Below are 260,503 nucleotides of genomic sequence, written 5' to 3' on the forward strand. Positions count from 1 at the left end.
CTGAGTCTCAGGCCCACCAAAGCCTCATCCCAAACTGGGCGTGTCTGACAGAACTCAGAGTCCTGATGGGAAAGGGACAAGTGAGAACAATGGATCTGGGATCACTTTAACAAGCACTGGGTGGTAGGGCCAGGCAGGGCTGCTCTTTCCCTCCCATACCCACACCACACTCATAGTTCCAGGGCTGCCTCTCCCATCAGCTGTCCCCTAGCACCTTTGTAGAGGAGGGCAGCATTGTGACCCCCAAGGGACATGGTAGGCCTTAGAGACCAAGGAACAAAGGATGCATTATCTAGAGCCTGACGCAGGTTGTTAACCCAGTGCTATGGCCACCAGACTTCACTGTTGCTTTGTGTCTGACACACATGGGACTTCCCAGAATTAAACAGGGGTCTTGGCTGCTTGCACAACTCAAGTGATCCATCCTGGAGCTGCTGGCACACTGTGTTATGAGGGATGAGGGCTGTTTGCTACAGCTTGGCAGGCTGAGGATGCTCAGCAAGAAGAATTTCTGTGCAGCCCGGGGCAGGGATCTCCAGACCTGGGGATTTGAAGTACAAAGCCATAGCAAATATGATGTTGTGTTGGTTACACCGTGCTCTGAGGTGGAGGTCAGACTGGGGATGTCCCTGCCTGTCCCTGTCACCCTATGACCAGGGCTGGAACAACACCTTGGGACTGCGTATGCCTGTTCAGCACCAGGGAAATAATCCCTGCTCTCTTTTCACTGTTGGAAATGTAGAGCTCCAAGTGCTGCCACTTTACCCCTCGGGGTCACCCATTGTCCTGGACAGTTCGTCTTCACTTAATGGCCCTCTGCCCTAACCTGCAGCTGTGGAGTTGTGGGAGGGGCTGTGGATTTAAGGTGGCATAAGGGACGTGCCCTGAAGAGGATGCCGGTGATCTGGGCGGGCTCTGGCAAGAGAAGTGCCTGGCCGCACCATTGGGTGTGTGAATGGTCCCCTCCCTCGCTCCTTTTCACGCCTAAGCCTCTTCCCCTACTGCTTCCTTGCAGAAATGTTTCCTTTCTTTCACGCCTGCCTTGAAAATAAAATATATAAAAAAATAAAACCTGAAGGAACTGATAAACTCCGTTTACCCACCCAGATAACACCGGCTCCAAAGAGCCGGCCGGTGTGGGCCGTGCCCAGTCTGGTGCATGCCAGGGCTGCCCGAGCTGGGCACTGACGTCTCAGCCTTTCTGCTGCCCCCCGACTGCCCCGTCAGCCTTCGCCGGTGCCAAGCGTGCACACCAGGGCTGATAGCACAAGGCAAAGGTCTCCTTGGCGTCACCTTGGTGAGGTGGCAAAGCCTGGGGCCGCCCAGCAATGCCTCTCAGCACGGCAGACTGCACCAGCAGCCGAGGCTGCTCGTGCATTGCCTGTGCCTACGTTTAGGAATTTTGGCATTTCTCCCTGGCCATGCTCAGCATTTGGGGCAGAGCCTTTCTGCTGAATTCCGTGACTCGGAGCACTCGCAGGAATCCTGTGCCCCACACAGTGCCAGCACCCTGGGGTGCTGCACCCTCTCTTCCAGCTCCCAGGCATTTTTCAGAGGACTTGACTGCTGGCTGACGGGGCCATGATCTGCACAAACACGGGAATTTTGAACTCTGAGGTGTGGGGGAAGATGACTTCATGGAGGGACAGCAAAATCCCTTGCCGGCTCAGCAGGGAGCTGCTGAATTCTATGGGCTTCATCAGGAAACTGGTATATTCCAGGATATACATTGAGAGTATATCCCCATTTAGGTCACTGAAAATGTGGGGTGATGGAAAATCTTTGGTTTCCATACGGAAAGGTCCCATTGCCAGGTTTGGTCAGTGGATGCTGCCTGCTGGCACAAGGTGGCAGCCCAGCCCAGCTTATTTCCAGCAGCACCTTTCAGGGGAGCCTGGGCCCCGGAATGACCTGCTCCTGTCCCGCAAATGTGGGGTGTGTGTCCCCCACGGGGCGCTGCCCTCACCCTGCCAGGGGTCAGAATTACAGGAGGGACAAGTCCTGCTGCAGGGGACAGCCCTGCCTGTGCGCACACAGAGGTGGCATTTTGGCTGTCCTGGCTCTGCTGTACCTTCTGTCTATGAGGGGATGTGGGGACAAGGGACACGCTGGTGGGTAACAGTCCTTCAGCTCCTGGGCTAGAGAGGGCTTGGGGTGACGCCACACCAGGTACACAGCTGCTACCAGAATCTTCTTTCTGAGGGGTTTTCTGAGCAAGGAGCAATGTAAACATGGAGGAAATTAGCCAGCACAGGAAAAGGGAATGATGGGTTCTTCTCTGCCCTCGTGGGAGGGCAGGGACACCTTGGAGTTTGTGATAACCAGTCCAAGGTGAGGGTGTTACAATGCAATTAGACTGTTCATGGGCTTCTCACCCTCATGTGTCCATGCACCTCCAGTAAAGGGATGGAGAGACTTCTTACAAAGCCTGGATGCTGTGGGGACTCCATTGTTTTGCCACCAGTTCTTACCTCTTGGTGTCCACTATATTTCCATATCCTGTTGCTTCCCTCTGAATATGGCAGGCTGGAGTCTGGATTGTGCCTGAAATTCCCTGTGAATATGTTCAATGATACAGCTGTGAGGAGGCATGGCACGTTTCCATTTCTTCCCTCCATCTGTGCTTGCCCTGCAGGTGCATTTTTGTTAAGAACAAGAAGATCTGTGAAGTTCCTGACATGAGATCATTCAGGGGGTCTCCCTGATAGTGCCTGGCTCAGTTTTGGGGTTTAGCCAAAGCTGCTGTTTGTGCATGCATTGCTGGACCGACTCTGTTTTGATGTGCATCCTTTCACGTTTTGTTTGCTCATCTGTAACAGGGACACCTGAGAATGCCATTGGTGTGATAGACCTTCTTAGAGACCCATTTACATTTCCTTTGGGTTTACAGTCAAATCTCATGCCAGACATATTCATGCCTTGTTTTCATCATCTGAGCCTTGACTTCCTAAGGCCAAGAGCTGAGCACCCCCAACCCTTCCTGTCTTTGGAGGGCCCCACTTTCTAGATGCTGCACTTTAATCTTAAAAACCTTTTTTGTGATAGGAGCTGTCCCTAGCTTCTGTAGAAAACTATGGCAGAAATACATGCCTCTCTGAGCAGTTGATCTTCTGCACATCTTAAGCTCGTCTGCATCTACATTTATAGAGGAAACGAGGTCAGAAGGAGCCCATAGAGCCACAGGCCACATCTGAGTAACCTGGTCTAGTGGAAGGTGTTCCTGACGATGGTAGGGGGATTGGAACGAGATGATCTTTCAGGTCCCTTCTGACCTGATCCCTTCTGTGATTTTTTTGTCTGAAGGACAGCCTGCCAGCATTATCAGGGTAGGCTGGGCAGCACCAGGAAGCTGCTGGACTTCCAGAGTGCCTGTGAGCATCCGGAAAAATCCTGTCTGAGCATCCATGTGCAGACAACTGCTCAGTGTGCTCAGATGTGCAAACACACCTAGCACCACAGCGTGGGCATTGCTGCACTCGGGGGGCAGCACATAGCAGAGACAACAAACATCCTGCCCCAAATCACAGATGCTCATGGCCTGTCACCTCTGCTGCACAGGGATGGGACCCTTCCCAAGGTTTCAGTGTGCTGCATGTAGGCACAATGGGAGCTGCTGGCTCCAGCTGGTTTGCTGGACAGAGAAATGCCCACACCGGTTGTTATTTCTGCCTTAGCTTTTCTCACCCAAAGGGACATTTGGGAACAAACTGCTCTCAAACTGGGTCTTTACAGCTCCCAGTGCCTGGCTCTGCCCCTCAGTCCTGTCCTTCATTTCAGGGAATACACTCAATCCCTCACCAGGCTCTTGGGAGGATTGAGAATTAAACGATGCAAAAATCCCTGCCAGCTGCCCGCATGGGGCTCTCGGATGAGTCTCACTGGCTCAGCACAGGCGGGTGCACACGAAACGAGGTCACAGCCACGGGGGAGGCAGAAGCCACGGCCCCCAGCTCCAAGCACCACGGTTGCCCTGTCCCAGGAGCACCTGCCAGGGTGCAGATCCCTGGCAGTGGGCTGGAGAGGCACAAGGGGGCCTGGGGGCTGTCTAAAGCCCTCGCACCCATGTAATGCACCCTGTGCATTACACCGCTGGAGGATGCTGCAGCCATGCTGGCAGTGACTGCAGTGTTTGGGAAGTGGTTTTGGGCTCTCTGAAGAAATTTCCAGCCTGGATGACCTGCCTCCATATCTTTCACACTTAGATCTGGAAAAGTAAAAAAGCCCAAGGAAAAAGCTCCCCCTAGTACAGCTGGTTTGATTTTAGTTCAGAGAGATAAAAATCATTACATCCCATATGTGACGTAGCACTGATAAAACACAGATTCACAGAATAAGCTAAGTTGGAACCTACAAGGACCCACAAGGGTCATCAAGACCAGCTCTTGTTCTTGCATAGGATATCCCTAAGAGTCACACCACATGCCTGGGAGCATTGTCCTAATGCTTCTTGAACTCAGACAGGCTTGGTGCTGTGGCCCCTTCCTCTGTTCCAGTGCTCAGCCACCCTGTGAAAAGAACCTTTTCCTAATATCCAACATAAAACTCTCCTAAAACAACTTAAGGCTATTCTTTTGGGTCCTGTCACTGGTCACCACAGGATGATGATCACTCAAGTGACAGGTTATGTCACCTTATGCCACTAAGTGAGTCCTTTGTGCACCATCTTTAGGCTGTGGAGGCTGAAAGGCACACGCACAACGCAGTTCTCATCAGCAAAGCTTTACAGTGTGAATGCCCGAGGGCCAGGGGAGGAAGAGATCAGCTCTCTTGCTCCAGGTACAGGTGGCTGCACTGCAGTGGGAGGCACTTGGCTACTTTTGGGGGAGCCATTTCCAGGCTGTGCTCTCTAAACATGCTCCACAGGGACAAACTGTTTCCAGGAGCTGGCTTCTTGCCCCAACAGGGCTGGCCCTTTTTCATCTCTGCTCACTGCAGCTGGAATAAACACACAGGGAAGCAGAGGGGTGCATGTAGTTCTCATAAAAATGTTGCACAGTGGCCTTGCATCTACTTTAATGCTGAACGGGTGAGGGAAGAAAAGAGGATAATGTTCATGTATTAAAGTTACAGCCCTTTCCTCCTCTGCTACTAATCCCCATTCAGATTTAATCAGACAAAGAGTCCTCTGGTCTGAGCGATTGCAGCAACAGCCCGCTCCAGAGAGGCTGTGCCTCAGCAGCTGTTGTGCCAGCTCACAATGAAGGCACAAACGTGGCTTTGAGAGGTTGGAATCTGAAACACAGCAGCAGGTAGCGACAATGCCAAGGGGCATTGGGAAAAATGTCAGCCAATGCCACACGGATCTGTGCCGGATAGCTGAGCTAACCAGTCAGGTTACATTTTGGGAGTGTTGCAAGAGGAGTGTGGAGGGATGCTAAAAACCCCAAAGATGACAGGCAGATAGTGGAGAACTGGGAGAGCTGGATGAAAAATGTAGGAGGTTCATGTGGTTTCTCTTTAGGACTGCATCAGCCAGATGGGTCCAACATTTGGCAGGAAAAAGATCCTTTGCCACAGAGTTCAGAATAGCTCAGATTGGAGTTTTGAACAGACTCATTTGTGTGAGGGAAGGGGGAAAGAGTAGTGGTATTCTGAAGGAAGGCACTGCAAGACCTTGGCCAGGAGGACATGGTTTGAAGTTGACATATTGGTTATGGTCTGAAAAATTGGCAGGATAATAATTCTGTACTCCACCATGGAAGGACTTTGTGAATATGAAGAGCTCTGCTCTAGCTGGGTTGAATTTGAGGCCACAGGATATATCTGTGAGGAGAAAATTGTAGGATATCAACGTTTGTTTTGTACAAAGAAGTCTTGGTCTGGGACAAAAAGAAATCTGTGACCATGATGCTTTATGAGGTGGTGCTATATTCAGAGGAAAAGCATTAGATTCATCTCTTCTGACATTTGCCTTCCTCTGAGCTAAGGTTCCCAGGCTTCCCTAATGGTCAGTAAAAGGAGGTATTTTCAGGGCATCTAACCTAGTTTGAATATTCTTTTCAGGGTGAGGAGGACTGTTATGAAAAAGTGTTTGCATGGATTATAAAGAGGGACACAATGGGGGAGCTCAGAGACACCCAGACTGCAGACGCCTGCTTTTGCTAAATCCTGACCCAGAGAGAATCTTACAGAAGCCTAGGGGCATTCCTGATCCAAAGAACAATGAGGGAATGAGCAATAAGAATACAAAACACTGAATCTGATGGCAAACAGGGTCTCCAGGAGAAAAGTGTGGTCAATGACCCAGAGGTGACAAATGAGAGAGGACAAAGCATCTGCTCACCCTGCAATACTGCAGCAGGACTGCAGCAGGACAAAGACAGGGCTAGAAAATGTTCTCAGAACCTTTGCCAAGGAACAGAGCAGTTCACAAAATCACAGAATCAGAGAATATGCTGAGTTAGAAGGGACCCACAAGGATCATTGAGTCCAACACTTAGCCCTGCACAGGACACCCCAAGAGTCATACCATACGATGCCTGAGAGCATCGTCCAAAACTGTATGTTTGCACAAAATCAGTGTCAGGTTAAAGCCAGATCTCCTGCTTTTGCTCCATGGCCAAGGCCCTGCCATACCCCATACCTGTCAAACAGCAAAAGCTGCCTGAGTGGTGGTATAAGCACTCAAAAACATGGAAATTATGAGGCTGAGAGCATCCAAAGCTGATGGTTTTGGAATAAGGTGCAAGGACAAGTTTTGAGAAGCCCCTGTGTGCAGAGGTGAAGTCCTTTGTCTTCCTTTGATGCTGTGAGAGAGCCGCCAGCTCCCAGCTGCGCTGCTTGCTTGGCTTTTGGCCAAGACTCCGAAGTGTATCACAGCCCCCCTTTCCTTGCTGTTGGGAGGGCCTCCTGGTTTGGCTGACAGCCTAACACACACCTAAAGCACTAGAAAAGCTCTGCCCTTCCTTACAGAAAGATAAGATATGGTAACAGTTGCCAGCTCCCCCATCCCCACCTCCAGACGTAATTAGTACTAAAACTTAGTGCCTGTGGGGTTGGCTTCAGAGCACCCTGCAGTTATATGTTTTGGTCTGTGAACACTCACTCTGCCAGCATGGAATTGGTGAGGCCACATGGCAGAACTCCCACTAAATGACACCAGAACGGGGTAGTTTCCTGGTAAATCCTCAAATTATAAGCAACACCCAAGAAACAAATTAGGTTCAACCTACAGGGCTCCTAGATACCTCCAGCCACTGAAACCTCCAGATCCTGCAGGGAAACATACCCTTTATTGCTGCTTGGTGTTGTCTCAACAGATCTTTGCACAAAAAAGCAGAACTTGGGCTTCTCAATAATAGGGAGACCTCTAGAGCAACTTGTCTACCTTATGGGAAGGTGTATTTAGATAGGAATGCTTTTCTTCTACATCTGTGTTGTCTCTGTAGGGTACCCTAATGCCAGAATATCAGTGGCTTTTTTGCAGTCAGGCTTGTAATGGGTGATGGATGCTGCCTGCTGCCATCAGCCTGAGGAACTGGGTTTTCCCCTGTGGATGTGTCAGCCAAGGCTTGGCTTTAAGGAGATTCTGGATGAGGAATACAGCACCAGTGTCACCATATGGGAACAGGAGGTGATAGCTGGCTGGATGAGAGCTGTAGACTGGAAGGGAACTGCTGGGTATGGGAAGAGGCAGACAAAGGATAAAAGTCCTATGATAGAAGCAAAAATTGCTTTATCTGGCATCTTTGTGAGACATCAGCATTTTTGTATGACACAAATATTCCACGGTACATAAATGACTGGCAATTAAGGATAAAAAGGCAGGGGAAAATTATGGTATCTGACTAAAATTTCCTGCATTTTGGATGCTGACTTTTCTTAGATTTGTGTAGTTGCAAGTGACCATTTTTCCAAGCAGAATTTTCTGTGTTAATGCATGTAGCTCTGAACATGAAAGCAAACAACATCTGGAAGCAAACTACTTATGACGAGTGCCATTAAGAATTTCAATCTGGAAACCACAAAATGATCCCTAGCACATGTAAATGACTCTGCCAATCTGTTTCTTTCCTACCCACTAAGCATGACAATGACACTGTGTTTATTTTCCTGGCTGGGGGTCTTGCTGCTTACCTCGGCTTTATGAGCAGGCTTCAATCAGCACCTCCCTAGCGGAGAGATGGCAGGAGGACTCCCACTACCACAGGCAGTACCCCAGCCACACAGGCAATACCATCCTAAAGGAAAGCGTGTGAAGCGAAGCCATTCACAGCACCACAGAATCCAGACAATCCCACTGCTATGGGCAGGAACACCTTCTGCCAGACCAAGTTGCTCAGAGCTCCATCCAACCTGGCCTTGAACACTTCCAGGGACATCCATAAATTCTGTAGGCAACTGTGCCAGTGCCTCACTACCCTCACAGTAAAGAATTTCTTTTTAATAAATAAACCTACCCTCTTTCGGTTTGAAGGCATTCCCCTTTGTCCTGTCACTGCATGACCTTGTGAAAAATACCTCTCCATTGTTCTTGTTGGCTCCCTTAAGGTACTTGAAGGCCTCAATAAGGTCACTCCTAAGTCTGTTGTTTTCCAGGCTGAACAATTCCAGCTCTCTCAGCCTTTCCTCATAACAGAGCTGTTCCATCCCTCTGATCACCTTGGTAGCTCCTCTGTGCTGGCTGCAGCAGGTCCCTGTGGTTCCTGTGCTGGGAGCCCAGGGCTGGATGCAGTGCTCCAGGTGGGTCTCAGCAGAGCAGAGCAGAGCAGAGGGGCAGAATCCCCTCCCTGCCCTGCTGCCCACGGGGCTCTGGGTGCAGCCCAGGACACGTTTGGCTCTCTGGGCTGGGAGTGCCATGGCTGGGCCATGTGCAGCCTCTCACCCACAGCACCCCCAAGCCCTTCTGGGCATGGCTGCTCTCTCTTCATTCCATAGCCTGTGCTGATTCCCTAATCTCTGGAAGCATTTAGTCTCCCACTGGCAATGGAAACAGCCTTGAAAATGACTAGAAATTCTAAAACCATCAAATAATTTAGAGTCAGGCTCCCTAGGGAAGTGTAAGGGCATATGCAAACGGTTACCTAATCACAGTCTAATTACCCAACTGGAATTTGGCCAGGATGCTGAGACTGCGAGTAGTACCCTAAGGAAAGGGTTTTAGGGTCTCTGATGAGTGCATACACTTGGGATCCTGGCTCTGTACACTTAGCAGGAATTGTAGAGGAGCAGAAAGCATGCCTAGTACTGCCAAAAAGCCACTCTGGGCTAAGCAAATGATATTGCAGGTTGGTTACTTCTTCACAGCCTCATACTTCTAGAAATTAGACAGCCACCTCTGCCTTCCAGCAGCTTTTAGACTCCCCAGGGATTAACTGGCAGGGACAGCTTTTGGTTCAGATGGTGGACCAAGGCTTAACCTTCTGCTGGGTGTCCCTGTCATGATCTTATCAAATTATATTGATGGATGTCACTACAGACTGCATGGCTTCAGTGCCCAGATTTGAGAAACTTCAGCGACGAGGAAAGGGAATGGCATCTCAGCAGACTGGGCAAGTTTGTTTCCCATAGGTGATGGGAGGCTAGACCTGAGCAGCTCTCCAATCCCTCCTACACCACTCTGCTTTCCACTGAGGCATCTGGCCCTATCTCAATGGCATTACTGCGCTGTTGACTTTTCCTCCAGGATTGTTTTACTTTTGTGTGTGTCCCTTTCCTCAGTGAGAATCTTGCACAAGGCAAGACCTGGCAAACTCAAGTCAGTTAAAGGCATTTCTTGCATCCCTGCTCTGACTGTAGGCTCTGAGAGAAGCTGCAGCTGAGCCCTTCTTAGGCAGATGGGAAGAGAAGAGGGAGAAGCAGGGAGGGAAATGACAGCCCTGGAATCAAGCAGGTGCTCTTTAGCATGGAGATGGGGGTTGAGGGTGTTGGTGGTCCCTGCTCCCTCCCTTTGAGTGGGATCAGACAAGTCTCCCAGGTTTGCTGAGGGATGGCTGTGGAGTCATGGTGCAGTGAGGCTCAGGGCTGCCCCATCACCCCACAGTTATAATCCAGTGATCAGGGACTGCTTACCCTTCAGCTTTCACAGCTTCCTGCCAAGGCAAACCATGATCCTTGCAGACCCCTTATCACAGTGCCAATGTTTAAATACCCTATCTGTCCCAGGCTGTTTCCCTCCAACCTTTGCTGATTTTCCTAAGCAACTTTATGTAACCAGCTGGGCTGGATTTCCATGAGCATACAGCAAAGGCTTATTGACTTTTTTTGTTGTTTTATGACAGAAAAGAAAGTTGGAAGAGCAGTTTTCTTTTTTTTTAAATTACATTTTATTTCTTTTTATCCTTGGCTCTCAGAAGAGGCTCAAAGAATTAATGGATGATGTCCATTCTTATTGCAACATAAAAATATAATATCCAGCCCAAGAAATACAAGAAATTTGGGACTGTTAGCTACAGTTTTGAATTTTGTTTTTGTATTTGCATTTTATCAACTTATTTCATTCAAAGATGCAAACTAGTCCCCAGATGATACCCATCCTATTAATGGTGCTTCTACATGGAAGATTTCAAGAGGATCCTCTATTTCAGTTATTTCAAGACTCACCCTCTCAGACCTGCCTTCAGAGATAGAAGGTGAAGTTCAGGAACAGGGTAATAAAGAGTTATGGTTCATAAAACAACTTTCAGGCTGTATTGTTGCATGTTTTGTGACTTATCTCCACCTGCAGTTCGCTCTGTTATTAAGCTGCCCCACAGCTGCCAGGCATACTGTATTGTGGAAACAGGTATGTAAAATCTGAAGAGTCCTTAATTTTTATTTTTTGTTTCAAAAAAGTTTTGAGGGAGTAATGGGAAAAAATTACAATGTGGACAGTGAGATATTTCTTAATTACTTGTTAATGCTTGTCTTACACTGCAGCAATCAGCAGCAGAGTGCTAGACATTGCATGGGCATTTAGTGAAATGGATAAGCTTCTCTTATCTTTGCATTTAAAATTCTTTTAAAAAGGATTTTTCTAAATACTTTGGAAATGGGCAAAAAGGGGACTGAGAATGTGAACTAGAGAGACTCCTGGTGAACGGGGGAGAACAGAACTGCAAAATGCTTGCTTTTTGCACATCCCTTTGAGGAGGCTGGTGGCAAAAATGTCACAACAGGGCTTTTACTCCACTATTGCAGCTCCAGAAGCTTGGAGAAGGGAGGGCCAGCTTGTCTGCTTTCCCCTTTTTCTTCAGGTAGCAGGAAGGCAGGGTACACGTGTACACTGCTTGAACTCCAGCACTATGGAAAAATTTAGCTGGAAGGTTAAACAGCCTGTTTGCATAGGAAGTGTCAGTCACTTGGCCTCATCTAGAGGGCTGATGGCTCTACTGAGCTGTGTGAGGTTGGCCCTTCCCTGCTATGTACTTTATTCCTCCAGAAAGTAATTTTACAAGAGCACTATTTTGCTCTTGTAAAATTCTCTGACAAAAAACATGTTATACATAAATACAGTTAAATACCCTCCCATTTTTTTCAAGGGTCTTGCCAAAGCATTTTTTTCTCTTTTAATATAGAAACCTCTCTTCTGCCCCTGCTGCTCTCAGGTACACTATGATGAAAAATCACTCCAGAGAGAAGAAACTCTCAGCTGCCCCACAGCAAAGTGAAAGACATCCAATTTTCTGCCTGTGATACTCTTTCCTACAGGTTGACTGACTTGGTGGTGTTGACTATGGTGTTGGGATGGTGATGCCAGTCAAGCAGGCAGAAGAACCCTTTGTGGTCTCACAGTGCTTCTTCCTCAGAACCAATTGCTTCTGCTGTGTTTGCCAACAATTTCAACTTTGACAAATAGCTCCTCTTTTATGTCTGACAAATGTTCATCTTCAAAGAATAAAAACCACAAAAGCAAGAGAAAAGCTACTCCCCTAGGCTCCTCTGTTGAAGAATAACCTTCTGCACTGCTCAAAGATCTGCTAATGTGAACAGAACAGTAACTGAAGACACAGCTGTAAGCCAGGAAACAAGCCTAGGCGGGCTAAGGGGATTTTGCACCTTGCCAAGTTCCTAGTGGTTCTTCTTGGAAAGGGAAAATACCTGATTTGCTTGAAATAAAATATTTATTGACTCCCTTTTAAGAGGAAAGCCACGACTCAATTTAGACATGAATCCAGTCAAAGAGCAGTATGGAACAACAGAAGGGGTGTCACCTGCTCCTGTAGAACCAGAAGGTGACCATCTCACAGGACTCCACAGATCCGTGTAGCTGATCTGTGGCACCACAACCAGGCAACACTGCTTTTATCCTGATGTGACCAGCTGTGCACAAGACATGCCACTTGTACTTGAGAAGTGCTAACTCAAACTGAAAAGGTGAAAACACAATACAGTCAGAAACAGGAATCTCTAGACTTTTTTTGAAAAAATACTTTTTTTTTTTTTAATCTGAGAAAGCAAAATTAGAAGATGGAGTTGCTGGCTCATGTCTAAATATTAGAAAGACAGAAACACTACTTTAACTGAAGGGTGAAGCTGGCAGAATGATGAATATGAGTATGTTGGGATGTTGGAGCAGTTCCTGTAAAGTGCCATGGCAAATACCCAAACTGTTCGTAAAGGAGAAAGAGCTAGGGAAAATGGGCAGTGTGACTGTAGGAACAGGGGTTCTGATCCCAGGGGTCTCTTCAGTCCTGTGTCCCATATCACTATCAGACTGCCAGACAGTATGTATGTGTTGAGGAGGGGATAATTAAGCTAAATGCAGCCAAGAATAAATATTGCTCAAAGTACAGTATTTTTGCTGATCAAAATGATCCTTTCAGCCTAAGGCAGAGGCTTTCAGGGCACCTGAGCACACTTTAGCTTGTGGATATGCTACAACAGAAATCGTGTGTCCACCAGGATCAGGGAAGTGATTGTGCCTCTGTATTTGGCACTGGTGAGACCACACCTTCTGTCCTGTGTCCAGTTCTGGCCCCTCAGTTCAGGAGGAACATTGAGGTGCTGGAGTGGGTCCAGCTGGAGCTGGGAAGGGGTCTGGAGTCTGAGGAGGAGTAAATGAAGGAGCTGGAGGTGTTTAGCCGAGAGAAAAGGAGGCACACAGGGAGCTTATCTCTGATAAGAGTGGTATTGCTCTGACAGTGACCTGAAAGGAGGGTGTAGCCAGGTGGGGGGCAGTCCCTTCTCCCTACAGCCAGGGACAGGTCGAGAGGACATATTCCCAAACTCTTTAAGGAGAGGTTTAGGTTGGACATTTGGAGAAATTCCTTCACAAAAGAGGAGATTAAACACTGGAATGGGCTCTCCAGGGAGGTGGTGGAGTCACTGTCCTTGGAGGTGTTTAAGGAAAGACTGGACATAGCCCTTTGTGCCATGGTCTGCTTGACACAGTGGTGTTAGGCCACAGGATGGACTTGATGATCTCAGAGGTCTTTTACAACCTGATTGATTTAACGATTCTGTGATACCTGCTTTTGGAAAAGCAGCAATAGTGGCACATTGCATGCTGGCTAGGTGAGGGATCAATCCTAGCATGTTTGGTTAGATCCCAGGGAATTATCCCTGGTGGGGTCTCTACTTTGCTTTGCAGCTCACTGCTTGGACAGACAAAGTTGAAATTGTTGGCTACCCATGTGTGGAGCTCTGGGTGTAGTCTGCAGTAAAATCCTAGTGTATTGCTCAAGGAAAACTGCCTCAACATGAACAAGAAATGCCATGTCTGGGATGCTTGGGATAATTGGATGAGAAATGGGTTCAGTTCTATCAACTCTGCCATGAGCAGTTGAAAGACTTTTCTGCAGAGCAGCTGTAATTGAAAGATCAGTTCCCATGGAAGCTACTCTCATGTAGAGGGGTTTTGCCCTGAGATGAAAGGACCCCTCTTGCTTCTCCAGCCTTTTGAATATGCATTTGTAATCTAAAAGCTGGCAGGGCTCTTTGTGATGTTTTAAATGGTTATGCAGTGACAATGTTCATGCATCTCATCATCCCTAATGTATTTATAATCAGGACACCCTTTGATACCTGCTTCCTTAAAAATAATCCTCACCTCCATTTTGTGGGTGGAAAATTAAGGCACAAAACCTGAAGCCTACCCAAGTGGTCATGCTGTGCACGGAGGAAAGCTAAATGGCTGCAGAGTTCCTGAGCATGCCAAAAGGAAGGGCTCAGTACAGGGACTTGAGGGTTGGACAGGACAGCTGGGGGGGCTCTGCTTCAAGAGGCAATTAAAATTAAGCCACTGATTAATGCCTCAAATTTCCAGACCACTGTCACTTCTAGATGTCATCAATCTTTAGGAAAGGACAAGACTGGGACACTAAAAAGAGGATGTTCCAAGTTGCAGCCCAGAGTTTGGCTGCTTGTTTGGTAGGGGCTGATGCCCTGTCACCTTGCTACAGGTGCAGAATGTTACCCATTCCCTAACCTTTAAATTGTTTTGAACATTTTTGAGTGTTAAAAGCAACATTATAGTTCATGTATAGTTGAGAGGGTGGCAGGCTGCTTCCCTGTACATTTCAGTGCATGCATAGTGTTTTTAAGCTAGTGCACTGACTAAAGGCTGCAATCCATCCCAGAGAATGGTACATTTCAAGATGTTACTCAAATGTGTATTGCACACAGGTAAACCACCACATCATGTTGTCCCCTAGTGGTTGTGCAAATATTACATTTTATTAATAAATAAATAGATCAGAAATACCAGTGAAAGCCATTTCAGTAGCCAGTTATTTTACAGTCAAATAAATCTGAGGGCTGCCTCCCAATATCAGAATATCAATCAACTGCTTAGTCTATATTCAGCACTGAATTCCTGCCAAATGTCATAGGGTAAATTAAAAGCTTTTTTTTCCTTATCTTTAGAGCTTAGCCCCAAAAACCAGGTCTGAGATGATTTTTTTTTGTCAGTTGCGTAACAGTAAAAATGGTTTAGCAGATCTAAACCCTTTCATTTAAAATAAAGCCCATGTGGGTTCGCTATACACTGACTTTCAGCCTGACCCATTCTCTAGCAATAAATGCAAAACTCAAAAAAATGCAGAACAAGAAGAGAAGAAGCAAACACAGTTTATGCAGACTGCAAATATAACTACAGTATTGCTCTCTGAACAGGGAAAGTAGAGCAAATAGGCAGGTATAAAACAGCTGGTAAGCTGCAGTGACTGGAGTATCACCCATTTATTACTTTCCTATTCAACAGCAGGTGAACTCAGACCAATGGCTGGGGTCTGAGTAACAGAGAAGATTAACTCTTGCTCTTCAGGGAGTAAAAAAATCAGGTGTCACTTTGGAGTTGACAGTAATGCCTTTGTTTTGTGTTTGCAGAGTACCTTTTGTTGTTCAGGAAGGCAGATATTCTCTGTGTGTATAGAAGTTACTGTAGTGTGCTCACTGCACTGTGTTTTTTCTCCTTAATTTAGCAGAAGCCACCAATTAAAAAAAAAGTACACTGCTGATGGAGTGTGCTGCCTGTGCTACCAGAACACACTATCAGCTGCACAATTTAGATCTGGTCTGCTGCAACAGTTTTTAGGGGTTTGCTTCTAGTTAAGCATTTGTGAACCTGACACTCCCTTTTGTGGATTTTTAGAAACAAACTTGGAAAGATCAGCCATATTTAACAGCTTGAGAACAGCACAGAACTTGGGGTTTTTTAAGCCCTCTTTCTACTGCAGCTTTTCTATCTCTAAGCTATTTTTTGTATTTATGATAACAATGCCCAGAGGAAGAACTAAAAACAATAACAGAGCAAAATCCATTGGGGAGTGTCACTTCAGCTGGGAAAACATAAGGAAGTTGATTTCAACGAGCAAGCATAATGTAGAAAAAGGTAACTCTACCATGCAGAAGTTTTGCAGCAATGACTTTCTCTTCCAGCCTATCTGAGATGGAAAGGAGAGGAGACAGACACACAAGTAGAAACAGATTTCTTTTGATTAGACAAAGTCTGGTAAAACATTTACGTCTAATTAGACCTCAGAACTGCAGGGAAATCATAACATCTGTGATAACCCCAGCATTCACCGTTACTGCTGGTGGTTAGAGATCTCATCCTAGCTACAAGACACTTAATTGCCGCACTTGCTAATAACCTATTACTATGATTTTAAAATGCATATGACATCATCTGCCCTTGATGAGATAATTTTCCTATTCTGGTAGCATTTACAAGCTGTGGGCAAGATAGGGACTTGCTGTACCAGGTGCTGTGTGACGCATTCTGTGACAATTATGGTCTCGAATGTTTTAATTTTTAAATTAGGACAGGCAGAGCAATGGGGCCCAGTAAAGGGAGGAGAGCAGTCATGATGAGATTGTGTGGTTGTGGCAGAAATTAGTTTATGTACAGTTCAAAGGATTTTGTTTGCAACAAGGCTGCAAAGAAGACAGGAAAGGAAAGGCATCAGGGCAGCTCATGGACGCCTGAGCACACCTTTTGCTAATGAAAACCTCTGAGGCTCTGAAGAAATGCAAAGGAGCAGAAGAGATGTGAAAAGGCCAGGGCACTACACCCTGAGACACATGGGAGGTAAATAATGATGGACTTTGCAGAGTGAAACACTAACTTCTCTTCAAGTTAACTAGGAAGTCAGAGGCCCCAGCTCACAGGTGGGGCAGCCTGGGATGAGGTACTGCCACAATGCAGAGTCTGCTGCTGCATGTGATAAACTCACAGAGAGGCAAAGCAGAGCTTTTGAGGAGTCTAGCAGCATTTCAGCAGCACTAAAGCCACTTCAGGGGCAAGAAGAGGAGATTTCTTCCTTGGCTGCCTCAGTGCTGGCACTTGCAGCTCCCTGCACTGACAGTTCCCATTCACACTGCTAAGTGGAAGTGTTCCCAGTCCCTCGAGTCTGCCTTTGGTAACACCCTTAGCACACAGTCTGGTTGATTGTTTGCAGGAATATCATAGTTTATCCTTACAAGTGGTTCCTCTTGGTATCTCAGAGATATGTATGTTTTTGACACATTCCCTTCACTGATGCACTTCTGGGCAGCAAACATAAAAGCAGAAATATCTGCTGTGCAGAAATTACATCTCCCTTATCTAGGTGTGAACCTTGGGAAGGATGGCTGGTTTTTGAAATACCCAACTAGGAGTCTTGTCCTTCACACTCTCTGCAGACTTTGGAGTTGTTCTAAACATTAACTGAATAGCAATCCCATTATACGACATTTTGCTGTTGAGTTTAAATTTTTGAAATTATTTGCTAGATCTTCTGTTTGGAACTAGAAGCACATTCTGCAGTGTTGTGGCTATTTATAGTTTGGGATGAAGCAGCACTAAAAGCATTAGAGGCAATCAGAGAAAACTGCTAGAACTGGACTCAAGGGAAACCACCTCAGGAGGTTCTTTCTGCAACAGGCAGCTGACCTGTGAACTGCTCAATCAGAAGATGAGGACGCAAACTTCTGGAGGGGTCTGAGATAGACTAGATAGGCAGAGAGCTGGGCTGGGCATTACCAGCCACACAAACAGGAGGGTTCTGGAAACCCTCAGAGCTGGCTGGCCATTGTAGCTGGAAGGGTACGGAGACAGCTTTAGGACACAGTAATCACATCTGCTTGTCCCGCTTTTCCCTAAATGTCGGTTTATGGCTTTTTCCATGTGTGGGGGAGATACAGACAGCTGCTGCTGTGCATCAGTTGAGATTCTTCATCACCAGCTGAGCTCCTTCATCAGCAGTGGAGATGGGGAAGGGCCTTGAGGGGAAGCCCTCCATGTGAGGAGTGGCTGCGGTCACTTGGCCCGTTTATTATGGAGGAGACTGAGGGGTGAGCTCATAGCAGCTTACCTCTTCCTCAGGAGGGGAAACAGGCCAGGCACTGATCTGTTCTCTTCAGTGACCAGTGACAGGACCTGAGGGAATGGCCTAAAGTTGTGTCAGGGGAGGTTTTGGTTGGGTTTTGGGAAAAAGTTCTTCACCCAGACAGTGGTTGGGCACTGGAACAGGCTCCTCAGATAAGTGGTCACAGCACCAAATCTGACAGAGTTCAAAACGCGTTTGAACAATGCTCTCAGGCACATGGTGGGATTTTTGGGTTGAGCTGTGCGGGGCCAAGAGCTGGACTCGATGATCCCTAAGGGTCCCTCTCAATACAATCCAAAATTCTTACGCTAGCACCTCGCAACCTGTCCGAGCACTCCAGCGAAGACACATCCAGGGCGTTCCTCCTCCACTGAGTTCCCTCACCTTTCGGGAGCGAAACAAAAGCCTGAAAAGAAGAGAGACAAGCAGCACAGCCCCGCGCCCGAGCGCAGCCCGCCCGGCCGGCCGCGGGCTCCCCCTGACGCGTCCGTCGTCACTCGGCCCTGCCCCGGCGGGACGGCCCCGCCCCGGCTGAGGCGCCGCCGCCGCCCGGTGTCCGCGGGGCGGCATGAGGAGAGCCGGGGGCGGCTGCCGGGGCCGCCATGTCGCTGCTCTGCGTGCGAGGTGAGCGGGGCGGCGGCGGCGGCGGAGCGGGGGGACACGCCTGGGCAGGGTTTGGCTTTGTCCTGGGTGAAGTGGGTTTCAGCCTCCCTGGAGCGGGGACGGGCGTGCCGGTGCCTCCCCGCCCTGAGCCGCGGGCGGCCGCGGCCCGGGCCGCCACCTGCACCCCTGGGCCGGAGGTGCCGCATGGCGAGGGAGCAGGTGCGGGTCCAGGAGCGGCGGTCCCGGCCGGGAAGGTCCGGGGCCCCGGGAGGAGCCGTGGCTGACTTTGGGAGTTGGCTCGGACACGAGTTGAATTGCCCAGTGAACGGCGCGGGCAGGAAGCAGGCTGCTGTCACTCCGTACACTCGCCCTAGAGTGTGCTTTGTTATTTCGCATACATTCCTAATTACCTCCTCATGCTGCTATCGAGCCTCGTCCCCTTGCTGAACAGGTTGCAGGAAGCCGGCACTTTCTCTGCTCAGCGGATTATAGTGCTGTCTCCGGTTTCCCATTTCTTGCTGCCTAGCGCTAAAAAATAATGATAAAGAAATCCGTGGGGGAAACCATCTGCCAGGGCTCACGCCGCTGGGACGTGTCTCCCTGCACTGAACGCCGCGGTCACCGGGCGTCCCCGAGCGCAGCCGTGCCCTGCGGCTTAAAAGTGTAGTTTTAATGTTCTCAGCTCCTTTGCCAGGAATGATAAAAAAACTGGCACTGCTGGCAGTTCAGCTCTTCTTTTACACACACGGGTTTATTGATAACAGCGCCCTATCCGGCTGTTCTTCACTCTTTTGAGTCAAAAGCCCTGTGTTGGTGATGGTATAAGTTGCCCAACAGAGCATCTTGAGATGTGTTCTTCTGGGGAGAGCGCTGCTTTTGGGGAGTGTTTCTGAATTAAGTTTCAGCTCTTTTATTAAACACATGTTTTGTTTAAGGGAGAGGTGCGCAAGTGCAAAGTTTATCTTAAATATGGTTTTTTTACACTTCTGTGTAAACTGTGAAGTGCAGACTTGTCTAGCCCATTTGGAAGGTTTTGTCAAAATTTCTTCATTGAAGAAATTCTTATTAGCCGGAGGATGCTTATGTGTGTTACAGGGTTTTTAAAATTCTTTTTGGTGGTTTATCCTCAAAATGTTTCCAGAGTGTCCTTGAAAGTAATATGGGTTTGATACCACTTGAAGCTGATTGTCTTAAGAATGTATTTTCATGCTGTTCACGAGAAATAGTGAAAGAACATGAACTGAATGATTGAGCTGCTGAAAGTGTCTTCTGTTTTCAAGGTGTTTATTCTTGATCTGTAGAGTTTTTAGGACAAAAGCATTTCAGGAGCCTGGAATGGTGTGCTTTTGTGTTTCTTTTATTCTTTGTTTGTGTGAAGAGCTAAAGAAGAAATTTGAGGTGGCTGGTGAGTTTGTGTGAAGAGTTACTGTGAAAATTTTATCTTCCATTTCCATCTGCTGTGTGAAGACAGTAGAAGACACGAGAATTCATTTAAATAGATGATACTGAACAACTTTGTTATAAGATTGCAGAATGTAGTCAATTTACTAAACATCAAGAAACATGTTTTCTGAAATAGGCATGACTGAAAGGATGAGCTGATGAGATCTCACAAGAAGCAACTATCTAACATGATATGGAAGTATGTTGAGGTGGAGCAGTGTGAAAAACAAAACAGATACCAGGAGCTGAGATAAAACAACAGAGGGAAGGAGGAAGCGGCTTTATTAATTGTTACTTTTTTTAAAAAGCCCAACAAAATGGCACTTCTCTTGATTCTTTTACCTTTCCACCGAAATGAACTAATCTTGTTGAGACAGCAGGGAGCTGTTAGTAAGAAAGTTGGAAAAGCTGGTTTTTTTTCTATTCAAAATGGTACACATATAAGACTACATAGTAGTGTGGGGTTGGATGATGTAGAGCTGAGACTAACAAAGACAGACAACAAAAACCCCCATGGAATAAATGTAGGTGATTGGGACACTGTTCATAGTATCTGGATTGCAGTTTTCCATATAAAGGAAAATGTGGAAAAAGCTGTAAGTGTCAGCATCACAAGAAGCCTGCCAGTGAGAAGGATAGTGTTTTAATTTATTGATTTATTTTGCAGCCCCCTTGAATTGTGTGCATTAATAGTATTTTAATGAATCGCTAATCTAAAACAGTGCTCAGTGTTTGTGACCAAACGTGTCTGGGTGCTGCCTTTGTTCCTGAAAGACCAGCTAACATATATGTCTTCTTGATGTCAAGTGCTACATTTCTCTTAATTTCTTGGAGAACAAATAATTTTTTGTGTATGTGTTCTTTTTTCTTTTCCCCCTTTGTTTGTTTTGGTTTGTTGTTTGTTTTATTTGTTGTTGTTTTGTTATGTGGCATTTTTTGTTTGTTTCTTTGGTGTATTTTGTTTGCTTTGTTCTGTTTTTTCCAGAATCATTGAGCTGTATCTGCCATAGAAATAGGAAACACCTGACAGAAAATCTAAGCTCAGAGGAATTGTGAGTCTGGGCTTGTCTGCAGCAGTTCAGGGGATGTGTGAAATAAGCCAGTGGTAATGGGCTGTTGTAGGAGCAAATTAAGGGATTCTTTTGAAGCAGGAAAATATGCAGCGTGTGTAAGTGAAGTGAAGGAGAAAAGAAATCCTGAATATTACATGATTGAGGCTTTTAGGAGACTTCTTTGTATTTTGATTCCACTGCTTAAGTGCAAGAGAGGTTGCATACACTCCTGTTCAGAGCAGCTGTGTCTGGATTATGTCTGATAATCTTCTCTTGGCATAGTTTGCTTTATTAGTTTGCATTTAGTGTTGTATTTGTGAAAATAGTACATATTAAATAAAACTAATCCCAGGGAAGCAGTCTAGTTTTTCACATCACTCTTGCATTTTTAACTTTCTTGGCTCTCTCTTGTAACTGTTGATTTTACCCCACATCTAAATTAGATAAAATTTATTTTCCTGATCTTTCCTGTCTCCTGAATTGGTGATGGGAATAACTGCTGTCTCAGCACAGCTTGCAGGGGTCATAGTAAAGTGGGCCCTGCTGAGGCTGGATCACTTGGTCACTGGCTCTGTTTATCACTGTCCTGACACATAGTTCATGCCCTTTCACCTGCTCACTTTTATTGCATCCTTCTTTGTCCCCAGCCCTTGCTACCTCAAGACTGATGGTTCTCTTCTAGTTTTTCTCCTCTCTGCTTCATAGCAGCTTATGCTGTATCTTCACTGTCACTGTATTCCAAAGTGTTTGACCTGCCTGGTCCACCTGATAATTATAATGCCAAGGATGTTGGCAGTGGGTTCTTCCCTCATCCCTGTGCACAGTACCTGACTTGGTCCCATAAGGTCATGGTGCTTTCGTGTAATGTGCCTTTATCTTGGGGTCTGATATCTGTGTGAGGTTTGGCTGCCAAAGTTACATGGAAGAATGATTTGGGTGAGCTCTTGCACTCTAGAATTTCAAGTTGACTGCTCTTTCAAATGACATTGTCTGGAGGTTAGGAATGATATTTTTTTGTTTGCCTAATGTTTATCTTGTGGCTGCGCTGAAGAATTAGAAGAGCTTGTGACATTTTTGTCAAAACAGCTGGAGTGTTGGAATACCACTCCGAGAATTAACTGTCCATCCCTGTGTGGCCAGAAAAATTTGCATTCCAGTACTGAATTGAACTGTGTTGACTTCCAAGTGAAGGAGACAAAGAAGGAGAATGGAAGTGGATGTTAATAATAAAAGAAATGAAAACATGTTCAGTCTTCTGGTATACTGAGAAATACCTATACCTACAAGTGGCCAAGTGTTAGGAACTTCTCTTTAAAGGATTTTTCGCCTACCTTAGTGTAATGGCCTCAACTCACCTCAGTGTTTTCTGAAAGACTGAATGCTGTTAGGACTGTTCTGAAGTGGTTGTAGAATTGAAAAAAAAAAAACATATCCACCTTTTTGTAGGTCAAAATTATGAAGAATTGAACATTAAAAGTCGTAGCAGAAGTGCAAGGTTATAACACGAGGATATTAAAATAACCTAATAATTCATTTAGAATTTGCTGTGTGACTATTATGAACTGCATTTCACTAGTTGTCCTTAGTCAGGAAGTTACCAGTGTCAGTAGTGCTGGAGCACAATAAAGTGCATTAGGAATCTGGGTAATAAGGCTAAGAACAAAGTGTTCTCTACTGAAAGAACATTTTGTGTTGAGAGTTAATTTTAGGTTTACAAAGGTGTAATTGGAGAGAACTTTTTAAGATTTCTAGCTTTTTCTGTTGCTCAGTAAAACCTGCAAACCATGTCTGGCTTTTGAGCCACAGGTGATCATCTGATTTCCTATTTGAAATCCTCATCCTTTCAGCTTTGGGCACTGTTAGTGCAAACAGTGTGGAATCTACTTTTTAGGTATTTAGGGGACTATGAACTACTTGAAATCTCCCTATATTTCTCAGTGGGATGAAGGGATGGTACAGAGGTTCTTCCTGAATTTGAAGAGTGTCTGCTTCCTTTTTGCCCTTATGGTGTACTCTGAGCTGACTCCTTCAATGTGAGATCTGCCAGGCCTAGCTTGTTAAAGTTGTTATTAGCATACTCTTTTAATATGCAATAAAGTACTGCATTTAATCTAAATGCTGAAAGAACCTAATTTTAAACTCTTAACCATCCAAGATCTAGTTGCAGCTTACACAGCAGCAATGAAAGTCCAAGCAAATTAAACTGCTTTTTTAATCCAGGACCTTATTTCAAATACTTGAATGCATGTGAAATGCGTATGTCCGATGGCAAATCATCTTTCTATATATTTCCTTTGAATTTTTTTCCTGGATATTTTTTGTGCCTTGTGGTCAATTTTACTGGGTGTTTTGAAAAGTACTTTAATTATTCCAAAAAAGCTCTTCTTGCTGCTCCTCCAAGAGATCCTGAACTTGAGGGATGTGTCTAACAACTCCTTCTCTGTTGCCTTTTTGTTCTGATAATTCCCTGTGTGGTCTTGCAAACGGATTTTGAGCTGCTCTGAAAGTCTGTAGGGTCTTCACTAATTCTGCCTCTTTCTTACGTTACAGCTTACTGGTTAATACCTGCCATTTTCTTGGTATGGAAGTGTATGTAAGCAGCTTGGTGTTCTTGCCTCTTGATTGCTAGCATGACTTCTGGAGTCATGAGTTTAAATGGTTTCTCTTTAGCACTTGGATTTGCTTTTCTTTGCTGTCTTTGCTTTCTGACAATACTTCAAAAGTTTGTTTAGTAGTGAAATTGCATTTAATATTGTTGTGTTGATCTAATCATTGTCAGAGAAATGAAATCTTCTTTACTTGTGTTGTTGGTGTGTGCTTTTCTGTGCCTGCTTTAGCCATGTTTACCAAGAGCTTTGTTGAAGTGTTGTTTTGCTTGTAAACTGTCACCAGTAAAATTTGGCAGATGCTTTCTGTAACATGGATTCCTTTTCCACAGGTATATCCTGAGGGGGTTATATCAGCTCTGTTTGCATTTAGAAAGATTTCAGGTGGATTGTCTTTTCTCTTAGGCCCTCCTTATACCTGGCTAGGCTGCTGTGCATAATTCTTTTATGCTTTTATTATTTGCCTTTTGACTGGCCTCTGTGTCCTGCTTGGTTTTGTGTAAGTGACAAAAGCCCAGTTGAGAAAGAGTGAAATATGGCAGGCTTTGGGATGGGAAACACCACTGATCATGGCCAGCCTCTCAAGGGACTCTCTGTTACTGTTTCACTGGATACTCACCCATACTATGTTATTTTTCACTTTATTGAGACACTGTTCTACCCTAAGTGAGTTGGGTGTCTCAGAAAATTCCATGTGTGTACAGGTTGATTCAGTCTTTCCAAGTTGGTGCTGAATAGTAGGCATCTTTTTTTTTTTTACCAGAACTTTAACTCCTTAGACATTTCAGACATTTGTCTGGAGTGCTCGGTGATCTGTAGGTACCTGACCACCTACAGGTGTGCTCTGAGTGTCACCTTGGGTGTCATACTCTGCTCTTCTTGGGGCCTCTTTTCTGATCTCTCTGGATGCATTTAAAACAAAGGTCACTGGGCTACAGACTACTTCAATTACATGCAAGTTGCAGTTTTTTAGACCTTCTGATTTTTATTACTTGTGCATCGAATATTTAACATTGTCTTCACTTGCCATGGGCTGGAAAGTACCTGATCTCACAAGTGCTTGCTTCTTCCTGGGCATGTGGCAGATGTTTATGGGATGCTTAATGCTGTTTCACCATCAGCAGTTAAATCAGCTGATGAGTTGGGAGGGCAGTACCCTTGTTGGTGTTTTGTCTCTATTCAGATTTTTTGTTAAGGCTCTTGCTTTTCTGTGCATTTAACTTCCTAAATCTTGGGCCACACAACCTGTGTCAATAGTTTCTTTCTTATATTTTACCATGGCCTGATAGCTCTTTGAAGTGGAGTGGAATTCAGCTGTCCTTCTTGCTTGAGGAGTAGTGGCTTTTTGGTCCCCTGGAAAACACCTAATAAACGATTCCTGAATCTGATTATGATGGTTTTGGTTCATATTTTTTCTTCTTAGTCAATTGGTAGTAATTAGTCTCAACATTATGAAATTAACTATCTCTGAAATGTCCCTCATGTATTGCAGGGATTGTTTTTGGACATCCCATGTTCTATTTGATTTGATCACAGCCACTGCAGGTAACTATTAAATAATTGCTTTGTGGAAGAAAAGGGGAGTGATGATCCAAAACAGTTGTTCTGCCTGTTTAACAGTTGTTGAGTTGGAATGCTATTTGCAAGTTTTGATAGAACTGAAGTAGTACTGGCAGGCATATGAGATCTAGAGCATTTCTCTGTTTAACTGTCTTTATATGAGTACTGCTGTCTTCTGTGATGAGCAGATTTCAGCTAAATATATTATGAAATACATTATGTGCATCTATATGTCTGTTTCAGCTGAGAAGAAAGCTTCAAGTCTAATGCAGATTAAAAAAAAAAACTCTGAGAAATCTCTGGTTGATAGTTTCATTAAAAGATACAAATGTGATTTACTTGGTGCATCATAAACATCTAACACATCTCTAACACATTAGTGACATTTAACTCCTTCACCAGGCTTTCAAAACAGATTTCTTACTGTCCTTTTAAGTTATTTTCCCCAGTATAAACTTTGAATAATTGAATAATTACACTTAAAAAACCCAAAATGTTGAGTAGCTACAGATCTTAGCAGCCTTTCCCTCCTTGGGTAGCGTGGGGTGCAAGAGACCAGCTGTGGCTAGAGGATCAAGTTAGATGATAAATCCTCAGCTGAGGAATTTTTTTGACTGGTGCTGGTTGAACTTACTAAGCACCATATTATGGCTTGGGTTCATGTCCTGCTGTTGTGGAAAGTAGCAAGGAATCGGAGCACAGCACTGGCAGGAATGCTGCCTCTCTGATAACTGCATGTGGGCATCCTAAAAATTAAAGGGAATGCTGCCAGCTAATGGTTGTGACTTTGTTGATGTTTCCTCTGCCATATTGCTCCTGAGTGCATGTTCATCCTTTTGTCAGATGAGCTGGGGTGGGCTTTGGACAGACCTGTGTGGGAGGTGGGTCCGTGTGCTCAGCATGGAATCATTTGCTGAGAGAGGTTCAGCTCATGGAAACCCGGTGTTGAGAGAAAATTGAGGCAGTGTCAGGTATGGGTAAATGTTGCCTGCTTAGTGTACAGGATTTAATTTTTCTGGCCACACTTAAATTTGTAAAAAATCTTAAAATTCCTGGGCAGGATGCATGTAGGGGTAGGAACTATGTTAAAGGAATTAAAAATCCTGGTTTTGTTCCCTTTTGGATTGCCTGCGTCTGGGGAGTTGGAGCATTAAAAAACAGAAAATTTGTCGTTTCAACAGCTTTGTGCTGACCTCAGTTTCTTGATGCTCTTCCTTGCAGTTGAACATACTGTATAAATGGAAAGTGAATTGGACTGGGATGTCTTCTCTGATGAAGGATAAGAGGAGGTGTCTTGTTCAGGATAATCTCTAGCCTAAATCTGTTGGCGAGTTTGAAAAGAAATTTGGCTTCAAGCCTTGACCGTGTCCCTTTAAGGAATACTGGTTTTAACCTTATTACTTAAAGCCCTTGTGACTTAACTTGCTTAAATCTTTACAACCTAAATGCTCTGCTAAACAGACTACAATATTTCCACCATAGACACCTAATTATTAGGTATAAAATAACTGCAGAATTATGCTTCTAAGTATTGGCACACTTCTATTTTCTCTGCTCAGGCCAATGTAGTAATACTTAGCCTAAAAAACATCATTAAAAAATCCCCAACATGCTTTGTCTGTTCACTTTTGGGTTGCTGCTCTGTTCAGGCAAAATCTGCACCATATAACCAACCTGCTGTTGTCTTTGTTGGCATCTGCTGAAAGGATTTTGGATCTGGAGCTAAATGTGGTGGCCCATGAAAGCCTTCACTTTTCTGAGCTGTTGTGGCAGCACAATGCTGCAGTCCATGTGCCAAGGATTCAGGCATGCTTGGATAAGGCAAAGGGAGCTGTGAAGGAACTGCATCACCTGGAACATATAGGATATTGTAGGGCTTTTGTCCGGTGTCATTACCAAACTCCATTTTCCCCAATCCTTAAGTACTGGAACGGCAAGGAGTACAACTTCAGTAATAGTGTCTCCAGTCTAAGGAAAGGCACACCAGCTTCTGTTGTTCTAATGCTAAAGTTGGTAAACCACTTCAGCATAAAAACCAGAAATTCGTCACATATGATAGTCATCATAAAGCTGATGAATATGTAAATACTGAATTTCTAGATAGAAACCTATTAGAGACATTTTCCTTCCTAAAAGACTTGTATAAACTTCAGAACAGGTTTTCAGAAAATGTCCAGGGACTTCAGATTTTCAGTACCTGTGGTTATTTGCTTGTAGTTATCACATACTCTTCTGTTCCAACAACCTCAGTCCTTTGCAAACAAAGTCCTTGTGGAGTGTTATAGCTGCAATTACACATTGGAGAGCTACGAATCCTTGTTGTGCAAATCTTCAGTAATTATTTCTTCCTATAGGGCCAGGAGTACCAGACACACGGTGCCAGGGCAGTTTGTCAGCTTTGTGTGAAGAAGGAATTCGGCTGCTCAGTAAACTATTACACACTTTGTAGAAAATTGTTGTTCCCCATTTGTTCCCCTTCCAAATTTCATGTGTTACTCTTCATTGCAAGATTTCTTTAAAGGCAATCAGGTGGTATTCTTCAGGAGATTGTTTGGCCTCTTTGTGCATGGGGCTTGGCTTTGAGAGTCAGAGAGGTCATAAATTACTAGAAAGCTGAGCTAGCCTTTGTTTTTGGATTTGGGATTTCTGACCTTTCCAAAATCATAATGCCATTTCATAGATTAATGAAGTCATGGTTTTAAATGAAACTCTCAGTGTTTTATGGTTCAGACATCCCCCAATCTTGAGCTCCTGATCTGAACCTTATCTAAACTTGTAGTGTGTGACTTGAATTTGGCATGCAACGTGGATATGGATTGGTAGGAAGGGAAAAATGGACATGAAACAGTAGTTTTATTTCAGCCTTTCCAGCCTGGTGTAACTTGCTGCATGTGCAGAATTTTATTAGATTTTGACCTGTCAAATTGTGTAAGTGGAGTCTGTGTATGCTCCATTTTAGTAGGAGATTTTTTGAGGAGATTAACTGCTTAGAAACTCCATAGTTATAAGGCCAGAATGGCTTGTTGTAATCATCTAGTATGACCCTCTGTAATACATAGTAGTTTTTAAATGTAACTTAGAGTCTTAACAGAAAAAGATCAGATTCTGAACTAAAATTGATGAAGGATTTTCTATGGTTATTGGTAGCTTTATGTTGATATGTGATGAATTTCTGCTTTCTATGCTGTAGTGGTTTACTAGCTTCAGCATCAGAAGAACAGAATCTGGTGTGCCTTTCCTTAGGTTGGAGAAGCTATTGTGAAAGTTGTATTCCTTGCCCTTCCAGTAGTTAAGGATTGTAAAAAATGGATTTTGGTAACGTCTATCACTTGACTAGAGGCAAGTAGATGTTATGTTATGAGTAATCTGACAATAATGACGGGTGTTTACATATTTTTCCATGGTTAAAAAAAGATCAAGACATGCCATGCCCTAATAGATCTCCGTGTTAAATCAGTGTATTGTTACACTTTTGCTTGGTGGGAGGGGTGTGGTGTACCAGAGCTCTAGCAACAGACCTTTTACTTCTGTTGTAAACTTGAGTTTGAAGTTACTGTTCTGTATGAACCTGACACTTTAGTCAGAGATGTAGAAATGTGCTCAGGCTGTATTGGAGGAGAGTAGCATGTGACAGAAGTTTGAATATATATGAGTTAACCCTATGCACTCCTCCTGGGGGCCTGGATTGTATATTTCTTTTTCCTCATAGAGTGTTGTGGAAGAGCTAGTGCTGCAGATGAAATTGGGGTTACTGGATCCCTGATAAGTGCTACAGTTTTATGAAGTAAATAATATAAGTAAAACATTTGAATTAGTAGTGTTGAGTTAGTTTTCCTAGAGGGTGCAAGGACATTTGTGTTATAAAGCAGGATGGGAAGTTTGTGGCTAAAGTGGTGGGAAGGGGGCTGTTAGTTTAGGACTCAGAACCAGCCCCCAAAAGGTTAGAAGGAGTCACGAGCAGTGGGGGTTGTGAGAGGAACAGAGGTGTTGGAAGGGCTTTCCTACTCTAGAAAGAGAGGAATAGAGGTGACGGGGAAAATTCCACTGTGGTTTGGTGATGCAAAATTGTAAAGCAGCATTAGTGTGGATAAAAGAGAACCAGCTGGGCTGAAATTGCTTTGGGAAGAGCTGATAAGAGATTTTGCTGGGATAGCACAAGAGATCTAATGCACGTAGTCCAGGATTTAAATGTGGGTAAAAATTTCGTAACGTGGTTAAAGCAAAGTATTTCTGGGTGTTCTCGCTGTGAAAACCTGACTCCCCACACCAGAGAATATCTCCTGTTGGTCCTTCCTGGGGTACAGGGAGCTGTGTTATCTGACAGTTTTACCATCATACAGTGACTACAGCCATAAAACTGGTGGAGTGGACTGTAGATGTGCCTTTGAGAGGCTTGAAGATGCTTCAGGGAAATTGGACATGGAAGTGAACTTGGTTTGAATGATCACAACTGAAGCTAAGTTAAGGTAAACAGATGAATATGTAGGTTAGCAATTGTCAGGCCTTCAGGGAAGCTGAAGAAGCTTTTTGGTGAAGTGAGGAGGTTGGATACAGAGGAGGGCAGGAAATTCAGGGAAGCTACTGGGGTAAATATTAGCATCTCAAATAACAGAAAAGGCTCCACCTAGGAAATTACCCCAGAGCTGATGATTCACCTGTTCATTACGTCAGGATATGCTAAGCAAACAGAGAACCTCTGAGAGGTGTGGGCAAAAAAACAGTTCATAGAGGAAGGTGTATGTTGAGGATCAGAAAGTCCAAGGCTAAGGCAGGGGCTTCCACCTCAGCAGACAAGGTGGCATCTTGCAAGTGGTAATAAAAGAGGTAGCAGAAGGTGCTTTGGTCACATGAAAAGGGAAACAGCCAGCCTCCACTGGGGAAGGAATCAGACCTCTGTGCATGGGGCCAGGGAAGTGTAAAAGATGGGTTGTGTATGGTCCCTGGACTGTAGGAATTGTTTCTTATGAAACTGAAAGTGATGGACAAGCGTGGGAGAAAAAATTTTAATATCCTGCATTTGAGTCTGTATCCCAGAGTGCTGAAACATGCAACACTTTGAATCTGAATTCTGCCAGCAGAAGTTTAACTGTGGCTGCAAACAAGCAGTGACATCGCCCAACTGGAGAGAAATAGATGTGGTTTCTGTGGATAGGCGGGAAGATAAAGGAGATGAGTGATAAATGTGCGTAAATATGCATCTTGACTTCAAAAGCAGACGAGTCTGTAACAACATGGAAAGTTGAAAGTAAGCTGTTAGGAGAGAATAATAAATTTTTTTTAGACAGGTGGAAATGATGTGGAAGGGTATCATATGAAATGTGACCCAGGTTTGCAAGAGGAAGATTGTTCTGGGCTAGCTTCTTGTTTCTACATGAAAACATGCAGCTATTTGTATTTCTGTAATATCTCACAAATCCCATAGCAGACTTATTTTTAAAGAAATTCGGAATTTGCAAAAGATGTGTAAATAGTATAAGGAGCTGACTGTAGCAGAAGCTAGCAATGTTACTAAGACTAGTGGGAGAAGCAGATAGATGTCTTCCACTTGTGTCATGGCAAGAAAGAATACAAATGTGTATGTCAAAGCTGTTCTTAAGAGAAGTCCTAATTATATAGTAAATTTTGGAGCAAATAAATATAATGCAGGAAGGACTCAGTGACCCCTGAGAAGAGTGAGAATGAAAATAGTTGATGTTCTGTACAAAAACTATATTAGAGGCAAATGACAAGCATTGCTGAGAAATGTGAAACTTACTGAAAGGAGAGATGTTGGGCAGTCTTTGTGTCACTGCACCATGGTTGTAAACAGAAGCTGATGGGATCTGTGACTTGTGTTCATTAAAAACATCAGGAAATTAAACATGGAGTGAGGAAAAACATGGAGAGGGCGAATAGTGTTGACATAAGATACAGAAGGTATACACATGCCATTAATTAAAGTGTTGGGTGGAAAGTAGGAATGATTTTGAATGGTGTAAGTGGTCCAGGTGTTGGGAGAAGCAGCATTAGAGTTGGACCTTTCCAGTCTTGTGATCCTCGCTGCCCTAACTTGTGCAGTGAGTTACTGTTCTGACAACTAACTGCTGTATATGCCGACAAACTGTATATTAAGGTAAAATTTTGATGTAGCATCTTCATTATTTATAAATGTTAATAATAAGGAAAAGATCCTACATGTGAAGGAACCTGCTTATACTCAATTGTCACCTAAGGCTGTTTATTTTGGTTAAGGGTTTTGATTCTTATTTAACCTGGTATATTTTCACCTTATTGTTTATGGAGGTACAAATGCAAGCAAGTAGCATGACTTTCAGGAGAACAGTCTTGAGCACACTCCTTGTCAATAGTAAGACCTTCTTATGATTCAGTTCTTTGTATACATGCTGTTTTGAAACAGTATTTTGAAAAGTATGGGCAGGTGAATGCTAATGTGTTTGTGAGGTGCACTTATTTTAGATGGCAATCTATCTGACTGTCCTGTTTCTGCAATTTGCGGGTGTCCTCCAGGAATCAGTATTGTCTGAGCAGTTTGTGAATGTGAAGATTAAAATCAGACTGCCAGAGGTATAGTTTGCCAACAGTGTTTGTTTTTTTTATTAGGTTTCCTGTTCTTGCCTGGAATCTCATTCAGTTACACCATAACTCATACTCTAACAAGTTCTTCTACTCTTTCTTAATTGTTACAGTCAAAGTTATTTGTCTCCTAGATACTAATATTTTCTCTGGCTTGTGAAGCCAAACAGGTAAATATTAAGTAATATAATAATAAGATTTTGTTAATATTTTACTTAAAAATATTTTTCATGCTAGACCAATCTTCCTTCATTATTCACTGTGGAAAACACAGGTGCTGTTTTTCCTGGAAGCTTATAATTAACTCTTGCGTGCTGGGATGTTTTTACTTTAAAAATATATATATTAGAATTTACTGAATCCACCACTAAAGTGCTGTTGCTTTATTTTTGAGTTTCTCTTTTGGTGAATATGCTGTTCCAGTGAAGTTGATATTTGTTAGCACCATTTTTTAATCTCGGTGCCTTTCAGGACAAGCTTGTGCCCAGTCCTGCTTCACAAGTAGCTGTGTTCCAGTTGGCTGAGTGCTTGCAATCCTGTAACTTAAATCGAAACTACCAGAAAATAGACCAAGGCTGTGATTAGATGGCAATCACTACTGGTTGTAGTTAGTCAGCAACTCTTTTTCCAGGGTGCATCTTGTTTACACTAAGTCTGAACAGGGAGTGCAGAAGCCTGAGTCACCGGGGAGACTGTTGAGGTGACTTTTGTTGACAGGTGAAAAGCACACGCCAAAGGACAAGCGCACAAGTGGGTTTGTTCTGTCATTTCTGCTCTTTCCTCTCTGGTACCCCAATACTTGTGTCTTCTAGCAGCTGGTACCTTGGCTGTGGCCAGGTTGTGTGATTTGACCTAATAACTCTGGCAAGATTCTAGTAATTTAAGTGGCCTTTACCTCTGTGTACAATGTCTGAGCAGAAGCTGCATGTGCTCTCTGTCTTGGAAGAAGTGATTCTGCAGAGAGGTGCATATTTTTTCAAAATAAATACATCTACCCACCCCCCTCAAACCTGAAGAAACCAATTTCTCCATTCATCTGATTTCTGAATTACTATTAAGGGTTTTTCGTTATGTTTGGAGTTTTAAAAATTTTTTTTGGTTGCTCTTTGATTTTTTCCCCCCACTGACACTTTTATTGTAAACTAGTTGAGCTGTTGCTTTGTCATCAAAGGCAGTTTACCAGCTCAGACTGGCTCCTAGCAGGCTTGATACATTATCAGTCTATCTCTTTTCCTGCCTTCTGCTCCAAGGATATGGTTTTCATTATGCATATTTCCTTAGTGTTTGGCAGCTGGAGGCATATGTGAGTTGCAGTCTGTTTTGTGTAAAATTTAGTAGTGTGGGTTTTGTTCCCTTAATCAATTAAGGCATTTCCAGTAACTTAAAATAATATATTTCTGCCACTAACTTAAAATAATGTACTTCTGAACCTTGCAGAATTTGAAAGAAGGGGATATTATGCCACTGAAAATTGGAAGCTTCCTTTACTACTCTGTCCAATAGTGCATATCTTATACATTTAAAAATTCTGTAAGATTTGGTTGTTGTTTATTTTTTTTCCATGATAAAGCACAGATTCAGGGGTAGGAGGCTGTCTTTTTTCATCATAAACCAGCTAAATTTCAGGAGAAATCAGTAACCTGTAGGGAACCCCTTAAGGCAAAGTACCAAAGCACAATCTAACAGAATGCATCTTCTGTGAGAGTCAGACACAAAATAACTCGCTCTAGTACACTGCACCCAAGCTGTTTTTTTGACTAATAATATTAAGGCTGCAGGAGAATATTGGAGAGGCGTGGCAGCTTGGATTACTGCTTAGTTCACCTCTTGGTTGGGGAACCAGGTCGCCTGACAGAGCTGTCTGTGTTGCCAGCGTCAGGAGGATTAACCTTTTATAATCTCTGTGATTTGAATAAGAGATTTTGTTCCTGTCCTCACTGCTCAGTTCAAAGCAGCTGCTGAGCAGAAACTTCAGTGGATCTTCAGAAGTGTGTCTGTGTTGGTCAACTCAAAAAGGAAGAAATTTATGTTGCAGGGATTTCTCCTAGCTGTGCTTTTTAACAACTGATTTAAATGTTCGTAGGGTAAATGTATATGGGTGGATTTAGCTCTGGAATCAGGGAAGTTGGCTAAGTCCTCAGTTTCCTTTTTGTTTGCAAGGTGTTCTGTTACACAAATAGTATCAAATCTATTTCTCCATCACCATGCTCTGCTTCCCCAGCCCCTTGGGGAGCAAACTTTGGACAAAAGCAGAGTCTTGTAAGCACATAATAACAAAACTTCAGTTTGTGTTTGTCTTCCTACTTCTCAAGGAAAGTATAACTGATCCAGACCAATCAGTTGGAGGTGATGCTCACCTGCCTGTGCTAGGTCACGCCAAAACCAGGAGGGATTACTCAGTCAGCTGAGGTGTATGTGTTTGCCCTTGAGGACTGGTGGTGGTAGTAATAAGGTACTTAGCTCTCTGCTTAGAGCCCCACAAAATTGGAAAGATTTTATTTTGTGTATTGTGGCTGGGGAAGAAGCTCTTCAGTTTTAAAAAAGTCAGACTCTGTTTGCTGTGTCAAACAGGTAGCAAAGCATCTTGCATCTTTGATAGTCCCTTTCTTCTTGACACAGAGCAATATGGGTTTGCTTGTGTTGTCAGCTTTAAAACACTCGATTCTGCGGTCAAGTGACAACAAATATGTATAGCAAAAAAGCTAAACTATGAAATAAGGTGTCTGAAACATGTATTCCCTCTTGCTTTTGAAGAAATACCGAAGTGGAATTCACTTGTAATTGCTGACACCCTTAATTGTTGATTATGTAGGTGATAGAGGAGGTTTGGTGGTAGAACAGACTCTATGAAACTACTTTCAAAAATGTCACCTGGGTCCTAAGCCTAGGGGCATATTAATTTGTGGGGTAGGTATTGCTGTATCATCATGTTATGCTCTTTTCTGGGAATTGTCTAGGTGTTTGTATGGATGAGATACAGGCTAAGGGTGTTGTTTTGCAGCCCTCACTCTCTCGATGTGGTTTCTCTTAACACAAACTCCTGCTGAAGCTGTAGAAGGAGCCCCTTGGTGTGCAGGGCAGAAGACATCTGGTTTGGGACCCAAGTGCAAGATATCATTGATGTCAATGTGGTTTTTGGAAGCTCTAGCATCTAATTTGAGCAATGAGACTGTCAGACTTATTGAAGCAACCAATGTTTTGGGGGCAATGAATTACAAATCTGACTGGTATTGTCATGGGGCTGGTAGGGGGAGACGCGGTGACCAGAAGGCAAACATCTGTGAGACAGGACAAAGGGTCTTTGTGGCACCTTGCCTGTGAATATTCTTGTGTTACCTGCTTGTGGTACTTTGTGGAGAACTAGGACTGACACTTCAGAGTCTTTTCTCAGTGAAGAAAACCATCTGAAGGTAGTTTGAATGGTCCACTGTGTTTCTGAGTTTGGGTCTTTGGCTCAGGCAAGTGGCTGTTGAGGTGACAGCTAGGAGCAAAGTGGAATTTCAGGTACATTTTAACGTCTCTGTGAGAAGGTTATGAAGGAGCAAAGCACAATTCTGAATAAGCATCTGAGGGTGCTGACTCTTGCCTTGCTAGAATTGACTTGTCAGTTTGCACTGAGATCGTGATTGATGCTAGATAAGTCGAAAAGGTGAGTAATGAGGTAGAGCAGTGTGCAGGCTGGAGGCACCTTGTACTCCAGCACTGTGGGGCTCTTGAGAGCTGGAGCAAGCATTTTGTGCACAGCCTTTAAGGACAATAGATGCTTTGTGTAGAGGAAAGATTTTTGTCTGGGCACTGGGAGGCTGTCATTTCAGCAGGTCCCAAAGCAGACAGAATATGGCTTATGATTCTTGATCATTGTTGTAATTACCTGAAAGATGACGAACTCAGGGGGTTTGTCTGTTTCATGCTAGCCAGAGAGGTGTCCTGAGACTACACGCCTGCCAGCTGAACTGAGGGTCCATGCAAGCAGGAGAAAGGGGGTTAGATACACTCAGAGCTTGGAAGAGCATCTGCAATAATGGGAATTTTGGAAGAGTATTCTGGTGTTGGGAATTCCACTCCTCAACTGCCACCTCGTCTCTCTCTCCTGCTCAGCGTTTCACCACACAAGCTGCCTGGACATAAAAGCTTCTGCACTTTTTCTGGTTCCAAGTGTATTTAATGTAAAAACTGGAAAATATTTAATGGGCTGTTGACACTCTGCATTCACTGGCAGTGCAGATCTGTTTCAGGAGGTTTAAAAGTTCAAGACCTTCATGTTCCTAGTTTTTTTATTGCTTCCAGCGTCTTATTCTAGCTTTCTTGGCTGTACGGTTCATGAATGCACTTTTTTTTCCCCCTCCTGGACAGAAAAAACAATAATGTCCTGCTTATTTCAGCTGCTCTTTATCTGAAATCAATTGAATGCTTCCTACTGCCTTTCAGGAAGCTTTTCTGGGATCAGCTGTAAGTAAACTTCTTGCAGCTTCTACTGCAAAGCAGAAGTTCCACTAAGTGCTAATGTTTAATGTGATAAAGATTTGAGCTGTGGTTTACCAAATAGCTTATCAATGTTTTAAGCATTTTATTGTTATGATCTCCTGAGGCTTTTTTGGATAAAATGATCTGCATGTTTTAAAATGCTGGATTTCTTCTGCAGTCCTGAATTGTCATGATGTATTGTAATCTTTTGGCAGTGTAGATCGTGTTCTGTGCTAGCTTTTTAGCAAAATCAACATATTTACGTAAAAGTTCAGAGATTATGGTACTTCTGGGTTTTGGGACCTGTTATTTTGTGAATCTCCTCCCTCCCTTCTTCTCTGTGAACCCTGTCCTAGTTGCTGTACTTCAAATATTGTTTTCAAACCAACAAACAACAGCCTGACCTTGCATACTGATACTACTTTCCTGAGAAATGCTGGTGTAAGAATTTGGGAGAGCAGTCTGATGTCTGTCAAGGAAGGAATCAGTTGCAGACCTCTTTAGTTTTCCTTTTGCATTTAGTCCTCTGTCACAGTTGCCTTCTACAAGTTGCATACATAGTTAGAGTTCCACTTTTCCTGTTCTGGAGTTCCCTAGTAAAATTGTTGGTTTGAGATATGTTTCATTTTTCTGTTCAAAACTGTTCACAACTGCAATCCCCATATCTCCTGCAGCATTATTGTATTTTTTTTTTTATTTCAGTAGTATTTTCTTCACCTGTGAATTTGCGTTGGTGAAATTGTTCAAGGAATATTTCAGGCAGGTGAGTTCTTGAGGTATGCAACAAACAAGAATATGTATGAAACCCTTCAGTTCAGGAAGTTGGAAACCTGTGCGATGTTAAGTCAGTATGTCAAATCAGATCTGGTAACAGATTAACCTGTAAACAAGACCCAGATGTGTCTCTTAACTGTCTAAATCTATTTTGTCATTGAAAGTGTTTAGAAGTCTACTTGCATTAACTGCCTAGTACATTAAACCAGAATAGAAAGTAAATTGTTACCCCTTCTGTTGCATGAAATACCTTTTAGAGAAGTTGAACCTTTTAAAAGAAGGCTTCTTTTGCTGATGAGGACTGACTTCTTTTATAAAATAACCCTCACAACTGAGCAGCTCTTGCCAGAAGATTTGCAGAGTTTATCTACTCCTCCAGGTATACTGTGAGAATGTGGGGAATACGTGCAAGTGACAGAAAGGATTTCCTATACAATTTTAAAATTTGTTCTGATCACATTGTATAGTAATTTTGGTAGGGATGGAAGAAGTGGAATGCTATGAGGCTATGATGCCAGCTGAGCTGTGCTGTACTCATTGACAAAGTTTTATGCAGAAGCTGAGCTGAAAAGTGACAATATTTGCCGGAGGTATGAAATTACATGCTTCATTGAAGGGATCAGGTGGTTGAGCAAAATATTTGTATGTATCTTTCATTTTGTAACTGGATCAGCACAGTGTATTAACTGTGGGCTTGCTCAGGTTTGTGTAGGTTTGCCATCATATTGTCCTGCAAGCTCTCCCAAGTTCATGTGCATGAAATACTGGGGAAGAGTCCTGATGTCCAGTTACTGTGCTGTGTTACTCTGATGTTCATGGGCTGTGGCACTAACTGAGATTTAGACAAGACTATAATATATAGCTTTTGCATAAAAATGCTAAACATTTTCTGCTTAGGTTTTAATACTTTGCTGATGAAAGTTCATCCTATACCTGTGAAAATTCTAGCAAGACACAAATGTTTGAGTCAAATTTAGTAATGAGAAACATGCAACAATATCCCCTTGGGACGTAGCTGTGAGCCCCAAGTTTGGAGTGGAGCAAGGGGTGCTCTCTTCCTGCAGGTTGTGACTCCTGTGTGTGTGCAAGGCCTGGATCTTAACTGACCAAAGAGAATTTACAGAGGCACAGGGAGGCATTTAGTGAGGTTTGGCAGTATGGGATGTATGTACATTATGTAGTGCTTTCCTGGAAATGCTCAATGAAATGGTGCTGAACCTTGAATGGGAATAATGAGTATGTGTCCCCTTAGCACAGAGATTTGGAAAACCCTGCAAGCAGTCACGTTCCAGCTGCTATCAGTCACTGTCCAGTGGGCAGGAAGGGTGGAGTGGCTGGTGGAAAGCTGTTTGTTGGAAATTGTATCATAAATCAAATAAACCTAGTAGCTTTGTGTGCCTCTGGACAGGGTAATGAATTTGCAGATCATCTGAGCAGGAAGATGCTAATTCATGTGAATTAGGAAGGATTCTAATTCATTTTCAAGGCATCTGGCAATACAGAAATCTCTTGGGTAGATCAATTTGCTATCACAGACTACAGATTAAAAACTCTCTTTTGCCCACCCCCTTCCTAAGAAGAATCCTTGAGTAATGTGAATAATGGCTGGTTGCTGAAGGAAATATATCCTTCCCTTTGTTTGACATGGTTCCCAAGGCCTTGGGAAGGGCAAGTCAATCTGTCCTATGGGCATTCAGAGTGGTGAAATTGAAGAAAGCTCTTTGCTGCATGATTGGAAAATGCAATATGTGAGTGCTTTGTGGTATGTTGGGCTTCTTTTTTTTTAAATTTCTACGAACTATTAAAAATTAATGAACTCATATCTCATCTTTTCCATTTATTCTGGACTACTTATTAAAGCAGATTGATCCCTCGGTTCAGTTGAGGTAAACTTGACTATCTGGGTTCCCCCACAGTTGTCTCAATCAAAGAGGTAATGGATTTTTGAAGGACTGTTTCAAGTACTAAGTCAGAAAAATTCTGTCCTTAGAAGCAACCTCAGTTCTTTGGGCACTGTTGAAAATCTGCGCTGTTTTCCTGCTCTCTGCCAGTTACCAAGCAGAGTGGCATTTCACAGTGGCTCTTCCTTCTGGCAGCAGAGCAGGTCTCAGATCAGCCCAGCCTGCCTTTCACATTAAGCAATAACAGAATGTTATCCCCAGTGTACTGTGAATTCAGTCTCAGCTTTTAGGACTGCTGGTCCATGAAGGTACCCACTGTGTTTCCATCACGTCATTCTCAAAGAGAATACTGGGGCATAAAGTACTCTCTTCCCTGCTTGAGTGGAACAATGTTTATATGTAAACCAGTGGTTTGTTTTGCCTGGCAGAAAAACAAAGAATGAAGTAATGAATGTGACTTAGGTGCTGTGTCTCTCAGTGGCCCCTGAGGCTGCAGGAGCCTTTCTGCAGTAACCAGTCCAGCTCTGCTGGCAGAAGTTGGAGACTGCTGTGGGCTCTGCAGTTACAGTAGAGGTTGTTGAGGTGCTGCTGGGTGCTGGTGGCTCCCTGGGGCCTCCTGTGCAATTATCCTTCCTTTGAGCTAGTTCAGGGAAATCTCTTCCTTCTCTACATAATTTAACTCTAAATGTTTGAGAATGCAGTGGAGCCTTACACCTGTCTCAGGCTGGGAATATCAAGGTGGCTTTGTCACATTGAATCTTTGAATCCAAGCAGACTTGGAAACCCACCAAACTGTTGTTTTATTCTGTTTTTCCTTTCTTAGGAATTAGCAAGGGAGGAGAAGAGTTTCATGGCACAGTCAGTACTGCTGTTCTGCTATGGCACTTGCAGTTGCAGTTAATGGCATAAATGATGCTGCTGGGCTTTAATAGGGATAGTGTGAAGCAAAACAGTGGCTGAGTTAAAATCACAGGTGAGGTCACTTCACGGCCTGTGCTTCCTCCAGGCTCGAACACCTTTTGGGTTCGAGTAGTGGAAAAGAAAAGGTTTCCTCACCCTCAGGTGGAAGATGAGAGAGTGCAAAGGCTGTGCGTGTTTTGATCTCCAGGACAGGAAAAGAGCTTGTGGAGTCTCCCTCCTTGGAGCTGTTCAGGAACCCTCTGGACACAATCCTGTGCTGTGGGCTCTGGGATGACCCTGGCTGAGCAGGGAGGTTGGACCAGATGACCCACTGTGTTCCCTTCCCACCTGACCCATTCTGTGAAAGGGGCTTGTCTGTCAGGGTGGGATCTCCAGGGGCAGAGCAGTCCTTGTTGAAGGTGCCAGTCTTGATCCAGTTGTCAGCCTGTCGTGGATTTAATCGGTAACTTCCAAGAAATGAGTAGGAGGTGTTGATTTTCTGGCTCTGTTAGGGGGTATAGCTGTTGGCGCAGAGTTTAGGCAGCAAAATTATTTCCAAAGGCTGAGTTATAGAAAGTTAAGGGCTGAGTTACAGGAAATTAAGGGCTGGAGCTGCCTGACCATTCCGTCCCTCACAGAAGGGTTCCCCTCCCTTCTGCGTGCCTGCTGGAGGGCGCATGGGTGTGAATTTGGTGTGTTGACTTAGTCTTGGGTAGTATTGCTGTGGTCTCTTATTTATGTTGTTTAAGCAACCTTTGCACCTCGTGCTGCATGTCACTGTACACTGAAGTCTGAGCACCCGGAAGAGGTGAGAGGAGCAGAGTGAAATGGAAATATGTATCGATTCTGCTGTTCAGCTGGGAAAAGTTGCTGTGGAAGTTAGAGTGCTCTCAAGAACACATTAATGCTGCATTTGTGTTTTACAGAGAGGAGGAAGCTATTTATCAAGTAGCTGAACAGGAAAATGCATTTTGAATGCTCTGCTTTCAGCATTGCATTGCTTTTTAAAAGTGGTAATTAAAACTGCGCCCTTCCATTCTTCTAATTTCTCCCACAGCCCCTCCATGGCACTTTATTGTCCCCTGTGAAGGGATGTAGGTTTTGTTCTAGTGTGGGGAGTGACCGGGTGGTAAGTCATGTGCTGGATTTAGTTAGAATGTAATCTTTTGGCCATCTGCTCAGGCACTCCCTGTGTTGCATTCCTCTCCTTTGCGAGCAAGTGTTAAAGGTGATCTGCGATGTGCGGGTGTTCAGAACACTCGGGTTCCCTTTAACTGAATATGACCATGTGCCTGCTTAGGAGGTTTGAGTAGAGTGTTTTCTGAGCCTTGCAGTAATTTGGCATGACTAATTTTAATTATCACACTGGTGTATGTAGCACTTGCTCAGAAAAAAAATCCTCTTTCAGACAGTTTGAAAAATATGTGGATAACAAGGCTTTCTCCTTTGAACTGAGTGTAAGAATACTCTGCTGTATGCTCTGCTCTGTTTTTTTGTCCTCCCACAGTGATAATGGACATTTTTATTTTTTTTTTTAATTTCTGGCTTGTATTTTCCTTTTCTAGTCTTTAGGAGTTTGTCTGAACCTCCAGTCCTTTGAAAGTGATGGCTGTAGAGCATCTGGAATCTTTCTATGGCTTCTTTAAAATTTTATTTTATTATATATATATATATATATTTATTTTTTTTAATGGTAGGGGGTTTTTTTTGTAAGCTGCTGGCACGGCTTCAAGTTAATTTCTATTTTATGTCTATTAGAGTAGCACCAAAATGGCGAGAGATGCTTAGAGGGACGTAGAAATTCTCTGGATGAATTTAATGTTTACATCAAGTTTTGTCTGCTTTCTAGTAACTCCATGGAATAGATGTATCTCTGATATGCTAAAGTCTTTTTTGGAGATTAAATGAATTTTGGTGTGCAGAAAGAGCAGGTGTATCTCTGTGCATCTGTTTCATGAAGTGCTTGCACATGGCAGTGCAAAGCACTAGTTCTTGCCTTTCCATAATTTTTGTTCCCTCCCTGGTGTCCTGCTCATCCTGTGCAGTGGCATAGGATCGGCACAGTTTGATGTTTGCGTCTGAATGTGATGCACTTCGTGTGCCCTCAATTTGCTGAGAGAAGCCATTTGAAACTGAACAGAATTTGACATATCCAGCTGGTTTAGAAATGCTCCTTCCCCAGAGAGCAGGAGTACTGTGGGATTACTGGGAGTGAGTCGGGAAATACCTGATCTAGACCTTTAACTTAGGTTATGTTTAGGTTTTTGCTTTGTGGCAATGGAGGAGCATCTGTACCTGTAAACCTGGTGTTGCTGGATTCCCTAGAGAATAATTTCATTTTATGGTACAAGTTTTATATTATAAAAATGATATTTTGTGTTATAAAAATGTACTGTTACACATGGCTTGATTTCAGAGTACTTTAATGCTGCGTCATGTAGCAATGACTTTTCAGCCTTTGCTGTAACGCTGAGTAACTAATGCATCAGTAATTAATGTAGAGCTTCAGGACTCAACTTTGAGTCCTTCCTGAGAGCTTGGCACAGAGGAGCTCTGACGAGAGAGAAGGAGCAGGTTTGGGTACAAAAGTTTTCTTAGGAGAGTTCCTTTGGAAAGCTGACATTGTTCATGGCATGGTGTTCAGTGCAATGCGTCTGACCTGCAAGTTCCCTGGGCTGACAAACAGGCTGGGCCATAGCAGTGCCTGGGAGCCCATTCTGGCTCCAAACTACCAGAAATTCAAACTCTTATGTGGGGAATCCTGCAGTCTCCCACTCAGTCCTGGGCAATGTTCTGGGAGCTGCAATTTTGCAAAGCTTTCTGAACACCCCTATGAAGTGCTTTCCTGTAGGGCTAACAAAATAAAAATGCACCCAGGTAATTTTTCATGGCAACTTTTTGGACATGCTGTGCAGGCTTGCTGATAGGGCAGAAGAATTACTGATGAGATGAGACTCCCAGATTTGTCATTCAGGTCTTAGTTATAAGTTCTATTTTTGCAGCTAAAAGTGTAATTTATTACATGCCCTTTGTCTAGAGGGATGGTGCTCATTCCTGGGAGTTGCTAAGGATTCAGTTTTTGACATGTGGGTCTGTAGCAGGCTTGTGATTTTGTTTAGTCTGGCTGCTTCCCTGGGATATTTGTGGGACAGCTCTTGCTGAAGCCCTAAACAGGCAACACTTCTCAGCTGCTGAGGCAGTGCAGGGTTTGCTGCCTTTCATCAAAGAAGCCTCTGAATATTTAGGGGCTGTGACCACAATGTACAAATGGCATATGTCTCTTAGTTTGCATATTGCTGCTGCAGAGGCTGTGTCTCTTCTCTCTGTTTAGGAGCTGTGACCCTCTCCAGCTGCTTTTTTAGTAAATAATACCAAATTTCTATACTGAGGTTGCCTTTGCTTCCCTGTAACAGTAGTGCAGCTTGTCACAAACAGGGAGAGGCCAGCAGAACCTTCCTGTGTGTCCACTGCCTGCTTTTGCCGTTTTTCCCCAGGCACCTGCACTCGTTTCTTTGTGTCCTGCCTCTTCCAAAGGAGGGGAGCGGGGAGGTTCAGAGATTAGCTGGTGCCTGCCCACTCCAGGGCAGTATTTCATTAAATGTCTGCTTTTGTGTGGTATGCAAAGGGACCTAGAAAGTGGGTAGATTGCCCTGCATATTTCTCAGTGTTTAAACAGACTGATTTGGAGATTTAAAGGCATTTGTATCTTCAGTCAAGAACACTGACCCACACTATTGTGTTTTGCTTGCACCATTACATTCAGCATCAGGAGTGCTTCAGGTTCTGAATCTGGACGAAAATGAGCCCATTTATTTTGGACCTAAGGGCTTGTGGCCTTGTCAGTCTAGGTGAAAGCCCCAGCTCTTTTAACAGTAGCAGTTCCTAAAGTACCGATGCAGCATTTTACCTCATGCAGGCAGCTACCTGAACTGTAAATGCTTGCAAAGGAGAATTTCTCAAATAGCAATCTCGATAGACTGCTATCCCACTCTGCTGCAGCTCTGAGTGTGGTGGTGTCAGGGCAGTAAAAAAAAAATAAATTAATGTTTCTTTCTAGAACTTTATTATTGAAAATTGGATACTGTGAGTCTCTACTAAGTATTGGTAGCTCTGTTTTCTGGAGGAAATTTTACTGCACCAGCTTTTAAATATTTTTGTTCTGTGGTATATTTTGGTTCCTAGCTTGTTAAGCGTGTTTTCTTTTTAGGCTTAGTTTTCCTCTGGGACAGCTAGCTGGAGCCTAGAGATGTCTTTTCTTAGTGCTTACACTTATAGCTCTAGTGAGGATATGAGCTTGCAAAAGGGAAATGTAAACAAAATCGCCCCTAGGTAGACATGGACCTTCTCCATCTGGTGAGATAAGAGCCAATACTGTTTTATGTTTTAACAATTCTATTTTTATATATAAATACTGTCTTGGAATTAAATTAACAGGGTAGAGCTTGTAAAAGTGACATTTGAGTTTACACTGCTGTTTGGCTTATTTAATTTAATTGACAATGTCATAGTATAGAGCTACTTAGAGAGCTGCTATTCAGGCTTGATTATTTTCAATTTGTGCTCTGCTATACAGTGTTTGGAGAATTTCTTTGTTTATAAAGAATTGTTTATTTCTTCTAGAATGTTTGTAAGTAACTTTGTAAGCGAGGCAGTATGAAATGACATCTTGCTAAGCAGCAGTAACTTCTGGTTGCAAAGGGGTGATGTTGAGATTGCTTTGCATTAGACATATCACATTGCTTTCCAAACATTAAGCCTGTGATTGTTTTTTTAAATGCCTCACTTTAGAGAGCTGCCTTGGGGTACAACGGAGTGTTTGTCCCCAGATCTGTTTAACTGAGTGTGAATTTCCAGCTACCAGCACTCTGTGCAGGGGATGTTGTCTAGTTAATATAATGCACTGTGAGGCTTAAACTCAAAGGAAGCTATAGCAGGACAAAATCACTGACAATCTCTTATTTTGTTCTTTCTCTTTTTTCTCTTTACAGTAAAAAAAGCTAAACTCCATGGACCACCAGGTAAGTCATGCTCTTCTGCTTGTTTGCAGCAATGGGGACCCTGGCTCTCCCTGCTGTTTGTGCTGCTCCCTCCAGTTTTTCTCCATCTCATCTCAACTCCTTCATGTTCTCCTTAGGAGTGACCTAATCTACCTTGAAAATCCAGGCAGTTTGAGTTAGTAGAAAACTTGAGGCTGTGACCTGGTGTCACAATGGTAAGAAACCTCTGTCTGCTCAACCTGGCCTGAACAGGTGATGGATGAGGAAATGTGCTCCTTAACTGTCACCCTTCCCCATCCACCTGACCCTTTCATCTCATCCTGCCTCTTTCCCTCTTCAAAACAGGGTCTGAAAATGTCCACTAAGCAGAACTGGCGTGTGTGTGTGTCTGTGGATTTAGTGCCTTCTCAATCCTGACTGGGTTTGCTGGATGGAACTGCAGAAGTGAATCTGAATGTCAGTCAGCAGTCAGTAATAGCTGGAAGTGCTTGGAATTAAAATCCCATCCGCTGGTTTTGTGTCTGCAACAGCTAGTCACACCCAGAATTTACAGTCTGGGCAATTTCTTTTCACTGTGGTTCAGAAGCCAGCAAAGAATCCCTTAGCAAGCAAATCGATTTATCAATTGAAATTTGATGTATAGTTTACAAAAGAATAAGCACTTTTATAAAATTCCTATTAATGAAAACTTCTGGCATAACACCTATTCAAGTGTTTAGATCTGAAACAGTTGCCCACCTGTATTTTAACTTAATTATTTGGCTTAATTCTTTGGATATAGCCGTCCTCAGATTATGGCAGAAAACTTTCCAGGACTCATGCATATTCCGTGGCAGATCAAGGTCTGTCTGTGCACCAACCTTTAATTTCCAGGGATGGAAAACTGAGTGCCCAGACTGGAAGGGAGACAGTGTGTACTTTATCTTTTCCCTAATCAAGAGACCTGCTCATAAATGCAAAAGATTTGTCCTCTAGACTAGGTTTAACTCAGCCAAGTGTGTGGTTTCACTGACAATCTCAGAGTACCAGGAGGATGCAGGAGTAAAATGACAGGGAGGGGTAATGTAGTAGTGAATAACTGGATATGTAGGAGTCGCAATTCCATGACTCTGACTCCTTCCTGAGCTTCTGCATCATATAATTTCTGTTTCTTCCTTCACTGGAAGCTAGATGCTGAGATGTAGTATAGTAACCCACAGCAATGATGCTTAAAAATTACACAACTATACAGTCATAGAATGTTAAGGATTTGGAAGGGATCTAAAGAATCATCTATTTCTATGCCATGAGCAGGGACACCTTCCACTAGACCAGTGCCTTATCCTGCCTGGCCTCAAACACTATCAGGACTGGGCATCCACAGCTCCTTGGGCAACCTGAGCCAGTGTCTCAACACCGTGACAGTAAAGAATTTCTTGCTAATACCCAACTAAATTTCCTCTCTTTCAGTTTGTACCTTTTATTCCCTGCCCTATCACTCTGGTCCCTGATGAAGAGTCACTTTCTGGATTCCCTGTAGGCCCCTTCAGCTATTGGAAGATTGCTGTGAGATCTCTACACAGTCTTCTCTGCCAGCCTGAACAGCCCTGATTTCCTGAGCCTGTCATCATAGGGAAAGTGCTCCGCTCTTCTTACCAGCTTTGTTTCCTCCTCTGCACTTGCTCCAGCACTTTTGTGTCCTTCTTATAATGGGGATGCCAGAACTTTGTGCAGTAATCCAGGGGAGATGTCACAAGACTAGAGGGTATGAATTGTCTTCCTTGACCTGCTGCTCACACTCCTTTGGTTGGCATCCCAGGATACTTTTGGCTTTCTGGGCTGTGAGCACACACTGCTGGCTTATGCTGAGTTAGTTACTCATCAGCCAGCTTCATGAGGTTTGCACAGTCCCACCTCTCCAGCTGTCCAGGTCCCTCTGAATGGCATCCCTTCCCTCCAGAGCATGACTGCCCCACACAGCTTGGTGTCATCAAAGACCACAAGTCTTTGGGTGTGGCCAGCCAGCCCGTTCTTTATCCACCAAGTGCTCCATCCATCAAATCCATGGCTCTCTGATTTAGGTACAAGAATGTTGTGCTGTGCACAAATCCAGGCAGACAATGTCAGTTACTCTGCCCCATGCAACAGTGCCATAGCCCTGGAAGGTCATCAGATTTGTCAGCTGTGATTTCCCCTTTGTAAAGCCACTTTGGCTGTTACATCTTTTTTTTTTTATATGAAATTTTGACAGTATTGACAAAATTGACTTGAGATCAAACACAGTGAATAGATGTAGCAGAACACTGAAGTATTAAAATATGTAGACTGCTTTCTGTGTATTTAGCATGTCTTGTTGCAGGCTGTTTGAAACTGATAGGCCTGAGGTGATAACTCCCCTTACAAGGGAGTTTGTTCCTTCTTGCATGCTGATATTCAAACTTGGAATGTGTCTGTGCTTTGCTGCTTTTGGTTTTATTAGCAAAGAGATAGCAGAAATTAGGAAAAAAGTTCTTCCAGGATTTTTCTTCAGATTTAAAATTAAGAGCAAAACATCTAAATAGAGACTGTCTTGTCTAGATGTGAGTGTGATGTGGTTTTCCTAGGTCAGATCCATTTCAGCCCACTTACTAATAAATCTATATTTTTGTTCTGCCCCTGACTGGTCTGTAAGGTTCTTTGTAGACTCATGGATGGACAACTTGATTGGGACGAGGAAAGCAGTTGGGTCAGGAGGGAAGAGATTATATGACCATCCCAATCTCTTGCTTGTATGTTTTGCAAGTTTGTTTTTCACAGTTTGGAATTTGTGATGGGTCCTGTGTCTTTGGAATGTCTCTTCTTCCTTTTGTCTGCATTTCAGGAGCAGCATCATACTAAGTGTCTGTGATCTTTAGGATCTTACTCTCTTTGTCCCTGTCTTACTGCAAGTGAAGTTTTTGTTCATTTGTGCTTGAATTTCTAAAAAGGCTGTGACTGAAAATTTGATGCATGTGGAAAACATCTTGAACATTTGGCTTCTCAAACCTAGTGATATCTTTCTATATGGGTTTTTCATCTGAGGCCTCCCTGGATGCACTGTATGAACTGAAAACATTGCAGTGTTGCAGGTGATGTGATGAGGGAGTATGACAATAGAAGTAACATTTTGTGTCTCATTCTCCAGATAAATTCAATACGTATGTGACCTTGAAAGTGCAAAATGTGAAGAGCACGACGGTGGCCGTGCGCGGTGACCAGCCCTGCTGGGAGCAGGATTTTATGTTGTAAGTATAGTGGGTGCACAGCATGGTGCTATGGAGGTGCTCGTGGTTGAGTCCTTCTGTGGCCCTGGTGTTCATACAGGGCTGCTGGTGTGTGTAGGAACCGTAATGTTTGCGTAGGTAAAATGCACAAGCCTGGTGACAACCTAAATAATTTTCTTTCCTGTTGTACGCATTGGGCTGTGGTGGAGGATGTGTGTTGGGAGATTGTCTCAGCTGGAGCCATGGAATTGCCAAGTCAGGTCTGTAGTGAGAGGCTGAGTCTGAGGTTGAGCTGGGAAATTACTGTGTGGGTTGGGTCTGGATTGATGCTGTCCTTGGCCAGTATGTGCACAGCTGGGTCTGTAAGCCGAGACACACACACACACCTGCAACATAGCTTAGCCAAGGACCAAAGGGCCCATAGCTGAGCTTAAATGGAGCTCCTGGGTGTGGGAAGGGGGCTGGAGAGGCTAGTCAGGGCAATTAAAGGCTGTTGTTAGTGCACTCAAGGCCTCTACGAGGTGATCCTGGTTACCTCAGTTAGGAACTGCTCCGTGAGCAGCAGAGCCAGTTAATTCCAGCTTTTCCTGGGGCTTCTGGTGCAGTTGGCACTTCTGATTTGCCTTGGTTCTCACAGATGTGACAAATAGCCAAGGATTTCCCACTGTCTTTTAGAATGGTGGCGTTTTTTTTTCTGGTGAATGAATGTTTTATTGATTATACTGCATCTGCTTCTGTTTCTATAGCTTTGTAAGGCAAATTGAACTAAATTTACTAAATGAGGGGGGAGGGAAATGATGTTGTATTCATCTTGTGGGGTCAAAGCTAGTGCTACTGTTTTTCAATGTGTTTGAGTTATTTACATAGTATCTGCAGTAGGAGACATCCCCCTGTGGAATTTTGTGAATATGTTTCCTAATCCAGCAGCAGTTTGTTTCTCCTCAGCTGAAAGTGGGAGGTTGTTGCCTCAGGTTAAGGAGGCCACCTGGGTCAGTGCAGTATTTTCATCATAGCTGTGCTCCCACCTCCCTTGTTTGGCAGTACTCTGCTTTTGGAGCAGCTCAAGGGGTGTGTGTTCCTGCACGGAGAGTCTGGAGCCTGTCCTTTGGCATCTGGTGAAACGCACATGCTCCTGAGCACCAACATCTGCTCAGTTCTGCAGCTCCTGGTCAGACAGAGGCCTTGGCCGTCACTGACGTAAAACATTTCAGGACTGAGTAAGGCTGGGACAAGGAGTTGAACCTACCATTCAAGTCACATGCCCATACTCAAACTACTAACTCTTTCTTCCTGTGATTTGTGCTCATCCTGTGGGCAGGAGCTAGTTTTAAACCCAGCCAGCTACGAAGGAGGCTTCTCAGTGGAGATTTAAGAAAGCACTTGAATGTGTTGGATGAAGGCTCCTGTGGTTGCTTCTCCTCCTTCCCCTCAAGCAGCTCCTGGAGCTGCACTCTGGTATCAGCTGAGAGCTGAGGTAGCATGCTGTAAAGTCACTGAGACGCTCCATAATTAGTTGCTAGGGAATATGGAAGCAGAATATTAGCTGAACTACCTTGCCATTATTGTCCCTGCTTTAGCCAGGCAACTATACAGTAGTTCTGGTGTCTCCTTATAACAGAAGTATTACATGTGGGAACGAATGTGTTTTGCATGATCCTGTGTACATTAAGTTGTCCTAGGGGAAACAGTGCTGGTATTCCAATACTACTGTTCTCTAGTTTCCTCTTTTTCTTTCTGGAGTTGGAAAAGGATTTTGAGCACAGCTGTTTTTCCCCAAGGGAAGGCTGCTTTTACTGTCTGTGCTGTGTTTACTTTTTTCATGAGGCATAGTAGAAGAATAGACCATAAGCAAAAAAAAATGCTTCCTGTCTGTGTTTGTTTGTTTAGCTGCCAAACTCCTTGTGAGACAAAGCACTGCAGAATTTGGGTCTCTGGGGTTGTTTGAGATTTGGCTATGTACCAGACCAGTTAAGCACTTAAGTGTATTCCCTGGGGTCATCTTCAAATTTTGAAGGAGCTTTAAAACAACTGTGTATTTGCTGCATATTTGCAGGAAGCACCTTGAGTGAAAGTGCCCACTGATGTTTAGAACACATTGATTAAATTGGTGTTGAAGTTGTGAGAAATGCCTTTATATAAATCCTGTGTGTGTGTGGAAAGGAACCGACACCAAATTTCAGTCTCAGCTCTTTTGTTCTTAGAAGCTGTTCTGCATCTAACCAGAAGGTGGAGAAAGGGAGACACAAAGGCAATCAAAGCCACTGTACAGAAACTCTTTATTTATTTTTCTTACCTGGTGACCTGTCCTTTGGAGATCTGTAGAGGAGGCCTTTGGGTGTATCATGACCAGTGTCCTGCTCTACAGAGTGTATATTGAAGCAAAGTACATGGGTTTACACTGTGACTGAAAATAGAGTATTACTTCCTTCCCTTCCCTTTCTGGACTCACACTGTGCCAGCCAGCAGTCAGCCAGTCATCATCAGCCTGCAATCTGATGAATGTCAGGCAGGGTGAGGGTAGAGCAATGCTGATACAGCTGTTTGCCATACTGAGTAACCCTATCAGAGCAGAGGATGCTGGAGACTCGATTACAAGATGCTAGCAGTAAACTCTTAGAAAGCTGTGTAACAGCTTGATTTTCAACTGTTGCAGACGGAGCCACTCAAGCACTGGACACTCCTAACCTTAATTCCTGTGTCTTAAACAAGAACAGAAGCACTTGGATTTAAAATAGACATTTATATGCTTTACTGTAACTGCAGGGTTTGTCTTGAACCTTGTAGATATGATGTTCTTTTTCAGCTGTGAGAAGGAGACAAAGTTCAAGTGGATGCTTGGATTTGCAGCAGCTCTTTCTTATTTTGGCCATGACGGCAGTCTATAGAAATAAGACAGTAACATGCTTTTAAATTTCCTTGATAGCTGTAACATAAATGTGTTTGGGCAGAGGGCAGCAGCACTGAATGTCCAAGATCCTACTTATGGGGATTACCAGTTGCAATAGATGGAAGCCCTGAGCTCTAAAAATTATGGGTTATAGCCTTTCTTCATGATAAGTGTGAGACAGCTGTGATGTCAACAGACAGCTCAGGATTATTCTCTACTTTGTTGTTTTTACCAGTGTCTGCCATGTATGTGTTAGGCTGTTCTGAAGTAGGCATGTTACAAACCAGTATGCAGAAGCGAGGCATAAAAGCTATAAAACATTGAGAAGAAGCAAATTTGAGATCCTTTTGTTAATGAGAGGAAAGATGTTTGATCTGAAAGCTTTCACAGTATTTCCAAGAACCAGCCACTCAGTGGCCGTGTGGAAGCAGCTGGTGCTGGAGCAGAAGTGGTGACACACAGCCCTGAGAAATAGATAGTGCTGCTGATGCAGCTGTGCTGGATGTGGGACTGTTAATTTTGGCTGGGAGTACCTCCACTCACAGGCAAGTATTGGCTTGATTGCACCTGCCAGAGTACACCTGTGTTGCTGTGCTGCCAAGGGAGACACTCACTGTGTTAGAGATGGGGTGTCTCATGACAAAGAACAGCTCACCTCTAGGTTTTGGTCCAAGGTACACTTCCTTCTCCTGTGTACGTTGCTGCAGTGATGAGTTCCCTACTGGCATTTCTTGCATGACATAGTTCAGAGTTTTAGTTTGCACTCTTTGTGTAATTAGTATTAAAGTTTGAGTTACTAGAAACTGGTGTTCCCTGTGAGTATAAGCTGCCTCAGCCACACACTTCCAGGAGCTCTCTGTAACTTGACACGGCTTTGTGGAAATCATTCACTGGTATAATCATGGTGGTAATGCAGAACATGAAACAAAATTAGATTGTATTCTACTTTTTTCTCATCTGTGCTGCTTTTACTTTTCTTGCAGTGAGATCAGTCGACTGGACCTGGGCCTAATTGTGGAAGTATGGAACAAAGGACTGATATGGGACACCCTGGTTGGGACCGTGTGGATTGCTTTGAAGGCCATTCACCAATCTGATGAGGTTAACCTGACAGAGAACCTGTATTTGTGTTTCTAATGTTGTTAATTAATGCATTACAGATCTAGCCTGGTGCAGCCCAGACTGAGCTCCTCAGCAGAACTTCCACTTGCAAAGTCAGGAAGGCTGAGTGAGCAGAGAGGGTTGTCTCATCACATTAGTTTTGATTTTGTAGTGAGATCACAACTGAGAGCCCTCATATAGGGCTCTTTGGTTTCATTTCACTTGTGTGGTGGACTCAAGAACTAGGGCCTGATCTGTTAAGGAACACAGACCTAAGTGTCTGAAGTCTTAAGAACTGACTGCTTAGTCTGATGGTCAAATTCCTATGACTTGGTGCTAAAGACCTCTGTCTTGTCCAGCTGACAAGGTAGGCCCAGAGCACATATGCAGTATCTTCTTAGGGCTTCTAGTGGTAGTGTTAGGTGAACGTTATGCTAATGTATGTGGACAAAAGTGGGAAGTTGGATGTCTCAATGTCTATAACTGCCCTAACTACTGAGTTTGGCAGTTGTTGCAGCTAAGCATTTTTAACTCAAATTTTAGAGTATTTGCTTAGAAGATTATTGTATTTGAGCAGGGAGAGATAAATTATATTTTCCATAAAAGGAAAAGAGTGGGAATGCTCTGAAGTGTGGGCATGAGGTCTGGCTGGTTCTCAATTCCTCTCACTGTCCAGATGCTCCTCAGTCCTGCCTTTGAGGGTCTGCCTTTGCAGTTCCACTGAGAAGGCAGCACTTCTCTTTGCTGCTTGCTCTGGTAGGTGCCTCTGAGATTTGGAAGAAATCCAATTTGGAAGAAAAAGGCAGTGCATGCTAAATGGTTGTAAGTTGATGTAAAAATAGGGTTGATAATTGTGTTAAGCTCTTTTTGGACTGTATTAGCAAATGTGTGAGAGTTGGTGCATAAAGTTCTTCAGACTTGAATGTTTCTTCACTTAAGGCCTTTGATTCACAGGAAGGTCCTGGGGAATGGTCTACGCTGGAGGCAGAAGTTGTAATGAAACATGATGAAATCTGTGGAACCAAAAACCCAACTCCTCATAAAATTTTGCTGGACACAAGATTTGAATTACCTTTTGGTAAGTGCATTGCCATAACTTACCCAGGGTGCTGACAGTGGAGAGAAAGTGAGAATAACTGAAGTTTTATTATTAAGTTGTCTTTTGTGTTCATTCTCAGTTCAGTCAGAGTTGTTCAGTAGAGGTCATGTGGCTAGTATTAATTTTTTGTTTTGCTTCTTTCTAACAAGATCTGAATAAGTATGAAATATTTGAAAGTCCCTGGTTGCTGGAATATTTGGACTAGCAGCAGTTTTTTCTTCTAATAGTGTTTCAGGATTGTGTAGTCACACATTTTCTTCCTGAGCAAGATCATTTGCTTCTTTGAATCTAGACAGATTTAGCTCTAGAGGAGGTCAAGTGTGTTGTTAGAGCTGTGCTGTGGTGAGTGCACGTAGCCCTCTTAGACATGTGCAGTTCAGTTAGTGAAACATTAATGCTTAGTGCTCCTGAACATCATCATTAGCAGAGTATATAAATAACTTAATGTTGTAAGAACTGCCTTTCTGGCAATTATTTATGGTTGAAAAATGCAAAATACAGAAAAGCAGCTAATTGGAGCAAACTGATCTCAAGTAAAGATCTGTGTAATTTTAAAATTTCATTTTACTCAAGCAAACAAAAGCAGCCCCCAAACCAAATAAACCCCAAAAGTAAGACCATGCTAGAATGCATCCTAGGCTTGCATAACTTCTCTTTCCAGCTCTTGGCTGATGCTTGAGATGATGTTTTTGGGATTTGTGCTATTTTTTTTTTTTCATGCACTGAGCATTGAAGTGTTTCAAAGTGTTCTGTCCTTGCAAGGCTTATCCCTCCCCCTCTGCCTGTTGCATCCTTTTTGCTGCAATGCCCTAGTCAGTGTGAGCAATTTGTATCCAGCTCTAAGCAGGGGTATACAGCGTTGGTGCAGGCACTGGCGTTTGGTCAGCACCTGTCAGGATTGTCCATCTGTTGTGGGAGGACCTTAGGACACCTGTGGGTCTCATACTCTACCTCCAGGGGAGTATGGTGCCAGGGGACGGTGCAGGCTGGGCCCTGCAGGTGAGGAGTCAGTCCAAATTGAGTTTTGTGCTGTGAGTGCACTGTTGTGAGTGTGCACAGTGCCCTGGATGGTTGCACTTCTGGGAGAGCACAGTGTTCTGAAGGAGCAGTGGCACTGCTCTTTAAATACAGTCCAGTGTGCAAAGGGGAAGAGGTACCTGACACCTCAGCTGTCCTGACAGCTGTGTGATGCTGGTCAGCAGCCATCCCTCTTCCCCAGAGAAATATCCTGGTTCCACTGCTGCTGTTCATGGGAGGTTTATTGCTGAAATTACTTTTTATGCAAGAGGAGGAACAAACCTGTTTTACCTCACCACAAATCTTGGTTATTTGGTACAAGTGTTGAGGCTTGTGGGAGGGACAGAACAAGCACACAGAGCTGAAGGCAAGGCTTGTAGCCACTGCCTTCTCATCTGAATTAATTCTGCCACACTTGCTTGTAAACTGTCGCTGCTTTAAAAGGAAATGAAGTTGTGGTGTCTTCCTTTGTATTGAGAGTGACCAAAAGAGAATTTGCTTTCTTTTGCCATTCATATTATGGACTGCATTGCGTTTTGAAGTATTTTTTCAAGCATAAGAAAACAGACTCCATGTAGATATGTAAGAACATATGAATTTTAAAAATCAAAGTATTTCAGGTAATAATGTGCTTTTGCAATTCTTATGTCTTTCCTTACCATGCCAAATACTGAAATAGCAGGGATTCTGCACTGTTGTGTTGAACGGTTTTTGTTCTAGAGTGTGAAAAGTTATCTGCCTGTCCAGGGTTTCATAATGTCCAGGAAAAAATAGACGTATGAGTTAGCTCTTCAAAGGCTGCCCTTCCCTAGAAGAGTGCTGTAGTTTTTGCTTTGAACTCCGTTTTCAGTCTGATGTGCCATGGCAAGGTCAGAAGCAGGTTGAAAAGCAGGAGGCACTAAGGGTGTGTCATACTCCTCTAGAAAGTGGCATCAACCCTTCTCCAGTGGTGCTTCCCCTCACACCATGACTAAGTATCTCCTGCCATCACCTTTGGGACAGAGGAGGACGCTGCACCATGGGTTAGGCTCTGTCTCCTTTCCCTTGGAGGGGTGCATGGAGCTCACAGCACTGCCTCTGCATCTCTCCCAGTGGATTTGCAGGTCAGTTTCCCTTTAGCTGGATGGCAGCAACATGGATTCTTAGTGCCCTGCATGCTGAGATTCTTTATTATATGAGTTGGGAGCTGCTGCTTTATCCCTACACAAGGAAGTAAATGGATCACTGATGTGCTGTGGAACTTCTTAAGTCAGCAGCTGGGCCACAGAGGCAAGATTTTACCAACAGCAGGTTTGGAGTGACACTTAAGAACATTGTGTGTCATGTTTTGTTTCCCAGGTGAAGATCTCTGGGCTAGATGCATGAGAACCAGAGTGATGTGTGAGCTCATGTACAGCTTGTGCTGCTTTTCAAGTTGGGGAAAATATTGCTGTCTGGGATACCAGCTTTAAAAAACCTGTGTGTTCTCCTGTTTGGCTGTGCTGCTGTGCTTTTTCTGTAATTTCTGGCTGCTCTCTCATTTAGATGCACACAGATGCAGTGCCCCAGGTTATTCAATGTATTTAAAATATTTCATTGTATTTAGGTGGAGCTTGAGAGGTTTTTAAGAGTTTGTAAAAAAGAATAAAGTATTTGAAAACCAGAAAAGCTGAAGTCCTTGATGTAAAACATTATGGTGTATGCAAAGAGGTTTAGAAACTGGTTTGTAGTTTGCAGCAAAATATTGTTTGCATTTATCTTGGATTAGCTTGCTGGTTCTGCTTCCACCTTGAATCTTGATACATTCAAGATTCTTCCTTCCTGGTATCTCTTCTGCTGGTACTCTGGAGACAGGAGCTGCTAAAGCAAAAATAAGTGCAAAACATGCTGATGCTGATAATGGTAGTACATGATGGAGACAGCTTCGACATTTTTAATTTTTTTTCTTTCACATAATGTTATTTTCAAGTATTTACCAGGCATGGAGTTGGGAAGCAGTTGTCTCCTAGCAAAGGCTGGTGGAAGTTTAGTCTCTGCTTTGGGTGATAGAAAATGAGCTTTTTTGAGGTCATGCAGGAGTTATGGCCAGATTTGTAGTGGGACAGAGAACACTGATGGTGGCCCTCATGTGCCCCTGTGTGTGCCGTGGCATGTTCCAGATGTGTGTGTGCCGTGGCATGTTCCAGATGTGTGTGTGCCGTGGCATGTTCCAGATGCAGCTGTTGCCCTGTGGTCAGCTAGTGTGACACCAGCACGTGCTGTGCAGGGGAGGGCAGCTCTGTGGGCCCTGCTGTGTTTCACATCTCTGTGTGACGGACTGCAGTCCTGGGCACCAGGCTGGCCTACGATGCTCTCTCTGCCAGCCCCATGTTCTTGAATGTGCAGTCTCACAGAAACAAGAACGGCTGCAAATCCTCTGCTACAAAAGTGTAACGAATAGTGAGGATGGGAAATGTGAGCATTATATTAACATGTAGAGTGAGAAGGTTTGTGCTTGGTAGTCTATTAAAAATGGCAATAAACTGCCTTCTTCATGGAAAGAAGTGGCTGATAGCTGAGACAGGCTGGAGCCACTTTCTCCTCTGATAATATCTGTTTCCTCTTTGGAACAAGAGAGACAGTGGAGGGATACTGCTATCCTTGGTTGATTTAGAAAATTTTCTGGTAGGCAGAAGATCATCTTGCTATTATTGTTTTGATGTGGTGAGTGTGCATTGGCGCAGATTTTTCAGGATGCTGCTTTCCAAGTGTAAAATTGTTCTGCTTGATAGCAATTTACTTTGTCCCCCCTTTTTAGAAGTGCAGTGACTGTGCAAATCCCTCACAGGATGCAGTACTCAAAAATGCTTTTGGCTCCCAAACTATAACAGTTTGGTTCTGTGCCAGGCAGTTTCTAGTTCATAATTGGAGTGAAGATGCTTTTAGTGTTCTCAACACTCCCAGGGTAGGAGCATGTTGATCTGCATCTAACCATGAGGTAGGGTAGATGTGCTTTGTTATTTTAGTGTCTTGGGAACTGAACAGGAAAAAAAAACTCAGCTCAGCCAAGTCATTTCAGTGAGAACTTAGAAAGATTCCCATACATTGGAAAAGGGAGGAAATTTGGGCTGGGAAGAGGGGAAGCCTGGTGAACACTTGCAGGAAAATAGGGAGAGAGAGGATATAATTTCTGCTTTCAGCACTTTTTCTCACTCCTGCCAAGCTAGGTTTTGCCCCAGCCACCTTGGGAAAGCTCAGAAGGATCAAGGTGATGTGCAAGGTTCAGAGCAAGGACCAGAAAATCTCAGGAGAAGAAAAGCTTTAGGACTGAAGTGCCTGGTTGTTGCCAAGCTAGAGATTTCTAAGCAGGAATGCTGTCATATTTAGCTTCCTCAGGGGTTTAACTTAGTGAAGTGGTCTGTATGGATGCACCACATTCTTCTGTTTTTTCCTTTCTCACTCTGACAAGTCACTGTACTGCTGTGTGCCCATTCCAGGTGTTAGGGCATGCACTTTCCCTGAGCAGCCCCACCTGGGACCTCCACCCACACCCCTGCTCCTGTGCTCAGGAATCCCACATCAGCTCAGCTTGGAGCCTTCAGTCCTGAGAGATGCCGTGGGAGTTGCTCATCCCCCACCCCAGCCATTGCCATGTCTGTGCCTGCTTATGGACCCTGCAGATTCAGGCCCTGCAGATTCAGGAGATCAGACAAGATGGGGTTCAGCTTCCAGCTGAGGATGGCAGTAAGAGCAAGGACAGTAAAGCTTGCAGTGTTTCTCTGTGGGTTTCAAATTAATAAGCACCAAAAGATAGTGACTCTACCTGTCTGTCTCCTCTCGGTTGTTTTTCAGCAATTTTGTTTCACTGACATAAAGCCCTACTCCTTGTGTTCACCAAGCATGATGTCACTGGAGTCCTGAGATGGCTGAGGCCTCAGGTGCCCTCTCTCTGGACTAGTTCATCTTTTTATCTTTTACGCAGAAGTTAAGGTAGTGCAGTAATTTCCACTGTAGTCAAAAGCTGAGCAGTGATACAGGAGCTGGCCAGGGAGTGGGGCCTTGCAAGCAGTCTGTGATCTCTGTGCTAGGGATTTCCACTCTGTGCATTCCAGAGAAGCAGCTTCAACAAAACTGTTGATTGAGGCAAAACACAACAGAAGCTTCCTCAAAAAAAAAAAAATCTCATTGGGATTTCTTCTGGGCAGGTAATGACTCAAGATCATAAGCCAATTGCTTAATGTTTAAAATGTGCTGTACAATAATTTTACTGATACTAGTATTGATGACAAGAGTTTCTCTGAGATCAGGAAGATGTCCTTACAGCAGCTGTTATCTGGACAGTAGCTGATTTTTATCTCCGACCTGCGTAAGAAGGTGTTTCAATAGAAGCAGCAGTCCAGCAGTAAAAATCTGCCAGCCCTGTTTATGAAATGGGCATCTGGGCTGTAAGATAAGAGCAGTAAATCCAAGAGACAAGTGTTGCTCCTTGATGTCTGGGCGTGCCACTACATCATGGTTTTTAGGAAGGCATTGAGGCCTCTACCCTGAGACATCCTCAGTTGCTGCACTGTTGATGGTAGTCATTGCTTCACCCTTCCTCAGTCTCTTTAGTCCTTATTTCAGGCTCCAGATTTGTATTTTTTGAGCTCTGACTTTTAGTCCTCATTTCATGAGTTTTTCTTTACCTCTTAGAGAAGTGATGTCTTTCCAAGACAATTCCATGGGCTTTGCTGTAATTTTTTGATTTCTTCATCTCATTGCTGGAGTTTGTTCTCCTAAATCTCATCAGGTTGCATGTTGATAGCCATTCACTTTACTGATGCCTTCTTTCTAGATCAGTTCTGTCCAGATTTTTTTTGAATGCCAGCCTTAATTTGCACAGACTATCTAATAAATCTGTGAAGCTGTGATCCACAGCCCTGAAGATCAAAATCATGTATGTGTTTCTACAACTCTTGTAGCTGTGGAACAGTCTCTCATGTTTCTCTTACCTTGTTTTCTGATGGGTTTTAACAACAAAGTAATGTACTGTACATCAGAAAGAGCAGCTGGCTTTGTATATTTTGGTTAAAATAACTTACTTTGGTCCCCCTCCAAGCAAGGAGAAATGGGTTGTCTTTTTTTCTACATATTGCAGGTTTTTTGGAGTTGGATCCTAAGCTTCCATAAAACTTTCTCAACTGCAGAGTATTTTAACACCTTGTGTGGGTGAGGCTAGTTCCATAAAAATTCAGTGGCGTTTCTGTTACAAAGATGTGGACCTGGGTTCATAGTCCAAGGAAGTATCTACTGCTGAAACTTGAAATTCCACTAAATCTGGCATGTACCTGTTAACAGTGGTTTGTGTTCTGTTACGTGCAGTGTTTTTGGCCTTGTTGCTTTCCTAGGATGATGGTTTGTGTGGCTGAGAGAGGCCACATATAGAACAAACATTCTCTGTTACAAGAAGAAAGCAGTTCTTAGTCCTTTCTGAAAGCATTGTGGCTTCCAGTGGAATGCTCACCTGCCAATAAAACTTGGTTTGTTTTTTTTTTTTTCTGTGAGGAGTGAAAGTGGATGTAACTTTTAGAATGACCTTTTCATCAGGAGGCCACCCTGTCCTGCTTCTCCCGTTCTTGCCAATGCATAACTTAGCATATCATTGTGGTGGTGTCCATGGAGTACAGTTCATTGCAGGGAAGCAAACGTTTTGAGGCCACCTGAAAGTGTGAAGAGTTACAGGAGATGGGAAAACCAGCTGAACTGGTATAGCACTATCTTTGTGTCAGCTTGCAGGGCTGGTGGTGTTTTTAGCTGGAGCACTCCCTCCATTTCCTCCCTCTGTGAGCCTTGACGTTTCTGCAATGGTGCAGTTCCAGGCCATAAATAGGCAGATTTCAGAAGTTGTTACATTCAGGGATGTTGAGTGGCTAGAAAAGAATGCAAACAAAACAAATCTACATCCTTTTTTTTTCCTTTTCCAATGTTTTCACACCACTCCATCCCTAAATAATTTTGTGTTAAGCTTTTCACAGCAGGTTATCTGCATCTCTGAGTTTGTGCCTTTGAAAGGCGAAATTTTGAGTGGCAGAAGTCAGTGTTCCATTAGGACAGTATATTACTTCAGGGTGTGAAATAGAAAATAGTTACCACAATAAAAGTGATAATGCTTGCTACTTGCTGTCAGCTTGGTAACTCTTCTCGAAGGTGAAAATGTTGTGACTCCTTTCACAGTGAAGCTGCAGTGTGGCGTAAAAGGAAGAATGTGCTTTCATGTGAATATGACTGCCTATAACACTGTTTATACCCTCAAAATATTTGGCTTATTGCTGGCAAAGAAATAAGAGATCATTTATTTTTTGGTAACTAATTTGTGCTACATCAGGAGGTGTGCTATTGGTGTGCATAAGCTATGCTATTCAAAGGCAGCCCTTGTTCTGCCTTCTAAAAATTACAAAAAGCCTCCAGAAGATGCTCTTGTTATGTGTTACCAAACATATGCAAGTGTATTAAAATATGCTTGCTGTTGTGAAATGGCTCTCCATCAAACTAATACTTGAAATGAATGTGAACTAGTTTGTCTTTTTCTTTCCTACCTTTGTGGAAGTGTGCATTTGGTTAATCAGCTTTAAACGAGAAAGCAGGTAAGCCCTTGAAGTGTGCTGCTATTTACAATGTTTGTTTTCCATCTGAGTGGTAACATAAGACAGTAATTTTTCTTAAAAATCACATGTGGGCTTTTTTGTGTGATCTTTAATAATAATGGTGATGAATGCAAAGTTACCTGGTTAATAAGGTGGTGTGACTTACTCTTTTGACTTAGATATCCCTGAAGAAGAGGCCAGATACTGGACCAGAAAATTAGAACAAATAAATTCACTGGGAGATGATGAGGTAAATATCTAAATTGAAAGAATATTGTAGCCCTGAATGTCTTATAACTAGCTTTTATTCTTTGTATTGGATCCCTGTGATTAGTGTAAATACTGAATGTTGATAATTTACAAGTTTTCCATACTGCTTACAGAACTCTTTTCTCAAGCATGCTGTTTATTGTTAAGGAGGAGAATATTATTCTGCAAGCTGGAATTGCTTGAATAATGTTCTGTTTATGCAGATATGTTCAAAGGAAAGGCAACACCGTGCTTTACCTGAGCAGACAGTGAAACCATTTTTGACAGGCTGTGATAGGTTCTTTTTGTGAAATCGAGTCAAAAAGGACTTTTTTTGCAGTTCAATATTTCTTTGAAGATGACAAAGCAAGATAATGATTCTTCATTTGAACTGAGGACTGTTGGATGTGTTGGCTTTTGTCCTAATGCAGTTGTTGAAGGCTCAGTTTATGTGTATCTTGTGTTAGAATAAGTTGTAGCTATGGCTTTGGTTCCCTAGCTCTGGTGTGTACTTGGCTAAGCAGCTATAAAATAGAAGTTACTTTTTTTATTTTTAAGAGACTGTTGAATGACTAGAATTTTGTTTGCAGTTCATACTGTTTGCAGAATAAGATTTAGCATGTTAATGCCTGTACCAGAAATGAAAGATATAGAAAACCCCAATACTCATGTGTTGATGTGAACGTCATTGAGTAAGAGTATGGTGCTGGTGAAGCCTTTTTGCAAGGTCTCTTTCCATAGCGAGTGTTTCCATAACAAGATAACTTGCAAAATACTTTGCCAATGCAATGATTTCAGCAGATTTTTGTTCTGGGATCCTTCATCTATTCTTTTCTGTTCATTATGTGAGTGATTTGGTTTACTGTGCAGATGAAGGAAATACGGTGGATTATATTTTTGAGAACAGACCAATATTGGGGTAGAAAAAAAATTAAAGAATTTAGGGCAGCCTCTCTTGCCCTCCTAGAAGTTTGAAAGCCTCTAGGAATCGATGAAAAGCCCAGTCTGTCAGTTGTGCTGTCAGTGATGCTGCTGTGGTGCCTCCCCGCTCCCGCGGGCTGGAGCAGCAGTTCAGGTACTTCAGCGAGGCACAGGTGCCCTCTAGTGCTTCACTGAGCTGGTGTGTGCTGAAAGATCCCCTGAGCTTTCTGGGTCTCCCCTTTCCCTGCAGTGCCACACATCTGCTTGCTAACTGCGAGCTCTTATCAAATACCAGTAATGAAGTAATATCTCCGTATTTGTGACCTAGTGATTTCAGATTTATTATGCATGTTCCTTTCAACCAGGGCGAAAAAACCCAACCAGGGCCTCAGGTGGTTCTTCTATAGTTCTCCACATTAGCCAGCCATCTAGAATGGGGATGATTTATTGCATATTCCCCTAAGTGGCAGTGACTTGTAGCTCAGGAACTTCCAGAGCCAGAGGCGGTATCCTTGTGTTGAACAGCACTCAATGGATTTCTCTTTTGTGGATGCCAGTTGCCCTTTAAATGCACCCAGGTCAGTTATGTTTCTGCAAAGGAATTCACCATCTTAATTGTGCATTGCCTGAAGAAATATCTTAATTGCTGTGAGCAAACAAAACCAGTGTTTGAGAAACCAGCTCGAGGCAAGTTTGTTTGAAGAAATTTAATGACTGATCCTCCTGCATTCAGTCCCTGCCACTCAGCTTTACAGACCTCACCTTTTGGGCTGCAGAATCCTGATCTGCCCAGTGTTTTTTAGCACAAGACAACTTTGTGCCTTTGTCTTCTTTCTTTTAAGTGAACCTATCTCTGTTTGAGATAATAAATGTAAAGACAAAAGCTGCAGGGGAGTATTGAAGGAGCAGGTTCATTTGGAGTTAGATGGTGTCATAGGAAGACTTTCCAGCCTTCCTTCCTACAAACACCTAATATTCCATTTTCATTTTGGGACTCTTCATAGCTGTTGAGCTGATGCCTTAAAAAGAGCAAGCTGCTGCCATTCTGGGATCTCTGAGGATAATAATTCAGAACCCACTGCTGTCCTGTGCTACTGAAATTGCTCATCAGCAGACTTCCTTTCACCACTCTGTCAACCAGTCAGTGCTGTGAGATCCGGCAGTTCTTGTTTTCACAGTCCTGATTAACTCAGTGGGTTGGCAGTTTGCTGATGATAAGACTAACCACCTTTCAGGATCCCTTGTGCATTTTAAATAGCACAGATTGAAAGATAACTGCAGCGGAAGTCTGCTGCTGTCACCTTCCATGCACAGAACTGGTCAATTTATCCCTACCAAATCCAAGGAGAGACTGTCTGCTGGCTGTGTTTTGCACAGGCTGCAGCACCAGCTTGCTAAGTTTGCCACTTCCTTTGTTGTCAGATCTTTTTTTTACTAGCAAATACCGTTCTCATTATTTTGGTCAATTGTCCTAATTTTCTCATGTCTTTATGTAATACAAGATAGAAGAGAATAACAAAATAAAACCACTGGCATTCCCCTAGGGAACGCTTTGATGCTGTAACAAACAGCTTTGCAAAAAGTCAAAGCTGGCTAATTGAAATATCCCTGTGTTCTCTAATTTAGTATTAAATGAGATGAAAAATTCTTCATTTTGGATGTGAAGTGGATCACAGGAGAGTTTGCAAGTGTTGGCTGGGCAAACATTGTGTTCTTGCCTTGCCAGGCACATTAATTACCTCACTGCTGCCATCTCCTACTCTGGATTTGGTGTGAGCCACATGAGATTTTAACTGCTGAGGCTGTGCTGGAGTGCCTAAATGTAAACAGGCTTATTCCCAGTTTGGAGCTCCCTATCACAGTGGCATTGTGGTGTGGAAAGTCAGGTCTTTTCAATATCTAATTGAAGGTCTCAGAATTGGTAATAGGGCCTGTGCTTGTTCTAAAGCAGACTTCACCTTAAACAGAAGTGCACTTTGGAACGTGATTTTGGCATGAAAAAAGAGGACAGTTCTGGGGGTGTGTTCAAATACAGATATAATGGAGATTATATTACAGATATTATGCTAATAGATATTGTGCTTTGATAGTACCAGGGATATTTTCTCTTATGTGTGGCATGCTGTCATAAAGTTACCACGTGCTTTCTTATCTCTCTATATTCCTTCCTATTTTTTCTTTCCTTCCTTTAGTATCCCTTTCAGGAGGAAGTCCAGAAGAAACCATTGCCCAGTGCTGCCTCCCAGTGTTGTAAGTTAGATTTATTTCTTCTTAATATCTTTTCCTCTTTCAATGTACTTGATTTCCTTTTGTGGTTAGATGTCAAGTGATGGTACATCTGACCAACATTTTCTTATTAGAAGTACTTAAATTTCTGTGCAGTTATGAAAAGCTGTGCTCCTCAAAATATTGCTCTGCAGCTTCTGATGCCAGGAAGTGAAATCAGGCATTGAGTCTTGCACTTGCTCTTGTCCTTGTGTGCAGTAGGCACAGAAAATGTGTTCAAAGTCACTAAGATTGTCATACCCTTGTAATATTTATACCAGTAAGAAAGCTGTGTTTTTTCATGTGACTATATTAGGCTATGTTCTGCTAAAACTTCCTGTGTTAAATATAATTTTTAATACTGCTTAATGAAATTCTAAGAGGCAGAAAATAGGTGGAGACAAGTACTACTGGTAGCCTTTTAAAATGCACCAGAGATTTGTGTACTTGATGTCTAATTTCTTCACTATTACTTTTCAATGCTGCGTTGATGGATGGAAAAATATTTTTACTAATTTCTTCTTGTCTTGTCTTGCATTTTTTATGCTTCTGAAAACATGGATGGAAAAATAATATAGCACTTACTGTATCTGATGATCTGCAAAATTAGATTTCTGAAACACTGCTTTTAACATACAATAGATGAAAGCTCAGTGATGTCTCTTGTGAATGTCTTATCTACTTTTGGCAGCAACATTAATAAAATTCAAGCCTCATAATTTAAACAAATCTTTTATCCTCTACTTCAGATCCTTTAAGATGTGCATATTACACATTGCAGGCTGTTTATCCATTAGGCTGATTATAGGATCTCCTCAAAACTGATAATATTAGGAAATGCTAATTACTGTTTACCTTTTTTGAGTAGAATTAATTTCTCTGTATACTATTGTTGTGTTATCTTTAAAGTATCTTCAACAACTCTAGACATTAACCAATTGCCTAGGAAACCTGATTGTGCTGTGTAGCTGGAACATGTAGAACTCTATCAGTAATACTTTCATTCTAGGCAACACTTTCTGTGTCCCCCCATTTTGGAAAAAAAAAAAAGTATGTTAAGAATAAAGCAGAGGTTTTTTGTTTGGTGGGGTGGTTTTTTTGTTTGTTTGGGATTTTTGTTTTGTTTGCTTGTTGTTGTTTTTTGTTTTGGGGTTTTTGTTGTTATTGTTGTTATGCTGTTCTTGTTCTGCTTTGGGGTTTTTTTTTGGTGTGTTTTGTTTTGTTTTTTAAATGATCAAAAGGGTACAGTTGATTTGCTAAGCCTGTAAATAAGAAACATACTGGGAGAAACTAATATTTAACTAAATCATACCAACATAGTTTGCAGAACCCATAATGTCAAAAAGTCAAAGAAAAACTGTCTGCTGTATGAAGTGTCCAAGAAACGAATGTGTTATTTGCTGAAATTATTTTCCTGGCTCTGTGCCCTGGGCTTTCCTTTTGTTTGAGGGAGGCTGATTTGATTGAATCTCCCAAGTATTGAGATGTATGTGTGAATTAGAGGTAATGCTTCTGTGTGGAGAAAATAGCTGCACCTGTTCCCACATCAGGGTGCTTTTACAGCCCTCTGTAGCTGGTTTCTTCCCTGGAGAGACAGCTGGGCTCTTGTAGACAGACACAATGAGAAGCAGCACGATGGCCACCCTTGTTGTGCTGCCTGTTAACAGCCTGCATCTTGCTGGAAAGTGACCTTTTGCAATATTCAGTTGAAGGCCCTGTGGTTTGAACAATTAATGTCACATAGGAATTAATATAATCGTTCATGGGATTAAAACACTCATTAGAATGGATGTTAAACATTTCATAGCAGTCTGTTGTTAATGTATTTAAGAATTTTCAATAAAGCTGATGGCACTGCATGTACTTTGGCTTGTTTACTGCTTGCAAGTATGTGATGCCTATGAATATCTATTTCCATGGAAAAAATACAAATAGACATTTAATATAGAGGTACTTTTGAAAAATGAACTCTGCCTGCATCAACTTGTGCATAAGAGTTATCAGCTTGCCTCAATACAGCACAGTCCTTTGAGACTCAGGAGTTCAACACAGAACATGCACAGATTGCATCTCTATTGAAAGCTGACCTGACCTTTGCATGTGACACAGGAGCTCAACCCTTTTTACACAGGAGCAGGGTGGGTGTCCTTTACCACTCTAAAATGTGTTCAATATGGAATGTTCTTACTTACCATGTGGGTAAGTAATTGGTAGGTATATTTTTAGATAAAATAAAAACATCCTTAAGAACACTTAAGGCTCATCTAATTTTCCACTGCATCATTTTTCATTTTCATCGTCTCGATGTGCCAGATGAGGTATGGTGGTTACTGTTTGGAACAGGACAGCAAACTAAGCATTTATTTAGAAGAAAGAAAAAAACATGCTCAGTGTGAGTAGGTTTTACTCCACAAGAATGTTTTCCCAGGCCTTCAAAAACCACAAAATTATCTTAAAACCTGAGACACTATAGAACAAGAGTTCTGCAAAACATTTCACATAGCTTGCACTTAAAAAAATAATTGTACATAACTGCACGTGCCACTGGTGTCCTGCTTAGCCGCTCTGGCCACTCTCAGAAGACCATTTTGATGTCCTTGTTCCAGCTAGAGAAAATACTACTCCAGCAGGCAGGTTCAGGTTCACTAATTAGGAAGATACATGTCCTTGCTTGTTAAAATTAGATTACGCTTCTGCTCTCTTCTGCATCTGTACTTTGCACACATCTTTTCCCTTTTCCAAACCAGATTTTCTTGTGGTGGTTTCCCACTTCCTGCAGGGATGCAACTTGTTCTGTTACCTCCCCTGAGCAGAGGGGGGAGAAGGATGGAACAGGATGTGAGAGAAGTGGCCCCATCTGAAAGGCAGCCTGTGATCTGAGGGTGGGTTTTTGTCCCTGGATATGTATGGGCTGCTGCCTTGGCTTGGTGCCATGGGAAATCTCAGCCCACACTGGGAGCTCTAATGTTTCCAGAGACTGTTGAGCTTTCAGGCTCCTTTTCACAGTCTCAAATGCTGTTTTGTTCTTAGAAGACTCTGACCCATAATTTCTGAGGTATTGTGGGATTTGGGCTTCCTACCTATTCTTAAATGAGGCAGGTGATTCTGTTGCATATACAGTCTTTTCTAGGCCCTGCTGATTTTGGCACTTTTGCCTCTTTCCTTCATTATAGTTAACCATTTCATTTTTAACTCCCAACTGCTGTGTGTCCCTGTGTATTCCTCCTGCCCCAGAACGATCACATGCTTCCAATTGATTTAACTTTCAGTGATCCCAAGCAATAAGCAAAGCACTGGAGTGTCCATGCATCCAGTTTTGTTTGCCTTTCTATTAAATGTAGTCATAATTATTAAAGTTTTGGTATGTCAGTGTTAGAAAACTGCAGCATCTCCATGTTGGCTTTTACCCACAGCCTGAAATTAAATGTAAATTGAAAAGAAAGCAAGGTTTTGTTGTCTGGAAATTCTCTTTAAATTATGCAGATTGAAAACATTTTATTTGATTACTTTTGGCTTTGAGTCAATAAGCTCTAAGTTATTTTTTGTGAGGAGTTAAGAGAAATTTTTTCCTTGCATGCTCAAGATAATTTCTGGACACGTAGAAGTCCATTATAATCCATAAGTGAGTCACCCTGTGAGTATTTTAAATGCAGCTCTGACTTGGATCAGTTTCAGTGCAAACTGGGATGAGAAAGATACTCTGCATCTTTGCAGAATCAATTTGGCAGACTTGGTTAATATCAGCTGCTGTAAATACTGCCCTCCACCATTTGTCAGGGAGTTTACAAATCTGGAAGAGACAAAATTTGTTCAGTATGATTCTCAGGAAAGATAACCTAAGTGTCACTTATTTTCCCTTTTCTGCTTCAGTGTTTTTGTTCCATTTCCTTTAATCCTTTGCTCTGTGAAATCCCTGGTTACCAGAGTTGTGGTGGGTCTTGATGTTTTGTTGTGGTTTATATTTTTGGGTTTTGTTTTGGTGGGGTTGGTTTGTTTTTTTTTGTTTTGTTTTTTTTTTTTTTTTTTAATTTTTGGTTGGTTTTTGTTAGTTGATTGGTTGGTTTGGGTTTTTTTTTTTCTTTATACATCTGTTTGTTTTGTTTTGGATTTTCTTTATTTTGGGGGTTTTGTGTTTTTGTGTGTGTGCATGGTGGTTTCTTTATTTTCTTTTTGTGTGTATGTGTGTGTGTGTTTTATTGTAAGTTTTGTTGTGCTTCTTTTTTATCAGAAGAAGGTGACAATTTTGCTTGGCTCTGGATAGATACCCGCAGTAGGTTGGTACTGGCAACAAAAGAAGCAATAGCTTCTCATATACTCTTTTACCGGTAGAAAGAATCAAAGCCAGCTTGTGCTTGGTCTGCCATAAGATGAAAGAGAAAAAATACAAGGTTACATCTCTTAATGCTCTTTGGAATACATGTATGTGTGCACATGCATGCAGGAAAAAAAACTGCTGCGGTTGTTTTAGATACATAAGCAGCTTTTTATCTACTTAAAATCTGGCAAAATGTTTTATACACATTTTAGGAATGGGTGCTGTTTGATGCCAGATCAGTTTGTTGTGGTGACCCTTCTTTGCACTGATATTTGAAATAAACTGGGTTTGCAAAATTCTTCTAATTCCTCTGCATGCACTGCTATTTGAAAGGTACCACAAAGGCTGACTCTGAGATGTTTCATTCCTGATGCTCACTGGTTTTCTTTTTGGGAGCTCAAATTCCACTGGTACACTGGGGAGGCTTATTCATTCCCCTGAAGAGACTGTTCTAATGCTGAGATGATGATGCTTCCCATGGCACTGTTGAGGAGTTTTGTCTGCCTAACAGCCAGATGATTGCCTTCCCTGCCCCTTCCTCCCCAGCAAGCCCCAAACACTGATTTTATATTTGTTCTCTGCTGTGGATGCAGCATTTTCTGCTGCCATTATTGTGTTACTGGGCTGGGGATGTCCAGCCCTGCTGTGGGATGAATGACCCTGTTGCAGCAGATGGCAGAGAATTTGCTTCTTTTCTTCTTTGGTAATGGTATATTTATAAAAAAGTGATCTGCTCTACCAGTTTCTCAAGGCCAGACAGCGTCAAAACACTTAAACAAGCCAGAACATGCCACTCCTAATTGTTCACAGAGGTGCATGATCCGTGACAGTGGAGGGTCAGGCAGCATTGAGAATGCTGGGAGGTGACACTGCCCTCTTTGTTGTAAAGGTGTGTGCTGTACATCAAGATTCTTGTTGTTTTTTTGTGGTTACCAGCCTGGTTCTGCACTTAAACAACAGAGGTCAGCAGCCGCCTACAGCATCTCTAGTCCACACCACTTTGGGAAGGGTAAAGTAATCATAATAATGGTTATTTTACCCTTCTCAAGGGTTAGTGACCCTGAAGATCGTGTTGCAATCATTGTATAGCTGTGCTCTAGTGGGAGTAGAACTTCTGGCTGCAGTGTAGTTGCAACTCAAAAAACTGTTCAGTGTAAGTGTAATTCAAAACAGCACCCATGAATGGCTTTATTTATTTGTTTATTGATTTAAGCTAGGCCAGGGAAAAACTGTTTTAGCCCATACAAGGGGAACCATTGTATGAGCTTTTTGTGACAATTTACTGCTGAGCTGGGAAAGTTATATCCTTGGCCTCTCTGCTTCTGGGTGACTGGCAGCTCCCGTTTGTCTTTGTTTAGGATAAATCCCCTCTGGGATACTTGTTTTCCTGCGGCTTTGTGGCGCTCACTCTCTGGGCTGACTGAAGGCATGATAGGTCTGCTGAAAGGAACACAGATTCAAGGTTTTATTCTAAAATATCTGCCTGCAATTTCAGGATGAAGCTGCTACTGCAGGACTGGATATGCCTAAGGAAGAGTACTCAGCATATTAGGAGATGATACAGTAACAAAGTTTGGTGTACTCTACTGCTGCACTCTAGAGAACTCTAGGGCTTTGATTTTGCTGCCGATCATGTAAATATTGGTTTTTAATTGTTGTTTTCCTGGAGTAGGGGCTGCATTTTGAAAGGTGGTGACAAGGAAATAGTTTTTACTTTTAAATAAAACCTGAATGTAAAGTTCTTATTGAAATGTTGAACACTGCCAATACTGCTAAGTTTCTCTATAAGCAGTGATCAGACAAAGGAAATATTCATTTAAACACTCTAGCTTTTATAATTTGTCTAGTGATCTTCATGAAAGCTTATTTTTTTTCTAATGCAGTTTTTAAAGGACTTTAAACTTTATTAGTAATGATTTAATATCATAGCAATAGGAGCAAATCAGTTTGAATTTTGTTATTACAGGGAAATATAAACTGTTTGAAAGTTAAAGATTTTCAACTGGTAGAAAAATGATTCCTGAACTTTATGCACAGGTCATAAATATGTGTCCTCCTGCAGTGCGGCTTGTACTTAAAGTCTGAGATTAAAAGTCATAAGAAGAAAAGGCACCAAATCTTTTATCTCTGCTGCTGTAGATTAAATTCCTCTTTGCTATTATGCATGTATGTCATGTTAAGAGATCAACTATAGTCCAAAATTGTATCTCAGGAAGGGGTATATAAATCTTGTCAGTAACAGTGTTTAAATCTCTTAGCCAGATAGTGTGTGACTTGGTAGCCTGGACATTTGTAAGACAAAGCAGCTGCGTTAGGCATCAGTGCAGTGGTAGAAATGTTACAACTTATCATTGAAGATAAAATTAGTGCCTTTTTACTATGGTTACTGATGAGATGCACAAGTTTGTAATAACTTAGTGGTACACTGGATGATTTTATGTAGATCCAAGCTCTGCTTAAATTCTCAGATCTCAATGTGATTTTGTTTAGCCAACATAAAAGTGGCTAGAAGGGCCATTTTGTTTAGTGAAATAAAATAATCAAAAATTTCAGCATAAGCTGAATGTGGTGAACTGGGAAGCAAGGAGAGCATTCCAGTGTCACACTCCAGTACCTGTCCTTGTTTCTGTCAGATCCTTCTAGCTCACCTGCCTCTTGTGTTTTCTTATCTCCTTTTATGCAGAGGCCTTAGCCCTCATCTGGAGTGTTCCAAAATGGAGCTGGAAATGGTGGTATTTGTTATAAAACTTTCTTTGGCATTGTGCATACTGAAAACTTGACTTCCTTCTAAAAAGCTATTCAATGTATGTTTTCTATTTTAGAAGCTTTTTCCACTAAAATACCACCTGTTTACTTTTGGGAAGTACATTGAACACTGGAAGAATGTAGATTTTTATAGAATCTGAGATCTGTTCACACTATGTTGAGGGTATTAGCCATGGGAATAGGAGATTTTTTTAAGCACAGTTAAAGAACTGACCAGAACATTCTGCAAATGATACTTTATCAGAAGCAAATGTACTATCGGGAGTTTAGTTTGCTTTTATAAACTTACTTAGATGATTTCTGTTTGTGCCAAACATGGGATACAACAGGGGGATTGAATAATTTACCAGCATGACTATAAGCAGTGGTCAGCAGCAAATGATAATGTTCTGACAGAGATAGCAGGTTCCAACCAATCTCAGAGGCTTGTGAATAGAAATGAAGCAAAGTGGCACACAGGCAGTCAAATTAGATGGCATTAAAAAACTTGGAATATTCTGCTTTTTCACAGTGTCCCTGCTGATCCATGCTTGACAGTGTGAAGTGGGGAGGAGGAGTTCCTCCTTGAATGGTTGCATAACTGAGACATAGAACAAGCATATGTTATATTCAGCTAACAGTGGGAACTTAGATGTGCTTTATAAAATGTGTTAATGACAAAAATGTTTTAGCTTCCAAGACACCAGGCTGCTTGCATTGCTTAGTCCTTAATTGGAGGTTTATATGAAACCTCATTTTTTGAATACTGAAACTTACAGATACAAAATAATGTGATAACTGAGACACACACTGTTGGTATTTATTAACACATGGAGTGACTAGTCTGACTTGTCTGAATCATGTATTCCATTGTTGCTGTATGTTGTTGTATGGTTTTGGAATTACAGCTTCCTGTTTTCTATCTGTCTGGACTTCTTGGTGTTTTTAGTTTGAGTTTGCACAGGTTTAAATTTGTTCCAAGGGTGATCTGGAAGGGATGTTTTCTTAACAAATCATGGTTATGCATATTTCTTTTATGAAGCAGAAAAACAACTTGAAAAGGCTAAAAAGAAATTCTGTTTTCATTAACCTTCAAAATATCAAGACTGTCAACCCAGGTCTTCTGCGATTATGCTGAAGGACTGAGATGTATACTGTTAGCTCCTGAATCTTAAATGAAGCAGCATATGTGTTGAATCTTTAATAAATTCATTTTTTTTTCCAAAATGTTAGACACTAAAGTGAAGTGGGTGTTAGTAAAAACAAACAAAAGCGGAGTTTTGAGCTTCTGACTGAAAATCCCTTACTCTGTTTTTGCATCTCTTTCTCTTTGCTCCTGCAGCATTGCTTTCCCCAGCCTATAGTTGTAGCATTGCCTGGTAAGCCAAACCCAGCTTCTCAGTGTGAGAAAATGTGCTGGGTAAAGAGCTGCTGTCTAGAGGCAGCTGCTCCTCTCCTTGCCTTGCCCTGCTTGGCATTGGCTGCTATTTGCCTTGGGCATGGAAAGTCTGTGGGATTTCCATGCTGTTCAAATGGAACTTGGTAGCACTGAGGTGGACAGGTAAGTAGCTGGCTCAAGGTCATCACTGTCAGCTTGAGGACTTTTCTGCCTGTGGGCAGTGGTAATGCTTCTCCTCCAAGGACAGACAGACCTTGTATCCATGAGGGTTGTCTTAGCACTTGGTGGCTTTCTCCTTGTTGCAGTTTCAAACGATGAGTAGTGTTGTGCCAACCATCAGGCCTTTTTCTGTCCTAGTGGTTAGGAACATTCTCAGCTGGTTTCAGAGATCACTCATTTCTTCATGCAGATTGAGTACGGTGGTTTGTGCAGAGGCTGGCAGTCTGGGATTTTTATCTTTGTGAAACCTGGAGGACAGATAAGCTCCATTTCCTCTGTGGTTTTTCTGATCTGCATACCAGCTTTGGAAATTTATAGTTATCGTCTGGTGTTTCTTCCCCAGTTGCTCTGGGGTTTTACTTGTGCATTCATTTGTGAATAATGACATGCATTTCACTACAATGTAGCCTGACTGCAATAATGCTGTGTCACTACAGAATTTTTTTGGATCTTTGATAGTAATACAAGCTGCTAATACTTGAATTTTCCTTCGTTTGCCTCTTACTGTTCACCTGAGATGCAGACATTTTGATGGAAGGGTGTGCTGGGGTTCTTGTTACATGTGTTAGTGTCTTGAGATTTTCAGGAATGGGATACATGTAAGCTGTTGTTCAACTTCTGCAGTAATAGGAAATTATTTTTAATGGGAACTCTTGGTTACAGCAAATCAAAGCTCAGTGCAGGGCTCTGCCAACATCTCCTTATTTCCTCAGTCCCTTTTCATATGTCCCTCTCTACTGTCTATGCTGTCCCTGCCTTTGGTTTCCATACCCTTTGTCCTGGTTGTCTCCCCTTTTCATTTTTTCGCCATTTCTTTTACTTCTGTTTTTTTTTTTGCCAGCTTGGTTTTGCATTCCTCTTTTTCTTCTCCTTCCCCCCTGAAATAACAGTCAGACCTCTGTCAAACCTGGTATTTAGGTTTTTGTTGTGAAAAACAAGCCTGAGGTGATGGCTCTGTGGTCAGGATCATGCAAACAATGTTAGGTGGATCCTGGCAGGCTTCTGATGCATTTGGATACATCTTCATCTCACCAGCACGCCCAGCTCAGCTGCATTGTCACTCTTGCTGCTGAGTGGCATTTGTCTTATCTCAGGCTGTAGATTGTTGCTGCTTGACTTGATGGACTTCAGTTCTCTTCTGTTGTTAAATCCAGTAAACAAGAATTTCTGTACACAGCAGAGAAATAGACCTTCTGTACCCTATGGTAACTGCATGTGTTCAGCATTTTATCAGTGGCTCTTTCTAAATCAGCACCATAAAAATTGTCATTCAATTTGTTCCACTTAGTTGGGGCTGCTTCCTTTAATGACCAAAGCAAACATACATTTATTGCTTTTTTTTTTGCTTTTTTTTTGCTTTTTTTTTTCTAACTACTACTATAGGAGCCAGAAGGTAATGACCTACCTTTGAAATTCTACCAGATATAAAAGTGCCACTTGAACCTGAGCAATGCCTGTGCCTGTGCAAAGCACCACACGTGTGTTTGTCAGAGCCTAATCCAGAGACATGGAAGTACTGATGTGCATCTGTGTTGCTTTGTAGACCTTCTGTTTCTGAAAAGAAAGGAGTAATCTGATTGTAGCTCTGATGCATCTCTGTGCCTGACTGGTAGCTAGAGATGGTAGCCAGGACAGAAAGCTCTTGCTCGTTTTCTGTCTGCATGTGAAGAATTTGTTTATTGTCAGCTGCACTTTTTCCATCAACACTCCTGTAAATGTAACTTTTTAAAGTGGTTTTTACACTGACTTCTAGAAGTGCTGGTTCTGAAACATTTCTTGAGTTGCAAGTTGTGTGTATGGTTCTGAAGTGATTTGAGGGCTGTATGTACTGGTTTGTTGAATCCATGGTACTGAGTATGACCTTGGGGTGACAGCATGGGTATTGATAAGTAAAAACTTCAATGTCTTACGAACTTGCTGTGCAGCTTTAGCAGGAATTTGTTTTCATCTTCGATTTTAACATGGAAAGGTTTGCTTACTCTTGCAGGATTAACTTATGGGTGTTTGCCTTAGAATGTCATGAGAGCCCTTAACCTTTTACCAGTGTGTCTATCTGCTTATCTGCCTACTCTTCACTTCACATTGTTTACATGCTCACAGTTTTTCATGTTATTGTTGAAGTGGTACTCATCACTGGGTTAACTTTGGTCTGGAAAGGGGGCAGAAATGGAAATGTGAAGTGACTTTTGCCATTTGATTTCCAGAGTTTAGCCTGGAATCGGATGCTGCTCTAAACTGGGCTCTGGTTTCTGAGACATTTGAGTATGCTAGAGAATAACAATGTTTAACTGCTCTTGCTAGGTTGACTGATACGTATTTTGTCTACTTGTGTTAATAAATGCATATTGCTTATCAGTTCCAAGAGTTTATAATGATCTCAGTTTTCAGAATGTCTTACAAACAAACTGGACATGAGGTGCAAGCCCCAACATAAACTTAATGTTGTATTTATAAAGAAAAATATCCCTTAAATTTTCAAGTTCACAATCTGTAAGGCGTTTTAAATACATGAAAAGTATGCTTGTGGTTTGTTTTTTCTAAGCTTTCTTTTTCCATTCCTATTCTTTTCTGCCATTTGTGTTACATGCAGGCAACTGGAGTTATTTCGGATGGGGAGAGCAGCTGAGTACGTAACAGTTTGATTTCTTGCAAGCTTTCTGATCGTATAGTGATGCAGCATGCTCCAGTACAAGGAAAAGTGGAAATATTCATGCATATAGAAAGTCTGTTCTGTTGTATTTTATTTTACTTTCACTTAGACCTCATATTTGTGTGGATGGATGGCCATTCATTTTTTCACATTTTAGCTTTGTTTTGGTCATGTTTTATATGAGTTGCTTGTGCCTTCTGCTGGAATTTGAGGACATGATGGCGTAATTGACTGTTATTCTTGTCCTATAAAGGTGATTCTAGTTTTTTACTTGTGTATGTCTTTTATGTTGGTCTTCATATCTATGTGAGCCCAAATCAGTGTTTGAAGTAATAGAAAAACACAAGGACATCTGTAGTCATTGTCTTACTAAGATGGAAAACTATTCCATACTACAAATAGGAGTAAATCTGAAAGAAGAAAGGACTGTTGCACACTGGTGAGGTTGTAGGTATTGTGTTGTGTTCAGCCTCAGTGGGACAAGTATATCATGGCAGAAGTTGCAGGGCTTTGCTTTCACTAGTGCTGAGGAAAAACTCAGATACTTCAGCTGTCTGTGATCTGTAGAGCTGATGCCACACCTGGAGATTGCTGCGTTAAATTCTCATTATGCTGTGAAATTTTTCTTCTTTGTTCTAGAAAATGTACCTTCACTTTCTGAAGGTGCTGCAGATGCTTACAGGCTAGGTTGAGCAAAAGCTCAAGATACAGTGCGTGGCTTCCATAGTCTTGAGAAAATGCAAGGGTTGATTTATCAGTCTTAAAGTAAAGGTGCTTGTTCCCTGTGGGTGAATGTGAATGCTGTTTAGGGAAGCATGCAAAGAAAGATCACTGTGGCTGCCTCTAGCAGGGCAGAGATTTTGCTTCATGCTCTTCCATTTTTGACATAATGGAATTTGTAGAGGATGCTCTTACTGCTTCTGAGCCTAATGTCCAGCTGATGTTACAGTGCATTTCATAGGAGGACTGTTCTGCATTCTAGAAGTCTTCCACTAGTAACTTTCCCATTTCTTCTCCCACATTTTTTGTCCTCCTTGTTCTCCTGTCTTTGATCAAATGTAAGTTCTTTGTGCATTGTCAGTGTTGACCAACTCGCTTGTGCTGTCAGTGCTGTATGTCTCAATTGTTTATTCTTGAAGTTGTGGTAGGATAACTGAGAGGTAACTAACTTAGTTTTGACACTAACATAAGAAGGACTAGTGTCCTAAATAGCTTTCTTTTCCATTTTTGGGTATTTGAAAGGGAAATGGGATGTTTAGGCATTAGTCAATGAGAAGTGTAGGAAGGCTGTGTACATGCATTTCTCCTGTTTATCTGGAGAGTCAGTGTGTGGCTGTTTTGCTTGAAAAGGTACTTGTATTCATGAGGGTCCCTCCATTCCTCCCTCCCCTTCTTCCTTGCGGTGCTGTCCTCTTTGAAGTCATTTTAGCATCCTTACAGTCAGCCTTGGGGCAGTGTTATTGGTGTTTCCAAGTGAGCTCTGTTAGCTTGATATATAGAAAAACAATACAAATGAAAAACACGCTTCTAATTGTAATGTTTAAAAAGCAGCTGAGAAGGAAGCAGCAGAAACAGCGTATTGGTAGCTGGAAGACCTTTTCCTGGTGAGAGCTTTATGCAAGAGGACTGCTGTAGCACAGACTCTTGTTCGTTGGGCAGAGGATGCTTCAGGAAAGAGGCATCTTGTACTGCTGACCTAGTTTCATTTTAGGAAAGGGAAAGGCTTGAAGAAGTAGGGTAGATGTTCAATGGAGTCTTTGCACTTCAGCCTGTCAGTTCTGTTCTTGATGAATGTTTCAGCAGCAGAGTATTTTCAAGTGAGAAAAACAGGATTATGAAAGCTCTTAAACTGGAGACGTAGTATTGCAAACATACTGTCTTAAAAATATGCAAATTTCAAATGTATTTTTAAGCTGTGAGGACAATACAATGAACTCATGACCTACAAAGTTCCATTTAAATAATTTCTCAAAATCAGCCTTGTGTGCTTTTGAATTTTTTTTCCTTCCTTCTTACTTCGGTAGTCCTCTTTCAGCTAGTATGCATTTTGGTTATAAGATTTTTGAAAGTGTATTTGTCAGAAGTGACCAGTGGTTCAGTAGATGATGGTGCAGTGGGATCTGAGACTTAAGGAAAGAAGCTATTGGCAGCTATGATGAGAAGAAGTTTAAATGGATGACAGGAGGGGAAGGTGAATTAATTGCAAGGCCCATGGTGTAGAGTGGGCAGAGACTTTAGCTGACATGGAAGTTATTCCTTCAGTTAGTACAATTTATTTTCTTCTACCATTATTAACATAGACAAAAGCTGTGAAAAGCTCAGTGCTTGTTTTGGAGAACTTATGAGGGTTTTGCTTTTGTCCAAGATTTTGCTCAAATTTCTAGAGATTAACTAAGCTTGGGGGACTGGATGTCAGCTCCCAGGGGCTGATGATGCAGTGTGCTAGGAAAAGCAGGAGGCTATTTCAACTGAATACGTTTTGAGAGGAGCTCCTGCTGTGCCTTGGGACCTTAAACCAGGCAAAACCACTTCTTCAAGTGCATTCATCCAGCCATCTCTAATAATTTTGCTGCTAGTTTTCCTTGCTGTCCTTAAGTTTGATGTAAAGAAAGTTGCCAGAGGCTAAAGCAGCCTAGTTGAGCTGGCGTAGCAGGACTGTCAAAGTGTTTTTGAGGTCAAGATATTAAAATCTGTATGTGTTCTACCCTGCAGCAGTCATGTTATAACTTCTGGGGGTGGGAGTTAGGGGGAGGAATAACAGTCACAGAAGGTATCTCCTTCCTTGATTTTCGCCATTCTGTGAAATCCTACTGTGTGATGTGACTGCCCCAATGGGTTTTCTTCTTATGCTCCCCATATGCATGAATATTCAGTGATGAAACATGAACAGCATGCTTCTGTCCTGCCCTGCAGCCTTACCCACAGCTCTTTACTCAGTAGGTCCAGTGACAAAGAAACAGTTTTCATCCCTTGACAGGTCTTTGGTATATGTGAAATTTCTCAATCTGGGGTAAAAAAATTACTGGGTTTTTACATTTATTGTTATGTGTTTTGTTACCAGTTTTACTGATCTTCTGAGACTGAGGCTAAGCTCCAGCTTTGCTTATAGAAGACTTGTTTTAATCACCTGTTTGAAGAAAACTACTTGAATTTATTACACCGTGTGTGTTATGAGGCATGTTTTGCGGAAGCATGGGCTGTAATGCCTCCATTTGAAGGGGCGCTGCATCCCAAAGCCACTTCTGCAAGTTCTTGTCAGTCTCTTAATTAAAATTTAAGCGTCAAGTATGTTAATGAATGGGATCATCATTATATGCTGGCATTTCAGAAAACACTTTCTTGCCAAGGTAATGTGTGCTGTAAGCCACATATGGGCCAGGTTTTAATGCTTTTTATCCAGCTGAGCAATGTCTTTGTTTGAGAACACTTCTGTTAAATAAAGTGAGAGTGCTCATAGGGATGTTGCAGTTCTGTATGACTAAGAGTTTTTTGAGTTCACTCTTATTCATGAGTTGAGGATTTCTGTCTGATATTAACATCTGTGGATGCTGTTAGGTTCATGGGGCATACATCAGAGATAAAACGTGTTCCTGCCTCATCCTTTAAACATGCCTCAGGGAGGCATTTTGTGTCATGACCTCAAAGAGGCTTCCTGCTGCTATAAACCAGTAAGAAGTCTGAGAAGTTCTGGTGTTAGCTTTTATAAACGTATATGCACTAAATGTTTGATTAACATTTATGCTGATCAGCTATTTTGGGATGTTGCTTAGAGATACTGGGGTTTATGTCAAAAATCTTCCTTTGATAGTGCAGAGGTGAGATGTGACGACTGGTGAACAAATCATTTGGAATTCTCTGAGCCTGTCAGCGGGTCAGAGTTGCTAACCCATAGAAGCAGTGTTCTGCTTCCTAATAAACATAACTGTGTAAATCTTTGCACTCCCAGTATTAGTGAGTCACTGGATTCAGCTTTTTTTCACCCATAATTTTACTACTGGTTTGTATTTTTTGTTACACATTTGAGGCTAGCTAAATTGTTTATTCCTAAAGCTGTTGGGCTGGTGACTTTTACCAGATCTTAAACCTGTATCTCACTGAGGCTGCCTTCAGCCTCTACAAGTGCTGTCATGATTATAGAGCCACAGCTGAAGAACTTTCCATCATACCAGATTTACTTAGGCTTTACCTTAAATGACAGTTACGTCTGATGGGACGAAGAAGTTAGTTGAGCAGTAAAGTGAGGCATTAAGAGAATCTTTGGAGCAGCGTGTTTTCTGTCCGGTAGAAGTAATTATTATTCATTAGATGGCAATGGCTCAAGTGTTGAGCAGTAGCAATGGCATTGCTCAGCTGAGTAATGGCTTGTTATTCTTGTGAGGTCAATATAAGCCTTGTGATTGACAAATAGATCAGCCTTTGCTCCACAGGCTGGAAGTTTGGTGCTCCTCAGTGGAGTTTGGCATATGAAAGCATTTCTATGTAGTAAATATTGAATATTTTTCCTAAGCACTGAGCTGGGATAAAATTGATGGACACTGTGCTTTTCATAAAGCTGAATACAGCAGCATATGATTGATACTCCTTTCTATTCAATTGACTAGAGACTGACAAGAGCCCTGCAGCATTTAAACTACTAAAAGGCAGGAGGCTTAAATCCATTTTCGGTGTGGACAATCAAATTGAATTGGTTCCACTTCAGAGTGTAGAGCAGGGCCTTTTCAAGTGGCCCATATTTTGCAGATGTTTACTGCTGCTATTCTTTTCTCCTCTTCCATCCACTGTAGAGTGCTAATCTTACTATGTTGTGAAAGAACTGAAAAGATCACCAAGAACAAATTTTACCTCAGATTAAAACAAAATGGAAATTGAGTTAAGGGTATGGGAAGCACCCATGGAAGAAAAGGGAGTTCCCTGACGCTTGAAATTCCATCTGCTTGGAATTTCAGCACTTCAATGCAGGGTTCTTTAAGGATCTGGCATGTAAGGAGCACTCTCACTTCATTGTTCAGCCTCATGATGAATGACTGTGTAGGACACACACTACTGGATAACCTACCACAGAGGGCTTTAATTTGATTGTCCCTTTTAGACAGACTTGGTAGCAGAGAGAATGAGTAATGGCTGATTATTTTCTTTTGTTTCAAGCATGTTAATGGCGCACTCCACTGCCTTATGGTGTGTGTATTTCACTTTAAGCTTGCAAAGATAACCTTGCATCCTGCACAGCCACACACAGCCATATATTTTTCATACCTTACCTCACTATAACTTGGCATTCTCCTTTCCTGAAGGATTACCAAGCAGAAATGTTTCTGCAGGGAGAGGGACTCGCTGGAAAGGAGCTTTTTCATTTGTGAAGGTTATAGTTAGTGTTAAGTACTGTGCTTAAGCAAATTTACCTTTATGTGTTAAATGTAGCAATTTTCCTCTATAACAAGTAGTGTAATTATGTATAGGCAGAACTGCTCTCCCAGTTCTTCTGATTTTCATACTGAGTACATTCCATTAATTTCTCTTAACTTATACTTCCAAAAAAAAGAAAAAGAAAAAGCATTAAAAAAGTCCAGAAGCACAAAGTTCTGTTAGGAATGTTGAGAAGAAAGGACAGTATTACAGTTTAAAGGTTGAAAAGTTTTCAGAAAGAGCTCCTTTCCAGAAAGTGTTTTTGAGTTTGTGGTTTTTTTCTCTTTTTGAATATCTAAAGGTTCATTTTGGCAGCTGCAAAATACCTGAAATTTTGGGTGCTGGGGTTTGTTTGATTATTTTTTTGTTGAGGGCGGGGGGGAAGGTGTTTTGTTTTAAATACAGATGTCTTAATCTGCCTATTAGTAATGATTAAAGAAAAATAAACTGTAATGGGCAAGGGGAAGGGAGGGTGAGGATCTAATCACTGCAGTTCCTTGGTGCACACTTGAGAGAACTGGAGGTTATAGCCAGCTCCCAGATGGGGATACAGCCACAGCAGAAATGGTGGTTTTTTTGGTCATTCTTCCAAAACTAAGCGGGCTCCAGTGTCCCAGCAAGGCAGCTTGAGAGAGCTGTGCCCTAAAACTGCTTTTGTCTCTTAGCCTTTGAAGATGCTGACAGTGCCGTGGATGACCGGGACAGCGACTACCGCAGCGAGACGAGCAGCAGCCTCCCCCCTCGGTACCACAGCACGGTGCAGCCCAACGCCTCCGTGCACCAGTTCACGGGCCCGGCCCGCCTGCAGCAGCAGGGCGTCCTGCGGGATTCCTGTGCCGACTCCCTCCACAGTTACGATCTGGACTATCGGGACCATGTGGCCGCCAGGTGAGTGCTCTCCTATGGGTAGCTCTCCTTGCCTTGTTGTTTTCCCACTGCAGACCGTGAAGGTACCGAGCTGGCAGAGGAAGGCAGATCAAGGGCTCTGGAAGTCTTCTGGTAGGAAGGTGTTACGTGTGTTGTTGACCCTGGGATTCTGCTGGGAACCAGGAAAAACCCGTGAGAGTATGTGTTACACCAGATCTGGCAGTTTAGGGAGTCACTTTAACAGATATGCTCAACTTCGGGTCATTTGTTCTTGGCTGTACTTTCCCCTTACTCTCTGAAGGCTAGAATAGTGGATAGTTGCTTGTTCTGGTGCCGTGGCGTGGGTGTTCCTCTCAAGCCAGTGAAACACATTCTAGCAGAATTATCCTATTGGGAGCTTCTTCCTTGGTGCAGATTTATTTTCTCTTCTGGATTAGCTCCAGTTCTATTACATCTGCCAAAACAATGTATTCAAGAAGGAATCCTGTCGGTAACAGATTAGTTGTTGGGTTTTTTTTTTCCTTCTGTTCCTGTTACCATTTAACACTGTTGAATGGTGTGTTTTCTCTTTCATACTTTCAGCTCTATGAAAGATAGTTTGTTTGCTGTGATTTTTTTTGCCATAAATTAGTAGTGTTTTTTCACAAGTGTTTTTAGCTTGTTGAAATACTGAGCATTGCTGCACTAACTTACCAGGATCATTGGCTGTGAGCTAGAACTAGTTGTGCCAGGTGAAAGCAGAAGATTTTGGTCAGCTTGCTGAGTGTTTCTGTAGAACGGGCTAAGCTGCTACTTCTGCCTTTGATGAGGAAGGAAGAGGCACTATCACAGTTAGAAGTGCAGAGTTCTATTTGTATTATAACTGATTTTTTTCTGCCTTATCTCTCTTGGTGCGAATGTTCTTGTTTTCTAAAGTCTGAACCTAAATTCAGTTATTGTCTTGGGTGACTGAGGTTAAGTTTTGCCCTTCTTGATGTATGATCTTTAATAGTAAAGGGTGAAGTTTAATGGTAACATCTAATGTTGTTACTGTTACTGAGGTTTCAAGTATAGAAGCAAATGTGCCAACAAAATGCATTTACTGCAGTGTGATGTGTCATTCCTAGTGCTCTATTCCTAGTTCATTAAATGTCTTATATATAAGCAAGTTATTCCCTTTCCCATGTGAATCTGTGCTGCTGGCTTGCAGTGGTAAAATTGCTGAAGATCTAATTGAGAAGATGAGCTGAGGCTTTTTCTTTTTGGAAGAGCTGAGTTGAACAGTGATGTTGGACCCCCAGTCAGGGGAAGCCAATGCTGGTGACATATTTTTGGAGTTGTGTTGACAATACAGTTGTGTTGACATATTTCTTGGAGTGGTGTTGACAATACAGGTAGTTTTTCATCGCTCACTTTGCTAGGAGTCAGTGTATATGTGAATTTCTATCTGTATCTAAAAGATAGAGGTGTTTTTAAGACCTTCTAAAGAACCGCTACTGGTTTGGATTTTTAGAGAATACCAAGCTGGAATATATTTCTTTTTCCCCCCCAGTTTCCTTAAGATATTGATGTGAAAGGATCTGACTGATAAAATTTACTTGAAAACCGTGAGCTTTGTAGTTTGCTATGGTCTAAAATTACTTTCAGTCCAGAAATGCAGATCCTCAATGGTGATCTGAGAGTTCCTGTTTCCATGTGCATTTTCCACATGCCCAACAAGATTCTTTGCTACATATTTGATCTTATAAAATATGCAGATTAGCTTTCCAAAGAGGCTATGTGGGATTCTTTCACTTACCAGAAAGGTATTTCTAACAAGCTAGCTGAAAAAAAGCATGTGGGTAGATCTGAAATATTTTCAAAACAAAGTTGTAGTTGAGTATTGCAGGAACAAATTGTATTTGACTTTTGTTCCTAGCAGCTCTCAGTGCTGCGTGCCAGGCAGTCACCTGATGAAATCAGTGTTCCTGGCAGACTGCAACTGATGGTTGCTGTGAAAATGAGGGCTTGTAGGAGGGTCTTCTGGGCAGACCCAGAAGAACCAGACAAGAGCCTGCTGAAACCTGTCTTGAACTGTGCAGAAGGTTGTCAGTGCCGAAATGCCTCAGTTGAAAGTGTCTGTTCTAGCACCTGGGTTTTTTTTCTTACAATATTTGGATGAACAAGTTCTACTTCTCTTTATTAGCTGTTACACGTGATCATATTCCTGTGATTGAAGTAATGTATTTTCTTCCAACCTCTCCTAAGGATGACAGGCAATATTGTTATGTGTCCTTGGAGTGTGTTTTGCTGCCAGCAACCAGTTTGGCTTCAGAAGAGCAGACGTCTTTCCCTCAGTTTTGGTTTGTGGGGTTTTTTTTTCTGTTTGTTCACATTTTGGTTTGGTTTGGTTTGGTTTTTGGTGTGTTGGTTTGGTTTTTTGTTGGTTGTTTTTTTTTTTTTTTGGTTTAAGTACTAACTTTTCTTTGCAATGCTCATTTTCTTTAACTGTTTGTCCTCCATACCTCACTAGTCTTACTCAGTATGATAGCATAGATTCCACTATGAGAGTCCACATCTGAGTCTTAAGATGTGAGATGAGTGGGTTGCCCTCTCTGCCTGTTTCCCCAGTGTTGCTGCTTTGAAGTGTTCTTGTGGTACATTTCAGCTGATATTCCCTGTTTGCCTCAGCTGTTTTTTAGGTCTGCAGTAGTTAAATGCCGGGCTGATGCCTTTTTCTCCTCTCATGTGTTGGGTTTCTCATCATTATTTCTAATAAAAGGGATGCTTTGTAAAAGAGCAGAGAAAACACATACAGGAAAAGAAAGAAAGAAAAAAAATTTAGAAAGATTAGAAAGAAAAGTAATTTTCTTTATGCCTAAATTAGTACATTTTTCGGTTCAGCATTTACAGATAATGGCTCTTCAGACATTCATGTAGCATCCATTGTCTTCAGCTGAGCTCTGGAAGGGCTTGATCCAGTAACTCTGGTGGGCCTGGGAATCTTTTGAAAGAAAATTATTTCATTTACTGGCTTAAAATAGTGAGCAAGAAGTGTAATAAGTGTTCTAAACTGTGTATAACAGGATTCATTTAAAGTAATGGGCATCTTTCCAATTAGTATAAGTTAGCTAATACTGTTGGAAATGCAGCACTAAAGCAGCAGTAGAAAATGCAGTGACCCATCTCTCTCTAAGGGCTGTCCCATCTGTATCCTATGCTGGCATGCTCCATGCAGCTCTCATGGTGAAGACTCTTGGATTAGCAGTATCCATAAAATTCCTGCTATCTTTGCCCTTCTCTGGCACTAGGGGGTCAGGGGCACACATGCCCTCATGCGCCTCAGTTCTCAGCAGTGGATGATGTGAGGCAAAGCTGCATCTTTCAGATGATCATGTTGATGTTTTTACATCCACTTTCTACCTGTTTGTTTGTATCTAGATTGTCAGAAGCTGTCCTTGTGAGGTTTAGGTGAAGAAGTTTCCTTGCTACTACCCTTGGGGCTGTTGAACGATTGAGATTATACTGCTGACTAAGCAATAAGAATTAATCCCAAAATCCCAAGGGTCATTTACTTGGGTTTCTAGAAAGCATCAGATTGTTTCAGCTTAATTGCTGCAGCTTAATCTATTCTCCCACAATGGACAATTATAAATTGCTGGATCTGTTCAAACGTGTTATAAATGGGAAATACAGATCCTGAAAATCATCTAGCCCATCATGATGGGCTAATATCCAGCACCAGTGTTTTGATTTACCTTCTGGTCCAGTAACAGCTCTGAGAATCTTAATTTTGTCTTGTTAAGGGGCACCTTGAGGCCTTTAGCTGCAGCAAGAGCTCTCCCAGCAAAGAAGAATGGTAACATAGCTGAAACTCCTCTTGTTGCTCGTGCCCACAGTTTACGTTTTGTCCTCTGTCCTCACTTGCCTGGGGTCCAGTGGCTCCTAAGTCTCCAGATGAAATCTCTGCTCTGTTGCCACCTCTGGGAGGTACAAGGTCCCTGAAGGCTTTATGAGTACTGCTAAAACAAAGTCTGCAGCCCAGGGTGACCGAAATGCAGGCACAGCATAGTGGAATGGTGCGCGTGGGCACTGCATCTCAAAGTAGTCCTGTAGCTGCAATAAGTGACTTCTTTTCAGCATGCCTAAAAAAGCAACTGCAGAGTACTGGTACTGCCAAAGCTGTGTGCCCTCACTTGATCACAAAAAGCTGTTCTCCCTCAAAAAGGCATTTCTAAATTTTGTGCAGACATAACCGATGGAATCTCACAACCCATGCTGCTTTTTTTGACTATTTGATTGAAGTGTAATGGTGGCAGATTGGAAGGTTTTCAATTTTGTTATTCCTGAATGTTTCTGATTTTAATTTACGTTTATTTAATGCATGTTTTTCCATTACTATTTTTTCTATCCTTCCTATAGCTTTTTTTAAAACTGTTGTTTTTCCCTTCCTATTTTTTTGCTGCCTCTCTTCCTTTCCCTCCCACTCCCTTTATTTCTCATCTTAGACAAGGATCTCTAGCTAGAAATGAAAGAGTCAGGATCATTCCATTTGACACTGAAGATGGAGAAGAAGAACAGGACAATAACTATGAAGAGCTAGGAAAACTGTTAATAGAGGATTTCCTAGAAAAAAATCATAAAACTAGAAGTTGGTATGAGAAAAATGGGAAAAAGATACAAACTCTCTCAAAAAGAGAAAATTTAAATCACTATGAAAGATCAAGGTACTGCCAAAATGTGTGTCTGGAGTCAGGGTCTGTAGATGTCCCTAGATATCCTCAGGAATATGATACAATTGATAGAAGAAGGAAAAAGAAACTGCGATACAGTTTTGAAGAGAGGGAGCGAATAAGCCTGCAGAGAAATGGAAGTCTGCAGTTTCCCGGGAAAAAAACAGTTTATTTCAATGGTGTGGAAGCTGATTCTGAACTCATTGATGATTTCCCAGTATATGATAGAGTTAGAAAATATACCAGGAACTGTGAAGGTAAGGGGTTGCCTGCTTACCCAGTCTTGCGTCCATACAAAAATGGGTTAATGGTTAAAAGTGGCAAGTTGCCCAACAAGCAGGGGATGAACCGTGAGGACTCACTTCACCTGAGTAACAGTGAGGACATGAAACACATGAGGATGCTAGAGAACACTTTTGTGCCTGTTGATGTCCTTGAAGAATTTGATAGCAGTGCTTCTGATGAGTTCCAGTACTCGCCTGTTTCAGATGAGGAAATGGGGGAACTTTCAAGAAGATGGTATGATTCTGACATCAGCCATTTGAGAAACATAACTGCTAATTTCCCTGCAAATATGGGCTCCCAGTCAAAAGATGGCACTGATAAAAACCATAAAACTAAAGAGAGCAAGCGTGATCATCCTGTGCAAGACTTAGCACTGTCACCTGTTGAGGAACCCAGTGAGGAGTACATAGATACAATGGATGAACTTCAGTGTCTGGTAGAGTCAGTCTCTGAATATTTGGCTGAAAAGGAGGAAGAAATCAGCAAATTTGGTACATTGCCAGAAACAAAAAAAAATGTTGAGAATGTGCCACTGAAGCAGGATAATGCTGATAATACAGCAGAAGCTAAAAAATCTGAGCAGACCAAACATGTTGCTGCAGAGGAGAGTACCAAAGGCAAATCTGAATCTCTTCCGGACTTGTCAGGTGTGAAAAATACAGTGAATTCCCTCTTTAGCTCTTTCACAGAGAAGGTAGGGTCAAGCACAAAGCAACTCACAGCATCTGTTGAAAAACTTGTGTCTTCCACTCCAGAGAGTACAGAAAACAAAAACTCATCAGAAGGTGGAATCTTGAATGTATTTACCAGTAAGGCTAAAAGTGAGAGTTCTGCTTCTGGAGGGGCAGCAGATAGTAAATCTGACGCCAAGTTCTCTATTCAGTCTTTGCTACCATCCCAGGTGAGTGGTGATAAAAGAGCCCAGAACACAAACTCCAGCAAGCCAGAAACCACTGGGACAGACAGTAAGGCTTCTGCACCACATCCTCCCCAGCAAACACAAGGAAATTCTGGCGACAGCCAGCAGAACCAGCATTCAGTTGTGAATTCAGTTCTAGGCATGTTTAATCCTTTAAAGATCTTCTCTGAGAAGGAAGTGCCAAAACAAGAAGTCACAAAAGAGGAGCACACCAAGGACAGCCATGCTGTGAAAGCTGAGGAGGCAAAAAGGAGCGAAGCACCATCTGGACAGATGTCAGCCAGGACCAGCAGCACTGTTCCAGAGGCACAGAAAAGCGAGACCAAAAGTGAGGCAGAGGTAAATGCAAGTAGCACTTCTGTGTCTTCCATCTTTGGCAGGCTCACAAACTCAGTCAGTTCCTTCAGTCTGAAAGCCAATCTTGATGGTCTCTTGGCTCCGAAGCAGCCAGATGTGCCACAGAAGCAACCAGATATGCATCCTATCACAAGTCAGCCTGGTGCCACTTTGGTAGGGGGTGCGCCCATGGCTAGGGACCAGCCTCCTGCAAATCACTCAGAGGATCAGCATCCTGCAGGCCATGGACTGGCAAACAAGCAAAACAGAGGTAATGTGGAACCTAAGTCACAGCCTCAAGATCAGGGTACAGCATCTGAAAGCTTTTTTAGCCCGCTCAAAAAGTCTTTCAGTCAATTGTTACTTCCTTCTGGTGAACAACAGAAGAGAGAAGGTACGTCTGAACATTTTAAAGACCATAAGTCTGAGGAGGATCTAAAACAAAGTAGTTCATCAAAGGAAGAGCACTCATTTCCTTTCACTGGAAAACTTCCTTTTATCAGTGGGCTGGGTTCATCAGCAAAGCAAGAGCAGAAGAATGAAAAGGGAGGCTTTATGTCATCGTTATTTAAATTTTCTTCTGCAGAAAATCTAGCACCTACACAGCATCAAAAAAGTCATCAGGGTACTAGTAGCAGTTCCCTGCATGAAAGCAGAAACAGTAATTCAGGAAATGCTGTTTCAGTAAAATCTAGCTCAGTTCCAAATTTATCAGACAATAAGGAGGAACTGTTACAAAGGAGAAACATGGCTAAAGAAAACCTATCTACTGTCCAGGTAAACAGAGAAAAACACCAGGATAGTGCCTCTGCTACCTTTAAGGCCAATGAAGAGCAGCAGAAATCTAATAGTACTCAAGAAGAACCTAGAAATGTAAAAGGAGGACAGATGAAAGAGGGAGTAAATGTAGCAGACTTAAGCAAAGGCTCAGTTGAATCCACCTCTTCAGCCAAAGGGCCAGAAGCTCCAAGTGCAGATGATACTCAGAAGAAGCACACAACAGGTTTTCTTTCTGGTTTTCTTCACATTTCTTCAAATGAAAATACAGCCAATAATCAAGATTCAACTGTTAAAAGTGAGGGTGATAGCCAGAAAACCACTTCTCCTGGATTATTTTCTGGCTTATTTAGGTTAGCCTCAAGTGAAAACTTGTCTGAATGTAAGCAAGAGAAGACAAAACCAAATTCTCTGGGCTTCATGAAGCTTTTTGATAGAGGTGAGGATTCTAGCTTGGAGACGAAACCCAGTAATTCGGGAACAGCTTCTGACAGTCAAAGCAGCACTGGAGAAAAGCAGGAAGCTTCCAGCTTCTTAAAAAATCTGCTGCCAAAACCAAAGGAGAAGCAGGATAATGTGAAAACAGTGGAATCTTCCACTACTGGCCACCTATCCAGTGCAAGAGTAAATGAAACAACTGAGCCTCATGTTCCTCACAGTGCACATCCTGTGCTTTCTGAGGCCCTAAATCTGCAAGCCAATGTACAGGACTTGTCTGGAAAGCCTGTAAATAGCAGGCATATTCCTCACCAGGATGCAGAATCTAAAATTCTTCCAACTCCTTTAAACAAAGGATCAAATGAATCACTCAATTTGACTAATAAAAGCTATAACTCTGCAGAGCAGTACTCAGCTTATCAGGAAACCAGGAGCCATTCTAGCTTTGAATGGGAATATGAAACGGGGGGACTGGCTGACACTCATGGAATAGCAGTACCAGTTTACTACGTATTAAACCAGAACCCTGTTCTGCCCCCTCAGTTCTTGGACTGGCCTGAAAATGATGTGGTAATGAATCTTTGTAAAAAGGATGGGAATGCAAATGTGATGGATTGGCAGACTAATGCTAATTTTGATGGACAGAGTCTAGATTTAAGTGCAATATCGTATGAATCATTTGACCAGTTAATGTTCCAAGACATTTGTTTGGAAGAAAATGATGCATGGACTGCTAATTCTCTCAGTGAAAGTTACAGTAACTTTCAGCCCTTTGAAAGAGAGGGCAGTTACTCATTTGAAGAGTTGCCCATGGATTTGAGCTACTCCTCTGGCTGTGATGGAACAATGTGGACACTAATTGACCAAGACACTTTAAGTATGGATGAAGGCTTAATGTACTCATCCTATAGCAGGGAGTATCAGGAGTGGATAATGATGCTTGAGCAGGGCGTGTGGTGGCCATCAGAAGATGGTGATTGTGGATACTACATGTACAGTGACAACCAGTATGTGTATTCCCTGCTCACTGATCCCACTGGACAGTATGTCTATGTGTGTGCTCCTGAAACTTACTCCTACATGGACTGCTGGGATTATAATTTCCAGATGGATTCCATTCCAAGAGCTGTGCTGGAAGACAGCACAATTGCTGTTTGTGGTTTCAAAGTGCCTCTTGGCAGTGAAGATGAACTGTTTTGGTTTGCTGAAGAAGAGTGTCTAGATGATTACACAACAAATAAACCCCTGGATTTGTCAGTAGCTTTGCAGAGGAGCGACCAGCTAATGAACATGAATTTGGAAACTTTTTCACAAATGTTTGAGGAGTCAATTTATTATCAGAGAGAGCAGCCATTAGATTTTTCAGGTTATAAACTTCAAAAACTAAAGGTGGATTTCAGACCTGAGAAGGAAACCCCGAGTCATTCAGAGGAGCCTCCATTAACCCTTGATCTCAGAACACATTCCAGGGCAGGTTTCAATAAATCTCTGAGTAAGGAATCCCACACCAAGGAAGTTAGTAAGGCTGTCCCAGTGACAACTTCTGGGAGTGGGTCATCAGGATTCTTTGGATTCCAGCTGTTTCAGTCTACTCCTAAAGCTGAAGAAACTGCAGCATCTACTGAAAGAGTAACAGAAGCAAAAAAGACTGAGGAAGACAAGAAAACACCAGTGAACAAAGTTAGTTCCTTATTTTCTGCTTTGGGTGGACTAATTGGAAAGTCTACAAGCCCTGGCTCTGAGACATCAGAAGATTCTACCTCAAAGAGAACAGACACACGGTCAATACCATCTGAAAATAAGGCTGATGTTTTACCACTTACACCAAATAAAAAGTTAGATGAAGAACAAAGTGGGCAGAAGTTTCCTGTTACATCAGAACCAAGAAGAAATACTTCGTCAGAACTTAATTTGGAGGCTGCTAGAAATGAAAAGCCAGAATTACACCGGACTGAAAACATCCATGTTAAAAAGCCAGGATTAACAAGATCTCCTTCTATACTGAGCCAAACTGCTGCAGATGGCAGGCTCATACGGGAAGAGAGACCTGTTAAAGCAGCTCCAGCTTCAAGGCGTCTTGAAAGGCATGCAGCCATTAATGAACCAAGTCAGCCACAGCCAACTCCGAGCCAACCAGCCCCTGAGCCTGAGGAGACATTATTTAAAAGTGCTCTGAAATTGTTCAGTCTTGGAGAAGATTCTCCTGCAACCTCAACTGCCAACAAACCCCAATCTTCTGGATTTTTTGATTTCTTTAAAACACAAGTAAGCAAAGTGCCACAGCCATCACCAGAACCGGAGAAGAGGCAAAGTAATAAACCAGAAGAGGTGAAACAGCCAGAACAGAAGGAAACCTCTGGCATCTCATCTTTATTTGGATCCCTTGGAGATCTCTTCAAAGTGGAGCCTGTGTCTCCTCAACCAACCTCAAGTCCTACTACTCTGCCAAAACCCAACAGCAGGACTGTGACTGAGCCAAGGCAGAAACCTGAGAAGACTGGGGGTCTTCAGAGTGCCAGTATGCCGTGTCTGTCCTCCACCTCCAAGGAAGAGGTGAAAACAGAAGGCATGGACAAGCAGGTCTCTCTTAGCCCCAGGGGGCAAGAGGAACAACAAAGTAAAAAATCTGAGGAGTCTCCTGGAGGTAAAAAAGTGCCTCCTGGAAATGTTTCACAGAAGCCAGTGAGTGTAGGTCCCAGAGGAAGCCAGCTGGACCAGCCAGCTGGGCAGCAAAGCAGCACACCCACAGCCACACCAAAGCAACAGGGAGGTCGTGTGGGAGACACAGCTAATAGGGCAAAACCAAAGCCAGACCAGACACCCAAAGAGTCGGGTTTCAGTTTGCCATTCAGCTTCTCTGATATCACTGCTCCGAAATCCCAGCCTGCCAGTAAGAGCATATTCTCCTTCTTCACTGGATCGGATGAACCAAAGCCTTCAGCGCCTGCTGCTGCTCCTGCTGCTGGAAAGCAACAAGAAACAGAGGGGCTGTTTCATCTGCCCTCCTTCTTCTCCAGTGGTCAAGCTCCTGAAAAGAGTGTACCTCAAAGAAGTACTAGTTTTAGCTTCTTCAATTTGACATCCTTTTTGGATGAAAAGCCACAAACTACTCCAGGGCAAGAAAAAACAACTAAACCAGTGAATTCTAAGCCACCAACTGCTCCCAGACAGGAGAGTAATACAAAACCAACTAAAACAGTGAACGCTAAACCACATACGAAGGAAAGAGTTCCCACTGACTCTGGTGTCAAAACCAGCAGTTCTACCATGCAGCAAGATGCAGACAATAAAAAAGAAGTTGATGATATTATTGCAGCAGTGACTGGCAAACAAACATCTAATGACCTCATAATCCCAGAAAATAAATCAGAAAAGCTGGCAGTGGGCAATGTAGAAAGTATTGCTGCAGTAGCTGAAGAGAGTGGCTTAGAAAAGCTTCCACAGACCGGTGGAGAGAGTGACTTAGGAAGACTTCCACAGGCCAATGAAGAGAGTGGCTTAGAGAAGATTGCACAGGCCATTGAAGAAAGTGGCTCAGAAAAGCTTCCACAGGCCAATGAAGAAAGTGGCTCAGAAAAGCTTCCACAGGCCAAGGACACTGCAGTAACCAGCCTGTCTGCTCCTGGCCCTTGCCTTCAGACTCCCACTGTGCAGGAGGGTTCTCGGGACCAGCAGAGTATTTCCCCAAGGGCAGAAGAAAATGCTTTGGGTAATGTGGAGAAAATGGACAGCATTGCATTTCCTACTGATGAAGGGCCTTATTCTTCCAAAGAGCAAACTTCTGAAAAGGTTGATCATAGTGTGGCCTCAGGTGATAAGATGGATTCCCAGGGTCTAAATGACTTAAATAGTATGAGTGACTTGAAAAATGAAGTGGTGTCTGAAGAAATACGTGTACAGAATGAGTTGCCAGAACAAAAAATACCTGAACAAGCTGACAGATTACAAAGGGCACAACAGCCACATGTTCCTCCTAAAATGCCAGAGACACCTAATTTGCAAAGCAAACCAAAGGAACCTGAGAGTGATAAATCAGTTCTGGATTCTTCAGTTGAAATGTTTTCCAGTTTCATGACAAAAATGAAACCACCTAAAACATTTTCTGGTTTCTTTTCTCAACCTCAAGCTACTGCACCTCCACCTGCACAGAAGAGGAGCTCCTCTTTCTTTGGTTTCTCATCCCTCCCAAGTGGCCCAGCACCAGCTTTCACGAACGATATATTTGGCATCTTCAAAGGTCCAAAAGAATCTCCAAAAGAGATGCCTCCAAAATCTACCCCTAAACCTCAAAGCACTGGTGTGAAAGATGTCACTGGGTCTGTTTCTGCAAAAGACTCTAGGGAGCCAGAAAATACGGCTGCAGCCAGAGAGTCTAAAAGAGATGTCTCTACCTCTGTGAAGAAGGACGTAATATCTGCTTCAACAGAAGAGAACTCCACAGAAGAGTCTCCTATGAAAACAGAAATTGAGGAGAAAAAGAGCTTGGAAACCTCTAAAGAGGAACCTTTGAGTGCCACTCCAGAAACAGGAGTCTCTAGTGAGAATGAAGCCCTTGAGGTGCTGCAGCAGGACAGTGAAGCACAGCCCTCTGAGGTGGTAGATGCTGTGCCATGCCAGTCTGATCTCAGTGGTGCAGCTGATGCAGTGCAGACTGAGGCCACTGGCCAGGCTGATGTAGGTGCTTTCCAACCAGCTGTGGGGCCTTCAGGTGTAGCAGAGGAAGAAGCTGCTCCTGCAGACAAGACAGCCTCTGACATCCTTCACACTGGCTCTACTGATGAGCTCGCACTGGAAATGGAAGCCCAGACTAACAGGGCAGACACAAACCTTTCCCAGTTAGATGAGAGTGCTACACTTGAATCAGAGCCTGCTGTTGCAGGGGATCAGGCCAATGCTGGTATTGATCAGCAGGACTTGACCAGTAGTAATGATAGCAAACCCACAGCTCCAGCTGATGAGCCCAGTGTTCATCTGCCTGAGCTGAAGGAAGAGAAGACAAGTGAGGTAGAAAAGCAAACTGCTGAACAGGAAAAACATTTAACAGTTGAGGGGATGCCTGTAGAAGTGATTGCTTCCAAATCTGACTTGAAGAAACAGGGTAAAGCTAATAATGTTGCTCCAGATGCAAGCAGTAGTAAACCTGTCTTTGAAATACCGAGCATACCCAGTTTGCCAAAATTCGGCTTTATGTCATCTTCTGATAGTGGAAAACCTTTTGGGTCATTCTTCTCTCAGCAACCACCTTCTGCTAATAAAGCAGGAACAGATGAGGGCCTTGTGTCCAGTTTTAAGAAACTCTCTATGTCTCTGTTTGAAGGAGGTGGTGAAGAAAAGGTGAGTAAGCCAGAGAGTGCCCAAGGAGCAGTATTTGGGAAAAAGCTAGATTTCTCCTTTCCCTGGCAAAAAGACATCAAGGAGACCTCTGCCAAAAAGGAACCACATGTACCACCACAGGCTTTGTCAAAACCAGATGACAAGGTGTTAGGAACAGTCAGTTCAGAAGAAAACTCAAAATCTGCAGTCTCGGATCAAGTGACTGACGCAAATATAGAAGTGAAGTTGTCTTCAAAGCAGCCTGATGCTGCAGACAATGAACGTTCTGAAGAGCCATCTGGTGCAAACACTGTTGATGATACATCCAACAAAGAGCTGGGAGAGAAGCTTGACAAAGAGTCGGAAGATCAACAGAATGTGATTTCAGGTGAACTGCAGAAGGAAGATCAGGCAGAGGAGCATGTGCCAGAGAAGCCTGAGGAGAAAGAAACTGGGCTTGATTCTGCTCCTGATGGAGCAGCTCTGCATCCTGACACACTGGCTGCAGATCTGCATGGCGTGGAACAGCTGAATGAGAAAAGGCTAGTTACAAATGAGGCATAATAAATGGGATTTGACCATTTATAATGCAATGCTGCAGCAGTAGAGTGTCTGATGTTCGTAGCTCAGTCCCAGTCCCTTCCCAGTGTTTGTGGTATCACTGGTGGCTGTCACAGACAATATGGCAAACTGCAGTCACTAGTTCCATACAAGCTTTTAGACCATTTCTCCCCTTTTCCCACTCCTTTTCTGTAAGTGTAATTGAATTTCTCACGTTCTTATAGTGTGTCCCACTGAACAAGATGTTCTTAGAAGGCTAATTTCATTAGCCTTTCAGAAGTTATAGTCTTTGTGTGTTGATTCTGCTGCATACAATTAACTTTGCTTTCTTGTTTAGGAATAATATTATTGTATTTGCTAAAAAAAAAGTAACAGATAGAATGTATTGGTAGGGAGGAACATTTTGTTCTCAAAATGTAAGGTAAATGTTTTAAATTTTAGAAATTTGACTTACTGATGATAAATTATAGAACTACTTAGGTTTACTTCATGTTAATGAATATATTAAAACACTTTCAGAAATATCAGTGAAGATATTCTAATGCTTGGTCTTCCTAAAATTGGTGCAAAATTTATTTCATGCAGTTATGAAAGTCCCTAGAGGAAGATACCCATATTTCATGAGTGCAGTGAGTCCTGTGCATGTGCCAAGTTATAGTTGCCCTTAAAAATCAAAACAGAGCCCTGCTAAACTTAAATTTAAGTATATATATAATTCTATGTAATGTAAGTGAAACTTGTTCCTCTGATCATACAGTTGCAGCTCTGCACTCACAGAACTTCCTGGCTCCAAACTCCAAGAGAAAAATATGAGTGTTGCTTAATTCTTGGCCATAGTTTTCCTGACTGCATGAGAAATCTCCATCTGCTGTATTTTGTTTGAGGATTCTAGGAATTCAGTCCTGAAAGTGGTGTCTTGAATCACAGAGGTCACACCCCTGTGTTTGACTTTTCTTTGAAAAATTTTTCTGTTTTTGTACAAGGTTGTAAGTTAAAGCTCTTGACAGTCTTAATCTTGACTGTAACATATTTTATCATAAACTTTTAATGCATAAAAGTGAAGTTAACTTTATTTTTTAACAACAGTCACCTTAAATAGATGTGATAAAGACCCCAATTGCAGCAAAACTGCAGAAGACAGGAGCACTTTCACTCTGAATTGCTGTGTTTCCATTCTTATTCCTCTCTGGTTATTAGAATATCTTCACTGCAGTTTGTAGCTGGTGTAAGGTGAAGCAGTAGTTGGTGCAACAAAGACCAATGTATAGAGCATATGCGAATGTGTGTATATATATATTTGTATATACACAAGAAGTAAATATGGTCTATATACTGGTAGATTGTGTATGAAGTATTTCTACTGCCTACCAATCTTTTGAGGTTCACAAATCTATAGTTACATAATAATCATAAGAATATAAGAGTTAAGTATGACTTCATAGCATGCCTTTTCAGTAATATTTAGTGTACTGCTTAGTTTTTTACATGTGCAGGTTGTTTTGTGTTTTTCCAAGCCACTGTTTTTTCTGATGGACTTTCTTACTCTCTCACAGTCCTGCTGGCAGTAGTAGATACGGCTCCTCTTGCAATGTCAGCCAGGAAAGCTCTCACCTCAGTGAGCTGGAACATTCCCATGAAAGTGCCCACGGCTCCGAGCAGGAGGATGATCACCAGGAAAGGCAGTCAAATCACTCTTACCACAGTTCGAGCAGCTACCAGAAGGATGGTCAGGCGTGGCTCAAGGAGCAAGAGGAGCCTCATGGCAAAGGAGAGGAGGAGAAGGTCTGCAAAACTGAGGAAAAGCCTGCAGACCATTCTGCAGCTAAGTTACCTCTGGAACTTGAAAAGCCCAAGGATGTTGATGCAGGACTCCAAATGAGGTAGGTGAAGCTATTACCAATTTATTTTCAGCTAGTTCAAAGAGGATTCTTCTATTTGCTGGACATTGTTCTTGCAGCCTTTTCTGACAACTGAGTTGATGTTGTTGGTCTGTGAAACATCTGTTGTAGAGGACCAGTTACTTATGGGATATTGGCTAAGCTGAAGCTATGTTTGCCTTGTGTGCAAAGAGGCACACTTGCTAAAACTGTGGTTTTTTGTGTGTGTGTAAAGAGGAACACCACTTTGGAGCTCATTTGGTGGATTTTCCTGTCTCTGGTTTGATGAACATGCTCCAGCCCCAAAATAGTTGCTTCCATTGCTCATGTGGGATCAAGTTTATGCTTGAACAACCAGGAATTACATTTTCATGCTTAGAGCTTCACTGGTTCCATTCTTGTGGACTACCACCATTGGAGTGAGTGTTTATGTAGTTGTAAGTTGTAGAGAATTACAGCATGAATAGACATGTTGGTCTGACTCACTGTGGGAGCTTTTCTTGTCCTTGTACTTTGGCTTTCCAAGCTGTCAACAGTACTGAAAACAGGCTTCAAAAGTATTTCATATAAATTTGGGCGAGTAGAGTATTGGGTTTTGCACAGGTTTTACAGAAATTTCAAATTTCACTACTTAAATTTGAGAGTGACATTTTTCCTTGAGGTAATCAAGTCATTGCAGCCCCTGGATGTGGTTTTACTTTCATAAGTATGAGGTATTTTTTTTTAATCTGGTTCAGTTAGATCCATGGGAAGATGTCTGCCTGTCTGTACCCTTTGGAGGGTACATCTGGTGTCACTGTGCTTGGATGATAGAATTAACTGCAGGAGTTCATGTGTAGGCAAGCCTTACACTAAAGATGAAAAGAGGAAAACAAGACGAGAGAAGTGTTAAACTGTTTTTAAACTCTGATTCACTTTCCTCTTTTCCTAACAGAGCAGCAGGAGTCTTGTCCCAGAATGGCTGGCCTATATTTGTTCACAGGAAAGGTTATTCACATAGTCTATTTCAGGCTAATTTAGGCATCTAACTTGGATGCTCCTGCCTCACTGGCTCCCTTTCTCCCCACCCTCTGGCAGTGCTCTCCCGTCTCCATGGAATAGTCATGGAACAGAGCTCTCAGTGTTGATCCCTAGAGCTGCACCTGAGCTAGACCTGTAGCCTGGATGTGTTTTGGTCTCATCCATGGGATTGTTTTATACACTCAGCAGTGTGGGGCAGGTCCTTTGCAGGCAGGAGGTGTTAGTTTTTGTGATTTACACCTCAGCAACATACAAAAGCAGGAATGCAACCAAAGGCCCAAGGTATCACAAGCTTAGGGACTGCAAGATGTGCTGTGGGCACTGAGGCGGAGCATTGGTGACAGATCTGCCTGTCCTCTTGAAAAGCTGTAGGAAAGAGTGGAGAGACAAAGGTTCAATGCACAGAGGAAACTAAGGGCTGAGCCCTGTTGCCAGTGTTTCCAATTAAGAGGGGCTGTACATTTGCAGCAGGAGGAGTAGGAATGGGCAGTGGCTAGAAGAAAACTGCAACAGGCATGGAGGTATAAAATCTTCCATCCACCTCTTTATATTTGTAATTACGATACCATTGCGTTGCATTGGCTTGGTCTGGTGTCATTGACTGCTTTCCTCATATTAGCACAAACATCATCTTCCTCCTGGGTTCGGATTGTGTACAGATCATGTCTTCCAGCTCATCAGTTCCCAAGGTGGCTCCTGAGTTTAAGGAAACCTCTCCTTTAGTTGCTCACTTCCCAGAGCACATGCACAGCTATGCTGACTGGAGCCTGTTGGTTCCTTCAGAGCTGAAGCTGTAACCAACCAACCAGAATCTTTAATGCTACAGGTAAGTATCTTTCATGTAGTGATTTCCTGTTTCTTGCTTTCAAGCTACCAGGGTGACATCGAGCCACCGCCGTTTCCCCCAGCAAGAGCCCGTTGGATTAGAGCCATTAGCAAAGTCCGACTGCAGCTTCAACAGGTAGGATGGAGTATTGCTTCTCTCCTTTGCTGAGCTGCTGTGGCCCAAGATTTCACTTCTTCTTCACTGTAAGGCACCTCTTACAGTTTTGATGTTTTGCAGACAAAAATTGTATCGAATGTATTGTGTAGGACTGCAGCATGTTGTGATGGTTTTAGGGCTCTCTGGTTCTACCAGACATTTTTAACATTATTGTGTGGAACTAGAGCTGAATATCAGAAAATATGCGGAAGCTGAGAAATTAGCTCTGAATTTGTAAATAATAATAATAGTGTCTAGGACTTAAGTGGTTTATTCTAAATTGTTTGAAATTGAGACTTTTTCTCAAGGCAACTTGAGGATAGCTTGTTAGTTTAGTAGGAGTTATCTGTATTATTTGTCGTGTGAAAATGTTCTTTGGGAAACTTTGCATCAAATATTTTTATATATACTTATTGAAAGTGGGTGTATAGTAAGTCTTGGTATTTCCATCTCATGAAAGTAAGATTTAAAAATAAATAGTCTTGATTTGGGAAGTCAAAAGGAAAAGGTTGTGACATTTTCTATAACAGTATAAACACTCTTGTTTTAGAAAACACTGTTTGAGAACCAAAAAAGTTGGATTAAAAAAAAATTTCTTATGGTTTTATCCATCTATATGCCCACAGAAAGATAACATATGGTGTTCATGTTCTCTAGATTTTGCCTGCTAGCCCAAGTGCAGAGTTAATATATTTCACTTAGAAATACTACTTTCTTCTAGAGATGACTTGTTTTGTTTTTATAAAAGATTTTACAGTATCTGTCACAATCAGGACTTTCTCTTGCGTATTTTTGCAAATTTTCAAGAACTGATTGTTGTTGTTGCTTTGCATCTTGGGAGGCAGAATAGATTTTCTCTTGTTTTATCTGGATTGTAAATGCTTTTTCATCTAACAATGGCTTCACTTCTGAGTAGAGAGGATTTGGATCAAAAACTCTCAGTATGACATGGAAAGTGAAGAACACCACTAGTATTTAAGAAGAAATGAGCTTCTGCTATGATTTTGTAGAGTATGCAAACAAAACAGTTTAATTCTCTGCCATATGGAAAATAAGTGCCACAAACAAGGGACAAGAGATTCCACACCACCTATCCATGGATCTCTCTCATTTTCTGAGAGAGTAGAAGGGCCATAAGGTGGTTCACCATTGGTTTGTGATTCTGCTGAATTGGGAGGATAACATGCTTTGGGATGATACTGAAACAGTAGTTTAGTTTGGATTGCAAAATGTCATTATTTGCTTTGCCTTGACCATTGCTGACGACTATGGATCTAATTTTCCCTTAAACCAAAAAACGTAGGAATTGGAGCTTTCTGGGAGGCTGCTCTGGGGCTTAGCTGCCTTTTCTGTCCCAAGACTTTTCCTTACTTCTGCTCTCGGTCTCTCTTGTTCCATATAAATCCATGTCTCATGATTAGGACAAGGAATACTGGAATAATAAACGGCTACTACAAATACAGTACAAAGCCCTACTTGCTCTTCTTGTGTTAACTAGATGACCCTTTTTCTTTTAGTCTTTTCTTGACAGGATTTTTAGGCACTTTCCATCAGCCTGGCTTTTTTTTTATTCTCTCGCCCACTTGTTTCTTTATTTTCACTGAAGTGCAGTGTCCAAAGCTGAATGTAGAAATCCAGCTGCAAACCTGCTCATGTGCACTATAGGGCAACCAAGACTTTGTTCTCCTGCCTGTGGTCCTGATATTCCAGGATATACTGGCTGTCCTGCTGTGATGGTGCTTTTTTTATCACAGGCTATTACTGATGTATAGTTAGCCTTTTACACTTTGCAGAACTGAGGTTCCTTCTGAAAAAGAGTTTTGTCTGTTTTTGCATAGCCTATCTTTGTGTTGGATTACAGGTGAATTATGGCTTTGCCTTGTCCTGACAGAAGATGTTTTTTGTTGGTTTTTTTTTTCCATTTTGTAAGCACTTTGTTGTCTGTGTCTTCTTCACCATTTACACGAATAAATAATTCAGGTTGTCTGTGACAAAACCAAAGCTGATGGCCTGTGAGCTACCAGAGTTGCCTGAGGGATCTTTCTTGATATGTTCTTTGAATTTGGCTACCATGATTATCAATTTTCTACCAGTATGTTTGCATCTATTTTAACAGCTTCATCCAAATCACAGAGTATAACGGTTCTATTATTCTCTCTCTACCCCTTAGAATAATTTAGCTTGCCATAGAAGGAAGTTAATGCATTTGACACAGTTCGACTCTTGATGAAACCATGCTCACAGTTATTTCTCTCCTTCTCATGTTCTAGATGATTTGCAAATAATTTGATTATTTGTTCCACTCTTCAATCCCCAGGGACCTGGAGTGTGTGAAGTTAGTTGTTTTATAATTATACAGGGCTTTCTCTTATTATTTTTTAAGCATAAATAGTTGCTTTGTCTTTTTCAAATCTTCAAGCGTGTTGCCTGTTTCTCAAGTTCTTAGTGCTTAGTGATTATCAGTGTTGCAACATGGAACCTGAGGATAAATGTTTATCAGAGCCCTCTGACTAAACAGAGATAAGGTGATTATTTTTTTTTCTTTAATGCAGCCTCTTTTTAATAACTTTCTAAACCTTTTTCCTTTAAAAACTCCCCCACAACAATCCACTATTAATTCTGTCACCTGCCTGACTGCGCTTGTCCCTTTCACTGAAGACCAGAAGCAGTTAAGGCATCAAATTTCCAGCATTCTTAATGCCACCTGATGATACCTTTTCCTATGAATGGCATCCATCCTTTATTTGTCATATTTTGTATTCGTTGCTCGATGTTTAATTTTCAGCCTTTTGATTTCTTTCCTGTGCAATCATTTTTGTCCTTAAAAACTTCCTCAGGAAGAGAGTTCAAGCCCTCCTAGAAGGCAGGAGGTTTCTTCACTGGGGCAAGTTCTGACTTTTGTCCAGTGATGCTGTTTCATCAGCTTCCTGAACTCCCTGGTCCTTTAAGCCTCTTTTTCTTGAGCTCCAGACACTCAGTTTTTATTAGTTTGTGTTCTTGAATCACCTAGTGTTTTCTAGCTTGTTTAATTCCTTTCCTTCTAAGGTATCAGGGTGACTCTCACAGTTTCCTCAGATTTATTTGCATCCTCATTTCTCTCTGCACTTATGCTCAAATCTAGAGAAGCATCTCTGCTATTTGCTTTCTGCACAAGTTGAGTCATCAGTTTCCCCACAGATTTTGTTTGAAAGTCAGTGATGCAAAGGCAGACTTTCAGATGAGGATCAGGATTTTAAAGGTCCCTGTGGTGATAGTCTAAGCAGGTAATTCTCTTGGTAGCTAGAAAAGATCCTGTCTCATTTCTCTGGTCACTGTATTAACATCTTTCCGTCTTCTGTCAGTGCCTAAGACTTTTCAAGAGGACTATCCTTGTTTGTTCCAGCACTTCAGAGCACGTGGTTATGTCCTTAGTGTTGGAAGGGATGTCTCCAGCACATTTCTGTGTTCCTCTTTCTCCATGTGCTGTAACATCTCATGAACACGCATAGACCTCCACCTCATAGATCTCAGGGGCTGCGCTCCTATCACATAGACAAATGGAATGATTCTTGCAACCCTTAATTGTTAATGATCTGACTGAAATTTGAAACAATAAAGTCGAAAAAAGAAAAAGACACCCAAGAAGTTTCCATACGTGATGTGATCATAAATCCCCTGAGCAATTCAGCCTCCTACCTGGGAAAAGATTAATATTCATGTGAATAATGTACATGCATCCTACATTCTGACCATGAGTCAGAGAAATGTAGTATTTTAATTAAGACTTGACAGTTACAAAATGGCCCAGGAATTTGTTACTGTGCATGTTTAAAAAGCTTTGTTGTAGCATGCACGCACGTTTTGTTCTTCACTTCTGCTGTTTTTCTTGTTCTCTTTCTCTGTGAAGAGGAAACTTAATTATGCTAGAATCAACTAGGGTTTTCAGCCCTGCAAGGAATGACTCAGTAATCCTCACCTTCACACTTAGAACTTCGACTACAAAGAGAGATTAATTGATAGTTCATCTGCTGCAGTCCCTCAGTGGGAGCTTCTTTTCCAGAAGAAGAACAAACACGTAGCTATTGCATCTTCAACTTGCAGCCCTCAGTAACTGAAATAGCCTCCAGCTAGGGACACAGCTATGTGACTTCTAAAATTATACAAATTTGAATCTGACTTTTGTATAACAAAAGAATTGGCAGACCAAAGAAGAGCAAAAATTCAGTTAAATCATCAAATTACTTCTCTTACCAACTGTTTTAAGTATATTTAAATATTAGACGAGGGTATGGGATCTGGGATTTTCTCCACGTACATTGAATTTGTTGAGGGGGAAAAAGTCTTATGCATAATTTTCCTCTCTTTGTCAGCATCTTAAATACATTAATTGACTTGTTTTTGTTTCAAAACCAAAGTAACAGAAGCAGTGTTTCCTCCTTTTTTAAGTAATGCCATTGTATACCAATTATTTTGATTTAACCTTTGTCTTTTCCCTATTCCCTTAAATATCAATACTCTTTTTCTCTTGACTGATACATAATCAGGTCACAAACTGAGGTGGCAGAGGCAGTTCATGACAGTAGTTTTCTGGAATATGAAGATCACTTGCAGTCGCAGGGACCAAACAGGGTTTTCCTGTAGTGTTGGAGGTACCCGGTCATATCCTTCGCCTGATTTTCTCATGCTCTATGGCTTCGCCTCTGATCAAGCACCTGCAAATATTTAAGAACCATGAGGGTCTCGGTTTTAAAACCCTGGTCCTGGGAGGGTGATGTGTTGGTGATTTTGTAGTGTGAACTCTCTTTTGGTTTTGAGAAAGCAAGCTGTTGATGCAAAACATCACTATTTCCTTGATAAGCAATGGTGGGATGTCCTAAGGAGTCCTTGCTGGACTTAGTCATGGTGAAGAGACCAGCAGGGTCTGGTGCTAGTTTTGGTTGCAACTTTGATTGCATGTTATCTGCCTGTTCCTGTGTGAAATCAGCCTCCACATCTGAACCCAGGCACTCTGATCTGTAAAACCAAGGACTGTGCACCTGTGGAAAACAAACTGTTTTGAGCTACTCAGCAAAAGACTGGAAGCTGTCCCTTTCTACCTCTCATGAATCTTGCAGTCCATGCAATAATTTACTTTTGGCATTTTATTTTCCTTAAGCTTTGTTGCCTAGGTGTCTCTTTTTCAGTCCCGTGAAGATGAGTAAGCTCTGCATTTTCAAAGCCTCCCACGCAGTGGCAAAGAAGCAAACTGAAGCACTGTGACTCTTAACAGAGAGTTACTAGAAACTTCTCTTCATGCAGAAAAAGTACATCTCCAGTTAAATATCTTCCTTCTTTTCTATCTAACGATCTGTGGAGGTTATCTTAACCTCCACCAAAATACCAACATTCCTGATCAACCGTTTAGGGATCAGTGTTGGTGGGGATCTGTAGAACTTTTTTTGTGGTCATGAATCTGCTGCTCCTACCCTCAGGTGGAAATCCTGTTGGTCAGGCATGATCCGAGGGTTGCTGCCAGCAGTACTGCAGACTGTCTGCTGTTAGGTGGCTATAGCAGTCAAATCCTTTCTGAAAATGAAAGCTTTTAGATCTATTAGGGATTGCACAACAATAGTTATTTAGAAAGCATTCAAATACAGAAGTACTGGGGACTGTCTCCTCATGCCATAATCTTGGTTCTCTCTGTTGCATCTGAGTTTGCAGGCTGGCAAGGCTTGAGACACTCCAAAGCCCTTTGTGCCTTTCCTGAAGCAGCATTTAGTGTGGGGTGATTCCCTGGGGTTTGACCAATTTATGTCTGTTGTTGCATCTCTGTCAGGAACATTTCAGCTGACAGGCTGTGCTCATATGGGGGAAAGCTTCTTTCTTCTCCAAATGTCTTAAATAAAATACATATTCACATCTGTTTGGAATAAAAGCCATTTTTATTTATCCTTTCTGAGATTCCCTAGGAATCTATAGGAAATAATATAATTTTTTACAATGAACATTAGAGCAAAGCAATAATTATTTGGATGTACACACCAGAAAATAGTGTTGTGCCTTCATTAGCTACTGTTGTGATTTTTGAGCTGGTGTTTGATAACCTTACCTCCAGGGGAAAAGATCAGCAACCTTTCCCTTTTTAGAGTAGTTTAGAGAAATAGTCTCTTATGAAGCATTGTGGAATGTTTTCCATGGTGACCACAGCGGCTTGGAGCCTGTTCAGTTGCTCTTTCTGCAAGCTTCTTCAAACATATCAATATATTGACATCTCTGCTAAAGCCCAGTTTTGGTGTTGATGATCTATATACCCTGGCACACTGGGCATTGGTCCCCTTCAATTTTCTCAATATTTTCTTGTTGGTATTTAGAAAAATCCCAAATAAATCCAGGGGGCTTTGCTTCTCTAGACCTGTGCTGTAAACTGCACATAATCTGTAAGTAAAAATTGATTTGAAGCCTTTAAATAGGAATCCAATATCAGTTTGCTTTTCTTCTGAAGTTTATTCAATTTATTTCCTTAAAAAAAAGAGTAAGTGTTTGTGCAACATCTGGGATACAGTTTGCAAACATAGTGTGTTCCACAATCAGGTGCATCTCTTTCTTTATGGCAGTACTGCACATTATGTTCAGGTAATCCACTTTGCTGAACTCTGTGCTTCTCTAAGGTCATAATGACAGCACTGGTTGCAAATGGACTGTCATGATACCTATTAATTTTTTTAAGGTAGGTATGTCTAGAATAAGGGAGGAATAGAACTCTCGTTCCTGATCTAAATACTGAGTGACACTGAGATTTTTAGCTAGGTTTGCCCTGGTTTAGAAAAATACATTGACTGCTAAGATGTAACACTCCTTCAGGCAACGACTCTTCTCTGCACTCCCTCAACTGTTTGAACATCTTAGACCAAAGAAATATTCTCATTCACATTCGTTATGGTCCTGTAAAGCAAGTTTTGATTGTGACAAGTTGGTGTTTTCTGAAGGAAAAGGTATCTTAGTCACTTCTATTCCTCTCGATGCAAGTGTATCTCTGTTGATCAGAGAGCAAGATGTGGGTGGCAGCAGTGTGCTGGTGAGGTGGATAGATGAGACCTTTGTCTTGTACAACTCCTAGATTCTTGCTAAGACTGTGTATCCATGATTTCTGCCTTTTTTTCTCTGGCAACATTTCTCATAGGCTGTCAGGTCGCAGCAGTTTCTGTGGTGGTTGTGTAAGAAATGGCCTAGTGTGGCAGGCTGAAGGAACTGTCTGTGTGCACATAGCTCATCCCTCTGAACTGAGGTAAACTATAGTAAGCTCTTTTCTCTTGTCTGAAGCTGCTCAGCTTGCATTCACATTTGTACCAAGACTCTTCCAGAAACCTTCTGATAGTCTTTTCTCAGGACCTGCTGTAGTGGTGAATCTTTCAGTAAAGATGAAACCCAAAACTGTATGAAGAGTGGACTGAGTCCTCTAAAGGCCATAGAACAGCACTAGAAATGGAGCTGAGACAATCATTGCCACCTTATGCAAAACTCCTCCCTTTGCACCTTTTTTTGTGGCTATAATGGTGAACAGAATTACAGCAGTGTGCTCCGATGATAGAGGTTGCATCTGATTTGGAATGGGGCACAGAAACCTGTGGTGTCCTGATCACCTCGACATGACACTCATGCCTGTACTTATCAGGAAAAATTTGGATGAGAGTTTCATCTGACACTGGAGTAAGCCAGTTGCTTCTGCTCAAAATAGGGGTGCAATGGGAGAGGTGGGTGGGGGGACTCCTACCTGCCACATACGCATACCTTAAAAATAGCATTGGCTGTTGGGAGAGCCAGACTTCACACTCTTATTTTTAAGGATCTGTGTGGGAGGAGGGGATATTTCCCAGTTCTGTGTATTACTGAAGCAATCTGTACAAGAAATGCTGCACCAGAGAGATAGCAGTGGGCTTCAGCTTACAAAGCACAAGAGTTTAAAAGATGAGCTAACCAGCACTGACTGAGAGCATCATAGAAAAGGCCAGAAGGCCAAAATAAAAGGGCTAGGACTTGACAATTTTTGTTTTTAATATTGCTTTTCTCTTAGTTGTTTCGTGTTTTCCAAGCTGTGTTGTTACACAACTTGTTTAGATGTAGGGCAGGGTTGCCTTGCATGCTTCTGAGCCCATTTTTGGAGTCCTGTATGGATTGTGTAACTGAAGTCTTCCAGTACTGTGCATCCAGATTGAAGTAAGATGATTGCTTTGTAAAAGTGATATTCAAAGGTCAAAAAGCCATTAAATTGCATAATACAATTTATTATTAGTACTGAAGACATCAGTACTCCAGTTCTGCATGATGCAACACAGCATGTAAAATCAAATCATAGAATCATAAGATGGCTTGCATTGGAAGGGACCTTAAAGATGATCTAATTCCAATGCCTCTGCCATGGCCAGAAACACCTTCCACTAAACCAGGTTGCTCAAGCCCCATCCAACCTAACCTTGAACACCACCAAGGAAGGGGCGCCCACAGCTTCTCTGGACACCCTGTGCCAGTGCCTCACCATCCTCACAGAAAAGAATTTCTTCCTAATATCTAATCTAAACCTACTCTCTTTCACCTTGAAACCATATGTCTTTGTTCTGTCACTTGTCTTTCTCCATCTTCCTTTTGGGCTCCCTTCAAGTACTGGAAAGGCCACAATCAGGTCACCCTGGAACGTTATCTTTTCTGGGCTGCACAATCCCAACTCTCTCAGCCATGATCCATCCCTCTGATCACCTTGGTGGCTCCTCTGTGCTGGCTCCAGCAGGTCCCTGTGGTTCCTGTGCTGGGAGCCCAGGGCTGGATGCAGTGTTCCAGATGGGTCTCAGCAGAGCAGAGCAGAGGGGCAGAATCCCCTCTCTGCCCTGCTGCCCACGGGGCTCTGGGTGCAGCCCAGGACACGTTTGGCTCTCTGGGCTGGGAGTGCCATGGCTGGGCCATGTGCAGCCTCTCACCCACAGCACCCCAAGCCCTTCTGGGCACGGCTGCTCTGGGGCTGCTCCTGCCCAGCCTGTGCTGCTACCAGGGGCTGTCCCAGCCCAAGGGCAGCACCAGCACTTGGCCTTGTTAAACCCCATGGTGTTCCCATGGGCCACTCCTTGAGCTTGTCTGGGTCACTCTGGGTGGCATCCCATTGTTCAGGTATGTCAGAGTAGCATTTTTATTTTCTGCATAGCATTCAAGCAAATTGTGATGCAGGAAACAAATGCTGCCTATTAGGATGTAGTTCTTACTGAGTTAACCCTTACTGAGTTAATAAGAACTTTCTTTGCATCCAGACTCATTTCTTGGCATTCAGATGGGATTTTTAAAGCATCTGATAGACACACACGTACTGTCTGCTGTCTGGTCATATTTAGTCTGGATAGTTTTGTGACATTGTGGAGGACTGATCAGATGAGCTGGATTTGGGTCAAACCGTGTGTTCATTTCTATTGCTTTGATGGTTAATGACTGACACTTTCAAAAGGGATTTTCAGTGGTTCCCTGTTGGTTTAATTTGAAATCTGGAGGTGGTAAAGGTGGGACAAGTTCTTCCTTTCCTTGGTTTTTGAATCTGTAGGAAAAGGCCTGCAGCCTTTCCTGGCAGTCCTTAAGTTGGGTTTATAACACACCTCCTCTGCTGAAAGGCACTTGAGAACATCAGTGTATCAATATCTGTTCTGCAGGAGGAATTTCCTGAGGTTGTTGACGGCTCTATCCTTTGTGTGCTGTAAAACTAAAGATAATTTAGGCATGAAGCTGGGGTGAAATCCCAAATGTAGCTTGAGATTCTCATCTGTTGCCCAAGTGTGCAGGTACCAGAGGCTGTAAGGATTGAGGGAAATCTGAGTGCCAGTTTACTGGGGTGTTCTAGGCACAGTGTCTCTTGCTGACTGGGTGGCTTTTGCTTTCAGATTTGCAGGATGATGTAGTACCAGGTGAGCAGCGTTGCTGCCCTCTGACTATGGGGGTATGTGCTTAAAACAGGAGTATCCTGCTTAAGCTGTGTTTATGCAGTGGATCAATAAGAGAGGGAAGGGCTCTTCTGGGTAAGTGTAACTCATTTAGTCTGCCATCACTAGTAGGGCTGTAGAAATAGTTATGAAAAGAAAACTTTTCCTGGCAAATGGGAAATTACTAAAATTAATTGCTTTGTGCTCCACGCTACATTGTGGCAAGCAAGGTAGGCAATAGGTCTCTTCTGCCTGTATTTCTCTAATATTTCTCATATGACATGTACAAATCAAATAAAATGATTTTGAGAAAATGGGGGCTCTTGCAACCATCAGAGAATACAAGTTAGAAAGGGCAGCTCAGGGTGGGAAGGTGCTGAGGTTGTGTGAGATGAGACCAAACAAGTATGGCTCAGCTTAGTAGAGTGAAATCTCAGAGCAGATGTTGCTGCCATGTACTAATAGAGCATGGGAGTAAATATTGGCAAGTTTGCAGCTATTTAAGTTAAAGGTTCATGTTAGCACAAGAACAGAAGACCATAAGAACAAACCCAGGCTAGAAATCAGAAAGTAATTTTATTAATTGTTAGTGAACAGCTTCCAAATTGGTTTCTTTGCCCTTTCTAATTAATTTAAAAACAGGGTTTTTTTATGAATGCTGTTATATGACAGTTGCCTGTGGGAGCAAAGAAAAGGGACTTTATCATCCAGACAGCCTCTTAGTAGGCTGTCAGAAATGTCCATGGAACCACAGCCTCCGTCACTGTTCCTCATAGCGTGGCCTCCCTGTGTTCACTCTACCCACCTGCCTGCCTTTCCTGCCAAGCTGCCACATTGCAGGACCCTGTGGGTTTCCAAACACAACCAGAGGTGTGTAGGAAAGGTATTTGCTGCTTAGAAGCTCTCACTGAACTGAAATTGTGGAAATAATGTTGCAGCCCTTCTTGAGTGGTGGCTTTTCCATACAGTTTCACAGCAGATATTAAGGATGCTAGACTGCGTGAGGGGTTTCTTGAAGAATGGGTGTTCTTAGTGATTCATGCCTGGTAATGAACCTGTCACAGATACAATTTTGTTTTCTGACAAATATTCAAGTGGTAACAGTTCAGAAAATATGGTACACTTTGTAAACAGGTTTGTTCTTAAATCAGATTTTAGGAATTCCCTATGGGATTTCAATTTCTTTTTCAGGCAGTAAATTGCAATTGAATTCATAGTCATTAAAAGTTTTTTAAAAGCTAGCACTTGAAAATTGTTTTATAGGAGACCTTGAAAAGCAATAGAGACAAAATGAGGGACATGCACTAAAAAGGATATAATAGAGCTGTCCATCTAGGAGCAAATTTAGATAAATCAGTTCAAGACTCAATTCATTTAGCCTCACTTTAGTTAATGCTTTAGGTTGTTGCATACAAGAGTATTTGAAATACAAATAGAAATTGCTTTATGTGAAAGATCAGTTTATTTTAACCATGTCTCCATCTGGGTTTTATTTTTGTTAATGAGTCAATATTCACCTTGTATTTTAAGATAGCAAACACATTTTTGAGAAACTGTTATTGAGAAACTGAGAGTGCTAAATTTTAATGCAATTTATTTATATTTTTCTATTTTTATTCAGTGTATTATGTTAGTGCAACAGATTGAAATCATGCAAGTTTTTTTGTGGTATCTCATAAAACGGGTAGTTGAGGGGGGATCCAGTTTTGTCTACACAAATACCTATGGATTGGCTGGTGTATTCACTGTGAATCTTGTTATGCCTAATTTAAGGAACACAATTTTAAGCAAGTACAACTCTCCTTCATATTTTGTGACATGGATACATGATACATGTTACTCCTCCAAATTATATCGCTCTATTTTTAGCTTGCAGCAGTAATAGCTTGTTAATATACGACTGTTTACAGCGGCCAGAATCATCCCTTTTTAATCTGGCCTTTACACCCATTTCTCTGGGAGGTTGGAATGGTTTCTGTGACCTGGGAGCAGCAGATACAGGAATAACCCCATCATCCCCATCAGTATTTGAGTGTGTGCTTTGGTCCAGCTGTGCTTGCCCCTCCCATCACAGACTTTTGCCACAGGGGCCAATTGGCCTCTCAGTGACTTGACTCAGGTCAGCTGTGTTATCAAAGCCTGGTTTGTAGTGCAGTTTTCATCCTCTTGCAGAGGCTTTCCTAGTCCAGGCATTTTTAATTTTTTGCGTTAAATTTCCTCCTCTGCCCCTCCCAGTTAGCTGAGCTGACTGGATTTCCAGATCCCCTTAATTCAGGTCCAGTGTGAGCTTGTCAAATGCTTTCACTGGCGGTGGGAAAAGTGTGTCTGAGTTTATTAATATGGTTAATATTAATATGCTGGAGTTGACTTTGTCAGACCCCTCGTGTGGCAGTTCTTTTTTTCTTGTTGAATGTCTGTGTTAATGGTGTCCTCAGAGACTGACAGAGGCTTGTATGGGGTTTGCAGCAAGTATTTGTGGGACTTTTGGGTTCGTTAATCAACTGCTGCCTTCTGCAGGGAATATAAATATACAAAATTATTCCCACCAACAGAAAAGCATATTACTTAAGCCAGGAGACATAAAGGTGAAGGTAGGATAGTAAACAATGTTTTCTCCCTATTTTTTGAAAGCTGGGGCATATGTAGCAATGAGAAGGAAAGTGCTGGTAGAGGACACAACCTGTTAGCAGAGGTAGCTGGACATGGATTTGTAGGATTTTTAGTTGTTATTACCCTGCCATGTTATTACATGATGCTGGACAAGCCACTGTGGCTTTTGAAAGTATTTTCCATTTCCTCTCTCTCAGATCCATGAATTGATTTCTGGTTATTTGATTTAAGATTCTGGAAATGAGTTATCAGAGCAGTAAGTGAAGTAGCTGAAAAGCTGGACTTTTAGTGCTTGATATGCTCCCAACTTAATTACTTTGAGAAATCTGGGGTTTGTTGTCCTAAGATGAGTGTTCAGAGAAGAAGCTCTTGACCTGATGCTGCCCTTGTACTTCAGTTGTAGTGGGGACTTTTTAACTTCACAGGTATGCTGTCAAAACACCAATTAAGCTTGAATTACTTTTGTAATGTGATGAGGAGCGCCCCTTAGCTCACTGCATGTAATGGTGGTGTAACTCTAACGGTAGGGTCTGGCTGTGATGATTTAATAAAGCATGCCATCCTGCTTTGAGTAACACCAAGGAAACAATGTTAAATAGTTTCTCGTTCAGTGAGCAGAAGGACACCCTCTTCTAGCTGAGAAAGGAGGTTTACCTTCAACCAGAGAAAGAATTGTGGAAGTTCGTAGAGGATCAAGGCACTTACTTCCTTCAGCCAAATCCCTGTATGTTGGACTGACCTTGCAGAATGCATAAACAGTTTTGTGAGAGGCAATTTCCATGTTCTCACTGTCAAGCTCGGGTGGGAAAAATGGGCTCTGCAGTGTGTGAACTAAGCTGTTCTGTTGTGTTGTGGGAAGCAGGGTTGTCCTGCAGACCACCCATGGGCAGTAATGTACCCTCATGCCTCTTAGCCAGCTGTATGTGTTACCGTGTAGATAGGCTCTGAAGGATAAAGAGCAATAAAGCTGAGATGTGAAGAGATTAACTAGACCATCTATCTTCTTCAAAATCATCCCTTTAAAAATGTGTGCACTTCCACTTGTTAAGACCTTCTGGGAAAGAGATTTTTTAGCTTCCCTTGATAATCTGTCTCACTGTTGATTAAAAGCTTTTCCAGGTGTCTAACCTAGCTTTCCACTGCTGCAAGTTAAGTCTGTTATTTCTTTTTCTGTGTTTACAATAGAAATGCTGAATAGTTTACTTCCCTTGTGCTTGCCTCAAGTTCATGTTGGAAAGCTGTTATGTCTGCTTGAGGTCTACATTTCATATAATCTGCAACCTTTCATTCCCAGGTTTCTTGATCAAAAAAGCAATTACAGCTCCAACTGAGAGTATAATTACAGGTTTTTCTACACACAGCACATGTCTGTGCCCAGATGCCTTTGCATTTTAGGGATGCTGATTATTTAATTAGATGTGCAATTAGCGCATTGATTGTAATTTTCCAATTTCGTAGGATATCAAGTCCTTATATTTTGGATGCTGTTAGAGGGGAGAGACATGTAATTTGAAGGAAGAGGCAGCAGAGGGAGAGTTTTCTCTGCTGTAAATACTTTCATGCTGCCTGTTGACTTAAGGTACTTAAGCTGACTCCTGCCTAAAAACCAGCATAATAGTTTAATAGCTGTTTTTAGAATGGAGATATCCAGCTGATTAAAAGTTTCAAGTTGTCTGAGTTGCAGAAGGCACCATCATTTTTTCAAGAGTCCATCTTCTAATTGTGCTTCATAATTAAAAGTAGAGAATGATCATTCAGCTAGAGGAGAGCTTTTGTATTTTCAGATGGGCAGCCAAAACCCAGGACAAGAGCTCTGGGGTTATCCTGATGTTTTCAGGAGTATGCAAAGAAGATTTTATGTCTGTCTTTGCTGAGGCACAAGGAGACAACATGCTTCCCACAACCTGTCACCTGAGACAGCTCTGCTTTTAAAGTCTCATCACCCTGATTTTGAAGGCTGGTGTGGGCTGTGACGAGTGGGGTTGGCGTTGTGTCGGCGACAGCTTCTGAAGGGAGTGTGGTGTCTGGGAGCCAAGCCTTGTTTGTGCCCCAGAGTGGTTGGATCCTACTGAATGAGGAATAAAATAGCCTTTTCTGTAAGTGCGCAGAGCTGGTAGTGTTTGGGGTTTTTTGTATCCCAAAATCAAAAATGCAAACATCCTCATCAAGAACAAGAAGGGGATGAGCAGGTTTAGCACTTGCCTTTAAAGTGCTAAACCTCACATCTCTGAGGAAAGGCCTTGCCATTGTGAGTAAACAAATTAAATAGAGGATGATAATATGAGGGCTTCTGACTTTATGACCAATACTCTTAAGGATTTTGCACATTAGGACTTCTCGTGTGGGATTATATCTGTTCAGCCTCTGGAGGAGTTTTTTGAGTGGTGCAGTAGCAGCACCTCAGAGGGACAGATGGGAGAATGCATTGCAGGCAACTCAAAGGTCTCTGGTTGCTGCCTGACTGATAAGGATTGCCCTAAACTTAATCTGTGAAGATGTAAAGTTTGTTGCTCTTAAAAAATATTAGTGCAGCGTTAATTCCGTTTTTTTATTAACTTCACAAAAATTCAACTCTTTGAATCTTATTACATTCCTGGCCTTGGAAGTACTCTTCATTCTCAGGTATGTTAAAGTCTTTGGTTCTGTTTGTTCAGATATGTTGATATCTCAGGGTTCAGGAGATGTCCTTACAGTTGGATGATGTTACATATGGAGTGTAAACATCTTTACTGTAGAGATGACTCAGCCAGTGGTTTGGTCTCAGCCATTCACAACAAGTGAACTGAGGTTGCCTGTCTTTGGAACATAAAAAGTCCTAATAACTCTAATCTGTAGCATTTTTTTCAATGAGCTAGTACCATTCTCATTGTCTTTCTATAAAGAAAATAATTTAGCTTGTATGAGAGGAAAAAATATACTTTTCAAAGGGTGAGAATCCTGGAAACTTTGGGGAAGATTATCTCCTTAATTTTCTTCTAAGTCCTTCAATGTAATTTCAGGCCATTATCAGTTTCCATGGTGCTCAAGGTGCTGTGTGAAGTACCTGTGCCTTTCTTCCCTTCCAAGTTTGTATGTTGCCCTTGCCCTAGCCTTTCCTAGAGGAAAAGAAAGCCATTAGTGCTTTGAATGGCACTTTATTAAATTTGTTCTTTCATCTGACAGCAACATCTTAAGTATATGTTTCATGAATGTATTCTGGAGCTGCTGTAATGACAGCAGCATCATTGACAGGACAGTTTAAAATGCCTGAGAATATACAGTCTCATCTCTTCCAGGCTCTGTCTCAGCAGCGCTGCTGGGGTTGTGTGATGCACAGTTCCTCAGAGCTGGTATTCATTGAGGACAGCTGCCAAACAGCAGGAGGTCACTGCTGTTTCATTAACACTTCGTCTTTAGACTCATGATTGATTTAATCTTCTTGTGCCTTTGAAGAAGATAATAAATAGCATGTTTTCACTGCTGAATAAATTGATAAACTTTACTCTGTGTATTTGAGCTTGGGAGGTCTAGTGCAGCACTAAACTTAGGCTGCCTTACTGAGAGCTCTGTCTTTAGGGAGATGCAGCAGGCAGTGTCATCTGGGACAGATGGTTCTTATATTTTCTCAGTGAAGTAAAAAATTTGTTTTAGAGAGCTTTTGGCTCAGAGATGTCCAGGGCCATTTGTGAGATGAATTAAACCTGAGAGTGAGTTGGGCATTTTTCTCTGCAGTTCTAGACAAGCTTTTCTCCATTGACTTTTCTGTCTTGACTTCCCCCACCTTGTTTCTTTGTTTCATCTCTCTGTGTAATGTTTTTATCCTCTAATTTCCATAGCCACTTATTTTTCTACTTGCTCCAGACCAAGTAGAAATGTTCTTGCTTGTCTTGCTGCAGGGAGAAGGGGCCTAAGCGTGTGAGAGGGTGAAGCAGTACCTTGAAGAGTGCTTGAAGAGTGCTCATTTTCTTTTGGTTAATCCACTCGTGCTCATGAAGGAATTGCTTACTTTTTACAATTTTATCAGTAATTCAGTACTTTACAGGAAGTTGGAATGAAATAGATAATGAGGATTAAAAAAGAAGAAAGGGTAACGTATACCTCGCAGACATCAAAGCATTTGGCCTATATAGCTGAGCCAGGCTTTATCAGTTTTAATAATTCCCTGCTGGCTCAACCTAAAATTAAAATCTGTTGGTGAATTAAAAAATTGCAGTAAGAAGTATTTAAATTTTTAAGTGGAAGTTTATTTCTCTAGTAGAAAGCAAATAACTCAGTGCTCTGAGCCTTAAGGTAAAGCATACACTTTCTCATAGACTTTTTTATGTGCAAGTCATGCCTATTTTACTAATGAAATTATCTTAATTATTTCAGAAAAAAATCTCTGACAAACAGAGTCTGTCTCAATATCCTGCGCATTAGGGAAGGGGTTCTAAATATTTGAAAGGTGTCATCTTCCTTTTTTCTGAGGGCACCTGTTTTTTTATCTTTTTTAGCCACATTGTGAGCTATGATAAGGGCAGTGACATTTCCCAGCACTTCATTGCTCATGACCTCCTTTAGTAATGTCTCTGTATTCTGTCTATTGAGCCTTGTTCACTTTTCCATGTGTTTTTCTCTCCTGTTCCTGTAAGACAGCCATGGGAATATTGGTATTTTATGTGGCGGTGTTTGGAAAGTTGCATGGGCTCTTTGTGTCTCAGTAACTGTGGCTGGAGCACTGTGTTTGACTCCAGTATATTTTTGACTTTGATGTATTACTGTCTGGTACTGATGGCTGCAGAGATGGGCATAGACCAAGGAAGGAAAAGATGGGAAGGACCAAGGCAGTGATGGCAAGATGATTTGGCTCCACTTCTTGTAGGATCCTTGGAAAGAGTAAGGCATTTAAAAGCCTGTGAGGCTGTCTAGTGGATGCTTCAGGTGCTGTAAAGTGTTAATGTAAATTAAAAAGTGTCTGATGGATACCTACTATTTTATTTTTAAACTATTGCTATGTAAGAGACCTCTCTCAAGATCTTTCTCATCTTACTCATAGGCAGAGCTTTGAAGATTTCAAGTGCTGTTCAAACCCTGGATTGCATTTTATTTTCTCAGATGGGCAGTCTTCATCCTTATGTGGATGAATTTGATGCAGAGCTTCGACTCTGAGCTCAAGGGCTATAATTGCTGTGTTTAGTAGAATCATTCCTATTGCAGTCAGTCAGTGCTTCAGTTGGGCAAGAATCCTGCTTTCCTGGCAGAATGCAAACATATAACCCTGAGATGCTCAGGGTCAGACTCTTAAAATCCTTTAAAGCTAAATCACTTTTCAAAATCTGACCTATACTCCCTGCCCTGCAGCAAGGGAAAGAGCAAAAATGAGAGGGTGGTCTGGGAAATGGAGGATGCAAGTGACCATGAGGAACATCAGCCTCTCAGAAGATCTGAAAGGAGATTGGTGGCATGATTTCTGTGCCTGGCTGAAAGGGGCAGTGCTGTGGCTGCACACGGAAAGAACTGGGGTACAGTTCACCAGTGGTGCTGCTGAGACAAAGTATTGTGAACTGTGACATTAGTCCATATGTGAAACTTGGACAAAACAAACAAATGAGCTGGGACACTAGTCTGGCTGCTACCAGCTGGCACTACAGCAAGGTACTGGGATGGAGCTGTGGGAGCAGAGGGTTGAAAGTGCCAGGAGAATATACACTGCATTGGATATTCTCCTGCATTGAATATTGCACTGCCCCTGGTGAGGGCAGGACAGGGAGCACAGTGATGCTTGTGGAAGAAATGGTGAATAAAACTTGATATTGGTGTAGGTACGATATTGAAGGGGAAGTATCGTTCACAGCAAGGCTGGCTCATGAGGAGGTAGGAGGTAATTGAACAGATGGGAGGATAGTGGCATTTCCACAGCTAAGTCATATAGGCCTCTTCAAAATCCCACCCCACACTGTGAAAAGACACTGTTCTGAAAGATGCAGTGAGTTGTTCTTGAGCAACACCAGCACTCACACAGTGCCTTTGATGCTAGAGGCAGTGAAACAGTATTTGGGAAGGAGGTGGGTGTTTGTGTTGGGTGCACAAAGAGGGAGGAGAGCATAAAGGGAGCATTTATGGAAAGGGAGATGTGAACTTGGATCAACTGGCCAGCGAGGTTTTCTCAGTGGCAGTTTGTTGAATGCCTCTGGAGCAGGTTGTGGGGCAGATAAATGGTGCCTTTAATTCAGGCACTTCTTGCAGGATGAGTGCCTGCTGCTGCTCACTCCCAGGAGAGAAGTGTCAGTACAACGTGAGTGGATCTGATTCTGTGCACAACACTTCTGCAGTCATTCTTTTATGTAACAATGTGACTTTTATTTTTGGGAAATGAGAGATCAACGGGTGTTCAATCCCCCACACTTGTAGCAGAGCTGGTACTAGTCTTCCTTGGAAACTGGATTCATTTCAGCAAGGGCATAGCTGAATCTTGTGGGTTAGTCAGGGGGTGAACAGGAGAGATAAAAATAAACCTCCATCTCAGAGCTGGGCAAAAAAATCTTCTTGGAGCTGGTTAATTATGTTGAGTCCTGGGCTTTTTCCCCCAGCCCCCCTTCTCCACAGTCCCGCTGGATGCCAGAGCGCTTTTCCAGCAGAGATCCGCTCGCTGCGCTGCGCTGCCTGCTCTCGTAATGCCAAAGGAGTGCGTTTTGTCTTCAGTCAGATTGGCTCCATCAGTTCGTATTTCCTTCTGAATGGATAATAAAGTGGAGAATCATTTTGAGGCGAGGAGTGAAGCGGGGAGGCTGCGTGTGTGAGGAGCTAGGCAGTAGGCAGCTGACGAGGAGGAGTAAAGTAGCTGCACAGCTTTCTCTCTGCCTCTGAAGTACAATATTTTCTGTTGAGTCACATCTGAAGAGAAGGATGAAGTTTTAACTGTACTTGGTACAGCCTGAGAAAGGGAAAAGATGCACTGTGGTGGGGAACTAAAGAATTTCTGTTGAGGGATGCTCCTGGAAACCAAAAGGATTTCTGCATTTTTAGCTTTTGCAATCATTAGCTTCTGCTGGTTTTTGCTTTCTGGATTTTTTAGTATCTGTTTGCATTTTTTTATTCCCTTCAACATGCCTTCAACTTTATGTGATTTCTCATCCTAGTGCTGCTGTGGAACGGGAAACTCTTGGTGCCTTTAACATTGCTTTCCCTGATACCTCAGATGGGACACCAACAATATGTTGATAATCTCCATAGTGAAAGTTCATTATCCGGTGAACCTTTAACAACAATAGGAATCCTTCAGGACTTGTATTTTCTATGAGAGCAAGCTGTTGTATTCTGTAGTTTTCTATTAATTCTATACATTACCTTTACATTTTAATCTTTTATTTTGAAGCAGCAAGGTAAGTGAGAGATTGGAACAAATGAAGTGCCTGGGTATAAACTGCAAGTAGGCAGCAACCAAGGAGAATTGCTCTTTATTTTTAGAGTGAGCTCTCTCTGTGCATGTGTGTGTGTTTACTTTAGCAATACAATAGCTCCATTGGAAGCTGACTGAATTTAAAAATGTGCTTTGTAAAACAATTTACACTTAGTTTGTTCATTTGCATGCTCTGTTTCTTAGTTTTTGTTTTCACCCATTAGACACTAATTGTAGATTTCTTATGACTGGTAGAATTGAGGTTGTGTCTGTTTACTTCTCATACTTCTCTGTAAGGAGGGTTTGTATCTCAGCTGGAATTTGACATCGAAATCACTATGGGAAGAAGAGTAAAAGACAAAGGAGCTGGGGGATAATTTAAATTTGATCATTTGAGAAGCAAATAACTTGAAGTAATAAATTACTGGTTTGATTCTTACTTAAATGTCACTTAAGAAAGGGATTTTTTTTAAACACAGAGTATTTGTCATTGGCCTGATTTCTTGTGCTGAGAAGCTTGTGAGTTGATGAGATGGAATGACTGGCATGCAGGAGCAATAAGGATGCTGTACGAGCTCATGAATCAGAGCAGATGGTGTGACTGTTTTCAGATATCTTTTCAGTTTTCTTTCCATTTATATGGGCAGGTTTCTTTTGCTAATGGAGCAAGCCTTTCGGGGATAAACCTAAAGACTTAATACAGAATGCTAAGGTCTTCAGTCCCTGAGATGAAAAGAAGAGAGCTTATAGAAGTAAAGCTGCAGTTTTAGTCCAGGAGGATTTTAGTTGCCACGTGCCACGTTTTAATATCATGAGCTGTAAAACCCTAATTATTCCATTTGCTGCATATGGTACCTTCATCCAGCCTGGCTGAACACTGCCAAGTGTCTGTCCTAAGGGAGTGCAGAACAGGTCAGAATCAGTGAGTAAGATTGTGTAGAACCAGTCTGTACCAGGGCTGTGCTTTCTCTGCCCTGACAACAGAAGTAGGGTATCCTTATTCATCACCCTGTACTGGTGAGTGCTGCCTGTCCCTTCCCTGCCTGAATGTCCCTGTAAGCTGAGGCACTGCCGCCTGAAAAACCAGCTCCAAACATCATCAGTGAGTCATCAGAGTTCTGAGAAAATCCTCACTGATGAGTGGTTCATGGTGGTTCTTGTCAGAAATGCAGGACTTGGAGAATTCACACTGTTGGTCCAGCAGTAGTTCAGCATTGGGCTGTAAGTTGGATTGCAAGCAGAGGAGAGGCACAGCACATTTTGTTTCTGTTAGTCTAGGCAGAGCTTTTAGCATCATTCAGCATTTTCATAACAGTGCATGCAAACCTCATTTAAGCCAGAGGTACTCTGTTTGTACTGTCAGTGTTGTCTGTTTTCCTTCTGGTTAGAGGTAGCTGAATAATCAGAGACCTCTCCCCAAAGTCTGGAAGACATTTCTAGAGTTTTCATCCCATGGCCAGTCAACTTGTCAGCATGCCCTGATGATTTTGTTTCAGTTCTTGGGGCTTTTTCCTTTAAATAAGAAGTTGCTCCTTGATCCTGTCCCGTAAGTTCAATATAATGCTTTGTTCTTAGGATCCTGATTTGGGATAAATCTGTTTTAAGGAACAATTAATGCTTTAGGTTGTTAAGGACAAGCCATCTACTGATTAATTCAGCTGTGTACAAAACCCCCATGCTCTGGAACTACTCAGTTCAGGGTACTGCTGAACTTAACTATTTCCTCATTTGCTCTTAAACTGCTGATAGCTGCTGCTCAGGTTTCATATTTGCTGGAAAGAAGTGAAGTAACTTTTACATAAGATAGACAGAAGCAGCTGTGATGTCTGTTTTCAGTAGTCAGTTATCCCTTTTGCCTTTTCCTCAGCACAGGCTTGTCTCAGAGCTTGGTGGGTGCCTCAGAGTTAGCTTTCTGCTCACCAGGCAGAGCCTTTGCACTGCCATGGTCGGCAGCTTGCAGCCTGTGCCTCCCTCTGTGCTTGGGGACAACCCCTATTTCTGTCTCCGGATGCTGCCTTTTCCTGGCTGCCAGGTGGTGACAGACCTCATTTGTTACTGCAGGCAATGCATCCTGTGCCAGGCACTGCTGCCTCCAGCCTGCAGGAAGAGCTGGGATAGAAGGATGCAGAGGGAATGAGCACATTGAGGCACTGAGGAATGGAAGGGCTGCCTGGTGCTGAGGTGCCGCCCAGGGGTTCCCAAGGCAGCTGGAAAGTGTGGGTGTCTCACTCCCACTCCATCTGTGCTCACAGAAGGGATGCTGTCTGGATGACAGACATTAGTCCCCCGAAAGCTGAGACACACTTGACTTCTGGGGTATCCCCTAAATTTGTAAGAGGGTATTAAGGAGTTAAGGCAGAAAGTGCTATCTCTTCAATCTACTACACAGTGATACTCTTCTATTATATTGGTTTAATTTTATGCTGTTTTGCAACAGAACTTTTTGTATTGGTGAATGCCATGAACCCAAAATACTTCTGTGGGTGTTTTACCCTCATAGTTTGTGACTTTTTACTGTTCCTTTACTTAGTAGCTACCTTGATAACTTGCTGGTGTGGCAAAGTATTATTCAGATGTGGTTTTTTTCCCCTTAGTCAGCGGGCCTTGTGTAAAAGGTGAGAAATAACTGTGCTGTGGGAGATAGCAGAACTGTGTTATATGCAGTGTTCCCTGGATCAGTTTTCCACCCTGAGGATGACTGATTGACCTCCCCTGACCTTTTGTCATTTCTATCAAACTGCTCCAGAAAGGTTTTAAGTGTTTTTCTTTTTCTGAAACATGTCAGGTGTGAAGGCTGGCTGTCATTGCATTGAAATCTTGTAGGTTAAATTCGTCATAGTTTTTGCTTAGCTGTACTGAAATAAATGCTGTAGGTACCAATACAACCTATAAAATATATTTGAAAGTGTTTAAAAACTTAAGAAAGTTTTACAGATTTGTCTGGGATGTGGTCTTGCTGCTAGACCTTAACAGGAAGCGTTGAGGCTTGGCAGCAGAGGGACTGTGAAAGGGTTATCAAGTAGGTTACCCTAGTAGGTGGGTAATAGTTCTTCTCCTCACATTGTTTTATGTAAAATTATTGTTGTCCTTTTGTAACTGCTGTCTTTTCAATGGCATGAATGTATTTTCTCTTCAATCCACTGTGGAGTTCCATGTGTCTCTTCTGCACATTTCAGCCTAAATGTCCTGAGGTGAAGGTGTTTCTCAGCAAGTGTGCTTTGTTCTCCAGCTCTGCTGCTTCTTGCCCAGGATTGCTCAGCTCAGTACCTTGTTGATCTGATCATCCATGCTAGGTCTCAAAAGTTAGAATTTTTGTTAATTATCAAAAGAAGGTTTGAAGAAAGACACATTCTCAGCAGCAAAGCAATAATGCCATGTTCAGGTATGATCCAACCCAAAATTAAATCTAATGATACTAATTAGAAAATTGCAGGCTCATCTCCAGAAGTCAAACAGCAAAACTGATGATAACTCTTCATATCTCTGTCAAGCCTTGTTAGGATTCTTTCAGCAATTATTGTGTTTTAAAATGCTGTAATATTCTCAGGAAGAGTCAATGTTTCAGCATGCTGAGTGCTGGGGCGATGTTGCTATGGCAGCCTTAGCCATGATTTCTTTCTCTTTTAAATGCCAAAATCTTTTTCCCCACAACGTCCTGCATTTTAGTTATTGGTTTTCTTCATGTTGAAATGGCACTTTTTAAAGTAGCAAAACCGTTTATCAGCCATTTTATTTATTGTTGCTATTCCAAGTGTAATTGCTAGTACAGGTAATGCAATACCACATTGTGTGGATGATACTGAAAATATAATCTAATCAAAAAGATTTCACTCAGTAGCATGAGTCAATAGCCAGAAAGGCTGCTGTGAAATGTTTTTCTGATCATCGTTAATTGTTTTTATATCTCTTTGCTGGGTTCATGTACCCTGAGGTACCAGCAGCTTCTAACATGACACTGTGGGCTAAAGGTATCTCAGTATTAACCTTAGTGTGATGAAAGCCAGATAGCAATTAACAAGGGATATCAGACATTGGGTTGAGCTGCCCATGGGAGTGGTGTAGTCACTATCCCTGGACATATTTCAAAGACATGTAGATGTGCACTCAGATACATGGTTTAGTGGTGGCCCTGGCAATGCTGAGTAAATTGTTGGATTTTATGACCTTAAAGATCTTTTCCAAGCTAAACAAATCTGTGATTCTGTAAGATAAGCATACCTCACTTTAGCAGAGTTTTTGTGCTCTCACCCCCTTTTCTTCCACCAGACTGCAGCCAGCCCGCTGCAGGGTGGGGCAGTGCTGAGGGCACACAATGCGGCCTTTGTTCTGAGCCATGCTGGTCCAGTGTCTCACAGAGCTGAACATGCTGCTCAGAGGGGGTTGCAGTCACCTCCCTTCTCCCTGGTGAGAGCCTCACTCTCTGTTTTATGCTGTAAGCATAAAACATAGCTGATCCCCAGCTGATCAGTAGAGATAACATAATTGGATTTTATTCCTTCACGGGATTTCTTGTGTTCTTTTTTCTTATTCATGGATGCTGGCATGACATGCTTTTACTCCTGTTGTCATGGCAAATCTGTATGTCAGGAGGAAAAGTATCTGTTGTTTATGTGTTACAAGGCTATTTCAGAGGTGCGTCCAGTGACAAGGTAATGAGATGTGAAGTTTTTGTGGTAGCTCACCTGTTTCCCCTCTCTAAAATCCTAATATGTCAGCTTTGTCTTCATGGGAATAACAAAATAACCCAAACATCCCCAAGTAAAGCAGCAGTGTATTCCTCATGTTGAGCTTGAGGCTTTATTTTGTTTTGGGAAATTGGCTTTGTTTTCCCATGTTTTGGGAAGTTGAGGAACATAGAAGTGGTGGTGCCTGTGCCTACTGCTCTCTAGCACATCCAGAGACAGTTGTACTGAACTGAGCATGGAATACTCCTGGAAGGAAATGCCTGCTAACAAGGCAGTCAGAAGAAACCATGCGTAGTCAGCGAAGGCTTGCAGCATCTGGCAGAACACCAGGATCCAAATATTATTTTCTAAAAGACTTGATTTCTTGTTATGTGTTAATGTGACTCCTGGAGTGATTCTGGAAGAGAAAAAGACTTCAGCAGGGATTTGCATCTAGATTAGGTTTTGGGTTTTTTTCCTGGGTGAACCTGCCTTAACTTTTATTATCGCTTCACATGTCTGTGCTACAAAGAAACATGGCTCTAACACACAAGACAATGCGAGAGAAATAAGGGATCTTTGTATGAGACAAGTTGCAGAGCACCTAGTCTGGAGCGTGGCAGGGGACAGGAGCACGCACACAGCCCTGGCTGGAGAGGAGGAGGAGAGGATGTGGAAGGAAGGTGCAGAGACGCTTTGGGACCAGCCCACAGAATGAGTGAATGCTCTGAGCTTCAGGTCTGAGCGTGGGCTTGGGGTGGGGAATGGAGAGAGGAAGCCTGCAGGAGAGGAACAAAGAGGGTGATTCTATTACTTGATTCTTGGCATTCCACTCAGTGGGTAGTGATTTGATCTTCGGTGATAAACAGTGATTTCCGTTCATTTCCACCCACTGTAGAGAGAGGTAGAAAGGCTTCCCTCTGAGCCAGAGCTGCTGTCCACGTGTTCTGCTCTGGCCTTGTTCCCGGCTTTGGAGGAAGCAGTTTCTGTCCTTCTTGGGGAAAGATGGAAAGGTACTGCTGGTATTTGATTAAATCAAAGATGTGCTTTTGAAAATCTCCAACAAAGTAGATACTCCTCGGTGTACACACACAGACACACACACACATATACACATATATATATACACACCTATACATATGCCACAAATTCTGTATATAAATAAAAATGACAGCATTGTACTGTTTGCTCTGAGCTGCCAGCTTTGGAATGGCTGCAATGTTGCTAGTAAGTGTTCAGCAAGAAAAGGTGATTTCTGTAAAAAGCTGTTGCTCTTGGGTGTTGTAGCAGACAAAGAAAGGGAGAACGAGCTCTGTCTTGAATTGATTTTTTTTAAACTAAAGTTACTATTATGGCTCTCTGGTGCCTTGAAAGCTGCATGCAGAAGGAAACATGATGAAGACTGAGCTTTCAGAGGGAAACCTTGCACAAGCATATGTAGGCTTTTCTCCTAGCACTTGGAGTTCAATATGCTGGATAATATTGGAAATTAGCATTTCTGTGTGCTACCCTCAAGCAACATGTGTAGGGAGCCACAACTGTGGAGCTCTTTTTCTTGGCTCCCATTGAATATGATTGCTTGCTTTCCAAGCAGTTCCTGGAGATTCTTCAAGCAATTCTTCTCTCTTCACTTCTTACGACTAGTACAGAGGTGATTTTTTTATGTTAAAATATCAGTTACCCACTCAAGTCAAAGTGGCTAAACTGTGTAAGTGGTGGAAGAAGAGAGTCAGAGAAAATATTTCTTATGTTAGTCCTGTTTTATGAGGAAATAGTTAGATTTAAAAAACAAAACAAAAAAAAAACCTTAAAAAACTCCACCAAAAAATCCTAACTAATTTTTCTGAAACAATGGCCTGAAAATTCTAGAAAATTAAAACTAACTTTCTTTAAAGAAGCTGGTAATCAATCTCACAGAGAATTTGTTTAGCCTACAAAAGGGCAGGTATTGCCTTTGGTATGGAAGTTCAGCTGAGATGCTTGATGAGGAAACTTAAACCTGAAGCACAGATGCAACCTCTTTTATAGCATATTAATTTAGTTCTAATTATAGAGATTGGTATTTGCAATGCTGCTTCCTCCAGATCAAAAAACACTCTCTCCCTTCCTGCCCACAAAGTGAAACAATGAAAATGAAAGAAAGTTACCGTAAGTCTTAAATAAAACAAGAATATGAGAAAGAATATGTGCTTCAGGCAGCAAGTCCAAACTGAATCATCAAATACAGTTGTGTTCTCCAGTCACCTTGCCTCTGGGAGGATCCTGTGTGGGTCTCTTGTGTGCCCTACTCTTTGGAGGAAAAACTGGTTGCATGTTGCTTAGTAAGTAAGGCAGTAAAAGCACATGGAAGTTTAAAGTATTTAACATTGTGGGGTTTTCTGTTTTTATTTTGCTCATTACAGAGGGTATTTAAATTGGGGAAAATAATAAACTGCAAAATCTCCAGAGCTGGAGTAGAAGTGACATGCAGAAGCTTCATGCTGTCAGCTGTTTGTGCATATGCTGAGTGTAGCGTATTTAACTTCAGGTTAGTTTGGGAGCTTGCAAGCTTTGAGGTTTTTTTTGTTTGGTTCATTTTCTGGATTTTTTTTTTTTTACTGCTTCGTAGCAAAATATTAAGATGAAAATACTAAAATAGCAGAAAGGTTTTACTCCTGAAATCTGTCATCCAGTCTTCTTGCCACTTTGCATCACTTTGTGCAATTCCTGTGGGCTAGCTGGTACTGTGCCAAGTTAAATTTGATTTCTGCTTTGGTTTGAAGAAAGGATGAAGATTGTGAACTTGAAAGGAGAGGAAATGTGCAAGGATAGAATTTATAATGTCGGAACTCCGCATTTGGGGGGTAATTAAATCACACAACGCGCAATTGCCAGGAGCTCAAGCCTGAGATTAATTTGCAAACCTGGTAGAAAAACGGCTACAGAATTGCTTTTTGAATTTGACCTTTTTTTTTTCCACTCTCTTGAATAGAAGAGGGAGTGAGGAACACTTATTCCAACAAGAACCTGATCTGGGGAGGTGGCCAAAACCATGATAATGTCTGTACACTTTAAATAGCACATCCTCTTTCTGTCTGATTTTATGTGTATGCTGGTTATAGGTTTTGGGTTTTTTTTTAATTCTTCTGCTTAAGTTACCTTGGATATTTCTATCTGAACCAAACTGTAATGTTTTTTTCCCCTCTTTTGGTAGCTGCCTCATGACAGAATAAAAACTGGATGCAAGTTGTGCATTGAGAAGTGATTGATGTGTGCTTGTGCAGCTTGTAGCACTATGAGAAACACAGGTGCAGCTGATGATGTTTGCTAGAAGTAGATTGAAAAAGCAAGAAAATGAATTTTCACTTCTGCACAGAAAACCTGTTATAAAACTGCAGGGCAGGAAGCAATTCCGGAAGCAAAAACTCCATTTGTTACTGCGGGACAAAATGAAGAGGCTTCTCCAAGGCCAGGTAGATGATAATTCAAACCATGCACATCGCTGCCAGCTCTCCCCAGTGGAGATTGAGTCAGACATGTTTGTTTGTGGAATGAACAGGAGCTCTCCAAGTACTGAGTTTTCCATGGCTGGAGGGGACTTCCATCAGGATGGAGGACATGATTCCAAGGGAGTGAGTGAAGTGTGTGTTGGTGAGGTGGAACTGAACTGGGGTGGCTACGTAAAAATACCATGTTCAGTTCAGCAGAACAAGAAGGACTTGCAGGGAAGTTCTGGTGGTGTCACGCAGACCTCTTCTGAAATAAAGGGCAGAGTGTCGGAGGGGCAGGACCTTTCTTCCCTGAGCTTTACCATGAGCTGGAGGGATGCAGCTGAAAGGCAAGTGTGCTTTCCCAAGGAAAAGACCATTGCATACAAGAGTCGAAGAAGGCAGTCAAGAGACCGCTCAGCTGATGTGGTTGATTACATTGTTAAAGAGCTACAGGGAATAAGTCGAATCCAGACAGAGATTGCAGAGCTCCGTCAGCACCTCACCTTGATAAAAGGCTCTGTGGATGAAGTCTCCAGCTGTGTGGACACTGTCTTGAGTGAGATAGAAGGCCTGCAAGGTGGTTCCAGTGGAAAAACCCAAGCTACACATGCTCGAGAGCCAAGAGGGGATGTACAAAAGGAAGAACCAGTGTTATATTTTTATGGCATCCCAGAGAAAGATGATGAAAACACAGTAGATCTTATCTGCAGTCTTTTGTCTGAATTTCACTGTTTCAATGGTATTCAGTGCAGTAAGTATATAAAAGATGCTTATAGGTCAGATATTGGTACAGGCAAACCATTAACGCCGAGACCAGCAGTTGTGAAACTTGTGAGTTGTGAACAGAGAGACTTTATTTTACAGAAGTCTATCCTTCTGCAGAGCTCAGGGGTCCGGGTTGCTACTAGTGAGGAGCAAAAGAGGCAGAATGGCCAAAGGGGCCAGAAAACAGATTCAGTCTCTTCGCAGTCTGGCTTGAAGAAAAACAATCATAATTCTGTGAATCCTGATGGAGCTCAGAGAACTGATGCAGTTGGGCACCTTCAGACTGACTCATGCCAGGTTAAGTATAAAAGCACAAGTAGGACAGCGGAGTGTGCAGGGGACAGACTTGATTCTGAGCAGAAGTCAGCCTTGACCAAGAAAGACACCTTGATACTTGAAGCTGGAAAGGAAGCACAAACATTAAGCTGCAGTGAGCAGCCTTCAGATGACAGGGACCTTGCTGAACCTCCACAGGTGACCATTTCACCTAAATCAGGTGATGGGAATCACTGCTGCTCATCTGACTCTTCGGGCCATGCAAGCCAGATGTGTGCTTCAAGTAATGGTAGTGAGCAGAGGCTTGACACTAAAAGCATCACTGAGAATTCTTCTTCTCTTCTAGAAAAAGATGAGGGGATAACCACAGAAGAAATTGAAACAGACTATGATAACTCTTGCAAATTTACCAGTGCAGAGAAAGATGATGTTCAAAGAGAAGATGTTTCTAGTGGGGTGACAACCATTAGCTATGATCATACAACAGATGAAATGGCTGACAGTAGTGACAGCTTGAAAGATATGATCCAAATGGACCTGAATGATCAAGATCCAACTGATCAGGTCTTTAGGGATGTCCTGGAAAATTCCCAGTATTTCCTTGACCACTCCCGGGACAACATTGATCTTGTAGACATGAAGTTTTACACTAATAAGCTTGGGAAAGCTATTCACCACTTCAGGTCTGCTCTGCAAGTGGTGTTCCATAAACTTGAGACAAGTGATTCTGAAATCCTTTTGGAAAATGATAGTGGCTTACAGATGGATGATGACAACACGCTTATGCTGACCAGTTCAGGTATGGGTGGCAGCTCTGACTACTTTGCAGAAACCCCTCCTAGTCAATCCTCTGAGAGCCAGGCAAATGCGAATGTCAACAGTGAAGCATCTGCTCAGATGCAATTTGCTCCTTCCAGTCTTTCCTCTGTTCCGCAAGAGCCTCCCGTTTCCAGTGTGCTGCCATCATCTGTCTGTGAAATCCCTGCTAGGCAGCAGTTACCTCCTGAGGAGCTTGGAGAAAATGGGAACTGTCTACCTGAGCCAGGAAAGGAGTGCAGGCCCATGAGCCTTGACAAGGTGTGCGCAGAGACCATCTACCTGAACAAATGCATCAACAATTTCAAAAATGTGCTGAGGGAAAAGAGACAAATGCGTAGGAGACTCTTAAAAGAATTAGCACAGGAGGGAAACTGGATTTCTGCTGAGGAGACGAATTCAGGTAAAAAGAAAAAATGTTTTTAAGGAGATGTCAAAATCTGGTATTTGTGCAGCCAGTGGCCAACACTTCATTCTGTGGGTGAACTGTGAACATTTTGTGAGTTTATTAAAAGTTGTGAGCAAATAGTTACAAAGGCAAGTGCAACAGTGCTGTACAACAGTACTGACAAAACCCCCTAAAATTTACTGTGTAACATGCTGAAATGCCAGTTTGCAAGCTTCAACTTTTTTTTTTCTTTGAGAGAGGAAGATTTGCACTGCTTCTTCCAAATAGCAGGTGTTGAGGTTTTTCGTCATAATTCGTGACTTGGTTTCTTGTTAAATATAATAGCTAAGACATGTGATAACAAAGTGTGCATTTGAGCTATAAGTAGCCAGATTTGCAGTTTTGAGAGTTGAGTGGATCTAGACTTCAAGTGACTCTGTCACAAAGTGGGAGTTCTCAGTGTTTAATCATTTCTAGATATTATCCAAGTAGAGACTTTCAAAATAATAAATACTACTAACAATAATAGTTTAAAAACTGGGACGTTTAAACTTGTACTTTGGTATTGTTTCCATAACTTGTCTATGAAATGGAAAATTTTTGTTTCTGGGGAACTACATCCCTTATTTCCAGCATAGATTTTGAAATGTGTGACCAAAGCAGATGTGAGCTGATACAGTGGTGGAGCAGTGTTGCTAAACTCATTTCCTGAGTCTGTGGGAGATAGAGCTGACTGGCATCTTTTGATGGGACATGTTTTGACAGCCTTGATTTGGTAAAACAGAACCTAAAGTTGAAGTGTAGGTCCATCTTCCCCCTTCCTCTCCAGGCAGTGAGAAGGCTTTCTCAGTGTCATCCCTATGAGTCACTGCACAGTTAAGGAAAGAGGCTTTGTTTCAAGAGTGGAAGTTATTTTAACTACATCTTGAAATCTTCATGTGAACATGAAATCTTCTTGTGAACTTTCTTGTAGCAAATACTGAGTTCACTCTTCTTGTAATCATGGAAACTGGTCCGAATGATCAGAGGGCTCCTCTCCCTCCTGAAGGAGTCATCTAATGCCAAGTGCTTTTCCAGCTACTCTGCTTTCACTGTGAAGAAACAATCTGTCAACCCATACTTGATTTCTGTACCAGTCATCCTCTCAGTTAGGCAGATCATAAAGCTGGTAATCAGCTCTCTGCTCTATTATTTTATGCAAGGTCTTTAGTATAGAGTTGGCTCAAACAGTAAGTTTTTAATGAGGGAAGCGATGGGATTTGTTAGTGGGCTTGGCACAGATGCATTTTTTTTCTTGGGTAGTGTTTGTGTGGTGCTCAAGTCCTGGACATATGTCCTAATTTTAGAACCTGAGAGAACAGGCAGTGGTTTGGATTAGCATGTGCCACAGTACAGCAGAAGTACTGAAATAGCCTGTTTCTGAATGTGAGAGGAGGCTGCTCATCTCAGCAGAGTTTGAGCAGCGCAGGCATGTTCACAAGGCAAGAAGTAGCCAAAACAATTGAGAAGGAGGAACAGAGCTGCGCTTAGTACCTCAGATCTGGCTCCAGGATGAATTGGGATTTCTTGTCCTCCTCAGTTCAATTCTCTTGAACATCATCCAGTGATGTGACAAAAAATTGGTGGTACTTGTGTGCCGCTCCCATAAGGAAAGATCTATAGTAGATTTGGCAGTTGAAACGATAAAAATAAGTGTGTGATGAAGTCACAATGTAGGAAATGTACTCTGAGAGACAGAAGGAGTCAAAGATAGTGGGAAAAAGTGTATGAAGGATAAGAAAAGAAGGACCTTGGGGAGAAAACCCTGAGATGCCAGGAAGCAGAGCAGCCCAGACCCTGACAGCTAGAAAGGGAAAGAGTTTGAACTAGATGATCTTAAGGGTCTCTTCCAACACAAAACATTCTATGATTCTGTGACTCTCTGAAAGTGTTGTTTTGGCATGCATTTTTCAAGAAAGAGAAACTGCAGTTCTGTGTCCTGTTTCTATGTACTCAAGTTTGAGCCAAGCTTTTATTTTCTTCCTTTCGAAAAAGCATCATACCTGGAATGCAATGAAATTATGTTAATTTGCTTTTTTCCCTGGCTGTAGATGAGTGTTTATGTCTTACTTTAAAAATGTCATTTATTGTTAATAGCCTTTTTAGTTCCCAGATAAGATCCACTGAAAACCCAGTTCTGCAGCTGTTTTTTGGTTCTGAACCTAAACCTCACATTTGCTCAAAAGTTCAGTTCAAGGTATTTTCTTAAATGTGGTTGGCAGCAGCCTCCAGCAAACGAATGGAAGATAAGTTTGAAGGTGTTGGTAAATATGCATGTTTTGGTGAATCAGAGATGATGCACTGACATAAAGGTTTAAAATATTTATAGTTGAACACAGATGCAAATTACTGAAAGAACTTGGAACTTGGCAGATGCATATAAATAATTGTTGTGTTTAATTGGAAGTCAAAAGAAAAAAAAATAAAATATCCCCTGAAAATCTAAGGAAGCTTTGAATTTGAAAAAAAAGAAAAAAAAGTGTAAGTGAAGATGATGATAGTTTGAATTTGTTTAAAGTAAAGCCCTGCAATGCTAGAGATTTTATGATATTTAAGGTAACTGCTCAAAAGTGAAATTGTGAAAGAATTCTGTGATCAGGGTTTAGCCAAGTTAGTCACCATTGATGAAGCTGTGAGTGCACGTGCTGAAGTGAGACACAAGATTTTAAATCTGTCTGCAGTTACTCAGAGCTTTGCCAAATTTTACATTTGGCCTGAAACTGTCCCTAACTGCCTTAAACTGATGGGCCTCAGAAATCGAAGATGAATATGGATTTTAAGCCAAAATGGGTTTTTGGTGTTTTTTGTTTTTAATTACCCAAAAATGAGTCTAATGCAAGATTCATTGCTTTGTATTTGTATAAAAATAAATCTGACATACATTTGAGAAGCTCTAGTGCCCTGAGGTCTTAAAATTTGGCAGTGCTAGCCTGTGTCAAGGAATTTTCTGTGGAAAATCAACCCCAAATGAGTGGAGTGAATACGGTTTTGAAAAATATGTAGTTTGCATATGCTCACTGGTAGCTTGCTACTGTTGAGCTGTTGCTTTGCCAGAGACTCCATCTGTCCTCAGTGTTTTCCAGCCGGGGGCTAAAAGCAGGGTTTCCCTGCTCGACGTGACTGAGAGCCACAGCAGACCTGAGAGGGGACACGGGCCCGGGTCTCCCGCATCTTCTGCGCTTCAAGACTCCGCAGGACAGGCCAGGAAGGAGTAGAGTTCAAATGCAAAGGAATTAAAAACCCAGGAATGAGGGATGCCTGGATCCTCCTGAGACACACTGAAACCACCCCAGGGACCAAGTCAGGAGAGATTTGGCATGGGTTGGAAGGGCTTGGGGTGACTGTGTAAAAAGAAGGACAAAACCAAATGACTTAATGGGGAATTGTGTCTGTCTAGGTGAGAAGGTTTTGCTTAATTAAACAGGACAGGCAGGGTTACTTCAGAGAACAGTCAGAAAGGTCCATGCCAAACAAAACACATTCCCGTCTGAGTCTGGAAGGGACTGCAGGTTTCCTCAGTTTCTCCAGATCAGCTGGTCTGTGCAGAGCAGATTGCCAAAACAAAGCCCTTGTGCCACTCCGGTGGTTGCAGCATCCTGCTGCTTGCAATTTTGCCTCTGTTAGCTCCAAAGGTGAAGCCTGCAGGGTGGCCCAGAGACTTTCTGTTCTAGTGAGCATCCATGCAAGCATGTCTTAAGGTGGGGAACAGGATTTTTTATTTTAACTACAATCCAGCATTTTGTTTTCTAAAGTAATTTGACTTCTCCTTAGCAATTGAGTTAAAATAGCTTCTCTATTTTCCTGTCTTAGTGATTGCATGTCTGTAATTACACCCATATAGACAGTAACTTCAAAAACTATTTTTGCTTTTAAACCAATTTGAGTGTCTCCTGTTGCCATGAAGATATTCCTTCCCCTCCATCTTTCATACACAAATGAGTAATAGGATTCTTCTGTGCAGATAGAGAATTATCTGATTGGAAGACTTAAAAAATATCATGTCTGTACCGGAAGTTTTGAGTATGACTCTCATGTAACTTTACTAGCCTTGAAATTGCCTATCCATAAACATGAGATTTCGTGTAGGAGGCTTCAGGATTTTTTTTTTTTTTGATCAGAGGAAAATTGCCTAGATGTATAAACTCAGAAAATATCTCTCTGCATTATGATATTTGCAAAAGCAAAATGTGTTCCGTGGGAGCTGCCAGTTTCCTCGTACTGGGCAAAATATACAGGGAGTGAGGAAGGGAGCAGGGGGGATGTTTCTGATGCAGGGATGCAGGCAGTGGATGCAGTCTGGGGGAGAGGGGAACAAATTTGTTCCTCCCTGTAATAAATCCAGGGTTTTTTTTCCTGTATGAGAAATGGCAGCTCCAATTCTGTGTTAAGATTACTTAAAATTTTTCAGTTAAGAAAACGGGAACAGTAACTGTAAAAAGAGCTCTCAAAAGCATATATTTTAATGCATATGCAGTTATGGATAAAATTGGATGAGTTTAACTTGAGGTTGTCTGTTAGAGATTAATTGTCTGGTGCCTGTCCCAGGAAGCACATGGGAAAACTGCTGCATGATTGTGTTATCAACTTGAAGCAAACCTTTACCCCTGTTTCTGTAAAAATCACTGTACAGAACTCATGGCAGAAATCTGGTCTACTAACTTTTGTTCCTCTCCTTCTTGTCTTTTTTTTTTTTCTTTCTTTGCAGAAGGAGGTAGAGGAGAGCTCCAGGTTGTACATGTTGTCCCTTGTAACCAGCATCTCTTTCTGAAACCCCTGTGTGTGCGTCTCATCTTCTGTAGCCAATTGGTCCTGCTGAGGCGCTGAAATTCTGTTTAGCATGTCGTGATTGTCTGAGGCATTGTTAACACTGTGTATGAGTAAAGAGTCTGTTCAGTGCCTATGACCTTGTACAAAGAGGAAAACAGGAATGCTTGGAGTGATCTCCTCCCTTTGGTGCTCCGTGGGGTGTGTGTGATGTGCACAGGCACCGCATTAGTAGAGGACAAGTTGTTCATCTTGTCTTTTCCAGTCTTCCTCTGCATGGATCTTGTTTAAACTAAGTATTTCCTCATTTTTCTTCAGTTATATTATTTCATTTCATCTCTGTCTGGCTTATCCACTTTCATCAATTAAAGTCAAAAATACATCTGGACCGTAGTAGTGAGATTAATCAAACTTGGATGCTGAAAGTTGTCTGCTGCAAGTCCTGTGCCTTTTTAGGTAGTCACTTTGCTTTGAGCCAGAGCCCTGTGCCCGATGGGAAAGATAGAACCTTCTCCTTAATACATTCAGTTGTTGTCTTTCTAGTCATGAACTGGTTGCCTCTGCCCATTATCCTGTGAGCAACAGGTAACTCTTTCGTCCTAGGAGGGTCTGCAGAATTATTTTGTTGACTGCTGTGTGCTTTGTCAACAATTGTGTTAGCAACTGTATCTCACATAGAGAAATTACTGGCTTTGGAATCTCAGCTCTTTTATTTTCAGGACTCTGTGCTGTGTGTATTCAGTGCCTGCTGTGCTTCCCCCTCTCCTGTAGCTGTATAAATAAGGCAAAACTGGCTTCCAGGAGAAGCTGAACCTTGCATGGATTTTTGAGCCTCCATGCAGATGTCATCCCTTGAGTCCAATGAATTTGCATTTCTAAGCTTTATTGGCTCATATATCAGCAGTTTTGTTTCCTTCTTACTGGTAAATATCTGTCAATTAATGCTTTTTCAGGAATGCCGAGATACCTGGTGTCAAATATTGGTGTTAAATACAGTCCCCTTTTGACTTCAGGGCAAAGCCACTGTAAACCTCCTTTAAACTGCTCATCTGGCAGCTAGAAAGGTGGTACTGGATGATACATCAGTTGGGAGGAGCTTCCTTTGGGGCTCTTCAGCCCTTAATAAATGGATCCTATTGCAGAATACAGAATGAATTTAAAATAATCTCTTGACTTGTTGAAGCTTTGGATTCCATGTAAAATGCAGTATACTTGAGTGAATGAAGACATTGAACCACAAGACTGACTTAATTGGGAAGATTTAGTTCAGTCCGACTCTGTTAATGCCGCTGAAGAAATGCACTAATTTGGCATGACCAGAAGTTTAATTTAGTCAGTTGCTCCTTGTTTTAGCCTTATTCAGATTAACCTATATCTAACTGAGGGTTTTGAGGTTTTTGAGGGTATTTGAAAACAAGTTAGGATGATTTTCAAAACAAATAAGATGTCATTATTGATTTTTTTTATCTGTTTAAATAAAGCGGCATAAAGCAGCTTTACATGTTTTACATCTGATTTATATTTTAAGAGGATAATGTGCTAGACACAGTACTTAGATGTGATGGAAAATTACATTGTTAGGAAGCCTTTTATGTGGAGAGCTAGATATGTATAAAAGGCTAACAGATCTGTGGATGTTCTTTCTTTCCTTTGTGATGCTCCAGACTTTGTGATTTATTTTATTTCTTTTTTTGCCCCTCTGTCCATTTTATGGACCTTTGCTTCTACAGAAATGCATAATTGTTTGTTTTGTCCATTAAAGTATCTTCTTGTGTATGAGGGAATTTGCAAAATTTTAAAATTGCAGCTTTGTTAAATAACTTTTCAAGTTACTTGTAAGCCCAGCTGCTGCTTTTCCTTAGTAAGCAAAACTCCTGTTGTTTCCTTTATAGGCTTCACCAAACATTGACTTCCCTATGACTAAATACTTTGCCTTAAGTAACCATGTCTGTTGCCTTGTTTAATCCAGGGCTTTCAATTTATGCTAATCTGTCACTGACATAGCTTTTCTTACTGGTTCTTTGTTGATCAGAGACTTTAATTACTTGGAGAAGACCTTTCAGCAGGTGGTTGTGGTATACTATACAGCTTTACTGTGGGTGAATATACTGCAGTACTAGGGAGACAAGCACTTCCTCATTTTAAAATATTTGTTGGATAGTAGCTATAAAAATGTCATCCACCAGCATGAGAAATTTTAAAAAATCGAATAAGGATGTGATGGCCTGTTTTATTTACATGTTTGTTTCTCCATTGTTTCAGTGCTCTTATATGTGCTTACTGGAGGTTAAAAAATATTAAATTTCAGATTCAATCTGATGTGGCTGCTTTCAAGGAAAGATCAAGTGACAGAGCTGTGCAGACACGGCCATGAGCCAGCAAAACACTTTCTGTGACTTGCAGCATGTGGATGGATGACAGGGTGTTAAATGTGTCTGCTTTCCATTTGCCTTCCCACTTGTCATTGGGAAAGACAGTGTTATAAACCTCACAGGTGTTGCAGTGCTCTTCTCACCTGGCTGTTGTTTCTGCTGCTTGCCCTGGCTCTGACCAGCTCAGGCTGCTGCCATGGGCTGAACTTGAGGAGACCCGTGGCTGGTGATACGTCCCAGGGCAGCTGCTGGAGCCTTGCTGTGTCCTGGCGTGAGTGCTGCCTTTGGAGAGCTGGCATTTAGCTGGCATTGATGGAGATGTCTTAAACATGCCAGCATGTGTAGCTAGTACAGCCTCTGGTTCTTTGAGTACTCTTGCACTTCGTCAGTGCAAGAAGAGACTGCAGAGCACTTGTGGTGGCTGCCACTGTGTGATATTATGTGCCATTTTCTTTTAATATTAACCTCCCAATGTCATTCTTTGCTATGGTTTGGTGTCTGCTGCTCCTTTTGAAGGACTTCTACAGAGCTGTTGTCGTGACACACCTTTGAATTTTCATCCTCTGTTTGGCTGTAGTTCTTTTCCTATTCACTTGTCTGTTGAACAAGCACAGGAAAAGGTTCTTTTTACTAGAGTAAACAAGATGTTTTGTTCTTCTCCTTATAGGATTGTGTTTACATACTCCAGCTGCTTTTGCCATTTTCCTTTGTGATTATTTTTTACTTTGATGCAGAATAAAAAGATTTCATATGCTTTTCTGAAGAAATCTTGCCAACGTAATAGAAAGGTACTTATACTTTTACTTCTGTGGAGACATTTCACTGGACTTATTCTATGGATTATGTTTTGTTCCTGCCTGGCTGTATCATAGAGGCTTATGGTCAGTGTGATGACTAGAACTCAAATCCATTGTTTCCTGCTTTTCTCCACTGAGGAACTTTGTATCAGTCAAATTCATGGCAGCCTTTGGGGCTTTGACCTTGCCATTTTTTCCATGTTTGATCCTCCATTGTTGCAGTATTTACTGCTATCAATTCTTTCTACCGGACCTATGAGTTCAGTGTCAATAATTCTCCTGGGTTTGTCATTTCCAGATTTTATCAGCAGATCCTACTTACTCCCACTAGCTTCCTTATTGCGTTGTCCATGACTGGCTCAGTTACAGTTACTTGTTTATCCACCTGAAAGCTCCTTCCTCCTCCTCAGCTTATCCGGTCTTTATTAACGTCATATGGCACTGCATCAAAAGGGTATTTTTTGAAATGAAAATTCAGTTCATCATTCATTTTATAGTTAGAGAAAAACAGTTGCTTTGTGAAACAAAACCTGTTTTTCAATATCCTCCATCTTAATTCCTTCCTTCATGTTTGCTCAGAACCCTTTCAAGCTTTGGAAGCCATTAATGGTCCTACACTAATCTGGATCACATTTCCCTCCTCCACACATACACACTTTAACTGTAAATACTGCATTGGCTCTTCTACAGTCTCAAGGCATCAGCCCTTGTATGATGGATGTCAGGTGCTGGTTCTCTTGGCATTTTCTCAGGGAGAAGGCTGCCTGGAAAAAATTAGCTCTTTACTTTGCTTTCAGCAGGTGATAACTCCTGCTTTCACACAACCATCACCTGCTTTGGCCCTGCATCAATATTGCCACTTACTGAAAGCTCTTTCTTTTGTTTTGTGCTATTATGCCCAGATGATTTTCAATCTTGACACTAGAGAAGCTCTGCCTTTTGTTTTTATTCGCGTGTCTGAAAGACTTGGTAAAAATAAATTATATTTTTGCTCATTTTTTTAAAAAAACTGGAATTCCTGGCAGGTATTACTTGCACATCACAAATCTGGGACATTATGTAGGTTTGTTTCCTGATACTTTCCTGATACACGTCCACATTCCTGGCTGTTCTCTGTTGACTTGTGGTTGCCTGTAGGAAATTGCTTAACTAGGTAACAACTTTCCCTCAATCTTTCCTTCCCCCTTATTCCCAGAATCTTGATGCTCTTGTGGTCTCCAGTCTGCAGTGAACACACCGTTTTATGGTCTGTTAATGTCTCAAATATCAGTCACATTTCATTCTCACGTAAAATGATTGAAAACCTTGTTTTTACTGACTTCTGCCATCGATGTTGCCACATTTGTGTTTGTCATTCTCTGTCATTCAGCACAGCTGAGGCATTGGTGTCAAGCTCAGTCCAGTATGAAAGCTTTGTCCATTTTAGTGTTGCTTTCTAACCACAGCTCTTCCAAGTGTTCAGATGTGAAGGCAGAGATGTCCTCCCCTGTGTGCTCAGAAGAACCTGGTTGCATTTACTTAATGAAATCTCTCTTGACCAGCAGTTGGTTCGGATCCCTCTGGAGAAAATGCAGACTTCAGGCTGAGGGGTTTTGGTAGCAAAGCTTGGTGGAGCCTGGTGTGCTTTTGCAGCTTTGGGGAAACAGGCATTCCATTATTTATAACATTGTAATGTTCAATCTCTTTAAATACATAAGAATAAACATTACTAATAGGTAGTCTTTAAATCTGCAGATTTCCTAATTTGTAGGACTCAAAAATACAAAGTTTGGACATTTGTTTCTGTTCAAGTTGTTACCTCAAAGAGAGCTTCTTTCCTTGGTTATTTCAGCTCTTCTTGGGAGTCTTTATCTGTCACCTGCGAACAGTGTGGGATTGCACAACTCACACAGTGCACAGGTTAAAATAAAAAGGAAAAGCAAAAAGAACTTTCTTCTGGGGCTGTGCTCCTTTATCTTGCATAGAGTTGGGTCTTATTTCCTGACTCAAGCTCCTTTACTCTGTTGACTCTCAGGTTGTGAGTTCCATGGCTGGAAATACTTTCTTTTTCACTGTGTGCAAGTTGCAGCCTCCTTTTTCTCGTGGCACATGTCATTATCTGAGGTTGGAGTTTTAGCTATTAGCATAATGACCTGCTTAGTCCTTTGTCAAAGCAGCATTTCTTTGAGGGAGTGCAGGAGAACATATGACCTGTGAGCTGAAACACAGAAGTTTCTAGTTGTGGATAGCTATTTTCCCCTTATCCAGAACCTGTTGTTTCTTCCAGGTACATTGCAAGTGTTCAAATACTTATCACTTCTAATTAAGTCCACTCAAGATCTGCAGAGAAACACTCTATGAATGTAGTCTTAATGTGAACATAAAAACATGGTTTGAATTCATAAATATGAATCCCCATATTTGCAGTCTGTGATGTTTTCCATCACACTGTAGAATTCCAGTTGACCTGCAGGTGGTGGCCCTTGTTTCATGTCTGTTAGAAGTGAAATACTTTTAAATAAATGAGTGAAGCTGTAATGGGACCTCTCTGCTTAGGAGACTAAAGAGTCTTTGCATTTGGGCACGAGCAAAGCTCACAAGTGTTCATACAGAGGTTCATGATAATCTGTCATTTGTGCATTTCATAGAAGCGCTTTTAATTTATAACATCTTCATTGTGACCACATTTATGTTAAGTGGTGACCTGTAGTAACAGGAGCTCTCCAGTAACTTGTTGGAGTTGGAAAAAAAAGAAAACGTTTGTCTTCAAGACTGCCTTTTGAATGTGGAGTTGCACTGAACAGGCTCTTCAGATTCTAGTCCTGGCTGTTCAATGAAATTGCATAGTCTGTCTGTGTCTGTATGACTTATCCTGATATCTTGGTCATTGGAGGTGCTTGAACGAGTTTCTGTATGCATTTGCCTGCATGCAGTGTGGTCTGTTACCCTTTCTGCAGAATACAATACAAACACTTTTACTGGTGTTTCTGGAAACTAGTTTCATGTTATTTTTTTCCCCCTCTCCCACTTCAGGGCCAAGATGAGGCTGATCCATCAAAACCACCGTGGCTCAAAGGAGGGTAAGTATCCCTGTATTTATAATCAGAGTGTACTTTAGAAGTCTGCAGTTCAGTCTAAGTAAAAACAGCATTTATGATGTTTTTAATAAAATAATCAAGTGGCCAAGCCTCACTGAAGCCCAAGCTGCTGCTGTATGTCAGTCTCTTCTAAAGCAGTGGAGGTGGGATATGCAGCTCTTCCAGAGAGACCTGTGATTAAGAGTAAGGCTATAGCTGGAATATATAATCTATAATGTGTTGGTGGCAAGTGCTTATGGCAGCAGTATTAAATAATTGCTGCTGAGCACCTCAGAGTGGTCCCCATGAAATCCTTTCTCCTGTATCATTCATTGGTGGCAGCAGAAGGGAAAGAGTAGCTCTGAAGGAGTGCTGTGTCTTCTGCTCTTAAAAGAAGATGATAGGTTTGGGGGAGTCTTCTGTATTTGCATCGATTCCTTGTAGTAGTTAAAACTGCACTAACTCTAGAAATTATTGCAGTCTGTATTTTTAAAGCATCGCTCATCATGCCTGTTTTGCACAGATGAGAGTGATCAGGTTGTGCATCCTCTCCACAACACACTGCTTGCAGCAAATGAAGCAGACAAATTCTGTTTGTAATTGCAGCGTGACACTCTGTGGTAATAGGTGCCAGCATGGTAGCTTCCCTGGGATCCTCTGGCAGGAAAAGGACAGTGACACATTTTACAGGTTATGTGCCTGGTACATGGTCAAGGTGATTTGGTTTGATGGTGGGGCACCCATTAGGAGCTGTCAGTCAGCAGCAGCAAGATTCACCCTGAAATCTCAGCCAGATGTTGGCTTGCTTAAGTTAATTCTCATACTACTGAAGGAAGCTTCCCTAATAAAACATAAAGTTGAATTGGAGGCTTCATTATATGGCTTTCTCCTTTTGGAGTCATTGTTCTGTGGTGTTGGTATTCCCACAAATCGTCACCTGCGGATGCCTGGAGCTGCCTAGCAACCCTCTGCTTTTCCCAAGGAACCTGGGACTTAGTGAGTGGGCTGCTGGAGAATTGGCAATTTGCAGGAGCAGGAGGCAGTGATTTATTGTAACTATAAACAGCACCTTCTCCTGCTTTAACAAGGAGACAGTGTACTCAGTTTATTGGTTCATGCACATCAAATTATTTCCTAGCCTGAAAGGTAGATACACCTACAAGTCCTGAATTATTTAAACGTGTGTTGTCAATTCGAGGCATTGTTTGCTCTAGTCTGTAATTTTTTTCTTTTCCATGCAAGATACAGCTGGACAGTCTGGCTAATGCAGTTTTGACAAAAGTTTGTCATACTCACTCATCCCATGCAAGGGATTCCCAGAGAAGGTGGTTGTGGGATGTAAACCTTTAATTCAACCCTTGGCCACATTTTGGCTTATTAGCCTCAAAGAATATTAAATTATTTATGCTTGGAGTTGTTCTTTCAATGGGAAGGTTACAGTTGTGGTGTCCTTTGAAAGAAGTAGCCCTCCTCTGTTATTGCAAGCCGCCTTAGCTTGCTTAGATTGTCTAGATTTAATGGACACCTCTGTGTGATACAACATGTATTAAAAGATGAATACGTTCTTCAAGCAATTTTCATTTATAGGATAATGCAACAGGAGCTCCCTGTCTGTAATCACTGGCTTTGGAGATACCACTTCAAAAGAAAATGTACAATTGGTATTATGGATCAGTCTCTGAGTGTAGTATCTCGTATCTGTATCTTTTATTTATTAGTGCAAATTATCTTCTCATACAGAAATGCTATTCACTCTTCAGTACAGCTCTCTATAATGCTATAAATATTACATCCACTGCAGAGGAGAGTTACCCTATTACATATAAAACTGCACTGTGCACATTTGAGGCACTGTCAATTCTTCTGTTATTAAGTGAGGTAGCAGTTGTGCTTGAATAAAGGGACTGAGGTAGCTAAAAGCACAACACTTTTGAAAACTAGGAATTGTTGTTGAATTTTTTTATTAATATTAACAAGCTAAAAGCAGGTCATCCGGGTGTGTAACTATGTGTGTACTAGTACACCTCTCTTCAGTGACAAATACAAGCACCTTTCAAATACTTTTATCATCCTGGCTTACCACTGTTTCTGTCATAAACCTCAATCTATCAAAAGTATTTTGCAACAAACCAAGTTGCAACTAGACATGCACAATAATTTATATAGGCTCATCTTGAATTTATAAAGCATGCAATTTTAATGTTTCTCTTCTTTCTTGGGAAATGTCAGAGTATCACAGTTTCCTTTCAATTAAATTAGAAAAAAAATTTGAAATCAGGTAGGAAAAAGCTGTTAGCCAGGAGCATTAACTCTGGAGTTTTACTTGTGATCATTTTGTTGAATCTTTTCAGGTTATACACTCTCCCTTTCAATTTTATATATGCTTTCATAATTCGAGGGATTTACACAAATCCTTGACTCAAAGCTTATCAATAAGCTGTGTTGTGGTTCAGGTAATCCTGGGATTCTTCGCATCATCTGAGTAGTCTGCCATGACATCTATTTTACCTCAAAACAGTATCACCAGCATCAGAAAGATTTTGTGGCATGAGGGCAGCAGACAAATGTGGCAATATAAACATATTTCTTACTTCTTTATGTGGGTGAGATTTTTCTATATTAAGTCAGAACGGATTTTTGCAGTATGACTTGGTCAAAAAGTTTTTCTGGAATTCTCTATCAGAAGTGATGATAGCCTCTAGTAAAAAAACACAGCGTGGCCTTGCTGTGAGGATTTCCAGTATTGGAAAACTGCACTGTTGGAAAACTGGGAAGCTGACATGGCTCTTGCAATTACACATGACTGCTCACCTTCCCACCAGGCTTGTTCAGCCAGCAGCAGCTGTCAGCTCAGCCATGGCTTGGACACGTCACCCTCCTACGCCCCATCAAAAAAGTCAATTATACTATTAAATTCTGTCACATGTTTCTGTAATAATGGACTACTTTCCTCTTTGTCACAGCCTCATGCTAGGCCGTGTTGTGGCATCCTTGTCCATTCTCAAGCTGTAGCTTGGGTTTGGTCTGGGTGTTTTGTTGTTTGGTGTTTTTTTGCTTTTGGCTGTATTTAAGTGGGCTTGAGTAGGCCCTGCTCTCTAATGGCTGCAGGTTGCCTCTTGTCATTTATCAACCTCATAATTTTCACGGCATGTGCGAATTTGTAGTGGCAGTTTGATTTCCTAGATTGTTTGGAAAGGTAGTTTTTATGGCTGTATGAACAGTTTGTTCCACATTCCTTTTTCCTATAATTTTCCTGCAGAGCCTTTTGACTGGGTGTGCTGTACTAAATCAACAAAATAACGTGGCTGAAATTGCCAGCCAGTTTATCACACAAATACCAAAACATGTAAGCCAGAGTGGCAGAGTGTGGAGAAAATGGCTGAAGATGGAGAGGCAGAGGGTTCCCTTGCAGTGTCTGTAATCGAGAAGACCTCAGAAGCCATATTCTTATTGTTAGCAAGGCCTGAGACCAGAGCGGAGGTGGGGAGGGTCAGAGAGACACTGAGAAGTGCTGTGGATTTTGCCTGCTGGGCTGGGTGTTCATTGTGGGGAGGAAGCTACAGCAGAAAGGTGTGTGCTCAGTTTCCACCTTTAGGAAAAAGCATTATCTTTTGGATAGTCCTTAGAGATGGATGCATTTTCTGAAGACCTTTAAGCTGGATTAATAGACCATCTTCAAGCACAGGGGTACATCCATGTGGTGTTACCAGTAAGTGGTAGGATCCAGGTATAATTATTCAGGCTGGTCTCATTGGGAAGGGGAAGTAGGTCAGAGTGTTTTATTTCATCAGACTCTGACTGTTGCTGGGGTAATCACCAGTCTGCTTCATTGTCACTTCTGCCAGCAAATGCTATCTCTTGTGTGTACAGGTCTGCATGGCTTGAAATGCTGAGCACCACAAATAGTCTCTTTTATAGAAATAAAAATAATATATTTTCTCCTCTGATGTCAGTTTTTTCCTAACAATTTTACGGTCCTCAAGGGCCAGTATTAAGTGTGTTCTAGACTAGAATAAGAAGATGGCAGCATCCTGCCCTGGGGCTGATCCTCTTTGTTGTGCTGCTCCCCAACCACCAACACCAGGCAGGAATGTCTGGATTGTTGCATGTGAAGAAGATAAACACTTAATCGTTTTTAGCATTAACTTTACACTTTCTTAAGTATAATCTTCTGGCTGTTTTTCTTGCTGCAGTAAAGCATCACCCTCTTCACCCCTCCCAACCCTAAATTAATTAGTTGTTTTGTTGGTTTTTTTTCCTCCTGGATTTCCAGGCCTGCAGGTGGTCTCTATGGCATCGATAGCATGCCTGATCTGCGCAAAAAAAAGCCAATTCCACTTGTCAGTGATCTGGTAAGAGATTTGTTTGTTTCTCTTCTGCCACACAGCATTTACACAACTGGCTTTACATTCTTGATGTATGGGCACATTCATTGTCACTTCAAGAATCTCAGCGTTTTATCAAATTAATTCTTATACTAAAGAGTTAGGAGTACTGCTTAAAAAATGTCAGTGAGAATTAGCTATGGTTTTGTAGACAATTTCATTCATTTCACAGAACTAGTGTATTTTTCATGTTTTTATCCTTTTTATTTTACACAAAATATTTTATTATTTTTAGGCCTGCAGAATTTTAAAAGGTTTTCCTAAAAATCACATACCTTAGGGAAAGTTATAACATCCGTGTGAGGTTTGGCAGCTTACCAGAAGGCTGGAATTTTAGAGGATAGATAAATGAGCATATGTGGTTGGATTTTAAAAGCTATTTGCAAAATTGCCAGTAGACTTCTGCACTGAGGAAGCATGTGAACCAAGTGAGTAATGAGGACAAGTTTCATATGCTTCTTTGATAAGGCTTCTGCAGGACAAATGGTTTTCTGTTGGTTTATTCAGTACACGTAGCGATTTCATACTTGAGAGAAATGCTGTAACAGCTGAAAGACCAAAGTTTCTATATCCTGTAATTCATGTGAAAAGATGCATACAATTTTGTCTGCCAGCTTATACATGGGCAGCTTGGCATGTGTCTAGCTAACTGCTTGTATCTTAAATCGTTGCAATAATGGCATTAACTTGTGTTACTTCCCTTGAATGCATTCATTCTCTCTGTTCACAGGCCATGGTAAGTGGAGGTGAAGACTATCCATCAAGTCTTTACCAGAAAAAAAACCCCTTACTTTATGTTATTTCCCCCTCTACTTCTTTGCTTTTTGTTTGAACCTTATTGCAGTGAATGCGTATCCAATACTCTGTCCTGCTCCATCACTGTTGGAATGAACTTTTTCAGTTTCTCTTGAAACAGCATAAAGCAGAACATAAGTGGTACAAAACTGATAGAGTTGGATGATTTCAAAGCAAATGCTGCTATCTTTAAGTATCTTTCTCTGCCTTCATGTTACTGGAGTGACTTGTAGAAATCCCACAGTGTGCCACTGTGAGGTGCTGCAAAGACAGTGCCCTGTGCTGTCCACAGCTGCAAAGCAGTGCTGGCCTGATGTGAAAGGCAGTATTCTGAGGGGAAAATGCAGTTCATTGTGTTCAGTGATGGCTGATGAATGTGATACACAGTCACATTCAAACCTCTGCTCCCAACTCACTCCCCTTTCTTTTATCCTTGTTACTTGCAACCTCTTTGCTGTCACATTTTGGGGTGTTGTATGTTTTGTAAAGCGGGTGAAATAATCTCCCTTTGGATATGAATGAAGTTAGATACGCAAAAGTGAGTCTGTTGTAGTGACCTCAGACTGCAGAAGGGCTACTGTTGCTACTAGAAAGTGAAAGTGGAGATGGGAACCCAGGTTTCATTGGCAATTCTTTCAGAGAAACAAATAGAAATTTACTAGAGTGAGGCTGATTATAGACAGATGGAAACAAGTTGGAGACCTTTCAGAGTATACATTTGACTCCTCTGAGATGTGAACAGTCATTTAAGAAACCAACTTAAATGCAGTAGATTGCTGGTTTGGTGTCCGGCATGACAGAGTCCCCTTGCTCGCATCTCTGGACATGTAATGTCCACTTGTAAATGTTGGTGGTGAATAACAAACTTTCTTCTTCCCTAGTCACTGGTTCAGTCCCGAAAAGCCGGAATTACCTCAGCAATGGCTACTAGAACATCTCTCAAAGATGAAGAGCTGGTAAGTGGGAGGGTTACTTGACTTCTCTTAATGCTGACTAAGCAAATTAAAGGGATTTGGCTCTCTGAGATTCAGAGCCAGCTTCACAGATGTCTGGAAATATAGATGCAAAGCTTCCTATATAATTTGGTCAAAGAAACTAAACACATAAAAGTAATATTTAATGTATCAATATAATCCTGAAAAATGTAGAAACACAGAATCACAGAATATGCTGAGTTGGAAAGGTACCCATCAGGATCATTGAGTTCAACTCCTGGTCCTGCATAGGGCACCACAAGAGGCATCATCTTCCTTGATGGTGCTGTCAAACACTTTTTTGATCTCAGTAATCTTACCATTTCCTTCTGTGCTATGTGCCATAAGGGACAGTGTGTGAAACTTGCTTTATTCAAGGTATTTCCCATCTGCAAACATTAATTGTTGTCTTCCAGTATTTTTAACGCCTGGGGAGACACTTTTGCAAGGCGAGGGGTGTCCTCTGACACTGCATGTAAAATTTGATGCATTTGTCCACCTCAAATGTGTAGCATTATAGCACTGGTCATGCCTCTTCCTGTAAAACCCTTGCATAAACCAGCAAAAATATGCTCAGTCACCTCCCTGGATGTTGGTTTACATGTGCTCTTGCCTTTCAGAAATCTCATGTCTATAAGAAGACCTTGCAAGCCTTAATTTACCCCATCTCTTGTACAACCCCACACAACTTTGAAGTGTGGACGGCCACAACTCCTACGTACTGCTACGAGTGTGAGGGGCTGCTGTGGGGCATCGCGCGGCAGGGAATGCGCTGCGGGGAGTGCGGGGTCAAGTGCCACGAGAAGTGCCAAGACCTGCTCAATGCTGACTGCCTGCAGAGTGAGTAGAGTTCAGTGGAGTGTGGCTGCTCCAGAAATTGTTGCCAGAGCCTTCCTAAGTGTACTGCTGATATCTCAGGGATCAGTGAAGCTGCAGTGATTGAAGTGACTGTGTTTTCTGAAAAGGTGCCATTGGGCTAAACCTACCTCCTTGGGGCACAGACAGCTCCACTGATGCAGAAAAGCTTCGCAGCATTGTGCTTGATGTCCTTTTAAAGAAGGTTTAATTCTTTACTCTTCCACATCTGTTTGTTGGTTTTGGTTGATGTTTTGATGGCCGATTTGGTTTTTTGCTTTGTTTGCTCTGTCTGTGTCAGCTCAGGTTGTGTATTTGCTAGCATGTCCTGCGTGTAAGTAAGGGTTGGATGAAGAGGGTATGAGGCTGAATGTTCTGACATTTGTTCTCTCCCCCCTGCCCTGGTATTGCAGTCAGGTTGCTTGTTTCAACCATCTGTCTGTGCCCCTGTTTTAAGCTTTTTAGAGCAGCACTGGGCTCGTGCTTAGGGTATAGAGTTCCTGGATTTAGCTTGGATTATCTATACCAACAGCAACCTGGGAAGACATTTTGTCTTTTCAACAGTAGGCCTGCTTGGCTGAACCACTTTAGAGACTTAGGGCTGAGTTAACAGAGATGGTGAGTCAGACACAAAGGTGTTGTTCAAGTATATGGGCAGTATTTAATCTTCCTACTAGCATTTCTGATTATTTCACTGGTGTAAAAAACTAAGTAAAAAACAAGTCTCTCTTCAAGGAATTCTGTAACTTTGCAGAAAAAATGACACACAAACAATGGAGAAGTTTAAAAGGAATTTGATTAAAGGGGGAAAAAAAGAGAAAAAAGTATTCATTTAGGCATCTACCTTGGTCCAATTTTTCTTATTTGCTTGAAATACCACTTCTTAATTCAGTCTCAAATTTATATATATTCCTGCTTGAGAGCAAAATACCTCAGTCTAAATAGAATAGAAATTCCTTCCATGTGTGTTAAATGTTGAGTAGGAAGGTGTGACTCTTTTTGTTCACTCTTCTTGTCATTGTAACTTGATGGACTAAGTCTAAGGAATCAGAAAAGTTTGTGAAGTATGAAGAGACTTATTGCAAATCCCTTTCAGCAATTCTACGAATTTGAAAAGTCAGATCTTGTGATCTGAATGGGGCTGCAGTTGTTTAGGAAAGCTAGACTGAGTGATTCAGCAAGGGATACCAGTGAATCATAGGTCATTTGTTTTTTCTTACGACTCTTCTTAACACCCAAATGGATGTTGTTTACACTTGTATTTTTGATGAGTGCAAAGTCTTGAAGTTGTCAATTAGGTCTAGGGCTATTTACAATGGCTGATTTATAAGACACATCTGATCCCGGCCAAACACCTCTGTCTCCCAGTTGCTCAGCAGTTCTAGATTTGTCTTTGAGGGCTGGGAGGTGAGTTTATAGCATCATTGGCACCTTGGCTTTGTTGAGCCCTTTCTGTGACTAAGCAAAGAGCATTTGGTGCAGGAGAATGTAGTTTGGTCATAGCTCCGTTTTCTGTCACAGTCTGATGTACAGGGTCAGTTCCTGAGAATAACCTTTCTATTTCTGGACTTCACCAGAACTCTCTACTGACTGCTGATTTTCAGTATTTGGATGAAAATCTCAAGGCATCCAGGCTGGATTCAGATGCATACTCATGATGCTGTAATGCAAGGGAGTTGTGGTATCTCAGTAAGGAAGAAATCTGTGGAGAACAGAGGAGGATTAGATTTGCACCAGCAGCGGAGAGGAAACAGGCACAAAGCTGTTGTACAGAGCAGTGGTCCTGAAGTTGAAAACAACAGGGAAAAACCTCTGTATTAAAGAAATAGCTAGTGACTAAGAGGAAGTATGTTTCTGCAGAGGAGGGTTGTGGCTATCCTTGTTCAAGAAGGGAGACTGCAGGTGGGAATGGGTACTGGAGAGAGTTCAGTACTAATGGGAGATATATGATAATGTCTTGGATGATGCAAGATTATAATCTTTCAAAGTAGATGCTTGGCAGTCTGGGACGGGAGGGAAGGAATCATGCTGTTTAAAAAAAAAAAAAATAGCTCTACTAGGTCTTCCCTAATAGAATGTTTCTAAAGGGATGTTTTGGAGCCCAGGGCAGAGATGCAGGAGATCTGCATGTAGTGCACCTGCTATGACTCTGGCTTACTCTTACAGTTTACAGATATCCATGTCTTAAAGCCTTTCTGGGCAGCAGATACTGTTTCACAGCTGGCAGCAGTGGCTCTGTGAATTGGTTTAGTCCTTGTTTGAACCTGTTTTTGCTTTCACCATGTTGGGGAAGAGGGAGATAAGCTACAGGGAGTAAGATGATCTTTCTAAGCTCATTATTTACAAAAGAGTAAAAGGGCTAAGTTGGATGTGAGAAAATTAAAGGTAGAAGTAGAAGACAACTTCAGTGATTCAGACTCCTTGAGAACAGGGAGTCTCTGGAGCTGAGACACTGAAGAATAACCATGGGGGAAGATTTTCTTATCTCTAGCTGTAATTACATAATCTTATGCAATGGGCTGTGGGATGTGATGCTGTGTTTTTTTCATAGAATAGAAGAAACAACTGGAAATTACTTTTCATATATGACTAAGCATTAAGTAAGAACTTGTTATTTTATTCAGGGGGTTGCAGATGTTTTCACGTTTTCTTTCAAAATGTAAACTCAGGATACTTCATCATGCAGAGTTACAGAAACAGAGAGGAAACAACTGAGAGTACACCAGGTTTAAAAAGTGTGAAGCATGTAGAAAGGTAAAACCCAACCAAACAAAAATTTTCCTTACTGAGTTCTAGTGAGGTGTCCAGAATCAAGGAAGAGAAATTGTGAGTGGAGTCTGCAGGGTTACCCACTGTGAATGTGAAAGATATCATTAGCTGGGGTAGAGATGTAGAGGAAGCTGGAGATGGTAAATGTGCAATGAAAAGATAGAGAAGACAGAGGATGGTGGTGGGAGTTGGAGAACGGGGTGAATGTGCCTCTGGAACGGGAAAACAATTGTTATCAATACTAGAAACATATTAAAAGGCAATTTCAGGCAACTGTGTTCTTTACTTTGGTGTGTTCATGCTAAAGTTCTTCTAACTGGAACCCAAAAAAACAGAGGAAAACGGAGAAGTTTAGTTTCTTTTTATACATATATTTGAAGAACGTAGTCTGTGCTTGAGGAATGAGAAACAGGGTATCTGGGGGACAAACAATAGTTTAGAGATCCCATAAATTCAAGACTGAACTTTCTTGTATCCTGAACTCAGAAGGGATTTTTTCCTAACAGAAGCTTTATTGTTGCTGTCGGCAAAAAAACCCAAAACATTCTCAGGACATATCTTCACTTATGTCTATTTAGGGCTTCCAGAAAATGTTACAGTGGAGTAAAATGAATTTTCAGACTGGTAACAAATACAATTCTATTGATTGTACCTTGATGCCTCAGGATATATATTCACTTCAATCTGTGTAAGTCTTCCAGAAAATGTTGCATTGGAGTAAAATGAATGTTCAGGCTGGTCACAAATACTTTTCCATTGTTTATGCCTTAAAATTTTGGGTAGACACCTGGGGTTTTATTCCTTAGATTCAGAATGTGCTGTTTATCCATTTTCCATCCTTCATACCTTTCTGGGGAAAGTAATTCTCCCAAGTCTTTTAGAATTAAGTTTGATTCTCTCTTCTGAGGGTATTTTTCTTTGTCTCTATGTTTTTAAGAAACTTATTACCTGATACACTAAAAAAATTTATCATCAGTGTGGGACTGCACTGGTGAAAAATTCAGCAATGCTTTGTTGTAATTTGAATCAAAGCCCATTTGCAGACTGCTTCAGCAGGGCTATTCCATGAATTGGTGGTGTCTGAAATGCAATAGCCTGGAATCAGTTGTAGTATGTGTACTGCAGCCTCCTGGTTCATAGTGTTGTAGATGCTTAGTAGTTATTATTCTGATGATAGGGCACTTACCTTTTTTATCATAAGCTCATAAATACCTACTCCAGGGACAGTGCTCTCTTTTTAGCCATCTGCTATTCTTGGAAGAGTAGAAGTCTATTCTGAATGGCTACTTATCTTTTCTTACTTGAGTGAGAGTGGATAGAGGGATGTTCTTTAACATCCCCAGGGCATGCAGAGCTTTTGGAAACTGAGCTTTTGTCTCTTGCCTTGAGCATTGGTGTGGCACTAACTGAATTACAATGGGTTGGGCAATTCTGGTATCAAAGAAAGAGTAAATCTGGAGCTGGATGAGTAGGAGACAGAGGAACAAGTGCAGAGGAGTAATTACTAAGAGGGTGGAAAGAAGGAACATTATGTGAGCAAGAGCCTGTAAGAGGCCTGTACAGTTCTGGGCTAGCTTTTTTAATTGATACATTTTGACTCAAGACTGTGAGGCAGGTGTAATTGTTGCTTTTTGGATGAGAAACTTGTGTTGTACTTTGGGTTCAGAGTCTGCAGTTCTGAGACCGAGTCAGTGAGTGGGGGGTTTAGTCAGACCAATTAAGTCATGTGCTAATCATCTTGGCTTCTGAGTTGAATGATGGTTAGACACCATGGTGATGAACAGTTGTTTGCTCCCAGAGTCCTATGTAGGAAAATATTTGCACAGAAGGAAGAAGGATACCTTTATTTGAAACTTGAATATCTATTTTAAGTTTCAAGAATATATAATTTCTAAGCATTATCCGCCTACTGAACAGCTGCCTTCTATCCTGACAGTGTTGCTTTCTTGAATTCTTCTTAAAGCACAGAATAACAGCACTGGTGGTATACTAATAGCTGTATCAATACAATTCCCAATATAGATCTATTTGCTTTCTGTTTCCAGTCATAAATTGACTGATAATTCTGTCATAGAGAGGAAGAAGGAAAGCCCAAAAGCTGTACGTGTTACTTGTGTATTCCAATGCCTTTCTGTTGCCATTCACAGGATTTGAAAAGCTGATCCATTGACCAAAAACGTCTTTGCAGCTTGAAGAAACAATCCCAGTCCAAGAGCAGGAAAAGTACCCTCTGCCACTCAGTATAGTGACATATTTTGCATTTAAAACACATACATGATAGTTAATTAGTCTCCCAGTGGTTGGTTTAGAAGCCCTCTTGGTTTTGTACCAAGAAGCAGGTGTCAAAATTAAGACAGAGCGTGTTGTTGAGACAGCAGAACAGATATTGTCTGTTCTTTGTCTGTATTGATAATAAGGTGTCTGTCTGATTCAGGCTTTTGCCCTGCAATTCAGGCACAGTCTCTGCAGGCAGAGAGGGACCTTTTCCAAGGAAGGAATAATTGTCGTGGTTTGACCAGGAAGGAGTGGGAATTCTGGGAAGCTGTGGTCAAACCAATGAAGGTTTTGGGTTTCATACTGACACCTGGTGTAGCCAGTGGGGTTTGGACACACCTCCGAGAATACACAGGGGTTAAAAGCAAGGCACTGCCCTGGCACTTTCTCTTTGGGACATCGTCGGGCGAAGAGGTCAGATCTCTTCCCCGCCCAGCAGCAGCGGGCTGGGCGGGGGAGGGGCGGCCATGCGGTAGGCCAGGGGCCTGGACAGAGGTGGGGGTTGAGGGGCTTTCAAGGATGGAAGGGTGGGGGAGCCCCAAGAGACATCGAGACATCGGGCGGCCAGCCCCCCCCCCCCCCCCCCCCCCCCCGGAGAGAGAGAGAGAGAGAGAGAGCCGGCGGCACCGAATGTGATGGCAGCCAGCCAGGAGGAGAAGGGGGGAGGGAGAGTGCCCGGCCGGCCGCAGCAGCAGCACGTGTGGGAGTATCATCTCGTCCCAGGACAGACAGAGACTGAAAACTTTTAACCCTTTCTTGCATGATTGGGGCCTTGCAAAAATGCTAATCCTCCTCGAAGCTGAATAAGAAGGGAGATAAGAGATGAGATAAGATAAAGACCTGGCCCGAAGAATGTGGAGATGATTGGATGGGGAGAGATGATTTGGAGTGGCCTTTTGGCTGGACTTTTCTCGTGGCTATGGACTCAGTTGTTCCTGTGACACAGACTGCATTTAGGGGGAGGCAGTGCCTCAAAACCAGGAAGGTTCTTCGTGAGGACCCCCCGGCCCCAGGGGGTTGGAAAAATATGGGGGGACAGATGTCCCAAAAGCAGAGACTGTGCCTTTTTGGAGTGAGACAAGGCATCCTTGAAAGACAACCCTAAAAGCAGCTCTGGCCATGTCTCGGTGGTGAGAGCACTGAGCATGGAAGGAAGATGTCACAAGCGGCAAATGGACTTTCCGGGCGGTGCCGCAGTGACAGGGAAGCACACGAGGTTTTCAGTGTGTTTCCACGAGAAGCCTATGGAACGAGAAAGACTCCTTTCCTCTTCATGAACTGAAGTTTGAGTATACTAAAGCGTCGTGCCAGGGCTGGGCAGTTGGTGTTTTTTGGGAGAATGTATCGGATTGGGAAAGTCAGGGAGTGGGGAGGAGGAAAGTTTTTTTGTAAGGTTTTCAATTTCTTTTTTTCTTTCCCTATTTTCCTGTAGTTTAGGTAATAAAGTGTTCTTTATGTTTAAGTTAGAGCCTGTTTTGCTTATTCCTGGTCACATCTCACAGCAGACACCAGGGTGAGGCATTTTCATGGGGGGCACTGGCTCTGTGCCAGGCTCAAACCATGACAATAATGAAGCTGCCTGGACAAATTATCTGGGCATAGTGGGGAAGCAGTGTGGGTGGAGGTGAGGGGTTTCCTCTGGAGTCACAAGGCAGAGCCAAGTGTTGGAGGTGGCTGGAGGGTTGTTGGGGTCTGTGTGTCATGGCTTGAACATCCTGCAACCCAGGGTGCCCTGGACTGCTGCTAGGCTTGCAGAGGGATAAATCCACTGTGCAGGGTCTCTGGAGGTTGTGGGGATGTCAAACATGTTTTTATTAGAATTCCTCCATTTATCTCAACTTGCATTATAAGGCCTCATTTGTTGCTCCTGCAGTGCTTGCATTAAGGCGAGTTTTAATTGGTTCTTAATTTCCCTGAAGTCAGAAGGGTCAGGGCAGAGTTGATTTATTTGGATCATGACAGATCTCAGAATTCCAGCTAGGAAAGGCAAATTGTTCAGTTTGGCCTTTCCCAAATTCCCAGTAGTTTTCTGTAGTTCTGCATATAAAGCATAGAGTCCGTCTCCATCCTCAGGAGACCTAGTTCTGTTAAAGCTGAATAGCACTTCTTATCTGAAGTTCAAAGCATAGCCCCTGGTATCATTTCAGTTTCATATTCCTTTAATAAATGTTAGGTGCATCACTGGTGAGTAGAGACAGCAGGGACTGTGTAATTAATTTCAATATTTTTTATTTCATTTCATCTTAAGCCAACAACAGGAAACTCTGGGGCATGTACTTTTTATTGTACTTAGTGAAATACCGAACATCAGGCCTCTAGCAAGGAAAATGAAAAAGTACTCAGGTAATGTAAAATTATGGCTTGTTTCACACCCAGGTCCTTAATAACACGCTTTGGTATGCAGTGTCCTTAATGAACTTCTGACACTTCAGTAGTTACAGTCTATTGCAAGCTGAAACTCTTTTTATTCTCTTTGATTATGTACTGCTGGGCTTCTCTCTCTCTCTCTGTGTGTGTATATGTTCATAGGACTTTTTTCATATTTAGTCACTGCTTGCTGAAACAGTACCATATGCAAAACTGTAGTTCCTTATAGCAAGGGTACTTCAGATATCATATTTGCTCACTTCTGGAAGAAAACAGTGTCATGGATCTTTGTGGATTGATGACTCCCTTTGCACACACCTTGCACCTGCTATAATACATATTTTTAAGGTAATTTAATATTTGGTGAATACTTGAATTGAGAACATTTTTCCTGGGACTACGCTTACTTTAATTAAACTATCCTAGAGAAGAAAAACAAACAAAAGTATATTACATTAAACAGAAAGATTATGATTGAATGTGTTCATAGGACTTTTCTACTGGTTTAACTTAATCTGACTTAAGATCATAATATAAAATTGCTGCAGACAGTGTATTGAGAGACTGTGTGCAATCCTGAGTTCCTGCTTTTCATTTCACACCTGAGTTACCTGCCCTGTTAGCTCACATTGGTGCTTTTATTGATGCATGTTTCACATCTGACACAGTAGTCAATTTCTAAATTCTGACAGTAAAAATGATTGTCAGAATTGAGTAGGAAGTATTTGGTGGTGGGAGTAGTCTTATCTCATAATTGTATGAACTTTGAAATTTTTTGAGGTATGCAGGCGACCAGAGGCTTCTCTTTTGTCAGATGGAGTTGACTCCCTGTGCAGTTAAAGACTCTGTGCCTGGCTCTTGTGTTTCCAGCTGCTGGACACTACATTCTTATAATGGCTCAGGTTTTGAACTGTTGAGTTTGCTATCCTACAGGTATTTGTTGTAGTTGATATACCCATGCAGTTCTAGGAATTGATTGAGTTGTCTCTGTGTGAACTGATAAAATAGAATGGCATCCAGAGAAGCAGGAGACATAGATTTGCTTTGACTCTGAGCTCAGCAGGGAGCTTTGTGACACACATGGGTTGAAAATGCTGACACTGGAGACCCATCTGAGCTTCTCTTCTGTGGTGCTGAAGTGCAGCACTGAGACAAGCTCATAGGTACTATGTGTAATGGGGGTCCTGTGTCCTCTTGTTAGCACTTGCCTAAGCAAGGATTTATTTGTTCATAGCAAGGTGATGAGAGCAGAGGCCATGCTGTTAAGAGTGTCAGTCCTGGGTGTTTTTCAGCTGTAAGGATATTAAATTAACCTGTTGTTAGAAGGGCATTCTGATCCCAGATTACAGAGGAACTACTCCCTCTGCCTCCAAATGGTATAAGGTCTCTGTGCACATTGGAACGGAGGGAAACAGAGTGTGAATGTCAGTATCAGGAGCCATCATGTGAAGGGTAACTTGTAGCTTTGATCCCCCTGTCCAGATTCAGTGAGACATGATTCTGTGTGTGTTTGTTCCTGATGAGCATTGTGTATTTTCTGGTGCACAGGAGCAGCAGAGAAGAGCTCAAAGCATGGAGCTGAAGACCGGACCCAGAATTTCATCATGGCCATGAAGGATCGCATGAAAATCCGGGAGCGGAACAAGCCTGAGATCTTCGACTTGATCAGAGATGTGTTTTGTGAGAGCAAAATGACACATGCTCAGCAGATGAAGACAGTGAAACAGAGTGTGCTGGATGGTACCTCAAAATGGTCAGCAAAGATCACGATCACTGGTGAGTGGGATGGGATAGTCATGGGGTCTCTTGGTCTCACTTGGGAGCCTCAAGTAAGAGAGTTAGTGTGGAATTACAACGTAGAGGAAGGACTTCTCTGACCTCTGTGTCTTTCTGCTGAGTGCACATACAGGTAGCAGGTGCAGATGCCCCCATTGCAGGTGCTGTAGTGCACCATGAGCTGCAGCTCATCAGAAATGCTCTCGTGAGGGATATTCCTGTTTCTCTGGGCATTATGAGCTGATACTTCAGGTGGTGGTCGGATACATTGTCTTGTTGCAGGATGGTGGTAACCCTTCTGTTTTCCTTTCAGTGGTGTGTGCTCAGGGTCTGCAGGCCAAAGACAAGACGGGGTCCAGTGATCCATATGTAACTGTTCAAGTGGGTAAAACGAAGAAGAGGACAAAAACGATCTTTGGGAATCTGAACCCTGTATGGGAAGAGAAGTTTTACTTGTAAGTGCTCTGACAAGGACTCTTAGCTCCATGTCACCTGTTTTATGATTTGAGCTTTGACAACTGTGTCTTCTCTCTCCGTATGCATTCCTACATCATCTGTAATTTGGGATGGTTCTATTTTTGCTCAGCATTGTGTGTGTGTGTGAAGGGTTGACATCTCTAACAATGTGTGTAGTGTACACCTGTTTATCCTACCTGTCTTCCTTGTGTATATACAAATTGTCTGCTTTATGAACACTTCTATGCTGATGTTCCGAGAGAATGCTAAAGGGAAAGGAAAATATTTAAATCAGCAGCTATTGTTCCTGGCTAAAAAAATTCCTTGTAACATGAGAGTAAAATTCGTGTAAAAGACTAAGAAAACTTCTGTGACCTTTTTCTGTGATCTGCTACTGGTGTTTGGCAACCAAATTTAAAGGTAATTAGTTTTCAGTTGTCCGCAACACCAGCAGCCTCTTCTTTCAGTTTTGGAACATCAATGTAACAATAACTCAAAAGAATTATTGTTGTAAGAGAGAGCTTCCAAGATTACCAATGTATTGAGGTCTGAATTTAAAGCAAAGTCTGGAGGCGCAATTCTTTAGATAACATTGTTCCATCCTGCTTTTATTGAATAAGTAATATATACCCTCAATTTGTCATTGAAGATGTTAAAAACCAAAATGGAGACATGAAATCCAACTACTGTTTTCTGGCTGATCTCATTCAACATCAACAATCTTTATTTCCTTTAATGTGTAAGGTCTTCCACTGTACCGTTTCTCTCCTTCCCTTCTTTTCCTCCTTGTTCTTTCCTAAACTGCTTGAGGGGGAGCTCTCTCTGCAAAGTGCAATTTGTTTGTGTTTTAAAATCAGTTTCATATCAGTCCAGCTTTGTCTTCACAATGTACAGTAGAAACAAAATTATTTTTAAGCAGTTTTGAGCTACTCATTAACGTCATAAAAATCCTGCTGCTATTTTGAGTGAGTAAGCCCCTAGCTTAGTTTAATCCGAGGTAACATTTCTGCTCGGTAAGTAGTAAGAATGCTTAGGTGCCATTTGGATAACTCTAGTCACAATAGCAGCAAGTCTGTGTGGGTGCCTTAAGGACCTTGATTTACCATGCCAAGTAGTTACCATGGTATTTGCAGTGTGCTCCCTTCTAATTTTAGGAGCCTCAGCAAGTACTCTGTTTAAAGATAGATAGCCGAGTGTGATAAATGTCACCATTTTAACGGTGACACTGTTTAGACTTAATGGCCATGTCTGTGATTCAGCAGATAGCATGCTCTTGGGCATTGGTGTTGATGCTACTTTCTGTCTTGCCTGTGGTGGTTGCCTTCTTTGCCTTTTCAAAGCAAGAGGAGATGAAGGCAATGAACATAGTTTCCATCCTGATGGCTGGAGAGCATTCAGTACTGCAATCACTGTGTTGTTTCATTAGTAGATGTCAAAGCTCACCTTCTGCTGGATGAGGAGAGAGTAATTTAGAAGTGTGTGCAGCACTGGTTTTCTGCACACCCGTGTTTCTATTTTGCATTTATGGATCTTTTTGCAGCTTGCATCTCTTTAGGTTCTAAAATTTTCTAACCCATAATCAAATGGAAATTTAAATCAACACATTCAGGCCCAAAATACCCATTACATACCAAGCTTTTTTAGAAGAGATTGTCAGGTCAATCAATAGATTGTCAAATTTTAGGGGGTTGGATGGGAAGGTGTCTTTGATTCTTGAAATGAGGTTAATTTCTTGTAGTGAGAGAAAGGTGTGCTGGTAGTTTCTGAAAGCCTTGCAGTAGATATATGAAAGCTTTGATGTTCAAAATGGTTAAACAATTAAAAAGGAGCAAGATGTGTAAGTAGAGAGGTCAGGTCAGTTACTAATATGTGTGTCAACAGTGCTGGCTTGGTGGACTTGTTTGGAACTTGTTGCTGATGTTCATTAGGTGCCTAGTGCCTTCCATGTGGTCACTATTCCCATGTGTTTTCAACAGTTGAATGTAGAGCCAGAAATCTGTGTGCATCAGTCATTAAAATCATAACATTGTTATTATAACCATGGCATGAATGAAGGCACACATTGTGCAAATTAGTGATTCAGTTCTTTCTGCAAGTTCGGTAAAGTTTATTAAAAGCAGCTTAAATAGATTTGAAAATTTTTATGTGTCTGGTATTTGAAATAGGGGGGTTTGTACTTATTTACAGTGATTGACAGAGAAGTATATAAACTTAAATATCTCTCCCTAAAAATGGCTTTGTTCGTTTTCCATGTATTTTCAGAAAAAAAAAATGTGGTAGGTTTGACCCAATTCTAAAGTACAGATTTAGAATCATATTTTAGAAAAGGCAAAGTTCAAAATGCTTTGGGTTTCCATTATAAGTGCTTTTTAGGTCATTACTAGCCTGTGTAACTGTAGGCATCTGCTTTGATTAATCACCAGTTCTTGCAGTGTATTCATGTTGCCTGAGCAAGCAATTTGCAGGCTGTTTCTTTCTGAAAATTATCTCTTTGTATATTTACATCTATAGCTTTAGGAAATAGGTTGTTATGGAGAGATTTTTGTATATTTCATCAGTGTTTGAAGACCTTTGAAAACATAAGGTGTTGATTTTTCTGCTCTGTTCAAATGTTGCAGGCTTGATGCAGACTCTGCATATGTGGTGCTTGGCAGCAGGAAGCTTGGTGGGGGACTCCAGCCACTGCTGCAGCATGATGTTCTGTGAACATGCACTAAGGAAACCCTTCTTTCCTTGGATTTCCTCCTGCAGTAAATCCTGATTTCTTTCCTCTAGTTGTGATGAGCAGGCTTATAGATGTCCTCCTCCATTTGCTGTGCACTTCTCTCCCCGAGCTCAGGGCAGAACAGCTCTGCCCCCAGCTCTGGCTGGACAGAAGGCAGCATGTGTCCTGCCTGCAGCTGGATTCTGAGTTGTCTGTAGTGGTTGGTCCATGAGAGCCAGCTGGCTGCAGGCTTTCCAGGGACAGCAGCTGGTATGGGTTTCTCTTCTCAATGTAGCTGTTGTTTTTTTCTCAGAAAACCTGTTAGAACATAGAAGCTTTCATAACAAGTCTACATAACTCTTGTTTCCTTAGGAAGCAGTCCAGTAATATTAGAAGGAAGCTATTTTTGCCATATTCAGTGCAATTAAAACAAGACAGTAATTTCCCATTTGGACATGTTTTAGACTGTCAGTGAAAAATACAGGGCTCCTGGAATCTTTTTTTTTTTCTGTAAAGGCTGAAGTTGAGCATCATTTTGCATGGGTTACAATAGGAGACAGTGCTTAGGAGGATAAAGCTGACCACAGGGCAATTTCAGTTTTAAAGGGAGAGCTCTGGGATTGTTTGGAGGCTGTTTGTCCATACCTTTTGTTCAGGGAATGCCATAGTCTTTAAAGACTGTGAGTACTAAATGTTACTGTTCTCTCTGGCGTAGGTGCAAAATTACTTGTTCATTTTACAGTAATATCCCCTTGAAGTTGTATGGTTTGAGTACAGCTGTGTTTGAAGCTCTGAATGGTGGGTGTGAAGTCATTGTCTGGAACAGATTACATTGTCTCTGAACAGGTTGCGAGAGGCATGTTTATTCTTTCTCACTGCAGAAGAATAACTGAGTTAAAATGAATGCAGGGCCTCCTGCTAGCAGACAGCAAATATTTTACTGTGCAGAGCCCACACGATATACATACCTGTTAATCCTTTGGGAATGGTGCTGCTCTCAAGTAACCACTATCTAGTTACCCAAAGGCTTCTGTTTCCTCCCAAAATTTTCCTTTTAGCTGCTGAGCTAGTTGTCAAGTTTTTCATCTTTCAGTTATCTCTGTGATTGTATGTGCTGTTCCAGAGCTTTTAGACTTCTTCTGAGATCACTGTATTTATAACAATTGCAACTGTCCCCCTCAGACTCCCTTCACTGTGTGGCAGAGGCCGTCCAGTTTGTCTTGCTTTCTTTAATCTCCAGGTACTGCAGATACTGAAGCTGGCACTCTGATAAAATCTCACTTGTTTTCCTGCTCAGTTACCAACATGAGACTTAAATCTGAATGCAGACCTGATGCCTCGTGGCAAGCACCAGTTGGAAAGCTGAGTTAATGTAGTTAGCGATATAAAATGCAGAATCACTTCATCTGCTCTTTGTAGTTAGACGAGGTGCACCATTAATTTGTCAGTTGGTGTTGTAACATTGGGTAACAGCAAATGATTGTACTTGTTCTCCTAAGAAAAGAGCTTCATGCTAGTAAGAAGTGAAAACTCATTTCTTTGTTCTTAGACAGCAACAACGGGCTCTCGGGGCATATTATTGTGCTGTCATGCTTAACTTACAAAGTACTAAGGATTTTCCTTCGTTCTCTTTCCACTCTGATTTTGCCTTAGGTGTTTTCTCCACTGTCCTTTTTTCTCCCTAAAAGAGGAGTCTTGTCATCATTTAAAAATGAGCCTCTTCCGAGAAGTTTTTGCCTTCCATTCTCACTATGGTTGGCCACAGCTGAGCTGCCACTTGGACCCTGCAATGTTTTGTCACTTCATTTGAACCACATTCGAGTCCTCCTGCTTTTTCAGTTGTACCATTTCCCAAAACAACATTTTTTTCTGCTCCTCCTCTGTATGTTGTTGCAACTTTTTACTGGTCTTTCACATACTTGTTGCTACAACTACCGCTTCCTTTCTCATTTTCCACAAAATCACTAGCTTTTTTTAGACTTTGCTCCTCAGAGGCAGAACTATACTCTTCAAATGACCACAGGTCCTAACATCATGCTGATCTGTTCTCTCCTTTGCATTTTCCCATGTCCGGTACTCTCATCCATTATTTCTGCAAGCAGGTCTTCACTTTCTTTCTTTCTTTTTTTTTTAGCATTTTATGAACTGTTGCCTGCACTGGAACTTTACAGGCCCTTCTTCAGAACTGTGTCAGCAGGAAGGAAACTGCTCACAGAATATGAACACACAGACATTCACTAGACTCTTTGAACCATAAATATTTTTGGTTCAATACCAAAAAAAAAACCCCAGAAATACAATAAAACTACTTAATTCTGGGCTTGACTGACCTACATTAAAATGTGCAAAATGTTGTTGCTTCCTCTGGTCTTTTACTTTCCTTGTCTGTTCTTGTGTAAATATGTGTGTTGTGTTTTGTCTTTATTAGCCTGTCAGCTCTACAGGAGAATTAGCAAATTCAGCACAAATATTGTTGGTTTTTTTTTCCAAAGAATGAATCATTGGTAGAGAAGTAGTACTCTGGTCATTTTTTGACACTTCTCCTTTTTCTTTCCCTCCACGTTTTGAAGGAGATGAGGCACAGTCAATGCCCTGTCCCAAACCCCTGACATCATCCAAGCCCATCTGGCCCAGCCTTTACAGACTGGCAGAGATCTCAGAACTAAGAATCATTTCCTACAGTTTTTTTTTCAGAAGTTGGAGATACATTGGAGGGATACAAATTACTAACTTCGTTGTGGGAGGAACTATAGTGTAAATTCAACAGTTGCTTGTTCTGTTTAGCCACCAATATACTAATTACTGTGTGTGTGGGCATGTCACTGTGTGTGCAGACCAGAATTAACCACAGCTTCGTGTGCTCTCGTGCTTCCCCTCAGCTGGGCATGGGAAGAGACCCAAATATTGACAGTGCAGGGGACGTGTGTGGGTGCTGGGGCTTCGGTGCTGTGTAAGACTAAAGGGGAATGTGGCAAAATGGATCGAGGTAGAGAGTGGGATAGTGAGCAAGTCAGCAGAACCGGGCTCAGCTGCTTCCAGTGCAGCAACGACTGGCTTAAGGCAGAAAATCTTGATGAAAAAAAAAAAAATCTGATTTTAGTTTTTCTTTTAGATTTTGTAAGCTGTTTCTGGAAAATGTTACTTCATTTGGTAGCTTGAAGTGTAAAAGTAAGTGCTCTTATAAAAATGGCACCACTCCAAACACTGAGACAATATGGGTAAAAAATAAAGGGTTTGAGCTATGTACATAGCAAACTTGATTTCCAGTCTCTTGATCTCTGAAATGGACCTGAAAGTATTTGGTATTTTCTTCCTTTTGGTGGGGTCACAGAGTGTTTCTTTTCTCTGCATCCTCTTGGGAAAACTTGTAAGAGCTCAGCTGTAGGAGGGTGGACAGACATATGTGTGCACGCAGTGAGATCAGGCTTCATAAAAACAACAAGAAGTGGGGCAGGCATCTTGAGAGATATACCAGCTGCTGTATTAATGATGAGGAGAGCTTCTAGCAGCAGAGCTTGTTAGCCACAGTCTTATGGAGTTGTGTCACTGTCACAAATTGGAAGCTATTTATCATTAATTAGAAAATTCTTACCCATTAGCAAGGCCAAGTCTTGCAATGTTCATGATTCTGGTGCTGACTGAAAAGTGAACTGATTTTGACACATCTGTGTTGCTTCACCAAATCAAGGACTATGGTTCCACAGACTTACCCTTCTGATAGTAAGCTGCCAGCTCAAGGCCTTCAGCTGCAGTAAGCAAGTGGTAAAGCTCACTCTCTGGCATGGCACTAGCACAAAGAAAGCAAATTGAGCAGTCTCTTAAAAACAACAAGGAAAGGTGTGGTAAAATAGAAGCTTTAGTTGCTCAGTAAATGCTATTGGAAAGCTTCCTGTAGGATGTTGCAGTGAGTTATGCTGCTGTCTTTGAGTGAAGGATGATAGCCAGCCACTTCAGGAGCAGGGGATGATGCGTGTGGGGCTGCTTAAGTTAGATATTAGGTTTGAACAGTGAACGTTTTCCTTGAGGAAGGACCACTGGAAGCAAAGAAAAAAGACTAAAGTGGTCCTAGCAAAGAGCTGTCAGCCAGAAGGTGATGTCTGAAGAAGTCAGGAGTTAACTTACGGATGTTTGGTAGATGGCTCTGTGTCCCAGTTGTGTTTTGAGGCACTGTGCATTTCTGAACACTGAGCCTCTACAATACCACCAGGCTGTACAGTAGTGCACTGTGTCAGGAAAAGAGGATTTCTTTTACATGCTTAGGCTGTATTGCTGGCAGACATGACAAAGCACTCGGATAAATTTGAGAGCTACAAAGAGCAGCAATTCCAACCATTCCCTGCTTATGAGAACTTGTTTGCATGGTTTTGTTGGGAAGATATTCTTGAAATAAAGGAGGAGGAAGAGCAGAGTGCAGAAGATGGGAGACAACCATTGAACCTCTTTTATTCTGAACTCTAAATACAGATTTGATTGCACAGTGAAGGCAGGGAACAGTGATGTGCTCTGCCTGTGATCTGAGCTGCATGGAATTGCCTCTAACCTTTCCATATAATTCCCAGCTATTCCCCTCTACTGGGAAAATCAGTAAGAGCTGCATGGATGTCTGTTAAACATTGTCCTGAATCACAATGGTGGCAGTAAGAACCCAAATGGTTTCTTGGCAGAGAGCATGCTCATAACCAGCCACTGCCACATCCTATTGACCAGGCTTAGCAGAGCTCCTCTGACCCATTTCTTCTTTCTCCCTGTTGCTTAGCAACAGATACAGCATGTTAATGTTAAAAAGGCTGGAAAACAGGCCTTCAGCAGCAGTTGCCTGTTTTCATAGGTTTTATTTGCTTGAGGGTAGACATTTGTAGTGGTTATGGTGAGTAATCACCCTTGTCATGGTCTCATATGAGCATTCAAATTGCTTTATTGCATGCCCTGTAAATGAGCAGAGCTGTTATAGTACGGTTCTACCCACTTCTGACATCCAAGAGCCTGTTTGGATATACAAAAGATATCTGAAACACCTGAAAAAGGGGGGAGAGTCTTTAAATCCCGTCTGTGCATTAAACTGGAGGGTGCTGATTCATCAAACAGTAAACTGCTTCTTTTAATGGAAATGTCTTTATTGATCTGCCCAGAGCACAAAGTATCAGTCTAAGCTGTGAATAATAGGCAGAATCAATTCTAGTAATTAAATACCAATGCTGTAACTACTGTGTCACACCAGTTCTCCTCAGGCAGTGTGGTGTATCATCTGATTGTAATGCCTTATGCATTGATAAGACTGCTTTGTGACTGTCTTGAAGAAAGAGATCTACCTCCACCTGAACTATTTTTCCTTTTTTAGAAACCAGCACAAAGGGTGTTTGTCACAGGTCTTCACTGTGCTAACCTAGAAACTGCATAAAGACAGGTAGCCCTTACAGCCTACAGCTGAGCAGGAGGTCATTGATGGAGAGAGCTGTTGAAACCAGTTAGATGATGATTGTCATTTTTTGCGGGGGTGTATGCTGGCATTAACCAGCCTAGCTATCCCCTGGCTTCTGTAGGCTTCACAGCAAAACTGACAGCTGTGAAGAGAATTCCCAAGTTCTGTGAGCTGCTGCTGAGAGTGAGGACAAGCAGCAGAGTCACACTGCATGAGAAGTCAGAAATTGGTGGCTGAGGTTGGGGCAGGGTGGTTGTTCAGCATGCATTTGGAGTATTTGCCATGTCACAGGAGCATTTAGAGTGCACCAGCAAGGTGTTGTGTTGTTCATATCAGACACTCCACTTTTGAAATAAATGCACATTGTTTACACTTTGCTAATATATCTGTCTCTCTGATGTTGGAGGAGTGGGTCAAGAGGAGTACAGAGAATGTAGCAAATAAATGTTGGCTGCATTGCACACTCTTAAAATTACATTTTCTCTTGTTTGCAGTGAGTGCCATAATTCCTCTGACCGGATCAAGGTGCGAGTGTGGGATGAAGATGATGACATCAAGTCTCGTGTCAAGCAGAGGCTGAAACGCGAGTCAGATGATTTCCTGGGGCAAACAATCATTGAAGTTCGCACTCTGAGTGGAGAAATGGATGTGTGGTACAACCTTGGTGAGCAGGCCCTTGAGGCTGAAAACTTGTTACGTGTTGGTTTGGGAATGTTTGAGAGCACTTGGATGCATGTGGACAATTTACAAGAAGGGAAAAAAGTTTACATGGTTTCAGCGGCATATGATGCTGCTGCAGAGCAGCTGCAAAGCTGATCTCAGTTAAAATGGCGTATAACCTGCCAGAAGGTTGATGATTTTTCTCTGTCAGCTACTTAAAAATACAATGGAAGAAATGCTTGCAGCAAGACTCTTATTCCACCTCTGCTGGAGACATGCTGTCCTGTGTTCTTTCTTTTGGTGTCAACACAAGCATTTTAGCACTTTGTAAGAACATCAGGTGCGTTGCACTGGGCTGGCAAGTTCTTGAGACCTTTTCCAGTGACTGTTGTAAAGGGTACCAGCAAGCAACCAGATGGTGCCTAGTTGACAGGCACGTGAACCTGTCATCTAGGAGATCCAAAATCTTCTTCCGGCAGTTCCCAGAAGCTCAGGACTATGGTGAAGTTAGGGACAAATTCCACATCAGTCAGCCCTGTTCTCAGAAAGGAATCTGTCCTTGGTGGTTCTAGTTCAGCTGACTGAATCCAAAAGCCTGTAGTGCATTTGCTGGCAGAAAGGGTGTCTTATGTCCAAAAGTGTGCATAGTTCTAATTAGATGTGTCATATTGAGGGTGTATCATGGCAGTTGTTTCGCTCGTGTCTACTTAGTATTATTCAATGTTTTGAAAGAAAAGAGAAAGTTTTCACTGTGATGACTCAGCCCAGGTTCCAGCAGTTTCCAGCAGTTTCTTTTGCCAGTATTGTCATCCTGAGATGGCCGTGCTCTGAACATGAACAATGCAATAATTGCTGATGGTTTTACCCTCTAGAGAAGCGAACAGATAAGTCTGCAGTGTCCGGGGCTATTCGCCTACAAATCAGTGTGGAGATCAAAGGCGAGGAGAAAGTGGCTCCATATCATGTTCAGTACACTTGCCTTCATGAGGTAAGAGGTGTGAATATCTGTTCATTCTGACTATTGAGAAAGTAATTGTCTGATCTTTATTTTCTTGAAATGTTCCTCCTTGCCCTAGGTGAGCTTTCATTTCCCTGCCATGCAGTGGTAACACACTGAATCATCAAACCCACATTTGTCAGGGAGCAGCTTTAAGCTGTCTCCCCAACACTGGCTGGCTCAGTGTGTCCCACTGTCACAGCTGTGCTACTGTCAGAGATCAGGCTTTGGTTTCACTCAGAACCCATGATGAGTTTAAGGTGGAGAAACCCGTGAATTTCCTTGAGTTATGTTTTCAGCATGTACTGTATCTCTGTCTTTCTTTAGAGGAAGCATACTAAAATGCATTATGAGTAAATTGTGATTGAGGAGTCTCTGTCTTGGGCTATTAAGTGATGCAGGTATTGGTGGTATAAATTCTTTTGTCCTGCTGCAGTGGTGTGTAGTTATGAACAGCTGTTGGGGAGCAGAAGAATAAGCTGAGGTTTCTGGTACTGACTTGTCTCAGAATGGACTGAGCTAGACAGGCAGTGCTGCAGAAGTTGGGAGAAATCCAAAGATGGCTTGTGAGAAAGACTAAAGGGAAAACCCTGTCTTGGAGAGATGCCCAGTCTGTCTGTGTCAACGAAAAGGCAGGCAGCAGGGTCAATCTCAAAAGTGCCTGAATAAGGAAGGGTAGTCAGAACCCTGTATACAGGAATATCCTGGGGTCAGTGAGGGTTAAGCAAATTCATCTTACACAGAGAAGGACAGATGTATCACAGAGAGGAATGTTCATCTAAAGGAACAGCATATTTATCCAGCCAGTGAACTGGAGGAGCTCTGTGGTGTCTTCTGCCCTTACCAGGGAACTATTTTAAGATAAATATGAAGCTCAGAAAGTAGGCTTCTTTTAGTAGGCTGTGTTGTATCCTTCAATACATATTTATGTTTTTCATTTCATTGATGGCTACTATTTGGTAAGCTGTTTCCATTTTGTCTTTGAACATGCATGTTCATTTGCTGCTCTTTTTTTTTTTTTGCAAATAGGTATCTTTTTAACTATCACATTTTTCTTTTGCGTATTCTAAAATGAAGATGATTTGCAGCAAGAATAATATTATCAGGAAAAATAGTACTGTAAAGCAGAGTCCTCTAGCTACTAATGAGATCATTAGACTTCTGCATCGCTTACTGTAGGGAGCCACTCTCTGAAAGGCTGATGAATCTGTAAGTGACATGAATTTGAGGATTACTGAGAAGCCCACTGAGCTGAATGTGCAATTTCTGCATAGCAATGATAGCTGAAAACTTTTGCAGTGTTAGATAAAGTGAAAGGTTATGTTGAATAATATAATGCAAGTCTCTAGTTGTTAGGGGCAATCTTAAGGGTATCCTTTTCAGGGAGAGAAATCTGTTTGGACTGTTCTGTATGATAATAATTACAATGCTGATACAGAGCTGTAACGTCAGCTAGTTTAAATAGCTTGTCCATATTAAGGCATTTTCATGATGAGGACAGAAATGCGTAGGTTTCAGGAAAACTAATTAGTGTATGGTTTCAGTGCACTGAAGCACTCTTCTGAATCATTCACATTGTCTGCTGGGTAAAGTTGTAGGTATGCATGTGAAAAATTCAGCTATGAGATTCCTTCAAGAAGAAAAGAAGGTAAAAGCAGAAAATACAGAGTGGGCAGGGGGAAAAAAGAGGAAGAGAGCAAAGAAATTTGTGATAGTGCCACCACATCAGCAGTTTCATGCTCTTCATGAATGTTAGCGGCTTCAGCAGCCTCACATATAGACTTGTCCTTGTTTTGTTTTTCAGAATCTCTTTCACCATCTCACAGACGTGCAAGGGAATGGGGTGGTGAAGATCCCTGATGCCAAAGGAGATGATGCATGGAAGGTGTATTTCGATGAGACAGCCCAAGAGATCGTGGATGAATTTGCAATGCGTTATGGCATTGAGTCAATATACCAGGCCATGACGTAAGATGCATTTCCTGTGTTCCTTAGTGCAGATAATTGGTGTAACTGATGGATGTTACTCTCACTGTTTAGCAGATGAAGTGTATCTATAATGGAAAGCTTGGCAGTGGCAGCTGCTCCTTACGGGTCTTACTGTGAATGGGAAGAGAGACTTCCTGTCTTTTAATCACTAGTGTCCTCAAAGTCTAACAATTATTTGTCTGCCGTTTCTGTTTTGAGACTCCCCAGTCTCTCTGAGAGCTCTTCTGTTAAAAAGGTGTTGCTCAAGGTTCCCACTGAAGGTTTGTGACGATATGAGAAGGGATGAGGTTTTGTGGAATCATTTGTCCTGTATGCCTGTTGTGGCAAATGTTACAGTTCTTTGAAGACACTGATTTCCCAGGTGCTGCTGAAAGCACTTTCAGAAAGTTTCAGTAATGGTGCCACTGATTTGTCCTCTTTGGAGCTAGGTTAATGCAGTTCTGTATCTTCAAAGACCCTTTTCCTTGTCACTGTACTTTTACTTGGATTTGGGATTAGTCATTCTTCCTCTTAAAGACTAGTATTGCTATACTTAGCTCATTTCTTATTTCAAACATAATATAAAATGTAGCACACAAAAGTGAACTTTTTCACATTAGAAGCTAAAAGTTTTGGGTTATGGGTCCTTAGATGAGTTATGAGCTACATTTATGTCACCTTACAAGCAGCTTTTCTGCCTATTGGTTTAAGCCAAAATGGAAAAGAATTGGCAGGTTTCTCTGGAGGTCTAGTCACTGCTTATAACAGGGCTATCTTGAAAGTTGGAATAGGCTGCTCAGGGATGTGAAAAAATTCCAAGGATGAAGGTGGAAGCCTCTCTGATTAGACCCCCATTCTTCACAGCTTCTCTTCTTAAAGCTAAATGAATCCATTTCATGTGCTTATATTTACCAATTGCCTAAATGACCAATTGTTATGTAAGTGTTATGTAACAAGCATGGTTTTAAACTTGAAGAGGTTAGATTTGGGATAGATAAAAGGACAAAATCTTTTACAGTGAAGGTGGTGAAACAGTGCATGGATAGGCTAGGCTGCCCAGAGAAGTGGTAGATGTCCTGCCTAACCTGGAAGCTTAGGTTCAAGGTCATCTTGAATGGAATTTTGGGCAGCCTGGTGTAGTTGGAGCGGTGGGTCCCTGATCACTGCAGAGGTTGGACTAGATTACCTTTAAAGGTCGCCTCCAACCCAAACTGTTCTGTGATTCTATGAGTCCCTCAGGGAGAAAGTTACCTTTGTAAAGTGGTTCCCAGATTAGATTAAATTTCTCAGTGAGTATTTCTGCATAAAAATGCCCCATCTCTTCTGCCTATTGAAATGAACTTGCCATTTCCCATGATATAAGACCTCTTAAGCTCCATTTTTTTAAAATTTTTTTTTTTTTTAGGACTAAGAGATTTTAAAAAACTTTTTCAATAATTTCACAAGCCTGGATGCTCCTAGCATAATTCCGAGATTCCCTGGAGGAGGGTTCCCTGATTTTAATGAGAGAATGGGAAAATGCAAATGAGCATGCACACTTCTTGCAGGCTGAATGGGTTAGCCATAAGGAATCACACATATCAGTGCAGCACAGAAATACTAGCATGTACTCTCAGTGGCCATTAATGCTTTCCAGCTGCTGCCACCTCATGACACCTCAGAACCTGTGTCTGCCTCAAACAGCAGCAAATCGTGTCAATTTCCTTGTGTCAGGCTTGGCTCTAGGAGCTGGCATCAGGACCCAGGGCATCACTAAGTCACGTACTGTCGGCAGCAAATGGCTGAGAAGCTGTTTTATGATCTGGAAATGGCTGCAGTGAAGGGATTTCTCTTTGTTTTGAGCTGTTGTCTAGATGGCACCTTTCTGAATAAAAGCTCTGAGATGCTGGAGTTCTGTAAAGTAATGAATCGTAACTTCCATCTGTTCATGGTGCCCACCAGCACAAGGGGTCTGTTAAAGGGGTAAAGTCAAGTCCTGCTGCACAAAAGAGACCAGAATTACTTACATCACTGTCCTTTTGCAGGCATTTTGCATGTCTCTCCTCTAAATACATGTGCCCAGGCGTGCCAGCTGTGATGAGCACCTTACTTGCCAATATCAATGCTTATTATGCACACACCACTGCCTCCACAAATGTGTCTGCTTCGGACCGCTTTGCAGCCTCCAATTTTGGGGTAGGTTTGTGGGTTTGGTGATGTTGTGATTGGACTTCTTTAATTTGCTACAGTGCTTCCACCCTTGAGTAAATAATTTGTTCTGTTTAAAGAACATTAAATTTGTGAGGAATTCGAAGCAGTGGAACTCTTATACCAGACAAAGAGCATGGGTTTATTGTCTTCATCATCACACATTTCAGATATCAATCAGAGTAATGCGTTGTGATGTTGATTCTTTGTGTTCACATTACAGTGGAGCACAGATGGTATGGAATGAGCAAACAATAATAACTCTGCATGTTAGTGCTGTTGGTAAAATATACCGTGTGATCTCGTAATTTCAGAACTTTGTTTTTAAAAACAGAAACTGCTTTAGGAGAAAAAAAGCACCACCACAAAAGAAGTCTATCCCCTTAATGATTAAAATGTTTTGTATATAATTTGTGGTGGACTTGAGTATGCTGGAAAAGTATTTGGAAAAGCTCATGCTTCCCATCAGACCGAGAAGTTATTAATAAATTGAGGAGGTGTTCACAATGCCAAATGAGAATTCAGTGGAGAGACCTGACCTCAAGAAGTTATGTCACAAGAAGCCTGTAGTACTTGTCACTTATCTAGATAAGATCACAGAGCTGTATCATTGCTCTGAATTAGACCCTTTTCTGCCTGTAATTTATTAATCTCTGAATAAGTATTTTCTCTCAAATACAAGTTTGGTGTAAATTCCAGATGGAAAGTCAGAATGATTTCTGTTCTGCCACTAGTTCAGAGTGACAATGGAGCGTTTTTCTGACAATTGTGATTCACAGACTACAGAGATAATTACAGTTTTAAAGTAAATCCAAGAATTGAAAGAAAATACTGTTTGCACAATGCCCTGTATCCATACTGCTTTCTCCGGCTCTCATGAGATCTGACACTGGTTACCTGATACTTTGCTGAACATGGACTGGACAGTGGTGATATGTGAATGTTTATTGGTGCTTTCTGCTCAACAGAAAGAACGATTTGTGAAACTTCTGGATCAGCTTCATAATTCACTTCGGATTGATCTCTCAATGTACAGGGTGAGTGGGAATAAACAGAATCCTTTCAGATATTGTGGTGGGCAGAATGGAAACACACCATTTGGAGTTCTCTTACATTTCTACTTCTTGTGTAGTTTGTGTCTTAAGGAATTGTCATTAAAGGTTGTTGCTCAAATGTACCATTTTGTTTTGCTCATGGATCGAACTTAGACCTTGTTTTTTATTTCCACTGTAATTTGATCAAGGCTTTTGAAATAATTTGAACATTGTGAACTGTGCTTATCTCTGATACTACCCCAGAAGTTTCCAATCCAAGTTGGATTGGATAAAATAATTTGAATTACTCTTATCAGCTACTTCAGGTATCATGTAAAAAGAGAAAATAGACTTGTTCTCCCCTACTATGAAAGAAATATTTTAGAGCATCGTGTTGTCAGTTAAGGTTTGGCAAACTCGTATCACGATGTAAGGTCAGGTTTGAGATCCCACCCCACTTCAGCAGATTGTGAAGAGATGAGTTTCAGATGTTAGCATTAGTCCAACAAGCTTCATAAACCCTCCACTTTCTTTCCTTGCTACTCCTGAGTCAATATTATCTTATCATGTGACTTGGCTGTTTTTTTTCCCTTAAATACCTTGCTGTATTATTTCAGTCAGTGACTAATTCATTGAAAAGTTTGAAAATTGTGGCAAAATGTGAGCTTAGATTTTATTTAGTTATCCACTTCTGATTTTAGCATTTATCTGAAACACTGAAAAATATATAGAGGAGAAAAACATGAGATGATAAAGAGAAGTGCATTAGGAAGACAAAAAAAATGGAAAAGGGGAAAGGTGCAAAAGAAGATAAAAGGAATATTGTGTGAAGAGCTATTCTCAAGCTACATTACTAGAAAGAAAAGGTCTAAATAGAGGCAACTGATCCACGGAATAGCAGAGGGAAAATTATCAACCCATGACAATAGGAATCTGTAACAGTGCTGCCTTTTTTGTTTGCTTGGTGTTCAGTAAAAGCTGCTTTTTCGTGGCTAATGCAACTGAAATGTACACTAACAAGATCTTACATAAAGGACCAGGAAAGATCTGTATAGTTTAAATAATATAGGGGTAATCTAATTGACGTTATATTTGGAGAAATGACTGAAGTATTATGGGAGCACTTAGTAATTATTTTAAAACCCTGAAGGGCAGGTTAAGTTTTGAAAGAAAAAGTGTTAGTTTGCAGCTTTCCAAACAGGAGATGGCAATTTATATTCTTCAAATAGTTTATATTTAGATCTTTAACCATGGAAGTCTTTGATTTTGGTGAATAACTTGAGTTTCAGAGAACCCATGTGTGGACAGCTTAACTTTTAAAAGGAGAGTTGTCTGAGAAGGACCATCTACAAATGACTGCAAAAAGCATCACATTGCCTTCAGTGGTTAGCTGAACTTCAGTCATACTCAATTATTACTGTCAAGAGACAGCATATTTTTTCTGCAAGTCCTCAGTAAAAAGTGAAAACTGTTCCCTTCTGCTCTTTTCACCTTCATATCTAATAATTTTTGAACGTGCAGATATGACAAGATTATGAGAAGAGAAGGTTGCTCCTGCTGTTTTACTTGCAGCAAAACAAATCCCATCAGCTCAAATGTAAGAACATGCTGAGGAACATGAATGCTGTTAAAGGACACATGCCCACAGGAGACAGTGGGAATGCTGGAAAGGGCACAGTGCCTGAGGTTGGAAAGGGAAGAGTTTTGTGCAAAAAGCAAAGCTAGCTGCATTCAGCATATGTATTTACATATGGCATCTCACAGGGTTCTAGCTAGTTCCAGTACTGTCTTATGGGAACTGTGCTAATTTTTCCTTCTTGGTCTTGTTTACTTCTCTGGAGAGCTGTTGAATACACCACACCCCTTGGCATCTTAGAAGAGAAGCCAAAAAACGGAGCATTGAGTGCAGGAAGGAAAGGTCTCACATAGCCCCAGGCAAAAGGCCAGGGCTGCCGGTGGTGAGGCCGTTCCCAGCCTGCTCCTTCTGCAGCCAAGGAGACCATCCTTGCCACCAAGGCCTGTCAGTCTCCTGGCATCCACAGACTTTACATTTGTACGAGAAGCTATTTAATTAAGCAAACAGATAAGCTTCTGCAGCAAAAAGGCCTTATTTATTGAGCATTGTTTTGACTGGTACAGGCTTCTTGAGCAGGAAATGTTTCCAAGACAGTTTCCTTATTTAGCACATGCTTGAAGCCTTGCATGGATCTGACTGTGCTTTCAAACAGGATTTCCCTTTTCTGTCAACAGAATAACTTCCCAGCCAGCAGCCGTGAGCGGCTGCAGGACCTGAAGTCTACAGTGGATTTGCTGACCAGCATTACCTTTTTCAGGATGAAGGTAGGGATGTGGGTGGGGATGGGAATGGCATCTCTGCAGTTTTTTTTCCCCCCAGGAGTTGATTTGCCATTTTCAAACCATTGTTTCATGTTGTTTTCCTTTAGACGCTTAAGGAAAATGGAAATAATCTGCTGACCATGTATAAACATCCACATTTTGTCTTTAGTTTTCTGTATTTTGCATTATGAAGATGTAAATTGCTTTTCCCCTATTATTCTTCAGTCATAAAAATGGCACAACACTCTCCCACCCTCCCTTGCAAAAAAACAGAAAAAAAATTGGAGAGGAGGAAGAATAAAGGGAATTGTCTAGTTTTAAGAAGATAATTTGCTTTTTTAATAACATTAGGAAAGATTTTCACTATCTAGTAAATATTTTAGAGTTCTCTTGTGGAGGATGAGATACTAAAATGGGATAATATCTCTCAGTAGAGATCCAGGAGGGTTGTTATGAATGCTAATGTGCTGGTTTCAGAATGAAGTTTATTGTCCTAGCAATATGTAATGAGATTATTTTATATTCCTGATTTTTAGCTTCTAAACTTTTTTAAAAGATTACAACCTAATATTGTTGGTTAGTACGTGCCACTTAAAAATGTTTATCTTATCAAAAACAAAGCAAGTGTTTAATTTGAGCTACTTCAAGAAGTGCTTAAATTTTTTACACATAAGCCCTAGTGTAAATGATGATTTAGATCTTTATTTTAAGAGTATTCATTCAGACCGTCTGTCTGTGTTGGAAGCTTGATTTATAGAGATACTCTGAAAAGTTTAGAGGTACTGAAAATATCAAAATTATCACGTTATAGTTGTATTTGCAGGGTGACAATTGCCTGTCAGTTTAGTTTATAGTACCTCTGCAGCATTTTCCTAAAATAGTGTAACAATGAAATTATGAAAACAGCTGCTGTTGCAAGAGGAGAAGGCGTATCAGTTGGCCTGTCCCTAATGATTCTGGTTGCTTTAAAATTCAATAAAGCTTGTGATGAAAGATGTCCTTAATGAAAGTTTTTTGTATTTAAAGGCAGACAAATGGTCTTTGGCAAGACTTTGCAGATCAGATGTAAACTGCTCTGCTGGTCTGTTGCACATTCTTCCAATGCTGTGGAAGATTGCCTGCAGGCTTTGTAACAAAGTCCTATAAATTCAGCAGAAATTGTGTGTTTGGCTCAAATTATACACATATCGAGCCACATGATCTGTCTGTTCTGGGGAATCTTCCTTGGCACATCAAAATCTCTTTTATGCTTCAAATGGTCGGTGGGGAGATAAGTGTTGTCACTGCTTCTTTATGCCTGTGGAGAGTGACCCATTTGTGGTTTCAGGTCACAAGTTGCTTAAAGCAGATCCACCAAGCCTTGAGTGGTTTCCAAAACACTGATGTGTCGTTTCCCTGTTTGATTTGTGAACCGTGCTTTGTTTGACTCTCTTTGTTTTCCCCTTGCCAGGTCCAAGAGCTTCAGAGTCCACCCCGAGCTAGCCAGGTGGTGAAGGACTGTGTGAAAGCTTGCCTCAATTCCACCTACGAGTACATTTTCAACAACTGTCATGAGCTGTACAGTCGGGAGTACCAGACAGATCCTGTGAGTAGCTGATAAGCAGGCAGAAATTGAATTTTTCTTATTTTCTTAAGATAATAACAAGAATAATAATTGATACAAAAAGCCAGCCCAAACAAAGTTGTGTGACTTGTTATCTTCTGAATGCAGAAAATCTGTAATCAATTAATGAGCACTAATTAGTAAGGGGAGGATGATAATTGTTTTACACTAACTAATTATGATGTGTTTTGCCAGCCTCAGCAGTTATTTGTGAAGGGAAGGTTTGATGTAGCTTTGAGTGAGCAAAAGCCAATTACACAAATGTAGGCTGATCAAGGAAGCTGTCATTAGCATATGTAAACCTCAAGCAATGAGATTTTGCCTTGTTTTCAGGCACCCAGTATCCTGCACTGGGTTTAGGAGGTGCCTCTGGACACAAACTCTTCTCAAGTGTGTGAGAGCTCCACTGGCCTCTCTGTAATAATGCACACACAACATGTCAACAGGGATGCAGTCACCAACCAGGTGCCTAAAGACCAAGTATTTGGAATAGGCTTAGGGCAAATGATGTCTCAGCAGGTTTCCTGGAGCCTGGCCTGCTCCTGGTGTGGTAGATGACAAAACAGGGATTAGGTGGGTTTGAGGCCACCAGTCAGCAACGTGGTTTGGCTTGTTATTGTGTTTTGCATTAGATCAGACAAGGTGCCAGCAATCATTAATAATTTTAAGCTCTTTGGATGAGAGGGTCCACAGGTGTGCTTGGAGTTTGCATAGTGATCTGCATTTACCAGATTACCATTGCTTTTTCTTTGCACTTACATTTTATGCTGGTTTTCCATTGTCTTCCTTCTCAGAACAAAACTCAGGACCTTCCTGCCGAGGAACAGGGCCCCAGCATCAGAAACCTTGATTTCTGGCCCAAGCTCATCACTTTGATAGTTTCCATCATAGAAGAGGACAAGAATTCTTATACGCCAGTCCTGAATCAGTAAGAATCCTCCATGTCATGTTTGGTTAATGCTAGTCTGTGTCTGCTCTGCTTTATTTGTTAAACTGCTTTCTATCTCTTCTGTCACTTGTGCATTTATAGAAGTACTTATCTTGTCTGTCTGTCTTTCTGTCTTATCTGTCTCTGTCTGTATAAATAACTTTTTGATTGGGATGGAAGAGTTTCAAAAGGTTCAGTTACGATGGCGTTCGAGCACAAACACCCTGATTATTACAATCCTGAACTCAGGGAGGCACCTGAAAATGGGGTGAGAGCTCTTTTGGTTTTTTCTGATGTTGAGCAGTTCTGGGGTGCACATTAATGCACACAGTAGTGCTGTGGTGCCTTACACTGTGGCTTAGGAACGTGGTGTTCAGTGCAGCACTGGGAGATTGCACTGGGTGGAGTTTGTATAGCACTGGAAAGGACCCTGAAATGGGTCTGTTCAGCTGGTGGATACCTCTCCTACAGTCCCACAGGGCAGAGAGAGAGACATCCTACAGGGTATTACACACAGAGACCTGGATTGTGCCCTAATCATCATTGATCTGACATGATTAGCAGTCACCTCTCAGCCTAGTAACCTTCAAAAAGGAGAAAGAAAAAAAAATGGACAAGGAAGGGGAAAAAGGTGCAAGGGCATAGAGATCACATTCCCAGAATAACTGTGTGCACCTCTTCTAGGAAAGATATGCACGACTTGTCTTTCTGAGTTAAATAAATTTTTTAGTTTACTTAATCTGTACCACAGAGTCTAGTCCATGATCTGTGATTTTCACCTGGTCCATTACGGTGAAGGAAGCATCTGTAAAGTTGAGCTTTTTAGCTTGTCGCATAGCTCAGGGCTAAATAAGGAAGAGCCCTTTGCTTTGACATATGCCAAAGCCTTTTCCAAATGTCCCCTCAGGTTTCCTCAGGAGCTTGCAGTTGGGAAGATCAGCGCAGAGGTGATGTGGAGTCTTTTTGCCCAGGATATGAAATATGCCATGGAAGGTAAGAGAATGTCTCACTGCTGTTAGCTGACTTGTTGCTGGTCTCTTGTTCTCCCTCCATTTGGTGAAAATGAGGTTTAAGCTTGTGAGTAGCATTGCTGATGGGAGTGGGGATTTTTAGTGGTTTGTTTGTTGGTGCACAGCTGGTTTATGGTCAGAACTGAGGCTGAGATCTGCATAAGCTGTAGACCTCCATGTCAGGCTGTGTTGCAAGCTGTTCAATGACATTCCAGCTGGTTTGAAATCAGAAGTTCCCTTTGGCCTAGAAGTTATGATGGCTTGGATCAGCAGCCAGCAGCAGCTTCATCTTCCATTGTGCTGTGGTAGAAAGGGTTGGAGAAATTGGTGCACTCTGAGTTGTGCCGTGGCTCTAGTTCCCTGGATAATACAGCACAGGTTGTCTAAGCCATTGGCAGAAAGATGCTGTTATAATAATTCCTGCTGCAGACATCTTCATTTCCAATTAGTCTTTGCAATAATTCCATCTTCAAGTAAGGAGAAAATGTTACTGTTTCTGAAAATGAGTTAGGCATGCAAAACCCAGCAAATGTCCACAAAGGAATTCTTCTTCTTGCAGTACTCTTCTGATGGTTGGTTTCTGAACTTTATTTTAGTTCTATATGTTGATTTTCACAATTTCACCAACTTTTCACAAGTTTCAGAGGGCATCCAGCTCCCACTGTCCCTGCAGGGTTGGGCTTTATGATCATTCGTAAGGTGAGACTGTGATAAAACAGAAGTGCCAGTGCTGTCTGCAGTGTGATAGCTGTATTTATATTCCAAACCGAAGTCAAGCTACTACTTTTGACCACTTACAAAATTTTGCTCAATCCACTTGTCCCCACTGTGACCTGAACTCACTTACAGGAGTGACAGCCAGTTAGACTCTTCAGATTGCTTGGGAAAAAATCCTGCCAGTAAGACAGCTGCCTGCATTTTGTTCTTTGGAAACAAGTCTGTGGAGTTGCTCTGTAGGTGAAAAGATTGACTCCATTTATTTTATTAATCTCTGTCACTGCAGCAGATGTGGAGACTGTGCTGTAGGGGGACACTCTTTGCCAGGTAAAGGCTTGAATCTGACATGCTGCAGGGCTGGATGAAATCTTCTCAATTCTGTGTTAGGAACATTTTATATATGCTTGTACCCCACAGTGCCTTTGTCTTGTGAGGTGAAGCTCACGTAAGAACAGAGACTGGGAAGAAGGACTGTGACCTACTAACTATGTTGAAGAGTCTCTTCCATAGTGACTGTCACTGCTTGCTCATGTGTTAGAGATAAGGCAATGGTGATCATTTCGTGTTCTCTTTCCCTAGAAACCATTTGCTCCTGCAAACCATTTGAGCTTCCCTTTCAATTTTGTCCTTATTTATCTAGGAGGGATGGAGCACCTTTCCTATGAAGAAAGACTGAGAGAATTGCAATTGTTCAGCCTTTGGGGTGATGACCAACCTGGGGTACCTGAAGGGAGCCTACAAGAACAACGGAGAGGGGCTTTTTTCAAGAGTATATAGTGACAGGACAAGGGGGAATGGCTTCAAACTGAAGGAGAATAGATTGAAATTAGGTATTAGGAAGAAGTTCTTCCCTGCGAGGGTGGTGAAGCACTGGCACAGGTTGCCCAGAGAAGCTGGTTTTGCCCCATTCCTGGCTGGGTTCAAGGCCAAGTTGCATGGGGCTTGGAGCAACCTGATCTAGTGGAAATTGTCCCTGCCTGTGATAGGGGGTTGGAATGACATTATCTTTACAGTCCCTTCCAACCCAAGCCACTCTATGGTTCTTTCTACTCCTGTGTGCTCTTCTTCGGGAATTTATAATGCAATTTCCTCTCATACATGTTAAAAGTGCCCTATCTTCCTCCTTTGTCTGCAGCAGTGAGAATTGCAATTGCATGTCTCCAGATCTTGTTGTTCACCTTCATAAGAATCCCTTTCCCTGTTGGATCCAAAGTGCAGCTGTATGACTGTCAAAGGGGACATTAATTTTTTTTTTTCTTTATTTGGTTGCCAGTGCCCAGATTAGCTTGGTCTCCCAAGTTTTCTCTTTTCATGTCTCATACCATGTCCCCACTGATGACTCTGGGCTTATTTTACCTTTTCCTGATCTTCTTCTGGTCACTTGTGAGCTTCTTAAGACAAGCATTGGTATCACCAATGAGTTCCTCAGTGCATAGTAAATGCTTGTTGAAAAGAGCATCCCTCTTCAGAATATTTCTTGGTGGCAGAAGTAGATACAAGTGCAGCTGGTGGACAGGGATTTTGCATTTTGAACAAAAATCTAAAAACTGCTTGGTAATTTATTTGTAGTCTAACTGTTCAAGTTCTGCAGGAGCGTTGAACAGTGATAGAGTCTGTGTTAGGATGTGTCTCTTCCAAATATATATTCAAGAAATGCTTAGGGTGCAGAATTCTATTTGAGGCAAGTGTGATTCCTCACACTGCTCTGCTCTCCAGAAACTTGTGAAGATAACCTTTAGAACAAGCTCTACAATAATTCAATTACAGGCCTTACTACATACATTTTAAATACAGATGATTGCATTAGCTTGCTGCATTTTTTTAAACTAGGGGAAAAGGGATTAAAGGAAACTGATTAAATGATGTGTAGGATGATAATTAGATTTGCCAGCCTCAGCTCTTGGCTCTGTCATTTCTCAGGTTCAGCTGCTGGTTTTTCTACCAGTTAACCTGCACTAAGAGTTTCATATTCCTTTTCCCAATTTGTGGCATAATCTCTGGGTACATTTCTTGTCTGCTCTCAGATCAGGAGCTCTGCAATAAAAGCTAATAATCTATTTTTTGGAGATATGTGCACATGAGCACAGAGTATAGTACTTGCCCCTAATTTTCTTCATGGTGTTTTCCCTTATGTTCTGTTCCTAAGTTCTGGATAACATGAGCTCATTCACCTCACCAAGTGGTAAGTTCATGCTCCTGGATGGAGCTTGTAGCTGTGAGTAGACAAAGACTTTTATTTGTTACCCATAGTTTTAGCACTTTGGATGTAGTATGTAACACTAGCTCTAGAGTTCTGTAGTTTTTATGCCTGCAATAAACAGACTTGCAAAGAAGACTTGAAAGACCATACTGCTGCTGTAGAAATGGAGGGCATGTGCTGTAAGGAGACTCTGGAGGAGAAGGAGTTCAAACCTGGCTGCATGAAACGTCTCCCTCCCTCCCTGCCTGCCTCCCTGCATCCAGCCTGATGCTCCCACACTGCTCTCCAGTAGCTGGAGCTTACCCCCATAATACACCATGCAGCCTGTGCAGGACAATGTATAAATCCTAATTTATACCTAGAATGTGGAGGGATTCAGACCCGGAGTTCGTGCCAGCCTGTGGATGCTGCAGCAGTGTCCTTTTGGACACTGTGTCCTTTTGGCACCTTCTGGAGCGTCAGATTGCTATTATGTAAAATTTTGAATCACAAAAATGAAACACCTATTCTCTGTATAAATCAGCAGCTGGTAGCAGTAGGCATGGCAGCAGTGTGCTTGAGTGCTGGATATTTTGCCTTTGGCTGTCCAAAGGAGCCTCAGTGTCTGAGGCACAGCAGAATCTCCAGGATCTACCCCATTTGTTTTCTCTCTCCCCCAAAGCAGTGACTACTCAAGGCACCATGCACAGCATTTCCCTGTTTGCTGGGTCTTTAAGAAGTGTGCCTTGTTCCCCAAGAGTAAAACAGGTTAGATACAGGTCCCAGACTTGCTTGGCAGGCTTATGTCACCCTGGAGTCACTGTAGGGTAGAGGATGATTTTCCAAGCTGTACAGTTGGCTCCACCCCTGGGACATGGACCAGTGCTCAAGCAGCTGGATATTCTCTCTGTTAGCGCACTATCTGCAGTTAGTAGTTTTCTCGTTGACCTCCCTGAAACCTTTGGCACCCAGAAATCACACACACCCCAAGCAAAGAGGCTTCTGCTCTTCTTTGCTAGAACACCTTAAAAGATAGTAATAGAAAATCAACGTCATTCTTGACAGCAACATTTCATCTTAGTTTGGACACATCAGTATTAGGAGAGCTGCAAATTGGAAACATCTCTGATAGGAAAAGAGACTGAGTAGACTTGGCAGGCAGGATTGAAATAAATCATTCTGCCACTTTCTCACTTCTAATAAGGAGAAAGGGATCAGAGGCACACACAGATGCCAGCTATCTAAAGTGTTGACACTTCAACAGCCCTGATACCTATTAGAGTTTCTGTACAGAAATTTGGCATTATTTGCTGGATGTTAACCCATAAAAAATACCCAAAAAATAGGCTAACAATCAAGAAAAAAAGAAATCTGTGATTGAGGAGTGTGTAGGTAGAAGTCCTGTTCTCTGCCTGAAAAGGAGAACTGGACATAATACTAGAAAGTGTGCTGCTAGGCATGAGTTCCTTATTAATGCCTTAATAATATGGCCTTGGTTACTCCAAAAGCTTTTCTCTGAAGAAGACTGTTTCTCGCTGAAATCTGCTAAGGAAGTGTTGGGAGAGTTAGAGAACTCTGTGGTCTTTTCAGGATAAAACACAGCAGTTGCTGCACGGTATCTGTGTCCTGTTCTGCTGCTGCTGCTGCTAAGCTCTTTTAAAGCCAGCAGGTTATAGAGCAGAACAGAAATGTTCTAAGACTGATGGCTGCCAGGATCTTCACTTTTTCTAAAATGGGTTTTCAATGTGTGCCTCTGACTGATGTGTTTTGATGTCACCTTCAGGTGGTCTTAAACATTTCCACTTACAAAGGAAGCAACTGATCAAAACTATGTGAGGCCCATTGAAAGGGGAAGGGGAGATGATGCAAGCTGGGGATGGGGGAGGTTGGGTCTTTGTTGGCTTTCCTTGTCCTCCAGAACGTTTGAGCTGTTCATTTTTGTCTTCTCTCTGTCACAAGCCCCTCCTTTCTTTCGAATACGTAAAGTTCTCTTCTATGGTGGTAAGACCTCTCCTTTCTTTTAGTTTCCTGTGATTTATCTCTTAGTGTCAAGTGTCTCCTTTAGTGCCTAGATGGCCAGGTAGTCCTAGTAGCTGTACTTCGGTTTATGCTTCTGTGACTGCTTTGCATCTTCTTCTTCTGCAGCTTAGAAGTGTTTTAGATGTCCTAGAAAACAGGAAGAAGCTTGAATTGCTTGCTTTTATTGCATTGTTTAATTTTGAGGAACTAAATCTGATTTAAGTCCTTTTTACATCCAAGTCAGACCTTTCCTCAGCAGGAACAGCACTTTCCACGTGCGGGAGCAGCAGCTGGCAGCAGCACACATCCGAGTTAATGAAGTTATAATTGTCCATCAGTTTCCTCACTCACAGGGAGCAGAGCAGGCACAGTTATTGCTCTGTTTGTTTCCAGTTTTAGTTCTGCAGAGGGAGTTCTCATTTTCTTCTACCATTGCTCGAAGTATAGCAGAGGGTCAGCAGTTCAGATGCTGAGTATACTCCTGTTTTCTTAGTGCTCAAGAAAGATATGAGGTTATTAATGTAAAACAGGAATGGACTTTACACAGTTCCCTGTGGAGTGAAATGGACCATAGTACATGTAATTTGTCCATTGAACCATCAGTCCTGAGGATTATGTCTCAGATACTGGGCATTTTAATCTCTTCAAAACAAAGCTGGGTTTCTCTTTCTTTCTTTTATTCTTTTTCTTTTTTTTTTTTTTTTGAGATTGTATCTGTGTGGGTCTGTCATGTGAGCTAGGGGAAAATGTGTATTATGCTCCTACAAAAGCTTGCAAACAAACCACTGCAACATTCAACTGCTTGATAGTTGACAAAAGTTTATAGAAATATTGGCATGAACATTTCTCTGGATTTTGTGTCTTCAGTTAGGTAATTCACACTTGATTTGGACTTTATTCTTGTCATGTTGATGATGGTTCATGAGAGATGTGGAAGTTTCTCAATGTTTTGAATTAGTTGCAAGAATTCACATTTACCTGAAAATAGATAATGTTGTAAGATAGGCATGCCTATCAGTTAATAAGCCATTCAGAGTTAAGAAAAATACTCAGTCTTTTTAACATAGCTGAAACCTGTCTGCATGTGAGCAGTGATGCCCTTGGAAAGTTACATCATTGATGAGGTTTCCACGTTAAAGGTCAAAAGAAGAGTCTAAAGTAAAATACTGGGGTAAAAACCTGAGGCTAAGCCAAAATCATGTATGTTTTAGTGTAATATCTCACATTGTAGTCATGAACTAGCAGCTTGCTGTGGTGCTAGAGTGAACAAAGAAGCTTGGCACAAAATGTATTCCTGCTGTGAAACTTGGCAGAAGAAAGAGATGGATGCAAACAGGAGAGCAGCAGTGCAGAATTGATCACCTGATGATGCAGGGTCACAGTGCAGGCAAAAGTCAGCTGCTGAGTCCTCATATCATGAAAAAGGAATTAATTTTAATCTCTTCAAGGAAGATTTGGAAGAAAAGCAGTGCAAGTAGAAGGATCTGCCTGTGTAAGCACATGAGAGGTAGCTTGGGAGAAAGCATTGAGCTGCTTTTGGGAGAATTTAGCAAGTATTTTAAATACATAATTGTGGGCTGATCAGAAGTGGGAGTCAATTACTGAAAGATGGTAGTGTGGACGTAGGCTGTGAAGAGCCTTGAGAGTGAAGACGTGGACCCTACATTTCTCCTGATAAGGAAGGGGAGCGGTGGTCTGTGGAGATGATCTCTGCAGAAACGTAGGGCCAGTGCTTTAGTGGTGTAGGTGTGTGGGAAGAGTTGTGTTGTGGAGGTATGGGCATTATACAGGGAGAAACTGCATTTTCCCAGCATTTCCTGGGTACAAAAACATAAGGAAGGAAGAAGCTCAGCAGCAGACCCTGCTTTGTGGAAGAGAAATATTAATTTTTCCAAGCGGGAGCAGGGAAGGCTGCAGTTCCTGTGTAGCTCATTTGATCTTGTTTGAGTCACACTGTCAAACTCTTGGTGCTTTCTACTGTTGTCTCATTGGGAATGTAATGTAACATGCTGCTATTGCCTTTGTTTATATCCAAGAATGAACAGATTTGCTCGCCTTGATTTTTCCCCTGCAAAGATGGAGTCTCAACTGTGATATGTTAAATGAAAAGGCCATGAGACATTGCTCTGTTTTTATTGCTTTGACAACAAAAAATGTTCAACAAATGGAAGTATTAATTAGAGATCCAGAAAAATCTCTAGAGCCCCAATAGTCCCAACCTCCAAGAACTCCTGCCTGCTGCAAAAACCCTGTGTTGTGAAGATTTTGTGGCTCTATAGGTGCTTCATCCTCAACACTCTTGCATTCTGCAGACCTGCTTCATGAGTCCTTCCCATGCCTGGTGTGGTTACAGTGGTGAATTCAGACCTAACTGCTTTTTTTCCCCTTCCTTACAGAGCATGAGAAACACAGACTGTGTAAAAGTGCAGACTATATGAATTTACACTTCAAAGTGAAGTGGCTGTACAATGAATACGTTCGTGATCTGCCTGCCTTCAAGGGAAAAGTGCCTGAATATCCAGCGTGAGTGTTTTAAGTCTCCTGTAGTAAATCCCCACTATCTATTTCCTTTTGTTACTTTTGCTGGTAGGGTGGCCATTTGGATCTCCTGCGGCTGCCTTCAAGATACATCATTTCTTACCTCTCAGTTTTCTGTGTTTGTGTGCATGTTTTTCCCCTGTGGTGTTCTGTGCCACTGCCCCTCACCCAGCTCAATCCATTATTGCGCAATATCTCCCAACATTTCCAAAGCTCAGCAATGGCATGGACAGACTTCAAGCTACTCTGTGCCTGCAGTGTGGGCAGTTCTTGAATAGAAGATGTGTGCCTACAGATATGCTTTATGAATATATACTGTACATGGATGTCATATGTACACACACACACAACAGGATTTGTAAGTAAAGATAATATTTTTCTTAGTAAGACTGGGTGGCTTAGTTGGAAGCTTCAGATAAGCTGTTGCTCTTGAGCTCTAAGCAGTTGTTTGTAGCTTCTAACTTTAAAAGAGCAACAATAGATTTCAGACCTGGAGAAGTTGTATGAGACCAAAATGTTGTGAGAAGGTGTATGAGACCAGAAGGTTGTCTGAACAACTTGGGGAAAATGGTGTAGCTAGAGTCCCACCCCTGCCTCAAGCAACAGCTTGCATCCTGGGTCTTAGAAGTGCTTTATCTGGTTTTCAGAAGCTTTCAGTGATGTTTGCTTCACAATTCCTTTTATCCTTTGTTTCACTGTTACTCCTTCACTGGGTTTAAGGATTTAACATACACTGTCCTTTTCACCCCCTCCAAATCTTTCTTGCTTCAGTTTGAGCTTGTTATAGCCTATATATAGGCTGCACATAGAGAATAAATTGTTCTGCTTTACAGTAGTAAAATGCTTTTCTCATGCTTCTTTATGGTCTTCTGCTGGTTCTTGTTTGTTCCTAGCTTTCCTTCTAAGTGGGGTATACTCACCCTTTCAGGACAATTTGTGTCTGAACGTAACAGTTGGCCTTAAATATTGATGTTTCATCTAGACCTTGCCATGCATTGCCTTGCAGGCAGTGCTGTTGCTTTCATGTGTCATGTGCTGTGTTGAAAGCAACCTTTTTTATTTTCTTTTATTGAGAGATATTGCTGGCTAGTGGTGCTCCCAGTGGGCCACTGGCTGCTCTGCAGGCACCCTCAGCTCTGCAGGCACCCTCAGCATTGTGCCCCACCACACTGCTGTTCCCACCCTGTACATGACTGTTCTGTGCTGTCTAAATGCAGCACTTTACCCCTCTTAACAAACACATTATTCCTGGACTGTGTTTCCAGTTTGGCACTTTGAATTCTCTTGCCATGCTGTTGTGCATGCAGTCCCTCAAGCCTGGTGCTAGCTGCATGCTAATCAGACTTGAGGCAGTTGGGCATAATTGCTCAGTGTGGGCTGTGGGCCTGATTAAGAAATCAGGTCAGCAAGAGACATAGGCTGCTCACTGAGCAGGGTGCTAGAGTGGCAGTCTCAGCAGCCCCTTTCTCTTTGCTGTGCCTCTGAGTCAGGGCAGTCTCATGCAAGCCATCAGATATTCTTAATCTCTCTTTTTCTCCTGTGTAATCAGGATAATGATGCTCGGTTTTGTTCTGCAGCCTGTTCTGCTCTGCTGGCCTTTGTGGTAGAGCTTCAGTGCTCATGTGCACTTGCAGCCACTGGCTTTGTTACTTCACCCTCCTGTTTCAGTACAATAGCCACATTGTCAGACATAGGTGATGTTTATCTCAACTGTAACCTTCACCTCTCACAAAGTATCCCCCTGATATGAATTGTCCTTTGATTTGCTTCATCACAAGTATTTTTAGCCACAGAACTTCGTTAAACAAAGGAGTCCACACGTCAGGTTTGCACGCTGGTAAACTCCTTAGATGAAACGAAATTGCTGCTCTCCAGACAATGGTTAGGCTGTTGATGCCTCAGGTTTTAGCTTTTATATTTTCAGATTCTGTACTGCTTTAGTGTGTAGATCTGAGGTTCATATTAGGAGAGAGTAAGCTCTCTTCACAGAGTATGGAGACAAAACAATTCCTTTTCTTGCTGGGGACCAAGGACAAATGATCCAAATCTCAGGCCCCAGAGCACAAACAATGGCAGAATGAAGAGAAAAAAAAAAAAAAAGAAGCATGGGACTTCATAACCTAAAGCTATAACTGGACAATAAACTCCAATATGCTAATGGACCAGAACTTCTAAAAGTGAGAGACCTTGTGACTGGTCTTTCATTTTATGACCGTTTTGGGTTCATCTTGCGTGTAGCCTGGCTGGGTTCTAGATCAGCCTTTACAAGGCATTGCTATCTGTCTATTTGTAAGGCAAAAGGCTATCCACAAATTCGCTTTTCCAGTTTATAAACTCTGAGAAACCATGTTCCTGGTAGCCTTGAGATATGAATGAACTAAGTGCAGGATGCAAAGTATTGAAATTGAAGTTTTCACACTCCCTTTATTTTCAGAAGCTCAGAAGCATTTTCTGAAATGGACGTAGCTATATAACTAAGAGTGTATCTTCAAAATTTCCTCTCTGCCAGCTAAAAGCTGTGAAGTTTTCCTGAAAAACCCCAGCTTTTAGGTGTGTAAATACATGCTTTGTTTAAATACTGATCCTAGTGTGCAGGTAGCATTGTGGATCTACTGGAGACTGCCTCCTCTCTGGTGGGGGAAGATATTCCTTCCTTTGAGATCCTGTTCACTTATTCTGGCTCTCTTCACCAAACACAATATTTATTATTTTGCTCATAGGAACCCTACCTGCCTTCTTGCCTCCGTTTTTGTTGAGGCACAGGGATTGTTCCTTAGATACCCACAGCAAATGAGCAAGATTAATTCACCTGCAGTGTGTGACCATGAGGGAGCCAGGCTCATGGCCAAGCTGAAATGGTAGCCTTCTGTGTTACCTCACTGTTGTGCAGCCAGGAAAGATGAACTTACATTTAGTCCTGAAGTGCTGCTGCCTTTCCCAGCAGGCAGGACTGAAGTGTATTCTGTGCAGACCTTGTTTGAGTGTTTGTGCCATCTGGAGCCAGGCTGTGCTGACCCCTGTGAGCACAGAATGTCTCTGAAGCAGCACCGTGAGCCACTGCTGTGTGTGCTGGTGGGTGAGTCATTTCAGCATTTGCTTCCTGACCAATAGGTGAACCTCTGAAGGAGAAGATATTTGCCATATAACAACATTTCAAAGCTATTTCTGCATGAAATCGGATTATTTTTATTAATTTCTGTGCTAGGTAATTTTGCATATTGTTCTGGATATGTTACCTTCACAGTCTTTGGAGTCCCCTGACTTGCTCAGCAGCCCAAGCTGATAGTAAAAGAGGTATTTGGCCAAAGATAGTTCTAGGTCTGTGTTACAGCTCAAAGCATAGTTTGGCCCTGAATGTAGACATAGACTGGAAGTATTTGTAAATTATTTGCATCTCTTAGGATTTTGTGTCAGCCAGAGGACAAAATTGAGGCCGGTTTTGCAGATGTACTTACAGAATTTCCTGATCTAAGTGGTTCATTCAACATTCATAATAAACATCTTCCTGAAGGTAATGATTCCTTTAATTAGAGGGGGAACAAATACACCACTCCTACCCACCCAACAGTACAGTTTTCTCTGCCACCTTTGCTTAGACAATTTGGCAAGACAGTTAGGTATACCTAGGCACTTGATTTTGTGTAGCAACATATGCTATCCATAAAAATGGGCAGTGTTCTCAACAGCAAATGGCTCTTTCTTGTGAATGTGGTGCAATAACTAAGGATGAATGATAATCAGGAAGTTGCTCTCCTTCTCAGAGTGAAAACTGTGGCTTTTGGCACAAGCAAGTAATCCTCCTTGCACGTTGACCTGTGACATGTGAAGCAGTCAGCAGCTCACAGCCTGGGAGCTGTGAAACAGGTGGAAGATGTATAGTTGCTTCCTTGTGAAGTGCCTGAGTTCCTTTCTAAGGCTTAAGCTGTTTAAAATACACAATTGCAGTTTAAAAGAAAACGTTGAAAGCTTGAGAAACTTGCAGCAGACTTCAACATATGCTGACTTTTAGGAGCCTGAAGTGCCATTCAAAAGGAATTCTTCCAGAATACAGGAAGTCCATATGTCTGTGACAGTGTTCCACTGTTGCTGTATATAATAAATAGGTCTACATAGACAGGTTGCTGTTGGCATTTTAACAGTGTCAGTTCCAATTTCCAATATTAGCATTGATGTGCTTTATATTTCAAAGTGTAGAGATTATTTAAGGCTATCTAGTATGCTCTGCCTGTGAATTTGCTCTTGATCTCCCTCTCATGTCTGGCACATGCTTTCATGTTCTTTGCAAACTCAGCCCACAATTAGCACAATCTCTATGAACACAGCTGCCTGTGTAAGGAAGGCTGTACTCTGTAAAGCTCATATAATAATCTTTTGTTTGGACTGAATTACACGTGGACACTTCTTTCTCTTGTTTGTGAATGCTGTTTAGTAATATTTGAAATGAAGATTTGCTTCAGCTGTGCTGTGTTGGCACTTGCATGCAGCAACCTCTAGACAGACATATAAATAAGGCTGTAAGTGCTGTGTTACTGCTTAAACACAGGCAACAAAAACACACACACATCCTTTTGTACTCTGTGTGTCCCTTGGAGCCGAGGACAGAGCGACCAGCTGTCAGATCCCATCACTGAAGCTGCTTCTCAGCTTGCCTATTTTCACACTGCCTGTTTGGTACACCCAAGTGAGCAGCAGGACAGGTGCCTGTGGTCTGGAGGTCTTCCTTGTGCTCTCTGGCACGTGGATGGAAGGGAAAAACATGACAAAGTGCTTTGAGGTGAAGCAAAGTTAAAAGGGAAGGTATCAAGAAAAGACAGGAAGAAGGACAAGAACAGCTCAAGTGATGGTAACAGGCCCTGTTAACTTGTGTAGAGGTGCAAGTATATTCAGGAACTTGGACTGCGCACATGGGCAGCAGCATTCAGACAACAGCTTTCACAAGGCTTGCTGGGGTTGGGTGCTCCTCTTCCTGCTGTAACTTGCTGTCTTTGCTCCCCTGCAGGTGGTTTGAGCAGTTTGTGATGCAGTGGCTGGATGAAAATGAAGATGTTTCCTTAGATTTCCTGCACGGTGCTCTGGAGAGAGATAAAAAAGATGGGGTATGTAGGTCACTACTTGGCGCTACATCATACAGTGCACAGAACCAAATAAAACACTATAAATTCAGCTGTCTTATAAATGGAGGATGTGGTCCTTTTTGCTACCTAAACAACTGGGAAACTCATTTATTTTAGCACTTTACAGGTCACAGAGAACTTTTTAATAGCTAGGTGCATATCATTCATTTCTGTCTGTTCTGCTGCTGTTAATCTGTCAGCCAGTGGTTTGATGCTCTCTCAGCTCTCTCTGTTAGGGAGAAGTAATTGAAATTGAAAATTGAGGCACTTAGCATGTACTTAGTCATGCAGTGAGAATGTGACCTTAATCCACTGACAGACCAATCTTACTCTTAATTTGCTGAGTATTGCCAATGCAGAGAAGAGCTTTCCTGTTATTCAGTGACTGTTGGCACTGTAGTCTGTGATACTCATGCAACATTCTGCTTAATAGCTAAATTTAAAAAAAAATTAAAATAGCTCTTTACTCTCTCCTTCTTTCCTCATTAACTGGCAGGCAAACCATGCATTGCATTAAGGATCTCAACATCATCATACATTTCCCTGGTGCTTGTCACGATCATAGTTAGTGAAGGACAGTAAATTTATAATCCAACCAAAAAAGGCTATTTATCTCCTCTAGGTCTTCTTAAGAGTTTTTGACTAATTCTGAGGAAGATGTAGGTTTTGGTAAAGTTACTGTGTCTTCAGTGTGGCAGATGATGGAAACACCCATGGGTGGGTTTATTTCAGATCTTTCCACTTGACAATGATTCTCTGTGCTTCTCTTTTAGTTCCAGCAAACATCCGAGCACGCTCTGTTCTCTTGCTCAGTGGTGGATGTGTTCACCCAGCTCAACCAGAGCTTTGAGATCATTAAGAAGCTGGAGTGCCCAGACCCTGTCATTGTTGCCCACTACAATAGGAGATTTGCAAAGGTAATACCCTCAGCATCCAGATGGTTATCTTTTCTTAATGGGCTGTAAGACAGTATGATTTTTTTTTTTTTTTGCTTCCTGGAGTTCTTCTGCAGTGGTAGAGGACAAGTAACAGTGCTCATGTCTTTTCTTCACAGACTATTGGGAAAGTGCTGATGCAGTATGCTGACATACTCTCCAAGAGCTTTGAGTCCTACTGTTCCAAGGAGAAACTGGTGAGTTATGCTGAGCTTCCCTTTTCCCTCAAAGAATCATATAATTGTCCTGATGAAACCAGACACACACTGCACCTGACCATGGTGATGGTGTAAATATTTGCAGTGTTGTTTTTTATCATCATCTGGATGCTTTTGAAGTTTGAATTCTGGCTTGGACCTAAAATAAAAACAGGTCCTGAAGATGATATGCAGGGCATGGAGACTGTCAGGTCCCCTCGAAATTAACTTCCACACTGCGTGGAAGTTTAATCACACACTGTGTGACTAAAAAAACCCAAAAGTGGGCACGATTGCTCTGTAGGTCTGGTACTTAGAGAGGTCTTTTCATCTGGGTATTCTGAAAATGGGAACTGCCCATACCATTTCAAGCTGGAAAAAAATTGATTTTTTAAAAATTATCTTTTAAAATACATGTGAGTGCTGAAATCTCTGCATGCAGTGTCTCCTTCGTAACTCTCAGATCTGGTGGTACTTGGGAAAGGATGTTGAGGCACAAAGTCTCCCACTGGTGACAGTCTTGGCATCCTGAACAGTCACCTGCTTTTGTCCCTTCAGCCCTGCATCCTGATGAACAACATCCAACAACTGCGGGTGCAGCTGGAGAAGATGTTTGAAGCCATGGGTGGTAAAGAGGTAAGAGAGCTCAGAGTCTGGGTGTTATCCTCATTCCTCCTGCACTGTTGTTGCTGGGTTGTTTGAAGACTGCAGTCACGAGGAGAGCCTTGGGACACCTGGCACTGTGAGTGTGGGGAGACAGCCATGACTGAAGGCTTCCCAACAAAATCTGTCATCAAATGCAGGAGCAAACATTTTGGAGTACAGAACAGCATAGAAAAGGAAAGAAAAGACTGGCCATTGTGTTCACATGGGCATGGCTGATGGAGGTCTCTGTACTGTGGGCATGGAATCATTTTAGATGTCATATAAATGTGGGACAGTGCCTTTAGCGTGAAATGTCCAGTGTGTAATACATTACAGACATGCAAATGAGTTCTCTGCTCATGTTTTGAGGGATATTCAGATGTGTCCTGTTGTTATGAGATGGTAATTTTTACAGAAATAATATTTTACTCCTCCAGGTCACTGTTTTTGTTCTGCTGTAATATATGTATATTTTTTTTCTCTTCTTTTTTCATTGCTTTTCAAGATTCAGGAAGATGAAGAAAAGCCTGCTGATGCTGATGTTAGGAAAAATTATTTTCTAGTGCATTTTCTTTGGTTGTGTTGTGATAGAATCTGTGCTATGACCTGTACGCCAAGAGAAAAGTCAGCTTTGCTGATGGACAGCTCAGTTTTTGCCTGTATTGCTTTTCTAAATCTTGCTTGTGCTCAGTGGCAGAATTCTGTGAAGTGGCAAAAATCTCAACAAATAGATTTACCCCATGAAGCAAGGAAAACTGCTGTCATTCTTTCACATGTCACCTCAATAATCCTAATTTCTGAGTCCCACATCAAGAACTAGCATAATATGCTTCCTGCTGTAATAGCAGCAGTAGCTAAATACTCATTTTTGGAAAAGAATAAACTTGTGATGAAATGTTTGCAAAGTGGCCTATAAAAGTTTAATGCCTGTGCATATAATTTCCCTTAAGGAATCAGTTTGCTACTATTTTCCGTAGTGGTAGCCATTAAGTAGGGTTTCCCTATTTTTAAAATTGAAAATATCCCTTGATACTGTATTAAATAAAGAGAGTAAAAAGGTGTTTCTTGAGGTTATTGGCTATTGTCCCTAGACTAAATCTCATCCCTGCATTCTACCCTTTAAAACCTTCCACTGGAGGTGTAAGTAAGGTAAAAAAGGGGTAATGAACTCACTGTGGAATCAAAATAGTGGAAGGGGAGAGAAACCCAGACAGTGAAGAGTAAAACAGGAAGAAATGTGGCACACACACTAAGAAGCTGGGGGGTTTTTTTGTTTTGTTTTGTTTTTTTTTCATTTTCTTTTCAAATGGTGCTTATTGCACTTCATAGGGCTGCCACTGATCACCAGAAATAAATTGTGTTGTGTTAGGTGCCTGCACTATCTGCTGCCCCCGGGGGTTTCCCGCTTGGTGACTGTGTAGTACATTGCTTCTTGACTCAAAACCTGCCAGGTTGTCTGTTTTGCTAGAGTAAACAAGGTCTTGTCCTAGTTTGCATAGTCTGTTGGCTGCAGATTGAACCTGACAATTGGGTAACAATAGGTGAGACAACAGTTTTGACGATAGAACTGACTGGAAATGCATCTGTGGGTTCTGTCCTCCTTCAGGAAGGACAGTTCTTAATTTCTGTGGCAGATTTATTCTGTGGTCATCTGTCCATGACACAGTAGCTTGCACAAAAGTAAACATTATCCTGGCTGCTCTGTGCAAAAAAACTTCCTTGGGAGAGTAAGAAACTACCATAGTGGTGTGCCCTGGTGTTCAGCTGTTCAACTTCTTGTGTTCTCAAAGGTGTTCTTGAAAGCCAGGTACCAAATATTCTGTTGTTCCTGTGGCAGGTGTGTTACTTGTGCCATGTGTGCAGCCAGACCTTCAGACTGGTTTCAGTTACCGTGTGCTTGTGGCTTCATCTGCTTCTGGTTCCCAGATTCATCTCGATCTGCAGCTGTAGCTGTAGCACTGCACAGTTCTGGAAAGCTCTGAAATACTGCTGCTATGTGGTGTTCTTTGCTAGTGGGTCCAGAACACGCCCCTAGGGAAATTCAGGTCACTTATTCCCTTTGGCAGTGATGGAAATGAAGGCTCACCTGTGGTCACCCTGCACTGTAGTGGCATAACATGGAACACAAGTGCTTGCCCAATACTATTTATTGGGATTGGGCCCTGGATATAGTGCCTTTCTTTACACTCTCCTCCACCTGCTGCCCTCATTGAGTTATGGTACCTTTTCCCTCACTTTTCTTAGTCTTTTCTAAACTGTAGTACTGAAAACAGGGCAAAAATTGCCAAGCATCTCTGAGTTTAATGTCAGCATCATGTGGTCTGTGAACATTACTCCTCAGAAGCAGTAAGGACAGCAGCAGAGCTTTAGGAAACTCTCTTTGGAGGGATTCCCTTGGTCGAGGCAAATATTTATAGAGTAAACACATATGCATACACAGAGAAAAATACTTTAAATAAATTTTAGGAATTAGGATAAATGCTTTTCTCTTCCTTCTGAACTGTATTGATCTCATGGGATCAAAACGGTTTCATCATGACTCAGGAGCTCATTGTCAGGACTCATTCTCAGACATCCCAAAGGCATGTGTTGGAAAGGCAGTGTTTATGAAGTGGCAGATAGCATTAAAAGCATAATGAAAAGTGTGAAACTGGGGGGTGAGTCCTGGATATCTTTTGAAACCTTTTATTTCTCTGAACCATCTCCAATACAGCAGCAGAGCAGAGATTATAATTTAGGTCTCTGCTGGGATGAGCTACACACATTCAGTGGTAGTGTTTGCCTGAACTTGGCCCCATTTATTTAATTATTCATACTTTACCTAATAAAACCTAATGTGACTTGCATTTTCTACCCACCTCTGTGGTTTTCCATCAGACTTCAGCCTGCAGTCCATAATTTTGCTTAGCTTTTCATGAGTAATGAACTCATGGCAGTGAAATTAAAAGGTGCTGTACTGCATTGCACACTGCTGGAGTCTAGATGTAGTGTGAAAGACTAGTTTAAAACATTTCTACCCCTTTTTTCTGCAAGGGAAGCATGTGAGCTGAGTATCAGAGACAAGCACTGCCTAAGGAACCCAAGGAATTAGCTGCTGAGCAGCAGCATATTGTCATCATACAATTTTCATGCCTTTGGCTTAAAACTAATCTTCACAATTAAAGCTTCAGGAAACTCTCCTCTTAATGCTTTGCAAGGGTGAGCCCACATTTTAAATCCTGAGTTCACCACCTGAATAACAAATTGCGGGACAGCTTAGAAACATCCAAGACTTACATAGAAATATGCTCAAAGGATTTGTGATATCTAGTGTTTGCTCCTCTTTAGCATCCCGCATGCCATAGCTAAGGCTGCCCTAGTGTTTGAGAAGTTGGCAGCTATTGTTTGGATTCAGTGCTCCATGTTTCTTACTCTTGAATCCTGTAGGAAAGTGGGGAGATGCCTGAAAATTCAGTGCATGTCTTTAAAGGGGAGTTGGAGCTGCTGAGCTCCCAGGGCGTGGTGGAGGGAGGCAGACCAAAAATCAGCAGCTTCAAACCGGAGGCAGATGAACTCCATAACTTGCTAAAGCTAAAATATGTTAGCAGGGCATAATTCTTCAGCTGCTGATATGCCAGATCAGACCTGATGATTTCATAAGGTCTCTGCCTTTTATAGACAGGAATTGATTAATATCTTTAGCTTTCTAGGAGGCAAGAGTCATGTCTCTCCACCTACACCACTTACAGAGAAGCCATCCAGTTCTGGCCACTCGCACTTCACCAGTGTGTGTGGAAACCAAAGAAGAACTAATTCCATCTCCTGGAAAATTTGGAAGCCCATCACTGCAAATTCTCAGGCCCAGGGATTCTTTTTCATGCATGAGGAAAGGATGAGAAGATCATCCTAAATTCAACTTGATAGTGCTTTGATATAAAAGCCACCATTCAGATGAGCAGAGGACTTGAGATTCCAGCTCTAAATGGGTTCAGATGAGACTTTGAGGCCCAGATTCTGTCAAAAGCCAAGTCCCAAATATTTTCAGCACATTAACGGAGACTTGATTTCTTCCCTGAAGTTTAATATGGGATTAGCTTTTCCCTCTTTGCACCTCAGTTTTCAGCATCACACATTTAGCCTCAGACACAGAACTGTAGGTATGCCAGACATTATTTCTACTGGAATTGAAACATTTCCTCAGAGATCAGAAGCTACCTCAGTGTGGCTACTGGCCCATGTCTTGCACAGAGAACTTTTCATTCTTCCTCTGAGTTATCTCTCATATACCCACAGAATGGAGATCATAAGCCTTCTGAGAGAAATGGATGTGGATGTGACATGTGGCAGTGACCCAGCTGCCTAATCCTGTTTTCTGCTATACCAGCCAGATCTATCATGCAGTCCAAGTACATTTCCTGCTATCAGTGATAGCTGATATGCTTAAAATTCATTGACTGAGCAGCAACAGCAGCACCGTTGTGGGTTCATTTAAGCACTCTTATCAGTGCTTCACCACATTGGCCAGGTTTGCAGTTAATACCACATGCTGCAGTACTCAGTAACTGACATGTGATTTATGTGTGGGAAACAGCAGTACACACCTACCAGCACCTTCCTAATGAACTTATATCACACTCAGATAATTCCCCAGACTTTGCTTTTGAGCCAAAGCAGGCCAGTGCCTAAGCATTAACCATCAGTAATGCGTTATGTGGAGTCCTTGCTCCCTAGAAGCAGTTGCTGACAAAACAACAGCTTTTCTAGCATGACAGGGAACTTTGTGGATGCTGAACCAGAATGCTTACTGCCCAGGTTTGGTTTCCTGAGGATGAGGCTGGGCACCTCAAAGTTAGATGTGGGCAGCTGTCTTGCCAGTTGTACCCAGAGAGCTGTGTGTGAGCTCATGTTCTGGAGCAGTGAGAGTTCTTTACCACAGATAATGGAGCTCCCCGTGGCAAAGCGTTGTGTCAGCTGTCTCTTCTTGCAGTACTGGGACAACAATGCATTTGCTATGAGAATGATCAGTTTGCAGTGAAATATAACAGTGAGGGGAAAGCTTCGAGGTAGCCAGGGAGCTCTCCAGGCCACCTCACAGTAAAATAAATCATGCACTGTGCAGTTCACGAACCAGGGCAACAAGTTGTTAATCCTGACCTCAAACATCATCTAGGCTCTGCATCTGATAACTTATAAAGAAGTAAAAGTGAATAGTGAAGAATAATTGTCTTGTGCCAAATTCTTCTGGATTTTTTTTCCTGTGACTGGAAAAGCAGTTAATTGAAATGTTTTGATGAATCATGAACTGGTCCTACCTCAAATCTGTCAGAAATGGCTGAAATCAGAGGGCAATTCAGTGCCATTAATAGTAGAGCAAATCAGGCAGCTTGTGACTCACTGTGCCTTTACGCAGTAGGAGGGAAGGATTAATGTAAGGGCAAGAGACACCACCACCACCAAATGCTGTTTTTATTTTGTTACCTACAAGCTTGGCTAGAATGAATGCTGATTGTCATGACATTAGCTTCCTTCTGCCGTCACAGAGCAAGAGTGTTGCAAAGATGATAGGAAAAGAAATTTAATAAAGGAAAAATAATCAGAGGCAGCAATGCCTAAAGTTACAACGCCTAAGTAATCATCGTTTTCTTGATTGTTGGTTCTTACTTTAATTACTTTTAAAATTCTGATCCAGAAGTTTCATTAGCACAGGTTCAAATGCATAATAGAGTCAATTTTCCATGCCAGTTTACAACAGGAAAATGAGCAGATCAGATTCCAAATCCCCTAAGGCTCGGCTTTCTCTGACAGATGCTGAAGCAATATGAAGAGGGCTTCAGCACTGATTTTAGAGGTGGGAACTCCTGTCGCGTTCAAATCCTGTATAGATGGATATACCATAAAAGTCTAAACTGATTTTTAACCACGGTACTGGTACCTGGCTCATTACATTCCTAAAGAGATGCTCTGCCTAGGAGGAAGCTTTTTGTTTTACAAACGTCTTGCTTGCCTGCATACACAGGCAAATCTGTTTTATAAGTTACTTTTTATGAGCAAATGATGCCAAAGCATTCATCCTGTGTTGCTAAGTGTACACACAGGTATGTTGCTCAGAAGTGGCTTGTTTGAGGCTGGAGGGGAGCTGGAATACAAGACTCTGCAAATCATGTTCAATTTAAAAACAGGTGGCTTTGCACTGATAAGAATGGAGGAAGAACTTCCTTACAGAACCTGCCAAGGTGTCAACAGCATTCATGTAGTGCTTGGGGAACTTGTTTTTTGTTTTCCTCTGAACACTTGTGTACAAAAAGCTGTCTGGTTCCATGTGCAGGTAGAGCTATGTTTGCTCAATACCAGTAGCTGAGATTTTAGTTTCCAAAAATGATCAACAAAAGTGCACAACAGCTTCTGCCATGATATCGTGGCCAGATTTTCAAAACAGCTGGGGTCCAACCTTCTGAAAGCAGTGACTGAGTCAATCTTCAGTTAAAATACTTGGCAGGAAGGAAGGTGAAATAGCTTCTTTCAAGATTATACATGGAGAAATGCACAAGTGGTAACAACCAGTCTGCAAAGCCTTGTGTCCTTCTAGACTCAGAGCGGTGACATGACCTGTGAGCCCAGGGCAAAGCACAGTACTTGATGGATTCTCAGCCCTACATACATCTGGGCCACAAGGAGTTCACATTCCCTTTCTTCCTCAACTTCACAAACATCAGGAACGATATTGAAGGGTTATAGGAGCCTGGGGAAATTACTTGCTGCTTTTTAGGCAAATATCTGCTGACTGTTTCACAGCTTCTGTAGCAGCAGCAACAAGCAGTGGAGGAGAGCATCCTACCTGGCAGAGTCCAGTGGGGATAGTTCACCTGCTTATTAAGTGTAGCCTCAACAGGGAAGAGAAGCACTGCAGAGGACAGTGGACTGCCCTCTGTGTTCACACTTAAATGCTTTTTTTTTCATCCACAGTTGGATGCAGAAGCAAGTGACCATCTCAAAGAGCTCCAGGTGAAGCTGAACAATGTTTTGGATGAGCTCAGTGCAGTGTTTGGTAACAGGTCAGTACTACAAAGTCCTTGTCTTTGAAGCATTCCTTTCTTTTATCTAATCTCATTTAGTCAGGTTGCGAAAGAAAAGAAACTCCTGTGAACTGCATTGTATTTTTCCTTTTTTTCCTAAATTTATGGCCTTTAATATACAGAGACTATCTATAGAAGTGAGAAACATTTTTGAAGATTTCTCTTCCTGTATTTCTCTGCTTGGAAATGTAGCACAGAGATCTCTCAACTGTGAAATGTATTTGAATTACACAGAGTGATTTTTTTTTTCAGTAAGTAGTTCTTGTCAGTAACAGAATTTCCTGCTCCTTTACTGCTCAAAAAGCGGTTTCCAGCTTAGCGTTTATGGAGCAGTATTCTTGTTTAAACATTCTGCTCTAAATGTATGAAACAGCTGACTGATTTCTGATTGTTAAATGAATAATGGAATAAGAAGGAAACAGGTTTAGAATCTGAGATTGGCCTGTTCTAAAGCTTCTACAAATGTTATCTAGTGTTTCAGGGAGCTGTCTTAAGCATTGCCAGAGAAATTGGTGAGAATTAAGCTTTATTGCAAATCATGTTTTCATTTACCTGAGGATAAAATGAGCTCAACATTATAAGACTTTTGTAGTGAACTACAGAGCATGTCACTTAAGTGAAATCTAAAATACAGAACTCCTGACTGATCTTTGAAAACAACCACTTCCCATTACAAACCCCATTCATTTCATGTTGTGCTGCATAACAGGATTAATGCAGGCATGAACTGTAGTGTAGCTTGAACATGGGCTAGGCAGATAAAATTGTACCAACTTGGCCTCCTGGGGTCAACAGGTTTGCAATTCTTATGGCTAAAAAATCATAGTGGGATTTGTCAAAAACTGTTTGAATTTCACCACACAAAGCTAAGCAGGGAGATAAGTGAGCAGTTCCCATGGCCAGTAATGAATGCTACAGCAAGAAATGGAAAGACTCAAACTGTAACTGAATGGAATCAGCAAAGTTCATAATTAGGCACAGAGTGACTGAGAAATAATGATTAGGCAGGTGAATTCTTTTAATCTGATTATTGTGTCCATGGTGCCATTGCTACAAAACAATTTGGGGGCAATCTTGACATATGATAATGTGATTTAAAGAGATTATCCAGTATCAGTGTACATATTGGGGAGTGTTTTAGAGAGATGAGTCAGCCAGAGATGCAGCCAGTCAGAGTCTCAGGTGCTTAATTTATTCTTTAACAGTCTTAGAGAGTGAAAAGTAGAGCTGCAGTTCACTATACAAGCATGATCTCCTAAAGGATAGAAACCTAGGAGATAAGGCAGATATCTGCAATATTTTGTGCAGAGTCTGTAAACAGTTACTCGTTCATCTCTGTGCACACCTGACCCTGCAGATCTTAACTCTTCTTCCTCTGTGTGAGATTAGCTGTGTTTGATGAGAAGGCAGCACATGTCCAGAGAGCCTCACTACCCTTGTGCTGAGAGAGGATTTTGTCTGGACACAGAAGCATTTTCTACTTTGAGAGGAGATAAGTCTTGGAAGGGTTTATCCTTCATGCAAGGCTAGCTCCTGTTTGTTCTTGGAGGCTGTAGGAGTGAAGGAAGGAATTCCTGGAGGAATTAGGGAGCAGCAAGCCCTGTCTAACAGCATAGGTGAAGTTGTTTTTTTAGCTTGCTGCTGCCAAGGGCTCCTGTTAAGCTGTACATTTACACAAGCTTCACTTTCAGGTGAACCTGTTGCCACAGTAACTGATCTGTTATTTTTCATAAAATTGGCAACCATTTTCACTCATAGCACATTTTATCCATGAGGCCATTGTTATTTTCCATCCTTGACCTGGGGAGTTTAAAGCATCTTGAAGCAAGGTCCTGCAGTTGATGAGGCAGTGGGAGAACTGTGGGGTGGGATTGGCCTGTGACAGAGCAGGAACCGTTAATGGCACAGGAATTTTTTTATGCTCTTTTATTTGATGTGGCTTAGGTCTCTGGTTAAGCTGACATTGCAGCCACAACTGAATGCTGCAGGACTCTTTCTGCTAGAAAGAGGGCACATGGGAGACAGCTCTGGAGTTTTTCCAGGGAGAGGCAAGCTAGAATTGAGCAAGAAGGATCACGAGGCTAGAGGTAGCAGAGCAGGAAAGGTGACCAGGTGGAGAAGGAAGGTGAGAGCCATGGGACACTCACACCCAACCCATAGCTGTCCTGGTGGCTTGCACATAGAAGTTCAGGTCATTTATGCAGATGTAAAGCTGGCTTCCAAACTTTTGTACCTCCTCTTAAATCTTTACCCTAGCTCCTAACACTGGCTTCTCTTCCTGGCTTCAAACCTCTGTGCCATTAATGGGTAGTTAAATGTCACTTGTAGTGCCTGTTGTTAGTAACTGTTCTCTTAAATGTCAAAGCATTTTCCTTTATTTGCTGAATTGATTAGTTGTCAGCTCTGCTGATCTATTCATAATTTTTAATCATTGCATTATTTAATCTTGAATCTCCTCTTAGCAGTAAGAGGTGGAAAAGTAATTGTGGTTTAATGCCTTGTGTGTCACTTCGTTACAGGGAGACTGCACTTTGCACAGCTGGGCCCCACATCCCAATTTGACATTTGGCATGGGCTGTATGGCAGTGGACTGGTTTGAGCTGGTGCCTGCCTTCAGGCTCTCTCTGTTATTTTAAGGACTTAAGCTATGATGGGTCATAACTGGATTTCTGCTGATGGACTCCTGGGTGCTCAGAGCAGGGCATGCATTGTCATTGCTCCATGTGATATTCCAGTCTCTGTGGTGGAGAAAGCAAAGGGTGCAGCAGGGTGCTTTGAACTAGGGATAACAGTGTTTCTTGAGGTCAGAAAAGGATCATTTCTTGCTGCAAGATGAATGAACAAACTTCTCTCAAATATACTTGTGTCTCCTGTTTAGAGGTGGTCAGCTGTGCGTGGGTGGTGGGCATAAGGAACTGGAGATCATGCCCCTTGGTAACAAATACAGTAAGGAAAAGAGCAGCAAGTCTTGTGAAAGAAAAGTGTGAGACTGAGTGAACTTGAAATTTTTTACCTTGTATTTCTGCCACTAATAATTGTTTTTGCCTCTCTCCTGTCTGTGCAGTTTTCAGACACGGATTGATGAATGTGTCAAGCAAATGTCTGATATCCTCTGTCAAGTGAAAGGGACAGCAAATTCTGCTGCTAATGCCAGAAACACAGTTGCACAAGATGCAGATAATGTCCTGAGGCCACTGATGGACTTCCTGGATGGAAAGTAAGGGAGTGTTCAAATATATGTTACACATACAGTTCATTGGATTGGAACAAGAATGAGACAGAGGGGAAAATAGCTCCATTTTCTTGGATTGTCACTGAGATTTCCAGTCTCCAAATTTTCAAGAAGAATCAATAGCTTTTCTTCCCATATCTGCTTCTCACAAGCCATGGATGGGCTCTTCAGCCTCCGTTCAATCCAGTTATGACCCAAAGCACACTCCAGTTATTCTTTCTGCCTCTGGCAATTATAGCAATCAGCAAAACACACTGCTGATCAAGTAGTGAAAAAGACTGAAATTCTAAATTTTCTAGCTGTGGGTTTTTTTCCTACAGAGATTTTATTGTAGCCAATTAACAAGCATATTGCAAACAGTGCTTATGTACTTGATATATATTCTACTCATATCACAGTCCTGTCAGACGTGTATTCTAGTCATACCTGCTGCTGTTCTGACTAGCAAATAAGCTTCTGAATGATGGGACATGAACATGGTGGATCCATTGCTTTAATTAACTGTTGCATTAGCGCCATGCAGCATGATTCAGCTGGACAAGGACAGTTAAATGTTCAAGCCAAGTCTTGAACTGCAAAGAGAAACAGTTTTTTATCTTTGTACAAGCTAAGCTTAATGCTGATGCACATCAGTTCTTCATTTAGTAAGGGATGACCAGCAATTTTCATAATAAATAATAAATGCTGCAAGAGATATGAAGCTTTACAAGTTTAAAACATAAGGGGTTTGGTTGCTCTTAGTGTTGATTATCCTGTCTTTTTTGGGTCACTGTGTTCTAAGTGACTCTCTGCAGCCGTCATTACATCTAGGAGCTTTCTCATTTGATCATTTTCCATGCCTGCCTTCATGAACCCCGAAAATCCATATTCCTTTTGTACCATTGAGAACGTGGTTTGCTACAGGCTTGCCATCCAGCTGTGGAGCAAGTGATAATAGATAATGGATGATAATCCACACTTGGATTATTTTCTTCCCTCCTTTACAGAAGGAGAGTATCTTTTTAGTGCCTCCTGCATCCCACCCATACCAGTCCTGTGCCTGTTTGTTTTGTTCATTTACTGTCTAACCAGCTGTGGGAAGAAGGGAAGTTGGGAGAAGATGTTACACGGTGGAGAGGTGTCAGCTGTTTTAGTGGTACTGGCCACAGAGTTCCTGTTCACAGTGTGATCAGTAAATGCTGAAGTTCAGCAGATGTTTCAAAGAAGATTCTAGCACTTTTGGCCTTTTTTATAGCCTGTACAACAATAAAGGAAGAAAACCTAGGGAAATAAAGCTCCTTGTGTTAGAGCAGATAAACACATGGCAAGTGATTGGTGAATGCAGTCATGACAAAATATGGAGTTGTCTAAGAAATATTTTGGGGTGGTTTTGGAGGTGAAAGATTTAGCAAACTGTAGCAGCTTTCGGAAGGTATGCAGGAATTTCTGCACAACACTCTGGGAAGTGTTAATTTAGGCATTCATCAAAAATCATTATAGTAACCCATTGAAGCTTAAACCCTATCATTCTATATTTGTAATTTTTTTCTGTATACTCTATAAACCAAATATGTCTTCTTGAAGGGATCCTCTTCAATGGTAACTGCTCTTATTTGGATCATATGTACTATTCCAATTATTATTATATGTATTATTCTGCCTATCACCAAGTGACACCTTCTGTAATCCCCAGGTCAAGAAACAGAAATTATTGAGATTAGAAATGTCAATCATCCATTTTGTGGTTTTAGTCTTTTTAGTGCTAGAACTCCAACAGTGAGCACACATTCTATGCTTTAGAAAAGGGAGTATTTTTTTACCCTTAAAGCAATTGTTACGAGACACTGCTTTGGATAGGGCACTGAATCTTCCATATGCAGCTCCTTTTTCATTGGGTATTTTGCTCTTTGAACTTACTCAGTTCTTGCTCTCTCCCTGCAGCCTGACACTGTTTGCAACTGTGTGTGAAAAGACAGTGTTGAAACGGGTGCTGAAAGAGCTCTGGAGGGTGGTAATGAACACCATGGAGAAGCTGATTGTGCTGCCTCCTCTTACAGACCATACGGTAAAGCTTTTTATCCTTCCTGACTCATACCAGAAAGTGTTGCCATTGCCTGTGTAACTCATCCCCCTGACCTAGTGAGTCATCCATCCAGGTAAATTTGTCTGCATGTAGCCTGCCTGAGGATGGAAAAACGTGTCTGTAAGTTGGTAAAGAAAGGGAGCATCTCTATTTATGGTAGGGTTTCAAGATACAGAGCACGCTCTAGAAGAAAACACAATTCAAAATATGTAATCCAAAAGGAGTTTCTGTCCAGTGTATCAGTTTGCACTGATTAGTGGTTTGCAGTCCTCTAAGGAGAGCTGTCTTTGTGGGAATTATGGAACAGTTAGGCTTCCTGGCCTTAGGTCATGACCTGCAGCCACTTTTGCCCTATCATCTGTTAGCCCGAGTCTCTCTCTCTATATAGATGTGGTTGATTTGAGCTTGATTTTTAAAATCAACCATCCCCCATTTTACCCCCACAGAAGGTTTTAACTCCAGGATTGTCTGGCAGGATTTCTCTGTGATGCTGGGAAGTTGGAAGTGAGTCCAGATAGTTTTTCTTCAAAGGCAGTCTTTTATATAATTGTTCAGCTGTGTGGATATGCTGGATGAATGTGTGTTGTGAATGTAGTGCTGCTTTTAACAATGGAAGATTAACTCCTCCCCAGTTCTGAGAAACCAGAGAAACTGATTAAATGTCAGTCATGCATGCCTAGCTGCTCTGGGGGATGACACTCAGTTGGAGGCAGTGTGAAGTTTGGGATGTAACCTCATTATTTACAGATGATCCAGAACTTCTTTTCATCTGGCTATTAGAGTGAACTTGCAGTCTGTGGCTCAGTTATGCAGCCTTACTTTTCTCCCAGTGGTGGGTAGAACAATAGCGCTTTTCACTATTCAGCAGTTCCCTCACATATCTGCACTGGGATTCTTGGGTTGCAGTGTCCAGGGAAGTGATGCAAACCTGCCTCTTGTTATAGGTGTCTCTTGCTCTGAGAGGGAAGGCCCTTGTCTCTGGCCTTGATAATGATGATTTTAAATAGAACTGCTGGGATGAAGTGCACTGTTATACCTACAACCATGAAATTAGCATGAAGTATAATTTGCTGAAGACTGCTCTCTCTGAGCTCAGATTTGGAGTAATCATTTCTGCTTGCCTTTATGATTTGTAAAGAAGAAAATGCAAATAAGTTTAGGAAGGTGAAATTTCTTTGTCTTGGTTGAATTGCTTTTAAAAAGGAGTCTTTGGGGGCAGGTGCTAAAATCATCATGTAGAAGCAGCATTAGCATGACCCATTTGGAGTGGAATCACTGAGATCAAGGGCCTCAGAGAGAACTAGGGAGGAACTGTTTGAGCTTTATGCTTGCTAGTTTTGGATTTCAAAGACAGAGTAGGAGAGTAATTCAGTACTTGTATCATGAAGGAGGCAATAACTGTGATCAGCCAATTCTTCCAACCAGCAGGATATTGCTATAAGCCACTTAAAGTTTTTTTCATAGTTTCTTGGTGCCATCATTTCAGTTTCAAATGGAGAAGCAACTTGAAGCATATACTTTCTTGTCTGAGATAACACAAAATGCTCATAGCTGGATTTCTTGGTGTCTAATTAGTTGTATGGTAGCAAGGAGGCTGATCTAGTCTAAACTAGAAATGAGTTGCTCTTCCAGAAAGACAGTTACAAACAATGCAGTGATTGAAGTGGCCTTGTCTGCAGTCCTTGAGCAGGGCACTGGTGGTGAGGCTGGATGAGCTGCAAGGACAAAGAGCTGCTTCCACTGTTCTCTGGGGCATAGCCATTTATTCTGTCACTACCAGATTTTCATCATTCAGAGAAGACTAGCTGGGCAAGGCAAGCTAAAATTTGGGGCTGCCAGCATGGGCAGAAGCAGTACTTTCTTTTTGCTCTTCTACTTCTGTGCCAAGCCTCTCTTAGCTAATTTGGCTTGCCTTTTTTTTTTTCTTTTTCTTTTTTTTTTTTTTTCTTTTGCAAGAACATCAGACACAAATAGCCTCGGGCACTGTAACACACTTTCCTCCCAGCCCTTAGCAACAGAATGCCCTAGTGGAGCCTCTCTGTGTTTGAAAGACCACTGATAAGGATTTCTGTCCTAAAACTCATGTGCAGCCCTTAAGAACTAGCAGATATTCATGATAGAAAAGAATCTCTTTTATGGAATATTTTATCTTCTTTCTGCAAAACTGCTGGAGGTGCAGAAGTCTTTTTGGTGGAGGTCATGGAAACCTTCTACTCAGGTAGAAGGTTCCTGTCACCCTGCAGTTTGCCTCACCTGTCACTTGCGTGACCCTGCCTCTGCACAGTGCTTAAATAACTCTCTCCAGACTTAAAAATTCCACTTAAATCTGCTTCTGGAAGATTCTGTGGTGTGGGGCTCAGGTGAGAAAGTGTTAGCACTGTGAGGGATCCAGCGGGGACAGGGCAGTTTTACAGCCTCCAACTCTGACGACCTGATCTGCTGCTCCTTCATGGCTTCCAGATGGGTGACTTCTCTGAGCATTCTCTGCCTGTGGCTTGTGAGATTAGCGGCAATATGATCCCAGTAACTCACCAAGTAATTCACACCTCACTAATTTTAAGATCCAGCATGTAATTAAACACCTTCTGTCTTGGTTGAGTGGATATACACTCTGGGAATCTGTATTTTGGGGTTCAGTACACAACGCTCGGTGATATTAACAGAATAGTTATACATTTCTTTCTCAACTGCTTACAATGAAACTGTACCATGCCATCAGTGACTAGTCTGGTGAGAGAAGAATTGCTTAGTTTACACCCAGGTGATTCCTTTGGAGTCTTTCCTTTATTTATTTCACATAGTACCCTGCAGCCATTCACGTGAGGCTCTGTTTGTGCTTGCTCCTGCTGTACTTTTTTCTACTTGTCAGACTTGTCGTCACTAAATGAGAACATCTTCCAGGATAAGAACTAAATTTTCTTTAAGCTGAGGACAGAATTTGCATTTGACTTCCAGACTGCCTATTTTTCAGGCTCATCTGCCTGAGCTGCTCTAGAGCTGTGTGGTGGAGGAGAGTGTGGCTGTAAGAGGTTTTCTGAAACCTTTCTGAACTTCTGTTATTTTAAATGAATCCTCTCCCTTGTGCTAGCTTGGAGCAGAAAAGTTGAAGGCTGCCTCTGTGAGAAGGAAAAGCTTTCTTAGCCTTGAATAAAATTATGGTCTGTGAACTGCATATGTGCCTAGTTCTCTGTACTGACAGGTAATTATTTTCCCCTTTTCATCCCCACTTTTAAGCTTATTTTGTCAATTTTTGTGGTTTAATACACCACAACACCTAAAATATAGTTTTATCTTAATGTGTGCTAACAGATGTTGCCAGATACAACAGAGTTTTTAAAATTAACTTAAATGCTGTTAAATTATCAGATCTCATTGTTGTTGAACACAGGAATTACAAAAATATGGGAAATAAATGTACAATGTGAGATAAAACTTCCTTTCAGTGTTGCGTTTCAGAAAAATAAGCATCACATATAATACAGTTTCCAAAAAAGGACTGGAATCCAAAAAACTTGCAGTAGGCTTTTGTTTCCCAGCTTTGTCAGCTGAGCAGTAGGACAGTTAAGCTTTGAGGGTTTGAGTCAGTTGGAGTGTAAATCTGTGCCATCCTCTTGCTTCCAACAATTAGACTTGAGTCAGCAGATGATTTTTCTCTGCATGCTTTCACTGAAGGCACAAAAAAGCATCAGACCCTTAACAAGGAATTTAAAATCTCTATGTGGTGGACTAAAGGTGTGTTTCTTGTGTCTGAAGAGTTTAGAAAAGTACAACTAACATCATGGAAGAGCGAGGAAAACCAGCATGAGTGCCCATTCCTTTTCCAGCTGTGCTTGCTGCAGAGCTGTGCATGATTCATGATAAGAATTTAATTTGTCCTCATATTCTATCCTTGACATTTTAATCAATTCCATTGTGGGCAGCTTTTCTCAAAGCTACCTGATAATTTAAGTTCAGTTCTTCTCACTCTCTGGCACAACGGGAATAAGCGCTGTCTGTAGAGCTTTGTGGTACGTTTTCCATCATAAATAACTCCTCTCAGGAGTATGGCAGCTTGTTTACAAGAATGCCATTTGGCAGAGGAAGGAGTTGTCCGGATTTTCATTAGATGTTACCATCACTGATGACAAACTCAGTGTAACAGCAAAATAGTTTCTCCTTGCAGATGCATTGACAGAGATTGCCACTGATTGACAAGGATTTTCTTAGCGTGCAAGAGCTGGGAGTTATCTGAGCAGCTTTGTTCCATGAAGCGTGTCCAGTCACAAGCTATTGCTCAGTGTTACTGACCTGCCCTCCTTAGAAGCTTGAGGCAGGAAGACTACGTGCCTGAGCTGGTTAATGTTGTTGTTCAAATGTGTATAAAAAAAAGTGTCCAGTGAATGCTGAAAATACTGAATTAAGAAAGGTTGATGTTACTGTGTTTTGAGACTACTCCCTTTTTCAAAATTCCAGATACAAAAATGTTTTCATTTTTGTTTACTGCATGGTCAATAGACTCAAAAACCTTAAATTTTAAGACCCTGTAAGTCAACAGATTTTCATGGCAAATTGTACAGAACAGCAGGCACATCTGTTGGGGAGAAGAGGCTGGTGAAACCCCACATTCAGGTCGGTTTTTTGGCATGACCCACAGTGAAATCTCTCTGTTGCTGCTGGTGTGCAGTCATGCTCAACCCTTCTTGCTGGAAATACATGGAAATTTGTGCTCTTTCAGATTAGAGAACTGTTCTCTTCAACACTACCCATTGGATACTGACAGCAAGACAAGCTCTCCTTCTCATTTCAGGACCTTTCCTTTGTAGATTCATTGTGCTTTCCTGCACTTTCCCCTCCATCCCTGCCAAAAGTTGTGAATTTAATCATTTATCAAGAGCTTCTGTTTAGCTAGAAAATCAATAATGTTCATTCTGTGTCAGTTTGTATTCAACAAACATAAAAGGCTGAGGAACAGTGAGGGCTAGCTGGTGGTTACAAGTAGAGCAAATCAAGAGGTGATCTCTGGTTTCAGGTCACAGAGTCTTTCAGCTTGAAGAAATGTCCAAAGCTGGAAAAACTAAAGAAAAGGCCTTTCCTCACCTTAAAAATTCAGTTATGGGCTGCTCTTGTAATTAGCAGAGGGTGTCCAGTCGCCCTAGAGCAAGTCTTGAGTTTTCCAGTGTTACATCTATAAGCTGTCTGGTTTTTTCCTGGTACCCCAGGGAACAGGTATAGAGACTTTTTGCTGAAGGGAAACTTTTAGAGGGGCTATATTCATTTTAATCCTTAAAAAAAAATTTATTTCAGCAGTGATCTTTGCAGTAGTAGCCAGTTCGCAGGGTCTTCTCTGCAAATCCCTGTATGGGATAGTTTTTGTTCCAGAGTACTGACCTAAAGAGCAATGAACAAATACCCAGGAAGGCAGTAAAGGAAAGCTGAATGACATTAGCAAAGGGCAGTATAATAATTCTGGTTTTACATCTTACTTCATTACAGTTTGAGGTATTTTGGGGTGGGGTGTGGTCAAGGCTGTTGTGGTTAAGTGGGAGTGTTGAAGACTGTTAAGATAAGAAAGGATAGTAATGGAGAGGGAAGGAGAATTGGATTTACTGCAGGTAAACCATCACCAGTTAGATGGGGCTCTGAGCAACTAGCTCTGAGCTAGTTGAAACACGTTTTATGTGTTAACATTTATTTTCCAAATGCCTAAATAACCAGTTGGTACATAGGTATATGTAGCTTTTAAACCAGAAGAGAGTAGATTTAGGCTAGATAAAAGGAACAGATCTTTTACAGTGGGACTGGTGGAGTGACTTGAAGCAAGTTTTCCTGTCACTGGGTTCATCTTCCCTTTGTGTTTCTTCATTGGTTATACAGCTTTAGTAAGGCACAGTGGGGGAAGAAGAGCCATTGGCCAAGCTCTAGAGCATTTGAAGGTGATGTTCATTCACAAGACTTTGGCAATCTCTCACCCCTGAGCAGCTGAGGTCCAGTTTTGTTTGTGATCTGATCTGTGCTTACCCCCACCATGACGTCTGGGCCCTGTCTCTGTGGACAGATTCTCATCATCTTGTGTGATCTTTTGTTGTGGCCAGTTTTTGCAGTCTTTGCATCTATTTAGATGTGAAATCTAGAGGAGTGTTTGGAGACGGCCTTCACTCCAACCTTGTGCAGCCCATTTGAAGGTTCATCCTGTGTGAGTGGTTGCTGTAAGCAAGAGTGAGCTGGTTAGCAAGACATTGTGCTCAAAAATAGCTTTTGTGGTATCCACAGAAATGCCAGGGTTTGTACTAGGTAATAAATCGGCAAGGAGAGTCCAGTTGTTGTGCCTGGCCGTGGGGTGGTTATGTGAAGTGGCTGTGAACTGACTTGACTTGCTCAAAGGAAAAATATGTGAAGCTTGTTTATAACCCTTTTTTCCCCCCCTCCTTTCTTTTCTAACTTCTGCAACCATAGGGCACACAGTTGATTTTCAGTGCTGCTAAGGAACTGGGACACTTGTCAAAGTTGAAGGTATTGTCCTGCATGGCTTGTGTTAATGTCCCTGTGTGTAAGCATGGAAATGTGGTAGTGCATAGCATGTCCTGTGCTTCCAGTGGTTTGTCGCTGAATGCAGTTGTAGAGAAATGCCTTTAAATGCATTAAATGTGCTTTGAAATGCATTCTACTAACATTAGCATAGTGCTTAACATTTAATCTTATTGTGCATTTAATCATCAAAGTAGTTTTTCTCTTCTGTATACACAGTGCTAAGTCTGGTACATCAATTTAAAATGAAAAAAAGGAAATTTCTCAATATCTGGCCAGCTCTTCCATATCCCCATTTATAAAAGGGAGTCCCTAATGCTTGGAAAGACACTTGCGTTAGCTGTGGGTGAATTACATGGACTGTTAAAAAAATAACTGTTGCTTATGGAAGAGAGCCTGTGTCTGTAAATTCCTTCTGCGTGGGCTCCCTTCACAGGCAAGCTGGCATTTAGCATGAAGGCTCTGTTGATGTGTTTTGACAGTGCATGACGTGACAGTGCATGACATGAGCATTATGAAGTGCACGCCACCTCATCATAAGCGAATCAAGCACTAATTCAGTGATCACGACAGGAATGGTATGAAAATAGTGACGCCTCACAGCGCTCAGATTGCGCTCTGCTCTGGCTGCACTGGTGCTACAAGACTGGTATTGTGCAAGAGAAGGAGGTCTAAATCTCCAGTGTCACAGTGCACAGGCTGCTGCGAGGGAGATGGAGCTGGACCTGAACTCTGTGTCAGAGCATGACCAAGGAAATCTTCCTGGTGCAAAGGATATTGTCCTAAGTGATTATTGCACTTTCAAAAGGCATTTGTCCCTTCCTGTAGTTTTCTGGGTTTGTCTTGCACACTAATAAAGCTCTCTTCATACACCTGTGTCCCTTGCCCAGCAGACACATTTTCCATTCATGTTTATGTGGCCAGTACACAGCTCATTTAAGGCAGTGCTGATTAGCAGTTCTAGCAAGTGATCAGGGCTCGCAGGTATGTCATTAGATGTGCACCTGTTCTCCAGCTACATTTTGAGGCTGGTACATAGCAGTTAATAGTCACCTAGCATAAGCCTCCAAGCGTGTCTCCTGAGGGAACAGCTGTCACTTGTGCTGAGTGATGGCCTTGTGCACTCCCACAGTCAGGCTGTCATCCCTGGTGACATGGTGTCTCATGAGGATTGCGTTTCCTTCCCTGCTTCCTGCGCCTGCAATGATGTCTGTTGCTTCCATGGGAAAAATGGGGAGAAAGGAGTTTTGTAGCCAGCCTGAGAGAGTGGCAGCTGAAGAACAGCATCCAAATGAGACTCCTGTTTCCTGAGTTTCCCTTTTCTCTTGCAAAAGCATCAGCAAGGACTCATGTCTCCACATTATGAAAAAGAAGCCATTCCTGCCTTTCACATGTACTCCTGGTGTCTGAGGGCAGAGCTCTGAATTTGCTGTTTCTTCCCCCAGGTCACAAGGACAGTCTGTGAGTTCCTGTGGTTTGCTTGCATTCTTGGGCGTGGCCACTGAAATTCACTGTTATTTTTACTTGTTCCACATTTTCTCATTACTGGAATTTCAAAGTGTGTACAGGGCACCTTTTGCCAGGAATGGGTTGGAAGCTTTGCTGATTTCCATTTGCACTGGTTTGGGTGGAGGTTGTCCCCCAGCAGTGGCCCTTCTTCAGTTCAGTTACTGTAAAGCTTAACTTTGGTGACTCTGGGCTGCATTTTTAGAAATGCATGTAATCATTCAAATCAGGCAAGCCCTGGTGTGTGTTCAAGCCTTTATTTGCATATCTGCATATAGAACTGCAGCAGTACAGGTGCACAGGATTTTACATGTGGCAAGACAGTTGTGCCCAAGTATGAAAGCACCTGAATTTTGGAGACCATAAGGAAAATTACATTGTGTCCAAAAATTTCCAGTAGAATAGGAGTGCTACAAGAGTAAGAATTGTTGGAGTCTGTGTAAGAATTGTGGATATTCTATTTTTTATCCTTTTGTTTTTGCAGGCACATACAAGCTAACAGGGAAGGCTTGGTTCTTCAGACCTCCCTCCTCTGCATTTTTCAGTTCCACTAAAAGCCTGGGAAAATTATGGGATGGATTTTAAGCATTATTGGTTTTAAATAGGACAGGGAGAACAGAGCCCTAGTGAATCAGATAACTCAGCTGAAAACTGAGACTGACAGACCTGACAAGCACAGGCTCTTGTCCTGATGACAAATCAATTTTACAGTGTATTTTAAAATGCTCAGAAAGCCAACCATAAACCTGACTCCTTGGTGCGACATATCTGCCTCCCACTTATTATCAAACTCTTTCTGCTCAGTTTACTTAATAGCCAGCAACTGGAGCAGGGAGCAGCTGCCTTCTCTCCCTTGTGCTGTCCCCAGGATAAACAGCCAGGCTCCGACCACAGAGTTTCTTCTGAAAATACTTATGGAGAGTACAAGGATGAGGCTGAGAGATCAGGAAAAGTTTGTTGGGTTGTTTGGGGTAGTTTTGGGTTTTTTTACTTCTTCTGCTTGAACTTGCATAATTATTTGATGTAAATATTTGTTTCTTGCTCCTGGCTGGCAATCTGGGGAGCGCAAGGTAGCACTGTGCACAGTTCTTTATAGGAACAGTGTGGGATTTGCAGAGGGCAGGTATGCACAGGAATGACAGTCGTGGGCTTCTCTCTGAGTAGGTGCAAGTATTACCAGTCCAGTCTCTGGATTATTTTTACATAATGTGTTGAAGGAAATGACACTGGGAAACTCAGAGAAAGCAGTGATGTGTTGCTGTGCATTGACAGCATGGGCACGGGCGGAGTGGCCTCTCTGAGGGGCCGAATGAGCTCTGTAGGTGTTTGAGAGAAAAGTGCTGACCACCTGGTTTCTGTGGCAGTTGGGGCAATATGACAGGCAGGCCTAGAAAGTAATTTTAACAGATGTGAAAGTAGCTCTGCCTTGGGAGCACAGCTACCCTGACTAAACTGGCCTTTCCCATGAATGTGGCCTTGGGCTCTGTCTGATTTTGTGCTTAATCTGACTGTGAGACAGAGAAAAGAACACTTTACCCTCTGTGCACTGAAGTCTCTGTGTACTGAAGTGTGAAGCCACATCATCTTCAATTGAATTACCCCCAGCTCATGAAGAAAAAGGAGAGAGCTATTGCTCCCCTCAGGGCAGCATATCACAGCAGAAGGCACACTGCAGCTCACCAAGTACTGTGCCCCTGCACACAGCCCCCAGACCAGGGGCATCCTGTGTGGGGGAAGAGGCACACTGAGGCACATCTCTGCTACTCAAGAAAGCAGGGTGTGAACTTGTCTGAGAAACTGACAGCTTGAGAGGCATCCTCAGTGCAGTTCAAGGCTTCACTGTGTAAAGTTGATAGCTAGATGTCTGTGAGAAGTGTGGCAAATGCCTTATGGCTGCCCCTAGACTGCAGAGAGCCCTGTCTCCATCAGGCAGGAGATGGATTGCAGTGGATAATGAATGGGACAGCATCAGGCAGTGTGAAGAATCAGCAAGCTGCAAGACAGCCAGCAGGTTTGTCCCTGTGAAACCCACACATGATGCCACAGACTAGGTGTGCTTTACACAGAGCCAATTTAGCAGATGTGTCTCCTGGCAAGTGTCTAGAGGGCCTGGGACATGTTTAAAGTAGGGATAAAGCCTTTGCCTGATTGGCTTACATCTTTTTTATGAATGCTTTAGGGCCCCAACCTGAAGTCAACTGGCCTGACCCTCCAGCTACTCAGTTAGAATATGGGTTTGTGCAAAGCTTTGGCTTCCTAAAATACGCTGTTTTCCCCTGGGGTCTAGACTAAGCATGAGAGAAAGAGCTTAGTGAAATGCCAAAGGATGGCACATCCTTGTAGTCAGCCAGGACTCTAGCAGGGATGTGCTTCCACTGCAGAAAAGGGAATTCTTTACCAAGTGATTACTGGCTTTTTGCTGTTAGAGTTGGTGGGTCTTAATGGGAACAATGTCTTCTTTTAGCAAATCTATTTTCTTTTTCTTCTTTTTCACAAATGATGGAATGAATTAGTGACCTCTGTAGTTGGAGGAGTTTAAAAAATTCACAAACAACAGACACATAACAACTTTCACTAATGCCTAGTTCTCAGAATTCCTTGATTTAGATGATATTTGGAGAGTTTTGTTGTGGCTTTTCTAGAATGACAGAGGTGTCAGGCAGGCTTCTGTTTAGGTTTTCTCAAGAGACAAACTGTGATTTTAAATTGCTGCTTACCTTTGTCCAGTTCTTTCCTTATTTATGTCTTCTGTGCCTGCAAGAAAGAGAGAAAATTAGTTTATTTCCAAGTTAAGCTATAATAAATGACTCTGAGAGACTCCATTAAGCATTCCTTGAACAGCTGAATTAATGCTGCCACCATGCAGATACAGCTTGAATCTGGAGAAAGTGGTGATGCTGGGGACTCCTTTTTCTGTAGCCTCTGACAACTGACTTATGTCAAATACAATGGTTGTTTGCAGGATCATATGGTGAGAGAAGAAACCAGGAGCCTCACTCCAAAGCAGTGTGCTGTTCTGGACCTGGCACTGGATACAATCAAAGTAAGTGATTCCATTTCTGTTTCTGCTGTTCCCAACTCCCTCCCCAAGTCCTCTTCGGGAGGACAGTGCCTGTCCTGGTTTATGAGATGGCAGGAGTTTGTCCCTGCTGTCACAGTGATAAAGGCTCTAAGTGAATACTGCCATATATGTGTACACCTGAAGAGGTTCAGGGGACTGGTGTGCTGCGAGTCAGCATATTCATATTTAAGTGCTTTGGAAGAGGAATGCCATGACCAGTTGGTATCAGCTGGTCTGAGGGCTGGGTTTCCAGTATAGAAGCTATTTTGTGAATTTTTCCAGCTGTATCTGTATGCACAACTGCTCGTACATGTTGGTTGCTGGTTGCAGTTCTTGCTCAGTACCTTTACCGTTTCTTTTTGCTTTTAGCAATATTTCCATGCTGGTGGGAATGGTCTGAAGAAAACCTTCTTGGAGAAGAGTCCAGACCTACAGTCACTTCGATATGCTCTCTCCCTCTACACTCAGACCACAGACACTCTCATCAAAACGTTTGTCCAGTCTCAGACAGCTCAGGGTAAGACTCTTTTGTGTTGGCAGGGTTCAATGGAGCTCTTGGCTCTGCTCATAATTCCTCTCCCTTGTACTGCCAGTTTGTAAGAGTGCTTTTGGCAGTAGCATTTCTGAAAGTGTGGCAGTTTGGAGCTGGTGAAACTAGAAAAGAGGAAAAGGGGGTTATTTGCCACTCTATGACTACATTTGGGGAGAGCAGAAATATGTGAAACATAAGGCCTAGGGTGTTTGTGGTCTTTTTTTCTCTGCAGTCCTCACTTAACAGTCACGTTTCATGAATTAATGTGGGTGGGTGGCTTAAGTGATATTTGAAGTTACTGTACTGAGGCTTGTGCGGTGGTGTGAGGCACCATTTCAGCAAGACACCACTGCAGAAACCTGTCAGTGCCTGTGTCACAGGCCAGCTGTGTGTGTGGCACAGCCCAAGTGGCCCTGACTAAGGCTGACAGCAGCGTGGTGACTCACAGAGCTACAGGCTGCCTGTAAGGGGAGAAGTCTCTGAGGTGAGCAGCAAATGCACTGTTTTGTCTGCAGCCAGTACAGGGTATGTGGGAGCTAGATGATTGCAGATTGCCACACAACATATTAATAAGCTGCTGGGATGGGTCACCAAACTGTTTGGTGACTCTCTGAGAAGTCTTATGGCTTTGTGGTGCTGTTTCATTCAATGTGGAGGTGTAAACAGTTAATTTTGTTGCTTCGATGTGAACATCTCCATATTATTGTACAGAATAATTTGGTCTCCAGTCAAGGACCATCACTGGCTGACTGTGAATGTCACTATTCTCAGTAAGAGGAGACAGATGCTACAAAGGGTTGGGTCTAAACAAAAACTGGTATATTTGTGTTTTCAGGCTGTTTAATTAAAAGCCTTGCATTAAGCTACTTCATCCCAGCAGCAAAGTCATACAACTCCCTGGCTTGTCCTTCTGCAATCTCCTTGAATGGAATCCTTTTTGTTCAATCCTTCCAAGCCTAAGAGAGCTGGCAACCCCACAGACTGTGCTGGCTCTGCCAGCAGGTCATCACACCAAGTCCCAGCATCAAGGGGACAGCATTCCCTAGCTCACATACATTCCCTTGTGTGCAAATGAGGCTGCTTGATACTGGCATTCCATTAGCAGTGTAGATAGTTCAAAGATTCTGTGAGCAAAGCAGGGTTTGTTTCTAAAGAGGAAAGTTTAGTTCAGTTTTGGTGGGTTGAGTCATCAAGAGGAGGCTCAGAGGCGACCTGAAACTACCTGGAAGGAGATTGTGAGGTGCAATTTGGTCTTTTTTGCCACGTCTCAGGTAAAGGAGGAGAGGAAATGGCCTGAAGTTGTACCAGGGGAGGTTCAGGTTAGATACTAGAATTTATTTTTTCATTGAAAAGGTGACTAGACATTGGAATAAGTTGCCCAGGGAGGTGGTGGAGAAGTGTACAATTTCTAGAAGTGTACAAGAGGTGTCTAAATGTAGAATCTGGGAACATAGTTTAGGGATGATTTTGGTGGTGCTGGATTAACAGTTGGACTAGATGACCTTGCAGGTCTCTTCCAGCTGTGATGGCTCTGTGGTTCTGTGATCTCTGCCTACAGCAGCACAGTCTAGTCTTCCTTATGTTCAAACATACTGCATTAAAACACTGAAATTAAATTAAAAATCCATACCTTTGAGAGAATGGTCCTGCAGCTGTGTCCCCGCAGAGCAATGATGACATCCAGTGGCCAGACAGGTCAAAGACTGCTGCATCCACTAGGCACTCCAGGAACCTGGCTGTTGCCATCACTTACACAAACCACGTTTTAATGGGGAACTTGAGTGCACATTTGAGTGAATGCTTACAATATTTGCTGTTCCCTGCACATATTTCCAATTACATATCCAAGCTAGTTTTTTTATGTGGAGCTAGTTTTTTATTTTAACTGTTAAATTACTGTTAAATAAATGCTGAGGTAAGGTACAAGAAAGTGTGCAGCACTGATGTCCTGCAGTCTGTACTACAGTCTGGAGTACTTAAAATTAGAGAAAGGAAAGTGCTCCATTGAAGACACAAAAGTGACAATTCAAAGATGATATGAGAAAGTGGCTTCATGCAATGCATGATTTGACTGTAAAACTTGACTGAGGACAAGTGTTTAGCAGAAACACAAAGATAATGGAACATTATCATTATCATTACAGAAGCAGGAATATACAAGGCTGCCACAGAAGTGGGTGCACGGGTATTTATGTATTTTTTAAGAAGTTTAGAAAGAATGAAGTTCTCGCTTTAGGGCATCATATACACGCGTTACGAGGTCATCAATTAGATCTCAAAGCTGACTGGTGACAGTTCTTTGTGACTAATTCTAAGCCACTGTAGGGAACAAGTATTGGACAAGCTGGCTACTGGTCCAAATCAGTGTCTTGTACATTAGTAGGCTTGAGAATTTTGGATCCTGTTTGGGGAATAAAAGATTTGCACAATGCCACCTAATATCTGCAGAATCAGTGCTCAGGAGAGATCTAGGTTGGATATCAGGGTAAGGCTCTTCCCCAGGGGGTGGCTGGGCACTGGAACAGGCTCCCCAGGGAAGTGGTCACGGTACCAAGCCTGGGTTCAAGAAATGCTTGGACAATGCTATCAGGTAGAAGGTGTCACTCTTTGGATGGTCTTGTGCAGGGCCAGGAGCTGGACTCAGTGACCCTTGTGGGTCACTTCCAATTCTGCATATTCTGTGATTCTGTGACTCCCTCTCTCCCACTGGAGCTAAAGAAGGATATTAATTGCTTACTCTTCTCATTAACTGTGGCTGATAGATGGGTTTGGAGAACTGCACACAAGTTGGAGGGACAGAAGGGACAGCACTATTATTTACAGCTCACATTTGCTTACCAGAGCTCTGTGACTGAAGTTTCCCTTTGCATAAGTGCCACAATCTCCTGGGAGGACATGGCTTCATGCAGTATCATTTAAAAATGCTGTTTGCTTCTCTTACTTCCCGGCTCAGTGGTTGCACCTTCCAGTTTGTGAGGTACCTACTGCTTTCATGTCATTACTGGGTTGGCTTATATGGCACTGTGCTGCTAAACGTTTGCTCTGAAAGATCGGATCTGGGCCGCCGTTTAGTTATGCCAGCACAAATTCTGTTCTGTTTTAACACAGACTATGCCTTACTTGCAGACAACCTTGCTCTCCAAATCCTCATGCAGAAGGAGAATATTTTGTCTGTTAAGAGCTAGAATATTTGCCTTGTGTTTAAGTGACATTGCTAATTGTGTTGTAATTCATACTCTTCTCTCTTTATCCTGCTTGCTTTCTTGCCTTTTGAATTCATGTCTCAGTGCATGATGGGAAAGGTATAAGGTTTACCGCTAATGAGGACATTCTTCCTGATAAGGGTATGTTCAAGATTAATGTTGTTACCATAACAACATTACCCAACTGCCTTGCTTTTCAAATCATCTTGCCCATGCTCAGAAACCTTTTCCAGAGTCCTGTTCCCTGTAGTTCCTTTGTAGAAGTGAACTTCCACTGAATGCCTGCATCCCACAGACTGAGCCAGAGGTTGTGTGGTTTGGAAGTCTGTACCTTGCCTGAGAAGCTGTTCCCATGCTTGAGATTTATTCATGGGATGTGAAAGCTGTCCTGAAAATGGACTGATTTTTGGGAGATGCTGCAGACTTATTCCCCTTCCCTTTACCATGGGGTGTGTGTTTCAAGTCCTGGGCTTGCATGCGTGTGGTCTGCTGAGAAGGGCTACTGTAATACACGGGAATGTTGGAAATGCACTCAAGGTTATGGCCAAGCTTGAACCATCTGGCTTGAAGGGGGGTTATCTAAAGGTCTGGATGCCCAGGAGACCCCTACATATATTAAGTCTTGCAGTGTTTCATCTCTTAATTTATTTTTTGCTGTCCAAAGTCTTTTTATTATCTCAGGTGAAACACATCTATAACCCTTTGCACGAGCTCAGTTCTGCAGTTTCACCTTTCAGCATTGCAATACCAGTGAGGCTTTCATGTCAAGAATTAAATGTGTTTGTCACTAAACGTACAAGTGTGTGTATGTGCACAGATATACGTGCTCAGAATATTTTTGTTGGCCATCTTCAGAGTAGTTTTTTGTCTCTGAAAATATCAGTTCATAGAACAAGATTTTTTATATGAAACGACAAGAATGAAGGTAGGAAAAAAACTGTAATATGAGTTTTGTCTTCTTCAAAGGTAGTGGGATGATTCTGCTCTTATTCTTCTGAGGCATCAGCATCTCCTTTATAACCTATTAGTTACACTAAAGATCAGTTAAAGATCTGAATGTTTGGTGGCAGATGTTTCTGTGGATATGGCCATTGCATACTGATGGAAATTCTGCCTCTGCTGTGGAAAATGCCAACAATGAAGTGACAGACCCACACCAGCTGATGCATCAGGTCAATAATTAAGCCTACCAATTTTTAAGCTCTGTGCTTATATACAGAAAAAAAGCAATCTTGCCCTTCTAAGCAGGGAGGAAACAGTATGTTCAAGACCATATTTGTTGCCTCTGAAGATTATTTAATGTACTCAGGTCAAAAATGAGAACCTACCCCGAGGTAATAATTTGAGGTTCTGTTTTAGTTGTTCAGATGTTTTTACTGGTATATTAATCTGACTTCCAGTGCCTACAGTTCTGTGGCATGTAGTTTTCCTCAGAGAATTGCACTGGTTGGCACTCAACCTCTTGGTTTTTAAATGAGTGGTTTTGCTGCTGCAGACCATTCTTCTGAAAGTTGACTTGTTAGATCAGTCTAATCAAAATGTTTGTGTAATGATATCCTTCAATCTCCTTAGCTAGAATTTCAAACAGACCAGTTTTTCATTTAGTAATGTATCTTACCCTCAAATTTGACAGAACAACTGCTATTCATAGGTACTCAATTACCCTCTAGATATCTCAATTACAACAGCATTGCTAATTGTCAACCTGAGGTCAGGCAGTTAGCAAAGAGAAAGTCAGAAAAATCTCACTCTCTTATCAAAACTTGATTTTCATTTTGCAAAGCAGTAATTTTCTGTAATTTACATGACATCTTAACTTCATTACCCAGAAAAAATTGTCATTTCCATATATTACGTGATGATAATTATGATTAAAAGTTAAAAAGTTTGAAAAAATCATAATATATGAATTGTAATGTTCATGAGATCTCCCTCTTTTATGAACATGTTATCTTTTCCCTCTGAAACTACATCTTGTTTTCTCCCTGGCTAATTGATAAAGAGAAATAAGTATGCAAATTGTGAGTGCTTCTCTCTCATCATTTTTGATGCACAACAAAAAAGGGGTTCTCATCATCTTCCAGAGGGAAACAGATAAACAGTCAGGATGACAACGTGTAGGTGATGTACAACATGCAGGAAGGTTCTTGTAGGGTGAGACTGCATTATGGCTCTGTGCAAATCACTAATACCTATATATTTTTTTGCCTATATTTCCTCTGTTGTGTGATGTCCTCTTTTTCTTTTTCTTTTATTGTTGATTTTTTTTGTCCTCCCTTCTTCCCTGAGCAGACAAGAATGCCAATGTCCGCCACTGGAATGCCTGCATGTATACACAGTAGCTTGGCAGGAACCTCTGAAAAATCCTTGCTCCCCATGATGGTCCACTGTTGAGGTCTTTTAAATTCTTTAAAAGCCTTCACTGCTGTTCTCAATAGGATGCAATCTTTGGTGGACTGGAAGAAGTGTTGGTGTTTATGTGTGTTGGGCATGTGAGCCTGATGTTATCTTGCACTACTGTGACATTCTCGGGGATGACTGAAAAGCTGGGAGATGTGCTGTGAAAACACCACATTGTCTTCCTGAGGCCATAAAGACCTGTGCCAATGACCAGTAATCCATGTGTGCATGGGGGGGGTGTCCATTTCCTCCCAACAGGCTCCGGTGTGGATGATCCCGTGGGAGAAGTGTCCATCCAGATCGACCTGTACACCCACCCAGGAACCGGGGAGCACAAGGTCACGGTGAAAGGTACGGCAGAGCACGCGCTGCTGCTCGGGCTCCACGGGGCCAATCTCCAGCTGGCAGTCAGGACATTTCTGTGTTAGCTCGTGGGATCTCAGGCCAGGATTGTTTTCTCTGTTCCACATCAGGGACATGTAGGGAAACAGCCAATGAGCTTGTCCAGCCGGTGACATGGCAGCGCACAGCCGGTTGTTTATTGGCAGCGATGTATGCAAGTAAACAAAAATCAGATGGTGGCTCTCGCCAGGCGCCACAGTTTAGTCTGAGCTGCAGAGAGCAGGGCAGGCTGATCTTGCGAAACTGCTCAGTGTACACCCAGAGATCACAGAGGCCCTGAGAGCTCAGAGGCTCCTCTCCCCGGTCCTGAAGGCCACACTGGTCCCTGAAGAGCCACTCTGGAAACAACCAAAGCAGTGATTCATCCCAGGGTTCCTTTTCCTCCTTTGTCTCCTTCACTTGAATACAGCATACTTAACTACTTCACAATTTCCTCTGAAGATTTATATAAACAGTTCTTTGGGCCTCTCTTCTGGTTAAATCTACACTGAAGTGCAAAAGCTGGCTTTCAGAGCTATTTCCTCTGCTTCAGTCTGCTCCCTGCAGTGACCTGAGATAGAATGAGAATTAAAAGCTAATAATTCTGGATCCTGAAACCACACGCAGCTCATGGGCTTTGTTTTTCTTACCTGCAATCCCATTTTCTTTTTCAACAGAGACTTTAATATTGGCCTCCAAAATGCCCCTTTTTTTCTTATCCCAGACATAATGGTGATGTAAGCATGGAACAGGGCAGCCTGCCCGGAGCTGGAGGAATGCCTGTTTTCTTGGGTTTATTTCTTGACAATCTGTATGGCAGAAGTTACATACTAATGCACACATTAAATTCCCTTCATAGAACTTTATCTAGATCAAAAAAGCATATCCTTGCATTACAAAAAAGTCCTGCCCATATGTGTTGTGACACTGTCATGTTTTGAGTTATAAACAAGAAATTGAAAGCAGAGCAGAGCCGAAGGATGTCCAGAGCAAAAAATACAAATGAGTATTTGCTGTGAACCAGGTTGTGACTCTCTTTTGCAGTTGTGGCAGCCAATGACCTGAAGTGGCAGACGTCTGGCATGTTCCGTCCATTTGTTGAGATCACCATGATTGGGCCCCACCAGAGTGACAAGAAGAGGAAGTTCACAACCAAGTCAAAGAGCAACAACTGGGCTCCAAAATACAATGAAACGTTTCATTTGTAAGTCTCAAAAATATCCTGAGGATCTGGCATGGCAAGTGCAGATGCAGAGGGACAGATAGGGTTGTCCAGTGTCCCCAGACCGTCTGCACAGGGCCAAGAAGAGTACATGAACCAGTAGCTTGGTCCTGTCTTTGATGTCTTGTCAGAAAAGCTGGATTATGGAAGTTTTTTTCTGCGGGTGGGACGCAGAGGTTTGTTCTATACCAGCAGTGTCCTTTGGCCACCTTCTGAAATGCTCTGTGTGTGCCCTATGAACACATTTTACTGTGCTCTGTCATTTTAATGAACTTCGTATTTTTTATTGGTAGAGTTGAGGCTAAAAGTTCATTTTTATTTATTTCTTAATCTTAATGTGCGTTTTTATCCCAACTTGACCTGTGGGACATGCTTTCAGAACTCGTTTCCAAGGATACAGCCCTTGGAATTGGTAGCAAGTTGCACTGCTAAAATTGCTGTGTTTCTCAGCGTTGAGTATTGATCTCTTCTTATTTCATTTTCTTTCATTACTACAAGGACATATTCCTTCTTGGGAGGCTTAACAGAAGGAGCTGCAGGCTTGAACTCTCTCACCTGTACATATAAAAATGAGATGATGAGAACTGACCAGCAAAAGGCTATAAACATCTGGGGGAGAAGGGAGAGAAGGGGGTGTTCATATAATTGTTCCGTTCTCTGAGGAAAAGCAAGCTTTCTCTAAGTGAAGAGATTTTCTTCCTTTTATTCTTTTAATTTTAGAAACATCAGAAGGGTTGGGGATTTATTTTTGTTAGCTTTCACATTAATGGAAGGTCCTGAATCTTTAACAAAAACTTCATCTAATTAAAATAGTAATTCTGAAATGAAGCCATCCTTAGCAGAAGCAGAAATGTTTAAAGTCATCTGAGTTGAAAATCGATTAGCATGGCTTTAATGTTTCCCACTCCTCTCGTTTCACAGTTTAACACACACACAAACACACACAAGTTGCAAAGGCAGCTTGAAAGGGGTTCCTTGTTTTTTCTTCTTCAGTAACCATGTTTTCTTATCTGCTATAAATCAGCAAAAATGCCCACATGCTGCAGGTTTTACTTCTCTCCCTCTGACCAGGGTTTTCTGTAGAAAGGAGTTTCCTGTGACTTACCACAGCCCTCCAGTCAGGTGCTGGCGCCTTTGTTTTTGCAGTCCAGACACTGTAAGTGAATTTGTGTGTATTTTTCAGCATCCTGGGGAATGAAGATGGTCCTGATGCCTACGAGCTCCAAGTCTGTGTGAAGGATTACTGCTTTGCCCGGGAGGACCGGGTTCTGGGGATAGCAGTGATGCAGCTCAGAGACATAGCAGACAAAGGAAGCTGTGCTTGCTGGTGCCCCCTCGGGCGCAAGATTCACATGGATGAGACTGGACTCACAATCCTGAGGATTCTCTCTCAGAGAACCAATGATGAAGTTGCCAAGGAATTTGTGAAGCTGAAATCTGAGTCCCGCTCCACAGAGGAAGGCACCTGAGCTGAGCTGTTCTCTTTCCTCTTCTGCCTTGTGCCAATATGTGCAAGTGTTCAACAGTTCTTTTATTAATTGCAAAAGGTTTTTTCATGTTGTCTTTGTCAGCTCCGATAGCGCACGTGTGCTGTATAGGAAACAAATCCATCAATCTGATGTGAATTATTTATTTTTTAGTAGCTGGGTAAGACACCGTAGAGAATGAGACAATCTCTTCTTATTTAACATGTAAATTCTGCTTTGTGTATATAAATTATTTTATATTGGAGGCTGGAATTGCTGGGTTTTGTTGATATGCAGCACTGTGATTTTATCCTCTGAATTTGGCAGGCATTAAAAAGGTTCTGCGTAATCATACTACGATGCAAACACAACTGTGTGGAAATTGGGAGGAGATGATTTGAGGGGTTTGACAAAGCACAGTTATCTCTCATTGAATACACGTACTGTGGAGCTGCCTGGGGATCTTCTGACACAGATTATGCCAACATGATATACAGACACCTCAACATCTGCTTAAAGAAGAAGAGGCTGCAGATGCTCTGAAGATGCACACTGAGTGAATGTACCCCCACGGATGTGCTGCTGTGAGCACAGGCCAGACCAGGGCCACAAGCCCAGGGTGGGGCCTGAGATCTCGTAGCCAAAAGCTGCAAAGGCAGCACAGCAGGAGCAGGCTGCAGCTGTAATTAGCTGGTGTGTCTCGGAGAATACAAATCCCCACGTGCTGCTGGGAGTCCCTGATGGCCGTGGGAGTGCTGTAAGCTGCTCGGCTCCGCAAGGCACGCTCGGGCTGCCGTGACCGACACGGTCGGGAAGGGATCGGCGTTAGAATTGTAGAGTTAGAGCCATTACGAATCACATGGCTGCTATGTGCTTTTTCCACTTCAATATTCTTTTGTTAGTGCTTGACAGAGGATTGGATAATTTAATATTGCAGGCTTTCTGTAGCATTTTATTACCCTGGAGTAGCTAAGACCATTCCTCACTATGAACCCAGAAATGATGGCTTCCTTGGGAGGGAGGAACACACCTCCCCTCTGCAAGCCTTCAGTCTGGAGTGCTGGTCAAGGGGCAGCACGTCCGTTTGCTTCTGATCTTGGAGATGCTGTTGGCCGTGCTGTGGTTGATCCATGCTGATTGTCATTAATCTTATAATACCATTGACAATACCATTGAAATATTTTTGCACTGTCTTAAAGAAGCATCCTGCTTTTGTTTAGTTAAAAAAAACAAAACACTGTCCTGAGCAAAGTAATTGCAGGGAGGTCAGAATTTCTGACTGAAAATTAGTGAGCAGGAAGGTCTGGAATGGTGATTGCACCTGAGGCATGTTTGTTGGAGGGTTTTTATTGGGGATATTTTTGCTTTTCCAGCTGCCCTTGTGCTCTGGAAAGTGCAGCTGGAACAAGCCAGTCCTTGCCCATAAAGTACTGTAATACTGTCAATAAATTCAAGGACTGCATATTGAATGACTTTTTTTTCCTTTCTATTTTCTCTGACACTTGTGTAGCTGTATGATGTGACTCCTGTATTTCATGGGCCTGCTTGTAGAGTTCTGAGACAGCACATCTGCTTTGTTCTTGTCCATGGTGTGTTATAATAATGCTCTTCAAAACTCCACACTATTTGTCATGATTTTGAATCATTGTACGTGCCATTGTTATGAGAACTGTTAGTATGGTCTTTAATAAACTCTTTTAGCAGCATTTGGATTTGTCTGTTGAAGTGTAACTGTGACTGGATTTCCCAAACCATGGAGGCAGAGCCACTGCTGCATTTTTGGAAATTACTCAGGTTTAGCATCTAGATTTTAGTGCTTTAGATGGCTAGCAAGAAGTATGAGTCAGACAGTTCCCCTCTCCTCCATGGTGCCTCTGTCTGGGACATCTTTCCGTGAAGTCCTTGGCTTCTGATAATACTCCGAGACATCATGGAAAAGCATAAAAAATGGCTTAATTACTTTTTTTCTCTTGTCTGGCCTTTAAGTCACATTTGTACTCAGGATCGTCTCCTGAAGGTGCTGAATGGAAAGGTTCAGACAAGGCAGTTGGATACTTTGCAAACAGTAGATGAAGAAAACTAATTATATACCAAACTTGATTCATAACTTTCAGCCTCTTATGAACATTAATACTCTTTAGATGGCATGCACGAGAAATGAAAGCATAAGCCTTCTTGATGTCAAGTAAACTGCTCCCCCTCCTCATTTTTTGGGGATTCTGCCAATTTGCAGCAGACAAGGTCAGATAACTCAGAGACTCATATTTCATGATAACGTGGGTCTCTGAATTTCTGTGATCTGAAATGCCATTTTTTTTCCTTGGTTAGCATATGCTTAGCAACAGAGTCACTTGGGAGGCAGTCCTGAAGAGCAAAGGAATCAGGGAACATTGGATATTCTTTAAGAAGTAAATCTTCAGACAAGGCGCAGGAGTAGGGCATCTCCATTTGCCAAAAGATGAGCCAGCAGGGAAGCAGAGCAGCCTGGCTGAACAGAGAACTTGGGCTGGAACTTGGAGAAGAAAGGGAAATTTCTGACCTCTGGAAGAAGTGCCAGCTTGGGACAACAGCAAGGACTTGTAATTGTAGGATTGTGCAGGGATAGCATTGAAAGGGCCAGAGCCCAACTAGGACTTTATCTGGCTACTGCCATATAAAACAGTTTCTACAAATAGATGAGCAACAAAAGGAGGGCTAAGGACAAGCTCCATCCTATATTGGGGTGGTGAGAAACATAGCAACAAAGGATAAGAGAGGCCGAGGTGCTTTATGCCTTCTTTGCCTCAGTCTGTAATCGTAACTCCAGTTGTTCTGGGGGTACACAGCCCTGTGAGCTGGAAGACAGGGATGGGGAGCAGAAGGAAGCCCCCATGATCCAAAGAGAAATAAATGGTCAGTGACCTGCTGCAGCACTTAGATGCACACTGGTCTGTGGGCCTGATGGGATCCACCCAAGGGCCCTGAGGGAGCTGGTGGAAGTGCTCACCAGACCTCTCCCATCATTTACCAGCAGCCCTGGCTCACCAGAGAGGCTCCAGCTGAGTGGAGCTTGGCAGAAACAGAGCCCATCTACCAGCAGGGCCAAAAGAAAGATCCAGGGAGCCACAGGCCGGGCAGCCTGGCCTCAGTGCTGTGGAAGGTCATGGGGCAGAGCAGCCTGAGTGCCATCATGGACACACAGAGGAAACCAGGGGATCAGGCCCAGCCAGGATGGGTTTGTGAAAGGCAGGTCCTGCTTGACCCACCTGACCACCTCCTGTGACATGGTGACCCATGTGGTGGGTGAGGGAAAGGCTGGGAATGTGTCTGCTTGGACTTCAGCCAAGCCTTTGACACCATGTCCCAGAGCATCTCTTGGAAAAATCTGGCTGCTCATGGCTACTCACTGTTCTCTGGGTGAAAACTGCTTGGATGGCCAGGCCCAGGGAGTGGTGGTGGATGGTGCTGCATCCAGTTGCTGCTGGTCACCAGAGGTGTCCCCATATGTCAGTGCTGGCCCAGTCCTGTTTATCTTTATTGATGATCTGGATGAGGGAATCGAGAGCACCCTCAGCCAGTTTGCAGATGGCACCAAGCTGGGTGTGAGTGCTGATCTGCTGGAGGGCAGGGGGCTCTGCAGAGGGATCTGCACAGCCTGGACCCACGGGCCAGTTGTGTGAGGTTCAACCAGGCCAAGTGCTGGCTCCTGTCCCTGGGTCACAGCAGCCCCTGCAGCTCCAGCTGGGACACTGGCTGGGAAGCTGCTGAGTGGGAAAGGCCCTGGGGGTGCTGGTCAGCAGTGGCTGAACATGAGCTGGGGGTGCCCAGGGGGCTAAGGAGGCCAAGGACATCCTGAAAGTATCAGCAGTGGTGTGGGCAGCAGGAGCAGGGCAGGGACTGCCCCTCTGTGCTGGGCACTGGAGAGGCCACACCTCAAATCCTGGGCTCAGTTTTGGGCCACTTAATACAGGAAAGACTTGGAGGTGCTGGAGTGAGTCCAGAGAAGGGCAAGGAGCTGGGGAAGGATCTGGAGCACAAGTCCTGTGAGGAGCAGCTGACGGAGCTGGGGGTGTTTACCTGGAGAAAAACAGGCTCAAGGGAAGACCTTATGCCTCTCTACAAACCTGAAAGGAGAATGTAGGCAGGTGGAGGTCAGTCTCTTCTCCCAGGTAATCAGTAACAAGGGAATGGCATCAGGTTGCCCCAGGAAGGTTTAGGTTTGATACTAAGAAAAAATTTTGTCACTGAAAGGGTTGACAAGCACAGGAACAGGCTGTCCAGGGACATGGTGAAGTGAACACCCCTGAAGGTATTTAAAAGATGTGTAGATTTGGCCCTTGGGGACATCATTTAATAGTGGAGTTGGCAATGCTGGGTTAATAGTTGGACTTGATGATCTTAGAGGTCTTTTCCTACTAAAATTATTCCATGGTTCTACAGCTATTACACAATTCAGCTAACTTAAGTGCAACTCCAGGTCTTGGCTTTGTCATGGGGAAATTGCTGAAGTTAATGGCATGTCCTGAAAGGTGTGTATTTTAAAGCATGACTTTAAAGCTCTAATTCAATACCTGGTCAGGTGGTTCACAGGTTTTAACTCATCAGAATTCCTCCTTGTCATCACTTCAGCAGGTGCTGCAGTGGGGAGAGACCAATACAAACCAATTTAAAGGAAAAAAGGGTTGCCTGTAACCATTGAGAACGGGCCTGGACAGGGCAAAGAGGTCTGGCTTTTACAACAAAGCCCAGAACCCAACTTTGCTGAAGGTACTGTTTATCCACTAGTCTACCACTTCTTTGCCATCCAAGCTTGAGAGATTTTTAATCATAGCATCAGTTTCCACAAGCATTTCTTTGTAACATGTTTACCTAAAATTGTTGGCTCATCTTGCTTCATTTCTTGGGTTCACAGTAATTGTGATGCTTTGAAATTTTCCTTTCTGCCTGAAAAGCTTTGCAGTCTACAATCAGGCTTCTGCTGCTACCTATGGCAACAATACTGTGGTGTGCACATGAATGTCTTTACTCTGAGCATTTCTCAAAATAATAGCTGGATATAGGACATACACTGTAGGCATAATGTATGTAATAATGAATAAATGACCAGATAGAATACTTATTTTGTGAGTATCTATATGCCGGTGTACCTGGGGTGGAAATGGCTGCCTTTAGCTGGAAAAGACTGTTCCAGGAGCACAGTGGCAAAGATGACAGGGAGTGGTAAATGGCCAGTTGTTCCATGCAGGAATCATCTGCAGAATGCAGAGACACCAATTTTCAGCAGCACAGGAGGGAGGTGAGAGCTGCATGCTCGAAGCAGGTGGGCGAATTCTGCCAGTGTTCTCACAGTTCTTGCCCAGAAGCTTTCTGTGAGGCCTGTGACTGGTTTCTGACCATGAACCTTGCCTCTAAAAGTGGGTACTGTCCAGAGCAGCTGTCCAGAGAAAAGAAAGGACAAGATAAACCTAATGAGGTTTCCTTCTGATGCTCTTCGTGCTGCTGGTGATTTTTAACTGCAGAGCTGTTCCTAACTCCATTATTCCTCTCCAATAAAGTCTAAACTATCTGTTTCCTATCCCTCTTAGTACAGTTCCATGGATTTACAAGTTCTTCTAGAACATGACCTATCTTTTATTTTGCACATGATTCCAACAAATTAATGTGGCATCCTCTGTTATTTTTTTTCAAAGAGAAGCTAAAGTGCTTGTCCTCCTGGCAATGGAGATACAGTAGATCTCTATCTTACTCAACCCAGCCATTGCTCTTTTAGGGTGGCAGTGTCCTTTGACAGTCTTTGTCCTTCTTTGAGCCCTTCCCATTTAAAGGATCATTTCTGAGCTGTGAGGACCAGGAATATTAGGACAGAACAGGATCCACCAAGCAAAATGTGGGCCAGCTTCCAGGAGGAAGCCTTTTGAGGATCAGAGTTTTCTCCTATCTTAAGAGCAAAACGCACTTTCATTTTTCATCAGAGGGTGTTGTCAAGCTGCTGGGAGGTGCAGAGATGGTGTCAGACCTTCCCAGAGACACAGAGACCTTTCTTAGGATCCCAAAAGAGGAAGTTGAAGAGGTTGCTGCAGCTTGGGAAGTCAGGCTGAGAAAGAAAGAGCTCACCCTGATGAGAACTGGTGAATGGTTGAGATCTTTTGACAAAACTTTAATTTCTAGACTTCTAATATTTTAAAATATTAAATCATTTTGTAGGAACAGGGAGAAAGAAAACAAGCCTGGTTTTTGGATTTCAGAGACTTTTTGATCTTTGGGAAATCACCTTCAAAGCTGTGGCTAACTTGGGTCTGTGACATCATCAGAAAACTTTGCTGGAGGAGGGAGATAACCAGTCTCAGAGGGATGATGTGTGGTTGTGTGAGCACATGGTGAGGATAAAAGGTCCACATAGGAAAGGATGTTGTGTTTCTGGGTGTGTGATGGATGAGAGCAGGGACCCAAGGGCAGGAGTGGGAAGGGTGGTTTATCAGCCTTCCTGGAAGAGATTAGCAAATTGATGGATGGAGATAAGTAGGCTGGGAATGACCAGCATAGACACTGAGAAGGCAGACAGCACTTGAAATGTGGGATTGAGTTTCTGGACAGCATCAGGGAGGGAGTGGGCAGTGAAATGGCAGTGGATAGGTCAGGCTGAAATGGGATTTCCTCCAGACATGTCATCTTCCTCCTTTTCTGCTCTTATGCTCTCATTTCCTCCCTTCTCGAGCAGTCTCTGGACGCGGCTCTGTGAACATCTGCAGTAGCCTGATGAGGCTGGCAGTATTCCCTGGAGCTTGGTGGAGCATTTGCTGTGGGTCTGAGCCCTTCCTGGGGGCTGTGGTACATAATCCCTCAGAGTCCTCTTTTAAACTAGGAGTGTGGATGCTGGAGGATTTTTTTCAGGATTTCATTTTTCTGGTATTTCTTCTTCTCAGTTGTTGCCTGGTATTACATCCAATGTAGAAATATTTGTTCTTGCACCAGTGTTTTTTATCACAGTAAAGTCTCCTTGGGTAACACTGTCATCTTCACTAGACTTTGTTCTGCTGCAACAGACAAGGGCTGGGTTTTTGCTCATAAGCAGTTTCTCTCCATTTCCAGTCCCATGTGCATAACTTCTTTTTGTTTCTCTAATGTACAACCTCTAGCACCACCTTCCCCTAGCTTTAAGAAGTACTGTTCATTATCACTCCCTGCCTTTGTAGACTTCTAATATTTCTCTGCACATTTCTATTATGTCACCCCATAATCCTTTCATCAGGATTTCCCTTTTCACATTGTGTTCAATGGGGATTTTTTTGAGTTCATCTAGATTTGAGCTTTCAGATATGTACCTAGAAATTAAATTTGCTCACCCACAATGTGTGGGAAGATTCAGCTGGCTCACAAATGACACTGAATGCCTTTTACCATCATGTATTTATTCCTGCAAGCAGCTGCTGCTCCCATGTCATCTCAGAAATAATGGAGACAATTTTCAGAAATGTACACTTTGAACAGGTTAGTGTAAAAAATCACTGATCAGAGCCAGGATTAAGATGCTTCTGCACATTCTAGCTCTGCCAAAGCCATGTTGCATCTCCACTTTCTTTTCCATCCTTCCTTTTACTGTTCCTCAAGACTTCTAAAGGCTGAAATGCTGCTCAAATCACCTGCAAAAATCAGAAGTCACTTGGATATTGCATATATTTTGGACAAGAGCTCTACCTTCATGGATGTGTAGATCCTCTCTGCCTTCAGTTCCACATGTCAGTGTTAGCAGAAGTGTAACATGGAAGCGATCCTTTCCTGTGGATCAGGGGAATTTAAGCCCTCTGAACTTCTGGTGACCATATCACAGTATATTCTACTCCTTGTTTTCCGTTTCGGGCTGTTTCTTTCTCTGGGGGTGATGTCTGATGCGAAGTCCTTTTGTGGGACATTTTTTCCATCTGCCTGTCCTTGCCCACCTTCTTCCTGACCAAGAGCATGTGACAGAAGGGACAACACCAGGTTCCCTTTGAAACCTGTCCCTCAGTCACCGTGACAACAGAAGAGGTTTTACACCCAGCAGGGTCCCCAGGAACTGCCTCACACCAAAACACCAAGGAAACCCTCCAGCATCAATCCAGCAAGCTCAAAATCTCAAAAAGCCATGATGATTTATGAGGAAGGAGAAAACCAGAACCACTGCAACCGCCTTTGCAAATTCCTCTCTCCTAAATGCGTGCAAGCCAGAGAGGGGCACAAGAGCACGCAGGTGAAATGTACTTCTCCAATCCAGACCCTGGGGACATTTTTCATTCTCACCTGGGGACCTCTGCTACCACAACCCTGCCTAACACTGAGCAGCAGCATGTTTGTGAGATGCCTGAGCTGATTCCTTTGCACATTTTGTGTGCTGCAAAAGACACTGAGAATCAGAGCACTCGTGCTCTGGGAAAGAAGAGCGATGGTTTTTGGCAGCCAGCAAGGTGACAAGAAGTCTGCAAGTGTAACATGAATTATTTCAGTACAATAGAAAACATTTGTGTCAAATAATATAAGCATAGTGAAAGATCAATGAATACCACATAATGTGCAGTCTCGTCCCGCGGCCAAAGGAGCTGATGGATCCGGCTGGCCACTCCCAGAGTGACTGGTGGAGACCACGAATCCCAGCACTCCCAGGTTCTCCGCAAGAACCCCTGAATAGTGGCTCCGTCTGCTGTGTGGTGATGCAGGTGACAGCAGGCCTGTGAAGCACTGAGGTGAAGGAAGGAAGGAGCAGACATACGTGTACATGTCGAGGCGCTTTCCTGACCCAGGCAGGGCCAGCAATGGCGTCAGGGAAAAACCTTTGGGGAGGCAGTTATGAAGGGGAAGGGCGTGACACGAGGAGCCACGAGGGACCAATGAACGAAGCCCAGGGGAGGAGCAAGGGACACAACTGAACCAATAGGAATGGCCCAGGGGAGGGAGAAGGCTCAGGGGACAAATCATATGTTAGGTACGGGATGATTGACATAGAAAATTCTCAAAATGAAGGGGGTTGGTTACAATGATGGACAGGTAACTGGCGGGAGGAATAAACCATTAGGAGGGAGAACATGGGGGGAACCGAGGGTCAAACCGAAATCTTAACTTATAAAAAATAACCAAGTTTACAATAAAACCCGTATAGCACACACAATGCTACAATAAAATTTGGGCCTCTGAGCACTCAGGATATCCACAGGCCTGCAGTACTCATCACAAACTGTGTTGAAGACTTCTTTCGGTCCAGCAATTGTTTCACTTTGAGACCAAGGCATTAGTTCCAAGTTCTGCCATGACAAGGTATATAGTGCTCAGTACTCTCAATCCATGCACCTCAAAGAATCTTTATATTTTCCTCTGTTTCCTTGGCAAGATTAACTCTGATGGACTTTAACTTGTTGTTATTTTAATCTTTACTTGATTTTGCTTTGTGAAGTGTTTTGTTGTTGTTTCAGTAATCAAAAACCTTTTACCAATCCTTATGTATCAACTACAGGTAACTATTCACTGGAAAACAGTGCTTTTATAAGTTACTCTTTCTAGTATTTTTGCTTCTTATTGAAGCTAAACCCAGAATACCACCTTCTTTTATCATCTCTGTGACTGTGTAGTGACAAAACCTGTCAGCTGTCACATCTGGTAGTGCCATGATTAATAGAAGCTATTCACCAATTGCTGAGATGCTGTTTTCCTGTAATGACAACTGTCAGCCAAAAAGATTTTCATCTATTTTCCATAATTCTGATAATATGAGAGCACCAGCCCTGTGAATGAGCCTACAGGGAGGTGCATCTGAATTAACTGAATTCTGCAAAGAAAGAAGTGCTCTCACTGCCTGCTGTGAATCTTTTTTTCCCTTCTCCTCCACCCTCTGCCCTTGAGATGCTCTTTCTCAAGGCTCCCTCGTGACCCACTGGTGCTCAGCAAACTAAGGAACATCAGCCTTGTCTGTCAGCATTCCCAGAAGCAGAAAATACAATTTACAGTGATTTGTCTCCTTCCTCATCACAGTTAGAGGTGCAGAGAGGTGTATGGCTTTGGCAGCTGGAAGGGGTGATGAAGTCAAAAACCCTTCTTTAATTTAAGTTGCTGATAAACATGGCCAGTTTATCCTTCTCTGGAGCACAGCAGCTTGTCAGGCTGCAGGTCCTTATTTGGAATTATTTTCATGTGCCTGGAGTCAAGCCTAGGTCATCAGTTTCATCAAAGGAGGAAATTTCTGAGGATGACCATCACAGATGCAATAAAAACACAATAGAAACCAAGGTTTTCTCTCAAAGCTTGGCAGCAGCAATAGCTTATTCCCCTGTGTGTATTTGTGTGTGTCTCTGTGTGTGTGTGTGCGCGTGTGTGTGTGTAGTCTGAAGACATAAATACCCTCTGTGTTTCAGTAAAGTTCCATGCTCACTTTTGAAACATTTTCCAAACCCACACAGCCTTTTACAAATACCCTCAATCCCCACGTGCTACAGATGTGAAGGTTTTGGGGCATTTTCCTCCTTGCTTTTCTTCTCCCCATTGGAAGTAGCAAAAAAGCCATGAGCAGAAGTGGGAGGCCGTGGCCAGTGCTGCATTTGGAGCAGCTGATTCCTGCAAGCCACCCATTCCTGACACCACCTGATAGCCCTGCAGAGCAACCTTTGCACATTTTTCTGCAGAAGGGAGCTTCTACTCCAGCCTTGGAGTACAAGGAAGCAGGAAAAACACTGGAAGCAGGAAAGACAATATCTTGTTCTTTCAGCTGGGGCCCAAATGAGCTAAACTCCTGCCATTATTCCCCAAATGAAGGAGGTCTGAAGTGAAGGCTTCAGTCACCAGGCGAGTGGTGCACACTATCAAATCTGAAAGAGACAAATTATCAAAGATATTATAGCAAAATCTCTGCCAGAGGAAGTTTTGCTTCACAGATTTGTAGCCCTTGGAGACTTTTTTCGGGGAAGCACTCTTGAAAAAGGGAAAACATGAGTGTGTCAAGCCCAGGAAATCAAAACAAACTCCTCCCACTGGGTCAGCTCACAACCTCATATGTTCAAATGGTTCCTGAATTTCTGTGCCTGTAAAAGCACAGATTCCCATAAGCCAGCAGGTACAAGCCACACTTCCCAGCAGCCATCTGATAACTGGCATGATGGCACTTGGTGATCACCCTTTGCTAGAAAGATTTGGTCCCCCACCTTTAACAATAAAAAGATGCCACTTTAAGCAATATAAAACCCTTAAATTTCACAGTTGCAGTAATGTCAACAAATGCTTTTCCACTAAAAACAGCAATAAACAATGGGAGACTGATAGACTTCCCAAGCAAAATGTTTCTCCTCTCTGCTCTTGACCAGTCATTTACTGGCTTTATCTTGTATGTCACAATATTTTTCTTGTCCAGATAGCCAAGGTGAGTTGTACCTGTGTTCAGTATTTTGATTTTGACATAAAAAAGTCAGCAGGATTCTTCCATGCCATCTGGACTAACTGTAACAATCAGTCATTTTGCTGAAATTTCAAAATTTTTGCCTAATATGTATGAGGTTTGAACTTGGGGGAAGTAGGGACAAGAGGGTAACGTGACTTGAGGATATCCACTTTTAGTTTTCCCCGCACGATGTAGGATGGTGAAATGGGAAATAAAGAAATGTAGTTTACTTCTTGGAATTAATACATCTCAGTCTCCAGTGTCTGTCTGGTGCCATCCTGGTGCCAAAGCAGTAACAGCTCACCCTTGGTAAGAGCTCACATCTGCCCTGCAGAGCACCACCTCTGTGAGCAACAGTAAACCAGGAGCTAATGATGCTGCAGCCAATTGTGCCCATGCTGTGGGTTCATCTGAGTCCTGTAACGTGGCTTGAGAACACTGACAGAGAAGTGGGACTTGGCAGAAAGCATTGCTAGCATGAATTTTAATTAAGATCATCAACTTTGTGTGAGAGAAGGCCCACTGCTTCTCTCATCATTTAGCACCCCACTATCTGTCCAGATCACTTCAGGCTTTTCTTATATTCACCTCAGCAATGATGACTGCAGGATGTCCCATCCCTGGAGCTGTTCAGGGCCTGGTCTAGTGTGTGGCATCTCTGTCCACAGCAGGGAAATTGGAATGAGATGATCTTTAGGGTCTCTTCCAACCCATACCATTCTGTGATTCTATGATTGCCTGTAAAACATCCATAAAATCAGAGCAAGGGAAGGACCAGCAGGTCATTTCACCTCATCTACTGCGCTGCCCAGGTCATAGTGCACCACCAGTGAACTCTGAATTCAGGTCAGTGGCTTTGGATGCATTTGTCAACTCTACCAGAAAAATATTCTTTATCATGCTGCTATAACTCTAAGAAATGGAGATCAACTCTTGGGGTTTTTCCCCTGTTGGTTAATAGTTTGGGAACTTTTAGTTTTCTAAAATTTATTTACTTGGCTTGAGACTTTGAGACACTTCTTTATTATACACTTGTGGTAGAAGGTCCAGTGTTCAGAGCAAATAAATGGAGGAGTTTAACTGGTGTTGTCTATCTGCAAGTTTCCCAGGGCAGCATTAGAGGCTGAAATGAATCCAAATGGACCCAGTCAGTCCAGAACAAAGAAAGAAATGCCATGAGATAACACTCCATTGCAAGGCCATGTATTTTAGTATTTTAGAAGCCTCCTGGAAGGATCAGGCAGCATCCTACCCATCTCCATCTCACTGAACAGCTGGTTGGAAATAAGCTAAAACTAAATGCAGGTTTCCTCCTCCTACCTTTTCTGTAAAGCACCAGAGCTGACCTTACACACTCCTCCATGGTTTATAGGCACCTCAAAGCTTCCCTTTTCTGAGACATTTGGTTGCTGCATCTCATGGTTTAGGAATGGTTTTCCACAATTCAGTAGTCTCAATTACAAAAAAACAAAACCTAAAACCAAACCAAATAAACAAACACCCACCACAAAACAAACAAACTGCAAAAACTCAAAAACAAACAAACAAAAACACACACAAAAGCAAAAACACACCCCACACAACAAAAAACCCACTACCACTCACACTCCCAAACACTTCCAGCTCAAAACACAAAGGGATAACAACAATTTACTGGAAAAAGCAACAAGATAAGAAAGTGAACAGTAACAGTGATAATAATAACAAAAGGTGTGGGAAAAAGAAACTATTTACACAGAAAGCCCGTGGCAAAATACCAACCTGTCTTCCCCTCCACCCAAGGCTTCCTCCCAGCTAGAAAGGAACATCCTTCTTCCTGGAAGTGAGTGTCCCTTTTCCCACCCCGGCAATGACATGAAGAGGTGTTGAATTCCACAATGTCTTGGCCGAACTCCCTCCCTCTGATCCCAGCTGGAACCAGGCCTGGGCATCTCAGTCAAATTCCCAGGGTCGTACTAGTTAATGGACTTGGGAACAAGCAATATTCTTTCAGGTCATGTTGACTGGAGATGCAGGGGGTTTCCACCCAGCTTGTCTTCAAGTAACTTTCCAAGCTCCTTTGGCATTCCTGTCCCAGGTAAAGCTTTCTCCATGAAAAGGCCGGGCCTGCAGAAGGCCTATCAATTAATCCCACTGCCTGGGATTGTTGTCTTCTTGTTGTATTCATATTTCTTGAGTCCCATACTGTACCAAGCTGTTCTTCTCTGCAACACAGTCCTTCATGTCTTCTCAGAGACTCCTCCTAGGTTCTCGACCCACCCCTTTTTATTCCAGTTACCTTCACAAGCTACAGCTGCTGCCCAACTAAGGACTTTGCAGCTGTAGCTCGTTTGGAGTAACTAGGACCCACACATAGATCTCACAGGCACTCTCTCCATAAGGACCCACTTATCTAATACATAGATCTTACCCCTAGGGACTCTCTCCATATGGAATGATCAAGTCAGCTCTCTGAGAATTGAGGTATTTTTTCTTAATTAGTGGTTTGTGTTCTTACCACCTTCTCATTTACACCAACCTATTCCTCAGAGCATCTGATCTGACTAGAGAGTTCTGCAGAGTAGGAAACCTAGGAAGAATGTCTTTCATTTCCCCTTTTCTTCAAATGTTGCCAAACAAACAAGCAAACAAAAAAAGGTCACTGGCCTACAAATGTGGGAAGCAAAACTTCCTACAGCAAAAATTTTGCTTTAATTTCTTTTATATCTTGTCACTTTTGGAGAATGGATTTGATTTGGGTGGATTTCTCACCTAGATCGCACAGGTCTGTGGGAAGCCTTTGGGGGTCTTTCCAGGTTTGTCATTTCCATGGAGCAGCTGTTTTGCAACTATGTAATGGACCCCTCTGCAGAACTAGAAACACTGACACTGCGTATTTGGTGAGGATAAAATTTTCTTGTCCAATGTCAGGAAAGCAAACCTCGTTTTTCTCTGAGAATAAGCAGAGTTCTTACAGACCTGCTACTCCAGCAGGCCTGAAGGCCTGCTCGTGGGCCTTCAGCCAGGACTAATACATCCTTCATCACTGCTTAAGGTCCTGTCTCTCTTAGGATGCTATCTGGGCAGGCTGATAGTGCACAATCCAGGTCTGTGCAGTAGACAGATACACAGGGATGAGATCCTGGGACTGCTGTGGCTGTGCTGGCCCGCTGCCCCTCCAGCCAGCCAAAGGCTTCTCCCTGCCAGGTTAATTGTATTACATTTCTTTGGACCCAGGTCTGGCAGGGCTATTGCTGCAGCACACCACAATGAGTTCACTAATAAAGAACTTGGAACAAAGGGTCATGAGACATGATGAAAATCCTGAGAAATCACAATTGTCTTGGAAAAATAAAATGTCAGAGTATTGCTACATATATAAAATCATTGGTAAAATAACAATTGTTAAAATAGCATAAAGTGCTATTTTAACAGAAGAATGACACAAATTTTGGGTAATTTTCACGCTGTCAGGCAAGCTGACTTTTCTGGCTCCTCATGACAGCCTGCAGTGGTGCCAAAGGCGGTGCAATCATGGTATGTATCCCTGTGTTGAATGCTTGGCATGAAATCAACCACCAGAACTGAAGGCACAACTGGAAGGGCGGCTCTGTCATCACAGAATGGTTTGGGTTGGAAGGGGCCTTAGAGACCATCTTGTTCCAGCCCCCTGCCATGGCCAGGGACACCTTCCACCAGACCAGGTTGCTCAGAATCCCATCCAGCCCAGCCTTGAACACTTCCAGGCATGAACTATCCACAGTTTCTCAAGGTGGTGAGAGATTACAGGTGAAGGCAGTACTCAGTAGTGCAAGAGCTGGCATGCAGCCATGCTTCGTGCCTGGAGACCTGGAAAGGCTCCCAGGTGACCCACCTGACATAATCTTTGTGAACTGGTCACTGCAGTTAAATAAGGGGGCAGGAATCCAAGCCCTCAAAATATTGTCCATGCTTTGCCAAGGTCTAAGCACCTTTCCCACGAGATTGAAGGAGAGTGCTGGCTTAGTCAAACGCTTGCCTACTGGTTCAGGTAGCCGTTTCAAAGTGAAAGATAACACATAAATGTGTGTTTGCGTGTCTGAAGCAAAGGGCGGTATATCTAGTGGTACTATTTCACACTCTGACTCCTGCAAGGAAATAAAAAAATACCCCAAAGCATCTCATGAGTGTATTTCTCCTTGGATATGGCTCATTGAAGTTCAGCATAGAGCCTGTCCTGAAAAACGTCACATCCAACCCAAGCCATTCTGTGATCTCCTAGGACTGACAGTGTCCAGAGGCAGTGGAGGGGGAAATTGGAGCGATAAGCAGAAAAATAACTTTCCCCTCTCCTTTGAAGTCTTACAGACGCAGTGCTGAAACCAGCTCTCTTGAAAAGCACAGCAGCTCGCTGTGTTGTAAATTCACGTACGCTGGGGCTCCTCCAGAAATCTGCCAGCAGAGAGCTGGGAGAGATCAAAGCCTTAGGTAAGTAGGGCACCTATTATAGAGAGCATTTGTCTTTTCTTGAGAGGAGAGAGCAGGAAGTTTGATGATTTTGCAAACCTAAACCAAAAGTCTATTTCTGTAGCTGGGGGATATCAGAGACGTCTTCACAGAGGTTTTGAATTTGCATCTCTCAACAGCTGACGTTCCCAGCATGCAAGGAACATACTGAGGCACTCCAAAAAGATGTAGGGGAAAAGGGGACACGATGCTAAAAAGGTAACATCATTGTTTAACTTACTTCCCTGACAGTTAAAACTGTGCTTGGGTTTATCAATGTTGCAATTATTTCTCTTGTTCTTACTTGTCAGATAATATTTCTCAAAATAATAGATAATAGATAATAGATAATAGATAATAGATAATAATACTGGGTTAAAGAGAAGCTTTTAGGTATGTCTGTGATATTGCCTTAACTCAGATTGTCCTGAGAGGAGATGGAAAGCTCTTCACATGCTCAGAACGTGGGAATATGTGAAAAGTCTTAGAAAGATATAATTCCTGCCTAGTTTTCCCTCCCAAACCTATTCCAGAATCTTGGAAACTTCACACACCCCATGGGACACATCAAATAATGAAAAGCCAAAACCTACATAAGGTTTTCAGTAAATTTGGGAAATTTGAGCAGTGGGATGTATTCTCTTATGGTGGATGCTGCAGGTCAGTTTCACTGGGGGCCCTTGGCACTGACTGCCTAAAACTGAAGGTTGGAAACAGACACGTGGCCTGGAAAATACAAAACCTTTGGCTAATCTTCAGTTAGCACATAGTATGTTAGCTTCATAATTGACTTCAGCGGGGTCAGAAAATGGCCCTTAGTAACTCGTTCCACAAAGGGAAGCTGAGTCTCATGCACTCTGCTTTGCCTGTCATGCTGAGGGAGTGTTTTAACTTAAAGGTTTTATTATAAACATGTTAGCCATTAAGCTTCTAGAAGTCCTTCACCAAAATTTCTCCTCTGCCATAATGGGTATTGGTATGTCTGAGTCTGCTCTTGTGGGGGATTAAAGCTGTATGCACTATGTTGTTCTCAAGGAACACTGTTGTGCTTGTGTGTGGGATATGTTAAATAAAAGATTTTGTGATGTTCTAGAGTTCCCTGTCCGATGCAGGGTGGATGATGCCATATGTCAGCCATCACTTGCAATAATATTTTTAATGTTTTCATTATAGAAGTTAATGTGTGTTCAAGGATTTCAAGCTTAACACGTGTTGTGATCTTTTGTTTGCTCGCACTGTTAGGCCCATAGGGTCAAATTCTAATTTATGATCCTGTTGTAAATTCAAAGTCCTGTCACATTAATGATGTTACCTATGAACCACACTGATGATGTGAATTGTGGCTCATGCTAATGATGTTAATTTCAATCACAGGAAAAGTGAGATGAACTGTCCTTGCACAAGACTTGACTTACTTCTAACGAAATCAGCTCTGAACTGGCCATTGACCCCTATATGAGGTTGAGTTTCACCTTTATTGGGGCCAGATTTTTTTTGTTACTGTTCTGTAGCTGCTCATGCCTCTCATGGCTTTTAATGTCCTTTTCTTGTAAAGTTCTCTACATTTAACTACTGGTCAGAGAGCCAGAAGTTTTCTCTTTTCTATTCAGCCATGAATGAAAAATGTCCGTTTTCCCAGAAGCCTTAGAAATTGTTGCTTTGAAGGTTATGTCACTGATATTCTCACAAACTGCTCAGAAACTGAGACTTTTCACAGCAGCCAAAAGGAAGTAGGAACATGAATCTTCTTGAAATTCAGAGGAAGGTGACAACCACACTATAGCAAAAGTTAAAAAGGAAACCTTGGTCAGGAGTTCTCATGACAGCAGTGGGTTGTAGTGACTACATGACCATGTGCTGCTTTTAGACTCAGACTGTGGCACCCGTTCTTTACTTAACACCTCTTATTTTTAATTTTCCATCATGATGAAAGCATCAGGGAGTCTGTTTGTGCAACAAACATCCGACATGCCTTAGAACAAATCAAACCAGTACTAACAACACCAGGGAGGGCTGTCTGAATCCTAATCAGGAACAACAAACCCATTTTATACAGAGCTGTCTCTCCCTGGGGTCTTATGCTATTCCTTCATATGTTTCAGAGTGAAAGGCTGTTTATAGCCTCATAATAACATGTTTAGCATTAAATGTCAGGAAGCATCTGCTGGAATGTTTCTCAGTAGGAGACTTCTAAATTCTGCAAGTGAGTTTGGGTAGCTGTCCTGAATATACATGGGAGTTCCCTCCAGAGATTTAAGTCATGTCTTTGAAGGCAAGTTACTGCTGCCTTATTGCAAATATTCTTCATAGAATAGGGTTCTCAGTAAATGGTCAGGCTGAATATTCAACAGCAGACATTTTGTTCTTCCCTCATTTCAGTAGCATCCTCTCTCTGGCCCATGTTGTAGGCACCACTGAGAGATTTCTGTTGCTGTTATTTCTGACATGTGTGAAGGCATCCTCCCATGACACACTGGTTTCAGTCATAAAGCTGGTTTAAGGAGTTAACATCTGCCTAATCCTAGCACCACGGTTCATCTGATGTGGATTGTGACAGTGCAAGCCTTTGTGAGACCCTGTTTTGAACTCAGTGGCTGAAAAGATGTATTAGGGAAAGAAAAAGAAAAAATTTGAAAGCCTTTATGTCCGATTTGTCTGACAATAACTTCAAGGACATAGCCAGAGCTCGCCAGTTGTCACTACATTGTGCAGACATTGCTTTAATGCCAGTGAGTCAGGTTATAGATTTATAGGATGGATTGAGTTGAAGGGATCTAAAAGATCATACTGTTCCAATTCACCCACCATGGGCAGGAACACCTTTCATTAGACCAGGTTGCTCAGAGCCCCATCCAGCCTGGCCTTGAACAATTCCAGGGATGGGGCACCCACAGCTTCTCTGGGCAGCCTGTGCCAGTGTCTCATCATCCTCACCATAAAGATTTTCTTCCTAATACCTAATATAACCCTACTCTCTTTCAGTTTGAAGCCATTCACCCTTGTTACTATATGCCCTTGCAAAAAATCTCTCCATTTTTCTTGTAGGCTCCCTTCAGGTACTGGAAGGCACAATTAGGTCATCCTGAAGCCTTCTCTTTTCCAGGCTGAACAACCCCCACTGTCTCAGCCTTTCCTCACAGCAGAAGTGCTCCAGCCCTCTGAGTTTCTCAGCAGCCTCCCCTCTGTGCTGGCTCCAGCAGGTGCCTGTGGTTCCTGTGCTGGGAGCCCAGGGCTGGATGCAGTGCTCCAGGTGGGTCTCAGCAGAGCAGAGCAGAGGGGCAGAATCCCCTCCCTGCCCTGCTGCCCACGGGGCTCTGGGTGCAGCCCAGGACACGTTTGGCTCTCTGGGCTGGGAGTGCCATGGCTGGGCCATGTGCAGCCTCTCACCCACAGCACCCCAAGCCCTTCTGGGCATGGCTGCTCTGGGGCTGCTCCTGCCCAGCCTGTGCTGCTACCAGGGGCTGCCCTGACCCAGGAGCAGGACCTTGAACTTGGTTTTATTAAACCTTATAACGTTACCATGGACCCAACCCTCAAGCTTGTCTAGGCCAAAGGGGAACAAGGGACATGGAGGGTGGTTGCAGCTTCTTTGACTTTCCTTTTCTCATCAACACACCCATAGGAGCCCTTCCTGCCTTTCTCTGTGTGCCTTGCCATGTTCAGCTCCAGCTTTGCCTTGGCATTCCTTACCTGATCGCTGCAAAACCATATTTCATCTCCATACTCTTCCCAGCTCATTGCCCTTGCTTCTACTGCCTGTGCATTTGCTTTCCCTCTAGTTTGACCAGCAATTCTCTACTCAGCCATGCTGGTCTCTTGCCTTCCTTGCCTGACTTCATGCTCCTAGTGATTGCTAGCTCTTGTGCTTTATGGGAGATGTTCTTAAACCTCTGACAGGTCTGTTCCAATCTCTTGTCCCTATTGGAAATGTCCCAGGGGGTCTCCCTGAAAAGCTGGAACTTTGCTTTCCTAAAGTTCAGTTCAGTTCCTGACCTTTACCTCCTTGCCTGACCACATCCCCCAGGACTAAAACTCCATCAATGCATGGTCATTGTGGCCCAGGCTGCCTTCACTCTTGATGTCCCCAATTATCTTTTTTGTGTTGGAGACCAGTATATCCAGTACCACATCCCCTCTGGTAGGGCTGTCTATATCCTGGCTCAAGAAGCTATCCTCCATTCCATGAGTTTCCTGGATTGCTTACAGCTCCCTGTGCTCCCTTCCCAGCAGATGTTGGGAGGTTGAAGTGCCCCAACACAACTAGAGCCCACAAGTGAGATGCCTCCCATAGCTGGAGCAAGAAGGCTTCAACAACAGGCACCTCTTGATGAGGGCCTATAATAAACACCAGCCACAAGGTTCCCTTGGTTTCCTCAGTCCCTGATCCTTACCCACAGGCTTTCAGCTTGCTCATGGCTGTTCTTCAAAGACAGTCTTCATGCTCAATCCATCTCTTGATGCAGAGGGCACCCCCCTGCCTCTCTTTCCTGCCCTGTCCTTTCTGAACAGCCTGTATCCATCCACACGTGCACACGGGATTATCCCACCAAGTTTCAGTCATGGCAGCAAGGTCACAGTGTTCTAACACCACACTGGCTTCCACCTCCTCCTGTTGGTTGTCCAGACTGTGTGCACTGGTGTAAAGGCACCTCATCTGGGCTGCCAAGTGTGTCACCTTCCCAGGGCAACTCCCCTTAATTCCTGTGAGATCATTTCCTGGTGTTTAAGTGGAATACGGTAAGGGAAACGATCCAACAAAAATGCATTTTTAAATTTTTTTTTTTCAAATCAGCTTCCAATCTGTAGATGGGGGCAATGGGGAGCTTCTGGCAGTGGGTTTTGTGTTAAAGTGGGTGTCCCATGAAACTGCCCTGGTGGTTTGTAGGAACCTCTCTTTGTTTGCAGGAAGTTCTGTGCCAAACCAGTCTGAGGTTTGGTGTCCCTAAATCAAAGTGTCCATTTCTCCTCACACCCAACCAATACATGTTCTTGAGACCCAGTTATGTATATCTGATGACCTTTATGGTCTTTGTGGCCTGCATGGCAAGACCCAGTGAAGGAAGTAGGGATAGTCCTTGCCCAAAATGTTGAATGAAATTGTGTGTTGATGAATGCATCTGTGTCTCAGGGCCTGTTCTTTCATTAGATTTTATCCTTTCTTTTGGATATGTAGAAGTCCCAAACCCAAATATCTGCCACTTCATCTGTCAGTTGAAACAAAATGTTTTAAATCTAACAGCAAAAAGCTATTAGACAAACATTCCTAGTAACAATTTTGAGTCAAAATTGGGAACATATTGGGAATTTATTCACCATAGATGTTTATTTTTACACATTTATAGACACTATAGCACCTAAGATTTTTTAATAAACACTCCCAAAAGTCTGCCCAATTTATTGCATCATGGCATAGGTGTTTCGTTTCTTTTAATTACTACCAGAGTATCTCATCTATCTTTGTTTAATGAATAACCCAAGTTTTATCCAGCTAAACAGTGCTTTATTAAATTCACTGTCCTGGTTAGACCATTACCATTGATAAGGTTTTCTGAGGTGTACAGCCCTATGAAATTAGTCCCTTACTGCACCTGCAAAGTATTAATCAAGTTTTCTGGGGTGTATAGACCTTTTATGCCTTAACTTCCTCTAGTTAACTTTATTGTTGTGTGACATACAATTAATCTGTTGTTATATGATAACCATTAAACAATTCTCTATTGAATTTTGTCCTTCAGCTATTGATTAAGTTCTCTAAGGGGTATGGATCCATGGAGTTCCTTTCTGCAGGTGCAGTGAGGTAATTTCTCAGGGTTTTTTACTGTCACTCAGCCAACGCAGATCTAAATCAAAACCAGCTAAAATCACAAATTCCTTAACTAATTAAACATAGTGCACTACAAAATTTTTAAAGAGTCACAAAGCTCCTGGCTAACTAAGATACAGCTCCCTGTCACAGTGTCACTCCAACATTTCTTATCCCAGGATGTGTGGTGTGCTTATTGCTGGCAGGACGAGCACCCACAATCGGTCACGAGAGGTCTGTCCATTGCCCTGCCTCTTTCCCAGCACAGGACAGCCCAGCAGGAAGCCACAGCCCGGCAGGATATTTCTAAGGTAGAAACCCCGGGTGAAGAAACTGCCTCGGTAGCTCTGAAACAGGCACTGAACTCGCAGAGCATGAGAAAAAAAGGGTTATTGGTGAGACCCACAGACCACAGGATGGGAGAAAGCAGAAATGCTCCCAAAAAACGTTGTGTTTTGCAAAGGGGACAACAACTTTTGAAAGAACTGCTCTGGAAGAAATCTTCTGGAAAAGTGCTGAGGGTCCTTAAGAAAGAGTAGATCGTGTAGGCTGCTCTTGCAACACAGCTTTTTATCAGGCAGCAGCATGTCTTTCTTTTTGCCTTAAAAATTGCATCACACTTAAACAGTAACTCCAGACAAAGGGAGTTCTCATGCTACAAAAACATTAATCTAAATCTGTACTCTCGGCTCCAAATTGTTAACCATTGTTAATTTGAAGTTATTTTTACTTTAGTGACCAACAGAGCATGGACAGGAAAGAATTGTAATTTCGTGCATCCTCCAAGACTAATTCTGAATGCTACATAAAAGTCTTCCTATCAGCTCGCTGACTCACAGCTGCAGGGCTTGGAGGCAAAATGCTAACAGGAGAGGCTGACATATTTCCAGTTCACTCTGTGGCACCTTTTTTCCTTAAGAAGACCTCCTGTTTCAATTATAGTGTCATGACCCAATACAATAACTGGAAACTCAACAGAAAAAAAAAAAAGCTTATTCATTTGTGCCCAAAAGAAATGTGATTATTGCCATTTTGGGGGAGGAAAAAAAAGGTGTGTTTAACAGGACTTTGGGACAGCCTCTGCCTTTGTTACATGAAAGAGACTTAGAAGTTCTCATGTTCTGAGGCATCACTGGTGTGTCTCTAAATACCTTGTAGTTGGCAACGTCTCCTGTTTGGTCTCTTGATGAAGTGAAGAATTATTATTCCCTTTTATGAATAAGGAAAGAGAAGCACAGCAGCATTTATTGACTCATCTAGGATCTCTCACAGATGTGAGAGAGGATCTGAGTCTCATTTCAGTGTTGCTTGGGCTGTTATCCTTCCTTCTTTGGGTCGTGTCCACATGACCCTATTAGTCATAACCATGGCCCATTATCTACTGGGAGATCTTTAAATAAAATTGTAAGCTTTCACTGCTATGTTTGCAATCCCGTCTACTGCTCTGAAAGCGAAAGAACAGATTGAAAAAGGCTGCAGGAAACAGTGGTACTGATGAATCTCTTTTCATTAACCAAGAACAGACAGAACAAAAAAAAACGCCACAAAGAGATAAGGTGGTTAAGGAGGTGTGAATTACCTTTTAGAAAGGCTTCTGATTCAATGATTTAGCATATTGGAAAGAATGTTTAAAAAAAATGTTTCTTTGAAAAAAATCGTTATCTATTTAAACCTGGCACTAATTCGGAATTTTTCAGGCAGAAGGTGTCATTAAACCTAGAAGAAGGTGGCAAAAAGGCCTTAAAGGAGCAAATCAAAGCTTGTGAATTAGCACTGGAAGTCTACATTATCAAAATGTAGGAAAGCATGCAATACCGGTGTGGCAGATAAACGTTGTTACTTAGACAATTTAATTTTATTGCAAGTTTTCATATTGCACCCTATCACCGTTGTACTTAGGTGGCTTTTTTAGATTAGTTCCATGTCTTCTCTATCTCAGATTTATCTTTGTAAACGTTTTATTTAGTCTCAAGAGGGCATTGAAACAAAAAAGTATGTCAAAAGCCGAACCTACGTGATTTTTCCTCTTAACCACGGAATCCAGAAACACGAATCAGGATCCTGCAGCACTCGGTGCCATAAACTCCTCAAGCAAGAAGCCATCCCACAGAAGCTGGGTGCATTTTATAGGTCCTTATGGGAGGCAGTGAAAGAAAGAACAGATTTTGGGACTGAAATCCTCCGAGTGCTGTCCAAGAAGAGAAATTTGCCAAAAGCCGAGCTCAGGGCCTGCCTGGGCCGCACCACAGGCTGCATTTCCCCCACATGGAGCCCAGAGCCCTGCGCGTGGTGCATAAACCCCTGCAATACCTGGTGTCACACCCGAGTCCAACGATCAGTTTTTATTTACTCAGTGCTGCACGGTGCCATGTTCCGCCCACAGCCCCGGGAACTTTGCCTTTCCCCTCGCAGCCCTCACTGGGGGCACCTGGGCACCCCGGAAGCCCCGGATCGCCTCGGCCTGCCCCGCTGCCCGGGAAGCGCGGTGCTCCCTCGCCAGCCTCGCCTCCCAGCCGTGTCCGGGGAGCTCAGCACACCCTGCTGCGGCTCTTTGCATGGTGCTGGAAACAATCCCTTCTGTTCGGCGTCACGAACGGCTCCAGGTTGAACACACGACACAGAATAGCCAGGTAGGACAATATCTTTATTTCTTCCCCTAGGAGAAGAATGTAAAAACTTGCACAGATGCCCAGACTTCAGCTTTTGTGGGGTTTTCTTTTTTTTTTTTCTTTTTCTTTTTCTTTCGCATACTGGATTATTACTCCATCTGTGAATGTTACTTCTCAGTAATGAGCCTGGTGTCAAAGTTTTCTGTTTGCAGTGCCAGCCCCGGTGTGTCAGCAGCACTCAAAGCTAGAGCAAGCTGGGACCACTGCAACGTGGCTTTGGTAAAGCTCTCCAAAGTCGTTGGGAAAGCACATGTTCGTTTATTGGCTTTGGATCCAGGCGCCTCTTCTCCCTCTTCGTAAATTTCTGGGAAGAAAGAAGCGAGAGCTGGGCCTCTCCTCTGTGAAAGGTGCTCTGAGTTGTCCCTATCATTATTGCCAATTGCATTTTAATTTAACAATAAAGACACAAAACACAGGCCTCAGTCATGAAGCGGTTTGCATTGGAACTGACTGTCTCCGGAGGGCATGTGCTCTCTCTCAAACTGCTAGATGGACCAATTAACAAGTTGTTTTCTGGCCTGTGTGTGCTGAGTGATAAATGGTGTCACTGCCTTTAAAACTGGAGGGTATGAGACCGGGGTGAAGCATTCGCACCACTTGTTTAAGGCCCTTATATAGAAATCACAGGACAGTGATTTCTCCTGGACAGTCTTTTCTTAGCATAGTTATTTTTGTTTCATTAAGCCAGTATGTGACACACTGCAAAGTCAACTCGTGGATGCCCGAAGACTTCGCAAAGGTTTTGCTAGAGGTAACACATCCAAAGTACCTTCTGCACTATCCCTTCCCCCAAAATCCTCGCTCATCTTATTTACTAAGTCCTCAAATGTTTCCTCACATCTGGCACTATTTTGACTCTCATCCCAGTAGTAAGACACTTTAGCATGTATTGAAGAAGGGCTTTCACCACAAAGCACTGCTCTTCTCTCCCTGCCCATGATCATTCAGGTATCCTGGCACCTGCAAAAGAAGTCTTGTGAAAGCCAGAACGAGATTTTGCTAAATGAGGCTATGAGGGAAGGAATCTTTTTGTTTTAAGTAAAGAAAATTGCAGAGATACCTAACTCTGCACATGATAAATTAATTCAAAAACAGTATTGAAAGCAAAGGTGAAGACCATACTGCTGGTGATCAGAGGCACTATTTTTATTTCTCAGCATTAACTTGGTTGCAAAGCATCAGAGGAAGGTAACACTGCAATTCACAGTACTGAAGTAACTGTTTACTTCCTTTTCGGTGGATGGCTTATTTTTCTTAGTGATAAAAGCTCCCTGTGGATCTCTATTTAGTCAAATGTGTGACTTACTGCACTTTAGTTCTGGTTCTAGGTGTTGGTTTATTCATGACCTACACACAGTTTTGCGTTACTGAAAGTCACTATTGCAGGCTTAAGCAAAACAAAGATCACTGGAAGGTAGGCTAATTTGCTGGTATCACAGTAAATCATGCTGTTTTGGTAACAGTATAGCTCTCTTCAGATCAGCCAGGAAACAACGCAAACAGTTTCACTGGGAATAGCTCGTCTCTATCAAAGACAGATCCCTGTTTATGACCAGTCTGCTAGAGGGACACTCTGGACTCACCTTCCACACAGTGAGATTGGCAGTGTTTAGTCTGGGTGTCAGTCCAGCCCCTTACACTCCTGGGTCCGGTCTGGGACCCATAAATGTTTTAATGTGCTCGGGCACTGGCTGCAGGAGGAGCAGGACTTTGTTCCTGCACACCTGTAAGGTGGTGTAGAGGTAAGGAGGAAAACCCACCTGGGTACCTGAGACTCATGCAGCAGGAAAAGTCAGAGGTGAGTTCTGTTCTACTGTCTGTAGACCTATACCTAATCGTTATGCATATTTAAATATTTAAAGGCGATTTTCACACTTTAAAGGTGGAATGTTCTGATTTTGCCAGTGCTCCCAATGGCATACTCTAAGCAGGACCAGTGAAAGGGTTGCAGACAGGGCTGTGATCCATAGATAAACAAGACTCCTTTTCCCTTTCCTTGACTCACTCCAGGGGCCTGTGCAGCTCCTTGCCTGCCTCCATAGGTGATTCAGTGTTACTCCTGAATCCATGGCTTCCTTCCTGCTCTGTTATTCCGGTGGGTCTGAGTTTACTGGGATGTGCAGTTACTGCAGGTTGCAGTTTCAGTGGGAACCTGGGTTACCCACAAGTTTAATATTTAGATCTCCACTTGCTTTCCCCTGTCCTTCAGTAAGAGCTGCAGTGTGCGATTTGTACTCTTGTTGTCTTGTGAAATGCTGCCAATGCATTCCCTACCTGCCGTTTCACTTCTTGGACAAACAAGACTTTGTTTACTTTCCCATCTTAAATGTACAGATTTGGCTTTACAAGAGTACAAAAGGTACAGGTGTGAGGGGAGTCAGAACAATAGTTTTGCTTAATTTATGCATGTTTGCAAGAGTGATGTCTTGCATTCCAATTAGGATTGTTCTCCCTTGCCTTCCAGACCCCTCCACCCTTCCAGCCATGTCCTCTGAGTGTTTTACCCCGAGGGCTCTGTCTTTGCACTGGCTGGGAAAGATGTATCCTAAGGGCTGCTCCCCCACAGCAAAGCCACCCAAATTGGAGTGCATCTCCTCCTGAGCTGCTGAATTTATAGGAGCTGCTATATGAGCATAAACTGAACCTAATGCTGATTTATATTTATTTATTTGTGGGACTGCTAATTATGACTAGTCCAATTAACATCCTGTTCAGCCCTACCCGCTGCAAGATCAGTTGGTGCCTCAATGCCTGTGTCAGACTTTCAGGTACCTTTCAGGAACCTCCAGGCTCCACTGCCTGCAAACACACAGGCATCACAGATTAAATTCACTGGTTTCCAGTGCTTTTCCTTACTACTATATCCATCAAGCAATTGGGTTTGTCTTTAAATTTATTTCTAATTCTAGGGCTGTTTGTCTTCATCCTGGTTTGCTCCTAAAATGAATTCTTTTGCCTTCAGCTGCCTGGCCTTCACAGCTCCATAAATGCATTCCTTTTTTCCTCTTTGTGTGATGTAGAGCCTCCATGGAGGCCTCTTCTTGTTTCATTAAGAAGCAAAAGACTTGCAACAAAAACCAAAACCCTGAACAAAATTGTAGAACACTTGCAAGATCAGCTGCTGAAACAACTTTCCAAGAAACCATTAATCCCAAAACTTTCCACTACATCAGATATTGATTAATGAAGCAATATACACTTTGGTCTATTTAAATTTCATGCCTCACTGGCATGATTGTCTCATGCCCCAGGCATTTTTGGGAGTCTCAAGGTATAGCTGTGTGAAGCACAACTTCACCACACGCTAGAGAGATTTCCCAGCTACAGCTGGACACCAGACATTACTTTTGACTTTGTGTGCTTGCCAGAGATTGTCATTCTCTGGATTGTCACCAGTTTCATTTCTGATCAGCCCTTGCTGCAAAGTTGTGCTGCAGGTCGACTGGCCAGGCAAATGTGCTTTTCTTTATTTTGGTTTACAAACAGCATTTTTTCTCAGCATTTTTTGCTGGACTAGTGTAAATACACTCTTTCCAAATATGCTCTGCAAACTCACTTGGGACACTGCCTTTGACTATCCCCTTTGTGTTTAATGCTGTTTTTTTCTCCTATGGCCAAAACAGCAATGTGATTGTAGGAAAAAATTCAAGTCCTTGCCTGGGCAGACACCACCTGTTAAGCAGATGGCATCCAAAGAAACACTCAGACCTCTGTCTGACCTGTTTACATCTCTGTACCACTCTCATCCCCAGAGCTAATCCAATCGTGCTTTTCTAAGAGAAATTATGACTTTCATTTGCTGACACAAAGCATTTATTCTCTTCTGATTACACCATCTTTACAGAGTCTTTAGGGATTACATGTGTTTTCTAGTACTTGGCTTCACCCAGGGAACTTGGCCAGATACTAACAGTCCTTAGAAGACATTTCTGCTTAACTCAAGCCCTGTGAATATTTGCTGTCAAACCAGCCTAAGCAGCTACATGGGCAGCTGGGCACGGGGGACACCAGCAGCCCAGTGTGGAGCTGGGCCACAGGCAGAGCATTGCAGAGCTCTGCTTTTGAGATGTGACACATCTGGAATGAGGAACATGTTGGTTTTTTGCCAGGATTCAAGATTATAATCATAGGATCAATGAATGGTTTAGACTGGAAGGGACAATAAATCATGTATTTCCAAGGCCCCTGCCATGGGCAGGCACAACTTCCACCAGACCAGGTTGTTCAAAGCCCCATCCAGCCGGGTTGCAGGGATGGGACATCCACAGCTCCTCTGGGCAGCCTGGGCTAGTGTCTTACCACTCTCACAGAAAAAATTCTTCTAATATCTAATATAAACCAACTCTCTTTCAACTTAAAGCCATTCCCACTTGTTCTATCACTGCAAGATTTTGTCTAAATTCCCTCTCCAGTGTTCTTGTAGGTTCCCCTTACATGTTAAGAGGCTGCTAAGAAAGTTGAAAATGAAGATTTGGAAATAATGGAACACAGCACAAAATGAACCTAAAATAACAAAACACGCCCTGGAGATTTTGCTTAAGAGCACAGTTTCTCATTGTCTGCACTAATCCTCATGCAGTTTCCACCTCTCTTTCTATTATTTTAAGCTGGGATATCCTGTAATTATCTAAAGATTATCTATCTCCTTGTGGGGAGGAGGCACCAAAAATGGTTGAACTTTTATGCTTCAGTGCCACACCAAGATAAAGGACCATGGGTTTTGTGGGGTTTTGTACTTCCTTATTAAGAAAACTACTTTCTTTATTTCTCCTGACTGGGCAATTGGTGCTGCTCAGTACTATTGAAACCTTACTTAATTCCGTTTATTCCCAGAGTCTTTTGATAATGGGGGGTATTTTTGTTGTGTATCTTCATATAGTACATTACCAGTTTGAGGCTGTGTGTCATTGCCTTCTGGAGATACACCAACAAAGCCTTGATTACTCTGTCAAAAATAGGAAATGCTGCCCCTCCTTATGAGGCCCACAATTTATTCAACCCTTAAGCAGCACATGAAAATCAGAAGTGGTATGACAAAGGGTAGCACTTGGAATACAGTGTTTAAATACCTACCTCTTCCTTTCCTGTATCTCCTTGTTTTTAAAGGGATCTTCTGTGATACTGCATCGTATCCTAACACAAGAAATGCCAGTGATTAACCTCAAATTAGTTACACACCCACACCCTTGTGGCTGTGTGCACTGCACATTTCTCACTGGCTTAGCTGCTGCTGTCTCCTCCGGGCTCTCCTGAGCTGCTGGGTGAGGAGCATGTCCTCCTTCACTCTGCCATCACATCCTGAGGGCCACAGGCACCCATCAGGCTGTTCCTCTCCTTCAAAAGGCTGCAGAGGGATTCACACGCACAACTTCTATCTCAGTTTACAGGAATTCACTGCCTAAACACTGACTGCCCGTGTGCACGGGGATGGGAATAATACATGTCTTTGCTCTCAGCCAAGCAAGTGCAAAGGAACGTGCTCTTCTGTTAAATACCTGGAGAACAGATGCAGGAACAATATAACATAAATTAAACTTGCACTGAATAAAAGCAAAGGCTGGCAGTGCTGGGATCTGGCACAGCTGTGGAAATATATGGGTTATTTACTGCCAAGGTGGTGCTGCAATTGAAGTGCAAACTGTTGATTAAAATGTCATGCAGTTTCGTTGGGGAAATATCCAGGGAAATGAATTGTTTTGCGCTTATTTATGTCATATTGTGTTAGCACAGATATTTTAGATTTTTGCTTAATTACCTAAAGTTTCACATTCCACAGGGGAGCCAACTTCTCTCTTGTCAGTATATTAGGCTCCCTGGGCCTTGTTTTTTATGATGGCTACATTTTTTTCCAGAGCATCCTCCATTGCCACCACGCAGGGGCTTCCTTGTTCTTCTCAAAGTTCACAGAACTTGAGTTCTGACAGGTCCAGAAGCCAACTCAGTCCCAGTCATCACCACTACAAATTATTGTAGCACTACAGTATTGTACTCCTGTGTGCTCACATCCCCTTTTGGGATCATGGCTCAATGGAATGCTGGTCCTGCTGCACATCCCTAAAGTGAACATCAGTTGGTCACCCCCAAGGCCCTCTGACCTCTCTGAAGTGGGCTGGCTTATCACAATCTAGCCATCAAAAACTACAAAAACATAATAAAAACCTAATTATAATATTGTAGAATGATTCGGGTTGAAGGGACCTTAAAAATCATCTTGGCTCCAACGCCCCATCATGGACAGAACACCTTCCACCAGTTTAACCTAGCCAAGCCTTGAACACGTAATTAATTCATTAAATAATGCTAGAAAAAATCAAAAAAAGATAATTTGATACTAGGAGTAATTTTGTGGCAGGCAGCAAGTTGCCTCCATATTTATCCTGGCAGGATAGATACAGTTGTAACCTGGAAAAGACACAGTAGAGATATACATGCATACATTATGTTCAATTTGGAATTATGGTTAAAATGCTTATGAGCATAATGGATGTGACATGTTATTTACAGAATTCTCTCAGAACATCACGAAGTCTTTCATGGAATGGATAATTGATCTTTAGAGCAATATGTAATGAAACCATGAAGAACCTAAATAAATCCCAGATTCTGTACGGAATGCAGAAGCCATCTACTCCATGCAGATCCAGGGACTTCCCATCCTTTCCACCCATACCTAGTGCAGAAAGGTGTGGAGGATTGTGGGAAGTCTCTGTAAAATGTGAAGGCTTGGCATGGGTTGGATTTCCTCTGTGTGTTCAACCACGGGGTCTCACTGAGGGGTATCTGAATTCCTCAGTGGTTTGAGCTGGGTTTTTGGTGTCTATCTGAGGAGTGGACAAGTGACAGCGTCTGAAGTGTCACCACACATGGCATGTGTGTTTATGGCAGCTGCTGCCTTGCCAGTAGCAGACATTGTCCTTGTGCAACACCCCTGTTACAAAGGACACTGTCCTCAGGGGCTCTAACGAGCTGGGCTGCCGCTTTGCCCTCAGCTATTGATTTTTTTTTCTATTCACATTCGTGTGATTACCTTTGAACGAGCCCTCCCAGGCATCCCTCTGGGATTCCCCTCTTTTTCACTGGTGATGATTAGGAAATATGTGTTAAAGGCAGTGTGGACACCTCTGGGGTTTGCTGGGCAGGTGATTAATCCCCGGCTTTGCCGGTGCAGCCGGGCACATGCAGTGTCATGGGCAAAGGCAGAGACACAGATTTTCATTGCAGGAATGTAATACTGAGACAGGAGGATCTCCATCAGCTCTCTTCAATGTCTGTGTCCATCAGGTCACTCAGTTCCTCACTGGATCACAGAGAACATTTCAGACTTCTCTCCTTGCAACAGAATCTTCCCTCCCAGAGCAGTGAAATTTTTGGCCAGGAGGGAGTTTGTAAACACAAGATCCCAAATCTGGTGGGAACTGGACTCAGAAATGAGGTAGCCTTGGGCTTTGCTCCCTGCAGAATTTATTTTCTTCTGCACTTTTTTTTGCTCTTCAGTGTAATCTGAGCATCTGAACCCCTGGTTTTTTGACCAAAAGGTTTTTGGCTCCATCTCCTAAGGGCAGCAAAGGCAACACCTAAGAGACATTATTGCAATTTCTGTTTTAAAACGTCAGATGATATCACATCTGCAGGGGTTGGTGCCAGGAAGATGAGATCAACAGTTTCCAGAACAAGTTGTTGCTTTCTTTTTAAAGACAAGAGTCTGGGCTTTTTGTTTTTTTTTTCTTTATTCTTTCTCATTGTTTTCTTTAGCTGGCCATTGTTTGTTAAAGGCTTGGAATACTGTGCAAGGGGTATTGGTGGAGAAAAGGCATCTCTAGCCACACACTCATGCTTCCCTGCTGAAGGTAACTGGCACACTACCATATCCTGATCACTGTGACTCAGGTTATTCCACACACATTCACAGAAGCTATTTTGTGACCATTTCCATGTGGTGTGTACTGGGACAGCTCACAGCTTCTGGAGTAACTGCTGAAGTTTGGGAATACTTCTATATAAACCTGCTAGAGCTGCACCACAGATTATATCCAAAGAGATGGATGCAAAGGTAGGAATCCAGAACACCCCTTCAAATGGGGTTAATTTAGAATTCCTTGCAGGAGTGGTAAAATGAGTTGAGCTGAGTAGCTCCCAAAAGGCAAGGACAGCTCTAGAACAACTGGTCACTTCATGACATTACCTTCCTCTCCTATTTCATTTTCCAACCACAGGCAGGTCATGATAACAACACCACATAGTATTTAGTTTTCCCTTCCTCTGCAGAGTTGTGGCGTGCATTCTACCAGTAGGATCCTCTACAGAGATCAAGAACACTGCCACTTTATGTGTTATACAGCTTATTTTGGAGTCCTTGGTCTTTTGTTATTCACCTTATGATTGTGCTAGTGTTTCCTGGACTACAGCAGTTTACAGCTTGGATGTTCTCCTTACAGACTGTTTGTAAAAGCCAAATAGCCAAGGAGTGGACAATAATGTCCTGGTTTGTTCCTTTCAGTCCGGTATTTTTCATGCATCTTACTCTGACTTTTAGCAAGGAGAGAATACAGAAAATCTCTCGTTGGAAAACCACCTGACCCCTTGGACCTATTGCAGGTGCTCATAATAACAGATGTTTCAGGTGTCCCCACAGTGAAGTGAGCTACTCATCCCTCTCCTGTACAAGGAGCTCCTCACTGGTCAGGACCAGTGGGGAAAGTTGGGACAAGGGAAGTGTAGGCTGTAGGAGGCAATTCAGTCATCTAAGGCTAAGCCTTGGGGGTTTGTGAGGGAGCCCTCCAGAACCATGCAGAAAGGTTTATTCTGGAACAGTGACTGGCATGGGTAGGAACTGAGCGATGCCCTTGTGCTGTTCTGGGAGATGGAGATGAGGTTGGGTGGGTGGAAGTGATCCCTGGAGATTGCATCAGCTCTGGGCTTGGGGGATGAGCCCAGCGTGGCTCATCAGAGAGTGGTACCATCACTCATCTGCAGATGAGTGCAGATCAAACCTTGCAGTTCAGGAGTGGCAGAGTGCAGCTAAGAGAGTAAGGGAAAGCAAAGACCATCAGTGCTCCTTTTGAAATATATTGGATCATTGAGAAGGCATCAAGACGAGCAATTTTAAAAATCAGTAATTTTAAAAATTACATATCATAGGGAGAGATTCTCTCAAGGACTGGCATTTGATTTAAGTCTACATTGTGGGATGCTTCAGGGTGTGCTTCTCTTTTGTTTCTTTCCTATCCTCTAGTTTGCTCCAGTTGCTCAAGGGCATATTAAGACATTCAAAATGTTTCTAGATCACCAGACATGTTTGGGTTCTGGGTGCTCCTGAGATAGTCCTCTGCTCTGTCAGCTTTGCTGTTTGAAGGAAGACCAAATCTAATCTGGAGAGTGGGCTGAGAGCACCCTTTAAAAACAGTGTTAGTGTGGCTTCAGTTCTGCATCTTGATCACAGTTGAAATGCTGCAGAGGCTGAAGGAATGTAGTCACTTTCCCAGATAAAGTCAGTGGGTAAGGTCTTAATGGCATGAATTTAAATCCATCCCACCCTAGTTAGCCCTCTGTGACTAGTGGGCACTGGGAAAGTGGAGGATTTAAGGGTGAAGGGGCATGGTATGGAGGAGGCTGCTTGGCCCGGAAGACAACTCACTTACTGGAAAAACTGCAGATTTAACTTCCCACCACTGTGGATCATGGCAAGTGACTGCTACCCTATTGCATCTGTCCAGCTGAATCTCTGCCCAAACCATGTTGGCTTCAGGGACACTCAAACACACAGCATATGTGTGCACCCTTTGTACAGGAGGTGAAATTTCAACAAGTGCCACTGCAGGCAGCAGTGCTCCCTGGCATGTTTGGAAATCTGCTAAGGAGGATACAAATCGTGTGGAGATTGTGAAGATGCTATCCAGGGAACAAAGTTTAAGGCAAGGACAAGAGAACGCAGAGCTGAGTTCATAACCCTGAGTCACTCCTGCTCTTCTGAGTGCTTCGTGCTTCCATGTGGGTTAAGCTTCCCTGCGTGAGGAGGTTCACTGGAGTCCCAAGGAAAGCATAGCTGAGGGAAAAAGTCATGGTCAATGTATGTGAGATGGACTTTCAGTGCCAAGAAAAATCATAAAACAGCCTTTGAAACCCTTAGCTATTTTAAAGTCTAAACAAGACCCAAGGCTGGGTGACTTTATGGTTGGTTCCAGTTGTGTGTCAAAGGAAGTAGACAAATCTAATTCTAAGAAAGAAGAAATTACTGTGGCTGAGGCCAAAGTGGTAACATGCAAGTATAAAGAGAGCAGCAAAGAAAGCAGGAGTTGTGTAGAATGACTTGTAATCAACTAACATTAAAATGTCATGAAGAAAAGCAGATGAAAGTTATAAGAAGGAGGAAAATTCCAGAATGAGGTAAAACCAAGGGGTTCTCCAAATATGTAGAAGGATCAAAATTAATCCAGATCCTTGTACTTTTTCTTGCAGGAAAAAATGTGATACTTGGGCTATTGCTGTTGAAATGAGGTGTGGGTGGCAAAAAGAAAAATAGCTAGTGCAAGAGGAATTTCTTTTCCAGCTGGATGCTGTCAAGGTCATAATCATCTGAAAATGACTTGGATCTTCAGGACATCAGTCCTATGTGCCACGTCCCATGTTGGCTGTTAGTATGTGTGTCCGAATTAGGAAGACAGTTCAGCAAGCATTGTCTCAAATTGGTGTAGTTGGAATATCCCTGAAGTCATAGCAAAGGGCACAGACTCTATTTCATCTTTCAGAAATTGCTTATGGTGTTAAGAATGTCCTCTTCATTGCCACTCTGTTCCTTAACCTCCATGAGCAGCACTGGAGCACTACCACTGCAGCTTCCAGAGTCCTCCATACCTATCTATCCTCTTGACTACAGAAAATTTCATTTTGTAGAAAATACTCTTTGGCAAAGCCTTGACTCTTGTGTTACTATAATTAATCAGCTGATTAATGCATTCAAGTGGGTAGGTATGAAATTAATTTTAACAGTGTTTATGAATTTCTCTGTAGGAAAACTCAGACACAAGTACACATAGAAATGCTAAAGTTTCTTGTATTGTCACAATACATGGAGATGTTCCTGGCAGGCATTACTGTGAACATGACTATGTAAAGAATGTGGTGCTTTAAAAATAATTCCCATTCACAGGTATAGGGAAGCTAGAAGTGGATTAAAGTTGTAGCTGCCCCAGTTTTGATCTGGCAGATCAGAGCAGCTGGCAGGTAAAATACCAGGGGACTGGCATATAGGAGGGCACTGTATTGTGAAAAGTCCCACACCTTGGGAAAAAAAGTGAATGTTTTGTTTGTTAAAGTGGGAAAATGAGGTGGGAATGTTGGAAGGCTCATGAGAGTGCTGGGGGGTTCTGGTGAGGAGGGTCCCTGTGACCATGGTGTGGTCAGGCAGGTGTCCCGGAGGGCAGGGGAAGGTCATGCTCTCGGGATGAGCAAGCAATTCGGCGCCGAAGCAATCCTCTGGCTGGCTGGAGGAAGCCCTGTGGTTGAGTTATGCAATTGTGCTCTATGAGGCTTTTCTCTGCAGAGTTTTTGCTACTCACAACTTTGGAAAGTGGGTGAGGTGGAGCCTGGGGATCAGCTTGTAGGACTGTGTCTCTGGGTTTAAGGAGCCCTGACCAGCTCCAGTGTTACAGACACAGAGAGAGGGGCTGGTGCTAAGAAATGGATCCCTTCCCAAGTTCATCCTTTTTGAAAGC

General features: G+C 42.4%; 1 protein-coding gene across 7 annotated transcripts; it reads left to right on the forward strand.

The window, feature by feature from the left end:
• Positions 1 to 18,250: 18,250 nt before the first annotated feature.
• Positions 18,251 to 226,184, forward strand: UNC13B (unc-13 homolog B). Of its 7 annotated transcripts, XM_064735262.1 has the most exons (41): positions 18,251 to 18,353; positions 44,594 to 44,623; positions 47,745 to 47,844; positions 51,694 to 51,811; positions 52,766 to 52,889; positions 60,688 to 60,758; positions 63,871 to 63,928; positions 75,212 to 75,247; positions 81,340 to 81,562; positions 96,415 to 96,741; positions 98,629 to 98,719; positions 139,979 to 140,025; positions 144,296 to 144,374; positions 146,084 to 146,158; positions 146,797 to 147,016; positions 155,990 to 156,217; positions 156,531 to 156,672; positions 165,291 to 165,460; positions 166,329 to 166,444; positions 168,258 to 168,421; positions 170,446 to 170,596; positions 171,577 to 171,645; positions 173,893 to 173,982; positions 175,430 to 175,564; positions 176,377 to 176,510; positions 177,418 to 177,503; positions 184,832 to 184,958; positions 189,973 to 190,069; positions 190,861 to 191,004; positions 191,142 to 191,219; positions 191,778 to 191,855; positions 198,807 to 198,895; positions 201,981 to 202,133; positions 204,069 to 204,192; positions 210,643 to 210,699; positions 215,183 to 215,263; positions 215,651 to 215,798; positions 219,101 to 219,157; positions 221,675 to 221,767; positions 222,842 to 223,001; positions 224,203 to 226,184. In XM_064735262.1, exons 1-41 carry the CDS (start codon positions 18,332 to 18,334, stop codon positions 224,486 to 224,488), a joined length of 4,878 nt encoding a protein of 1,625 aa, XP_064591332.1. In that variant the 5' UTR covers positions 18,251 to 18,331; the 3' UTR covers positions 224,489 to 226,184. The 7 variants fall into 7 exon arrangements, with proteins under 7 accessions (XP_064591332.1, XP_064591334.1, XP_064591333.1 ...); XM_064735264.1 differs by lacking the exon at positions 219,101 to 219,157; XM_064735263.1 differs by lacking the exon at positions 75,212 to 75,247.
• The last annotated feature ends 34,319 nt before the right edge of the window (positions 226,185 to 260,503 follow it).

This window comes from Zonotrichia leucophrys, chromosome Z, assembly GCF_028769735.1.
Source record: "Zonotrichia leucophrys gambelii isolate GWCS_2022_RI chromosome Z, RI_Zleu_2.0, whole genome shotgun sequence".
NCBI lineage: Eukaryota > Metazoa > Chordata > Aves > Passeriformes > Passerellidae > Zonotrichia > Zonotrichia leucophrys.

Bases quoted from the DNA above. Each gene is read 5' to 3' on its own strand.
- UNC13B (XM_064735259.1), top strand. From the start codon at position 126,576: ATGATGTTTGCTAGAAGTAGATTGAAAAAGCAAGAAAATGAATTTTCA. The intron at 133,762-139,978 runs GTTGTACATGTT...CTCCCACTTCAG, and splicing joins GAGGTAGAGGAGAGCTCCAG to GGCCAAGATGAGGCTGATCC. The intron at 140,026-144,295 runs GTAAGTATCCCT...CTGGATTTCCAG, and splicing joins CCACCGTGGCTCAAAGGAGG to GCCTGCAGGTGGTCTCTATG.